Here is a 288,358-nt window from a genome sequence, read left to right as displayed (position 1 = left end):
CACACACACACACACAAAATTTATTCCTGTACAATTTGCCTTCTTGGCAAAATTGCTGGGCACTATCTCCCACCTGGAAAAGCATACCCTTATCAATTTCTTAAATTAATCTCTTACACCTTCACTAAACTTAGTGGCTAAACCCATCTGTACTCTGCCAAACATCCATTATGACCCATCTGTAGTAATGGCCCCAGGGCCCAGCTCCTCCTGAGATCTCACATGGCTGCTGCAATCTTCTAGATCCAAAGCATGGCACAAACTCCTTTATCCTTGAGTCTCTCTGCTTGCCTCCAGTCTACCTTCTAGTCAGCAATTGGCTAACGGTTTTCTTTACTGACAAATCGAGAACCAATGGAGGAACAGGACCTTAGTAGCAGAACCTCCCCTTACATCTCACCCTTGCTGTCCAATTTAAAAAAAAAAAAAAACCCAACCTCTCTCTTAGATATGAAACTATGAATTGAACAAAGCCATAACAATCGTGTAAATTACCCAGTATGATATATGAATGACATCCAGTCTATCATATTTGTCATTTAAATAAAGTACGCTGCCATCATTCCTGAGTTATAATTCTATCCCTAGATTATGTTTAGATTTTAGCCTATAATGCAACCTGAAAACCATGTCATCTACTCTGTAAATTCTCTCTCTCTCTCTCTCTCTCTCTCTCTCTCTCTCTCTCTCTCTCTCTCTCTGTTAAACAACATGAGTTTAATTAAGAGACTAAAACCAGTCTTCCACCCATTGGAAATCTGAGGACTTAAACATTACCTGGGTATATTAGGAAGCACCAAACATAGCTTCTCAAACAACGGTAGAAAGAGCTGACCAAGTGGGCAGGCCCTGAATTCTTCAAAACCTTGAAATATCAGTCTTTGGCCTTCTTTCCTCAAAACCTTGGAATATCAGTCTATGGCCTTCTACCCAGGGTCATCAGATAGATCTTGCAAAGAAGAATTATTAAGGACTGCTCACTCTGTTTCAGCAAAGCCAATAGTCAACTATTCTGCATAATGTATCCTTTTCCTAGACACTATTTATCTGTAAATGAAATAGGCAATTTCTTGGCTACATTGCCATAATAAAAAAATTTGCCTGGAGGTGAAGATGCTCAATATCTTCTTTGAACAAGAATGAGGTGCTGTCAGGAGCAGAATGTCTCATTGTCAAATGATTAAATAACTCCTTCCGGTCTGGGCCCAAGCACTGAGCAGACAGTGGGCGGGCAGCTTTGCCCCAATCTCAGAGCACCCAAAAGAAGCAGGCCTTCCAGGAGCTCTAACCCAGTAGTATCTTAGGTAAGGAGACAGCAACAACTGTCTAAAACAGGGAGTAACTGGGACCCATTAGGGCCCAGAAAGTCACTCCTGGCCTGGAGCACTGGTTCCTTCCTGTCTGTGCCTGAGCACTAAGTAGAACTTGGACCCCAGCTCTAATCCCAGTGGTAACACCCACCCAACACAATTCTGATACAAACAAAATAATAGCAAAGATAGGCTCCAGTCAGAGAAAGATCAGGTAGCACTAAGGAGATCTAGATGGTGAAAGGCAAGTGCAAGAACATAAGCATCAGCAACTCAGGGTACTTTGCATCATTAGAACCTAGTTCTCCCACACAAGAAAGTCCTGAATTTCTCACATCACTAGAAAAGCAAGATTCAGATTTAAAATCATTTCTAATGGTGATGATAGAGGACTTTAAGAAGGACATAAATAATACTCTCAAAGAATTTGAGGAGAACACAGGTAAACAGGTAGCAGCCCTTAAAGAAGAAACACAAAATCCCTTAAAGAATTACAAGAGAACACAACCAAACAGGTGAAGGAATTGAACAAAACCATCCAGGACATAAAAATGGAAGTAGAAACAATCAAGAAATCACAAAGAGAGACTACCCTGGAGATAGAAAACCTAGGAAAGAAATCAAGAGTCATAGATGCAAGCATCACCAACAGAATACAAGAGATAGAAGAGAGAATCTCAAGTGCAGAAGATGCCATAGAAAATATTGACATGACTGTCAAAGAAAATGCAAAATGCAAAAAGTTCTTAACACAAAACATCCAGACAATCCAGGACACAATGAGAAGACCAAGCCTAAGGAGGATAATAGGTATAGATGAGAGTGAAGATTCCCAGCTTAAAGGGCCAATAGATATCTTCAACAAAATTATACAAGAAAACTTCTTGTATAAAGAAGTTTATATAAGTTTATAAAGTTTATAAAGAATGAGATGCCTATAGAACACCAAATAGAGTAGACAAGTAAAGAAATACCTCCCCTCACATGATAATCAAAACACCAAGTGCACAAAACAAAGAAAGAATATTAAATACAGTAAGGGAAAAAGGCTAAATAACATATAAAGGCAGACTTATCAGAATTACACCAGACTTCTCACCAGATACTTTAAAAGCTACAAGATGCTGGACAGATGTCATACAGACCCTAAGAGAACACAAATGCCAGCCCAGGCTACTATACCCAGCAAAACTCTCAATTACCATAGATAAAGAAACCAAGATATTCCATGACAAAACCAAATGTACACAATATCTTTCCACAAACCCAGCATTACAAAGGATAATATCAGGAAAGCTCCAATACAAGGAGGGAAATTATACCCTAGAAAGGGCAAGAAAGTAATCCTCTTCCAACAAATTGAAAAGAAGATAGTCACACAAAGATAATTCTACCTCTAATAACAAAAATAACAGGAAGCAACAATCACTGTTCCTTAATATCTCTTAACATTAATGGACTCAGTTCCCCAATTAAAAGACATAGGCTAATGGACTGGATACATAAACAGGACCCAGCATTTTGCTGCATACTGGAAACCCACCTCAGTGACAAAGACAGACTTTACCTTAAAGTAAAAGGCTGGAAAACAAATTTTCAAGCATATAGTCCTAAGAAACAAGCTGGAGTAGCCATTCTAAAATCTCCAGCCCAAAAACAGAAAGGGAGGGACTCATGGCTCCACCTGTATAGGTAGTTAAGGGTGGCCTTGCCAGGCATCAGTGGAAGTGGAGGGTGTTGGTGCCTGAAAGTTTGGATTCCCTAGTGTTGGGGAATTCAAAATCAGGGAGGCAGAAATGGGAGGATGGTGGGAGCACACCCTCATAGAAACTCCCGGAGTTATATGTATTAGAGATGACAAAGGCAGGCTGCCAGAAGACTAGATTCCAGAATTCAAACAAAAAATTATCTTGATACTAAAATTTGCTTTGAGAATTGTATACTGCAGATTACACAGCTTTGGTGTATCTACTCATCAAGCAAGGTGAGCAGACCTGCTCGAACCTCTGATGTCCTGGAATTCCAGCTGGGTGCAGTGAAGACTCAGCATCAGAGGCTTATCAATTTACTCTTCCCCCTGCACCTCTTCTAATATCTCAACACCCATAATCAGCTTGAAGAAGTTAATGAAGAGTCAGTGCCCCTATTCCCTGGGCTTGGGGACTGAGGTGGTTCATATTGGGCTGTTTTTCTAGGGAAAAGTCGTGGTTTTGTTGCAACAGGGAGGATTAGCTAGGACTTCTTGCATAGCCATAACCTATTGGTAGAAATCTGTATAATTGTTATTAAGATGGAGTTATAATTTCTTAAGTGATACAAAAATTACTTCCATCTCAAATTTAAGGTTTTCATAGGTATGAGATTCTTATTAATATAAAAGTGAGATTAATATTGTTACTCTCATAGGCATTGTGCCTATATAAAATATTTAGGAATACAAGGCTTAGGCCCAGTTCTTCTTTAACTTTTCTAACTGATTTCAGATAGTTAGCCTGTGAGTTAAGGGCCTATAGCAAATTCATGGCTTTGAGTTTATTGTTAGGGTGTTTCCTATATTTTATTTAGAAATAGCTGAGAGGAGTTAACAGACAACAGTCCAGATTGTCTTACATGAATATTTGGTTTTCAAAACATCAGAAGTCCACAGAATTGACGTTACAAATATTTCTGAATTAATGTTCATTTTGATTAGAGACCTGTCTGCTCCTGATAGCTTTCTGTCTTGGACTATAAGAAGAAATTGAGCATCTTTGGAGTTACTCCAGTTGTAGTGAGACAGCCACTAGTCAAGAATTGCCTCTTTTCATCACAGACAAATCAGTGTCCAGAAAAGGACACACTTGCAGAATAGTCGACTGATTATATCTGCCAAGCAGAGTAATCAGCCCTTAATAATTCTGCATCACTAGGTCTGTCAGATGATCCTGGGCCAGAAGGCTGAAGATCAGATGCTCCAACGTTCTGTAGTATAGGGACTGTCCAGGTGTTCAGCGGTCTCTATAAATTGGCCAAGTTTTAGAAGCTATGCTTTGTGCTCCCCATAATTTCAGTTAACTCAGTCATTCTGGATTTCTGATGGGGTTGAAGACATATAGTCTCATAGCCAATCCCAGCTATTTACTTTGAGAGGAAGAGTTTGAGAGGATGGTTATCAGTTGACATTCAATCTAAAGCCAAGAAAAAATGCCTTTTAGTTAGGAGGGATGACAGAGGTTCTGGTTTGTCAACAAAATGATGGACTGGGTATTAGGTCTATCTTGTACCTTACTGACAGAAATTGGTATAGTTATGCTTTAATTGTATTTTAAGAGAAAACTTTTATTTTAATAGGAAGGGTGATATGTAGGAGGAGCTAAGGTAGGAGGAGTAATGAGTGGAAGAGAAGGAGTAAGGAGAGGAGGAGAAGAAGGAGAGGAGCAGCTAGTTGACCAGAGGGGGTGCGGGGGGTGGGGGGGACATGGAGGCGGATGTTCGCATGTTTCTGCCAGTCAAAGGTAGTTGGTATATCTGGGTTGGGTATTGGGTTACACTTCTGATTGTATGGGCATCTTGTTATTGAGCATTACTAATAAATAAATAATAAAGCCTTTGATTAACTTTTAAAAATAGTATAAAAGCAAAAAGCAAAAGGGGGTGGGATATGTGTTTTCTAGGGATGGGAAAGGGGATGGCATCTGAAATGTAATTAAAATATCCAATAAAGAAAAAAATGTAATATAAAAATGATTAAATAACATTAAATGTCACATTCTGTGGATTTCTGACATTTTTGAAGACTATCTATCTACATACAAGATTATCTGAACTGTTAAACCTTGATTACCCTCAGCCATTTCTCATTAAAATGTCTTGAAAACACCCTTTTAGAATTCACTCAGAATCATAAGTTTGTTATCTCATGATTTGTAATAGCATTTGTAATAGGGTTTGTAATAGCAGTTATTAGAAAGACTGGGTCTAAGCTTTATATTAAATGAGTTGCATAGACACAATGTCTTTCTAAGAGTAAAGATATTAATCTCAAATTTTGTAACAATATACAAAATTCATTTAATCACAGCACTTGGGAGGCAGAGGCAGGTGGATTTCTGAGTTCAAGCCCAGCCTGGTCTACAGAGTGAGTTTCAGGATAGTCAAGGCTATACAGAGAAACCCTGTCTCAAAAAAAAAAAGAAAAGAAAAAGAAAGAAAGAAAGAAAGAAAGAAAGAAAGAAAGAAAGAAAGAAAGAAAGAAAGAGAGAGAGAGAGAGAGAGAGAGAGAGAGAGAGAAAGGAAGGAAGGAAGAAATTAATTCATACCTATGAAAACTTTAAATCTATATCAAAATTAATGCTGTACCAAGGTAAAAAAAAATTGTAACTTCAACTTTGTATCAGTTATAAAGATTTCTACCACTTAAAATAATGGCTACACAATCAATTCCGTCTATTTCCTTCCTGTCCAAAATTATGACCATTCCTAAATTATCCATTAAATGACAACTTTTCTGTAATATGTAAAATAACCATTACCAGACCCCCCAAACAGACAGAATTCGGCTCATGACTCTCTATAACTTCTTCTGGCTGAAAGGGGATGACAAAAATTTCTTTAAAGGGATGAGTAGGAAAATTAGAAAATCTGGTTAGCCTTAAAGCAAGCTATCTTTTTCATCTATTATCCAGTCTCTGTACACTTAGAAAGCTCAGGGCCTGACTAAATTTCTGTCTGGATCCATTTGAAAGGTTGAATGAGGCAAGATGACCTGGAATCCATGACACAGGGCTTCCAAGCAAGTCAGCTCAGCATCTCTGAGGATGAATCTTGCCAAAGCTATTACATTCTGCAATATATAAAACCAGCATTTTAGTACCATTAAGATATACAGATGGATTATGCAGGGTGCACAGATTAGCTAAGGATGAAGTTCTGCTCCTTGTCTGAGCATGTAAAAAGCAGCTGTCTTTTTTATGACTTAATTTATTGATAATCAATTATAATAGGTCTTCAATCATGCCATATGAAGAATGGCACAAAGAACCTTTACCTGTCCTGTTTGATTCTCTTGAATTTTTTTAATTCATCAGAGGGTCTTCTCCTGTCATATCTGATCCATATCACTCTGGAAGGGGTCCAGAGCCTACTTTCCTTTACTGTCAACACAAAGGCAGAGCCTGTCTCCCAAAAATAGCACGTCCTTTGTCCAAAAACTGAAAATCATCAAAGTTTTAGCTTGACTTCTCTCCAAGAGAAATCCCAGTATAACCAAACTCAAACTCCCACTCATTTTGATAATTAAAAGAATTCAAAGCAAATAAAGCAATCTAAACAAATGTTATCTATTAAAAGGGTGTTCATACTGCCCCCCATCCTGACCTTCCGTGAGATCCAAGACCTTAATTACTTATTTAATATCTCTGTATACTTACTGTATGAGTCAATTTCCAGGCTCTTTCTTTATTTAATTTATTTAACGGACTAAATTCCTACTGTCTGAGATAGGCTAGGCACCCTATCCTCTGCTTACTGTATAAGCCTATTCTAGGCTTCTAATCTGTCAGGCAGGAATATTGATTCCAGAATTCCCATGGTGCCCACATTCAAAGAATTTAAGTATTATTCTGGCAGGACCTTATCAAATTTTTCTTAAAGCATTTCTTCACTCAGTCTCTCTTCTATCCCTAAGAACAATTAAATCTCATTTATCTCTATCCTTTATCTGCTTGTTGCAGGCCAGCAGCCTCTCTATGCCTTCCTCTAATAAATCTTTTCTCTTTTCAGCAGGGGATTTCAGCATCCCTGAGCTGAGGCTCCCCACATGCTGGAGCCACCACATTACTCCCTCTTCTCTTCTCTTCTCTTCTCTTCTCTTCTCTTCTCTTCTCTTCTCTTCTCTTCTCTTCTCTTCTCTTCTCTTCTCTTCTCTTCTCCCCTCCCCTCCCCTCCCTCCCCTCCCCTCCCCTCCCCTCCCCTCCCCTCCCCTCCCTTCCCCTCCCCTCCCTTCCCCTTCCCTTTCTTTCCCCCCTTCTCTCTCTGAGAAACCAGTTTTCCCTCTTCTTAAACTTATATCACTATGTGTATGTGATCAATCTGAGGATTCCTAAATTAATAGTCAATTCTCCATGTTATAGGCCATCTGTTGCATGTAGTTGTATCACTACCACCTTTGTTCCAGGATTGGCCATTACCAGGCCACACCCAGTTTCCCTTTCATTCTACCCACCTTTAGCTCCAGGAGGTGACCATGCTACCAACCCCCTCCCAAGACCCTTGTATCTGAGGATAAAAGAAACACAGTTTATTCCTGTACAATTACTGAGCACTACTATCTCTCACCTGGAAAAACCTGCACGGAATCAATTTCTTGACTCGGTTTCTTCCACCTTCCCTAAATTTAGTGGCTAATTACATCTGGCCCCAGCCAAACATCCATGACTACCTGCCTACAGTAGTGTTTTATGCATGGTGATAAATAGGGATATATTTTCTTTCTTCTACATGCAGATATCCAGTTAAGCCAGCACCATTTATTGAAGATGCTTTCTTTTTTCCATTCTAGCATTTTGGCTTCTTTGTCAAAAATCAAGTGGCTGGAGGTGTATAGGGCTATTTCTAGGTCTTTGATTAGATTCCATTGATCAACCTGTCAGTTTCTCTACCAATACCATGCAGGTTTTGTTTGTTTGTTTGATTGATTGACTGATTAATTTTGTTTTTTGTTGGTGTTGTTGTTTTTAATCACTATTGCTCTGTAGTACAGCTTGAGGCCAGGGATGATTTGTCCAGAGACTTTTTTATTGTTCAGGATTGTTTTCACTATCCTGGATTTTTTGTTTTTCCATATGAATTTGAAAATTGGTTTTTCCATGTCTGTGAAGAATTATGTTGGAATTTTAATGGCAATTGTTTTGAATCTCTAAATTACTTTTGGTAAGATGGCTATTTTAACCATATTAATCCTACCTATTCATAAGCATGTGAGATTTTCCTATCTTCTGATATATTCTTCAGTTTCATTCTTCAGATACTTGAAATCCTTGTCATACAGATCTTTCACTTGCTTGGTTAGAGTTATACAAAGATATTTTATATGATTTGTGGCTATCATGAAGGGTGGTGTTTCCATAATTTCTTTTTCTGCTTGTTCATTATTTATATAAAGCAAGGCTACTAATTTCTCTTTTTTAACTTTTTAAAATTTTTTCTCAATCTGCTTTTATACCATTTTAATTAAATGCAAGTGTTAAAGTCAGTTCTAGGTTGAAAAACTAGCAATACAATAGATGCAAATAGTCAAAAAACAGGCAAGGCCATAAACACAAGTAGTTAAAGAACAAACAAGGCAATAAACAAAGTGCCAGGATCACTCCCGGGATCACTGTTTCAAAGAGCTTATCAGGATGACCAAAATATTTGAGCCTACTTTCCTGTTCTAGTCCAAAGTCCTTTTCATTCCTGAAGCCTACTTCTTTGTTCTAGCCTAAGGTTTAGACTCCTGCTTAAAATTAATTATTTGTTCTAGCCTACGATTTAGATTCCTGCCTGAAATTACTTCTTTGTTCTAGCCTAAAGTCAGATTTCTGCCTGAAGCACATTTTCTTGTCCTTGGCCAATATCAGATTTCTGCCAAGCATCCCCCAAAGCTCTCCACATCTCACTCTTTTTTATTTCATAAAAAGACTGAGCCTGTCTTAGGTCATTCTGACAAGAATGCTTTCCTTACCCATCATGGAATATGCATTATCAAAGGCAATGCATTTCTGTCTTAGGTTGGTAAGACTCTCTGAAGAATCTTACTCATTCTTGGCTTGCCAGCCTGTTAAATTAATAACTCTGTCTGGGGGTTCATTTTCAGTTTCAAGCTATGTACTTTGGCTGCCAACAAGTTGATGTTGTTAAAGAGAAGCTTTAACACGATGGGCAGGTATAAACGTATTCCCAGGACAAAAAGGGCTAGCATGATCAAGGTATAGATGCCATTCTTGAAGCTTGACCACAATGGAAATACTGATCTGAGGCCATGGATAATTTTATCAGCATTATCTGCAGCATCATAGCTCAACAGAGCGGCATTCTTTAAATGCATAATCTCACTGTGCAAAGTTAAAACATCCAGAGAGGTGTTATAATTATGCCAAATACCCTGCAAGTGTTTTTAAACTTTTTTCTAATTATAATGGCTATCATCGTAAATTTTAGAAGCAACACAAATCAATTGCTATGTGGCATGACACTCGAGATGGCTCCTTACTCTTAAACTCTGAACCTCCTTCCAATAATTTGAATAGGATAAAGCACATAATCTGTTGTCCCAAATGCCTATCTAAATCCTCTTGTATATTCAACACATTAGTAACCTTTTTTTGCTAAATGATTAACAAAAGTAGCTGTCTTTACTTATTGTGTCAAAGTAATTGCAGGAGCAGTATTAATTGCTAGCAATTAATGTAATTAAAACTGTTATGTCAGCATTAATCAAGCCCACTACCCTCTTGCTTCTGCTTAAAGCCTAACTCACTTCTTCCAGTACTTGCAAGCTTTTTTCAGAATGCCAAGGTCCTATAACACTCAGGGCAATAAAACAAAAGCTGGTTATTAGACCACCATAACAGACATGCCAGGTTTCAACACACTAACACAATTAGAAATTGTACAATCAATACACCTTACATTAAATAATGTAGGAGAAACAAACTTAATTTTAATATGACAATTAAAAGAGCCTTAATACATGCACTAATACTTGTTTGAAATCCAGATCCTGTCCCACCTTTATCTCTTGCTAATATAATATCATAGAGAACTGCAGCTAACTTCCACATATGTCTCTGAAAATGTCCAGAACCAGCCTTCCAAATGATTGTTATTTCCAATACTGGATTGGTTTCTAGACCAGTTCATGATTGAGTCTGAATAACTGGTCACCTTTGAGAAAAATACAAGCATCATTATAACGTCTCTTTTTGACTCTCTGTCCCACAGGTCTAAAAACTTGAGGCAAGGCAGCTTGTCCCATCTGGGATATAGACAAGCAAATGTGGGTCAGGAACATATGTCCAATACAGCTTCCCAGGGCACTCAGCAAGTTCACAGGTCAGCATCATTCTTTGTCCCAGCATCACTATGTCTCACCAATCACTCTGGCAGCTACCATGCTCCTTCAGCATTTTGCAGAAAAAAACACATACATGCCCTCTTCCCCATAATAAATACCTGATTGGGATCATGCCATATGCCAGTAAGTGGATCCTTCCTTTTCACCTAGGCATAAGTATGCCTAGTTGTAGCATGCCATAGATACTCAGTAGAAAGTTCCTTGGCATTCAAAGGTTTAAAATTTTAAAATGAAAAGAACATGATTTAAATAAATTTGTGGTGTACAGGGATATACTTCTCCTTTTTTTATTTTATGAAGATATTGTTTTAAAGTTCCGTGGACCTATTCCATAATACCTTGACCTCGAGGACTATAAGAAATCCCAGGAATATGGGTAATAGTAAGTTGTTGACAAAAGTTTCAAATGCTAGACTGCCAGTTCCATTATCTGTTTTAATCTGATTTGGAACAGCTAGCATAGAAAACAATGTAGGCAATAACTAATTACATTTTTAGTTGCTTCCCCTGTTAAAGCAGTTGCAACTAGAAAGCCTGAGAGGGTTTCAATAGTCACATGTACATATTTTAATTGTTTAAAATCAGAAATATGAGTACCATCATTCTCTATAATTGATTAGGTATGAGTCCTTGGGTATTAACACCATTATGTGGTACAGGTATAAATTGAGGACATTTAGGACAAGGCTTTAAAATTTGATGTACACATTCTCTAGAAATACCAAATTGTTGTCTCAAACTATTACTATTTTGATGATGTAAAGAATGAGATTGTTTGGCTAACTGTTCCTGTGTAAGGCCTATAATCTATCTGCCTGGTATACAAATCTGCTGTGGCATTGCCCTAAGGGGTCCAAGCAATACAGTATGAGCTTTTAAATGTCCTATAAATTTAAGGAGCAGTGTGTTTTCTTAAATTGAGTTGTATTTGTATAACTAATTGCAAAAATTGAGAATTAGTAGTATCTAAAAAAGGAACAGTTTCAAGTGATTGTAAACCATGAGCCATATTATGACTCTCAGTATACAAATTAAAAGCTTGATTTTTCAGCATTTCTTTTTTTTTAATTAGATATTTTATTTATTACATTTCAGATGTTGCCTTCTTTCCCCATTCCCCCTGCCAAAAACCCCTATCCCATCCTTATTCCTCCTTTTTCTATGAAAGTGTGCCCCCACCCACCCTCCCACTCCTGTCTCCCTGCCCTCGAATTCTCCCACACTGGGACAAAGGGCCTCCTCTCCCACTGGTACCCCATATGGCTTGAGCCATAGGTCTCTCTCTTCATATGTGTTCCCTTGCTGGCTATTTAAACCCTGGGAGTTCTGGTTGGGTGGTACTGTCACCCCCCCCCAGCTCAGTCCAATGTTCGGCTGCAAACATTCACCTCTGTATTTATCAGAGCCATATTTGCTCCCTTTGAGTATTTTGTTTCTCCTTCTAAGTAGGACCAAGACATTCACACTTGGTCTTCCTTCTTCATGAGCTTCATGTGGTCTGTTAGTTGAATCTTGGCTATTTCAAACTTTTGGGCTAATATCAGCTTATCAGTGAATAAATACCATGTGTGTTCTTTTGTGATTGGGTTACCTAAGAATTTTTCAAATTCTTTATTTTTAATAGCTGAGTAATACTCCATTGTGTAAATGTACCACATTTTTTTGTCCATTCCTCTGTTGAAGGACATCTGGGTCCTTTCCAGCTTCTGGCTATTATAAATAAGGCTGCTATGAACATAGTGGAGCATATGTCCTTATTATATGTTGGAGCATCTTCTGGGTATATGCCCAGGAGTGGTATAGCTGGGTCCTCAGGTAGTGCTATGTCCAATTGTCTGAGGAACCTCCAGACTGATTTCCAGAGTGGTTGTACGAGCTTGCATTCCCACCAACAATGGAGGAGTGTTCCTCTTTCTCCACATCCTTACCAGCATCTACCATCACTTGAATTTTTTATCTTAACCATTCTGACTGGTGTGAGGTGGTATCTCAGGGTTGTTTTGATTTGAATTTCCCTGATGACTAAGGAAGTTGAGCATTTTTTAAGGTGCTTCTCGGCCATTCAAATTTCCTCGGTTGAGAATTCTTTGTTTAGCTCTATACCCCATTTTTTAATAGGGTTATTTGGTTGTCTGGCGTCTAATTTCTTGAGTTCTTTGTGTATATTGGATATTAGCCCTCTATTGGATGTGGAATTGGTAAAGATATTTTCCCAATCTGTTGGTTGCTGTTTTGTCTTATTGACAGTATCTTTTGCCTTACAGAAGCTTTGCAATTTTATGAGGTCCCATTTGTCAGTTCTTGATCTTAAATCATAAGCCATTGGTGTTCTGTTCAGGAACTTTTCCCCTATGCCTAAGCATTCGAGGGTCTTCCCCACCTTCTCTTCTATTAGTTTCAGTGTATCTGGTTTTATATGAAGGTCCTTTATCCACTTGGACTTGAGCTTGTACAAGGGGATAGGAATGGATTGATTTGTATTCTTCTACATGCTGACCTCCAGTTGATCCAGCACCATTTGTTGAAAATGCTGTCCTTTTTCCACTGGATGGTTTTAGCTCCTTTGTGAAAGATCAAGTAACCATAGGTGTGTGGGTTCATTTCTGGATCTTCAATTCTATTTTATTGATCTTCCTGCCTGTCTCTGTACCAATACCATGCAGTTTTTTATAATTACTGCTCTGTAGTAGAGTTTGAGGTCAGGGATGGTGATTCCCCCAGAAGTTCTTCTATTGTTGCAAATGGTTCTCACTATCCTGGGTTTTTTGTTATTCTAAATGAATTTGTAAATTGCTCTTTCTATCTCTGTGAAGAACTGATTTGGAATTTTGATGGGGATTTCATTGAACCTTTAGATTGCTTTTGGCAAAATGGCCATTTTTACTAAGTAAATTCTCTGCCAATCCAGGAGCATGGGAGATCTTTCCATCTTCTGAGATATTCTTAGATTTCTTTCTTCAGAGACTTGAAGTTCTTGTCATACAGATCTTTCACTTCCTTGGTGAAATTCACTTCAAGATATTTTATATTATTTGTGACTATTGTGACGGGTGTCATTTTTCTAATTTCTTTTTCAGCTTGTTTACCCTTTGAGTAGAGGAAGGTTATTGACTTGTTTGAGTTGATTTTTTATCCAGCCACTTTGCTGAAGTTCTTTTTCAGGTTTAGGAGTTCTCTGGTGGAAGTTTTAGGGTCACTTAAGTATATTATCATATCATTTGCAAATACAAAATTTTGACTTCTTCTTTTCCTATTTGTATCCCTTTGACTTCCTTTTGTTGTCTAATTGCTCTGGCTAGGACTTCTAGTACTATATTGAATAGGTAGGGTGAGAGTGGGCAGCCTTGTCTAGTCCCTGATCTTAGTGGGATTGCTTCAAGGTTCTCTCCATTTAGGTTGATGTTGGCTACTGGCTTGCTGTATATTGCTTTTACTATGTTTAGGTATGGACCTTGAATTCCTAATCTTTCCAAGACTTTTAACGTGAAGGGGTGTTGAATTTTGTCAGATGCTTTCTCAGCATCTAGTGAGATGATCATGTGTTTTTTTTTTCTTTGAGTTTATTTATGTAGTGGATTACACTGATGGATTTCCAAATATTGAACCATCTCTGCATTCCTGGGATAAAGCCTATTTGATCATGATGGATGATTGTTTTGATGTGTTCTTGAATTCAGTTTGTGAGAATTTTATTGAGTATTTTTGCATCAATATTCATAAGTGAGATTGGTCTGTAGTTCTTTTTCTTTGTTGGATCTTTGTGAGGCTTAGGTATGAGTGTAATGGTAGCTTCATAGAAAGAATTGGGTAGTGTTCCTTCTGTTTCTATTCTGTGGAATAATTTGAAGAGAATTGGTATTAGGTCTTCTTTGAAGGTCTGATAGAAGTCTGCACAAAAACCATCTGATCCCGGACTTTCTTTGGTGGGGAGACTTTCAATGACTGTTTCTATTTCTTTAGGGGTTATGGGACTGTTTCGATGGTTTATCTTCTCCTTGTTTAACTTTGGTACCTGGTATCTGTCTAGAAAATTGTCCATTTCATCCAGATTTTCCAATTTTGTTGAGTATAGGCCTTTGTAGTAGGATATGATGATTTTTTAATTTCCTCAGTTTCTGTTGTTATGTCTCCCTTTTCCATTCTGATTTTATTAATTTGGATACTGTCTCTGTGCCCTTTGGTTAGTCTGGCTAAGGGTTTATCTGTATTGTTGATTTTTCTCAAAGAACCAGATCCTGGTTTTGTTGATATTTTGTGTAGCTCTTTCTGTTTCTACTTGGTTGATTTCAGCTCTGAGTTTGATCATTTTCTGCAGTCTACTCCTCTTGGGTATATTTGCTTCTTTTTTGTTCTAACGCTTTCAGGTTTACTGTCAAGTTGTCAGTGTATGCTCTTTCCAGTTTTCTTTTATAGGCAATTAGAGCTATGAGTTTCCCTCTTAGTACTACTTTCATGGAGTCCCACAAGTTTTGCTATTATGTGTCCTCATTTTCATTAAATTCTAAAAAGTCTTTAATTTCTTTCTTTACTTCTTCTTTGACCAAGTCATCCTTCAGTAGAGTGTTGTTCAGTTTCCACGTGTATGTGGGCTTTCCATTGTTTTTGTCATTAGTAAAGACCAATCTTAGTCCATGGTGATCTGATAGGATACAAGGGATTATTTCAATCTTTTTGTATCTGTTGAGGCCTATTTTGTGACCAATTATATGGTCTATTTTGGAGAAGGTACCATGAGGTGCTGAGAAAAAGGTATATTCTTTTGTTTTAGGATAAAATGTTCTATAGATATCAGTTAAATCCAATTGGTTCATAACTGCTATTAGTTTAATTGTGTCTCTGTTTAGTTTCTGTTTCCATGATCTGTCCATTGCTGAGAGTGGGGTGTTGAAATCTCCCACTATTATTGTGTGAGGTGCAATGTATGCTTTGAGCTTTATTAAAGTTTCTTTTATGTATGTGGGTGCCCTTGCATTTGGGAAATAGATGTTCAGAATTGAGAGTTCTTCTTGGTACAATTTTCTTTTGATGAGTATGTAGTGTCCTTCCTTATCTTTTTTGATTCCTTTAAGTTAAAAATCAATTTTATGTGATATTAGAATTGCTACTCCAGCTTGTTTCTTGGGACCATTTGCTTGGAAGATTGTTTTCCATCCTTTTACTCTCAGGTAGTGTCTTTCTTTGTCACAGAGGTGTGTTTCCTCTATGCAGCAAAATTCTTGTCTGATAGTCTATGTCTTTTTATTGGAGAATTGAGTCCATTGATATTAAGAGATATTAAGGAAAATGATTGTTGCTTTCTGTTATTTTTGTTATTAGAGGTGGAATTATCTTTGTGTAACTATCTTCTTTTGGGGTTGTTGTAAGATTACTTTCTTGCTTTTTCTATGTTGTAGTTTCCCTCCTTGTGTTGGAGTTTTCCATCCATTATCCTTTAAAGTGCTGGATTTGTGGGAAGATGTTGTGTAAATTTGGTTTTGTCATGTAGTATCTTGGTTTCTCCATCAATAGTGATTGAGAGTTTTCCTGGTTATGGTAGTCTGGGTTGGCATTTGTGATCTCTTAAGGTTTGTATAATATCAGTCCAGGACCTTCTGGCTTTATGGTCTCTTGTGAGAAGTCTGGTGTAATTCTTATAGGTCTGCCTTTATATGTTACTTTGCCTTTTCCCCTTACTGCTTTTAGTATTTTTTTCTTTGTTTTGTGTATTTGATATTTTGATTATTATGTGTTGAGAAGTATTTCTTTTTTTGGTCTAGTCTATTTGGGGTCCTGTAGGCTTCTTGTATATTTAAGGACATCTCTTTCTTTAGGTTAGGAAAGTTTTCCTCTATAATTTTGTTGAAGATATTTACTGGCCCTTTAAGTTGGGAGTCCTCACCCTCATCTATACCAATTATCCTTAGGTATAGTCTTCTCATTGTGTCCTGGATTTCCTTGGTGTTTTGGGTTAGGAGCTTTTTACATTTTACATTTTCTTTGACAGTTATGTCAATGTTTTCTATGGTATCTTCTGCACCTGAGATTCTCTCTTCTATCTCTTGTATTCTGTTGGTAATGCTCAAGTCTATAACTTCTGATCTTTTTCCTAGGTTTTCTATCTCCAGGGTAGTCTCCCTTTGAGATATTTTTATTGTTTCTACTTCAATTTTTAGATCCTGGATGGTTTTGTTTAATTCTTTCACTTGTTTTGTTGTGTTTTCTTGCAATTCTTTAAGGGCTTCTACCTGTTTACCTATGTTCTCCTCAAATTCTTTGAGAGTGTTATTTATGTCATTTTTAAAGTCCTCTATCATCATCATGAGAAGTGATTTTAATTCTGAATCATGCTTTTTCAGTGTGATGTGGTTTTCAGGACTTGCTATGGTTGGAGAACTGGGTTCTGGTGATGCCAAGTAACTTTGGTTTCTGTTTTTTACTTTCTTGCGCTTGCTTTTAGCCATGTGGTTAGCTCTAGTGCTACCTGCAGTCACTGGTTCTGACTGGAGCCTGCCTTTCCAGTTATCTTGCTTGTGTCAGAACTCCGCAGGGTCCAGATGTCTCTGTGATCCTGTGATCCTGTGATCCTGAGCTCCAGCTGCTCTGGGTACAGTGGTTCCTCTAGGATATCTCAGGATATGGTCTCTCCACGGTAGTGGACCAGCTAGGTGTCTGCTGCTCTGAATGCAGTGTCTCCTCTAGGATGTCTCAGGATAAGATATCTTCATGGGTGCAGACCGGCTAGGTGTTAGCTGCTCTGAGTGTAGTCGCTCCTCTAGGATGTCTCAGAATATGGTGTCTGCTGCTCTGAGTTCAGTGGCTCCTCTAGGATGCCTCAGAATATAGTGTCTGCTGCTCTGAGTTCAGTGGCCTCTCTAGGATGTCTCTGGATATGGTTTCCAGATGGGAGCAGACCAGCTGGGTGTTTACTCCAGCCAGAGGGATTGGGCGAGAGCAGTTGGTTTTTTGGGGGGGGGAATGGGGGGATTTTCATGAGTACTTTTATTTCCTTAGGAGTTATGGAACTGGTTAGATAGTTTTTACCTGATATTTATTCAACATTGATATGTGGTGTCTGTATAGAATATCATCTATTTCATTTAGATTTTTCAGTTTTATCCAGTACATGCTTTTGAAGTATGACCTACTGATTTTGTTTTGACCTATTGTTGATTCAGTTTGACTATTTCCTTTTGTCTACTCCTCTTGGATATGTTTGCTTCTTTTTCATCTAGAGCTTTTGTTTGTGTTGTTCAGTTGCTAATCTGAGATTTCTCCAATTTCTTTTTATTTATTTATTTATTTATTTATTTATTTATTTATTTTGTTATATTGGATATTTTATTTATTTACATTTCAGATGTCATCGACTTTCCCCATTTCCCCTCCTTAGAAAACCCCTATCCTATACCCCCTTCTCCTTTTTGCTTTTATACATGTTTTTAATGTTAACCAATGGCTTGATAAATTTGGTAATGCTCAATAACAATCAGAAGTGTAACCTAATACCCAACCCAGATATATCAACCATCTTTGACTGGCAGAGACATGTGAACATCTGCCTCCATGTCTGGCCCCCCTCTTTCTTTTTCTCTCATCACCTAGCTCCTCCTCTCCTTACTCCTCCCACCTTAGCTCCTCCTACATATCACCCTTCCTGTTAAAATAAATCTTTTCTCTCAAAATACAGTCAGAGCATAACTATAGCAATTTATGTCAGTAAGGTGCAAGATAGAACTCATACCCACTCCATCATTTATTGACTAAGCAGAACCTCTGTCATCTCTCCTATATAAAAGAATTAGTTCTGAACCTGGCTTTTTTTTTCTTGGCTTTAGTATGAATGTCAGCTGAAAACCATGCTCTCAAATCTTTTCTCTCAAAGTATATAGCAAGGATTGGCTATGAGACTATAAGTTTTCAACCCCATCAGAAACCCAGAATGACTGAGTTAACTGAAATTATGGGGAGCACAAAGCATAGCTTCTAAAACATAGCCAATTTATAGAGACCATTGAACACATGGACAGTCCCTATACTACAGAATGTTGGAGCATCCGATCTTCAGCCTTCTGGCCCAGGATCATCTGACAGACCTAGTGATGTAGAATTATTAAGGGCTGATTACTCTGTCTAGGCAAATATAATCAGTTGACTATTCTGCAAGTGTGTCCTTTTCTGGACACTGATTTTTCTGTAGATGGAAAGAGGCAATTCTTGCCTAGTGGCTGACTCACCACAATTGGGATAACTCCAAAGATGCTCAATTTCTTCTTAGAATCGAAGACGGGAAGCTGTCAGAAGCAGACATGTCTCTAATCAAAATGAACATTAATTCAGAAGTATTTGTAACGCCAATTCTGTGGACTTCGGATGTTTTGAAAACCAACTATTTATGTAAGGCAATCTGGACTGTTGTCTGTTAACTCCTCTCAGCCATTTCTAAAGAAAATATAGAAAACACCCTAACAATAAACTCAAGGCATGGATTTGCTATAGGTCCTTAACTCACAGGCTAACAATCTCAAGTAAGTTAGAAAAGTTAAAGAAGGACTAGGTCTAAGCCTTGTATTCCTAAATGTGTTATACAGGTGCAATGCCTATGATTGTAACAATATTAATCTCACTTTTATATTAATAAGAATCTCATACCAATGAAAACCTTAAATTTGAAATCAAAGTAAATTTTGTACCATTTAAAAATTATAACTTCATCTTAATAACAATTATACATATTTCTACCAGTATGTTATGGCTATGCAATAAATCCTAGCTAATCCTCCCTGTTGCAACAAAACCACTACTTTTCCCTAGAAAGACAGCCCAGTATTAACCACCTCAGTCCCCAAGCCCAGGGAATAGGGGCGCCGAATCTTCATTAACTGCTTCAAGCTGATTATGGGTGTTGAGATATTTGAAGAGGGGTTGGGGGAAGAGTAAATTGATAAGCCTCTGACACTGTGTCTTCACTGCATCCAGCTGGAATTCCAGGACATCAGAGGTTCAAGCAGGTCTGCTCACCTTGCTTGATGAGTAGATACACCAAAGCTGTATAATCTGCAGTATACAATTCTCAAAATAAATTCTAGTATCACGATAATTTTTTGTTTGAATTCTGGAATCTAGTCTTCTGGCGGCCTGCCTCTGTTATGTCTAATCCATATAATTCTGGGAGTTTCTATGAGGGCGTGCTCCCACAATCCTTTCATTTTTGCCTTCCTGCTCTCAAATTTCCCAACATCAGGGAATCCAAACTTTCGGGCACTTAGTCCCTCCACTTCCACTGATGCCTAACCCCTTACCCCATTCCCCCCCTAAAAAAATTTCTATGAGGGTGTGCTCCCACCATCTTCTCATTCCTGCCTCCATGCTCTTGCAATTCCCCAACAGTAGAGAATCCAAACTTTCAGGTACCAAGGGTGTCCACTTCCACTGATGCCTGGCAAGGCCACCCTCAACTACCTATACAGGTGGAGCCATGATTTCCCCCCCACCCCCACCCTTGTGCTCTTGGGCTGGAGATTTTAGAATGGCTACTCCAGCTTGTTTCTTAGGACCATATGCTTGAAAAATTGTTTTCCAACCTTTTACTCTAAGGTAGAGTCTGTCTTTGTCACTGAGGTGGGTTTCCTGTATGCAGCAAAAATGCTGGGTCTTGTTTATGTATCCAGTCCATTAGCCTATGTCTTTTAATTGGGGAACTGAGTCCATTGATGTTAAGAGATATTAAGGAACAGTAATTGTTGTCTCCTGTTATTTTTGTTATTAGAGGTGGAATTATCTATGTGTGGCTATCTTCTTATGGATTTGTTGAAAGAGGGTTACTTTCTTGATCTTTCTAGGGTATAATTTCCCTCCTTGTATTGGAGCTTTCCTGCTATTATCCTTTGTAATGCTGGGTTTGTGAAAAGATATTGTGTAAATTTGGTTTTGTCATGGAATATCTTGATTTCTCCATCTATGGTAATTGAGAGTTTTGCTGGGTAAAGTAGCCTGAGCTGGCATTTGTGTTCTCTTAGGGTCTGTATGACATCTATCCAGCATCTTGTAGCTTTTATAGTGTCTGGTGAGAAGTCTGGTGTAATTCTGATAGGTCTGCCTTTATATGTTACTTGGCCTTTTTCCCTTACTGCATTTAATATTCTTTCTTTGTTTTGTGCACTTGGTGTTTTGATTATTATGTGACAGGAGGTATTTCTTTTCTGGTCTAGTCTATTTGGCATTCTATAGACTTCTTGTATGTTTATGGGTATCTCTTTCTTTAGATTAGGGAAGTTTTCTTCTATAATTTTACTGAAGATATTTATTGGCCCTTTAAGCTGGGAATCTTTACTCTCATCTATACCTATTATCCTTAGGTTTGGTCTCCTCATTGTGTCCTGGATTGTCTGGATATTTTGTGTTAAGAACTTTTTGCATTTTGCATTTTCTTTGACAGTTGTGTTGATATTTTCTATGGTATCTTCTGCACTTGAGATTCTCTCTTCTATCTCTTGTATTCTGTTGGTGATGCTTGCATCTATGACTCTTGATTTCTTTCCTAGGTTTTCTATCTCCAGGGTAGTCTCTCTTTGTGATTTCTTGATTGTTTCTACTTCCATTTTTATGTCCTGGATGGTTTTGTTCAATTCCTTCACCTGTTTGGTTGTGTTCTCTTGTAATTCTTTAAGGGATTTTTGTGTTTTCTCTTTAAGTGCTTCTACCTGTTTACCTGTGTTCTCCTCAAATTCTTTGAGACTGTTATTTTTGTCCTTAAAGTTCTCTATCATCATCATTAGAAGTGATTTTTAAATCTGAATCTTGCTTTCCTGGTGATATGGGGAATTCAGGACTTTCTAGTGTGGGAGAACTGGGTTCTAATGATGCCAAGTACCCTGGGTTACTGATGCTTATGTTCTTGCACTTGCCTTTCACCATCTAGATCTCCTTAGTGCTACCTGACCTTTCTCTGACTGGAGCCTGTTTTCCTATTATCTTGGTTGTATCAGAACTTTGTGGTGTGGGTGTAAGCACTGGGCTAAGTGCTGGGGCCTAAAATCTGCTCAGTGCTCAAGCGCAGACAGGATGCTGCCCCGGTTAGAGCTCTGGGAGTCCCATTTCCTCTGGGTTCTTAGAGACTGGGAGCAGAGTTGCCTCCCAAGATCTGTTCAGTGCTCTGGCCCAGACCAAAGGGAACCAGTGCTCTGGGGCAGGAGTGACTTCCTGGGTCCTTGTGGGTCCCAGTTACTCCCTGTTTGGGGTGAACATTGTTGTCTGCTTACCTAAGATACTGCCTAGTTAGAGCACCTGGGATCCCCACTTCCTCTGGGTTCTTAGAGATTAGGGGCAGCGCTGCCAGAGAAGATCTGCTCAGTGCTCTGGCCCAGACAGGAAGGCTCTCCAATTTCTTTATGAAGGTACTTAGAGCTATGAATTTTCCTCTTAGTACTGCTTTCATCATGTGCTATAAATTTTGGTATGTTTTGCCTTCATTTTATTGTATTCTCAAAAGCTTTAATTCTTAATTTCTTGTGGTGTTTTTGGGAAGGGGTGTAGTTATGTATTCTGTGTTGGAGTTTTCCTTCTAGCATCCTCTGTAAGGCTGAATTAGTAGAAAGATACTGTTTAAATTTGGTTTTGTCATCTTGCTTTCTCCATCAATGGTGATTGAGAGTTTTTCTTCTTATAGTAATTGGGGCTAGTATTTGTGGTTTCTTAGGGTTTGTAAGACATCTTTCATTGATCTTCTGCCTTTTAGAGTCTCCACTGAGAAGTAATGTGTAATTCTGATAAGTCTGCCTTTATTTGTTTCTTGGACTTTTTCTCTTGCAGCTTTTAAAATTCTTTATTCCCTCTGTACGCTTAACATTTTGATTATTATGTGGTGTAATGGCAGGATGATTTTCTTTTCTGGTCCAATCTGTTTGGTGTTCTACAAGTCTTTTGTATGTTTATAGTTTATTCTTTTTTTTATGTTAGAGAAGTCTCCTATGATTTTGTTTAAGGTTTTACTGGCCTTTTGTACTGGAAATCTTCATCCTTTTTTATTCCTACTATTCTTTGATTTTGTCTTTTCATAATGTCCCAAAGTTTCTGGATGTTTTGGGTTAGAAACTTTTTACATTTGGCATTTTCTTTAACCAGTGAATCAATTTCTTCTATGGTGTACCTTCCTACACCTGAAATTCTCTCTTCCATCTCTCTTATTATGTTGATGATGCTTATGTCTGTAGTTCTTATTCTCTTTCCTAGATTTTACATCTCCAGTGTTGCCTTCATTTGTATTTTCTTTATTGACTCTATTTTCATTTTTAGGTCTTGGACAGTTTTATTAATTTTCTTTACCTGTTTGATTGTATTTTCCTGTATTTTTAGGGGGTTGTTTAATTAATTTTTAAGGACTTCTACTTGTTTGATTGTGTTTTTCTGTATTGCTTTAAGAGAAATACTTATATCCTCTTTAAAGGCCTCTATGATCTTCCTGAGATGGGATTTAAGATCACAGTCTTGCTCTTCAGGTGTGTTAGGATAGTCACAGCTTGCTGTAGTAGGAGAGATGGCTTCTAATGATACCATATTGCATTGGCTTCTGTTGATTATTTTCTTTTTCTTGCCATTTGCAATCCGGTTGACTCTGTTTTGGCTGTTCCAGGTTTGAGCATGCCTCCTGGGAGGTAGGCAAAGCTGTGAGGTGGAGTACACTGCAGTGTGCTGATCTGGGACTGCAGGTGTAGTTGTGGACTGGAAGGAGGATGGAGCCCAGGAGTACTGGGCTTGCTATGGTCTCAGCAGGTTTGCAGGAAGGAGTGGAGGGGCAGAGGAGCAGAGGGAGTCTCACCTATGTATCTCAGGTTAGTGCAGACCTCCTGGGAGGCAGGTGGAATTGTGGAGTAGGATGAGGTATGCTGATCCAGAACTGCAGCTGTAGTTGCAAGCCTGAAGGAAAATGGATCAGCTATTTATTTTTTAAGGAGGTGAGCTTGTTTCTCTAGTCAAGTGGTTGATTCTCAAAAAAAATCTGAGAAGAGCAACACTACAGTGAGAAACTTGACAAACACTATAGATACTCAGAAAACATCATGCTTGATGGCTCACATTCTGTCCTTAACATGATGCAGTATGAATGACCCTTCACCTCTCCGATGGTCCTCAAAAGCCTATACTTACAGTTGAGAAAAGCACCAAACAAACACAAATTAAAATGCCTGGGTTATATTGTTCAATATATTCAAGGACATCAAGACCAAGATAAATTTGAAGAACTGTTAAGCATAGTGCCTAATAAGATATGATAAATAAGTATAGTGTCTGAAATGGCATTATTATTAAAATAGGGAAAGGGTATTTTGTATCTCTAAATAACTATTAAAACATACTGGTGTGGTGTTCCTTCCTGCTTATGACATTTATGTTCCCAGATGAAACACACACACACACACACACACACACACACACACACACACCCTTTATATTTAATATGCTTTAACCAGCATAATCACTGGCAACTGCCTACCCTCCATGCTGTTAGAATCTACTTTCCCCATTGTTACCTACTATGTTTCATCTGGGCTGCTACTAGCTCCCATTTTATGGTTCAGCTAACACATGGAGGGACTTTTCTCTTTTTTTGACCACTCTTCTAAGGCATGGAGACTCCTGTCTCCTTTTGCTCCTTCTTGTGGTCCCCAACCTGGGAAACTTAAACCCTGCCTATGTCTCTTCTCCCGAGCTATTGACTGTTGGCATCTTTATTTGCCAATCAGCATTAATAGGGGGCAGAGTCTCTCAGTGTCTTAAGTGTGCATTCTCTCATGCAAATAGTTTTGGGGGACCCAAATTAATATTAGAATACAAGCAGCATTAAACCAAATCCACTACAGTATTAAGGAAGGCTAAATATAAACCTAAATAGTGTTTAGTTAATGGCAACATGCGAGTGTTGGTTAATTAGTTGTGACAAATGAACAACAGTAATACACAGTGTTACTAATAGAAGAACTATCAGGTGTAGCCGTGCATGCCATAGATCCCAGCACTTAGAAACTGTGTGTAGGAGAATCTGAGATGAAGATCAGTCTGGAATCTATAATGAAACAAAACTAAAAATAAAGTAAATCATGAGTGAAAACACAGAGGATTAAAAAAACCTCTGTTCAATCTCTATGACTTTTCTGTAAATCTATAGCTTTTCTAAAACATACCTTTGAAAAAAAGAGTTAATAATTAACGTATTGGGGGGGTGGAGAGATTGCTCAGTGGTTAAGAGCATTGACTGCTCACAATCATCTGTAATGGGTCCTAATACCCTCTTCTGATGTTGTATGAAGACTGAAACAGTGCACTCACATAAATAAAATAAATAAAATTTTAAGAAAAGAATTAATGTATGTACCATTGTACACTTGAAAGAGTAAAGAAGAGAGTGGACAATACTTCCAAGTAAATATGAGTTTTCATTTTCTGGAGGCAGCCATAACTTGGAAATGTGGCATATTTGATGAAGCATAGGAACTACGAGATGATCTACACAGCCATGTTCAGAACCTAGCACGGATCACTGCTCTAGTCAGTCCCTTGATCACTTTGTTCCTTAGTTTTCCATACATGTTTTCTGTGGGTAATAAAACACAATAGCTGCTTCTTAGGGTCTTTCTGAGGGTGAAGTGTGGTGATGGGTTAGAGAATTTAGTGTCTTGTGTGTAATTGCACAATATGTGTTAGCTATAATTATTAAATTGCATATGTTACTATTGTATATTGTATTACTGAAAGCTGCAGATGGTCTTCTAAAGAGGGCAGCATATCTTTTTAAACTGGATTTCAGGTCAAAAGCAACTTCCTGCTTAATAAATGAATGTTCTAGGTCTGTTTCTGTTAGGAGCCACGTGAGCGTGATAACATTCGCCATTACAAGATGGCACAGGCATCCTGTCCTTCCACAAGTAAACAACTAACTACGCAGGTGCAAAAGGCAAAAAGCGCACCAAAGTCACTGCCCATCCCAGGGCGTATTATGGGTAATGAGTGAACAGCCAATCAGAGGTGAACACACCACTCTAGGGTACATATAGCAGTGCCTTTTCCAGGCTTGGGGTCTTTCCACTTCTGCTGATACAAGAATAAAGCCTCGTGTGGTAACCACCAGAACACCGCCTCATGTGTCTCTTTTGCGGGCGAAGGGGACACGGAGGGGCTCGGAACATCTGGTGCTGAAACCAGGGATCTTCAAGGCGCCGTGGAAGACACACACACACCCCCCCCGACTCGGGTCGGGTTAAAAGACTGCAGGATCGAGGTACATCTCTGAGAGATATGTTTGGGGTGGAAGCTTTCATTGCGGGCGGATATTCACCCATTGCCGCCGCAGCAACAGTTGGCCTCTTGTTTGCGTTGCTTTCACTTTTAGCTTATTTGTGTTGTAAAGATCCAGCTCACAACACAGCTATTAGTGCAAGTCAAGAAGTTTCAGGAGAGGTCCACTCCAGAGTATCAGAAACAGGGCGTGTTAGCCGGCATCAGGCCAAAGAGCCTGGAAAGGAGAAGCAGGCAAAAAAGCCTGGGCAACAGAAGCAGGCCAAGGAGCCTGGTCATAGGAAAGAGTACTCAAAAGGAACGGGGGCCACTGCAGGGCCTATTAAGATTAAGAACCCTTCACCGGTTGGTGAAGAGAGAGTGGAGTTCGGGGGGACACCCCTGTACCCCATTAAGGAGCCTGCTTCCATAAACCTTAGCAGCTCCGAGGAAGACCTAACGCAAGGAGAGGAAGAGAGCCTAGAGCAGGAAGCAGCCGCCTGTGCAAAGGATAGCCGTTCTGGGATAAGACTAAGAAAGACCTTGAGCCCCTCGGCCCCGGACTTGACTCTGGCCTATGCCTCGGGCAGTGCCTCTAATTCATTTCTCAGCCCAGGAGATCGGAGACAATTACAGCTTGCATTTCCGGTCTTTGAAGCCGCAGAAGGCGCTCATGTCCATGCCCCAGTAGAGTATAGACAGGTCAAAAAATTAGCTGAGGCAGTACGTGCATATGGAATTGGGGCTAATTTTACTATATCCCAAGTGGAGAGATTAAGTACAGCTGCTATGATGCCAGGAGACTGGCAGGACACAGTGAAGGCGGTACTTAACAATATGGGCCAATACCTAGAGTGGAAGGCCTTGTGGCACGAGGCACTGCAAGCAAGCCAGGATTAATGAAACACTGAGGGACAACAATTATGGACTTTTGACATGCTGGCTGGAGTTGGCATACAGGCGAAGGACCAGACTGCTCATCCCTGCCAGGTCTACGTACAGATAGCATCAGCTGCAATAAAGGCATGGAAGTCCCTCCCTAGGAAGGAAGGCAGTAACCTTTATTTGTCCAAGATAATTCAGACATCTAATGAGTCTTTTTCTGACTTTGTGGCCCACATGACTGAGGCAGCTGGCAGAATCTTTGGGGAACCAGAACAGGCAATGCCACTGATAGAACAGATGATCTTTGAAAATGCCACAGCTGAATGCCGTGCAGCCATTGCTCCTCAGGGAGCCGAGGGGCTACAAGACTGGTTAAGAGTCTGTCGCGGCTTGGGAGGTCTCCTTACTAATGCCAGACTTACAGCAGCAAACTTAGAAATGGCTGCAGTCCTCCTTAAAGGTCAGAATCGTGGAAAATTCCCTTCAAAACAAATGGCCTGATGCTTTGCCTGTGGGAAGTCAGGACATATGAAGAAAGAGTGCCCAAATAATCAAATACCATCAAAACTGTGAACCAGGTGTGGAAAGGGTTATCATCTGGCTCGAGATTGCTGCTCTGTTAGAGATATAAGAGGTCAGATCCTCCCTCCAAATCCCTCAGCCATTAAGGAAGAAAATTTTTCAAAAAACGGATATACGGGCCCAAGATCCCAGGGCCCCAATAGATATGGGACACTGCTGAACACTCAGGGGACTCTTTTCGCTGCAGAGCCACAAGGGGTTCTGCAGGAGTGGACCTCTGTTCCACCTCCCGAGTCCTACTAATGCCACACATGGGGGTGCAGCCGATCCTGGTTGATTATAGAGGCCCCCTGCCAGGGGGAAGTGTAGGCCTTATTTTAGGCTGCTCCTCTCTTACCTTAAAAGAGCTCGTGGTACACCCCTGGTGTAATAGATCAGGATTATACAGGAGAACTTCAAATTCTCTGTTCTAGGCCACAAGGTGTATTCGCCATCTCCCCTGGGGACAGGATTGCTCAATTGGTTGTCCTTCCAAGCTTGCATGATTGTTTTCCATCCACCGAGAAGCTTAGAGGTACTCATGGGTTTGGTTCCTCAGGAACTGACTTCGCTCATCTGGTGGTTGACCTTAAAACTAGACCCACCTTATAGTTAGCAATAGAGGGGAAGAACTTTACTGGAATTCTGGATTCGGGAGTGGATAAAAGTATTATTTCTTCTAATTGGTGGCCTAAGGCATGGCCTGTAAAAAGATTGTCCCACTGCCTACAAGGATTGGGATACGAGGCCAGTCCCCCAGTCAGTTCTCGCTCGTTGACCTGGCAGGCACCAGAGGGTCAAACAGGAAGTTTTATACCTTATATGCTTCCTCTCCCTGTCAATCTCTGGGGAAGAGACATTTTACAAGACCTAGGGCTAGTTCTGACTAGTGAATACTCCCCACAAGCTATAAACATTATGAAGAGCATGGGATTTAAAGAAGAGAAGGGTTTTGGCAGGAACGAACAAGGAAGGTTAGATCCTGTCTCACAAGAATCAAACACAGGAAGACAAGGCCTGGGTTTTCCCTAGTTGCCATTGAGGGTTCTATGCCCATACCCTGGCTCACAGAGGAGGCCGTGTGGGTTCCTCAGTGGTCCCTATCCTCTGAAAAATTGGAAGCTGCTACAAAACTAATTAAAGAACAAGTGCAGCTTGGTCATCAAGAACCTTCTACCTCTCCCTGGAATACACCCATATTTGTCATTAAAAAGAAATCCGGAAAGTGGAGGCTTTTACATGATTTAAGAGCCGTCAATGCACAGACGCGACTATTTGGCTCTGTGCAACGAGGCTTGCCTTTACTCTCTGCCTTGCCTAAGCAGTGGAAAATGATAATTATAGATATTAAAGATTGTTTTTTCTCTATTCCTTTGTGTCCACAAGATAGACCAAGATTTGCATTTACACTACCTACTATTAATCATTTTGAACCTGATAAAATATATCAGTGGAAAGTTCTGCCTCAGGGCATGGCCAACAGCCCCACTATATGTCAGCTGTATGTACAAATGGCCCTCGAGCCAATTAAGAAACAATTCCCCTTGCTGCTGCTGGCCCATTACACAGATGACATTATTACATGTCATAAGGATTTAAGTACTTTACAGACCTCATACCCCTTACTATTAAACACCTGGGAACAGTGGGATCTACATGTTGCTACTGAGAAAGTTCAATTTTCAGAAATTGGCTCCTTTTTAGGGATGGTTATCTATCCAGAAAAGATAATTCCTCAGAAATTAGAGATTCGTAGAGACCATTTACATACTTTGAATGATTTTCAGAAATTATTAGGTGATATAAATTGGTTAAGACCATTTTTAAAAATTCCCTCAGCCGAGCTGAAACCTTTATTTGATATTTTGGAAGGGGATGCTCATATTTCCTCACCGAGGGCCTTAACACCAGATGCGAGCCGTGCTCTGCAAATAGTAGAAAATGCTTTACAAGATGCCCAGTTGAAACGCATAGATGAAACCAAAACCTTTGACTTATGTGTTTTTAAAACTAGACACTTACCAACTGCTGTGTTATGGCAGGAGGGGCCCTTGTTATGGATTCTTCCCAATGCTTCTCCTTCAAAGATTATTGAAAGGTATCCAGATTCAGTTGCTCAGCTTGCCCTTCGTGGACTAAAAGCAGCCATTACTCATTTTGGAAGGGAGCCTAAGGTTTTGATAGTGCCTTATACTGCCCATCAAGTCCAAATATTAACGGCGACCTCTGATGTTTGGGCAGTGCTGGTTACTTCCTTCAATGGTCAAATAGATAATCATTATTCTAAGCATCCCATCTTGCAATTTGCCTTAACCCAAGCTATCATATTTCCACATATTGTGTCTCAGGAGCCACTCCCAGTTGGAATGGTAGTTTATACAGACGGGTCAAAAACAGGAGTGGGTGCCTATGTGGTTAATGATAAGGTTACATCCAAACAATACCATGAAACCTCACCTCAAATTGTGGAATGCTTAGTAGTGTCAGAGGTTCTGGAAATCTTTCCAGGTCCCTTAAATATTGTTTCAGATTCCTTCTATGTGGTTAATGCAGTAAAAGCATTAGAAGTTGCTGGGTTAATTAAGACATCTAGCAGACTTGTAGAAGTTTTTCAAAAGATTCAGCTTACCCTGGCTAAGCGAAGATTCCCTGTTTTTAGAACTCATATCAGGACTCACTCAGGCTTACCGGGACCTATGTCCCATGGAAATGACCTGGCAGATCGAGCCGCAAAGTTGATTACAATTGCCCTTTCGCCAAAATTAGATTTGGCTAAAGCCTTTCATAAAAGTTTTCATGTGACAGCTGAGACACTACGATGTCAGTTTAACATCTCTAGAAAGGAGGCCAGAGATATCGTGACTCAATGCCAAAACTGCTGTCAATTCCTACCTGTTCCCCATACAGGAATTAACCCTCGGGGAATTAGGCCATTCCAGATCTGGCAAATGGATGTTACTCACATCCCATCCTTTGCCACATTACAATATTTGCATGTTTCCATTGATACCTGTTCTGGAGTTATGTTCGCCTCTCCATTGACTGGAGAAAAGGCGGCCCATGTTATTCAACATTGTCTCAAGGCTTGGAGCGCCTGTGGAAAGCCTAAAATCCTTAAAACTGACAATGGACCAGCCTACACTTCTCAAAAATTTCAACAATTTTATCGCCACATGGAGGTGACACACCTGACGGGTCTTCCTTACAACCCTCAGGGACAGAGCATCATTGAGCGTGTTCATCATACCCTTAAAACTTATTTGATAAAACAAAAAGGAGAAGTTGAGGAAGCTCTGCCCACGGTGCCACGAGCTACTGTTTCTTGAGCACTTTTTACCCTCAACTTTTTGAATTTAGACAGTCAGGTCAACGCTGAGGCTGATCGCCATTGCCTGGAACCAACTAGGCCAAAAGAAATGATAAAATGGAAAGATGTTTTGACTGGTCAATGGAAAGGCCCGGATCCTATTTTAATAAGATCTGGGGGAGCGGTTTGTGTTTTTCCACAGGAAGAAGACAACCCATTTTGGCTGCCAGAGCGACTGACACGGTGACTCACGGTTCCTGAAAATGACCCCCCGAAGGATTCATCTGCAGACGCTCTCAGTTCTCATTTGGACTCTCCTAAATCGGGTTCCTAGTATATATAGTGAATTTAGATGGCTATCCTATCTGCTTTTCCAAAACCTATGCCCTTGCCTTCTTAAAAGGCGCCGCTTCTGCTAACTTGTACCAATGTAACTTGCTTTATGTCCCAGTGCTGGTCTGCTCTTGTCTATAAGCCTGCCCTAATAGCCAGTATACCACTATGGATCCCTATCCCCGTTCAGACGTCTGGGACCTTGACTTTATTTCGACAGAAGAGAGATTTTGAGATAACTACAGCCATTATCACTGCTATTACCATCTCTGCAGCTGCAGCTGTGACAGCCAGCACAGCCTTGGCTGATCAGGTTACAGCAGCTACTGTTGTTAATCAAATCTCAGAAAAGACCTCTGAGGCTTTGACCATTCTACAGAAAGTGGATGCATACCTGGCATCAGGCATCCTGTTGGTCAATCAGAGAGTTGATTTGCTCCAAGCCCATGTGGAGCAGCTCACGGATGTGGTTCAAATGAGCTGCGTGTCAGCAACCCCACATCTAGGTATTACACCTCTGAGATTTATGAATGATACATTTATTCAAAGCCATAATCTTTCTGCTTATTTACAAGGGAAGTGGACTAGGGAGCTGGACCAGATGCAGCAGCAATTGCAGATCCGGATTTCGAGCCTTAATGGAACACGAGTGGACCCCGTTACCCCTGGCGATTTTACTTCTTGGCTTACCTCTGCCTTTTCTTTCTTTCTTAAAGGGTGGGGATAGGCCTGCTTGGTGCAGCCCTATGTTGTGGATTAGTGTTCATGTTATGATTGGTCTGCAAGCTCAGAGCCCAACAAAAACGTGACAAGGTTGCTATCACCCAAGCACTAGTAGCCTTGAGCAAGCATCTTCCCCTGAAATTTGGCTATCTAGGACAAGAAAGTAGCTGATGACTGAGACCCTCAGTCGATGCACCCCCAAGGGTTCAGCCCAGTGCACTGGGTCGATGAGAGGTCTAAGTCTAGCCAGCCCTTGCCTGAATAACTGTGGTACCTGAATATCTAGAGGTGTTGCGAGTGGGTACTCGACAGGGAATGTTCCACGAGTGTGGATAGATTTCCCGAAAGTATGCCTGATTGCACAAAGGTTTGATGCCAAGAAACCTCCTCCCCTGGTGGCGCTCCTGGGCGGAGGCTCCCTTTCCCCATCAAAAGGCATCGAGATGGGTATGGAAAGTATTCCTCATTGCATGACAACGAGAGAAGAAACCCATTACAATATCTCATTTTGCACAGTGGATCAGGCCTCTGCTTTCTCTCACTGAGTTGGTGCCACGCTTGATAGGCAAAAGGCTGTTCCATCTTAATAAAATTGTTAGGGGGAGATGTTAGGAGCCGCGTGAGTGTGATAACATTCGCCATTACAAGATGGCGCGGGCATCCTGTCCTTCCACAAGTAAACAACTAACTCCGCAGGTGCAAAAGGCAAAAAGCGCACCAAAATCACTGCCCAACTCGGGGCACGTATTATGGGTAATGAGTGAACAGCCAATCAGAAGTGAACACGCCACTCTAGGGTACATATAGCAATGCCTTTTCCAGGCTTGGGGTCTTTCCGCTTCTGCTGATAAAAGAATAAAGCCTCGCTGTGGTAACCACCTGAACACTGCCTCACATGTCTCTTTCACGGGCAAAGGGGACACGGAGGGGCTCGGAACATGTTTCTAGTCTGCAAACATTTTTCAGACCAGAGAGTAAGCCATGCGGGTAAAGCAAAAGGAAAGCTCTGATCTAGATCATACTCCTGATCCAGTCAGAATTCATCTGAGTGTGCTCATCTTCAAAAATTGTGTTCTTTTAATTTCCTGAGAAAGTACAAATTCAATTGATGGGTGGGTTTAGTTTGTATCTGAGCAGAAAAATGGCTGATTTAATTCTAGTATTTGTTATGCAACAAAGAACATGAGTCTGGGATGATGTATGCTTAGTAATGATAGCATTTAACACAAACCCCTGTCATGCTCTTATCTAGAGACTAGTTAGATGTTCATAATGGTTTCTCAGACATGATAGTAGCCAAGGAAACTGAGTCATGACCTTAACAATTGAGTCAGGTTCTTGAGCATTTGTTGCTGTCCTGTGGTTCCTGCTCTTTTCCCATTCTGTAAACAACCTTTTAATTAGGTTAATTTCTCATACACAAATTTCAGTTCTTTCCATAGCAAACATCTCTATTCCAATTTTTAAGAAAATTAGATGAATTTCTTGGACAATTCAATAACCTACAGATTGGGAAAAAAAATCTTCCCTAGCCCCACATCTGATAGAGAGCTAATATCCAAAATACATAAAGAACACAAGAAGCTAACCACCAAACAACCAAACAACTCAATCAATAAATGGGGTATAGAACTAAACAGAGAATTCACAACAGAGGAATCTCAAGTGGCTGAGAAGCACTTAAAGAAATTTTCAAAATTCTTATAAATCAGGGAAATGCAAATCAAAATGATCCTGAGATTTCACCTTACACCAATTGGCTAAGATCAAAAACTCAAGTGATAACACATGTTGGCAAGGATGTGGAGAAAGAGGAACAGTCCACCACTGCTGGTGGGATTGCAAACTGGTACAACCACTCTGAAAATCAATCTGGAGGTTCCTCACAAAATTGGAAATAGATCTACCTGAAGACCCAGCTATAATACTCTTGGGTATACACTCAAAAAATACCTCACCATGCCACAGGGGTATGTGCTCTACTATGTTCATAGTGGCTTTATTTGTGATAGCCAGAAGCTGGGAACAACCCACATATCCCTCAAGGGAATAATGGTTAGAGAAAAAATCATTCATTTACAGAATGGAATACTACTCAGCTATTAAAAACGATGACTTCATGAAATTTGCAGGCAAATAGATAGAACTAGAAAATATCCTTAATGAAGTCACTCAGACCCAAAGGACATGCATGGTATGTCCTCATTAATAAATGGATATCAGCCAAAAAAAAGTACAGTTTACAGAGGATACAATCTGCAGAACTCAAGAAGTTTAATAAGCTAAAGGTTCCAAGTGAGGATGCCTCAATCCCACTTGGAAGGGAGAAGAAAGCAATCATGGTGGGGAGCAGCAGAGGGAGGGAGGGACCAGGGAAGGAGAGGGGACAAGAGAGGAAAAAGGGAACATGGTCAAGTATTGTGGGGGATGGTGGTAAAACAGGGCTAAAGCCCTGAGGGCCAGCAGAAAGAATGGAAATGGGAAAGCTTGGGATATCGAAGGTGGGGGCCCTGCTAGAATGTGCCAGACACCTGGGAGGTGAGAAACTCTCAGGACTCAAAGGGAGGGACCTTAGATGAAATGCTCTACAGTGGGGAGAGTGAACTTATAGAGTCCATCTTCAGTATAAAGACAGGACATCATGTGAGATGCCATTCCACAGTCAAAAACTCTGAACCAGAATTGTTGTCTAAAAGAACTTCTGGGACAAAAATGGAAAAGAACCTGAGGGAAAGGAGGTCCAGTGACAGGCCAACTTGGGATACAGCTCAAGGAGAGGCTCCAAGGCCTGAGACGATAACTGATGCTATCATGTACAGACAGAAGCTTAGCATGGCTGCCCTCTGAGAGGCCCAACAAGCAGTTGAAAGAGTCATATGCAGGGACTTAAACTCATCCAATGGACTGAAGTCAGGGACCCCTGTTGTTGAATTAGGGAAAACCTAAAAGAAGCTGAGGAAGAGGGTGACCCCATAGGAAGACCAGCAATCTCAACTAACCTAGACCCCCGAGATCTTCCAGACACTGAGCTACCAACCAGGCAGCATACACCAGCTGATATGAGGCCCCTGACACATATACAGCAGAGGACTGCCTCATCTGGCCTCAGTGAAAGAAGAAACACTTAACCCTCAAGAGACTTCAGGCCACAGGCAATGGGGAGAGGTGGTGGGGTAGGGAGTAGGGACATCCTCTTGAAGACGAGAGAGGAGGTAATAATAATAATAATAATAATAATAATAATAATAATAATAATAATAAAATTAGATGAACTTCTTAATGTGTTGATTTTGATTTTGTCTAACATTTCTTTGGTCAAAGTGACTCATAGGAATTAACTCATACAAATCATTTTATGCCAGAAATCAAAATAAGTCTTACTTTTTCTAATATCTATATCCAGTCTACCACCTCCTACTGAAAACAAAGTTGTCATCTTGGGGCTAGAAAGGTGTCTCAGTTACTCTTGCAGAAGATCTGGGTTCAATTTCTAGCACCCACATGGCTGCTCACAACATCCATGACTCCAGCTTCACGTCATATAATATTTTGTTCTGGCCTCCTCAGGTACTAGGTATGGTGCACTGACAGAGAAGCTGGCAAAACACTCATACATATAAAATAAAACAAATGAATCTAAATCTTTGTATATATTTATAATTAATTATGAGAAAATTCATATTATACATATATGTATATATACATATGCATGTATGTGTATATATGTATATACATATATAATCTGAATTTTCTTATATGACTATAGCCTACAATATGTGTGTGTGTGTGTGTGTGTGTGTGTGTGTGTGTGTGTGTGATTTTTGTATGAAATAGGCATATCTGGCCTTCATTTCTTCTTTCAGAGACTTCTTCCTCTACTCTCTCTTCCCCTTCCCTTCCCTCTCTGCTTTATCTCCTCCCCTTCCTCCTCCTCCCCTTCTTCCTGCTGTTCCTCCTCTTCTCTCCCTTCCCATTTTTTCTTCTTACAGACTTCCCCCATGCATCTCAGACTGGCCTCAAACTCCATCTTCCTGTTTAATCTTCCAAGTGCTGGAATTGCATGCACACACCAGCACAAGGTTGTTTGGAGAATATCCAGAAGGCATTCAGATTGTATGCTATGATCAACAAACCACATTCCTCCATTTTAAAAAGAGAGAGAAAAAAAATCCCACTGTTCGTCATCAGTGTGACTCACCCCAGACTTCCACCACCACACCCAAACCCAACTGCAGTAGAAAATCTGGTTTGACCTGACTCAGAAAATAAAAACATCATGGGTAAAACTGTGTTTCAGTGTCTGCCAAATGGCACTTCTCTCTTGTGTTTATAGTAGTTTGTATTCTTCTTGCAAATCACCTCACATTACATGTGTAATATTTACTTATTTTATTTAAAATGATTAACAATATTAGACTAGAACCTTGCACAGCAAGTTACTTAACACACGTGCTAAGCAAGTGTGCAATCACTGACTTTTATCCTGGGGCCTTGGGTTTGCTTTTATTTTCTTCTTTTTCTTTCTGTGTCAGGTTCAGGTTACCACATGAGGACAATGTGCTAAAGAGGCTTTTTGATGGCCTGCATGTCATAGTTCTTTTTATTAAAAAAAACTGTCACTTTAGACAAAGTCAGTTTGGGCACATGAATAATCTTGATTTTTTAAAAAGACAAATTAATAATAATAGGAAATGTGTTTTATAAATATGTAAATATAAAAGTGAACAAATTCAAAACCAATATATTATATCCATTAATTTCTAGAGATTACAGTGGGCCTGCACAGAGACCATTTGGGATTTCTGCTTAATCTCCCTCAGATCCTTTTTTTGGAGTCAACAATCAGCTGTCCACCATCCTATTCCTTCCCTAACCCACATTTCATCAAGACAAGCTTGCTTTGAACTCACCAAAGCAGGTCTAATTTCTACAGTGGGCAGTGAAACTAGATAAAGAAAAACATCTCCAGGTGGCAAGAGACCTGGGCTTCACTGTAGGAACTGAAGGCCAGAAACACAACCTCTACAATAAGGACCATCGGGGCTCCAAAAAGAGGGAAGGCAGTGGGAATGGAGCACTTGAGCATCCTCACAGTCCTCTGCAGTGCACACCCCTCCATAGAGGGCCAGTTGCACTCAGAAGGTTTTTAATTGTGAGAAGTGTTTTATATCTCTGAAATGACCTTCCTGGGTTTTTTTGTTTGTTTGTTTGTTTGTTTGTTTGTTTTGAGCTAGTACAAGGTGCTGTTCTGTTACTTAAGAACTAAAAGTATCAACACAGTTAGAGAATAACCAAAATACATATGAAGTATGCAAATTAGTTTTGATAAATAGATTGTTCTAACTTTTCTCCTACATTGTCCAGAAAAAAAGATTCTACCCTGTAACAAATCCATATAATTTGTTCAAATAAGTACACCGTATGTTTCATAAAATAAATCTTATCTTCATTACTTATTGTTAAGTAAAGACATAGTAATGTAAAACATGTCTTATAAATGTGGAAGCACAAAAGAGAAAATTCCAAAAAGACAATAAAAAATAAAAATTATGAAAATTTTTAATATAGAGTGGTAGTTTATTACTCAGTTTTATTCCAGTCTGGAAGTGTCTCTGGTACACTATTCAAGGTGGTTTTCTTTTCTTTCTTTTTTTAAAGAAGTTGACTCAAGGTTGAAAATCTTGGCTTACAGAATTAAATTATTGAGTATGATGATGGCAGGTCATGCTTAAGTTTTATATTTTATTTTCCTGTTTTCATTCGATTTTTATCTCTCTGTCACCCTATGTATTTCTCTCTGTTTCTTTGTTTGAGAGAAGGTCTTACTATGTTGCCTTGGCTATATTGGACCTACACATAGATCAAGCTGACCTTGAATTCACAGAGGTTTGGCTCCTGTGTGCTGGAATTAAAATTGCCTATAGTGACCCACCAAATTTTACAATACACTGATTGTATCCTGGCTTTAAAAGCATTGGGTCAACAATGTTATTAAGTACTTACCACAAAGACAGCTAAGGAAAAGCAAGGGCATTTCAAGTAATCACAAGCAATATCCTTGCTCTAACCTAGACCGCTCTGGTTTTAGAAGCTCTCCCATTGGAAATCCCTCTTCTCCTTTTGTATTGATTGTATTGATTTAAACTGTTACTTTGGGGTTGGGGATGAAGCTGACAATGTGCCCCCATCTAAACTCACTTCTACATACTGGTTTTCAGGGATGGTAAGAACAATTCTCATATACACTTCTTTTGCCTGGGTCTATCTTAGCTCTCCTTACTTTGTCCACAGCCAACCAACTCAGTTTTCCTCCTGATCACAGTGCTTTTTCCCACTGGGCCACACCTGAACCACATTGCTTACCCAGTCCCTGCAGGTTTCCCCATTGCTATTTTTACCAGAGAGGGCCTCTTTGTGTAATCCAAATTCTGCATATTCTACAAGACACAGCACAGGCTAACCCACCATGAAGTCTCAGCACCATTCTGTCTCACAGTTTAATTTTCTTTTTCTGATATCTTAAGGGCTTTTAAGCATTTTCATTACCATTCAGTTACAGAGAAAAGTTTAGAAAGCATTGTTAGAAAAAATATCATATATATTATACAACCATATAGAAAAAACATGACATGCATTAGCATTTGGGGTAAATCATCTTGTTTTATGTTTTTTCTCATCATTTCTACAAGTACACAGTATAAAAATGTCATAGAAGAAATCAAGGACTTCCAGAATTTGAGCCTTTCCATAATTAAACATTTAACAATCATTTAATGTTATATGGCCATTAATTGTCCTCTGCTCATTAATTCAGCCTAATTTCCACTTGCAAAAAATATAGCAACATTCTTAAACCTCCTCCATACCTTGCTTTTTCTTTTCTTACTATTGATCTTCCTGTTCTCCATCTTTATATGCTATTTAACTTAGATTAGCTTATTCTTGGCAATATCTGCATATAATCAAATGAAAGCTTAATGGACACACACACACTCACTCTCACACACACACACACACACACACACACACACACATGAATGCTTCACTTCCTTCAACCAATTGAAAGTTCTGAATAGCTTCTCAAATTAAAACATAACTTCAGAGAAAGACAGTGATTCATTTGTGAAGCTGAAGTGTAGGGTAAACATTGCAAACACATAGGTTCCTTTGCCCACATTACATTCTACAATTGAGCTTCATAAAGGAAGAAAAAAACATACTTAAAAGACAATATGAAAAGTAGTAAAGAGAAAGAAAAAAATTTTTTAAGGGGGAATCTCAACAAGATAACAACAAAGAAACAAGATCCAAGAGAAAAAGGGAGGGAAAGAAGGAAATGGATTGTAGCAGGGCAGGAGTTCAAGGGGAATTTGCAGTGGTAGCTTCAAAGGAAAATTTAATACTAGACCAAACTGTCCAAATACTGAAAATGCTCATGGGATGAGTGCTTGGTTGATATGCATGTTTGCTTGATATTTATACATGCTTCTGGTCCCCTGAATATTTAAGAAAGCTGTTGTACTTCCTGAAACCTTTTTCTTTCCACCTAACACAGTAAAAATAAAGTATTTTTTTTCCTAATATTGTGTCAAAGCACAAAATTAAGACAGAGGGGATACAGGAAAAGAAAATAATTTTTGAACTTATTTGTGCTTCATCTACAGCTTCTGTCGTTTTATGTATTTAATGGATCCTTGCAGCAATGATTTAAGGTTTCATTGGCATCCTCATGTTACAGAGAAGCAGTGGCTGTTTCAGAAGATAAGTGTTGATCCTACAGGTGGAGGTGGCAGGCCAGGCTCCAAAAACAGGTCACAGGTTTCTGACCCCCAGGTGCTGCCCTTCCTCCAGAAGCAACACCTTCATCTTTCCCTTTTATCTACCTCTTGTTTTACTGGAAATGAACCCCTACACACACAGTCTGAGTGACAAGAGCCTATTTCTTATTTATTCCACACAGACAGCCATACCAATAGCCAGTGCTCACCCTTATAACCAAGGAAAAGCAGTAAATGGCTGGCTTTAGAAAAGAATGCCATGATGATGAATACCTGTCTGCTTATCTTCAATTACAAGCTTGGATCTGGCGCTGTTGCAAGGCAGAATATCAAGATTAATCAGCCTGAAGTCTATTCACTCTCCCTGGGATGTCTGTCCCTAACCTGGTGATAAAGATAAACTGAGGTACAAAGTAGTATCTCTCTGGAGCCTGGGAGACTACAGCACAGGCACTTGCTCTTTGATATGTAAAATAATGTCTGGAAGAAAGGCAGTAACCAGGGAGGCCTGTTGAGTCTTCTGAGAGATGCTTCTCTATCACTCAGCTAAACCAGTGCAGATCCTTGTTTGGTCTTGGCTGTTGTCCAGTCATCTTTCCCAAACCTGTGGCACTAAAAGAAAAGGGTCCCATGCAGTACATTCTCCTTGGCAAATGTGCAATAATCAGCTCTTGGAATCCAATCCTTGTGGCCACCGTTTCTGTCACCATATTTTCTTGTTTTAGGGATCCTTCACTCACTGTACCTTATATTTTGCATTGCACTATGTTAAGATAGGTAATATGACCATACATGCAAAGAGTGTATGTCAAGGAATAATCTTAAACAATGGCTAATATCTCATTCCTTTATGTGTGTTTGGCTGAATGCTGGGTATCAGAATTCTCTATGAACATTTAAGGAAGCTTCAAAGAGGAGCTACCTAACCATTGGGTCTTCTTTTGTGGGTGTGCCCGGTTGTATCAGTAGCCAAATTTATAATTAAGTACTGTAAGTTACTCAGTTCTGCTTTATGTCTCTCCTCCAGGGTTTTAATTGTGCACTATTTAGTGTTTAGGATAAAATGAAATTATATCAATTATCTTTTCTTAAAGATAGTCCCTGTGACCCAGTCATTGTATATTCTCCCCTAAAGTATAGTATTCTTACACTATGAATATTCTAATTATAGGCCGCAGGTTGGAAATCACTTGTAATTTTTAAATAAAGAAAAGTCAAACATTGTACTTAGTGTTGGGAAAGATTTAGTGTTGGTCTACCTTGCACGACCTGACTGTTGTGTCTTCTTAGAGCCCTAAGACAATGGTTGTCTGGCTCCTGCCTCAGGTGGCCATGGAAAGAATAATTCTGTACAGAAAAAGGATATAGTCTTTAAACAAAGGTAAAAAAAAGTAAGTTTGATTCACAGCCCTGGAAGTTAGCGGTGAGGTACTAGGCTACTTAGTGAACTTCTCTGAGATTCAATATATTTTTGTATAAATTGAGTCTGTTAATTATAGCTGTTGCTTTTAACCCATATCACAGGGAAATTCTAGATTAATGGATAGATTGATTGTGTCGTTTTGCCCCTTCTTTCTCATGGGAAATGAGTTTAAATCAAAACAGAAAATTATAAATTACACAGATAAAGGGAATAGGACATGGGACAATTGCAGACATAAGATGTCACTACATTCTTACACATGGATGGTAGGAGGGAACCAAATTATCTGTGACAGAGTGGAGAAAGCTGGGCTCTGACAGGACAGAGCCAGGAGCAACGCCAGTCTGAGGACTCTACAGGATGAAAAGAGAGAGGTTTTACAGCTCAGAGTAAATATCTCAGGCACCTTTACTCCACACTGCACAGAAAATATACCATCTCAAAGTCTATAAGGGTAAGAGTTCACAACAAAGGTAAGATATTAGAGAATCTATTCAAAGCATATAGTGTCTGCCTAGTAGAAGTTCTAAAAATAGACAACAACAACAACAAAATCAAGAAGGCACAATCCTGCAGTGAGTATGCACACAGTTGGCAGGCACATCACTGACATTTTGACAAAAAATATTCTAGAGATACAAAGAGTCTCTTCCACACTGCTGTAGAATGCTGAAAGGCCTCTTCTCGCCACAAGTTTCCTCAGAAAAACCTGACTGCTGTTGAGAAGTCCAGGCCACAGCAGGTTTTTGTTGATTCATATAGTTGACATGAGGAGAACTAAGTTAATAGTAGTTTCTCTCCAGTGTCTTATTTGTCTCATTTTTATTTATTAATTAAAAATTATGTATAGTTAAAGATTATGTATAGATTATCTGTAATATTATCACCCAGGTTTGATTTTGTGAGATAATATCAACATATTAATCAACAAATACTTAAGTGTCAAACAAGAAAATAGAATTTCAAATTTCAAGCACAACTCTAAATATCTAATTCTCTATTCCCTTGAGAATAAAAAAGCTTTCTTAATTCTCTCTATGTTCATCTTCATATCTATAGTGTAAATTTGAAAAACAATAAATACTGTTTTGAATGGTATCTTTCCTTTCTTTGCCTCCATTTACTCTCAAACACAGGGATTCATGTATGTGCATGCATATATACATAGACACATCAATCACCTGGGTGTATCACTGGCATTATGAATATATATATATACATATATATATATGTATATATGTATACATATATATATACACACACACAACATACAAGATTATTTATGAAATAGACTGTATGCGTTTGGAATTTACATTGGATGTAATTAACCAATGCAATGTGCCTAAATCCCCACAGGGTTTTGTTGACACCATGGATGCTTTGGTTTCCTTCATAATTAAAGGACCATGATGTTACAATGAGAAAGCAAAAGTATCCGAGGAAAGTCTGGTTCCTTCCAGTATCTTGTAGCAGGAAGACATGGATTAGTCTTTCCAAGTCAGATTATGCAATCCTTGGAGGCCATATTGAAGGCTCCCAACTTGTCTCTTGTTGGCACCTAGCAACTACCAGGATGATAAACACTGAGATGGGATGACTCAAGCAGCCCTCTTCAGATGATGGCCCAGCAAATAAGAATGGAGCTCTTTCCAGAGTTCCATACCTCAGGGAATGTAAAGTTACAAGCCTCAGAAAACCTACCAAAGAAGACAAACACATAGAAGGCTCATGCGGCTTCCTAATAAGCAGAAAGTACTAGTTTCCTCTTCCTGATGCCAAACTTGCAAGTATTTGTAAATTTGTCTTGTGTTACTACCATTGGCTAAACCTAGAAGTGGAATTTTTATGGATCCTTTATGTTCTATCAGTTTTAGCAATTCACAGCTGCAAAGTTGTTACTGTAACCCAAGGTGGCAATATTAATCACATGGCTGCTCTGTAAATCAAATTATTCTTCAACAACACCCCACCCACCAAGCCAAATGCAAAGATCATTGCAGAAAGAGGGGGATCTAATTAATTGGGCAATATTTTTATTCCCAGTACTCCATGATGAAGCAGTCTGATAGCAGGCTTCTGGGATGTGTATTCCCTCCTCCATTTTTATTCACTAAGGTTTATGGTGCTGTGTAGCAAGTGAGTCATGTAATAGTTGGGACAAGCCATTCTGATATCCTTCAGCAATAACAGAGACATTGCTCTAGCTCTTAGGAATGCTTCCAGGAGACAGACCTTATCTGTTAGCCTATTTGGGGAATTGCTATCTCCTCACCAATAATAATAGTGATTGGTTGTTCCAAGTATATTCAAGGGTCAGCTTCTGTTCTCCAGAGTCAGTTAGAGACAGCTCTAAGTGAGTGTCCCATTATAACATCCTGCAATGTTATCTGAGACATCTAATGGACCAAACTCAACTTCTCCTTTTGTCTCTGTCTCACCGTCCTCAAGTGTCCATTCCAAGGGGACTCCGGAGAAGAAGATTCTAACTGTCCTTTTAGGTCAACAGAAGCAAGAAGCAGGGAGTTTGCCATAACAAAAGGAGCATGTGAAAGCAGTTTATGGGATTTTTTTGTTTTGTTTTTTATCTGGAGCAAAGCAGAACACAACTCACGAGCAAAAAACTCCTAAGAACTTAGCTGTAGGTACTTTCAAGTTTTTGCTTGACCACAGTGCCAATCAAAAACTGCTTTTTGTCATTATTCCTTCTTCTTCCTTTGCTCTTCTGTATAAATTCCTTTCCCTCCACTTATTATATCTGTAACCATGATCACACCTTGAGTGGGTGACCTGAGAAGTACCACAAGGCTTCTATGGCCTCCCCATAATTCTCCAAAGAAGACACATTTTCTTTTCTCTTATGCAAAGACTTTACCAGTGAAACCATGCTTTGAGGGAATTTAATACTGATAAGCTTGGGGCACATTCCTATTTATGAAGAAAGGTGGAGAAACTGTGAGAGATGTGCCTATTTTGCAAGTAGCCTGCTTATTTGTGAAGATTCTTTTTTTTTTTTTCCCATCTTTTCTTTGTGGAAATAATAAATATAGAGCAAAGCAGACTCAGCTAAAAAAGGAGGTAAAAAGAAAACTTATCAGGAAATTCCAGGAGACTGGAACACACTGCATGTCATCTAGAAGGTCCAAGTTTTCAGGCAGGGATGTGAGATGGTGTAGAAATAAACACTTCCCAAAGTGGAAAGGGACTTCCAGGACGTCGTGTGCCTCAAAAGTACCTGGGATTCTTAATTTTACCTGCTCTCTGAATTTAAAAAAAAAAAAAAAAAAAAAAAAAAAAAAAAAAAAAACCGACAAACAAAACAAAACAGAACAAGAACCAAGTCTTAGCTGTCATATTCCACTGGACTCTTCCTGGCCTGTTGTAACCTTTGGACTACATCTTTTGTATAGGTAACCCATATCTTGGGCCAACCTAATCTTTGAGAATTCCCCCTTGCCTTGGCTTCTGGAGTCCAATGCTCTATCAGTTTCCTTCTGCTCCTGAAGTTCCCTCTCAGCTCCTTTATTTCTTTCCTGTTTTCGTTTTATCCATTTCCTAATGAAAGTGGTAAGTTTCTGAATCAGAGAGGATGGAAAGGATGTAAAAGACAAAGACTGCCTGGAGAGGATTGACTCACTGGCATGAAGCACATGATAAAGAACAGATCAGAGCAGTCTCTCTCCTTTGTTGACCACCAGTCCCTCTTGTCAGACAAGATGCTCCTTGTTAGGATCCTACAGCACTCCTTGGGAGATCTCTGCATGACTGTGTGTTTTCTTTTTTGTTTATCTTATTGCATTATAAAATTTCTTAGCATAGGTCTCTGATACTCTCTTGTAGCAAGAAACTGCTGCTGCATTTTTTTAAAAGGATAAATAATTGCAATATTCACAGACATTACTGTAGGAAATGCTGCCTCTATCTATGTAGGGACTCTCTAAGATCCCTGCATGTGAAGAAGACCTTCATTTCATGATTTCAGTAACTCTCAATTACAAAGTGAAATACTTCAACTTCTGACATTAGCTTTTACTCATGGCCATTAATGTGCTGGGAAGCAATGCCGACTTACATGAATAGTGACTGAGTCAAGCAAAGCCTGAGAAATAGCATTGTTATATTTTATGAATTTTGATACCTAGCATAGCACGTGGCAAATTGTAGTCAGTAAGTAATAACAGAGACCCTCAGCTTCAGCAGATAAGGAGATAAGAATGTTCCCTTTATCTCCTGCAATGTCTTTACTTCTTCTTTTCCTGTCCACACTGTGCCAGCAGGTTACCCTCTACATTTCTCTTGTCTATATTCAACAAAACTCATGGAACACCATATTCCTAAAGCACGTTTATCTTTATTTACATACTGTGTATTTCCCATTGCCACCCAAACAATCAAACTGAATCCAAATAACCTGTAAGTTCCTGGGTGCCAGAGGAGTCTCAGTTTTAATCTTGGCATATCCTGCTTTCTACCATTCCTCCCATAGGGCTTTACATAGAAGACTCTCAATAAATGCAAAATTAGCAAGTTTAAATTCAATTTTTAAATATTTTGTTGAATAACATAAGGCATTCTTTTCACTCTAACAATTTCCCCATTCTGAATATAAATGATGCATGCTACCAACCATTTTTCCCTAATGATAGTTTATACACCAAAAATGTTCCAATTTTATGTATGCATTCTTGCACTGCTGCCTGTCTTTTGGAATACTGGTGACATTGTACATAGAGCACTTCAAAAAGAAATGCATATAATCCAAGAACTTTGTTAATTTATTTGTGAGAAGTTGAGACATATCCCTAAAATTGAAGAGACACTGGACAACCATAATTTTATTCTGCCAAGTTCCTTATAGCATGGCAAATCTTGCTCTGTAATGTGGCTTCTCTCTTGTCAACTGCCTAAAACCTAGCTTCCTAGCATGTTGACAAAAAACTACAAATAACAATGCTATTGTGGTGTCACAGGCTTTTCTGTGGCTGACACCAGCCAGCAATAGCTGCAGGTTGACAGCCCCTTTGGATGAACTCTCAAAAGGATTGTTAAATTTCACTTCCAGCCCCAAACCAGGAAGTACTGCCTAAAATGAAGCCAAGGCAAAAGCAATCCAACCTCAGAAACATAGGCTCCAGAAAAGGAGATGACTTTAAAATCTGTGATTATCTGTTGATTTGGATTAGAGCAGGCAGGCTCCTGCTGGTAAACTTTTAGTAAACTTACAGAATTGCCTACATAAATAATCAGATACAGGACATAACACACACACACACACACACACACACACACGCACACAAACACTGAGAGACTAATTTGTTTTCAAGATTCTTTCTTTTTCTTATCTATAGTTTGGAGTTAGGCTAGATTTTAATTAGTGGCAGATTGCAAAAAAGTGTCCAATTCTTCAAATTCTTAGGAAAAGGGATCTGGGCCACGCCCCAGTCCCGCTCTCTGGTTGCCCAATCACAAGATTGGTCTGGACAAGTTCACTCGGGAACAGCAACCTCCAGCTTCCCCTATTTGTGATCCACTGAGAACCCTGCAGTTCTGGGGAGCGTCTTGTGTACAAACCCGGAGCGGACAGAACTGAATTGCAGCTCTGGGTTGCTGACAAGTTGGGCCCTCTGCAGTGAGCGCGGGGCAGGAAGGGGAGGGCCCAACCGGGCGAGGGGGAGCTGAGCGCCGACACAGGGCTGGGTCGGAAAAGCTGCCTCACTGCGCTGTCCCGCTCCTCCGGCCCCGAGCTCTGGCTGGGGCCTCCTGTACAATTCTGCTGCGCTTTCTCGGAGGCTGCTCCCGCAGCAGCTTCACCAAAAAATGTCTCACCCCGGCTCCAAGCCTGCCGCCTCTCCCAGGCCCCGGCGCGGCGGGGCAGCTCGCCACACCCAGGAGGTGAGTCGTACTCCAGACTGAGCCGCGGGGCAAGCCGCAAAGGGCCCGAGTCCAGCCGTGTCCCGCCGCAGTCCTGGGGCGGTGCCCTTCCTTACACCTTCCAGAGTGGGAAAAGGATCAAAGCACCGTGCCTGCGGGGCACGCAGGTGGCCGGAGACTCTCCGAATTGGGTGTTGGCACGAGTTGGGTGGAGGGGTCCCTGGAGCAACTCCGGTTAGAGAGACCGAGGCTATGCGCTTGGGCATGGAGGCGGACTAAACCTGACTCGTGACCTCCAGAGTGGGCTTGTATGGCTGGGCAGAGGGGCTCTGCCCTCCGTGTGAAGTTATTCTCCCCCCTCCCCACCCCCCACCCTCCAAGTAGGGAGTGGCGGCAGAAGAAATGACACACACCTCTTTCCTAATTAGCCTTGTGCCAAGTCGGACGGGGGCGGGACCACGCTAGCTGTGGGCGGGCCCTGTAGTTTCTTTCCCTTGTGCCCTCCCACCTGGCCACTGTGTCCTGTGCGGTGTCTGCCAGGTCCCAGCCAGGCAGAAAGTCATCGTGGTGCCACCAGCACCTCACTCTGCGTCCTCGACAGGTTCCCAGCGGCGCGGCTTGGAGCAAGTCAGGGTTGTCGCCATGGCATTCGCAAGTTGGTGGTACAAGACGGTAAATAGAAGGGACAGAGTCTGGGCAGGATTGGGAAGGGAGTGTATTTACCTTGCCCCTCTTGGAGGTGGAGGAAATACGTCCTGAAGTTGGAGGGTTAAGGGGAGGGACCTGGTGTGACCTCCCTGCAGACCTGGTTAAGATCCGGCAGAAGCAGAAGGCTCTCCCTTCAGTGGTATGCGGAAAGGACGCGCACTGGGCAGTACAGTCTGGGTGGCAAGGTGCACCAAGCTCAGTTCGCTCGCATTCCCAAATTGAATGGAAAGCAGTCCTTAATTCCGCCCCTCGGAACACATACCTGGATAAGTAGACAAGAGGCACTGTAGCCCAGATTTAGTTTTTCAACTGCTAGGTAAAGATAAAAACTTACAAAGAAAAGAATGGTGAAGCAGTTTCAAACTCGAAAGAGGAGGGTGGAGAACGGAAAAGAACATCAGAGAACAACTATCAATTTTGGGGTTTTTTTTTTTTTTTTTGGAGGGGGGATGGGGAGAGAGAGAATTGAGTATTTTTCACTACTCTATATTACTTTGTAAGAGGACAAACGTGTTCCATTTGGTTAGTGCACTGAACGTCTGTCCTACCAAGTATGTGTTATAACCAGTCAAGCTGGAACTTGTAATGTTTTGAAACCAGGAAGCATGGTTTTAACATTCTATTTAAAAAAAAAAAAACAACAGAAACAAACACAAGAGTTCACAAAGTTCCCTTTGTTGACAGAGAGTCGTAAGTTGATTTATGGCGAGAATTTAAAAATCTTAGGTTCACCTTTCTCTCAGTAGGTGGTATGGAAAAAGTAAAGATACAGTAACCAGATAGTCTTTGCATCTAGGAACTAGGGTTAGAACTAGAAAGCAGACAGTGGGAACCGTCTGGGTGTGCTAGCCTTCAAGTGCGCTGTGGAGTTCTTAGTGGCAAATGTCAACGATTTCAATGTGTCAGTCTTTGTAACTGTGTTTCCATATCTGTAAAATAGCAAGTATATATATGTAAGGACTAGATTCAGCAGTAGACATGCCACATGCGTGTTTTCAGTGATGTTTCTTCATGAATATTCTCCTGTAAACTTTTCTGTGCTATTTAAATGTATGATTTTATTTATTTTAATATAGTTTTATTTGTTATTGTATTTACATTTCAAATGTTATCCCCCTTCCCCGCTTCTCCTCAGAAAACTCCCTATCCCATCCCCCCTCTCCCCTGCTTCTATGAGGGTGCTCCCCCACCCACCCACCCACCCACCCACTCGTGCTACACAGCCCTAGCGTTACCCTACACTGGCATCAAGCCTCCACAGGACCAAGGGCCTCCCTCCCATTGAGGCCAGACAAGGCCATCCTCTGCTTCATATGCAGCTGGAGCCATGAATCCCTCCATGTGTATTCTTTGGTTGGTTGTTTAGTCCCTGGGAGCACTGGGGGTCTGGTTGGTTTATATTGTGGTTCTTCCTATATATGGTTTTATTAATGTGCTAAGAGCAAAATGTTTGCTTTGAGTCATGATTGTCTCAGAATTCTTATCAAAACGCACCCATTAAATTATCTGCAAATATGGATGGAAGGTGTTCAAATAACATCAGATTTCTCTGTCCAAGCTTGGCATTGTCTAAGGGAAATTGTGCCAGGCTACTTAGATGAAGATAGCTTCAACCTTTGCTTTTAGTACCTACTGTAACATGTTAGACACTTTGATGTTTCTGCTAAAGTACCCATTACAAGCCAGTTTGGGAATTATTATTTAAGACTTCTGCTTGGTGCTAACTTTCTAGAATTTTCAGCATGCTTGTGATCAAGATTTGACTTTTCTCCAAGAGAAATGTATTGTGAGACCCAAGAGGGCTTTAAGATATTTTAACAGTTGCGTTAACAAAAATGTTTTAAGAAATCAAGTTAATGTTAATAACATTTTTTTTTTTTTTTTGTTTAGTGGCTCTATCCTAGGAGACATTTAAGCATGCAATCATGTACTAAAAATGACAAGTCACCTCTTTTTTGTGTGTGTTAGTTACTCAAAAATCTGGCTGTGATGTGTGTGTTACACTCACAGGACATACATCCCAGTTCACACATCCCACATTTCAGAGCTTTCACTTGCCTGTGGCTAGTGGAAGAGCATCAGGTAGGAAAGCTCTAAGGGGCTTGTTCCTAACCTTCTTTTGTTTTGTTTCTTTGTTTGTTTGTGTTTTTTACAGCTTATCTATAAGTGATCACAGATCATTTTGAGAATGAAATGTAGTACTTTCTCTCAAAAATATACTATATAATTTGACTCTTCAAGGCATGCAGAATCTGCACAAATCTCTCTCCATTGGGTTGCACAGCCAATTTTTAACATAAACATACATATACATGCATATGTTCTCTATATTCTGTGCATATATAAAATATGTGTACATATTTTCATATGTGCAGTGTGCGAGTAATTTTGTTTGTTTATGTGCCTATGGATAAAGGCTTGCAGTTGAAGCCTTTTATCACGTATTAAGCCACCAATCAAAAATTATTTTTAAAAAAACTGAATCTCCACTGAACATATATCAATTATTTTGTCATTATTCCCCAAACAGTATACTATAAAACTGTTAATATGGCTTAATATTGTGAATCATAAAGCACGCAGGGAGACAGTGAATAGATTAGATGTAAACATGCTATTTTATACAAGCCATTTGAACATCTGCAGGATTTGATTTTGCAAAAGGTTTCTGAAGCCAGTTTCCAAAAGATACCAATAGATTTCTGTCCTTGCAGAATATTTCTAATGAATACTATAATTAGAATATCCTTACTGGGATTCTTTAAATATTAAAAATAATGTGAATGATCTAACTTTATATAGAATAAAAGTAGAGTAATGTAAAGATACGTCATTTAAGAGCATGCTACCTGGAAAGCCAACCAAGGAAACATAATATTGTACATTTTCACACTGTTTACCATCAGCATCTGAATATTTTTGATTGTAGTAAAAACTGATTTCATAAAGTCTTAAAAAGCCACATTTAATAAATATCTGCTGAGCATCATAATTATCAGAACTTAGTATAGTTGGCTTACATAAGTAATCAGATTTCTGAGTCATATGTTGATTCTATTATCCTGTGATAATGAAAGGTGTTTCTTAGTTTAATTAGATTCATAGCCCCAGTGAGAGCATAATCAAGGTACTCAATCATTTGGAAGGCTCCACCATTGCAGCTAGGCTGGGCAACGTTTTGCAGACTTCCCATGACAAAACAGACAACTTAGTTGCAATGGATTTTAGTGGAGGAAAGGTAAAATTATAAGGTCTGCACAAAGGATATAGTATTTAAGGCAGTAAGAATGAAGAGGTCAAATGCCACAATTTTTTGTTTGTCAGTCCCTGAATGGAACATTTTCCATTGCATAAAACCTTTTAAGCCAAGTAAAATATGATGCTATTGTTCTTTATTCAGTTTTAAAATTTCTCAGAAAGTTAATTATATTATTCAAGTGGTTTTCAAAAAAACGGTGTGGCTCTCTGGGTTGGAAACAGAGGGTTGCCATTTTGAGAGTCCCAGGTGGACAGACAACTGGTAGTTAGTCCTAAGCAGGCTATTTCAGCACCAGCACGGGTCTCAGTCAGACTTCCATTTCCCCACTTTGGAATATTTTTAAGATCTAAATCTTACTAGCATGACAGTAAAGTTCTGTTTTTCAAGTTGTTTCATTTTCCTTTTATGAAAACTTTTTAAGAAAGACTATGACTACTATAAATTGGGAAAGAGTCTCATCAGTTAAGAAAAATTTTAAAAATCTGTTCCACCCAGTGAAAAATCTTGGTTTTATAAGTTACCACTTCAGATGCAGAACCAGTTAATTCAGGCTGTGTGTGTGTCTGTGTGTGTGTATGTGTGTGTGTGTGTGTGTGTGTGTGTGTGTGTTGGGAGGGGGCAGGTTCAGAATGCCATAGTGTGCATGTGGAGAACAGTGAACCCAGTTCTCTCCTACCTGCCATGTGGGTTCCAGGAGTCAAACTCAGCTGTCAGGCTTGGTTGGCACCAAGTGCTTTTACCTACTGAGCACTGTCCATATCCTTTTACAATATTTATTTTGTTCCCATGACACCTAGCTTGTAATGGACTGATTTTTTTTTTTTTTGCATGATTAATAAACCCTATACCCCATAGTAGCCTTTTCTGTGAGTTTTGACACTTTTCAGTTTTATAACTAGAACAGCTATGATTTTACCTTTGGGTGACTCTGTGGGGTAAACACTTTTGAGAAAACAGTCACTTAAAGTTTTCAAAACATTTTTGTAGTAAAACTTTCCATAGGAGCAGAAGATAAAGGGCATAATTAACACCCACAAATCAACTGGCATCATTAATGACCAACATTGTGTCAATCTATCTCCAGATCCTACTTTCACACAAAAGATTTAAATGGATGTGAATTGCCAGTTAAGTTGCACATATAGCCAAGTTGTAGGTTGTTGAAAAGAATGGATTTTCATTCTACTTGTGGTTTTCCCCTCTCTGGTATAATCTGGAGTGAGACAATCACAGTGATGTGATAGAACACTAAACAAACTCTTTCCAGGCAACTAAACTTTTGACTTAGAAAATGAAACTTTCATATCTACACTTAGTTCTCATTCATCCCATGAGACTGATGTCAACAGAAAAAGAGAGCTATGGAACCACTTTGTATTCTTCAAGACCAGCTTTGTCTCCGTGGCTTCCCTCTGTTCTTTATTACTGTTGGCTTTATTCTCTCTGAAAGTGGAGAAAGAAACGTGTGTTCCGAGCCCCTGCGTGTCCCCTTCACCCGCGAAAGAGACACGTGAGGCAGTGTTCGGTTGGTTACCACAGCGAGGCTTTATTCTTGTATAAGCAGAAGCGGAAGACCCAAAGCCCGGAAAAGGCACTGCTGATATACACCCTAGAGTGACGTGTTCACTTCTGATTGGCTGTTCACTCATTACCCATAATACACCCCGGGATGGGCAGTGACTTTGGCATGCTTTTTGCCTTTTGCACCTGCTCAGTCAGTTGTTTACTAGTGGGAGGACAGGATGCCCGTGCCATCTTGTAATGGCAAATGCTGTCACACTCACGCGGCTCCTAACATCTCCCCCTATCTATATATTTAAGATGGAACCGCCTATTGCCTATCAAGCTCGGCACCAACTCAGTGAGGGAAAGCAGAGGCCTGATCCCCTGTGCAAAATGAGATATTGTAATGGGTTTCTTCTGTTGTCATCATGCAATGAGGAATACTTCCCATACCCATCTCAATGCCTTTTGGCAGGGAAAGGGAGCCTCCACCCTGGGGCACCACCAGGGGAGGTTTCTTGGCATCAAACCTTTGTGCAATCAGGCATACTTTCAGGAAATCTATCCACACTCGTGGAACATTCCCTGTCGAGTACCCACTCGCAACACCTCTAAATATTCAGGTACCACAGTTATTCAGGCAAGGGCTGGCTAGACTTAGACCTCTCATCGACCCAGTGCAATGGGCTGAACCCTTGGGGTGCATCGACTGAGGGTCTCAGTCATCAGCTACTTTCTTAGCATAGATAGCCAAATTTCAGGGGGAGATGCTTGCTCCAAGGCTGCGAGTGCTTGGGCGATAGCGGCCTTGTCACGTTTTTGTTGGGCTCTGAGCTTACAGACCAACCATAACATGAACACTAATCCACAACATAGGGCTGCACCAAACAGGCCTATCCCCGCCCTTTAAGAAAGAAGGAAAAGGTAGAGGTAAGCCAAGAAGTAAAATCGCCAGGGGTAATGGGGTCCACTCGTGTTCCATCAAGGCTCGAAATCCGGATCTGCAATTGCTGCTGCATCTGGTCCAGCTCCCTAGTGCACTTCCCTTGTAAATAAGCAGAAAGATTATGGCTTTGAATAAATGTATCATTCATAAATCTCCGAGGTGTAATACCTAGATGTGGGGTTGCTGACACGCAGCTCATTTGAACCACATCCGTGAGCTGCTCCACATGGGCTTGGAGCAAATCAACTCTCTGATTGACCAACAGAATGTCTGATGCCAATTATGCATCCACTTTTTGTAGAGTGGTCAAAGCCTCAGAGGTCTTTTCTGAAATTTGATTAACAACAGTAGCTACTGTAACTTTATTAACCATGCCTGTGCCGGCTGTCACAGCTGCAGCTGCAGAGATGGTAATATCAGTGATAATGGCTGCAGTAATGCCAAAGTCTCTTTTATGTCTCAATAATGATGTAGTAGGGAAAGTTTCAGGATCAGCTTCTACTGGGATGGGCACAAAGGTAGGTACGTGCACAACCAAGGCTAGGTCTAGTGATCCATTCCAGCATTGTGCCAAAAAGCATGTAACATTCTTACAATCCAAGATATCAGAATTATTTTGAAAGTTGGATAACATGAAGAAAAATGGGGGGTTCACACACACCGACACCGGTTGTGCAGATGCATTCCTAAACACCTTATTAATTTTAATGTTATTCAAATGGCTAGAGATATTAGATCGTGTAGCTGAAACATTTTGTATTTCATGAAATATACCATTCAACAAGACAAAGGCAGATACACCTTTTTTAACCTTCTAAACAGTGGCTACAACACATAATTTAATTGTGTTGAAGCAGGGTAAACTCAAGAAAATACACATACGATTTAATTACATATACTGTCTTCTCAATAGATGAGGCATCTGTAAATATAGTAAATATAGCAAACATCTTTTCTATGGTCTGTATGTATAGTAAATTTTAGGAAATATAAAAGCATGTATAGAGAAAAACTGTAACATATGACTATCAAATTTGTCTAAATTTATTAATTTATTATTATATTATTATTATTTATTATTTGTCAAATTTGCCAAATTTATTAATTCAATAACCAATGTAATTGTTATGTGGAATAAAGAATAAACCTTTTATCTAAAATGTTTTTAGGATTTTGTCATATAAACTTTATTTGTAAATGAAGAAAGACAAATCCATATTAATGGTTTCTTTTGTCAAAGGGCTGTTGTGGACATATGAGTAGTAACAACACAAACAGCCAACAATTTATTATAGTCTATATAATTTATCTGTTGATAACTAACAGCTTACTTTATTTTCAGCAAAGCTATCTATCTTTTATTAGTTAACTGTCAAGGGGAATTAGGGCTTGCATCCCTTTGAAACAAAACAGAGGTTTAAATCCTCCTATGGTAAGCTTAAGATGAGGTTTTAGCCAATTAATATCTCTAAACAACTTTTAAAAATCACTAAGAGCAAATCAAGATTAAAAGTAAACCATTTTCTTTTTGCATGTACACTCAAAAGCCAGAAGATGGCGATAGATCCCCACCACAAATGGTTGTGAGCCACCATGTGGTTGCTGGGAGTTCAGCTTTTATATTTTAAAAGTCTAGCCTTTAATGGCTGAGCCATCTCTCTAGCCCCAACTATCTATTTTTATTAGAATTTTCTGTGTCACAATCTGATTAGGATATAACTGAGGTCTCAGATATTGAAAGACACTGTCTTTGAATCTTTTTTTGGAGCAACTAGTACTCTAAAAAAAATTTTTTTAAAGCTCGTTATATTGGAGCAAAGGCTTGCAGAAAAAACTTCTTTAGAGAAATCCACTAATAAAGTATCACACAATGAATAATATACACTAAAAGATTTAACCTCTTAATTTTTTGTATTAAAGCAACAACAATATTTATATATATAAAATGTAAAACAATTAACCATTTTCTGAAGCAATTATTTCTAACAAATATCGCTTCATGGGCTCTTAAAAATTATTAATAAATTTACTGACTGTAAACCTCTCACCTTTACCAGAAATGTAAAAGGATGGTATAAAAACATCTTTTATATCTATAATAATTCTATAAGCATTTACTGAAATGGCAGCTGGAGTAGGCAAGTTAGGCTGTATAAATCTTAAATTTGAACTTTATTTTGGATTAATTTAATAACCAATCTTTTTTAGTCCAATGAATATATCGGATAAAAGCCAACCTTATTCTCTAATAATTGTTACATATATTAGAGGAATCCAAAGCATCTCATTTTTAACAACTTTAAATATAAAGGAATTAAAACAATTTGAACAGTATTTTATCAGCAGGTACAGTTATACTCATGGAGGGAAGTAGGCATAATTTTAATGTCTCCAGCATAATCATAACTTTTAGCCCACAGACTGTTGTAAAGTCTTTGGGTCTTAGATTTATCCCTCTTCTCACAAGAAACAAGACAAAAGAAGGATTCTGGTAAACACATTTCTAGGACCTGGTCATGAAGACCCAGGACAAAAGGAACTTTTGGCACCTGAGCTGCAGAGCTCAGTCTGCATTGTCTTAATTCAAATGTAAATGCGCTTAACCTCCCTCTGGCCAGTTCTCTGAGGGTTGGCTAGGCCTGAACTGTGCGATTTTGACTTTAACTTTAAACCTTAAATTTAAACTGTAAACTTTAAAAGACACATGTTGTATCTTTCCTCTATAAACAAAGACAAATCAAAAATTTTCAAACTCTCGGTTGAACTACCAACTGTAGCCAATGGAATATTGGCAGTTTAACTATGTTTTTAAGCCTCTTTTGTAATATTAGAGTATAACCATATTTTTGAGAAACAAAACCAATCTTTAACGATGTAAGCAATCTATTTTCTCTAAAATCAATACCAAGTAGATTGCCTTTATGCTATAAAGTTTTGCTGCCACAAAACAAAGTGTAAAATTTAATGGAAAACTTGTAGCATTATATAACCCACTGTGAGGACAGGGCAACCAAGTAACACTCAATAGCTGTAAACAACGGCAGCACTGCAGAATTTGAATGTACTGGCATGGGAACAGGCCAAGATCTAACTATGGCCCATAGTGGTATACTTATCCCCAAATCGAACATCAGTATCAGGAGAATCAGAGCCGTCATCTTGCAATCTAGCTTCATTCTTCACAATCGGCACCAGCTGCGTAGGGACCCAAATTTGATTGTCTTCACTTGAGGAATAGACACAAACAGCTCCCCTCCCTGGGCCACAACAGGCTCTCAGCCAGTCTTGTGGCCCCTTGTTCGTACAAGGGACAATGGCTGCACGGCACTCAGCTGTGGCATTTTCAAAGATCATCTGTTCTATCACTGGCATTGCTTGCTCTGGTTCCCCAACGATTCTGCCATAAAGGGGGAGGGGGGGTCCTTTTGTCCTCCACTCTCTCTCCACCAACCGGTAGAGGCTCCTTTACCTTAACAGGCTCTGCAGTAGCCCTTGTTTCTTTTAAGTACGCTTTTCTTTCTCCAGGCTCTTTGGCTTTATCTGTTTCTCCAGGCTCTTTGGCCTGATCCCCAGGCTCCTTGGCCTGATGCCGGTTAACACGCTCTGGTTCTGGTATGCTAGGGTGGCCCTCTCCTGAAACCTCTTGACTTGCACTAATAGCTGAAAGCAAAAGCAACGCAAGCAAGAGGCTAGCTAGTGGAGCTGCAGTGGTGAGTGAAAGTCCGCTCGCAACGAAGGCTTCCACCCCAGGCATATCTCTCAGAGACATACCTCGTTCCTGTAGTCTTGTAACCCTCCCCAAAACTTGGGGGGTCTCCGCTGCACCTTGAAATTCCCGGGTTTTCGGCACCAGATGTTCCGAGCCCCTCCGTGTCCCCTTCACCCGCAAAAGAGACACGAGAGGCAGTGTTCGGGTAGTTACTACAGCGAGGCTTTATTCTTGTATAAGCAGAAGTGGAAAGATGGAAAGCCCGGAAAAGGCACTGCTTATATACACCCTAGAGTGACGTGTTCACTTCTGATTGGCTGTTCACTCATTACCCATAATACGCCCTGGGATGGGCAATGACTTTGGCGTGCTTTTTGTCTTTTTCACCTGTGCAGTCAGTTGTTTACTAGTGGGAGGACAGGATGCCCGCACCATCTTGTAATGGCGAATGTTGTCATGCTCACGCGGCTCCTAACAACGTGGGTTTAGATAATTCTAAAATCTCATTCTTTCTGCAATAGTATGTTTTTCAATAACTCTTAATAAAAACTATTAGCCAGGGGAGGAAAACAGACTTGGGCCAGTTTACACTTTAACACTGAAAATAAACTAGCTATTGGGATAGTTGTCACTCTCTATTAAACAAGGAGAAACTGAAAGATTGAATTCTTTTCCTAAGATCATGTCACCTTTGTATTTCTATTCTATCAGTTTTTCAACTGTCCAGCTAAGAGATGGAAGTGATTCTGAGCATTTACATCTTCGGAATGTAAGACAGGAAGGTTACCCAGGCAACAGATAAGATTGAAAAACCAGCAGAGAAGGATAAGACAACAAGACCTTAGAAGTTATGACATCTGCAGGAGCCCTAGGCATTCCTTGCATTTGTGACAGAATTGACAGAGCAGATCTGCATGTGCTGGGGACGTCAGGGCTCCTGAGATAACCTTGTTCTTGTTCCAATTTTGCTGTCATGTCTCTGGACATGATTATGTGACTTATGTCCAAGCTGAAGGACTGTTTTCAAGTAACATTTCAAGTTTCATTTTTGTCAAGCAACTTTGGACATCAGATTCATTAACCATGTAGTTTACTCATCAAAGTATATACTCAATATTTAAATTTTATTTCCAGGTTGATGCAGTCATCCCTACAAACTGTTTCTGTTACCCCCTAAAAGAGACTTTATATCTCTGTTTTAATCCTTAGTTTCAGAAGCACACTAGCCTTAAGCACTTCTTATACTACTGGAATTTCAGGTTTTCTGCTTTCTTTGTAGGTAGACGTTTGTTTGTATTCTACTGTAGGTGGCATGCACCCTTGTCTGTGTGTGTACCTGTGTATATCTAGATAACAGTTAGGAAGGTCCCCAGATGTTGCAAAGCTCAAGTCCAGCAGAAGTCCTGAGCCTTGTGACTCCTGACTCCTGATTTCTTAATAGGTTTATGGCTATTCTCTGCCAAACTATTTCTAGCATATAATGCTACAAATGAGGACACAGGATAGCTGTCCTTGCCAAATATCTGCTGCTGTCTGGATAGAAAGAATTTGGATAATTATTCCTTCTTGATGTAACATAGAAAAGCTCTTCTGAATTCTCCCAATCCCCGCACCTGCAATTAAACTCCTATAGCTGATCACATTGGCCACCTCTGTCTACACCCTCGGTGGTTTCCTGTCTGCTCTGCTTTAAATCTTGCATTATGTCTTATTCCTTTCTGGTTTTGACTTTTTCTCTGCCAGTCTCTAACAGAACTAGCATGTATTAAACTTTGGTTAAATCTTTATAATGGATTGGTTTTAAACTAGGAAGATGTTTTGCTTTCATGTTAGAGTGTTAGATTACCCTAAAGACTTGATGCAAATCACAAAATCCCAGCATGGTTGCGCATGTTTCTCTATGACCCAGTCTTTGACTGGATTGTAACCATTGAGTGGCATGACAAAGCAGAGCATCGACTTTCTTTATTCATAGATAAGGCTGCAGTGTGTGGTCCCTAGAGTCATTGTGGAGAGAAAAGGGCAGAACATAGGGAGCACCCAGCACTGGCACAGGTTCTTTTCCCTCACAGATGACCCATTAATAGAAATGTCCATCCTCTCCTGGAATCTGTCACTGCTTCTCTCCCCATGCTTCTCTATGGCCACCCTACCAGTCACATGCAGTAGTGATAGACTAAGTTCTCTTTCTTACCTTTTAGAAAGATTCACTGCAGGTTCCTGAAGTTGATCGAATATAATGTGTATCATCCCCATGTATTTGGCTCGCCAACTTAATAGACTGAATTGTAGTCAGTTATTCCCAATGTAGGGTACTTGAATTTCAGTGAAAATTTAAATGGCGTGACATTATTAATAGATGGCTAAATATAGAATAAGCATAAGAAGCTCTGAGGGCAATGATTAATCTATTAAATGACTGTGTACTAGAAGGAAGGTAGATGTCATTAGGTAGTTCTTGATAATGTTTTAGCATAATAATGACATTGGGTTTATACAGGGATCTAAGTTACATTTAATGGAATGCTTAGTGTTAAATTTCATTGTTTTACAGTTTACTTTCTTTTTTCTTAACTATTTTATTTGTTTATATTTTAAATGTTGTCCCCATTCCAGGTCTCCTCACCGTATTCCCCCCTCCTTTGCCTCTAAGAGGGTGCTCCATCTCTCTACCCACTGACCCACTTCTACCTCACCCCTCTAGCATTCCCCTTCGATGGGGCCTCAAGCCCATCAAGTGCCTCCTCTCCTACTGATGCCAGATAAGGCAATAATCCTCTGTCACATATGTAGTGGGAGCCATGGACCCACCTATGTAAACTCTTTGATTGGTGGTTTAGTCCCTGGAAGCTTTGAGGTGTCCTATAGTTGATATTATTCTTCCTATTGGGTTGCAATCCCCTTCAGCTCCTTCAGTCATTCCCATAGCTCTTCCACTGGGGTCCCTGAGCTCAGTCTAATGGTTGGCTGTGAGTGTCTGCATCTGTCTTAGTCAGGTGCTGGTAGAACCTCTCAGATGACAGCCATACTGGGCTCCTGTCTGTTAGCACTTTTTGCCATTAGCAATAGTGTCCAGATTTGACGTGGGCGAATGGGATGCATCCCAAGGTAGGGCAGTCTCTGGTTGGCTTTTCCTCTAATCTCTGCTTCATTTTTGTTCCTGTGTTTTCCTTTAGACGGGAATAATTGTGGGTTAAAACTTTTGAGATGGGTGAGTGGCCCCATACCTCAATTGGGTGACATGTCTATCTATGGGAGATAGTCTCTTCAGGTTCTATCTCTGCTCTTAATACCATCTCCATTGGGTCCTGGGAGCTTCTCACATTCTGACATCTGGGACTTTCTAGTGATTGCCCCTCCATACCCCACTCCCCACTGTTTACTTCAATATTTCAATGCATTCTCCTGACCTTCTGGACTTCTGTCCTGTCTCTCCCCATACCTCATCCTGACACTCTTTCCCTCCCTCCCTCCTACTCTTTCCCACCCAGTTCTTCCCATGATTATTTTGTTCCCCACTTCTAAGTAGGATTGAAGCATTCACACTTTGGTCTTCCTTCTTGTTAAGCTTTATATGGTCTGTGAGTTATATCATGGGTATTCTGAACTTTTTGGCTAATAGCCACTTATCAGTGAGTACATACCATGTATGTGCTTTTGGATCTAGATTACCTTACTCGGGATAATATTTTTTAGTTCCATTCATTTGCCTGCAAAATTCATAAAGTTGTCATTTTTAATAGCTGAGAAGTATTCCATTGTGCAGTAATACAGTGATACCACACTTTCTGTGTCCATTCTTTCCTTGAGGGATATTGGGTTATTTCTAGCTTCTGACTATTATAAATAAGGTTGCTATGAACATAGTGAAGCATGCGTCCTTGTTGAATGTTGGAGCATCTTTTGGGTATATGCCCAGTAGTGGTATCTCTGGGTCTTCAGGGGTAGAACTATTTCCAATTTTCTGAGGAACCACTAGATTGACTGTTTGAACCAGCTTGCAAACCTACCAGCAATGGAGGAGTGTTCCTCTTTCTCCACATCCTCACCAGCTTCTGCTGTTTCCTCAGTTTTTGATCTTAGGCATTCTGATTTGTGCAAGATGGAATCTTAAGGCTGTTTTGATTTGCATTTTCTTGATGACTAAGGATGTTGAACATTTCTTTAGGTTCTTCATTCATCCTCAGTTGAGAATTCTTTGATTTTTTTTAATTGGGTTAATTGGTTTTCTGCAATCTAACTTCTTGAGTTCTTTGTATATTTTAGATATTAGCCCTCTATTGGATGTAGGGCTGGTAAAGATCTTTTCCCAATCTTTTGGTTGCCATTTTGTCCTATTTACAGTGTCCATTTCCTTACAGAAGCTTTTCAATTTAATGAGGTCCCATTTGTAGATTGTTGATCTTAGAGCCTGAGCCATTGGTGTTCTGTTCAAGAATATTTCCCCTGTGCGAATGTATTCGAGGCTTGTTCCCACTTTCTCTTTTATTAGATTCAGTATTTCTGTTTTTATGTGGAGGTCCTTCATGTAAATGGATCAGTACTCATTCTTCGACATGTTGACCACCAGTTTGATTTTTGTTTTCCTATATTTCTTTAAGGGATTCATGTATTTCTGTAGTTTACTTTTAAGTACAGGAATACATAATCATGTGGCCATGTGCGAGGGCATAGCAAAATTCAGTGTAGTGGATGGTTTTGTGTCAGTTTGACAGAAGGTAAAGTCATTTAAGAGGAGGGCCCCTCAACTAAAAAAAAAATGCCCCCATAAGATCCAGCTGTAGCCAAGTCTGTGAAGCATTTTTATTGCAAGTGGTGTCATTGCTAGGCCTGGTAGTCCTGGAAAACAGGGTGAGCAAGCCATGAAAAGGGGGCCAGTACATAGCATCCCCCCACAACCTCTGTCTCAGCTCCTGACTCCATGTCCCTGCCCTGTTTAGGTTCCTATGTTGAATTTCTTGGATGAAGAACAGTAATATGGAAGTATAAGCTGAATAATCCCTTTCCTTCCCAAGTTGTTTTGGTCACGGTGTTTCATCATAACAACAGTAATCCTAGCTAAGATGTAGAATGAAAGCACTAATCATGACTGGATCTAAGTGGTGTGCATACAGGAATTAGGGATGTTATTTTTACAACTTTCTTGTATATTTGAAAAACTATAATAAAGTGCTAGATTAAAAAATAAACTGGAAAAATTTTACTCAGGGGACTGTAAAAATGCTGGAGCTTGATCATAAATGATTCTTATTTGTGTCAACTATTGCTAATGAAAATCTTTCTATTCATTTAAAAATGTAACTGTTTTGCTATTAAAAATGTACCAGTGCCTACATTGCATTATGAAGTTGAAATTGTAACTCAGCATTTTCAAAAGCATTAATTAAGTATAACTAACTCTCTGAAAATTGTTTGGAATCTCCAAACCTTGGGGTATTTTGTGTGTCTCCACAGAATAAACTAAGTGCCTGGGAATTTAGTTGAAATGATTTAAAGTATCACAAGGAAACAACCTTTAAGATATGTTTAAATCATACTTGTTGCAGTACTTCAGTGGGGAAATCGCTATCATTTTGCTGTGGGCAGCTAATGACTAGGCTCACATTAACCCTGTAAGCCTGAGGCAGAGTGAGGGCCTGTGGAGAGGGAGACTGGTACTGGAAAGAGCAAATTAAGGTTTTCTCCTTGTAGATTGACATGTCATATAGAAAATGAACAGAGAATGAGCACTCAGAAAAATGAGCAGCCACGGCAACACTAGGAGCCGCAGCAGGAACACTGGGTGCTATTCCTTCTGATTCTGAAAGAGATATGAGGTTACAGAGAGCACATGAATGTGCTGTCCTTGTTCTGAAGCTTCTGAGTATGTAAGGAGACAGAATAGACAAATCTGCATTGTTGTTTTGACCCTTTCAAATATGTTCTTCAAACCGAATGTCTCTTTAGAAGTGGGAAAAGAAAAACATCCAGACAAAATTAATTTAAGTGAGTTTTTCTGAGCCATGATAAAATCCAAGAACAGATCAGCACTAAAGACTAGGAAAAGCTGAAAGAGCTGGGCTTCAGCAGCAGGAGGGTGTGCATTCACAGGCTGAACACAGATAAAGAAAGTCACTGGATTGACTACACCTAGGCCTTTGTCTTATTTGGGTTATGATCTACCAGGGGCCCTCTAGTTTTGTAGCCAATCATCTAGCTGGCTTTTTGTAATTACCTGAGATATTGCATTTTTTTCTTATTTCATAAAGTCAATTCCAAGTATAGTATCCAGCTTCTGTTTCAGTACTTTATGCAAGAATGTCCTACAGAGATAACCTCATGCTAATGGCTTCGTGATTTGAAGAAACTATTCTCTAGCCCTTAGTCTTCATGTTAATCAATTACAGCTTGGTATTTAGTGCTAATGTGTATGTGAGCCTTGTGGACTTATGCATGTAATTACATATTTGTTTGTTTATTGAGACACAGTCTGAAAATGTTGCCCAGGCTGGTTCATGTTCATGGGATTAAGCGTTGCCCACCTTAACCTCCCCAATTAAGTCCACATCATCACACTTGGGCTTACATGGGTTTATAACTATACATGGGCTTTTAAGTGGGGTTAGTCATTTGCTTTGTTTTATTTTTTATTTTATTTTTTTAGACTCATCAATTACTCAATCAGCATTAATTGCTCTCAGTTTTAGATAAACCCTTGACCTGGATAGGAAATATTTTTTTTATCAAACTGTTTCAATATGGCTCATTTCAATGACTTCCCTTCACTTATCTCTGTGAGGACTTCTGTAGGAGAGAAAGTTTACATTCACTGAAGCATTTCACTGAAAGTTATGCACACAAAATGAAGTTAAGGAAATATTCCTGCCATGATTTCTTACATCTTGGTCATTTTCTTTTTCCTTTAACATATCTACTGATAGGAGTAAGGGTAATATCACCTCATGTTATCTAGCATGCTAAAGTACAAACAACAGTCTTGAAGTAAAAAACTTGCTTTGTGAACATTTATTTACATTTAGTGTTGGATATGTGCCCTAAACAACACCAGATTCCTATTATGCTTTATTTTCTCATTCAGAAAATTACATAGCTCATTTTTTTTCAGTATCAAATATGAGGGCATAAAATACCTTGTAGACAATACAAAATTATTACTATTGTCACTACAATTACTCTTCTTATTTTACATAGCTTTTGTCTACACATCCATGTTATGATTTTTGCCCTAGAGAATATATTACTTTCAAATTTGGTTTATTTTTTATTTTATTATTTTATGAATATAAGTGTTTTGTCTACATGTCTATGCACCAAGTATAAGGCTGGTGCTCAAGGCGGACAGAAGAGGGATTACCCCTTAAACTGGGGTCAGAGATGATTGTGAGCTACCATGTGGACTGGTAACCAGACCAAGGTCCTCTGGAAGAGCAGCCAGTCCTCTTGACCATGGAGCTATCTTTAGCCCCAATAACTTGGTTTCAATAAGGATGATGAGGATTGAAACCAACAGAGAACTGTCATTTGTTTTACATTTGACTCCCTTTTCTTACTTTTCCTAGTGTCTACCACATCTCACAGTAGGTAAGAAATTAATAATCCTTTGTTTCTTTTTCCACAGAGCATACAAATATTATTTTTCTCAGGAAGATGATCAATAGAGGAAACTGAATAGATTACCGTATTGTCAAGGCAGATGAGCATATGAACTTTTTAAAGATCTGTGTTCCTCATATTCTTAGACATTTCTTATATCTATCCTGATTGTCTAGACAATATATCTTTATTGTATAGAAAAATAATGATGATTCTATTCATAATATAGTTAAAATGTAAAAACATCAGTAGGAGCAGTTAGATGCATGGATTTTTCTTCACATTTTATCATTCTGTGTTCATCAATATTAAAAGGAAGAACTCTAAGAGAATTCAGAGCTGTTGGAACAGTGAATCATCTAGAATGTTGTAGATCTCTATCCTTATCACATAGAACCTGCTTGTGCCCATGCTGAACTGATGCTCAAGAATGACTTTAAACACAGCATAATCCTTAAAAGATCTCATCTCAGTGATAACCACATGTCTCCCAGACTAGTCATTTGGGCTTCAGAGGTACTGTAGAGGGAATGAGATGCTAAAATGGCATTACTGTCAGCTTTGCATCTGGTTAATTATAGACTGATTTCCTGGCTCTAAAATTAATATCTGTCTGATCCTTTGATTTTGAGATTCTCTGACTAATCAAGACTTCCCAGTATTCTCTAGGGAAGCACTAAAAGGGTGCTTCTTTCTTTTTGTTTGTTTGTTTTGGTTTTTGTTGCTGGTTTTTTCTATGCATTCAGCCTTTTGAATTAAAGATTGTCTTAAATCACTTTCCTTTATTGAATATTATCTATTTTCTTTTATATTTTTAGCATGTTAGTGAAAAGAATATTGGATCATCTTCTAAACCAAGAGAAATGAAAGGATCTGAGGAGGTAATTTCTGCAATACTTATTACCATTTTCTTTGTGATGCTTTTCAAATTGTGAGCTCTGTTTTTCAATATTAAATAATAATGTAGTAAGGTGTACTTACTTGACATTTGGCAAATTAAGGGAGTTTTTGGTATGTCTTTGTACTATGCTGTGTGTGTGCAATGATGTTTGTAAATGTGAGTGCCATGGGTGCACATGTACCCTTGTACATAGGTGTGGAGGTCAGAGATCAGTTGCCTTCAGCTTTTATTCAGGGTCTTTGCTATTTCTACGTATGTACACAAGGTACACAATGTTCGTTGACCCAGACATTTCCAGGGATTCTCCTCTCTCTGCTTCTTATCTCCCTGTAGGAAGTTTGTAATTACAGACACACACACACACACACACACACACACACACACACACACACTGTGGATCAAGCTTTTCATGAGTTCTGGGGACTTGAACTCAAGTCTTCAAGCTTGCACAGCAAGTGCTTTTACCTGTTACGTGTAGCTTTTGCTACCCTGTCTGAGCTCTGGGAATGACCCAACCAGAGAATATTGGATCTGAAAAACACAGACACACATTGCCCAATTTTAACCTGCCTTATGACGCAGTTGCTGGGAACTATTAATGTGCTGTGGCTAGTGTGTCCTTCCCAATCAATCCTCTTAGCTCATCACTTTTCAATCTGCCCTCGCTTCAGTTGCTCAGTTGCCTATAGTCCCAGCTGAAACCCTAGCCTCCTGCCTGGAACAGTGTCTCATGACCAGAAGCATGGTGAACACTCCTTCTCTCTTCTCTCCTTCTGTCTGCTAGCTTGCCAGTGGGGACCTGGTAGTTCTGCCTATTCCCCCTGCCCAGCAATTGGCCTATGTCATCTTTACTGATAGATGAAGAACCAATTGGGAAACAGGACCTTAGCATCAGAACCACCCCTACATTTACCCATTGAGCTACCTTCCCAGTCTTGAAAAACTTACCTTTAACTATGATTTGATTGAAGATTGTTAGTGGGAAATCATGAAAATAAAGTCTCCATAGTAATCCTCAGAATGGAACTTTTTAAGACAATTTCAGTTTAGAAACAGATCACTTTTGGATGTCTTCCTATTAGACTTGGGAACTTTTGTTTTGTTAGTGAGCAAGGCAAATATTGAAAGAAGCTGAATGCAATGGCAGGAGGGGACATATGTTTTCAAGTGAGTGCACCATGAAAGGAGAGAAGTGATAGCATAGATTAATAGGTCATTCAGGGTTGGAGACCAAAGCAAGAGAACCATTATTATCTGCATCAGTTCAATAGAAACACTATAAGAATAAATCTCCCTTTTTGGAGGTGTGTGTGTATGTGTGCTTGTGCGTGTGCGTGTGCGTGTGCGTGTGTGTGTGTGTGTGTGTGTGTGTTGTTCTTATGAATTTCAGCTTTGACTGAAGACAAACCATTGTGAGCTAACAGTGCTGACCTACTTAACTATGGAGGTGTCCCGTGATAATTTTGTTCTCCAAAGGGCACTGGGTTTGCATTTCTGTCTTGTTATCAATTTTTAGAGGACTGAATTTACTAACCCTTGAGAATGATACTTTTGGAGAAGAATTCTATAGTCATATAAGTAGTTTGTTGCTAGTTGTTCACACAAAACTTTTAGGGGAGCATTACACCTTGCCTTCTGCTATGGTGGATATTCTCGGCAGACCTCACCACTTTTACTTACAAGAAATTGTCTCACTTCCCATTGTTAGTGACTATATGACCCAAAAGACTGGATATATAAAAAACATAAAGTGGCTCTTATTTTTTGTTTTCATTATCAAGATTGAGCAGACATTTTTATAAATTGAGACTATCTTCCTGCTCATTATTTGCAGTTCTGGAACATTCAGTATATAAGGAGGCTGTACTGTTTTTTTTTTTTTTTGTCAACTTTCTACCAATGTCTATAAAAATGTACTTCAGAGTATTTCTGTTTCTCTTTTAAAGAATTATTATTATTTTTTGAGTCACTGTAGCTGTCTTCAGACACAACACAAGAGGGCCTCGGATCCTATTACAGATGGTTGTAAGACACCATGTGGTTGCTGGGAATTGAACCTAGGACCTCTGGAAGGGCAGCCAGTGCTCTTAACCACTAAGCTATCTCTCCAGCCTGAATATTTCTTTTTATTACATTTTAGCATTTAGTGTGTGTGTGTGTGTCACAGATATGACAATGTGTGTATGGAGGTTAGAGGACAATTTTTTCAGGAATCAGTGCCACCCTATGGATCCCAGAGGTCAAGCTCAGGTCATCATACATTACAGCAAGAACCTTGACCTAATAAACTACCTTACTGACCCAAATTTTCAATTTTTTCTTACCATAGAAAATTTTTGTTTCTGTAGAATGCAAAGTTTTAAAAATCTATATATAAAACTCTTTACTGCCTCTCCAGCAGCATGTCTGCCTGTGTGCCTGTATGCTTCCCACCATGATGACAATGGCAGGGAAACCTCTCAACTCTAAGCCAACCCCAAACAAAGGCTTTCCTTTATAAGAGTTGCCATGGTAATGACATCTCTTCACAGCAATAAAACCCTAACTAAAACACTGTAAAAAATAAATAAATAAAAAGGAAAAGTAAGATTTCATCCTATTTCTTTAAAAATCATTAATAAATTCCCATATAAAAACACATTTTTTTTTTTTATGAAAGTATCTGCTAAGGCCACTGTGAGTCAGGGTAGGTTATTGGTTGTTAGTTGGTTGCTGTTGGTTGTGGTTTGTTAAGTAATTGTGGACAAAGGAGAAAGAACAAGAAGAAAAAATTAGATATCCTGATGGCAAAGATCAAACTTACCCAAAGGAACTCCATACTCCTAATCAGCAGAAAATAGTCTAAGGATAATATCGCCCCCTTTCCTTCCATTCTTTTTTCTCTCCCATCTTGTGTTGTGTAATTGAAAGGGTGGAAAAGGAGTGGGAGATGGCTCTGCCAATCTTCCATAATGTCTCCGCAAGGCCGGGCAGCGCCCAGACCATCCTGCCATCTACGAAGGCCCAGTAAGAAAATGAGACTCTAACCTGTAAATATTAATCAAAGGCTTTATATGTTTGGCACTGCTCAATAACAATATGCCCATACAATCAGAGATGTAACCCAATATCCAACCTAGATATACCAACTACCTTTGACTGCTAGAGACATGTGCACATCCACTTCCAGGTTTCCCTCTCTCTCCTCTCTCCCCTAGATTCTCCTCTTCATCTTCTTATTCCTCCTCTTCTTCTTACTCTTCCCATCTTAGCTCCTCCCAACTTGAGGGGAAAATATCCTGCTACAGAAATGGATAGACATAAGAACCTACAGAGTAGCAAATGCCAGGTACAATGTATCATGTTGCATTTTACAGGCAAAGCTTGAAGATGAAACTGGGTAAAAACCTGTGAGAATTCCTGTAAGTCATTTTTTAAGAATTCATCAAGTTTTTCTCAAATGGGGGGACATCCTAAGACCAACAGACACATGGGTTGAGACCAAAATGGATTCATAGTCCAAGAAAAAACACTTAATACCAGCATCTTTAAATACAGTGGAACAAAGAAGTCTCCCCAAAACTGTAATCAAATCTATTTGAAGTATTTGACTGACACATCTGGCCACAGTGGGGGAGTGTGAGATTTTTAGAAATTTACTTTAGTGATGTCCTGGGAAGTAAAATTTAAAGACAACATAGAATGATATGATCTTTCAGAGACAACTTTAGAATCTTGAAATTTAATGATGGATGTGTTCTGTAACTAAAGAGCTGTGTAGATGACATTAAAGGGGAATGGTCGTTTATATGTTTATCTTGCACAAATAGCCTGGCGAGCCTCTTCTTCCTCATCGTTATTGACTTCTCCTTCTAACACTTGTAAATGCATTATTGAATGATTCACATTTCTGAGACTATCCTTTTTAACAAAGTCAGTCTTTTTTTAAATCAGAGAATTACTATATACTGCTCTAAAATTTTGTGTATATTTTTTAAATTAATGTCATATATTCATAGTTGTTAAATACATTGATTTTTATCAACTCTTTAAAAGTCCTGCATCTAAATATAATTATTGGAAAACAAATTTAAAGGAACCAGTACCATCTCTACAATCTAAAACCCAGAATGATGGCCACTTTTATATCTTTGTGCATTTACCTATGCTTTTTTTCATACCACCATATATCCATTTTAATGGAGGACTGATTTCAAGGCCAGCTATGCTCCATGGATGCTCACATTTTATAATGTAACTTAAGATGTCCACTTAATTTAAGTCCTATCACCTCTAGAATACTAAGAATGCCCAGTACAAAGTTAATGTCATTGAAATAGTTGTGTATTATTTATGGAAAGACAACAAAGGGAACATCCCTGTGTTTTATACATTGGTAATTTTCCCCGAATATCCTTGACCTTGGTTAAATAGATAGTTGTCCCATAGATAGGGACAACTGTATGTGTAATGAAGCAGCATTTTCTAAGCAAAGACAAAAAAGGTGCATCATTAAAAGAGCATGGGCTAAAAATGAATAATAATTTTTTATGAGGAAGATCAATCTTTCCAATAAAAATTAAAAAAAGAATCATCAACAAGATGTAGTAGCACAGTCCTGTGAGCTTAGCACTGAAGAGGAAGAGGTTGGAAGGTTGACATTGATTTGTATAGCTAAATTCCTGGCAAGTAGGGCTACATGGGAAGATTTTTGTCTCAAATACATTTGGACAGTATTTCTGCATTATTATCAAATCCCGAAGAAAAAGAACTTCAGACCAGTTTCACTTATGAATATTGATTGGGTATTCCCAATAAAATTCTCAAAAACCAAATTCAAGAACACATCAAAACAATCATCCATTATGTTCAAATAGGCCTTATCCGAGGGATGCAGGGATGGTTCAATATACATAAATCCATCAGTATAATTCACTAGATAATAAACTCAAAGAAAAAAAAATTACATGATCATTTCATGCTGAGAAAGCATTTGAAAAAATGCAACACCCCTTCATTGTAAAAGTCTTAGAAAGATCAGGAACTTAAACAAAGTAAAAGCAACATACAGCAAACAAGCAGCCAACATTAAAGTAAATGGAGAGAAACTTGAAGCAATCCCAATAAACTCAGGGATTAGACAAGGCTGCCTACGTATTCAATATAGTATTCGAAGTCCTAACCAGAGCAACTAAACAACAAAAGGAAGTCAAAGGGATACAAATTGGAATGGAAGAAGTCAAAATATCACTATTTGCAGATGATATGATAGTATATATGACTGACTACAAAAATCTCAGCAGAGAACCCTAAACCTGATACACAACTTCAGCAAAATGGGTGGATATAAAATTAACTCAATCAAATCAGTGGCTTTCCACTTCTTAAAGGATAAACAAGCTGAGAAAGAAATTAGGGAAATGACACCCTTCACAATAGCCACAAATAAAATAAAATATCTTGGTGTGACTCTAACCAAGCAAGTAAAAGATCTTTATGACAAGAACTTCAAGTCTCCGAAGAAAGAAATCAAAGATCTCAGAAGATGGAAAGATCTCCCATGCTCATGGATTGGCAGGGTAGGATAAATATAGTAAAAGTGGCCATCTTGCCGAAAGCAGTCTACGTACTCAGTGCAATCCCCATCAAAATTCCAACTTAATTCTTCACAGAGATAGAAGGAGGAATTCTCAAATTCATTTGGAATAACAAAAAACCCAGGATCATAAAAACTATTCTCAACAATAAAAGTACTTCTGGGGGAATCACCATCTCTGACTTCAAGCTGTATTGCAGAGCAATAGTGATAAAAACTGTATGGTATTGGTACAGAGATAGGCAGGGAGATTAATGAAATAGAATTGAAGACCCAGAGGTGAACTCACCCACCTATGGTCACTTGATATCTGCCAAAGGTGCTAAAACCATCCAGTGGAAAAAGGACAGCATTTTCAACAAATGGCACTGGTTCAACTGGAGGTCAACATGTAGAAGAGTGTAAATCAATCCATTCTTATCTCCTTGTATGAAGCTCGAGTCCATGTGGTCAAATACCTTTACATAAAACGAGATACACTGAAACTAAAAGAAAAGAGAGGGGGGAAAAGCCTCAAACACATGGGCACAGGTGAAAATTTCCTGAATAGAGCACCAATGGTTTATGCTCTAAGATAAAGAATTGAAAATTGGGACCTCATAACGTTGCAAAGCTTCTGTAAGGCAAAGGACACTGTCAGTAGGACAAAATGGCAACCAACAGATTGGGAAACATTCTTTACCAATCCTACATCTGATAGAGGGCTAATATCCAATATATCCAAAGAAATCAAGAAGTTAGATTCCAGAGAATCAAATATCCCTATTAAAAATGGGGTACAGAGCTAAACAAAGAATTCTGAACTGAGGAAACTCAAATGGCTGAGAAGCATATAAAGAAATGTTCAACATTCTTAGTCATCAGGGAAATTCAAATCAAAACAACCCTGAGATTCCTCCTCACACCAGTCAGAATGGCTAAGATCAAAAACTTAGGCAACAGCAGAAGCTGTGGAGGATGTGAAGAAACAGGAACTCTCCTTCATTGTTGGTGGGATTGCAAGCTGGTACAATCACTCTAGAAATCAATCTAGGGGTTCCTCAGAAAATTGGACATAGTATTACCTGAAGACCCAGCTATACCACTCCTGGATGTATACCCAAAAGATGTTCCAATATATAACAAGGACACATGCTCCACTATGTTCATAGCAGCCTTATTTATAAAAGGCAGAACCCAGAAAGAACCCAAATGTCCTTCAACAGAGGAATGGATACAGAAAATGTGGTCCATTTGCACAATGGAATACTACTCAGCTATTACAAATAATGACTTCATGAAATTTCTTGGCAAACTGATGGAACTAGAAAATATCATCCTGAGTGAGGTAGCCCAATCACAAAAGAACACACATGGTATGCACTCACTGATATGTGGATATTAGCTCTAAAGCTAGGAACAACCAAGATCCAATTCACAGACTACATAAAGCTCAAGAAAAGGGAAGATCAAAGTATGGATGCTTAAGTCCTTCTTAAAATGGAGAACAAAATACTCATGGGAAGAAATATGTAGACAAAGTGTTGAGCAGAGACTACAGGAAAGGCTATCCAGAAACTTTCCCCCACCCCCATCCCTGGGGATTCATCCCATATACAGTCACCAAACACAGACACTATTGTGGATGCCAAGAATTGCTTGTTGACAGGAGCCTGATATAGATGTCTCCAGAGAGGGTCTGCCAGAGCCTGACAAATACAACAATTAGAATTGTTGACTTGGAGCATGGGAGCCTCGATGGAGGAGTTAGAGAAAGGAATGAAAGAGCTCAAGAGGTTTGCAACCCCATAGGAAGAACAATATCAACCTTTATAAGATTGACTTATAGGCAAGTCTGTTTGAGTTCTTAATTAATGGTTGATAAAGAAGGACCCATCTGTCTGTGGGTGGTACTAACCCTGAACAGCTGAGCCTGAGTTGTGTAAGAAAGCAAGCAGGTATGTAGCATTTTCCCATGGTCTATTTCAGTTCCTTTCTCCAGGTGAATTTCTGCCCTGACTTCCCTCAATGAAGGAGTATGAACTGAAAGTTGTCAATGAAAATAAACCCTTTTCTTCCCAAATTACTTTTGGTCATGGTACTTTAAAATAGCAGTAGAAAGGCTAACTAAGATATCCCAATGTTTATGGGGAAATCCCTACAAGACCCCACACATAGATGATGAACTGTGGATAATTAATACCCACTAAAAGAGAGAGAGAGAATCAGTCACTCTTCTCCAGGGATGAACTGACTAATAGATTATCCAGTCCTAAATGGTCAGAGCTGAACAATCCACACTAAATTGACTTAACAGGTTATATATTTGTATGTGTGTGTGTATGTATGTATGTATGTATGTATGTATGTATGTATGTATTATGTGTGTATATATGTATGTATATATATATATTTGTATGTATATATACATGAAAATGTATAATATATAAAAGCATGTATATGTATTAATCGGAGTTATCTAGTGTAAGAGAACTTATAGAATGAATATATAAAAGGATTTATTAGAATGACTTTCAAGCTGCAGTCCAACTAATCCAACAATGACTGTCTGTGAGCAAAAAGGCTAAGAATCCAGAAGTTGTTCTGTTCACAAGCTGGATGTCTCAGCTGGTCTACAGTAGATGCTAAAATTTCAAAGAAGTAGGTTGTAATGCTAGTGAAGGAATGGACTTGCTAGCTGGTTAAAGGAAAGCAGGCAAAGAACAAAAGGTTTCTTCTTCCGTGTCCTTATATAGGCTTCTTGCAGAGGGTGTGGTCCAGATTAAAGGTACATCTTTCTGCTTCAAGATCCAGATTAGAAGTAGATCTATCTATTTCAAATTAAGCAAAGTTTCCTCCTAGGTGTGTCCTGTATTTTGGGACTTTTAAAATTCTAAATGTAGTCAAGTTGACAACCAAGAATAGCCATCTTTGAATGTCTATATGTATGTGTGTGTGTGTATGTGTGTGTATGTGTGTGTGTATATACATATGTATACATGTATATGTATATATGTAAGTATATACATACACACAGACATATTTAAGGAAGAGGTCATTAATTTAAGATGAGAGACATAAGAGGAGAGGGAAAGGGGAAAATATGTGAATATAGTATTTATGTATGACATTCACAAATTTTTTAAAAATTAAATAAAACAATAATTCTACATCAAAATGTAAAGACCATACCCCATAGAATTTCATATTACAGTTGGCACTGTTCTGTAATTTGTTTCTATACCTTCTTCTTTTTCTTTCTTATACTCTTAACACTCAAAGGCATATAAGCATCATGGACCTCTATGGTGCAGCCAGAGCTCTTCATCTTTGAAGATGGGATGTGAAGGGAAGTTGAATCAGAGTATAGGGACAGCCAGGAGAGGGCAGCATCTCCAGACTCCTTGGCAGCTCAAAGTCAGACCATTACACTGGAGCTCTTTGCAGATTTCCACCTGGAGATGATAAACAGCAAGAAGAAGAGGAGGAGGAGGAGGAGAAGGAGAAGAAGAAGAAGAAAAGGAGAAGGAGGAGGACAAGAAGGAGGAGGAGGAGGAGGAAGAGGAGGAGAAGAAAAGGAGAAGGAGGAGGACAAAGAGGAGGAGGAGGAAGAGGAGGAAGAGGAGGAGGAGGAGGAGGAGGAATAGGAGGAAGAGGAGGAGAAGAAAAGGAGAAGGAGGAGGACAAGGAGGAGGAGGAGGAGGAGGAGGAGGAGGAGAAGAAGGAGAAGGAGAAGGAGAAGAAGAAGAAGAAGAAGAAGAAGAAGAAGAAGAAGAAGAAGAAGAAGAAGAAGAAGAAGAAGAAGAAGAAGAAGAAGAAGAAGAAGAAGAAAAGAAGAAGAAGAAGGAGGAGGAGGAGGAGGAGGAGGAGGAGGAGGAGGAGGAGGAGGAAACATTGCTAGAACTATTACAGCACTATAATTATTGTTGCTGAAGAACCTACCTCCACTTTAAAAAGACATCTTTTTCCTGGATAATGTTTTCAAATACTATAGTCTCATGTAGTAATACAGTAACCAAAGCCTACATTTTTTAGCAAGAGCTTATAAATCATGGTCCACCAAATCGAACATAGTGTTAATTAAAATGTACACGTTAAAAGTAAACAGGAAAATAATATAGGAACATATGAGCAACACTGTTTCATATTGATTGTAAGGTGTATATTAATTCCTATAGTAATAAAACAAAGACATGACTTCAAACAATAAAATTCAACAATAATCTGATATTTTCCATTGTTGACATAATTGGAAAGCCATTTTTCCACAGCCTCCACACCACAAAATACCTTTATCTGCCCCCCCAGGTTATTTTTATTAAAATTAATATTATTTGCTCCTATGTTTACCAAGATAGGAATCTGAGTTACTTTGGCAGTTTCAATTACTTACTTGTATGTTAGGAAGATAAGCATTTGATTTACCTTTGAGCATATTCAGATGGTGTGTTACAGTCTGTTCAGATAGTTCCACAAACAGATTCAGCACCATTTTGAGGAGTTATTGGAGAATGCTAGCTTCCTTTGAATGTTTCAAGAGTTAATAAAGATACAAAGTTTGTGTACTCAAAACTGTCAGGTCATCCAGTCAGTGATTTGTTAGTCATTACAAGCTAGAGTCAGCATCTCCACACTTGAAGACTCTGGGACAGTTTACTGTGGCTTAAGTGAACAGGTGGACCAGTGACCTCACACACTCATAGTCGCTATGTGGAGATGGAAAAGAGAATTGCTGGGTTGGAAGCTGGGATCTCACCAACTCCTTGAATGAGGCAGATGGCATCATCACTTGGTATCTGTGGGAAATATAAACTTAAAACCTGCTTGGTCTTTTATTGTATATTCTTCATGGATTCACTGCAATAGTGATTAACTTGAAGTCACCAATAATGTATTAATGTCTCATTAAGCAAAAATACAATTAAATTTAAAAAATTAAAATAAAAGAACTTCTACTTAGAGTTATTTAACCAAAAGCAGTCTATATTTGAATTTTCTTCTCCATGATCTCTATGCCTTCTATGTTCTCTCTGTTGTTTGAGTCTACTTCTGTACCTGCCTAAAGGTGTTCTCTCTGTGTGTCTCTGTCCCTAACAAATGGCTTTGGGTCAGGGGCATGAAAGAGTACATGATTTATTAAACATCACAGAAAATATTCCATGACAGAAAAGGATGAAATACTTCAGAGAAATCTTTAACAGAGTTTCACAAGGGATTGAGTCAATGGCTCCAACTGATTCCAGTTCTTTCAGACAAAATACAGTACTATAAACATCATTGTTCACCAGCCATTGTCCACAGATGTTCAACTTTTTTGGTGGTTTTTACATGGTTGCTTTCAGCCTCTATATTTGCTGCTTCAGCAATTAGTTAACATATATTCTTTACTCTGTGTCAGCGGCATGGAAGAGTACATAATTTAAGATTACAGCTATGCTGTAGCTTAGCTTGTAAAAGTTGATTACGGGGAAATCCAAGGCAAGTAAGGTTGTTACATCGTCCCTTAAAGACAGAGTACACAGTAGGATAGCAGTCTTTAGTGATAAGTGACTTCAGGGTGATCTCTGGTTACCAGGTCCAGCAAAAGTTCCAGTATATTAGAATGTAAGGAATATTTTCATTATACTTTATTGTCACAATATTTAATCCCTCATGGGATTTATTAAAATTCTCAGGTTGTTAGGTTTATAGTTACCATAAAATTGGGAAAGATTTTGACAATATTTTCTTTAAACTTTTGGTTTCTATACCTCCCACCTTTTCTTGGAAATTGGCAGTTACATGTAAACTAGCAGCTTGACTTTGCCCTACTAATGCCCATGGATGCTCCTTGTTCTTTCCGCTTAACCTTTTGCTCCAGTGGGTCTTTTGAGATATTTTCTGCTGCTGTATTTTCTCATCAGTTCTTAATTCTACTTGCTTTAGTTTTCGTTACAGACCCATGCTGTTTTCTTGTAGATGCTTGGCTCATATATTTGTTATATCTTCCATGTCTTTCCTTAACACATGTAAAACATTTTTATTTCAGAATAATTTTGGGTTCACAGGAATTTGGAAATATGGCACGGCGTGCTTCAGCTGCATAGATATTGATTCTTGTTATATGCACATAGTACAGTATCAAAACGAGGAAACTGATATTTATGCATCATGTAAAGATTGTTCTGGCCATGTTATTATATGTGTAGATCTGTGTAGCTAGCACTACAATGAAAATCCTGGTGTAGGACATGCCAGGTACCTACCCAGCCTTTAGGGAAATAGGCTGAAGTGAGACACAGCATCAGAAGGTCAAAGACAGATGATCTCTGGCTTTATAATCTTATTATTTTTGTGCTAATAAGCACTGGTTTCTTTTCTCTTAATATTTTGTGCTGATAAGCACTGGTTTCTTCTCTCTCTGGCTCAATGACTTCTTGCTGGCCAGGTGAGAGGCTTGGAACTCATTAACTCTTCATGAATTAGAGAGAAAATAATGGAAAAGAAAAAAAAACCTTTTATATAAGTAATACACACACACACACACACACACACACACACACACAGACATTACATATATTCATTTGGGGGGTGGGGCTGAGCCTCAGATGCTACACTTTATTCCTTCTCCCTGGCCTTATACCTTCTTAGACAAAAGTTCTTTAGAAAATTACCTCATAGATAAAATGTGACACAAAAAGTGGAGTTAGAGAAGAATGTTTATAGTTAGGTCGAAAGCAGTACTTCATTCTATAAGCTCATGATAAGTTCACAGTAACAGTTTCACATGACCTTGCTTTATCATTGTGGATATCTGTGGCTTCATTCTTCATGTGACCTAGAATGAATGTTTTTCCTTGATCACAAATTTGTCCCAAGCCTATTTCTCTTTTTAGTGTAATAGTGAAAGCTCATTGTATTTCATATTAATCAGCCTTTACTTGGTATTCTATGAGGAATTGGCACATTCTATTCTTGATTCTAACTTTATTACATCTTTCTGGTAAAACAACTAAAGCATTCTTCATAAATTATTTTAATCAAATCAGGAATTTTATAAAGTCACTAGTTCATTTAAACAGCATTAATTTATGAAGGTTCATCTTTATGTTGATCTGCAGGAAATTTGCTCAATAGGGCAGGCTGATACCCAAGAATCATCAGGCTATGTACTCATTAGGTTATTAGTGACAGGAATGTCATGTCAACAGTAAGGAGTCCTTGGATGAAATCTCTGAAGACACTGAAATTCAAAATTTACCCCTTTTAGCTATGTAAAATGGTGGATCATCTCCAGACAATTCACCTGCATGCCGTTCCTAGATGGCTTCTGACTGGGACACAAGACACATAGTCTTGAAACACTGTGTGAAGAATGATGTATGTTTTATTTTGTTTTTTGCATGTCTTATCTTAGCTTTTTTAATCTTCCAGATATACATAATGTCTTGTTCATATATCTTTGTTCCTACCCTACGTATCTCAGAGTTTTCTTCCCTTTGTTGATTATTAGAGTGAGTGTGTGTTGGGAGAGATTATATATTTATTCTGCAGATAATGCCAGGAGTCTCCACAGCTCTTCTCACTTATCCATGGTTCTTAGATAACATTTTCTAAAGATAACTCCACCATAGTTACTTTCCTGAAGTACTTTGAGAGTGGTCAACTAGTGGACACCTAGATGTCATCTTTTGAGGACACAGACATAAACATTGAATTTTCTGCTTACTATGACAATGTTTATCCCAAAGGCAAGGAATATTTCAGTTCAAACTTTTATAGTAGGCATTTTAAAGAAGTTAAATAGTTAGATCTAGATTCTTTTAAATGTTAAAAATTAAGCAAAACCAAATTATCTTCTTATGCAATAAAATGTTTCCTGCCCATATATATATAATGTGGTATGTTACATCTTCTAATCAGTGTCCTTGCAGCTCATGCATATTCAAGTTTTTTCAGTTTTTGTGGAGTTAGAGCATAAGCCATTTGTCCCTGTACTCTGACTCAGCTTCCCCGCCCCCCTTCACTTCCCATCTGCAAGGAGGAAGGGTTCTGGATGTACCATACTGGTTCATGATGCTATATGACTTTGAGTGATAGAGTATAAGGAAGAAAAAGAAGAAGAAGGGGGTACAGAAACAAATGGTGACAACCATAATATGAGAGTCTATGGAGTATAGTCTTTTTATTTTGATGTAGAATTATTATTTACATTATGAGGTGTAGAATGTACATGTTGCTTCTTTGGAACACAGATGTTCAAAGGATACCAGATATGAAGGCCATTCTAAGACAGCAACTATGCATTTTATTTTTCCTTCTTACCTCCTTTGTTTTCTTTTTCACAAATAAGAAACTGGAAAAAGTAAAATAAATATTCTTCTCAAATCTTTTAAACTGAAAATATAGCTCAGTTAGTAGGTCCCTGTGTTTAACATCCTGCACAAGGATGTTGTGTGGGCCTTGGAAAATATCCTTATCCAAAGGTCAGTAATAATGAATACAGATAGAGATACTTTTTTTTTTTATAATCTAACTTTTCTCAGTATGAAATACAAACAATGTGTTTTAATTTTAGGATATAGTTTTAATAATATGTTTTTTTTTAATCCTGTCAAATGTCATAATGTAACTCTGTCTCATGGGAGTGTAGAAGATATAGTCTGAAGCTGGCATCCTGCACTTAGTAGCTATGACCACAGATAAGTTATTTACCCTGTACCTCAGCCTCTTCAGCTCTAAAATGGAGATAACTGTAGTAACAGATTTGTTAGCTGATATCAAGATTGAAAGCTTTTGCATTTGACCCTTAAAACACTACACACACTCAGAATACTGTTTTTATAGATTTTATTATTGGAAGAGTGCATTTTTTTCTTCCTGTAGAATAATTTCCTGGCACATCGTAAGTACTCAGTATTCTTAAGTACTGCATATACTGTTTCAATTTTTTGATGTTATAGTAGTTTAGATTTAATAAAAAGGTACTTGCTTTTATTTCTCTAAGACAACATTTTCTCAGTATAATTATGTCTTTGAGATCTATTGCTAAATCACCTCTATAGAGATCTTGTGACTCATAACACATGCTGTGTTGAACCATAAGAAAGGAGGCAGCCACTATACAGGGAGTGACATATTTGGGAGAGTTTTATGCTTCAAAATGATGACTGCTCAGATGAGGATGTTTGTGAAACTTGCTTTTCACTATTTATATATTATTTATACACTACTCTTCAGGCAACATTATGAAAATTACAAATGTTTATTTACTTTGTGTAAATGTATATGTTTAGCGTATTAGCCTAACTGTTGTTTGATAAATTGTGTGTGGTAGTATGATAATCCATGTGTGTTTAGTGTATTAACCTGATTGTTGTCTGATAAAGTGTTTGTAGTAGTATAATAATTTGCATAATGTTGCAGTGTGCTCTCTCATCAAAATTAATATTTTTTTGTTTCTTAGAAAAAAGCAGCAAGTTTGGGGAGCAGTCAGCCTTCCAGACCACATGTTGGAGCAGCCACAGACACAGACACAGCCAGCAAGGTCAGTCAGTGCTGAATCCAAGAAAGTGTTTGATTCTCATTGCTCTACTTGGAAGGCATCTTGAGTCCAGCACAGAGGGAAAGCAGCAAGCACACATACACCTCAGGACCTGGCCTTTAGGGGCATACATTTTCTAAAACTCTCTAAACTGCACCACCAATTGGTTCAAGTCCTGGAGCCCAGAGGAGGCATTTATCATTCAAACAGCTTGTTTATTTGTTTTGATAACTGATTGAAAGGACGTAACTCACAAAAAGTTATTGGATACCATACTATTTCTGTGTTGGAAGTGAGGGTGAGCTTCTTATTTAGAAAAAAAAAATATCTTTGTATGTGTTAGCTTCTGTGTGAGCTTCTGTACGCCATGTATATGCAGGTGCCCTCAGGAGCAAGGAGTGTTAAAACTCCTGGAACTGGAGTTACAAGCAGTTGTTAGCTGACATGAGTAAGAACTTGAACCCAGGTTCAAGAGTAATACTGGTTCTTACCCACTGAGCTATCAGTGATTTAAAATCCAGTAAAACCATTTAAGGTATAATTATTGCTGCTGTATGATGTATTTTATAGCTATTATTATAATAAATATTGTAGATAGTCTTGGGCTTTTGCATATACTGCAAGTGAATGATTGTTCTCTGGATTCTTTAGAAAATGATGAAGATCTTTCTCATGATCATTCATCACACCAGGTTCTTGTTAAGTGTTGTATATAATTATCTTCTAAGAACCCTTCATAACCTTAATTTATTTGTTCCTCTATTCCTTAAGAAACAATGGCTCAGAGAGGTTAGGTAACTTTAATGAGCTTCCCAAACCAGTAAGATGGAAGTAGAATTGAACCAGCTTTCCTGAATAGTCTGTGACAAAGACAGGTTAACTATAAACTCTGAGACTTTTCTTGTCATATTAACACCTCTGAGCTTTGCAACTTATAAAGGAATTACTAAAACATCACCATTCAATGTAGCCAGTAGTTTTGAATGAATACAGTTTTTCTATTGATTCTATTGCAATTCTGTGGCTTGAAGTGTGATCAGTTATCTGCAAGATTATATGAAACCATATACTATCTCGTACTTCCCTACATCTTTTTTGTTTTGTTTTGGTTTGGTTTTTTCGAGACAGGGTTTCTCTGTGTAGCCCTGGCTGTCCTGGACTCACTTTGTAGACCAGGCTGGTCTCGAACTCAAAAATCCGCCTGCTTCTGCCTCCCAAGTGCTGGGATTAAAGGCGTGTGCCACCACTGCGTGGCTTAATCATCTTTTCTTTAAAACTGATGACTATCACATGAAGTCTGTTGATGTTTTAATTTAAGCCATTTGATTGAATGATTGATATTTTAGCTTCTCCAAAATCCCCAAAGTACTTAATCATCAGTAAAAAGATGTCGCACCTGTAGAATTAGGCTAGGGCTAATATAACCAAAATTTGCCACTTTGAGTGTATCTATAGACCTTTGCAAATCACTCTTCTGTCAGCCAGTAAAAATGGCAAAGAACATTGAAAGACTAATACAAGACAGTTTGACATCAGAGACCTGCATTGTTTTAGCCTTTATCACTAATGTTGGGGACCCTACAACAGTGATACTGAAGAAGTACTGCTTCCTAAGTCTAACATTTCAAAGTTTGGATTTCTTTTTTTTTTTTTTTTTGCCATGGATTTCCTTAGTATAACTATGCTCAGCAGAATGTGAATATAAAGCTGAAAATGAAATAAAGTGTATGAAGCACCCTAAGCTGGATGGTTGCCAACCAGTGGAAACCTGCTAACCCTGGTTACTCTTGTCAGTCTTTGTTATTTGTTGTTTAGGTACTGGAGAAGATTTTCCAAGCATGTCTTAACTTTTACATAATTGGGGCCTGTATTTAACTTACATTTAAATTATGATTTTAAAATATGCTCTACTTCATTACTAAGCTCATGCACACAGTGATGTTTAGCGAAGACATTTGTGGGTTCCAGAATTACTATTAACTGAGATTATTGGATGTTCAGTGTACTAGTGTGTGGCAAACAATACCTAGTATTTTTCTAGAACAAACATGTGACCTGAATGGCCTTTTCCTTTTTTTTTTCTTCACAAAGGGAGCTGCTAGCTCATCTTTCTGAGGTGAGGTGGCCACTAAAACTGTTGTCTTTAGAAACAGAGGGACATAGCAGAGGGGGAAAGTGGAAGAATTTGCCCCTATCTGTTTTTGTTTTAGCGATTAAAGGCAAGCTTGGAAATTTTTCCTTGGCTTTTGTAAAATGCCCTTTAGTTTTCTAATATTATGACTTACCTCACTTCCCCTTGATGCTTTACTGAGCCACTTTCTCTGACTATTCTCCAGACTACTAAACTTTACAAGGTTTAATTTTTCTTTCTTATGTCTATCACATCCTTAATTCTTAAGAGGTCTTAACATTTTAAGGAGAAAACTACAAGTTGTATTAGTTAGCTTTCTGTTTAGTTGATCAGGTATTATGACTAAGTTAACTTAAAAAAGGAGGAATGTATTTGGACTTACACTCACAGAAGAGTTTATAATGATGGAGATACGTGGTGGCAACTGGCAAGCATGACAGAGGAGCAGGAGGCTGAGAGAATACATCTCCAACATCAAGCACTAGGCAGAAAGAGTGAACAGAACATGGTTTGAGGCTTTAAATTTTCAAAGCCTACCATCAGTGACGTACTTCCTCCAACAAAGGTTGATCTCCAAACTTTCCCTAGTTTATCATTCAAACTGCCACATAGACAATTGCTTATTTCCTTTGATACCTTGTTGAAAAGGTTATAGCATCAGTAATAGCATCTCTGGCCTCAATGAGAAAAGTTAGAAGTTTGGGAATGTAATAAGTGAAGCCTTTTACTAAACAATTGCCATAATTCAAATAAGAATGCAAATATTATCCTGAAACAGAGAAGTCATGATCAAATGGCAGATACAGCAGGCTATGAAGTTTAATCCTAGTTTGCTTCTTCCTGGATACATTCAACCTGGCAGTTAAAACAACTACTAATTGCATAATTATTGACAAAACTATAAAGTATTCAGAAACAAATATGTTTAGGTTTTATGCCAAATATGTGTTTATAGAATGTTTTTGCTTATGCCAAGACTGAATTTGTCCTAACAAAGTGAGTGACTATGTTCATAAGCAATATTCTATCTGCTATGTAGTTATAGTCTTGAGATCCAAAACTCTTATGTAATTTAGATATATCTAATTCAAAATAGTTATTATAAATTGTTGCATACTTAAAATTCAGTTTTTAATAAATTAATAAGGAGCACAAATAAAATTGCAGACATTTTATAAACTCTGATTAAAGTTAGTATGAGAATGGTTGTTATGCATAATTTGTCATCAGTTTTATTGCTGCAAGAATTTTGACAACTCCTATTTTGACTATCAAAGTAGCTTGTATGGAATGTCTCTGTAGAAGGTTTTGCTATTAGGATATAGTAGTAAAAGTTATTTCTGATTGGAATCCACCGTGGCTAGTTTAGGATACAAATGAATTTTTTTCAGGAAGAGTGTGATGGTTTGTATATGCTTGGCCCATGGAGTGGCACTATTAGAAGGAGTGGTCATGTTGGAGAAGGTGTGTCACTGTGGGCATGGGCTTTAATTCTTTGTCCCAGCTGCCTGGAAGCCAATCTTCTCCTAGGGGCCTTCAGATAAAGATGTAGAACTCTCAGCTACTCCTGCACCAGGCCTACGTGGACACTGCCATGCTCCTGCCTTGATGATAATGGGCTGAACCTCTGAACCTGTAAGCCAGCCCAATTAAATGTTGTCCTTATAAGAGTTGCCTTGGTCATGGTATCATTTCATAGCAGTAAAATTCTAACTAAGACAGTCAGTAAATATCTCATAGATAACTCACAAGAATTCAGCAGAAGGAGATTAAAGCTTTCTTTCCTGGAATATTCCACAGCAGTACATGGAACATCTCCAGCTAAATCCTGCTACAATCATAGCCGTGCATTTAGTTCCCTTAGGAATTGATGCTAGGAAGTGCTCCCTTCAAATCTCTTTTGTAGCATTTCTGTCCTTATGGATAGAGAGGCCTTAGAGGACTCATATCCAAGCTCATCTTAACAATGACAACAAGGTTTATTTTTATTTATGTGAATGTGTGTACCTGGATGTAGGTATATACCATGTGAGTTGGAACCCTCAAAAGACAGCAGGTGTTGGACCTGCTGTTATAAGCAATGGCAAATTGCCTGGTGTGGGTTAGTAGGAACGGAACGCTGGAGTTCTGGAAGGGTAGCAAGCACTCTTAACCTCAGCTCTCTCTCTCTGAATTCTCCAAGTATAACACATTTGACTGGCCAGTGTAACTAACATGACTCAATCTTTCTTCAAGAGACTGTGGAATATATGGGGGCCATTCCTGTTCAAACCACCACACCAGGCTCCTTGAATCATGTTTGGTTTATGAAATGACTGTGGTAAATAGGAAACATTTTTATTTTAATACATGTACTTACATGTACTATAAGTGGTAATCATCATATCAATACTGTTGCTTAAGACAAGGCTAAATTATGAGTTTATAGGGAAATTCATTTTAAAATTAATAATCATGATATATTTGTAGCAAATTTTAAAATATGCAAATAATATACAAATAACTAACATTTGGCGATATGTTCCAGTTGGTAATTCTTATGTTTTTATGTATATACTGAATCTGTGGGAGTTATCGAGATGAAGTTTTTGATTCAGGAATTCTGAGGTGAGGCTCATATCCTGCCTTTCTAACAAGTTCTCGGCTGTTGCTGTGGTTAAGTGTTTAACTACCTTTGCCTTAGGTTACTTGTGTATCAATGGAAAATTTGGCCAAAATGAAGATTTTCAGGCTTGAGGCTACAGAATTGGTTCTCTGGATTGGAGCAAGGCCTAGTACTTAAGTATTGAATAGGCACCCCCAGGTAGTGAAAACAACATATGATCTGAAAAACCCACTCAGTTGGAGGACAACACTCAGAGAAGATGACAGCCACACTAGTGGCTGGCAAGGGAGTCAGTAAGTAAGTAACATCCTTGCCTATTTGTTAGAATGAGAGCCCCTTTCTCCCTGGTCTGTAAGCTAAGAACTGCTGTAAAGTTTATTCCTGTCTCTGTGGCTGCTATTCTGACTCATCTGGCATGCAGACGCCTCCCCCAATCCCGTCACTGAAGAACTCATAGCCCCCAATGCCAGAAGAAAGAGCTTAGAAAAACCTTAGGCTTATTGCTTAGTTCTCAATTAAGGCACTTTGTGCTATTTTTGTTGGGAGAAAAATAATTGTTAGTGAAAACTAGGAGATCTGTAGTATCTACCTTTTCCCAAAGAAAAGATAGTTATAGCAGTTAAGAAGAAATGAAATTTAAGTTATATTTTTATTTTTATTTATTTATTTATTTGTTTTGGTTTTTCGAGACAGGGTTTCTCTGTGTAGCTCTGGCTGTCCTGGAACTCATTCTGTAGACCAGGCTGGCCTCAGAAATCCTCCTGCTTCTGCCTCCCAAGTGCTGGGATTAAAGGCGTGTGCCACCACTGCCCGGCAAGTTATACTTTTATTAAGAAGAGTTCTAAGAAGATTTTTTTAATGGAGAATGTTAAAGTATCAGAGTTGGATGTTATCTTACATCACAAGCTTTATTTGACATAAGTAAAAGGAAAAATGACAGTAATCCACTGTGAGAAGCACCTTTAGTGGGAAGGCAGATAGTACCACAGTGCTGACTATGGGGTGGGGAGAACACAACAGTTAAGGGGAGAGCTCCCCCTTTTAAGAATCTGCGATTATCACCTCTGTATTGGCTGAAAGCATCCTGAGTCTGCTTAGCTGTCCAAGAATGAATTTTTCAAACACTGGTCACCAGCACTTTCTTAACTCTAACCCCAAGCTGAAGGGGCTGAGGTGGTTATCCTAGTTGGTTTGTGCCTTTAGGAAAACATGGATTTCCATATGTCTTTTAAAATATGGTAACTAACCATATCATTCACTCTATAACTTGGCTTTCTTCTCAAAAAGTATTGCCATTCTCTTAATTAATTAATTAATTAATTATAAGCCTAGAATAGCAGTATAGATTTCTGAATTTACATTATTTGATGGTTTCAAATCTATTCTCAGGTTTGATAAGGTTTCAATAATGAGAATGATTTAGTACAATTCATATTGTGTTAACCTGTTCTTCTGAAAAACATCCAATATGCAGTTTTAGAGATGTTTAGAATCTGGGATTACCACTGCCATCTTTCATTAACCTCATGGCTTCAAAGGGTTATTTGGGGCGTGTACTGGAGAAGGGGGATAGTCATTGCTCTTTTTTGTTAGTCAAGAAGTGACATCCTGGAGGAGTAGACCTACCATCCTTTGCTGCGTACAGTATATAGTGTGTGTCCTGTATTACAAGATGCACATGAAGTTAACCAGTCTGGAGATCCAAGCACCACTAAGAAGCACCACTAGGGAGCATCAAGGGTTCTCAGCGCAAGCGCCGCTGCAGGTTTCAGGTTTCAGGGCAGGCGTCCTGCGGAGGAGGGCGGGAGCCCTGGCCAGCCTTGCCCCGCCTTGTGCGCCTTGTGCGTCACTCTGCGGGTTCAGTTTAGGCTGGGAACAGAAACAGCGGAGGTTGAGTTGGACCCGGAAATGCAGTCGTTCCCTAAACCAAGCTGAGGTCTCGGGCCAGTCTTCACAATCGGAGTGAGTACTGACTTGGGTCTCTTTGCTCCAAAGCCGCGCCTGCCTGCCACGGGCCGGAACATGCCTGGGTTACAACCCTATAGCCTATTCCCGGCGAGGACACATTCTCTTACTGTTGCTATGATTCGAGTTGGCATTTCTTTCCCAATGGGCTCTAAGTTTGAAGGAGATTACTCCCCACCCTCCTTGTCCATAACACTCTTAATGATCTTTTAGCTGGGAATTTCTCTCCTGACCGGACATGAAGGATTACAAAACTTGGGTTTGCGTCCCCTGGACCTCATGTTGAAAGAACAGCAGCAGCTGCTTAATGATTTGGCATGACACTTTCTAATGTTTAGCTTTAGATGTCCCTTAAGCCTCCAGCCCCACTGCGCTGAAGGCCTGTGGCTCCCCCACCCCCCACCACACCCCCAGTCCATGACTTGTGTTTCAGAGAATGAGCTCACTGTGTGTGACCTTTCTGTGTACCTGACACATACTGGGTGTGGTGGGGCAAGTGTTGTAACATGTTTTAGCTCTGTTTCCCTGAATACAACCCGAGACTATGGTAAGATAACATCATTGATAGAAACTTTACCTCTTTCAAGAACACAGTGTCTTATCAGAGATTTCAGGGTGTCTTCTGTACTGTTAGGGCCCGAATTCTCCAGTTGTTTATACTCTCTGAGCAGGAAGTTCATTATTTCTGCTGTGCTCCCTGAGAAAATGAGGCAGAAAGTTTATGCACCCTCCTCACTCAGTGTGATTTGGGAGCCAAGGAGTTTTAAAGACAGACTACCCAACCTGTTCATCGGTGAGAGGGATGCTTACTCAGCAACTCTGGAAACCTCCTACCTGCCAAGATGTTTTTCTAGAGGAAATTTCTGCCTTGCTGAGTAAGAAGCAGCATATACTGCTCAAAGGTGGAAATGTATTCCCTGACCAATAGTTAATATTTGCTTGTGTTTGGAGTTTTGTGCAATGATTTTCCAGTATCTGAAATGAGTATTAAGTTTCAGTCGGATGTGGTAAATGGTGCCACTTGGGTTCTAAGAGGCATAAAGTGCTGAAATGAAGTGGCAAAGGCTAGCAAATTCACTTCAAACTAGAAAACTCAAATTGAAGAATTCCATAAGGTTTTGCTTAGTCCCTTTACACAGTGGTTCACATACATTTTGTTTTATTCTTTTTAGTATTTAGAATTGATAGTAGTTATGTTTTATTACCAGCCTCTTTAAGATTTGGATTTTTAAAATTGTGTGTGTGTGTGTGTGTGTGTGTGTGTGTGTGTGTGTGTACTCATGGAAGCCATAGGAATTGAACCACAGATGGATTTACAAATGGTTGTATGCTGTCATATCTGGGAACACACCTGAACTCAGGTCCTTTTCAAGAGAATGGTACCTGCTCTTAACCAGTGAGGTATTTTTCCAGCCCTTGTAATACTTTTAAAAACATATATATATATATATATATATATATATATATATATATATATATATATATATATATATATAGCTTTGAGCCTGGCCATGATGGTGCATGCCTTTAATTCAAGCACTTGGGAGACAGAGCAGATCTCTTGTGAGTTCAAATTCATCTGGTCTACATAGTGAGTTCAAGGACATCTATACAGTAAGACCTAGTTTAACAACAACAACAACAACAAAATGCAGTATGACTCCAGTGAACGAGAGCTTAGAAAATGTGACAGTCGACTAAGGACGACTTTGGCTTCTATCCAGCAAGCACATATAAGGCAGATAGGGGAGGACTGCCATAGATTCAAGGCTATGCTGGCTTATATGCAAGTTCCAAGCCAGCCAAAGCTAATGGTGAGACTTTAGGAAATATAATATTTAGGTTTATTTGGGGCAAGAGATGTTCATTTATTAGGAAAGAGTTCATATCTGCTTTTTATTGAGTTCACAGAATTAATTGTGTATAATTTGCCTCTGTTTTGTAGGCTCCATGGTCACTGAATATTAGGTTGAGTCCCAATTAACCATGACACTTACATATCATGAAACTTATTGGAATGGATTGAGGCCGTGCTTCATGAAGTGTCTATGACTAGTATCTGCATTAAATTTCCATGGGGTAAATTTTGTTAAACTTTCTCTAGAGAAAATTTTCAAGCCCTCTTTCTAGCCATCCAGTTATGGTAACTGAGAAATCTAAATCTCTAAAGAAATTCTTATACTTATTAATAGTTTGATGACCACTGCTGTGAGTAATGAATGAGACTATAAAGAGACGACCTGTAAGCATCTGGCCTTCACAGCACAGCACATTAGTCAGAATAAGTTCTGAATCACATAGAAGGCAGCGTATGCAATGAACCAAGTTTTCTTCATATGTAGACACACTCTGTGATAGAGGGAAGTTTCTCATACAAATGATTTAAATAACCAGCTCCAAGAATATGCTAGAGAGTGGTTAGGGAAAGCATTGAGAGAACACTGTGCTGCAGTGAACTTGTTCATGTTTTGTTAAGAGCATGACAAGAGAAAGTTGCAGAAAATAGAATTATTAGTCCATGTTTTTAGTTACATGTACTTTTTCTATGTTGCACATATGAGCAGGGAAAATAAAATCATTTTACATGATTCAGGTTCAAAGACTAGCAATCGTTAGTCACATATTGTAATCTTTTAGAGGTGTACCTTTTTAATAAGACACAATTCAAAGATGTACTCAGCTCAGAGGGCTGGGCCTACAACAAGGAACTGAAACTCATGGCCATAATCTATACTGCCCACAACTATGACTTCTTTTTAATATTCTCTGTCTCTTTTTTCTCTGCTGTAGTTAGATTAATGTCTGCAGCTGTCTCTTCCAGTTTCTTATGCCTCTGTTCTGGTATGTGTAATTCATACTTTTTTTTTTTTTTTTTTTTTTGGCTTTTCAAGACAGGGTTTCTCTGTGTAGCCCTGGCTGTCCTGGAACTCACTCTGTAGACCAGGCTGGCCTCGAACTCAGAAATCCGCCTGCCTCTGCCTCCCAAGTGCAGGGATCAAAGGCGTGCACCATCACTGCCTGGCTGTAATTCATACTTTTATCTATGCATGGTGTGGCATATTCTCTGAACTTAGAAAAATGTAAAGTCTGCTTCAGATTACTGTGCTGCGTTAAGTTCTTAAAGAACACTGGGGACAGTGTTCGCAAGTGTTCACTTTTACTGATAGTGTGTTATTTTCCTATGGCACTTGAAACATCTAACTTGAAAGTTCTTCAGGGAAGATTGTTTTCCGGGTGTCCTTTGGCTTGTGTTGTAGACCTATTTCTGCTAGATATTCCTAAAATGTCGTGCCTGTGATCATCAAGGTTTATATGTGTAGATGCCCGTGCTTGAAATCCCTGAGCCACATGGAGAAAGGGATTTGATTTCTGAATGTCCAATGGCAAGAGGTGTGGCTTTTGTCTTTGTCACACTGTGTTTTTAAATTCATAGTCGTCCATTTGCTCAGGGCAGGGAATTTGGGGATGGTGTTCAATATTAGCTTGTGACTAATCTGTTCATTATATTTTCTTGTTTTATGCCAATAAGTCTGCTCAAGGCCTGCAGCAGGATTTCTTTCATCTTGAGTAACTGGTTCCCCAGTTTCAGCTATCGGGTGTCTTTCTGACATCATTGTGAGCTCGGGGGAAGTTTCAGCAGCTACTAGGCTAAATGATTCACATAACATTTCATTTTTTTCTTCTCAATATTTGTATATTCATAACGGTATATTAGGACATATTAATATCTTAATCTAATAATATATTACATATATCTTATATAAATATTAGTCATATTTATAAATGAAGAACCAGAGTCCCAGAGAGTTTAAACGTGTCACAGATAGCAAGATTCACCTTGATTCTGGTTATTGTTTGCCTACAGACCTTACAAAGTTCTAAACTTAGCTTATTTATAAATTATATGGGTAACTAAGCAGAACTTGTATCTAAATTTAAGTAAGCAATAGAAATCAACTTAAACTTTTATTGTACCTATTGTATTAATATTATTTTATTTTTTTAATAAATGAGGTTTATGTCTACTGATTGGAATCAGAAAATTTGCTCGTTAGTTTTGTGTCAGCTTGATGCAAGCTAAAGTTATTTGAGAGAAGGGAGCCTTAATTGAGAAAATGCCTCCATAAGATTGGCAAACCTCTGGGGCATTTTTTATATTAGTTACTGATGAGTGAGGGCCTAGCCCATTGTGGATGATACCACCACTGGTTGGTGATTCTGTGTTCTATTAGAGAGCAGAAAAAAATAGTGGCACTCCATAGACTCTGCTTCAGTTCCTGCTTCCGGGTTTTGTTGAGTTTTTGCTTGGCTTTTGTTAATGTACTGGGACATGGACAAATAAGTCAAATAAAATCTTCCCTCCTCAGTATAGTTTTGATCATGGTGTTTCATCACAAAAGTAATGACCTAACTAAGACAGAAGATAGTAGCTTACTTGGTCTTCTTTAGACTATTTACATAGGCAGCACAAAAAGAAATGTTAGCCATCTTTTATAGAAAATATTATTAATTTATTAATAGTAAATATTAATAATAGTGGCACATATTAATAGTAGTTTCAATACTGTTGTATAATAGAAGTAGTAGTAGCATATGACCAAAAATTCCCTTGCCATGTAAGAAATAGAGGACTTTTGCTCAAATTGAGAGATAAGCACTATTGTTCATATTAAATTAAATTTCAATTGAATTTCAATATATCATACTTTAAAATATACTTTATCCCACTGCATTTTTGCTTGAAGTGAGAGTGGGGTAAATTGGTAATAAACTGGAAAGTGTTTGCTGCTATGTCAAATAGGCACAGAACTATGCTGAAGGTCACACAGCACTCATGCAGTCCAGACTCAGAGTCAACTCCTACAGATACTATTTTCTTTGCTGTCATGTTAACTCTTCAGTATTTGTAAAGACTTTACTTGCTATCAGTGTATATCTTGAATTTCCTGGTGCCATTTTATTTCATTCCCCATTTTAATTTCAGTCATCAGAAAGTCAGCTTGAATAAGAAAACCTTGTTAGAATTTCTGCCATTTTAACATTTTTATTAAGAACATAGTTCAGAGCCAGACGTTATGATGCATACCTATAATCCTGGCATTGCAATGGCAGGGGTAATTTTTTCTTTGAGAATGATAAGTAAAATTAGTGTATAACTCTTCAAAGCAATGGTAACCACAGAACTGTCTGCAATTATGGGACAAATTGAATCACAGTTAAGTACTAGTTAACTTTGACTTAATGACTCATGTGGATTTTTCTAAGCTTATATGATGGTCCAGTGATAGACCTCATAATCAGACACAGTCACCCACTCTCTGATTGTTCTAGCTTGTGTTGAGCTCATACATCAGCTGTGGCTATTGTCCCAGTTGCTAGGCAACATTTGTATGTTTATTTTGATTACATCAGAGGCAAAGTTTCATGTATGCTCCACTGCCAAGAGCAATTTGACTTTTGACACTCTATTTTTATCTTAAATATTGTCATCTTTTTCAATGTGCTCTCATAAATGTATGACATTCTCTAATGAGCTGTCACCATTCATCTTTCCCAGATTGCTTCATTCTGAAGTACTAGATCGGCTACACTCTGAACTGAATATGTGTAGGATTTCTCCATATCCAAGTTTAGTGTAAGCTGTTTTACTTATCTGGAATCATTTAATAATTCATTTGCAGTTTTTGTAACCCCTCCAACAATTGTTAGTTTTTCTTCAGTGAAGAAATGAAATTTGTCGTAGCAGAGTATTCATGAACCATGTCCATGAACCTTGTGTTCAAACCGAGGCTCCATAACTTCCAAGTCTCAGTTTGTTCATTTATTAAATCTTGGTCATGATGTTTACCTCCTAAATGTTTGTAGAGATGCCCTGAAATCAGGCATGTAAAGCATTTGTCCTAGTTCCTGACGTGATTCTGTGCTTCCTCGTCTCCCTGTTGATCACATTGTACTAAATATGTAATAAATAGTTCTTTCCTTTGTGAAGCCTTTACTAACCATCTCTGGAACCATACTTGAGAAATACAGACTGTGTCTGCTAATCGCCTATTATACTTAGTTCTACATTAGGTGTTTTCAGGATCATCCTTGTGATATACTATCCTCTGATATAAAAACAACTTGCTAGCATACTTCTGTGTTCTCCCTAAGATAGCTCAACTTTATTCCTAAATAATCATTTGTTTTTTCTGTTACCAGATTCACATTTTATTATACTAAACACTGTATGTTGTTAATCAGAACTTCTTAAACCTTTTTTTAACCCATGACTTATTTTAGCATGAGAAAATTTTATATAACCCTGGATAATAGGTATATAAAATAGATATACAACTTGAACATTTATTGATAATAAATCATAAGAAAATTTTACTTTAAAACAATTTTATCATTTAATTTTAACATTAATGGTAAAATTACAAACTGATAAGATGGATATGCTTGTTTATTTTTATATTAAGAATTAATTCTTGATTGAACACTTATACTAGTGTAGTTTGGATTTGGTCAATATTTTGATTTTATAATTTTCAGAGCTAAGACTGCAGTTTTACATAAATACATAGTAAAAAATGCCAGAAGTATGTGTAGGACTATTTCAGAAGTTATTGAAAATTCTGTTCTAATACCAAGACAAAATTCACTTAATTGTGACTTGTCAAACTCAAGTCAGCAATTCAAAGAGCAGTTTTAAAAGCCAAACATTTTACCTCAATGTATTTCAAACTAATTCCATTCTTGAATGTTCAGGAATGATAAGAAGAAATGTCAGAAGTCTCAGTTTTCCACATCATTATTATCTTTAAGGCACATCATTGCATGCCTTTAAGATAAGAAACTTTATTAGAAAAAAAATTTAAAGACACCTGTAAGATATTTGGCATAATTCTCACACCCCTTTGGGTGTGTTAACTTTGCATAATGATATTATGAATCTAAAGAATGTTGCTCTGTTGGCCTTTGGTGATGCAGATAATCCCGATAAAATTATCCATGCCCTGAACTCAGTATTTCCATTTTGGAAAAACCTCAGGAATGGCATATATAGCTTGATCAGGCTAGTCCTACTTGTCCTGGGAATACTTTTATTCCTGCCCATCATGTTAAAGCCTATGTTTAACAACATCATCATGTTGGCAGCCAAAGTACATGGCTTAAACCTGAAAATGGACTCCCAGACAAAGTTATTAAATTAACAGGTTGGCAAGCCAAGGACGGGTAAGATTCTGGAGAGAGCCTTACCAACCTAAGGGAGAAGTACATTGCCTTTGATAATACATAGTCCATGACAGGTAAGGAAGGCATTCTTTTCAGAACTACCTAAGACAGGCTCAGTCTTGTTAACAAAATAAAAAAGGGGAAGAGGTGGAGAGCCTTTGGGGCTGCTTGGCAATAATCTGACATGAGCCAAGGACAAGGAAAAGGGCTGCTTGACAGGAATATGACATTGGCCAAGGACAAGGAAGTAGGCTTCAAGCATGAATCTGACATTAGACTAGAACAAAGAAGTAATTTCAGGTAGGAGTCTAAATTGTAGGCTACAACAAAGAAGTAATCTCAGACAGGAATCTAAATATTAGGCCAGAATAAAGAATAAAGAAGTAATTTCAGACAGGATTCTAAATTTTAGGCTAGAACAAGGAAGTAGGCTTCAGACATGAAAATAACCTTGGGCTAAGATAGGGAAGTAGGCTCAGATACTTTGGTCATCCTGATAAGCCCTTAGAAACAGTGATCACAGGAGTGTTCATGTAACTGGGTTTGATGCCTTGCTTTTTCTTTGACTATTTGTGTTTATTGTATTGCTTGTCCTCAACTATTTGCATCTATTGTATTGCTAGACCCTCAACCTAGAACTGACCTTATTACATGCATGTAATCAAAATGGTATAAAAACATAAAGGAAGAGAGGGTATAGGCTAGCAGGTTCTAGGGAGGGGAAATGGGGAAAGGGGATGACATCTGTACTGTTAATAAATAAAATATCCAATAAAAATATAAGAAACCTTATATGTACTATGAAAAAGTCTCCGTAATGCATATAATGGTAGCCTTTAATTTTAGCTGAGGTGCTTCTGGAAGTGTTTATTGGCATTAAGTGATGTGGTTGCAGCACAGTGCAGATTGGCTGTGTCATGTGTTCATAATCAAGGTCACAATAAAGTCCCATCATATGACATGCATGGGCAATTCACAATTATTCCTTTCTTTGGTTTGGCTTTGTTTTTATGGAGGAAATTTTATTTGTGCTTGCAGTTCCAGAGTAGTAAGAGTCCATTATAGCATAGAGACCTGGCAGCAAATGTCAGGCACATATAGCAGCAGGAGCAAGAAGCTGGGAGATCTCATCTTAGAAGATTCAGAGGGATAATAATCCATTATATTTGGGCAGGCATGGTATTGAGTGACAAGCATTATGGCAGGACCAGGAAGCTAGAGAGATCACATCTTCAACTCCAGGAAGGCCTGAAACTAAGGCAGAGCTCTGCCATCCTCCACTTGGGAAGATCCTACCTAAGTTCCTCACTTTGCCTTTTTTGAGCCATTCAGGCTGTATAGCTCACAGTACATCCAAAGCCTCTGCCTTAATGCTCTAGAGCCCACAATGATTTTTATGTGTTTGATTTTGAATTAATTTTTAGCCATTTCATTTTAGAAATCTCTTATTGTTTGTAATTATTGTAACCTACATGTTCATTTATATGACTTATATCATTGTAAGAAATTGCATGTTAGATGACTATATTGCAGTTCTTATTAAAAGCACAGTTGAGAAAGGAACCCAAGACTTCCAGTGTGACAGCAGGCAATAAATAGAGAAGGGTCAATATTTCATGATAAAGCTGATGATGGATTGATTGTTGTCAAGTGGAAAAGAAGACCACAGGCATTGTGCCTTATATTTTTGATAACCTTCAATAAAAGCTCGTCCAAGAGTATGAAGGCCCATCAATGCTCCAGGTCGGGGATATGTTAAAGCTCTCATTGATGACTTAGGAAGGAAGCAAGGTCTACCTTAGGAGAAGAAAATCTAGGACATCTGGTGTTCCACTCTGTATTTTATCAACTGAACCATCAGATACAGGTGAGGAAAGAGACTGAAGTGAGTGTAGAGGAATTTTAATCCAGAAACATGACTGCTCTGGCAAGAGATCACAAAGACCTTCTAGGTCTGTGCAATATAGCTGTAATGCAGACATTTAACACATCTTTAATCCCTCTGGCTGGAATATAGACACATCCTGAGCACATACTTTTAATCTCAATCAATGGAGATAATTTTGGTTTGTAAGGAAGCAGCCATGTTTGAAAGATATCTAATTGAGTGGCAGACAAAGTGATGAATCACAGAAGGATTTGACAGAACGAGTCAGAGATAGGATATATCCAACTTTCATGAGAAAAGACAAAAAAGAGAAATGACTTGAGAGCAGCACACATGCACACAGAGAGAGAGAGAGAGAGAGAGAGAGAGAGAGAGAGAGAGAGAGAGAGAGGGAGAGGGAGAGGGAGAGGGAGAGGAGAGAGAGAGAGAGAGAGAGAGAGAGAGAGAGAGAGAGAATGAGAATGTGTTTTTTTTTTTTTTTTTTTTTTTTTACTGGGCCAATTATGCAGAGACAGGTAGGTTGCAGGTGAAAACAGAAAAAGCCAAGGAGTGAGAAAGAGACAGAAAATTAGGTTGGCACAGTCAATTTGAGGCCAATCAGAGCAATTCAGTCAGCAACCAAGGGAAGACAATTTGTATCAGTCAGCTTGGAGAGTAGTTTCAAGCCAGAACAGCTGAATTAAACCAGATAGCTAGAGTTCAGAAAGAGATAGAAAAGGTAAATTTGTTCAAAAGTAAGCATTCGAGATAACAGATAACCTCAGGCAAATAAAAGATACTTTATAAGTGAGGCTGGCAGGCTCCAGTGGAGGTAGTGTGGATCATAAAAGCCATGTAAATTTTCCTGGGAAGAAGCCAAATGCCTCTAGCAGCCAATCATTAAGTTTAAGTCTCTGCTTTGTAGCATAGAGAAGTAAGAAATTGAGGGAATAATTTTTCTATTACCTGGAATTAATGTCAAGAGACTGGATAAAAGATTTTTCCAGAAACCTGTCCCTTTGTCAGAAGCTCAACTCTCACCTGTTCCCATTCATAAGAACCCTCAGGGCCTCCCAGAAGCAAAATTTATTCCACCTTTACAAATGGCCTTCCCTTCTCATGCAGGCTAGTAGACACATTCAGGGGAAAGCCCTAGAGAGAGATGCAGTGGGTATGAACTGGGTCAACAAACAGCTTGTTTAAAGGAGACCCAGTTGGTGGAGGAGATCATTCATGATGCAATAATGTTACCACTTCCTCTTTATGATGGAGTGACTTGGGGTTGAAGAATTCTCAGCAAGACTGGCTGAGGTAGAGAAGTTATGATGCGGATTTCAATTTATAAAATTAATTTTTAAGGTCCCTTCTTTGTGTAAAAACTATTATAATTTTGTTATATATATATATATATATATATATATATATATATATATATATATATATATATCCAATGTTTGACTCTGACCCAACAAACAAACGTTCATTCTTGATTCATTCTTTATAAACTTTCAAGGTGAGTGATCACAAAGCAGTCCTAGTGTCTCCTGCTGCTTTTCCTCTCTGGCTGATCAAGATGTCAGCAAAACCTCTACTTAAATTTTGTTATTTGAAGAAGATAAGTCAAATACTGTTTTTTTTTTTTGTCAAAAACAAACAAACAAAAAGTCACAAGCGTCATCATTATAAGCGTTCTGAAATTCCATCTATAGTTTTAAATACAATTTTGTAAATTATGTTATATTCTTTAAATGTAGAATTGTATTCTAAAGTTCTAAGCATGCTTCTGAAGAACCTTTGTTTTACACAGTTTTAACCAGCTAAAAGTGACCTGTCCAAATCTACAAACAGCAAAACCTCCATGAATAGACACACACACACACACACACACACACACACACACACACACATGTAGGCAAATACTCATACAAATAAAATAAATAACAAAAATATTTTAGAATTTAATATTTGCCTAAATATTTTCATCATAAAAAAATTTGTGTACAGAGTTTGTTTCTGCTACTTGTTTGACATAGATGAAGAAAACCATTGAAGGAATGGAAACTTACTGAGTTTGGTTAGAAATTGAACATTTCTATCTTTACATTGTGGAGGTAGGTTTATCTATGCATGAGCATTTTAACCCCCAATTTTATTATCAGTGAAAAATATGGCTATTTATATATTTCTCCACTAATTTAGCTGTAAAGAAAATCTATCTTTTTATATGTTCTAGTTTCTTATCCTAAAGAGAATGCATAAAAGAATTTTTATAGTACTTGGAGAGAAAGACACACACACACACACAGAGAGAGAGAGAGAGAGAGAGAGAGAGAGAGAGAGAGAGAGAGAGAGAGAGAGAGAGACAGCAAGACAAAGAAACAGAGGCAGACAGAGACAGACAGACAGACAGACAGACAGAGAATATGCACACATGCTGTTGGGACACATACCTGACTGTTGCTTATGAGTTTTCAGAAAAAAAAGTAATCTCAGGTGTTTTTGTTTGAAAAGTCAGTGTGCTAAAACTATGATCTGTAAGTTACCTTAGTTGAGCTACCATAGTGTTAGCTGAAGTCTGTGGATAAGTGATTTTAGTCATGGAAACTAGATAGTAGCAGGGTCATACTACCATCCTCTTGACTGGGATTTAAGTGGGAGAAAAGGAGAGAGGAACAGAGGGAGGCTTATGATGCCTCTTGACATAGCTTCTGAAGTGGCTCGGGGTCAGGCATTGAAGACAGAGGCCCACATTATAGACTCTTCCCACCTTCTTAATAGAGTTACAGCTAATTGACAGTGAGTTGCTTAAGTTAGCAACTTGTGTGAGATGAAATCCCTGAACTGTGAATTCTAATGGACTCAGATGTGAAAGGGTTTAAGTGAACCTAAGTTGGCATTTGCCAAAATGGCAAATATCTATTGTAATATTATTTGCATGATACAAGCTAAGTAAAGGAATAAGGAACAATACTCTCAATACATGCATGCATCCACAGGCTCAGGCATCACTAATGATTCACTTGCAGGACTCCACCTCTATTATACATTCCAAAGGAGGGCATTTCAATTTTTACTTGCTAAGTCTTATGCTTCAAGGAAGAGCCAATGTGAGACAGGTAATACAGCAACATTATTTCTATACCTTGTCTTCCATGTTCTTTTCCTTATATGGCATTAAAAGGACAATTGCCATTTGTGTTGTGTACTTGTTTCTTCAAATTTTATAATATATATAGTTACTTGTGGCTGTGATGCAATACCTGAAATAATTTATGTAAAGAAAGCAGGGTTTATTTCAGCTCATAGTTTCAGTGATCACAGTCCACCCATAACCATACTATCCTAATGGCTCACTTCCTCCAGCCAAGGGCCACTTTTAGAAGTTTCATTGTATTCCAACTATGTGCAGGACCAAGTATTCAAAGGCATGTCAGAATTCCTTCTCACACAAACTACTTCATATTAGAAATAATGTGCTAGTATAATGTAGCATACATTTTATACAATTATCACATATACTTATAAACTAGTAAAATAGACATTATGTCCTATTTTACATGTCTGAAAAACTGAAGCTTAAAGTCACAGGTGCTAGGAAATAACACCTAGCTAGGATTTAAACAAAGTTATGAAAGGATTCTAACAAGTGTCATAGTACACACTCTTTTTAAAATAATATTAACAGTTATAACAAAGTTTACCGAATAGTTACCAATAGTTATAAATTTGCAAGGTAATTGTTATCTAATGAAGAAAAATTGTGTGTGGGAGACTGAAGATAAAAACTCTTGGTTAGTATTATGTAGCATATAACACACAATTCACTCTTTGCGAACTCATCAGGTCACAAAAACTGGCTGGCAATACCAGTTGGAATTTGTGGACATGGTACTACAAACAAGGAAAAACCTTGGTGGAAAGTAAGGGCAGTGTGGTGAAGAAAAGCTGAGGGCAAATCTAAAGGGGGTCTGACTTTTTATTTTTCCTTTCTAGGTGACAGCTTCCTCTGCTGCCACTGGCAAGTCTTCCAGTATGAGTACCACAGAAGCTAAGGTAAAGAGCCTTTGAGGAGCAAGCTGAGTGAATGCTTCTTTAACTTGCTTGTCAGCAGTCTGCTCACTGGCAGATGCGCGCCTTAGCTTAGGACTCACATTCTAGAAGTCAGCATCTTCTTCTTGAGTTGGAAGCTTGTGCAAATTCTTCTCTGTTGTTTGAGACTCTTTCAAGAGTCACTGCTGGAGTTTTTTGCCCTTGCTTACATTTTGGAAAGAAGAGATAATCTCTCTAAATTTCCTGGAACTGAGTGAATAGGAATTCTTGTTTTTTGGTAATAATTATAATATTTTTTGGTAGACATTTACAAGTAAAAAACTTACACTAAATGATCACAGAAGCAAAAGAAAAGGATATAAGTTGATTCAGGGCAAAGAAAAATGATAATAGCACCCATTTCAGAAGATTGAGTAGGGAAACAATGAACCGTGTCTGTCCCATAGCAAATGCCCACTGTGAATGAACTGCTGGACAATGAAGAGACCATGCAGCACCAGAACTGAATGCACAACTCTAGCTCTACCTCACACTCCTTTAGGAACTTATTTGACTTTTTAGATCTTGAATTATTTACTGAAAAGAGGCATGTTATTATTTCGGAAAGTCATGAAACATAACTAGTTAGGTGTTAATTGAACTTAAGAAAATCTTGGTGCTTGTAATCTGATGCATGAACCCTAACACATGAGATGTCTGATTAGTATTGAGTTTCATACCGTTACCATAAAAATAATTTTTGTGATTATTGATTTCATTGCATATTAATAGCTGCTTAGGTCTGAATATGCAGTCTTAATTTTAGTTTGAAGATTTCCCAAGCAATATCTTGATTACCAAATTGTGAAATGGAAGGTATTAATATATTTCAATTATGACAATATTACCTGGCTCATTCCTTTGTAAATTATTTAATAAAACTTGTGTAAACTAAAAGAAGGTTCACAATCAGAAAAACACAGACAAAAATTCATCAGTAAAGATGTAGTGTGAAGGGCCCCTAAATTTCTTAAAAAAAAACAGTTGATAATGAACTTTGATTTTTCCCTCCATACAATAGGAATATTGGTATGATTAGGAGGCATTTCATGAAGATGGCTGTACCTTCACCAACAAAGCCCTAGCCATGATAAATTAAAACAGTATTTGACTTATCTTCTTCAAATAACAAAATTTAAGTAGAGGTTTTGCTGACATCTTGATCAGCCAGAGAGGAAAAGCAGCAGGAGACACTAGGACTGCTTTGTGATCACTCACCTTGAAAGTTCATAAAGAATGAATCAAGAATGAACGTTTGTTTGTTGGGTCAGAGTCAAACATTGGATATGGATATATATATATATATATATATATATATATATATATATATATATATACAAAATTATAATAGTTTTTACACAAAGAAGGAACCTTAAAAATTAATTTTATAAATTGAAATCCTCATGAAAAAATATAGACCCAGAATGAAAGACTTGCTTGGTACCCTAGTGTTTATGTGCCTAAATCCATGTGGAGTTAGATACTTATGCATGGGGATAGGTTAGGTCAGAAATATGGGTCTTGATTTGAACATTTTGGCCCATTATGTAGATTGTCAGATACAAATGAAATTACTCTTGGTGCTATGCTCTTATATTAGGCAATTCCAGTCAATAAACAGGTGGAAGGACCCGACAAGAAAAGGCATAGAGAACAGGTGATGTAGTTCATTGTGCCCAGCAGCTCTGTTTACTTCAGCACATGCTATGATTCCAGCCCACAGTTTTCTGTAACAGCATGATTCCATTACAGACTTCCTCTAGGCTTAACCATCAAACACACGCTAGCACTAAAAATATCTTCCCTGCTCTCTGTGCCTTGGTTCTGCCACTGACCCATTCTTTCACACTTTGTACCCAAACCAGGGTAAGTATTTCATTAATAAAAAACATATATCTCTATCTCTATCTCTATCTCTATCTCTATCTCTATCTCTATCTCTATCTATCTATCTATCTATCTATCTATCTAGATACAGATATACTAACAAGGAAGGATAGAGCCCTTGGACTCGAAGGGGGAAAACTTGGATTTTATGTTGTTTATATGTTTACTACAGTATTATTCGTAAAACTCTTTATGTCTTCTTGATACACACACTGTTACCTGCCATATGAATAGCAATATCTGAAATGTGTGATCAACTTAAGTCATAAGCTTTATATTGATAATAATACCAAATCATTAATTGAAGAAAATCAATTACATTGTTAGTAAACTATCTCCAGTATTATTTTTTAATTTATTTTTTTCTCTTTTATTATTATTCTCCCCTCATCCCCCTAAATTTAGGCTGTGAAAACAGAGTCTGAGAAGTCACAATCAAGTGAGGTAAACAGTTTAAGTCTGAGTGAATTACTCTGAACCTTTTAAAATAATAATGAAAAAATATTTTCCTTTGTTGGTAAAGTGATTTGTCAGCTAATTTAAATACCTTTGACTATTATGTAGAATATAAACTCATAGAATAAATATAAAATACTTACAGCATTGAATTCATACATTGTTAAAATATATAATATTTTAAAAACAAAAAGTATTTCATAGGTTATTTTATTCAAAAAAAGATTCTAATTAACATTTTTTTTTTTTAAAGAAAGGAACAAAGGAGGAAATGTCAAGCAGAGGAGATGGCGTGGTAAGTAAAGGTGCTTGCTAGTAAGACTGAGTTCAAACCCAGAAGCCAAACTTAAGGAGAAAATCAATTCCTGTAACTTGCCTTTTACTTCTACCACACCACTATGACATATGCATGTGCACACACACTGACAGTACTTACACACAAACATACACATGTACATGTGAGTGCACATACTAACATATACGTAGACAACACATGCACATAGGCACACATGCATGCACACAGATAATACATTCGTGTGTACTCATACACTAATAATTTTAAAAGGAAAAAAGACAGTGCAAGTTATAGGTACCTTGAAACACTAGGAGAAGTGTGTTGAACCTGCCCCTAGATCTTTGGATGATGGCAGGTAGGTTAGTCTTGACAGTCTTCTCTGGGATGGTAGAGATGATATTAGTCACTCAGGCCCTTTTTTTTGAGACCAAGTCCTCTTGCTTCTATGACACTTGGCTGTCCAGTCTGAAAGTCATCCTGCCTCCATAGAAAGGTTGATTCTAGGGTGCCAGGAGCAACATATTTTTCTTTTTAGTGAAATGTTGCACTATATTATTAATTCAACTGTTTAAGCAAATACTTGGGACTGTAAGGTTTTCTGTAGGTTACAGAACAAAGGGAAACATTGGAAGTCCAGATATACATGGGGTCATGGGCTGAAAGGTAAGGCTTATCTGATTCTGTAAAAGGGACCCTGCCTGCAGCCTTTGAATAGTTGATTCTAGAGAGAAACATGTAGAAATAAAGTGAAAACTGTCTTCTGTTCCACATTTCAATGCTTACGGTTTATCTACCAAATGTCAAAAGAATTGGATCTTTGGGGAGGTGGTCATACCTCATCTACTATGGACTGAGACTTCAAAATCAATGCAGTGGGATGTAGAGTGTCACTGCTCAGCAAACTTAATGCTTTTGATGCCTTTGTAGGTAGCCTGTAATCTATTCATCAACCTGAGGGAATGTACAGAGCAGCCAGAAATTTAACAAGTGTGTGTCTTTGAAGACATCTTTCTAGAGAAAAGACTCAGTTTTTCCTGTGTCTGATAATGGCCACCAATGGAATCTGCTGGCTGCTCATTGTTGACCACAATGTATGCCTGGAGCTCCTCCTGAGGACAGAAGATTGTATTTATGTAGTCAGGATTGTATTTATGAGGCAATTTGTGATTATAGGAATAGTAGATTTTAATACAATAATACAGCTTTTACTTCTTTGAAATTAACAGCCACTTGTGGATCACGAGAAAAAGTCAAAAGGAAGGCCAAAAGAAGGGTCAGAGGTGAGTGATTATTGCTGGGACTGGATCCTGTGTAGCAATGTCTGTTGTGATATGAGACTGACTTGCTTCCTTAACTGAGCCAGTGCCATCGTATGGTAACAGCAATGTTCTGTAATTTTGTTTTCTTTTGATTTGCTTTTTAAGACAGGGTTTCTCAGTTTAGCCTTGACTGTTTGGAAACTAGCGCTGTAGATCAGATTTCCCTTGAACTCATAAAAATGTTCCCACCTCTGTCTTTGTGATCCACTACCACCTGGAATATTCAGTGATTCTTAATGTAGATTTTTGGAGGGTTTGCAGTATTTCAGATTTTGTACCTAATGTACAATGGCATTTACCTCACACTAATTGATATTTTCGTAATTCAAAACTGTAAAAAGCACAACTGTTATACATAGCTTTTATTCTATAAAGAAAAGTATCTAAACTGCTTTAAACTACCATCATGTTAATAATATATCTATGTACTTTCAGGCCAAACATCTTCCCAAGCATACATCAGATACAGGAAGTAAGCATGCTCATAAAGAAAAGGCACTTTCCAGATCAAAGGAACAGATGGTGTCAGAGAAATCATCAGAATCAAAGGTGAGGTTGATAAATATGAAGACACTAATCATCTTATTATTAGGTGTGGCCCCTATTGGCCCAAAGTGTACAGTTGAATTTGTGGGGTTGCACTGGATGCATTTGGTATTGTAATGATGCAGTGCTGTTGTTGCAGTGGTTTTGCAAGAGCACTGCAGGGAATATGGGATAATGGAGTGCCTGAGGAAGGCCAGCAGGTAGATTTAGGCAAATGCACTGTTTAGCTTTCTCATGCTGCCCATAGTGACCAGTCTATGATTCTGGTGTCTCCCAAGCAGAAAACTTTGAAATGAAGTTGCTTTCTAGGCCCCTGTAAACTTCAGCCAGGGAACTATTGCTCATATTTGTTCTCTGTCTCTCTTTTTCTGTCTCTCTGGGTCCATTCATCTGTCTGTATGTTGCTCTCCCACCACTGTGTGTGTGTGTGTGTGTGTGTGTGTGTGTGTGTGTGTGTTCCATCTATTCTTGATTCTATAGCCTCTAATAATTCTCCTGCCTTAGTCTTCAAAGCAACTGAACTACACCATGCCTGACTCCTGCTTCTTTACACAGAAGTCTTGAAGCATTTTTATGATCTTGTAGAAAACATGAACACATGAAACCTAAACTCAGAAATTGATTCTGTAGTTACACAATTAGAGACACTTTGCTCTTAGAAGAAGAAATATATGAGAAGCTTCTCACTGAGAATATTTGGAAGATAAAAACTAGGCCTACTTTGAAATACATTTTATATCAGAGTTTACAAATATTTGATTCAGAAGTTAGATATAACCACATTGTTTTTTTTGGCTTACAATTTTGTTGAAACTTATTTTAAACTGTCTTTAAATTACTTTTAAATTAGGTGCTAGGAAAAGATGTCAGGTCATTTCAAATAAAATCCCAATTTACAGCTTCTCTTAAAAATCAGACTATCTGGAGAACTGGGCTCAGATGACATCAGTTGGGAGGAGTGTCACAATTCCTTTGTGGGCTCCAGTTTGCCATGGCACACTGAACTCACTGGCCAGGTGTAATGGTGTTTTCACATTTGTGTGACCTAAATGGACCTTGTAGGCTCTTGAGACCAGCCCTATAATCCGTACAACTTTGCAGAAGAAAACTAGCAAACTCTCCAGTGATTTCATGAGAACAAACTGGCAGATGTTGGTGACATTTGAAGCTCATGATCTTGTCACAGTCAAATATACTTAGTCTTGTCACTCTTCTATCTCTGCTCTCAGACAAAATTTCAAGATGTTCCTTCTGCTGGTGGAAAGAGTGTGGCTGGAAGTGTGACTGTGGCCACTGCCTCGGACAAGGTGGTTGGTAAGGTGAGCACACATATACAGACATTAACCTGAACCTCTCTGCTTAGGAGGCTCCAGTTCTAAGAAGCTCATATCAAACAACCCAACATTCAGAAACAATGGATACTGTTTGTGTATATTTTTGTGAAGAAGCACATATGTTTTGGGAATTTAAAGTGAGAAAAACACTAAAATAATTTTGAAATGTATGTATCTAGTAAATACTTATTGGATGTCTGGCTTCTAAGGCCTGATATTAATGGCAAAGAAATTAAAATATAAGTTGGATCAGGCCTTGCCTTCTAGGTTCAAAGGTATGAAATCAAGGACATAAACCTTTCATGGATGCTTGAGTAGGCATTACGATCAGCTTTGAATATTCACAACAGCAGCCTTGACACTAAGTCACAATACAGCAAGGGTGTGAGTTGATAGCATGATTCTAGATGTGTTGGCTAGTCCCAAGAATTCTGCATTGGAGCAGCTTCAGATGCCAGTCTGAGTGTGTGCAGAAAGTCACAGAAAAAGGTAACATTTTCTGAAACATTTCGCTTTCTTTGATCTTGGGATTCCAGGCACATTATTTTAACCAAACTCACAAAAACTTATATGTAAAAACTTTCACATATGAGAGGTTTTGTGATAGATTACTTGTATATTATCTCAAGACCTTACCATCACCCTGGGAAAATCTTGTGACCTAGTGTGTATTTAAATGAACTAATTTGACTAATAGTAGATTTAACTAGATATGTCACAACACAAACTTTTAAGTGTATTCAAAATTTGAGGTTTGATGTTAGCAATTAACTAGCCCATGTTATCAGTAAAAGCTAAATGATCCAAATGAGAAAAGGTTACATGGAATTCTGTTATTGATTGGCTTGATTCTGGACTTTCCATATGTATTTGATTTTACTTTACTCCTGATTCATACCCATCTCAGTAGGACTAATCAAACATGTCTTATTTTAGTATGTGGCAGGTTTGAAGCATTATAGTTGACTGTAGAATGTGCTGGCCAGATTAAGAAAAGCCCCCACCTAGAGAAACATTTTATAAGGAAAGGTAGATTCCATCTGGCTCAGGGAACTCACAGAATTTGAAGAGAGAGCTCCCCTTTGTTGTAGGACATCTGGCATTCCAGGCTTGCAAACACTTTGAGGTGTTGAACAGTTTCACATGAGTTCTGGGCAGAAGCACATTCCAGTGTCAGAAAGCACAAAGTTCAGAGGTGGCTGTAAGACCAGAAAGACAGGTTAAGGGTGCTGTGGAGAATGTTGTAGGAGCTTGTGGGTACTGACAGGAAGGTGCAGGTTGCTTAGGGCTATTTCAGTGGTGCTGGTGAGTTATTATGTAGCTAACTTAGAACTATATAGAAGAAAAGAGGAAAGCTATTCAAAGTTATTGCAGAGGCAAAACATTCCAATTTAGGAACGAGTTGGCCTAAGAGGGCAGAGGTAAAGAAAATGTACAATGTGCTGGGGCTTCAGAATATGACATAAGTAGGCTATTGACACTGAAGTAAGACAAGCTAGATGCCACAGCACCACGCTTTTGGAGGTGCTCAGTATGTGGTCCAAGCACAGGGCCAACACTGTACCTGCGTAGGAATGGATTTACAGCACTGTGCTGAACCTCTGGTTACTTTGAGAAATAAGCAGAAGCTTATAGAATATATGTGGAGAAAGGACTGTGCCTAATTAGGGCTAGACTGAATTTAAATGTTTGGCAGGCCTAAGGAAAGGTATGTAGCAAAGTAATTAATGTGTCGTGTGGTTCACAGAAAAAGGGAGGGAGTAGAGGGGAAGTGGGAGAGAGAGGAGGGAATGGAGATAGAGGAGATAGAGAGAAAGGAAAAGCTAAGACAGGAAAAGGGATGAGAAAGAGTTGTGAGTGTGCATACAACTACACAAGGAAGCAGCTGACTCTAGGAAGGGGCCCAGATGCCCAGATTCTGGCTTGCACCTGGCACCATGTTCTTAGCCCCAAAATCATAGCAGTTGCTAATTTGGTATTTAATTATATAGCAAGTGCTTACATCAAACTTACCAAGTATCAAACATTAACATAACCTTCATAACTGCTAGGTAGGTACCATCATTGTCCTCATATTACTGTGAAAACATGAGGCAAGGGAAGTGATTTATAATTCCCAAGCACCTGTGTATGTCACTGTTGGTATACAAATTCGGGCAGTCTGAGATTTGCTGCCTGAAATTGATATGTTCAAATGGTACAAGGCCCAGGAAGGTTCTAAATGAAATAACTTAATCAATATAATTTCTGCCAAGAGTCCCTGGCCCTAGAGGATTTGGCATAGACCACCATCATAAGTCAGGAATATACAGACTATGTGCTACTGGAAACAGCAGAAGAGATGCACAAGGTGGCATTACAAAAGCAGAATCGGAATGCTGCTTTGTTCTGGCAGATGTGAGAGATAAGAACTGACACAGTGATGCTCCCCAGGGTCATCTTCAGAGATTATTTCTGGACAGAGGCAGGAAGGTTGCAGGTTGGAAAGTTGCCAGCTGCAGGAAGTTCAGTAATTAATAGTAAAAGGAAAAAAAAATATATGAGGAAAATCAAGAAAAGGACAATGAGCTACCAAGGCAAGAGACACAGTTGTCCTGGTGAGCAGAAACAAAGACACAGGGAACAATAGCTATCAGAAGTAGCTTCAGAAACAACTTGTAGGGTTTCAAGGCCTAGGAAAGTATGGTGGACAAAGGGCCAGGCAATCCTGGTGCAGATCATGGTTTTGTTCCTTGCTCTGTAACCCACTCTGTAACCCAGGGAAAGTCACCTCATCTCCACTATTTTCCTTCCTCTTTTCCTCTCGATCTGATCTTTCCCTTCCTGTCTTCTTCTGTCTCCCTTCCCTGCCCTCTTCTCCCTTTTCTTCAACCTCCAACTCTTCCACATACCAAACGGCATTTTAATTGCCTTTCTTCGTGTCTTTCATTGAACTTACCAGTTCTTAAGCCCGTCTATCACAAATCAGATACATTCATTTTCCTCTATGAGCCTGATCTCTCTGACCCTCTCTTTCCTGTCACTAAACAGGCTACGTGTTTGTAGCAGTTTTGAAGCATTTTCCATTACCATCCAGAGTTGATCATGGGACTACTACATGATCTAGGGTATTAATATTTGAATAATATTTGAATAAAGGTGTATGAAAGGTTTTAAAATTCTTTTATACTCCCTCTAGAAAAAAGAGAATAAATCATTAACACCAGCTTTACCTATGGAGTCCACACCGAGCAAGCCATCTGATAAGGTATGGAGACCAAAAGTCACTTCCTCATCAGGCATTTATCCTCTGCTGCCTGTCTTAGCCTGATTTCTTCTTGTTTTAAAGGAAAAATGTAATGACTTAAAATTTAAAAAGTTATGACTGAGTTAACAGTGTGGCCATCACACTATTTGTACCATTTTATGATATAAGCCCCTGTTTTGAAATTTTTAGTTTTATTATACCAAGTTCATTTATAGTTTCTCTGTGGGGCTGTACCTCGCGTGTGGGCATGGGTCCTGTTGGGCTAAGTTGTGGGTCCTGTGTTTTCTGTCACGGCTCAGGGAGGTAGAAGCATGGGAATTTGACTGAGTTTACTCTATATGGCACTGGGTGGGCCTGGGCTATGAGAATCCTCAGAACTCTGCTCGGGGCATGAGGAAATCACAGTCTGAGACCCACAGGGGCAGAGCTCTTGGGTGGGGACCCCTGGGCAAGAAAGCGTGCGGGGATTGACAGTGATGGCACTGCTGGGAGCCATGGAAGAGTTGAGACTGGGGGCATATGGGCTGGACCACTTGCAGCTGAGGGGGACGAGGGAGAGAAGCTTTGGCAGTGTCCTGTGGGGTAGTGAGACTCTTGGTCGCAGCAACTCACTTGGCTAGGTCATGGCTGGCTCAGCTAGCTTGCTTGCATTGGTGGCCTTCGTGGCAGAGAGGTCCTCTGGTGGGAGATTAGGTGGTAGCTAATTGGATGAAGGCCCCCTCTATGGTTCTCCACAGAAGGCCCCAAAGACACAAGGATCCATGGTTTTAAAAGGTTTATTGTAATGGTGGAAAGTGGATGAAGCTGTACCCTGTGACCTCAGGGTGGGCCTGAGATTAAATATCTTTTTCAAGGAGGAGGGTCTAGGAAGGAATGCTTAATTGGCTATGCCCTTTGGCCTTTAGGTATCTCATTAATATGGAGATCTCTTGAGGCTCTGAGGCCTGTAGTCACACCCTCTACCTGTGCTACCTGTGTTATGTGACCTAAGGCCACAAACCTTTCTTTGGGAGGGGCTGTGGATAAGTGAAAGTAACCAGGGCCCTGGAGCAAGGCCGAACACCAACCATCCCATTAGGGTATTATCTGGGGTATGAGGCCTGTGCTCATCTAGGTACCCAGCTGCCTCTCACAGCCCACCGCCCCACATTTCTCTTCTGGAAATATGTGTTCTTTAGCAACATGCATAGCAGTTTGAGACTTAGTGAGTATCTTGGTTGTAGAGTTGGGACATCTAAGGGTTGTCTAAGTATTCTGTATTGCCTCTCTATTGGTAAAAAATATAAGGTACTTTAAAAAAATCTGTCCCCTCTCCCACAAGAAACCACAATAATAATAAAAAAGTGGGAAATAGTCTAACGCTAATGTGCCCCAGTTTCTGGTACATATATCAACAATCCAATGAGTCCTAAAACCATTTTATGATTGTGGTAGTTGTAAAAGGAAACCATCAGACATATTCACTGATACTTTTAAGTTTGAGGTATGTAGTAAGTGTCATATATATATATATATATATATATATATATATATATATGCCTGTATATAGGAATATACAGAGTTTATGCAGGAATATACAGAGTTTATGTGCTATTGGAAACAGCAGAAAAGATGCCCAAAGTGAGAAGGCAGGGGCCGTTTTTCATGCTAGGTGCCTGTGCAGAATGAGGTATTCATAACTACAGAATAAGGTTATAGCAACCTCTCATTAATATGTTAAGTTTATGTTTGCAAACTAAACTGGCAATTCATATGTCTTTAGGATTGGTCTCACATAATTTTTCTTCAGGGTTGTCTTTGAGCAAGTCAGTGAACAACAGCAGTGCTCATTAAAGAATGGAAAAATACACATTTTTTTTAAAAAAAATAACTTCTTTTTGGAAGAGTTGTTGTCCACAGACTTTGCTAGAATGAAACTGTAGGGGATACTAAACAGCAAGAAGTACCACGTGGCTAATCCTTGCATGTCTTTGTCTTTTTCCTTCTTGACTGTCAGTCAGTACAGTGGCTTGGTAGCTTTTGCTATAGTTAATGACTTGGAATTTTTTGAAATGATGATTCTTACCTGAATGTGGATTTTTATTTTTCCAACTGAGATTTTAGACTGTGCATCTTCATATTAAGAATGAACTACATTTTAACTATTTTTGGACTTGGAAAAGTTACAATACTTGATACATCTCTGTGTAGCCCTGGCTGTCCTGGAACTCACTCTGTAGACCAGTCTGGCCTCGAACTCAGAAATCCGCCTGCCGCCTCTGCCTCCCAAGTGCTGGGATTAAAGGGTGTGCCACCACTGCCCGGCCAAATAACATATCTCTTCCGTTTCTAGTCAGGCATGGATGCTGCCTTGGATGACCTGATAGACACCTTGGGTGAACAGGAAGATACTAACAAAGATGATCCACCATATACTGGACCAGTAGTTTTGGTATGTGTTGGGTAGCAATAAGCAATCATTGTTCATGGATAGGAAAGCAAATAAAGCTGTGCCTGTCAAGCATAGGACTGCATATCACATTCTGTTAATTATATAGAAGCAGGATGGTATCGGAATTGATATTAAAATCCAAACTCAGTGGTGAGGGTGAAAATGGCCTGCCTTGTGACACTACACAGTTGCTTTGATTCAGAGTATGTCTGACAATGCTAAAACTCTCACTGGAAGAACTGACAAGGTCAGAACGTCTTGTTTTCTGTCCTTTAGACTGGATTCAGTAGACTTGAACTTATTTTGAATTTTAGATCCTTATGATCCTATATTAATCTGTTCTTGATTTCCAAGGAACAATGTAAATTTTTTTTCTGGTGTTAAAAATGTTGTAGAATAGATGAAAACATTTTCAACAGATGCCATTAAATATTTGTTTCTATAGTTTACAATAAAAGAAAAGCAGAGACAAAGACAACTCAGTCGAGAACTAAGAGAAAGTTGCTTGCACAATGAACAAATAGTGTAAGAGTCTACCAGGAAATTAGTAAAATAGCATAAAGCATGACATGGTGCCTTTGGCTCAACCAGGTTGCCAAAAGTTTAAGAATCTGACAGGTCAATTTAGGCATTAGATTCTAAAGAGGTGTTCTCTTCAGTCACAAACCCCTCCAGAGAAACCTTAGAAGCCTTGCCTCTGGGTACAGTGAAGAATAATGGCAGAACATTTGAAACCAATGTAGTCAACAGAAAATAGGAAGTTATTCGGTGCTTTTTAAAAAGAAAATGACTTACGTATGTATCTACATGGATATATTACAAAGTCATGATTTTGAATAAATTAAACCAGAGCAACAAAATGATACTATTTATATAGCATATAAAACATGCAAAGTTATAGTGTGTATTGTTCATGAATTCCTACATTTGCAATATTTTTAAAATATTCTCCTCTTCAGTTTATAGTCAGTGATAAAACTACATGCATCACAGTATTAAAAATAAACCATAGAATAAATGAAAATATTTTCAAACGTTACAAAGCATTTCCTTCTAGAGTTTATAAAAAAAATAAAAAGAAACCACAGAGAAAAAGATAATTCAATAGAAAATGTTAGAGATGATGGACTTAAAGTACAGGTACTCTCTCTAAAGCTAATTAAATAATTGTTAGTATGCATTATGCATGTAAAACTTTAGGGTTAGATTTTAGCTTCTAAATTATTTTTTTCATATCAATAGATATAGAAAGATCAGTACTGGAATAGTACTTTGGTTTTACTTATCATTCTTATCAGATTAACTACATCATTTGTCTTTATGTATGATTTTCTTCCAGGACCCAATGGATTCTGCCTTCATTGAGGCATTGGGTATAAAAGAAGGAACTATTCCTCCAGAGTATAGGAAACTTCTGGATGTGAGTTATCTTTCACTTTTATTTTACCATTTACTTCTTGGAAGACAATTCTATAACAATATCAAAATTTAGAAAATGGAATGGGGCACATACAGTTGTTATTACTGAGAAGTACTCTCTATGTGTTAGCCTTTGAAACTTCTCTGACAATGTCCTATAGACTGGATGGTTTAACTAAGAAAAATGCATTGTTTGGTGTTTATGGAAATCATAATTTGGGTGTGGCTCCTGCCAAGAGGTCAGAGGGGTAGCTCTCTTCTATGCCGGTTGACTATGCTGGTAGATGGGTATCTTCTTCCTGGGTCTTTTCACATCACCTTTCCTCTTTATTTTTCTCTGGGCCCAAATTTGTTCTCTTCATAAGGATATTCTATTTGATAAAGATTCTGACTAATGACCTTGCTTTAATGAATTCCTTACATTAGAGGTCCTATATCCACATAAATTACCGTTCTAGGGTTCTTCAGGACTTCAGCACATGAGTGGGAGAATACACAATTTAGCTCATCATAGACTGAGAATACATTTTGTCAATCAGAAGAATTAATTTTTCCTACTTCCTCCATTTTTTTGTTTCAGAAAAAAGAAGAGATCACAGGACCTCTGCCAGACTCTCCTGTGAGTTTGTGTGAATGTCTTTTAAGATCGGTATCAACACTGCGATCTTTGTTTGGGGACATAGAACTACCAGTACCAAACAGGGTTTGGTGGAACAGTCCTGTACAGTTATTCAGAAGGCTGAGTTTAAGGCCAGCCTGGATAATTTAGTTCCTGTCTCAAATTAAAAAGTAAACCAGGGCTGTAGCAGAGTAGTTGCCTAGTATGCATGAGACTCTGGGTTCAATCTCTAAGACCAGGAAAACACAAATGAAAAAATCCTATCAAAGGATGGTAGTAGGCGTGGGGCTATTCCTCTGTCCTTGGCCATTTATAATATAGAGGTAGAGTTAATAGAATAGAAGATAGAATTTTTAGAATACTAAAAATTGTTAGTAGTATGAGCACATATAATCACATGTAACTCCTTTGGAAGAGTGAAAAGGAGGAAGAGAACCTATCCCTTCCAAACATGGCTTATTTCATTAACATTTCTCATTTGGCACCTAAGGAATGCAAAAATTGTTTCTTTGCTGGACTCTCAGGTGTTACCCTGTGCTCTTTTCTCTAGAAACCTCTGGGGACTGACCATGCTATAGATGCCTTGTCATCTGATTTCACCTGTAGTTCTCCAACTGGAAAGCAAACTGAAAAAGAGGTATTGATTTCAGTTCTATTCAGAAGGACTTTGTCATAAAGTATCTTGGCTGTAAAAAAGAAAGCTTTAGTTCTGTTTGTCATAATTGTATTTTATTTTGTAGAAGTCTACTGGGGAAATTTTCAAAGCTCAGTCTGCAGGAGTGACCAGAAGTGCTGTTCCCCCACAGGAGAAGAAGAGGAAGGTGGAAGAGGTACTTACTTTCTTAAATACCCAGGGCTCATACGACAGCAGCTACTTTCTTGGCTTTGCTTATTTCTGAATGCTTCTAAAGCGCAGCCTTTATTCTAGTCATACAAGACTGTTGTAAATCAGGGCCTACGCCATGTGGCTCAGTGGGAACCCTACCCTAGATATCTCTCTCTCCCTCTTTCCTTCTCTCCCTCTCTCTTTCCCTCCTTCCTTCCCTCCCTCTCCCCCTCTTCCCCAGCTTCCTCTCCCTCTTCCTTTCTTTCTCTCTCCCTCTCTCTGCCTTTCTTGTCCTTTGTTTCTCTATTTCCCAATAGGTCTAGGTCAGTTGGTCTGTCTATCTGTCTGTCTGCATGTATGTATGTATGTATCTTTGTCTCATGTCTCCACATGGACACAGCTTTTTGCCATTCCCCACCCCCACCCCCACTAATTCCCCGGCAAAATAAACCTTTTGCCCTAGATCTGTTGCATGGAGTGTTTTCTTGGTGGCATACCCTTGGTATACACCCCCACTCACACCTACCCCTGCCACCAATTTATGCTAACAAAGACCATCTCATCTTCTAACACATAAGAGACTATGAAATAATAATAATAATAAGAGACTATTCAGACTATGAAATCTTAGACTTGAAGCTTCCTAAAGGGAGCTTTGTGAGCCACTACTGGGATGTCAGCACAATTGCTTCTGTCTTCCTCTTATAACAGCAACCAGCCATAACCTAATTCTCAGTCTTCAAATTTGATCCTGCAGCTCCAGGCTGGATGTGGGTGTATACGCCCTGTGAATGGTGCTGATAATGCTAAGGACCATTTCTATCAGGGTTGCCTCTACTCTACCCTGCTGGCATGAACAGTTTGCTTTTATCTGTAGGACTGAGGGAACTGTAGGGAGCACCACACCCTGAGAGTGGAAGTTCTCATAGACCCAACACTGTGCCTTTAGAACCCACTTCAGCTTCTTACTTACTTGAGCTTGGCTGTTTTGAAGGGTGGGGCTTTCAGAATGCCTTACTAACACATTTTTTAAAAACAGAAAAAGAGTTGTGCAAGTTTACTTGCTTTCAGCTTTAATTTTGATAAAGGTCTTTTGTAATATCATTACTATAATCATATATCTAACTTGCCAAGTAATGGTTGAAGTGTGCCCGATAGCTGTTGCTATAGGAATGGGTCTGGTATCTTAGACCAAGTTTTCATTTGTCAGTAAGTTCTTTTTCCTTCCTCTTTTAATTTTCAAAAATGTTTCCTCCATATCATAATTTCCCAATCCAGAATTCATCTTCTGTATTTAAAATGTACATTTTACAAATAAGCAAGTAGATAATATAGATAATCCAAGCTCTAAATGGTTTTGTTGTTTTGTGGGGGGGGTTTTATGCATAAACTTTTTCATTTTTAACAGAAGGTCATGAATGATCAAGCCCTCCAGGCTCTGTCTGATTCACTGGGCACCCGGCAGCCAGATCCTCAGAGCCACCTTAGCCAAGCCGAGCAAGTCAAAGAGGTAATGATTGTTTAAATTCATATTCAAAGCCTGTTAGTCTACAGCTCACAGCTGAGTACTGGCACATGATTAGAATTCTTATACATTGTTAGAATTGAGAACGAACTACTCTTTACTTTCCTTCCCTTTCAGAGTAAATGCAGGTATTTATTGCTAGGGAATGAGCAACTGAGACAGATGTTTAAGTGTTTATGTGAAACATCTGTTATGTCAATACGTGGAAAGTAAGGGTGGAGGAGTGGCTCAGTAGTCATTCACTGACCTGGCCTATGCAAGGACCTGGGTCAGAATCTAGTACTTGAAGAACGGAAAACCATTTTGTCCAGTATGTTAGCATACATCTGAGATTCTAGAACTAGGGAGACTGAAGCAGGGGGATTATAAACATGTTTTAGAACAGCCTGAGCTACATGATAAAACCTTGTCAGATGAAAAGGGAAATGGTGGGAGGGGGGGAGAAGAAAAAGAAACACTATCCTTGCCAAAGCAAAGGAGGCATCTAAGCAAGGTAACAGTTGTAGTGTAGTGAGAACCTGTGAGATTTGATGTTTCTAGGTATTGGGAATTTGTATTTTCAGGAAAGCTTATGGAGGTACATGATTATAGAAGAGTGTAATAAACCTTCTTTTGCTTAACTATAGGTATGAAGGTTGAAAAAAAAATGTCTTAGGTTAAAATAAACTGAAGAGTTGAACAACAATCACGCTACCATTTGCTTACTGGAGCTCATGCACATTTAGAACATGTTTGTCTCATACCCTCCCTCCCCTAGCAAGCCCTTGCAAGCTTCCCACTGGTATAGAAGTATAATATTAAGTTATGATTTTTGTATACTTGTTTTTTCAATCAGTTCTCCTAGGAAAAGAGAAAGGACAGAAATAAGTTGCCTGTGTCTGACAAGTCAGGAATCCTAGAAGGAGATGAATAGAATTTTTGGTTAAAGGCTTTAGGACTACTCTCTCAGATCAGGAAAAGGAATGTAGCAAACAGCATTGTCACAATGCCCATGGCTCTGCTGTCACTTCCTGTTTAGGGTTGTCAGGGAAGTACAGTCTTCCTGACTTCCATGAACTCTGCCTGAGCCTGAATTGGCCCAGGTCTACTATGGGCCAGTTTCTGTCTTCTCCTTTCTGGGAGGGCTCACCTACTGCAGTGTGGCATGAGAAGCTTCATGAGGGTGAACGTAAGGGAGCTGGAGAAACAATCCCTATCCTCCAGGACCATGTGATATGCTCAGAAGAAAGGGAACATGGGTCCAAAGATCATGAGGTGCACATTATTCAGAGGTTGCTGTTTCTAAAGAGCTGGTCTTGGTGGAGCTCTGGGTGTGGCCAGCAGGCCAGGCTGAAGCTGTGTTTCCATCACCTGGGAGCTATAGATTTCAGGATTGCCTTAGGCTTTTTATAGATAATTAGAGTAATTTAATAAGATAGTATATGTGGAGAGAGCAACTATAAACCTGGTCGAACTTGCAGTACAGTCTAACTCATTCAGTCACTTACCCACAGGAATAGGTGGGAAAAGTGACATAAAAGTAACTCATTTCACAGCTTTCTTAATCTCATTACTTTATGTGGTATGCATGAAAATGTGTTCACTATCAACTAGAAACCACCGAGTACTAGTAAACTAATAACGTTCTAACCTTATGTCATGCAAGCTTTTCCCTAGTCCTAAACTATAACTATTTCTTAAGAAGATCTTTCAGTTCTCTAAGTGTTTGGGCTAATTTGTGGAATCTGGGGTGGTCATTTATAGTGAGTTGACTGGTGTTTTTATAAGGCTCCCAAAGGCCCTCCTTATAGAAGTCAATGGCCACCATAGCCTCCCCCCCCCCTTTTACTAGGCAGCACTTGTACAAAATATAGAAATTTCCAGAGAGACCCAAGCTCACTTCAAGGGTTATATCATATGATAAAATAAACATTTATTTTAACTATAATGATATTTTTTAAGTCACACCCTATTTTTATATAATATGTTTACCTGGTCCAGTATGTTTTCAGTTTGGTCTTTTTAGTATCTATGTAACTGTAAAACAAATCAAAGAGGTAACAGAAAGGCTTCAGCTGTGTGTGTATCTGTCACTGCCCATAGCCTGGAAATAAGTAGAGTCTTCCTGTGTCATCGATCTTAATGGTGTTTCCTTAAGGCACACCTCCCAGTGTTGGGCAGTATTGCTGCATATCAGAACCTCATAGGCAGCAATAGAGTAAAACATGAAATTAATTCAAAAAGAAAAAAAGTCCTTTCCATCCTAAATAACCTAAGATTCTAGTCCCAGAACAGAGAACAGTGCCTGGCTGATTAAAATTGCTTAATAATTTTAAAGAATTAATAGAAAGTACAGTCCAGTCTGAGGTTGAGGTAGAGAGTGGAACAGTGGGTTGAGTCAGAATTTGCTTAAATTGTGACACCTGTCTTAGGTTTTAAGCCCTTGCTTTGAAGTAGATCCAAATCCTTATACATAGAATTTTAAGGACTCAACCTGCAGATTTTATTGCAAATGCTGTAGAAGAGAATTAGAAGTTTACTTTAGAGCTACTTATTTCTAATATATTGATTTGCTCCTGGTTCACTGGTCTTATAAGTCTTGCTGCTATTGGAGGGAATCCTTTATAAATTTCTAAAACCAATTCTCCATGAAGAAGCCATATCTGTGACTCTGCTTCTCCCATTTCTGAATTGGATGAGAGAATTGGTTATGATTTTTTTTTCTTTCTTCTTAGATAACCACCCTGTTGGGGCAAGATATATGTAAACTAGTAAAGTAATTATAGCTAATTTCTGTGCTGTGCTTTCTGTCCTCCAAGGAGCCTTTATTTACTTTGATGAGCCTTTAAAGTCAATGAGCTAAGGAAGGATTGTTAGCCAGAGGGGTAACATTCTAAAAAATCCCATGGCTTCCTAAGGCCTAGACCAAGCAGGGTATCTCAGCATTTCTGCTCACAAGTGCTCTCCAGTCTTATGTTTTGTGGTTTACAAAGCATTCCAAATGCTTTAATCTACTTGTGTACTTTTTTATAGTACATGAAGTAGGTGACATCTGTCTATATCACATTCATTATTTAATTGCTGCTTTTTCCCCTCTCTCCATTGTCATCAGGCAAAAGCAAAAGAAGAAAGGCAGGAGAAGTGTGGTGAAGATGAGGACACAATCCCGGCTGAGTACAGGTTAAAACCAGCCAAGGTAAATTCTCTGCATAGCAGCACAGGTATGGTGAAATCGAGGAGGACACAGTTCTGGCTGGGTACAGGTTAAAGCCAGCCACAGTAAACTCTCTGCATAGCAGCACACATATCTGTAGTCATGCTTATGGTATACCTTTCTTTGACACTGGGGACAGCTTTGGCTATCCCACTTCTGATATCAACTCTGAAGAAGCTAGACCCATTTCTCTTGGCTTTCTGCTTCTAAGGTATTTAATCTCCTTAGTGATGGTTTATCCTTTGTAAAGTCGTCATTAAAGCTCTCACCTATTTGACTATTTGGGAGGAGGAGAAAACATTCCCTAAATTGTGAAATCTCATGTTCAAAACTAAACAGTATTTAAATTACAATTATTTACCCTCACTCTGGGTTGGAGAATTGATGCTTTTTCTTTTCTATTTTGAGACACATTCTCAGGTAGACTTAACTAGTCTCAGACTCACTCTGTAGCGGAGACTATTCTTGAACACCTGCTGCTGGCATCATAGGCATGTGCCTGCATATCCAGCTTGGTAGAACTGGATACTTTTTTATTTTTTCATTATGGATGGGGTAGCCGAATGGTTCAGTGGATAGAAGGACTTGACACCAAGACTATCTAACTTAGATCCCTGGGTCCTACGTGATAGGGAGAGAACTAAATTGTCTAATTGTTCTCTGACCTTCACGTGTGTTTCACATTACCTGTGCGCCACACACACACACACTCTAAGTATTAAAAAAATTTCATTAACATACTTGTGCTATTCTTGTCTAAAACCTTTTGTTTGTTTATCCTTTTGCCTTACCAATTGAACAAATCTCAGCATACTTAAAAATGTTTGATCTTTTGATCAGATTCCCGTTTTGTCACTTCATAAAACTTAAATCTAAAACTAATTTACTCAAGTATAAGAAAAAATAAGCTTACCTCTCACATCCTGGATTTGCCTAAAACAAATATAATGGGACATGAGAGCATTTTTTTTAATTTTTATCTTTAATATATTTCCAATTTTATTTACAGGATAAAGATGGAAAACCACTATTGCCAGAGCCTGAAGAAATGTCTAAGGTTGGAGTATAACTTTTTCCTAATACTTAAACATAGCAGAAATATAAGGAGTAATTAAGATCATTTAAAAAGACCATATTTTACATGTAGCCTAGTGCTGAGGAGAGCTCTGGTAGTAACTAAGTGCTGAAGCCTCTGCTCTTTTGCATATATTTTAATGATGCTTTCCCTCATGAATTATTATAAGACTTTTAGTTTCTAAGCAGCATTCATCAATCATTAGGAGTTAATGGCAACAGAGCTTTTACGTTCTTTTCTTTTCTTTTCTTTTCTTTTCTTTTCTTTTCTTTTCTTTTATTTTGGTTTTTTGAGACAGGGTTTCTCTGTGTAGTGGCTGTCCTGGAACTCACTCTGTAGACCAGGCTGGCCTCGAACTCAGAAATCCGCCTGCCTCTGCCTCCCAAGTGCTGGGATTAAAGGCGTGCGCCACCACCGCCCGGCTACGTTCTATTATTTTAGAATTTAATTTAGACTTTGATTTAAGAACACTATGAACTAATCTATTATTTTTATATTGCCTTATATTTGCATAGTTTCCTGTCATGTTATCACCAATTAACAGCATTTATTAATCACCTACTATTTGTTCAACATCACTCCAAGTGATTTTCACATCTTTTGTTTCCCTTTGATTTTTAATGAGCCATTGTGTGTAGTTAGTATTGATTGCATTAGTACAGATATGGGATTATTTATTGGTGCATGGGCAATTTCCCAGTAGTTATACCACTGAAGAAAAGTAGTTTCTGTATTCCATCAGCCATTAACTGCCTGAGCTTCTCAAAGAGATATGTGTCTTGCTAAGCCCCTCTCCCAACCATGATAGGCTGGTAGGCTGCATGTTGTGTGTGCAATTATCAATATAGGCAACTTCAGCTGCTTGGAGTTTATGGGTGCAGCAACCATGTCCTTTCTCAAAAAAGCACACCACTCCCCATTTTCTGTTCCTTGTTCCAAGATATTCCCTGAGCCTTTGGGGTGTGTGTGTGTGTGTGTGTGTGTGTGTGTGTGTGTGTGTAGGGGGGTGAGCAATGTGTCCCATTTAGGGCAGAGTATTTACCAATCACTAATTCTCAGCATTTTGATCAAATATCAGTCTCTGCATTAACCTGCCAAGAAAAGAAGTTTTTATGCCTGATGTCAGGAGTAGCACTAATCTATAGCTTTTCACATGTTTTATGAGTTTTTATTCTAGTTTTAGAGTGAGGACATAGAGGCAATAGAACATGGATATAACCCAAGGTCACACAGCTAGGAAATACTAGGTCCACAACTCAGACCTTTGGCTGTCCCACCAGGGGCCCAGCTTCTGAGTTACACATTTTCACCATAAGTTATTGTCTTAGTTAGGGTTTTACTGTTGTGAGTAGACACCATGACCAAGGCAAGTCGAATAAAGGGCAGTATTTAATTGGGACTGGCTTACAGGTTCAGAGGTTCAGTCCAGTATCATCTGAAAGCGGCTAGTGGAAGACTGACTTCCAGGTAGTAGGGAGAGGGTCTTAAGCCCATACCCACAGTGACACACTCCAACAGTGCCACATCTTCTAATAGTGACACTCCCTGAGCCCAGAATATATAAACCATCAGTTACTTTTAATAGAATTCCCACATGGACTGGCTCTGCTGGGAGAAATGGGGTCATCAAATTTTCCTGACAGAAACAATTTCCTATCATTTCCTCTCCTTTCTGTCTTTTCCCGTTTTTTAGTTATAGGAAACAAGTAAGAATTGTGTTTTCTCTGCTTTATTCTGAAAGGAAATCATTAAGAATTAATTAATTACTCTTAATTAATTAATTAATCACTTTTAAAACTGCAATTCTTTATCAGTGAAAGCAGGAACTTTTGGGTAAAAGTCTATAACAATCTTTTTATTTGTTACATTGAAAAGTGATTTACTCTATTTTTCTAAATAATTAAAACTTTATTGTAAATACTTATATATAAAATGATCACAAAGCGTGATTAGACTTCTCAGTTCATAGAGTGTATCAGGTAAGTAAAAAATCTTTAGCTGTCCCACAGTGCTAAGGTGTCCAGTATTCTATACTTGTGTGACATTTTTTTTCTCATAGATAAATGACATATATGTCTTATCAAGCTAGCTTTTGATTTGTTAAGCAAGTTTAAAAAAACACTGTCCTATGCTTTTACACAGCAGAGTGTCTTCTAACCCTGCATTTTTTTTTTTTTTTTTTTTTTTTTACAGTGTCTGAGTGAGTCAGAGCTGATTGGGGAGCTTTCAGCAGATTTTGGCCGATCCACATATCAAGACAAACCATCTATGGCAACTGAAAAAATAGAAGTATGCTTCTGATAATATGTCTTGGGGTTATTAGTGTTCATTTTTTATCTGATCTGGTTAAATAAAATTGCCACACTTCTCAACCCAGAAATCTTTACTCTTCTTCCTACCTTCATGTCCATTAGAATCACTCTGAAGGATGTTTCCAGTCACATGTCCTGATCCCTGTGAAAGGATGCCATACATGCCACTGCTAATGTACTCTAGCCCTGGCTTACTTTCTACCAGTTCATTCCTGTTTCACTCAACAGGAAGGCTCTGCAGAAAGTGGCATTTTGTTATTGTGCTTTTTCTCCCTTACTCATCCCACCCTTTACTAAAAGGAATTCTCATGGTAGGGTTCTTAGTGTTGTTGTTGTTGTGTGAGTGTGTGTGTGTGTGTGTGTGTGTCCATGTTAAAGCAATAGTTTAAAAGGTTCTAAGATATATTGGTGCTTCTTCAACCCCAAGATCTATCAGTTTAAAAAGTGCAACCCTGAAGGATGACAAGAGCATGCTTTGTTAGTGCTCTTTCTCCTGAGTGCTTGGCTAGGAAATCTTTGCAAAACTGTCTGGATTAAAAACATTTGAAAATTACTGGACCCTGACCCTAGAATTCCTCAGTGTATTGGGGTGAGATTCTGAGAATACGTTTTCTCACAACATCTCCAGGGACCACACGGAGACTCCTATTTAGTATCATTTTATACATTAGTGCACTGCACATATTTAAGATTTTCAAGATGCTCTCAGATAGCCCTTGAGGTACTATCTATATTAACATGTTCTTCTTTCACAAATATAATACCAGTCTCCAAATTCCAATTACAGTCACTGAAAAGTTTTTAACATGTCTTGGCAGGAATATTGTTCAATAAGCATTCAAAAGAATCATGCTTATAACTTACATCTAGTAGTGTCTGAGGCACTGTTGTTCAGTTTATTTGTCAGGTAGTCCTAAAGTTATTCAGAGTACTTGCTTCTTTTCTCAGAAATCTAAGGACACATCCCAAACTCCTGTGGGGGAGACTGTGCCTCGGGCCTCCATGTGCAGTATACAGTCAGCACCACCCAAGCCAGCAGCATCCTTGGTGAGTGATGATGTCATTAGCATTGAAAGGGCCTTGGACAAGCTCTGTTCTTTCTCCTCTGACTTGCTACTGTTTGTCATCATAATATTATCCCAAGAAAATGAAGCAAAAGTAATGCAGAGTTGCTGTGCATTACCCTTTGTGCTTCAGGGCTGTGCTGGAAGTCTCATCTGCACTTAACTCTTAATTCAGCTTCTGCCTGTGCTGCTTTGCTTTTATCTTCTGAAATCCTTTGTAGTCCACAACCATCTCCAATAGTCCATCAGTCAGCCCTTTGTCCTGGAATTTGACAGAAAGGCCAGTACCACATGTCTTCCTGGTTCTCATCATAGAATGCTTTACACTCAAATCATGGCCACAACCCAGCCCCTTTTCCCATTGGAGGAAAGATTGTTGCATCCCTCTGTCTGGCCTTTGTTGTTTCTTACTTTTCTTTCCTTCTAAATTTTGAATGAAGTGTGGTATTTAACTAGTTAAGTCCTTATTTGCTTTTGATCTTTGTGGGTTTTGTTCCTGACTCAGGTACCACTGTTCCACACTTACAAAATCTTCTTTTAGGACATGTTTTCCAGATCTTCTGTAGTATCTCCTTGTTCATGATGCTAAGGATAGATCTGATCTGGAGATTCTTTTCTGCTTCCCAGGCATGGCTTTCACTGACCTCCATCTGCCAGTCCATTTGATGTTTATGAGTATACTATAAAGGTTTTATGCTGACCTTGAGAAGTATACCTGTTACCCAGACCCTTACCTCTCATGAGAATGAGAAGTGTGGCCCAGTTCTTGGATGCCTTTCAGCTGTCTACAGATTAGGCCAGACCTCAAGTTATGACATACTTTCAACAATCCTATATGGAAAACAGGCAGGGGACATGGGTAAAGGAACCTTCTCTTGCATAATTTACAACTGCTTCCATGTGGAGGCCAGGATTACACTGAGAAGTTTGAATAACATTTCCCAGAGGAAACAGTGAGGTAGAAATATAAAGTACTTGATGTACTTGGGATGTGTTCATTTAGATGCTTTAGAGAACCAGCACCTACATAATGAAGAAATTAATAAATACATGTAGGGTGTAATGTAGGGTGCTTATGTTGTGGGAAATATTTCTAAAAAGGAGCAAGTTTCTGAGCTACATAGGGCATCAGTGGGCCATATAGCTCCAGTGGAGTGTTCTCATCTCAGCAGACTCTCTGGCCTAGAGCTCCCCAGACATCTCCACTGGACTTGCTAAGTTTCTTTGACAGGTCACTGCCACGCCAGCCCCATACAATGACTGCCCACCTCTAGGTTAGCTGTCACAATTCCCAGTAACCTGGTAAAAATCGAAACTCTAGAAGCTTATAATTAATCAGTCAGATTTATATATCAACAAATTCTCAATTCACAAGATGCCCACACAATAATTTCAGAGCCAATTGATAATGATACAAGCTGCCCACCTAGATTAGACAAGTTATCCCAATCATTCTATCCCTATATGATATTATAGCTACCTTGGCTATTTAAAGCCACACAGAATCTGAATCGTCCTGTTCATCCTCTGTTTTCCTCCTCCTCTTCTCCTGTGTGGATCCCTGTCTCTGCAACTCTTAGCTCTGTCTCCCTTTTCCCTGTTCAATCACAGGTTTCTTGGTATTTTAATATTTAAATTAATTGGGCAAGGAACATCCTGTTACATGCTTATGCAGGTTAAGTGTGGTGTCTTGTTTTCTATCTATGAAAAACATTCTGGTGAGGAAAACATTCAACTAAGTTTTAAAAGCCACTATGGAACAGTTAGGACCCTCAGTTTGGAAAGCCAGAACAAAGTCTTGTCTTTTGGCCCATACATTGTTTCTTCATTTGCCCTAATATCTGTCACTTGTGCTTCCTGTTCTTTCTTTTAAGGCCAGTGTAGCCAAATCAGGCTTATAACAAGTGAATTTATATATATATATATATATATATATATATATATATATATATATATATATATATATATATTTATATTTATATATATATATATATATATATTTATATATATATATATATATTTATATATATATTTATATATATATCATTAGGAATAACAAGACTCAGGTAGGTGGTTCTCATTGCGTAGTGAGGAAAATCAGTAACAAGGAGGATCCTGAGCCACCTATTAGCCATTATTAACAAGTAGAAGCTGCAGACAACAAATACGGGCCTCCTTCCCTGGGCCTGACCAGGCCCCAAGGCAAAGACCCTGCCTCCATTCTCTCCTGTCAGCCTCTGTTACTTTCTCTACCTTCATTATTCATGTATCAAAATTCCACCTAGATCTGGTAACGTTTTCAATCCATAAACTGCACACAGAGTATTTAATATAACAAACTTGCTTTAATTTTTAATTCTTGACATTGCAAAACGTCCATTCTAGTCAAATTGATAGCTCAAGCTATTAAAGATAATGTAGACTTGAAATAAGTGTGTGCCTTTCTGAATTGATAAGGGTGAGTAACCGCTTAGGCTAATCTACCTGTGTTTTTGCAGAAGGGCTCGGTGCCAGATGATGCTGTAGAAGCCTTGGCTGGAAGCCTGGGGACAAGAGAAGCAGATCCAGAATATGAAAAGTCTGTGGTGGATAAAGTCAAGGTAAGGGCAGCTCAAATGCTTTTACAAAATGACTTATTAACCATCTACTTTGGCCCTCCAATGAGTTAGTGCTTTGTTTTTTAAAAATATATCTATAACGCACAATCAGCTATTTTTCTTTAATACTGTACATAATAATCTAACCCCCAGGAAGTTCCAATATTGATCTACCATAGTGGATAGGTTACATGCCTGTGTCCAGGTTCGATGAATCACATTTTTGTCTACCTGTATTTTTTTTACTTTTCTGATGAATTACAAGAAACTTAGCATGTACCTCATACAACTCCCACCCTGCCCTTAGGCCAGCAGGGTGAACGCTGGTATCTGAGCCAGCTAAAGTTTAACACTGTTAAAGTAAACGATGTTGACATTTAAGCTGTAGAGGAACTCATACCAGTGACCATATGCTTGGTTGAAGTTAACAGTAGCTTACTTTATATTTACTATGAGAAATGCATTGTAGCGAAGGAGACAACAACCCTGAGAATGATACCACTTTTATCTAGGAGAAAGCTCAAGAAGACGACCATGAAAAACTTGGTGAAAAAGAAGAAACAATTCCTCCTGATTATCGACTAGAAGAAGTCAAGGTAAACAGGCTCAATATTTTCCCATTTTGTTTTCTAACTGAATTTTATATACATATAAAAAGTACTGAGAACAGACCTGGAATATAAAGACCCATTTCTTTAAGTTCAGACTAAATTGTATTAGCACTAATACCATGTTAAAATACTAGATAGGGGATAAACATATTCTGTTACATTTTTTTAAAATTTCATATATGTATGTGTCTGCTGAAGTTTTATTATTCTCCTTTCTCCCTCCACCTCCTCCCATGTCTTCATACCTTCCCTTTTCCGTCTCAAATACATACTCTCTTTTTCTTAATTATTACTTCTCTCTCTTTCTCTCTCTCTCTCTCTCTCTCTCTCTCTCTCTCTCTCTCTCTCTCTCTTTCTCTTTCTCTCACACACACACAAACACAAAAATATATGCACACAAATACGCACACCTACACACACATAACTTAATATATAGATAAAAGCTAATGCGTGCATTTAGTGTTGCTTTTCTGTATGTAGTGGTGTTTTTAGGGCTTACTACTTGGCATTGGATGAGTAGTTACAAAGCTCTTCCTTGAGAAGATTGTCTCTCCCTCCCTCAGCATTCATAATCTAGGGGTCGAACCCCATGAAATTTCCCTCTTCCACCTTAGCATGTCAACTGATACTGTCATTGTTCTAGTCTTGTTTAAACAATCAAATTGTTGGGATTTCATGGGTACAGCTTCTCTGTGATACAGAGAAGGTGCAATTCAGTAGCATATATCCTACCTAGTCTTCTGGTTCTTACACTCATTAACCTGTTGTTCTGTGATATTCCTTAAGCCTTAGGTGTAAGGATTGTATTAGATACCTGTTAGAGATAGACACTCCCATGGTCAGTTGTTCTCTGCACTGTGGTCATTTGTAGCTTTCTGTAAAGTCTTCATCTGCTGTAAGAAGCCTTTCTGATTAGTGATGAGAGCTACACTTACCTGGGACATTAGTATTAAGAATACAATTAAGATACATATGTAACATTATATGGACTCAACAGCTTATATTTGGGGATATACATGAATATACAAATACATGCATGCATACAATAATAATTAATGAAAAAAAAAGGCCTTGAAGTAGTTTAGAAGGTGAAAAGAAAAGAAAGATGTTGTAATTAAAATACAACATCAAAACCAGAGAATGCCATTAAAGGTAGTACTGGTTTGGGAAAGTGGCGGTAGTAGATTCTCCTTAAAGTTCCATGACCTTACTAGCTGTGTTTACAGTACCACACACGAATTCTCTTCTATTGGGCAGGACTTAAGGCCAATTAGAAAGTTGATGGGTACCACTACTTTACCTTTACAGATATCTTGCCATACTGGTCATTGTGGTTCATACCCATCACTGATGGGTTGTACTATTGACAGCTTTTCTTTCTTTGGAACTTGTATAGCACTTTATAATGCAATGAAAGCTAATTCCTCAGGGAGGAGGCTTCCAGGTCAGATCCAGCTCAATTCCTCTAAGTCCTATTCCCAAAGTGAATAGTGGTGTCAGCAAGAGACGTACCTTCTAAGAGTCAATCAAGGATGATGGCAATAGAGGCTAAAATATACTCTTAAGTAGCCTTCCTACCTTTATAACGTGAAGAAAAGCTGTCCTCTCACTCACAAAATATTTTTCCCTTCAGATATGTCGTTTGTTATCACAAATATAGGCAAGCCTAGTGCAGGTAAAAAACTCAAAAAGAAGAATTACTCACATACAAAGCTTTGTATTCCTTAAATGTAAGTTGAAAGTATGAGAACTTAAACTCGGAGTAAAGTGATACATTGACTATCTTCTTCATACTGAAAGGGCTGGCTGTGTAGACCAAGTGACCAATGGAGAGACCCCATTGTGATCAGTTTCAGTGTGGTTGTTTACACAGGGCAGATACATAGGCAACTAAACAAATAGTCATCTACATAACATGCCACTGACAAGAAGGTTCAAATGCGTTTTAGTACCGATATAAGAAGCTGAATTCACAGTCCTCATCTGGTCCATCCACGTGCACTCATTTATTGTGCAACTCAAGATCTTACATTGAGTTCTCCTTAACTTAAAAGTTTGTAATCGTGGACATCTATCCATTTTTTTTTTTTCTGTAACCAAAAGTGATGGAATTCCTATTATTTGGTGGCTTAGATGTACATTGCTTTACAAATTATTCAGGACACTTTCAGGACCACAAATCTGTCCATTTCTGATCTCTGTTCCATAGAAGCAGGCCATATGCAGTCAGCTTAATAGAAAGCTGGCTACTTTCTCCCTGCCCTCAGTGAATTTTACTAGCACTACTTCAAGGTTTTCCTGGCCCCTTTATTTAGGGATAGGCCGGTCCTCTGAACTTACCTTATATATTTGTCAGTTAACCATTGCTCTGTCACAGTTCCAGGTTACTTACTGTCTTGACCTCTTGTTTAAATACTGTTGTCATTGTTCACCTATACTCATATCAGGTCTCTGTAGTGAGGGTCTGTGGTGAGACATCAAATTCTCCCTTCCTGTGACTGGATGGTGAGGTGGTAGAAGGTAGATTTTAATTTGAATACAGAGCAAAGGAGCCCCTAGGGTTCCATGCCTTACTTGGGATTCTTCACTGCATTTTCTGCTAATACTTGGTTTAGAATTAGTAGATTCCTCATATAAAAAAGGGGGCCAAAGCTGCAAGTGGATTCATAGGGCAAGAAGAGGGTTGTGTTAGCTATAAGAAAATAGTGAATAACTCTAAACCATTACACAGCAAATTTGAAATATAGCAAAGCAAACAAAGCATTTTGACCATTTCATGGTAGAAAGTTTTGTATGTACCTGTGTACTCATTTATTTTTGTACATATAAATTAATATGATTGATGATTGATTTATAGATCTTCTTTTACTAAAGAGGCTCCAAGACTAAATCGATTTTGTTCTATTACTCAGAAGTGGCACTCGAAAACATTTGAAGCTTAACATAATCTGAGTCCTATATTTGAGAGTGCCCCACCCACAAAACAAGGTCCCTGAGGGTTGGGACTTCAGCTGATTTTTAATATGGTCCTGCTGTTTCTTTATAAATGAGAGATTTGTTGGCATACCCCTGCAGTATGCTACTTTAATAGTCCACATTTTTTTTTAACTGATCATCTCTGGTCTTCTGGGTCACAAGCCACACCAAATGTGCTGGTGGACTCCTTGGCCAAGAAAGGCTGATGCATTTAAGCTGACTAAATATGAACTGAATTATGTGGATATATTCTCTGCTAAGATAATTTTCTTAAATTGAATAATCTACATTAAAATATACAGGATGTTTAGCCTGTTGTTATTTTGTAATGTCTATAGACTTTGTATTTGGGATAATACATAAAATAATTGATGTCATGCTTTCACTCTGAATAGGATAAGGATGGGAAACCACTCCTGCCAAAAGAACCCCAGGAACAACTTGCAGTAAGCAATCTGCTTTCTCTAAGACTGTCTGTCTTCTTTGGACTCTGGTAATCTGGGAATGGTATACCTTTCCCTTCTAAGGAGCTTATCAGAATGTGATATGGTGGATACTGAAGAAGCTTGCCAGTATTATGATTATGTTTGTTGATGTTTTCTTCTGCTTGCAGCCCTTAAGTGATGACTTCCTTCTTGACGCATTATCTCAGGACTTCTCCAGTCCTGCAAACATGTCTCTTGTAAGTATAAATTTCCTGTTTAACTCTTTCTTTCTTTCTCTCTGTCTGTCTGTCTGTCTGTCTGTCTGTCTGTCTCTCTGTCTGTGTTTCTTTTTTGTTTTCATTTGTTTTGTTTTGTTGTTGTTCTGGTTTGGTTTGGGGTTTTGGTTTTTAAAGGCAGAGTTTCTTTACAGCTTTGGCTGTCCTGAACATGCTCTGTAGACTAGGATGGCCTAGAACTCAGAGATCCATCTACCTCTGTCCACTGAGTACTGGGAAGAAAGGCATGCCCCACCACTGCCTAGTGTTCTCATGGATAAATTTTGACTTTGGATATGAAGTGGGAGAAGGTTATAAATATTAATGGCTTTCAACAGACCATTAAAAATTTCTTATACCTGAAATACTATTCTAGAACATTGGATGTTTTCAACAGACTAATTGAACCAACAACCAGGTCTTATATTAAGTGGGCTTATGAAAACAGAATTTCAATTTGAATTTATTTAAAATGACTTTTTATACCACCTAATTTCTACCATTTAGCACTTCCAGATTGTCTCCTAAGAAAAGTTAGCTTCATGTGGAATAATAGTCACTCAGAAAGAATTCTGTTGAGAGCTGGTTTGGACAGTGTGTAATGATGTTGAGCATTTTCTTTTCACTAGGATTTACATGGCTTACACAAACATGCAAATCTGTTAAAGTTCCCAGAATTATACAACTGAAGCATCTAGGCTATTTACAGTGAACCTAGTTTATCATAAAGTTAATGTATTTTTGAAGTCATTTAGAAAATAAATATATTCCTATATGCACAATGGCATGGAATATGTTTTGGTTGGGATACTGAGAAGAAAGAAGGGCTCTTGTGATTTCCTGTAGTTTTTGTGCATTAAAGCCAGTCATTACTTGATTCTTATAATGTCTTAAATCTTAAAATGTACTGGTGGGTATAATAGAGGAAAGAGATTGCAGTAAACTCAAATTCAAAGTAAAATGAGAACGATATAACAGGCAGCACAAGAGTGAAACTGATTGTGGGAGAAACATTGTGCAAAACGACTTTAAAGAAATTCTAGAGAAAAATACAATTAGTACAATTCATAAAACCTAAACAAAAGCAAAACTAAATAAAGCACTAAATAAAAACTAAAATCTAAAGAACTGATCACAAAATCCTTTTATTAGAAGTTAATTTTTCTAAACGTTACTAGATAGTCCCTGTGTGACATAAAAAGTCATGAAAAGGATGATGGTCTGCAAAGTTTCTCCTTACATATCTTTTTTTTTTTTTTTTTCGAGACAGGGTTTCTCTGTGTAGCCCTGGCTGTCCTGGAACTCAGTCAGTAGACCAGGCTGACCTCGAACTCAGTAATCTGCCTGCCTCTGCCTCCCAAGCGCTGGGATTAAAGGCGTGCGCCACCACCGCCTGGCTCTCCTTACATATCTCATTAAGTTAAGACCATGTCAAGAAAGGTCACTTTATTTGATTGGTAAAAAGTATTGACAGGCACTATAAGTATTTAAGTCATTATTTGACAAAATCATAAATATTAATTGGCAAGGAAATTGTCAATATAATACAATAATATATCCAACTAGAAATGATCAAATAATTATGTTCATATAAAAGATCTATTTAAAGGCCACATGTGGTGAAACATTCCTCTAATCCGAGCCAAAGCGGGTAGATCTTTGTGAGTTCAAGGCCAGCCTGGCCGATATAGTGAGATCTTGTCTCCAAAACCAAAGTAGGACTGCAGAGTTAGCAGCTCAGTAGTGAGGATCTCTGTTGCTCTTAAAGAAGACCCAGCACTTACAGCTGTAACTCTAGGCCCAGGGGGTCTGATTACACACCTGACATTCACAGACACCAGGCACACACATGGTATATGCAGGTAAAAGAACACTCATTTACATAAAATAAATATTTAAAAAGCTAGGTATTTGAAATTTAAACCTAAATTCATTCTTTAAATAAAAAACAGTGGCAATTCCATAATTGTATCTGTTGAGTTTCTCTTTTTTTATTTATTATTTTATTTATTTACATTTCAATTGCTGTTCTCTTTCACTGTCTCTTCTCCAAAATCCTCCCATCCCCTTTGCCTCTAAGAGTGTTCTCACCCACCCACCCACCCACTCATCCCTCCAGCATCCTCCTCCTCTGGGGCAACAAGCCTCCACAGAACCAAGCCCCTCCCATCCAACTGATGCCATATAAGGCTACATATGTAGCTGGAGCCATGGACCCATTCATTTATAATCTTTGTTTGGTAGTTTACTCCCTGGGAGTTCTGTGGGGCCCCCCCGATAGTTGGTATTGTTGTTCTTCCTATGGGGTTGCAATCCCATTCAGCTCCTTCAGTCTTTCTGCTAACTCTACCACTGGGGTCCCCAGGCTGAGTCCAGTGGTTTGCTGCGTCTGTCTTAGTCAGGTGCTGGCAGAACCTCTAAGAGGACAGCCATACCAGGCTCCTGTCTGCAAGCAGTTCTTAGCATCAGCAATAGTGTAGGGCTTTGGTGTATGCAGATGGGATGGATCTCAAGGTGGGGCAGTCTCTGGATGGCCTTTCCTTCAGTCTCCACTCCATTTTTTGTTCCTGCATTTCCTTTAAAAAACCTCTTATTGGAGGTGGTCTCTTCAGTTTCTGTCTCCTCACTGTTGGGAGGTAATTTATCCCCATTGGATTCTGGGAGCCTCTTGCATCCCTGGCATTGGGGACTTTCTAGTGGTTATCTTTCTCCCCCTCCTCACTGCTACTTATTTCTGTTCATTCTACTGGCTCTCTGGAATTCTCTGGTGTCTCTTCTAATACCTGGCCTTGAATCCCCCTTTTTTTCTCTCTCCCTCCCCACTCCCACCGAGCTCCCTTCCTCCCTCTGCCTCCCATGATTATTTTGTTCACGCTTCTAAGTGGGATTGAAGCATCTACACTTTGGCCTTCTTTGTTGTTAAGCTTCATATGGTCTGTGAGTTGTATCATGGGTATTCTGAGCTTTAGGGATAATATCCACTTATCACTGAGTAAATACCATGTATGTGCTTTTGGGTCTGGGTTACCCTCACTCAGGATAATATTTTCTAGTTCCATCCATTTGCCTGCAGAATTCCTGAAGTCGTGGTTTTTAATAACTGAGTAGTATTCCATTGTGCAAATGTACCACATTTTCTGTATCCAATCTTCCCTTGAGAGATATCTGGGTTGTTTCCAGTTTCTAGCTATTATAAGTGAAGCTTCTATGACCATAGTAGAGCACATGTCCTCCTTATGTTGGAGCATCTTTTGGGTATATGCCCAGTAGTGGTATAGCAGGGTCTTCAGGGGTAGAACTATTTCCAATTTTCTGAGGAACCACTAGATTGATTTCCAGAGTGGTTGAACCAGCTTGCAATCCCACCAGCAACAGAGGAATGTTTTTGTCCACATCCTCCACAGCTTCTGCTGTTGCTGGAATTTTTGATCTTAGGCATTCTGATTGATGGAAGGTGAAATCTCAGGGTTGTTTTGATTTGCATTTCCCTGATGACTAAGGATATTGAACATTTCTTTAGGTGCTTCTCTCCATTCAAGATTCCTCAGTTGATAATTCTTTGTTTTTTTTTAATTGGGTTAATTGGTTTTCTGCAATCTAACATCTTGAGTTCTTTGTATGTTTTGGATACTAGCCCTCTATTGGATGTAGGGCTGGTAAAGATCTTTTCCCAATCTTGTGGTTGCCATTTTGTCCTATTTACAGTGTCCGTTTCCTTACAGAAGCTTTTCAATTTAATGAGGTCCCATTTGTAGATTGTTGATCTTATAGCCTGAGCCATTGGTGTTCTGTTTAGGAAAATTTCCCCTGTGCATATGTATTTCAGGCTCTTTGCCAATTTCTCTTCTAATAGATTCAGTGTATCTGATTTTATGTGGAAGTCTTAGATTCACTTGGACTTGAGCTTTGTACAAGAAGATAAGAATGGGTCAATTTGCATTCTTCTGCATGCAGTTAGACCAGCACCATTGTTAAAAATGCTTTGTTTTCCACTGTATGCTTTTGGATTCTTTGTCAAAGATAACGTGACCATAGGTATGTAGGTTTATTTCTTGGTCTTCAATTCTATTCCATTGATCTACCTGTCTGTCTCTGTACCAATATCATGCAGATTTTATCACTATTGCTCTTGTCTTAGTTAGGATTTTACTGCTGAGAATATACACCATGTCCAAGGCAACTCTTATAAGAGCAACATTTAACTGGGGCTGGCTTTCAGATTTAGAAGTTCAGTCCATAATCATCAAGGCAGGAACATGGCAGCATCCAGGCAGGAATGGTTCAGGAGGAGCTGAGAGTTTTACATCTTCATCTAAAGGCTGCTAGCAGAATACTGACTTCCAGCTAACTAGAATGAGGGTTTTAAAGCTCACACCTACAGTGACACACTTACTTCAACAGGGCCACATCTACTTCAACAGGGCCACACCTTCTAATAATGCCAGTCTTTTGGCTGAGCACATAAAAACCATTACATTGCACTCCTTAGCCCCCATAGGCTTGTTCAAACATGAGTCTATGGGGGCCATTCCTAAACATAGCATAAGGCAAAAATACATTTAGTCTTACTTCAAAAGTCCCCGAAGTCTATAGCAGTTTCAACAATGTTAAAAATCCAAAGTTCAGAGTCTCTTGTGAGATTCATTCAATCATTTACCCATAATTCCCAAAGCAAGACAAAAACCCGGCTGGACAAACTCCAAACTCTGCATCTCCATGGCTGATGTCAAAGTAGTCTTCAGATCTTCAACTCCTTTTTCATCTCTGTTGACTGCAACAAACTTCATTCTCTTGGGCTCTTTCCACTCCTTGTTATCAACTTTCCTCAGCAGATAGCCCACAGCTCTGACATTTTGATCATTTTGGGATCTCCAAGGCTACTTCAGTCTCACAGCTTCTTGTTTTAATCACTGGGATCCACACATGATCTTCTGGGCTTCTCCAAATGCTGGCATCACCTTTCCAGCTCTACCCTCTGTAGCACTCTAAGTTCAGGTTGATCCACTCCATTGTTCCTGCTGTTCTCGGTGCTCATCCGAGTACTGGCATCTTCAATAAACTGGGGTCTTCCACTGCAACCAGGCTTCATGAATAACCTCTCATGGACTCTTTCTATGGTGCCAAGCCTGAACTCCTCTGCATGACTCCTGGGCCATCAACTGCAACTGAGGCTGCACCTTCACCAATGTCCTTCCATGGCCTCTCACAGTGACAAGTCTCAGCTATTCTTCATGGCATCTTCATGCTTTTAAAACCAATACCACCTGGGTGACTCTTAGACATTACCTAGTCAGCTGCAACACGAGGTACAACCTTGGCTATCTCTGGAACACAGCTTCTTTGTGCTCTCAAAAAAACACTTTCCAGAAGATTTCACCTCAGTGATGCTGGTCTCCTCTTAATCACCCCTAATTGCTTAGCTCCAGATAACCAATATCAATTGTCTCACTAGTTTTTTCTATTCTAGACTCTAAAGCCAAAGCCACATGTCCAAAGCTGCTGAGTTCTGCTGCTTTCTATGGCTGGAACATGGCCTAGCCTCATGATCATTTTCACTAGCTTTCTGTTTTCCAACTCCTTCACTGCCAAAGTTTGGCTGTCCTGGAACTTGCTCTGTAGACTGACTTTGAACTGAGAAATCTGCATGCCTCTCTCCTAAGCACTAGCAGTAAAGATGTGATCCACCAAGCCTAGATTTAAATGTTTCTTCGATTAGAACTTGTTCTGTTCTAGGATGACCTTGAACTCAGAGATCTTCATGTCTTTGCCTCCTAGGATTAAAGGCTTATACTACCCACCATGCCTGGACCTAAATTTAGCTCAGTGGTATCTTGCCGCAAGTTCACTACTTCCTTAATTCAGTTTAATATAGGATTCAGCTCCATTTTACTTATGGGTGCCCCTTTAATATTCTAACCATATTTTTTATATTTTTTCTTTCTCAGTTTGTTTCTTTTCATTAAAATGTTCTTCATAAGAGTGAACTTTAGTAACCACACAACAGAATTTACATCAGACTGTTTTGAATCTTCTTTTTTCAAATCAATTAATGTATATCTCTTCACCTTGGCTGACTCTTCAGACAGTGCCAAAAAGCAGCCACATTCTTCACCAAAATACTACAAAAACAGTCTCTAGGCCACATATTTAAGTTCTTCTCCATTAAAACCTCTTGGGACAGATCATCACAGTTCAAACCAGTCATAGCAACAAAGTCTTTCATATTCCTACTAGGATAGCCATTAAGCCCCACTTAAAGCATTCCAGTGCTTTCCAAATCCCAAGTCCCAAAATCCACATTCTTCCAAACAAAAACATGATCAGGCGTATCACAATATCCCAGTCTCTGATACCAACTTCTGTCTTAAAGTTTTACTGCTGTAAAACAAACAACATGAACAAGGCAACTCTTATAAGGACAACATTTAATTGGGGCTGGCTCACAGATTCAGAGGTTCAGTCCATAATCAAGACAGAAACATGGCTGCATCCAGCCAGGCATGGTTCAGGAGGAGCTGAGAGTTCTACATCTTCATCTGAAGGCTGCTAGCAGAATACAGACTTCCAGACAGCTAGGATGAGAGTTTTAAAGCCCACACCTATAGTGACAAGTCTACTTCAACAGGGCCACATCTACTTCAACAGGGCCACACCTTCTAATAGTGCCACTCCCTTGGACAAGGGTATACAAACCATCACAGCTCTACAGTACATTGCAGTACAGGTTGAGGTCAGGAATGGTGATTCGCCCCAAAGTTCTTTTATTATTTAGAACCGTTTTTGCTATTCTGAGTTTTTTGTTATTCCAGATAAAGTTGAGAATTGTTCTTTCTATCTCTGTGAAGAATTGGGTTGGAGTTTTTATAAGTATTTCATTGAATCTGTGGATTGCTTTTAGTAGGAATGGCTATTTTTACTAAGTTAATCCTCCAAACCATGAGTATCGGTGATCTTTCAATCTTCTGAGGTCTTCTTCGAGTTCTTTATTCGGAGATTTGAAGTTTTTGTCATACAGATCTTTTACTTGCTTGGTTAAAGTTATGCCAAGATATTTTATATTATTTGTGACTATTGTGAAGGTTGTTGTTTCCCTAATTTTTTTCTCAGCCTATTTAGCCTATATGTAGAAGGCTTCTGATTTGTTTGAGTTAATTTTATAATGAGCTACTTTGCTGAAGTTGTTTATCGGATATAGGAGTTCTCTGGTTGAATTTTTGGGGTAACTGGTCATCCACAAATATCATATCATCCACATATAGTGATACCTTGAGTCCTTTCTTTCTACTTTGTATCTATCTGACCTCCTTTTTTTGTTTAATTGCTCTAGCCAGAATTTCTAGTACTATATTGAATAGATATGGAGAGAGTGGGCAACCTTGTCATGTCCCTGATTTTAGTGGGACTGCTTCAGGTTTCTGGGCATGGGAGGGGTCAGGACTGCAGGGCATGGCTGGGGCAGAGTTGTGTCTGTTCAGTTTCAAAAACAAAATATTTAATATAAAACCAGAAACATTTTCTAAAATTGTGAACCTTTTATTTTTTTGTTAAATGTTTTAAGAAAAAGTCATTAACAAGAAATGAAAAGTAATTGACAATCAAAAGGAATGCCTGTATGTATTGCAGGCATGGCTGCTTGTAAATAAGACATGTAAATAATATTCTGTGTGTTAGTTTCTCGATAAAAACAAATCAGTAAATAATATCAAATTTTAAACTCATATTTAAAACACAAAATAAATGATGAATACAAAATAAAGACACAGAAATGTGAATCTGTGCACCTCATGTGATCTGTTCTAACTATGATGGCTACTACATCTAACCATGATGGCTACTCACTAGTATACTTTATAAATTAATTTGTGGTTACAGTATTTCTAAGGTACTTTCTGTAGCTCAATAAATATATTTTAAAATGTATTTGAGAAGCAAATATACAAAAATATGAAAGCATAAGTATTTTAAAATGTTTTAGGAATTATTTGGGCCTTTGCTGCAGTGATGATAAGTAACAACTTCAGTCCTAATTCAGAGAGGAAACTTACAGCATAGTTCACAGAAGTCGAAGGAAGTTGATGTAGATGGGAATGTAGGATGAGCAAGACAATCAGAGAAAAAAATCATTATTTCAGAAAGTTTCTCAAGTAATTTGTTGTACATTACTCAGAATAAACTACTACTGATGGTTTAAGGCATATAACACAATGTGTTAGTTATTCGAAGTGAACATGTGATATAATTATAACAGTAAATACAGAGTCAGTGCCATGGATATTTAAAGACCCATTTATTACAAAATATGAAGTGTATGTTTCTAAATAGAAGAAAGTATTTTGAAGTTTTTTACCATAAAGAAATGATATTTACATAGATAAGAACCTGATTTAAATGTTATATAATATATAAATGGACCTTGCCAGTGTACTTTACTCCATTAATATGTAGAGATTTTTTACTTTTATAAATTAGTTAAAAATAAACAAGTTTAAAAATTCCTCTTTCAACTAATTCCTACCTCTCTTCAGTGCCTGTAACACTGAATATCACAGTTTTTAAAGATCTAACTTTCTCTTTTCCAAATGGAGCATGACACATAAGGCTATACTCCTCCTAACTTTCAAACTCCTTCTCAACTTGGCATCCCTAGACCTCTAGCACTTGAATGAAATTTTCCATGTTTGAATACACTGTCTTTAGGCTATTCCAGGATTATAACATCATAATTCTTATAGGCCTTAATCAATTGGCATTTTCCATTACATCTTCTGAGTTTTGGATTTATTTGAAAAGAAGCTATGCTGAAAAAAATTTAAAGCGAAAAAAAAAAAAACCCATACACACACAAAAAAGACATGGGTCTATAACTTATATATACTTATAACTGTAGAGCAAATAATTGCAAAATAATTTTTAAAAGGTTTTTATAATCCAGTATAAGCAATCCACATAACTCTTAGTAGATTGTTAGAATAACAAATGTGAAATAGAAATAGTAAGTCATGGGCTGGACAGAAGTCTCAGTAGTTAAGACCACATATTCTTGTACAGGGACAAATTCAGTTCCTAGTACATACAGAAGGTGGCTCATAGCTTTCTGTAAGTCCCATCCCCAGGGCATCCAAAGCCGCCTTCTGACATTCATGGGCAACAACACTCACATGCATAATTACCCTCATACACACATGCACACACATAATTAATAATAAAAATAGATCTAAAACTGAGAAATTGTAAAAACACTATAGAAATAGAAAAACAGTACTTTAAAGATGCTATGATGCATGTGTTTGAATAAAAAGGAAATGCAGCCATAAAGCAGTTTTAAGGGTTATATTTTAAATGATGATATTGTGATTATAACCTTACATGCAACCTGTTAATGGTATTCTTTTTTAATAAAAGGAATATGAAGATGCCAAACTTTCTGCTGCCATTTCTGAAATAGTTTCCCAGACACCTGCTCCAACCACCCACGCAGCAGCCCCACCACCTGGCACCCAGGTAAGCAGCATACCTTCCTTGGTAAATATTCTGACAAGAAAAAAAAAAATAAGGCACCTGTCTAACACAAATGAAAACAGAAATTATTGTCTGTAGTGCCAAACCATACATTATCCATAGAACATCAAGAGATAAAGGGGCTTCCCTTGTCCTCTATGTTTAGGGAAGTGCCTCATTTGCTCACAGAATTTCCCTTAGTGAAGTCAGCTTTCCTTCCTTTCCTTTTGATGGGATATCAAAGCTTCTTTAATGCAGTGGTCTTGAATTCTGGTGAGTTTTTTACCCTGTTGGGTCAGCTCAAGATCATCTGAAAATATCCAAAGACCAAGCCCAGATTAGCCACAGGTAGCTCCACCATTTACAGCTATGTTTCTGAGCTCTAATGGAAATTGATTTCTTAAAACAAGCAAAATGCTCCCTCCTTTCTTCCTGCCCTCCCTCCCTCTCTTTGTCTGTCTGTCTATCTGTTCCTCTCTCACTCTCTTTTCCTCTCTATACCCCCTCTATCTCTGTCTGTGGGTGCCTGTCTCTTTCTCTGATTCATGTTGGTGTGTGTGTGTCTGTGTGTGTCTGTGTGTGTCTGTGTGTGTTTGTGTGTGTGTGTGTGTGTGTGTGTGTGTGTGTGTGTGTGTGTGTGTGAATAATTATCTATGAGACAAAAATATGGAGCAGAAAGAATGAGAATCAGCAGTAACCCAGGCCAAGTCCAGAGGTTCCCTGAGCTTGTTCTTAATTATGAGCTACAAGCCTCTGCCTTCCAGGATATTTTATAATGATTCCTTTCCATTTTACAATGGAAAAGAATCCCTTAGCTTTTCCCATTAGAGAATCATGTGTGTGTGTGTGCGTGGGTGTGCATGTGCATGTATGATATCAGTAAAACTAAGAGAAAAAAAATCTGTATTTTTAATGAATTAAATGTGAGCATTAGAGGCAACTAAACTATTATAATTTATGCAAACTCTGTTTTCTGGGTATAACAGTGCATCATAAAAATTGCATTTGTGTATATACTGAGAAATATTTTTAAAAAACTGTAAGATTATATTACCCTTGCAGGAAAGTCTGGTTCAAAAGGACCTAGAAAAACATGTGTGACTGATAGTTGCAGAGAAAATCTCACCATGCTTTCAGTATCAGAACCTGGCTTCCATTCACTTTTTAGCTATGTGTTTTAAGCACCTAGCTTAGCATCCATCTGCTTCCTTCTCCTAATACATACTGTTATGTTATTCAGGGGGTTCTGGTAGACAGCAAATAAAACTGGATAAAATATGATAGTACCTTTTCAGAATAACTACAGAACAGTACAAGACACAGCCCAGCAGGGTAACTTGAACAATATAGATGATAAACATATTTTTAATGGAATCAATATGGATGTAAACTCAAGTCATATAGGTATGGACAGCCAACATTCTGATCCTACTATATTCAGAAAAGTGTGAAAAAGCTTCATAGAACTTTATTATAATAACAAGATCAATAATGATGCATTATTTACTTATTACTGAGTATCAACATATACTCCTCTCAGCAGCATGACTTACAGGTATTATCACTCACTTTTCCCAGCTTAGAAAACTCAGGCTGGGAGGCTAATTACCTTAGCTAAATTATACAGCAAACAAATGTAAAATAAAATGTTGTTCTGGTTAGCTTGAACGGTCACCATAGTTTATTGATCAGTTTCTTCCCCTAGAACACCTTCCATTAATATCTTCAGTTTAGTTTTAATGGGCTTCCTGGAGGTAAAGAGATTCCCAACTAGCTCAGAACTTTGATAAAGTCTTTTTGTGAACCCTCATAATTTGTCAGAGACAACCTCTTCACCCAATGACACCAACCATATTGTTGTGGGGTTTGTGCTCCCCCAAAAAATGGCAGGATAATGGTACTGAGTTTTATGGCTATAATTGGTAATATGTGCTCCACCCCCACCACCATCATGTTCTACTCAAAACTTGTGCTAGCTAGCCATCTGACTAATCAGTGGATTAAAATTAAGTATGATTTCTCAATGGAAGGAAAGTGATGTGTTTGTTTATGGAACCTCTAGGTAAGATTTAGGTCACTTATTTGGGTGCAACATCTGATACTTCCACTAAGACTTCCTTAACCTAATGGTATTTTCATGGTGCAGCTGGGTAGGGGAGGCAGATGATTTCACTGCTCTTTGTCTCTTCCACTGTCAGCACATCAGTTCTCTGATACTGGCTGGCCCTGTGACTTACTCCTAGATGTCTATGTTTAAAAGATGGGGTTCCTGGATGGCTTCCCTGAACAATTTGGCCTACTTGTAACAAATTCATAGTTATTTACCTTTTAGCAGAGAGACAAAGAACTTGATGACGCCTTGGATGAACTTTCTGACAGTCTTGGGCAAAGACAGCCTGATCCAGATGAGAACAAACCACTAGATGATAAAGTGAAGGTAAGATCTTCCCCTGCCCTCCACCGGGAAGGAAAAAGATATTGGTATTATCTGGAGGCAGTGAACAGCTAGCCTGCTCCATCTAATTTTCCTGTTTGTTTATTTATGTATTTATTTATTTATTTTTGGCGTAGGTTATGCTTCTCTTTTTCTAACTAATGATTGTTTCTGGAACAGATTCAATTGCAGGAAACATCTTGTTTATGAAATGAAAGCAGACCTATGTTTTAAGTTTTTTCTCTTCCAATACTTTTTTTTCTTGGTCTTATTTGGAAATAAGGAATACTACCCAAAAGACATACACTTTTATTGGATGTACATTGTATTCATAGTGGCTGAGATCACACACCTAGCATAGGTTTCCCCTGCACCTCTTTTACAAGCATAACTGAATCTGAATTCAAACTATGTGTGAGAACTTAGACTCTCTAGAGGTATCTCTAGAAGGACAAAATGAACTAGCTGTCCCATACATGGTATGTATAAACATGTATATTTAAGACAATATTTAACAAGCCATTTCAACTGACTTGATCATATTTTAGAATCAAGAAGTAACAGGAGTTGGGAAGATGGCTCAGTAGGTAAAGTACTTACCACACAAGTCCTACATGGGTACAAAACCTTGGTCATGTAGTGTTAGAATCTGTAATTTCAGCCCATACAAAGATGGCAGACACAGGCAGGAGAGCTGTAAGAAGCTTGTGGACCAGCTAGCCAGGCATGTGCATTGAAAAACAAAACATCCTGTACCAAGCATAATGAAGTTGAAGAATGACATTGGAAACATACATGCTGTGGCACGCACATGCCTGTGCCTGTGCATGTCCACGTGCATAGGTGCATGCACACAAGTCATACACAAAAAAGTAATGAAAATAATAAAAGAGAAGTAACTTTATGAGCATCTGAAGCAATGTGACAAAGACAGGACATTGTCATTCTATTATTATTATAGGAATATTGAGATTAACTTACCATATATTTTAAAACTTAAATTGTAATGCTGCACAGAGGTACATCCTTCCTCCATAGAGACATAGAGACATAAAGCGTCATAGGTAGGGATACCAGGATGGATGTGGCTTGCTCAGTAGCAGGTATGCTCAAGTATCAGTGTCTCCTGTCTTGCTCCTTTGCAGTGCTTTAAAATGGAGCTATAAATATTATTCCTGTCTACCAAGACATTGGGACCTGACTTTTAATGTGAGAAGCAAAATTCAATCAGAAAAAAATAATTTATTCCTTTGGGCTTTTACTTACCGGCAGTAAGGTTTCTCAGTATAACTGTTTGATCCTTTCAGTTGAAAATTCACAGATTTGGTTGACATATAGAAAAATTAGGATTCACAATTTTCATCCACTCTCTGCTTATCTTCTATTTTGTTGCTCTCTTATGTTTTGCTTCATGAAACTATAAAAACTGTAATTTCTACACTTTGAATTGTATTTTTTAAGTGAAGAAGAAAATGAACATTCCTTTATCTCTTCAATGTAGGAAAAAGTCAAAGCAGAGCATAGTGAGAAACTGGGAGAAAGAGACGACACCATCCCCCCTGAATATAGGCATCTCCTGGATAATGATGGGAAGGTAAAGTAAGGCAAACAGCCTAGTTTGAGGTCTCAAACCTTTCAATTATAACTTCTCTGGAAGTGAATGGAGGCTGCACTACCATAAAAGCACATCATGACTGAGTACTTTTAATGTTCCACCAGAGGTGACAAACAGGCTTCCCTATTCCTCTGCCATATCTACTTGAGATAGTCTTATTAGGTATTCATGTTTTGGGCCCTGCCATAAAGTCACTGTTGAATAATACTTACTAGATCATGATAATGATTCTAAGAAATATATAGTTAAGAATTAAATTTTTAAGAAAACTCTCTAAAACTGATAGATGCAATGAGGTGTCAAAGAAGCAGTCTGTGTATAGAGAGCAGAGGCAGGGTGGTGGAAGAACTGAGAGGCCAAATAAACACAACAGCCCACACCCTGGATTCCCTTCTCCCACAGGAACACCAGCACTGAGAGCTTGGAGTACAGGCAAAACCCTCTCTGGAGGCCCCACGTCTATTTCCCCATCACACAAGCCAATCTTCCTCCTTTCTGTTTGATCTAACTGCTTTAGAGTTGTTAGAGGATGAATCAATGAGGCCTGCTCATCAAATAGAAACAAGGGAGTCCAAGTTCTATCAGTATACTCTGTGCCATGGGTGGAGCAGCCCCTCCCTGGCCAAAGCCTCAGTGCCCTAGGAGTACTTTGTTCTTGCAATTCTGTCTCCTGCTATCAGTTACCATCCCCCATGTTGATATTACCATACCATCTTGTTTGCCATCATTAGAGGTGCTTCATTTATTGCTCTTGCCTTAAGATGGATAAGAACCCTGTAAGTTAATGATATTTGTAATTCCTTCCTGAAAATAATCTTTAGATCTTTTGAAACTATAATGAGCATCAGGCATGGTGGAGGCCTACACCCAGTTATTTGGAAGTCTTAAAGAAACATTAGAAGTTCAGCCTGGGCAACTTAGATTTTGTTTTTTGCTTTAAACAAAACAAAAACAACAAAACAAACCAACTGGGATGTATTAGGCTCTGAGTTCATTCCCAGGACCACCCAAACTAACCAAACAAAACTACAGAGTGTCTGGTGAGAATAAATTTTAATACTTGATACCAGAAAATTCCTACGTAGTCTCTGTGTACTTCCAGAATCAGATCTTTGCATCTGGCTACTGAAATGGCTATGAAAGTGAAGCAGAAGTCTGGGTTAGGTGCCCAGTTCATCAGTTTTGTATAATAGGAGCTCACTCTACGACCGAGTGAGCCTTATCAGAGATCTGTGGTTAACCAAAAGACTACCTTGTTTTTAAGGACAAACCAGAGAAGCCACCGACAAAGAAAACAGAGGTAAATGTTTATGTATATTTTCATTGTTTTTATTATCATGTAGTTTTCTTTTAAACTTTTTAAAGAAACTAAAATTTATTATCTTTGTCCTATGTTGTGTGCAGATAAGCCTATTTACCAACTTTAATTTATTTCCCATAAGAGCCTTTTAAAAGTAGTACTAGATTTCCAAGTGAGAGAACCTGTACTGAAGAATGAAACATGACCCAAGCATGGTGACACATGCCTATAACCAACAGGGAATAAGGGAAACAGGAACTCATAATTACATAGTGAGTCTGAGGTTGGTTTGGACTACATGAGACTGTCTCCAAAAAAAAAAAAAAATATGGGAAATAAAGGTGTTAGTGTTTCCATGTCTCCTTTACCTAAATGATCTTAGGAAATAAATGCCAGTGAGCTTTTTTTCTTAAACATATGTTACTTTTAAATATGAGAGAAAGTGCTCTATTACTATCTCCATGTGTTTCTACTAACATGTTAGAAGCCTGATCAGAACCAGGACCCCATTGATGCCCTCTCAGAGGATTTGGACAGCTGCCCCTCAACTACAGAGACTTCACAGAATACAGAAAAGGTACTGTACTTTTTCATACTGATTTCTTTGAAATAACTCGTCTTTTTAGAGCAGAATGACTAGAATAACGTTACAGAGAACCTTAAAATAACGTTATAATTCTGCTGCCCACAACACTATTATTTAATATATTTTCTTGTTTTTGCTAGTAAATACTTTTACAAAATTATCCTTATATTTTGTTTCTTAAATCATTTAACAGCATTTCATCAGGGTTCTGCATGTGGTGTAAAACCTCCACAGCCTTCATTTTTGGTTGCTACATTGTTTTGTGTGTGACGAAGAACTCTGTGCTCATTTTGCAGGGCAATCTTTGACCCTCTGGGCCCTCTTCTGCCCATTTGTTGTCAGGAATGTCCTCCTGTCCCCTCCTGGTGCAGCTGGCTGACTTAGACTTTTCATGGCCATTTCTAGCCTTTGTCCCTTCCCAGGCCAGCCTAGCAACCTTTGAGCACCCTCTCCCTGCATGTGGTCACCTGGTACCAACTACCTATTTCCCATTGAGTTGGGCATTATATGTAGTAATTGGATCTTTGATTTCTGTGCTCAGATTAGCAAGCAGAGTGCTGATATTTAATAAGTGCTCAAAACATGTATTTTGAACTGAATAAAAAAAAACTAACCCCATTATTTTTTTTTCATTAATACAGATTAATAAAATGAATGAGAAAAAGGGGTAATTCCATAGTTTCAGGCCACTTAACCTATAGAACACATCCTGTAAAATCACACAGAAGGAAGGGTGGGTGTTGCTGTCTGTTCATTATTCTTTCAGCTGCTTTTAAATACAACTCATGGTTGCATCTTCATACCTTCCAAGTGATTTAATTTGTAGCCTCCTTCAGCCTTCTACTTCTCTCTTCTAGAGACTCATAACTAATGTTTCTGTTTTCTTTCTTTCCCTCTTTTCTTCCCTTTCCCCTTTATTTTCCCATTCTATCCCTGTTACCTGTTTTATCACCCCCCCTTTCTAACCCATTCTATCCCTTTATTTCTTCTTTTTGATAATTGTATTGTGCCTTTGCAAGCAGTTTCTATTGTTACATCCATTTCTCTCCCTACCACTGAAAACAAGTGTTTGTCTTTTGGTTTGTTGTTTTCCTCCATGGCACATAAAAGTCTAAGTTTAAAAAAAAAAAAAAAAAAAGCTTTGATTTTTCTGAACCTCTGGTTTTCTAAAATAAAATTGTGGTATATATTTGCAGTTCATGTTATGAAATAATAGGATATGTTAAACACCCATGTGACCCCCATTTTCCTCTTATTTGTAGCCTTTTAAATGCCCTGCCTAAAATATAGGTATATTCAGTTATTTTAAAAATAAGTACCAATGTGGCTGGAGAGATGACTCAGCGGTTAAGAGCACCAACTGCTCTTCCAGAGGTCATGTGTTCAATTCCCAGCAACCACATGGTGGCTTACAACCATCTGTAATGATATCTGATGCCCTCTTCTGGTGTGCCTGAGGACAGTAGTGTATCCCTATACATAAAGTAAATAAATAACTCTTTAAAAAAATAAATAAGTACCAAGCTACCCATTTTTATTCAGTTATGTTGGGGGATATAGGCTGCTAGGAAGAATATTCTGGATTCATCTAATGGCAACATGTAGTCAGTGTCTCCATGGATTTATGATGGCAAAAGCCTCATTACATTTCCATTGCTTTAGGAGAAGAACAAGAAGACTTCAAGTTCCAAAGCATCCAAGAATGGAGAGAAAACAAAGGACTCCTCCAAGGTGAACATGGTCATAAACATATCAGTATTAGATTAACAATTGGTAAGGAAGTAGGATTTACCTGTTTGTCATTTAGCTTGATATTGTAAGCTATTTAGATCAAAGGACTTTTAAGCAATAGATATCCCTTAGCATGCCTTGCTTAGAAAGAAAAAAAAAAAAAGCAATCTCTTGGGGGCTAGAGTGATGGCTGAAGTGTTAAAAGCACTGGCTACTCTTTCAGAGGATCTGGGTTTGGTTCCCAACAAGCATATGTTGCTTACAGCCATCTGTAACTTTGGCCTCTGGGGTCACCGGGCATGCACACAGTGCATGATATACATTCAGGAAAAAAAACAAAATTTTTTTAAAAAAAGAATTTCAAAAGTTAGTTAAAATGAAGATTTAAAAATAGAAACTCATGTTGTGTTAAATATATAAGTAACTCATGTTTTAAAAATATAAATGAAATGTTTCCTTAACATAATTCAAGTGGTATGTGGTTCTTGCTTTTATTAAAGTGCCTCCAGAGCCTGTGATTTACATGTGAGAACATGGAAGTTGTTCTAGTTTGATTTTTGATGCTATAATAAATCACCCTGCCAAAAAAAGGGCCTTAGTGGAGGAAAGTTTATTTGGCTTGCACTTCCAGTTCATTTTTGGTCACTGAGAACAGTATGGAACTCTGGAGCTGAAGCAGAAACCATGGTAAAACACTGCTTCCTAGCTCTATCACAAACCCCTGCTTATAAGCTAGGTTAGTTTTTTTGTTTTTGTTTTGTTTTGTTTTGTTTACAACCCAAAGCCCACTTTTACAGGGACAAATGCTGTCCACAGTGGGCTCTGGCTTCTTAAATCAATTAACAATCAAGATTTAGTCCTCCACAGACATATCTCATATGTTTTATAAAATGTCGTATGCTGTGGCAGAGGCGTTGGGGGGAGGTGCCTTAGTGGGCCCATGTTGAGGCACCCCCCCTTGAGGTTCCAACTATAAGATGGCTCTAGTAGAAAATAAAGTTTATTTGGGGGCATGGGATGGGGAGTTGAGAAGGAAGTAGAGGCAGAGAAAGAGAGGGGACAGAGAAGGACAGAGAGAAAGAGAGGTGGTGGAAAGAGACACAGATACAGACAGGGAGACAGAGAAGAGAGAAAGAGGAGAAGAGGCTGGATAGGAACACAGAGACATGGGTGGGGAGACAGAGAAGGAGGGAAGGAGGGAGGGAGGGAGGGAAAGAAAGAAAGAAAGACAGAGAGACAGAGACACAGATAGGGAGACTGAGAGAGGACATAGAAAGGGAGAGGGGTCAGAGAAAGAGAAAAGGGTCAGAGAGAGATGGAAGGAGGCCAGACAGTCCTTTTATAGCAAGTCATGCTCCTACCTGGCTGTTTCTAAGTAACTGTTTGGCAGAGCAAGTCTGAACTGAAGAACCTCTCAACTGAGAATCCCTTCTCAGGTGACTCTAGGCATTGTCTAGGTAACAGAGCTAGGATAGATGGTAATTTATACAATTAGAGAAGACTAGTTTTTCTAGTTCATTGTATTTTTTTGGACAGTGCTTGAGAGGAAGATTAGTGAATAATGAGACAATTCATATAATGATCAGCATTATGTCACTGTATACTTGAGATAATTAAGTTACAAGGAGAAGAGATTGACTCTGGTCCATGGCTTTAAAAGCTTTATCTTATTATTGCTTTGTTTCTGTAGTGCCGCAGTAATTTATAATAGGAGTCTTTAGGGGTCAAACTGATCATCCCATAAGTCAGGAAATACAGAAAAGATGAGGTGCCACAACCCTGAGTGAGAGAGAAGGGATACCCCCAATGGCCCAAGGACATCATATAAGGCCCTGTCGTTTAGATTTAGAAGTCTATAGAACGTCTCAGGAGTTCCACCCCAGGGAAAGCATTTTACACATGGCTCTTTGAGGGGCCTTCAGTATCCAATTCATATAACATATAGTTATACAAAGTAGAATAAAAGCCAGTGGGTAGAAGTCAAAGGTTCAAGCTTACATACTCACATAACTATAATCTTCTGACCATAATGAAAATTAAAAGTAGCAACTTAACAGTCTAATTGTATCCACATCTCTCTTTCTTTTATTTTTGAGATTATAATATAATAAATCATTTCCATCTTTCCTTTCTCCAAACTGTCCCATGTACCCTTCCTTGGTCACTTTCAAATTTATGGCCTATTTTCTCATTAATTACATTGATACTTCTTAAGAACAACTAATGAAAACTTCATGCAATTGATTTTATCACAGGATATAAGAACATATCCCAAATAAGTTAAAATTTTAATCCCTTATCAATTAATTATAATTTTTAAAGTGCCTGATTAACTCATTAATTATAAAAATGCATGATCAATCCATTCACAGGAAGTAGAAAGTATAATCCTAGTGGAGATTAGCCAGCCAGCCTCTTCTTAGTACAGAAAAAAGATGGGGTCACTCTGGGATGGTGAGACACTGTCATTCTAATTCCAGCAATACTTCTGCATTTGAAAAATTTTAGAGAGTCCATTAAAAATATAAGTTTAAAGTGAGAAATTTAGGATTAATTAAGGCTATTTACAGCTTATAACTTAAAAAACTAAGTGGAAAAGAACAGAACCTGTTCGTGTCAAATGAAGAGTATAGACGAGGCCACCCTGTCTGTCTTTGGTTTGGTCCATACTCAGTAGTTCATTTTCTCATTCCCTTCGCTGGTTAGTTGTGCAGTGTTGATTTAGAAATGAAAGCACTCTGATAAAGTTTACGAATTTGGTGAGTTGAGCTTCCATTGGAAATAGCATTAACTGCCTTCTAGCACTGGCACTGTGGGAGTGACAGGGAAGTTTATCTCTTGAGTATTTCATACTTGTCCCTGTTCTCGGGAACCATAGGTTGCAAAGTTCAAAGTACTCCATTCCCTAACAAGCACTAAAGGGATTATTGTGCTACTAAAGTTTTTTTTTTTTTTTAATTATATGATTAAGAACTCGTTAAATGGCAGTGGAGGTACACAGCTTGAATCCTATCACTCAGAGGCAGAGGAAGGCAGAGCTCTGCTAAGTTCAAGGCCAGCCTGTCTACAGAGTTCCAGGACAGCCAGGGCTACACAAAGAAACTCGATCTTGATAAAAAAAAAAAAAAAAAAACAAAAAACCAAAACTCTTTAAAGTACTCAGACTTTCAAAGAAAATCGTACACCACAAGCTAGTTGAATCTTTGAAATCTGAATGATTATACAGATTTTTCTTGCAATGTATTTGTAGCAAATGGCATTAATTGATAATCTGAAATACAAATACATGATGAGTGGTGGAAATCAGTTTGGGAATAAAGGCTTTTTAACATTCTGATTTTTTTTTTTTTTTTTTTTTTTTTGTCTTCATTCTGGAAGAACAATGACAGATTCTGACCCATTTTTCAATAGGTGGGTTCTGGCCTTCCTAAATCATAAAATGAAACTGCATGTTCAACAAAGGCTTTAAAAAAATGAAAAAAAAAAGAAATAGGATTGGCATGGTGACTCAGCAGGTAAAGACGCTTTCCACCAATGCTGATCCCAGCTCCATCCTCAGGATGCACATGGGAGATTCACGGAAGCTGCCTCTGACGTCCACATGTATACTATGGCTTACATATAATAAATGAAAATGTAAAGCAATTTTTTTTTTCAAAGAAAGCTATAGGTTAAATGGCTCAGCTCTCTTACCAGGATCATTTCCTATAGTGCAGTTAGTACACCAACTAGAGCTGCTTCACATTTTCTCAGAGTGACTGATGATCTTACATCAATAACCCACTCACTCATACTTTCTTTCATTTTCAGGGTATCTGAATAGAAATTCTTCAGCTGGTGGATGGTGACTTTTGAAGAACAAAAGCTTTAATGACAATTTTTTTCTGGGTGGCTTCTAGACAGTGGTATTTGTTATGTCTTTTGACATCTTAAACACTGAGTTGTTATTCTTTTCCAGAACAAAAATGAATTTGTCTGGTTTACCTGTGTTCTGTATTGAGTATTGATAAACTTCAAAGATTTTTAATTGCCTTTAGGTGGGATAAGGAAGCTTTATATTTGTAAGAAATATATTTGATAGTTTCTTAAAACACCAAAAATCCCAGAAAACCTTTGCAAACATTTGCACATTGTATACACAGTGCCTGTAAATCTCATTAGTATTTTTGGTTTGCACTTAATTTTTTTAGCATTTGAAAAATAATGCTCATCTTTTGTCAGTATTCTGATTTCTTATTACGTCTTTTTCTTGGGATTTGCTGTATCTTTGGGTTAATATTGATAAGTCAAATATGAAATATTATACATTGGGTGTATAACTCCTTTGGAGATGCTAATAATAAATTAATGGTAGATAACCCAGGTAAACCTTGGGAGCATCAATCTCCTTTTCTGCCTGAACTCTACTTTTCTAGGAATGAGGCCTTCTACTCATGGTCAGAGAAGACACATTGAGACTTGAACTAAGCTAGCAGAAAAACAGCATAGACTGGGGTTCAACTGTACAACAACTTTTGGCAATAAAGTTGGGATTCTTAGAATACTCACATGGCTTGAACTATCCTGGTTTACCATGGCATTAAACTGTAGTTTCTACTCTCTACATGAATACCAGATTGTAATCCTTCGCTTATAGCCATTTGACACATTGTCTAAAGCATCTGGCATTATAGAAGTCAAATTTACCAAACACAAAAATGAACTTCTTTAAATTTGTGTGTGTATGTATGTGTGTGTATACATACATACATACATACATACATACATAATGTATACACTGAAATTTAAAATCTGCTTTATCAAAGCAGGTTAAATTATCTTAACATCTTTAAATGCTATCTCAGATTTTTCTGAGCACTGCACTGGTATAACTGATGGAAAATTGATAAATAATTAATTCTGTTTCCTGGCAGTGAATGCTGAAAAAGATGTCAGGTACATATAAAACAGACTTTAACTCTCTTGTTTCCAGAAATCACAGCCTTTGTTGCCATCAGTATAAAGATTTTACTAGGATTTAATTAACTTTGCTCTATATAACTTACATCATGAGTAATTCCCAGGGGACAGGTAAGACCAAGCAAAACTAATAATATCCATAATGAACATGATATTTGGTTAACTGTCTCAAAAATTATTCTCTACAAATCATGCATGCACCTCTTAGATTTCAAATGCTACCCACAAAAGTATTTAATCCCCGGGCCCATAAAAAGACAGTCACTATTCTGTTCTCAAGGCACTGGCAAGAAAAGAATGTACCCTCTATCTTAGATAGGGTACACTGCGGTAAACAAGCACCATGTCTAAGGCACCTCTTAAAAGGACAACATTTAATTGAGGCTAGCCTGCAGGTTCGGAGGTTCAGTCCATTATCATCAAGGCGGCAACATGGCAGTGTCCAGGAATGCATGGTGTAGGAGAAGCTGAGAGTTCTAAATCTGGTTCCTACGGCAACAGAAGACTGGCGCAGGGAGCTAGGATGAGTGTCTTAAATCCTATGCCCCAAATAACATAGTTTTTCTAACAAGGCCATCCTATTCCAACAAAGTCACTGAATTCGCCAACCATATTCAAACCATCACACTCCCTGATTTTGAACTCATTATTATCTAATCCTTGTATCTTGCCAGTGTATGTGTCTGTTTGCTTTTTTTTGTTTGTTTGTTTGTTTGTTTCTAACTGTGCTGAAACCTTTGACATTGGCTTGGCTACGGCTCTAATATACAAACTTCCATGCACACATAGGAATATATTTAAATGATGTGACAACATACATAAATTAAAGAGTGTCTATAAAATCATACATATACTTAAGGTACCAAAAATATTTTTTAATTAGGAATATTCTCAAGACTTTCGTGTTTGCTGGTAACTCACACTGACTTGCATAAAGATCTAAAGGAATCCTTTTTATTTGTTTTTACTGTTTACTTCTAAAATACTAGTCAGGTGAAAACAACTGCAGATATTGCCTTAGAAGTAAAGAACAGGTGGTTTTTATTACTAAAGGTTGCTGTATATGTAATATTTTATCTGTTTAGAAAATGGGCTTTTCCAAAAATGAAGGTGACCAAAACAAAAATCAGTATTTATGTTTCATTAATCAATATAAAATGCAATTAAAGGAAAATATTTTACATGAAAATCTTGGCTGTGTGTTCTATTTTATATGTAGTCTGGGGAAAAACTTACCAGTGAATCATTTTCTATTTTTAAGCCGTCAGATGAAGGTAATGTAAAAATAGAACTGTAAGCAAGTTTGTTGTGGTTTAGATATAAAGTGTCCCTCCAGCAAGCTCATGTGTTGAAGTCTTGGTTCCCAGCTAGTGGTAGAAGTGAGAGAGGAGACTGGATCATGAGGGCTTAGCTCTTTAGTGGATTAATCCATTTGCAGTCAACAGTTCACTTATGATTCATACTTGAATGAGAGGTAGGTTCCATTGAAGAAGTAGGTCCAGTCTGCAGGAGTATGGCTTTCATCAGTATACTGTGTTCCCAGACTTCTGTCTGGCTCTTCTTTTGTTTTTTGGCCAATACTGGGTAAGCATTCTTCCTTGATACCTGTTATGGTAACCATAATGTCTCACCACAGGCCTGTAATAACAGCGCCAACAAGCCATCATCTTTCCCCATTTAAGCTGATTACCTCAGGTATTGTCGCCAGTGAAAATATGACAATTGAGCCCCTGAACCCTAAATCACTTTATTCCATAATATATTACAGCACTATATGTTGATATCTTTCCTATCATTTATACCGTACATCTAAAAATTCTTATGTGAGACTTAAAGAATTATTTCCTTATACTAATATAAACACATTGTTATTATTGTCCTTTATTAGTGAGTCCTCAATGATTTATTTGCAATAAGTGCCAATATGAGTTATTTAGGAATTTATAACACTACTCCCTACTTAAGGGATCAGTGACTCTCGAGTATATCTTAAAACAAGATATTTCTGGCCCTCTTCCGGTCGGAGGCCTGGGCCAGACCTCTGCTCGGCCAGCTTGTGAGTACAACCGGATTCCGGCAGACACATTCTGGGGGATCCAAAGAACCCATAGCCAGCGCTAGCACGCCCCTGCCGCCGCGCGCCCCTCTTCCTGTCTGAGGCCTGGGCCGGACCTCTGCCAGGCTGGCTGGTGAGTGTACCCCGGATTCTGCCAGACACATTCTGGGGGATCCATAGAACCCATAGCCAGCGCTAGCACGCCCCTGCCGCTGCGCGCCCCTCTTCCTGTCTGAGGCCTGAGCCGGACCTCTGCCAGGCCAGCTGGTGAGTGTACCCCGGATTCTGCCAGACACATTCTGGGGGATCCATAGAACGCATAGCCAGCGCTTGCATGCCCCTGCCACTGCGTGCCCGTCTTCCTGTCTGAGGCCTGGGCTGGACCTCGGCTAGGCCGGCTTGTGAATGCACCCCGGATTCTGCCAGACACATTCTGGGGGATCCATAGAACCCATAGCCAGCGCTAGCACTCCCCTGCCGCCGTGTGCCCCTCTTCCTGTCTGAGGCCTGTTGGTGAGTGCACCCCGGTTACTGCTGCCACACACATTCTGGGGGCTCCACAGATCCCACAAACAGCTTTAGGTAGGAAAACCCACATACTACCCTGAACTCATAGTTGGGTGCCCTGAGTGCTCAGAATCCAGCAGATACTCCCCCCCCCCCCGCCCCTGCCGGCCAGCACCCCCCTTCGGCCCATCTCCCGGGTCTGAGGCCTAGACCAGACCTCTGCCAGGTCTGCAGTTGTGTGGACCCCGGATTCTGCCTGAGACATACTGGAAGGTCCACTCAACCCAGAGCCACAGAGGAACAACTGAACTCAGAGTGTCAAACAACATATCCTGTGATATCCAAGAGGAAACACTGCACCCAGAACAGCAGACAAATAGCTGGACTGCTACCTTGGAGGCACCATATCTTGAGGCATCCTAGAGATACCACCGTAATCAGTGCAGCTGGAAAAAATCATAGAGATATCTGGACCCCTAGAAGACCAAAAACAAGCGAGACAACTGGAAAGGCAGGCTACAATCAGAGACAGAAGCACAGGTAGCACTAGATTTAACCAGATGGCAAAAGGCAGGCGCAAGAACGTAAGCAACAGAAACCAAAGTTACATGGCATCATCAGAACCCAGTTCCCCCATCATAGCAAGCACTGAACACCCCATCACTCCAGAAAAGCAGGATTCAGAATTAAAATCACTTCTCATGATGATGATAGAGGACTTTAAGAAAGACATAAACAACACTCTCAAAGAACAGATAGAAACCCTTAAAGAGGAAACACAAAAATCCCTTAAGGAATTGCAAGAAAATGCAACCAAACGGGAGAAGGAATTAAACAAAACCATGCAGGAGCTAAAAATGGAAGTAGAAACAATAAAGAAATCACAAAGGGAGAATACCCTGGAGATAGAAAACTTAAAAAAAAACGATCAGGAGTCATAGACACAAGTATTACCAACAGAATACAGGAGATGGAAGAGAGAATCTCATGTGCAGAAGATATCATGGAAAACATTGACACAACTGTCAAAGAAAATGCAAAATACAAAAAGCTACTAACCCAAAATATACAAGAAATCCAAGACACAATGAGAAGGCCAAACCTAAGGATAATAGGAATAGATGAGGGGGAAGACTCCCAACTTAAAGGACCAGTAAATATCCTCAACAAAATTATAGAGGAAAACTTCCCTAACCGAAAGAAAGAGATGTCCAGAAATATACAAGAAGCCTACAGAACTCCAAATAGTTTGGACCAGAAAAGAAATACTTCCCGCCACATAATAGTCAAAACAGCAAATGTACAAAACAAAGAAAAAATACTAAAAGCAGTAAGGGAAAAAGGCAAAGTAACATATAAAGGCAGACCTATAAGAATTACACCAGACTTCTCACCAGAGACCATAAAAGCCAAAAGATCCTGGACTGATATCATACAGACCCTAAAAGAACATAAATGTCAGCCCACACTACTATACCCAGCAAAACTGTCAATCATTATTGATGGAGAAACCAAAATATTCCATGACAAATCCAAATTTACACAGTATCTCAACACAAACCCAGCACTTCAAAGGATAATTGGTGGAAAACTCCATCACAAGGAGGGAAACTACAACTTAGAAAAAGCAGGAAAGTAATCTTCTAAAAACCGTAAAAGAAGGTAGCTACACAAACATATCTCCACTGCCAATAACAAAAATAACAGGAAACAATACTCATTTTTCCTTAATATCTCTTAATATCAATGGACTCAATTCTCCAGTAAAAAGACATAGACTATCAGACTGGATATGTAAACAGGACTCAACATTTTGCTGCATTCAGGAAACGCACCTCTGTGGAAAGGACAGACACTACCTCAGAGTAAAAGGTTAGAAAACAATCTTCCAAGCAAATGGTCCCAAGAAACAAGCTGGAGTAGCGATTCTAATATCAAATAAAATCAGCTTTCAACCAGAAGTAATCAAAAAAGATAAAGAAGGACACTTCATATTCATCAAAGGAAAAATGTACCAAGAGGAACTCGCAATTCTCAACATCTATGCCCCAAATGTAAGGGCACCCACATATATAAAAGACACTTTACTAAAGCTTAAAGCATACATTGCACCCTACACAATAATAGTGGGAGATTTCAACACCCCACTCTCAGCTATGGACAGATCATAGAAACAGAAACTAAATCTAGACACAATGAAACTAACAGAAGTTATGAACCAATTGGACCTAACTGACATCTATAGAACATTTCATCCTAAAAAAAAAGAATATACCTTCTTCTCAGCACCTCATGGTACCTTCTCCAAAATAGACCATATAATTGGTCACAAAACAGGCCTCAACAGGTACAAAAAGATTGAAATAATCCCTAGTACCTTATCAGACCACCATGGGTTAAGACTTGTCTTTGACATAGACAAAACAACAGAAAGCCCACATACACTTGGCAACTGAACAATGCTCTACTCAATGATGACTTGGTCAAGGAAGAAATTAAGAAGGAAATTAAAGACTTTTTAGATCGAAATGAAAATGAGGCCACATCATATCAAAACATGTGGGACTCATTGAAAGCAGTACTAAGAGGAAAAATCATAGCTCTAAATGCTCACAAAAAGAAAGTGGAAAGAGCATACATTAACAACTTGACAGCAAACCTGAAAGCACTAGAACAAAAAGAAGCTAGTATACCCAAGAGGAGTAGACGGCAGGAAATAATCAAACTCAGGGCTGAAATCAACCAAGTCGAAACAAAAAGAACTATACAAAATATCAACAAAACCAGGAGCTGTTTCTTTGAGAAAATCAACAAGATAGACAAACCCTTAGCCAGACTAACCAAAGGGTGCAGAGACAGCATTCAAATTAATAAAATCAGAACTGAAAAGGGAGACATAACAACAGAAACAGAGGAAATTAAAAAAATTATCAGATCCTACTACAAAGGCCTATACTCAACAAAATTGGAAAATCTGGAGGAAATGGACAATTTTCTAGATAGATACCAGGTACCAAAGTTAAACGAGGAGCAGATAAACCACCTAAACAGTCCCATAATGCCTAAAGAAATAGACACAGTCATTAAAAATCTTCCCACCAAAAAATGTCCAGGGCCAGATGGTTTCAGTGCAGAATTCTTTCAGACCTTCAAGGAAGACCTAATACCAATCCTCTTCAAGTTATTCCATAGAATAGAAACAGAAGGAACACTACCCAATTCATTCTATGAAGCTACCATTACACTCATACCTAAACCACAGAAAGACCCAACAAAGAAAGAGAACTACAGACCAATCTCTCTTATGAATATTGATGCAAAAATACTCAATAAAATTCTCGCAAACCGAATCCAACAACACATCAAAACAATTATCCATCAAGATCAAATAGGCTTTATCCCAGGAATGCAGGGATGGTTCAATATTCGGAAATCCATCAATGTAATCCACTACATAAATAAACTCAAAGAGAAAAACCACATGGTCATCTCACTGGATGCTGAGAAAGCATTCGACAAAATCCAACATCCCTTCATGTTAAAAGTCTTGGAAAGATCAGGAATACAAGGCCCATATCTAAACATAGTAAAAGCAATATACAGCAAGCCAGTAGCCAACATCAAACTAAATGGAGAGAAACTTGAAGCAATCCCACTAAGATCAGGGACTAGGCAAGGCTGCCCACTCTCACCTTACCTATTCAATATAGTACTGGAAGTCTTAGCCAGAGCAATTAGACAACAAAAGGAAGTCAAAGGGATACAGATAGGAAAGGAAGAAGTCAAAATTTCACTATTTCAGATGATATGATAGTATACTTAAGTGAACCTAAAACTTCCACCAGAGAACTCCTAAACCTGATAAACAACTTTAGCAATGTGGCTGGATATAAAATCAACTCAAACAAATCAGTAGCCTTCCTCTATTCAAAGGATAAACAGACAGAGAAAGAAATTAGGGAAATGACACCCTTCACAATAGCCACAAATAAAATAAATTATCTTGGAGTGAATCTAACAAAGCAAGTGAAAGATCTGTATGACAAGAACTTCAAGTCTCTGAAGAAAGAAATTGAAGAAGATCTCAGAAGATGGAAAGATCTCCCATGCTCCTGGATTGGCAGGATTAACTTAGTAAAAATGGCTATCCTGCCAAAAGCAATCTACAAATTCAATGCAATACCCATCAAAATTCCAAATCAATTCTTCATAGAGATAGAAAGAGCAATTTACAAATTCATTTGGAATAACAAAAAACTTAGGATAGCGAGAACTATTCTCAACAATAAAAGAACCTCTGGGGGAATCACCATTCCGGACCTCAAAATGTACTACAGAGCAGTAGTGATAAAAACTGCATGGTATTGGTACAGAGACAGACAGGATGATCAATGGAATAGGATTGAAGACCCAGAAATGAACCCACACACCTATGGTCACTTGATCTTCGACAAGGGAGCTAAATCCATCCAGTGGAAAAAGGATAGCATTTTCAACAAGTGGTGCTGGCTCAACTGGAGGTCAACATGTAGAAGAATGCAAATTAATCCATTCTTATCCCCCTGCACAAAGCTCAACTCCAAGTGGATAAAGGACCTTCACATAAAGCCAGATACACTGAAACTATTAGAAGAGAAGTTGGGGAAGACCCTCGAATACCTAGGCACAGGGGAAAAATTCCTGAACAGAACACCAATGGCTTATGCTCTAAGATCAAGAATCAACAAATGGGACCTCATCAAATTGCAAAGCTTCTGTAAGGCAAAGGACACTGTCAACATGACAAAACGGCAACCAACAGATTGGGAAAAGATCATTACCAATCCTACATCCGATAGGGGGCTAATATCGAATATTTACAAAGAACTCAAGAAATTAGACACCAAACAACAAAATAACCCCATTAAAAAATGGGGTACAGAGCTAAACAAAGAATTCTCAACTGAGGAAACTCGAATGGCCGAGAAGCACCTTAAGAAATGTTCAACATCCTTAGTCATCAGGGAAATGCAAATCAAAACAACACTGAGATACCACCTCACACCAGTCAGAATGGCTAAGATCAAAAACTCAGGTGATAGTAGATGCTGGCGAGGATGTGAAGAAAGAGGAACACTCCTGCATTGTTGGTGGGGTTGCAAGCTGGTACAACCACTTTGGAAGTCAGTCTGGCGGTTCCTCAGAAAATTGGATACAGCACTACCTGAGGACCCATCTATACCACTCCTGGGCATATACCCAGAAAATGCCCCAACAAATAACAAAGACATATGCTCCACTATGTTCATAGCAGCCTTATTTATAATAGCCAGAAGCTGGAAAGAACCCAGATGCCCTTCAACAGAGGAATGGATACAAAAAATGTGGTACATTTACACAATGGAATATTACTCAGCTATTAAAAATAATGAATTTGGGAAATTCTTAGGTAAATGGATGGAACTAGAAAATATCATCCTGAGTGAGGTAACCCAATCACAAAAGAACACACATGGTATTTACTCACTGATAAGCGGAGATTAGCCCAAAAATCTGAAACAACAAAGATTCAACTACCAGATGACATGAAGCTCATGAAGAAGAAAGAACAAGTAAGAATGCCTAGGTCTTTCTTAGAAGGAGTAACTAAATACTCAAGGGAGCAAATATGGAGACAAAGTGTGGGACAGAAGCTGAAGGGCAGGTTGTAGGGAGACCATTCCATCTGGGTATTCATTCCATGGGCAGTCACCAAAAATAGACGCTGATAGGGATGTCAGGATGGGAAAGCTGACAGCAGCCAGATAAGGCTATCTCCTTAGAGGTCCCCCAGAGTCGGACATACCCAGAGACAGATACCCACAGCTATCCATTAATCTGATCAAAGGTTCCCAATGGAGGAGTTAGAGAGTAAATAGAAGGAACCTTAAGGGCTGGTGGCCCTGTGAGGAGAGCAACAATACCAACCAGCCAGAGCTCCCCAGGGTCTAAACCACCAGCCTAGGAGCACATATGGAGAGACACATGACTCCAGCTGTATATGTAGGGGAGGATGGCCTTGTTGGGCATAGGTGGGACACAAGATCATTGGTACCCTGAAGGCTGAGCACAGGGGGGGGGGGAATCTGAGGGGGAGAGGGGGGCTGGGAGTAGGTGGGTAAACACCTTCACAGAGGCAGGAGGAGGGGGGAAGGGATAAGGGGTTCCTGGGTGGTGGGGGAAATATGGTAAGGGGATAAAATTTGAAATGTAAATATTATATCCAATAAAAGAGGGGGAAAAATAGAAAAGTGGTTAGAACCAACATTCTTAATAAAATGTCAGCCTTCTTTTAAAAAAAAAAAAAACTATCTTGATACTAAAAGTTGCTTTGAGAATTGTATATTGCAGAATGATCAGCCTTGGTGTATCTACTCAACAAGCAAGCTGGGCAGACCTGCTCAAACCTCTGAGGTCCGGGAATTCCATCTGGAGGCAGCGAAGACACAGCACCAGAGGATTGTCAACTTGCTCTCCCCCCCCCCCACTCCTCTTCTAATATCTCAACGCCCATAATCAGCTTGAAGAAGCTAATGATGAGTCAGCACCCCTATTCTCTGGGGTTGGGGACTAAGGTGGTAAATGTTGGGCTGTCTCTCTAGGGAAAAGTAGTGATTTTGTCGGAATAGAGAGGATTAGCTAGGGTTTATTGCATAGCCATAACCTATTAGTAGAAATCTGTATAATTAATATCAAGATGAAGATATAAATTCTTAAATGGCACCAATTTACTTTGTTTACAAACTTTAAGATTTTCATTGGCATGAGCTTCTTAGTGATATAAGAGTGAGATGAATATTGTTACTCTCATAGGCATTGTACCAGTATAACACATTTAGGAATACAAAGCTTAGACCCAGTCCTTCTTTGACTTTTTTAACTGATTTGAGATGGTCAGCCTGTGAGTTAAGGGACTATAGCAAATTCATGGCTTGGAGTTTATTATAAGGGTGTTCTCTATGTTTTATTTAGAAATAGCTGAGTGGAGTTAACAGGCAACAGTCCAGATTACCTTACATGGATAGCTGGTTTTCAAAACATCAGAAATCCGTAGAATTGACATGACAAACATTTCAGTATTAATGTTCATTTTCATTAGAGACCTGTCTGCTCCGGACAGCTTTCTATATTGAATTCTAAGAAGAAATTGAGCATCCTTGGAGTTACTCCAGTTGTGGTGAGACAGCCACTAGGCAAGAGTTGCCACTTTCCTTCTACAGACAAATTACTGTCCAGAAATGGACACACTTGCAGAATAGTCGACTGATTATATCTGCCTAGACAGAGCAATCAGCCCTTAATAATTCTGCAGCACTAAGGTCTGTCAGACGATCCTGGGCCAGAAGGCAGAAGAACAGATGCTCCAACGTTTTGAAGTAGAGTGAGTGTCCAGGTGTTCAGAGGTCTCTATAAATTGGCTAAGTTTTAGAAACTATGATTTGTGCTTCCCACAATTATAGTTAACTCAGTCATTCTGGATTTCTGATGGGGTTGAAAACATATAGCTATTGACCTTAAGAGAAAAGACTTGAGTGGATAGTCGTCAGCTGACATTCATCCTAAAGCCAGGTTCAGAACTACATGTCTTAGTTAGAATAGATGACAGAGGAGCTGGTTAGTCAACAAAAGGATGGACTGGGTATTAGGACTATCCTGTACCTCACTGGTACAAATTGGCATAATTATGTTCTAATTGTATTTTGAGAGAAAAGTTTCATTTTAACAGGAAGGGTGATGTGTAGGAGGAGCTAAGGTGGGAGGAGTACTGAGAGGAAGAAAAGGAGTAAGAAGAGGAGAAGAAGAAAGAGAGGAGATGCTAGGTGAAGAAAGAGAGAAAGAGGGGGGAGACAGGGAGGCAGAGGTTCAAGTATCTCCACCAGTCAAAGATAGTTGTTATATCTAGGTTGGTCAGTGGGTTACACCTCTGATTGAACAATTCTAAACTTATAAAGCCTATGATTAACATTATTTTTAAAAAAATGTATAAATGCAAAAAGGAAAAGGGGGCTTGGGATAGGGGTTTCCTAAGGGGGGTGGGGGGGAATGGGGAAAGGGGATGCCATCTGAAGTGTAAATAAAATATCTAATAAAAAAAAAGATATTTCTGATACAGATCTGAATGAACTCTGCATTTTAAAAAGTAGGCTTCCAAAGGAAGTAGGTGGCTCTCATATTTGGCTCATCCAAGGAGGATTCTAGATGCACAATTTAAAAAAAAAAAAACAAATTTGAAAGTAGGTTGTATGAAAATGACAAGTACTACCATGACTGGTATCAGCAGCTTTCCACTGCTGCCCCATGCCCCATTGGATGAAAAGGAAGTAGTTACTAGAGCCAAGAAATGGAATAGGACTGTGTAGAAAAATAGGCCACCTCTTAGAAGTTAAGACTTAAAGTGGTGAAAACCATCCAGAGGCAAATACAAGGAAATAAATGCCTCTATGCATTCCCACATGGATCACAACCCCAAACACTGTCTACCAACAAAACCCACAGGGCAAAACTGCCTGGTTAACTGGACCCTCAAGGCAGCACTCAAAAGTGAAACTAGGAAGAGAGACCGCTGGACTGCAGAATCAGAGAGGTCAACAGGACTATTGCACAGCCGTTTTGCAGCATGGCTAACGATCCATGCTGGATCATTACACATGTGGATCACTGCACAATGTGCCTCACTAGTCACAGTCTTACAGAGACACTGAAAAATAACTGACACAGAAGCATGAATTATAAACTTGGGCTTATACCTGTCAATCATAGTCATTGGAGCTTTTCTCGGACATGATCAAGTGAAATGAAATAAGAAAATATTTTCAGTAGTAGCCAAAACAACTATCTTTAGTTTGAAAGTACTCAAATTCAACAAAACCTGTCTCAATGTAATTCATGAAACTTGGCAGGAAACAAACTGTCACAGCAACGCCTGCCTTTCTTTCTGCAGCCATAGTCGTATTTTATCAAAATTCTTATCCATCCATTGTATGTTTTCTTCAATGGTTTCAATGGTTTGTTGAACACAACGGAGCTGAGAACCATTTTCTTTCAAGGAGCTGAAGAATCCTTTCACCTTGGAGGAAAAGGTAGATTTTAAAAGCATTAGTTTGGTTATATTAAGCCAATGGTAATTTAAGGCCACTTAAAAGAAAAGAAAAGCTACAACTCCAACATTAGCTAGCATTCTACATAGAAGGAAGTACCAGATATTTGAGTATGATTATGTATATTTTATCTCTGAGCTACACAAGATGAGCTTATGCCACATGATATCAGGGTTTTATTTCTTCCTCTAGCTTTTATATGTTCACAGTAGCCAGACTTTAAAAGGTCTTGCTGTTTACCATATTACATTTGAGGTTTAATTGTGTCTATTTAATATTGGTTCTGTTACATAAACACAGATGCAGACTACAGTTTTTAAATACGATATCTGAAAAGCAGAATGTGTAGAGTATCGTTTTTGCCAAGAAAACATACTATCAACAACATAAATGCAGTCTTTCTGTGGTGCATGGTCTTATGTGGTATTACCACCAACACTGTAAGGAATGAGGATCCTAACAAGTTATCATGGTAAGATCTCAAACCTTGACAATATTTTTATCCCAGTTCACAATTCCTGCTTTGTTCCCTCCAGATAAACTCTACAAGTTTTCCACAGTTGCAGAGATACAAGAGACTTGCAGCACTCTCCTCCAAATGTATTTTTTTTTCTCGTCACATCTCAGGGTATCTATCTGAACCTTTAAGCTCAAATGATGGATAGGCCGCCTCTGCCAAAGCACTGGAAATTGTACTACTTCCTTTTACCTTCAAGAGTAGTCAATATTAACCTAAAGATTTTCACAACATTAGCCCATTTTTTGTAGTCAGGAAACAAGAATAGACCAAGACATTACCGATTATGAATTCCAGACAGCTAATTCCTCAAAAATCCTCATGATAAACTTCATAATATCATGAGCTTTGGAATATTGGGTGGGACCAGGACTGAGTTTTAGGAAGATCACATTCCAGTCAGAAATGATGCAGAACAGTACTAAAATTACTTGAGCGTCCAGTTGCCTCCTGCTGGAGAAGAGAGGAGACACTCCCTCCTCCTGCCCTGTGCTTCAGCTCAATATACTGCTGCAGGACCCAAGATTGATTCCTCGTCAACTAAAAATCACTTTCCACCCTCTTCAACAATAAGACATCAATATTTTTGCTTCACTTTTGTAGCTAAAATATTTCATTTATCCTTAAGAAGCATATAGTGATATTATGGCTGAAATAGGGACTTCAATACAAGCCCTAGCAAAGCCAGCTCTTAACATTTCTCCAGACCCTAGATTGTGTCTTCTGCCACACCAATACAGTTGAATACTCAGCATATACACATCATTAAGAACACACTCAGCAGCTTTTAGAGGAATGGAAGAAAGTCTGCTTTTGTAGAATCTATGTATGTCTCCTGTTCCCTCTTACCAGACAGTTTCACAGCAATTTCTCATTTTTCCCTGAGCACTAAGAACTCTATGATAACTGTGCAATGTCATTGTAATAAATATTTTCAGTTTAGGTCCTTGTAGCCCCTATCTTCTATACAGTTTTCATTCTTTAATGTTTATTTTACAGATAGATTTTATAGATTGCCAAAAGTGATGAAGTACAGAATATGTTAAGTGAGAAGAGACTTTGGATACTGAAGCACCTAGACCCTCTCTGCTTCTTCCACCATGGCTGCTGTTCAAACCTCTAGCATTAACTTTTTAACATCTTTAAATATGGACTAATTGTGTTGTTTTATTTTAACTGAAGGTTTTTGTTGTTGTTGTTTTGTTTTGTCCATTTGTTTTTGTTTTTGAGATAGGGTGTTACCATATAGTCTTGACTAGCCTGGACTTTGGTTTGTAGACCAAGTTGGCCTTTAACTCACAGGTATCTGCCTGCTGCTGCCTCAAGAGTGCTTGGAATTAAAACATATGTCATCACACCTGGCAAAATCCAAGGTTTCTTTTGGTTTTTTGTTTGTTTTAGTTTGGTTTTTGTTTTGGTTTGGTTTTCATTTTGTTTTTCAAGACAGGGTTTCTCTGTATAGTCTTGACTGTCCTGGTACTCACTCTGTAGATCAGGCTGGCCTCGAACTTAGAAATCTGACTGCCTCTACCTCCCAAGTGCTGGGATTAAAGGCATGTGTCACCACTGCCCAGCTAAAATCCAAGTTTTTAATTGCAGAGCAAAGCTTGTGTCTCTCACAATGTATGTGAGAGACACATACATTGGAACTCAAAATTTGCATCCAAATGACAAGATTCATTCTCAGTGTGCTACAACTTTTGTTCCTACCCATATTTAGTAGCTAACTGCCACACAAGTTTAAAAGAGAGAATTTCTCTCTCTCACACACCCCTTTACCTCTTCAAGACGTGCTCTGGTGGAAAACTGGTCTGTTGTTCCCATTACCATGTGAGCTATGGATGATGAGCCAAGTTCAAACCTAGAAAATGTCAAAAGGTGTCCATTCAATATACATTTTAAGTATCTTATATATCCTATAACATTTAAACCATCTATTTTTAAAAATACAATTCATACCAATAATTAGTAAAAGATTAAGAACCTAAAACAAATGACAGCTGCACACAGGGCTGAATTAATTAGGGGAAGGCTATACTGATCATGGAGGAGGAAGGTTTCAGGCAAGCCAAGGAGGACAGCAGGAAGCAGACAGGATGGAAAGCATTACTATCCAGATGCAAGGGTTAGCAGTGGAATAAAGTTTTAAATAATAATTTGAAAAGTTATCTTCAACATAAGATACTCTTTTCATATAAACAGCAAAGGTTAAACACACATACAGGCAGAGGAGTATGGTAAAAATGGCATCCAATCCCACTGCAATTTTTGATACTACTTACTTCTGTACGAGCTTATTCCAATTTTCCCTCAGAAACTTCCAGGCCAATGGATAACCCACTGGGTTTCTGCCAATGAGTATGAGAATATGTGGGAATTCCTGAGTTTTTATTGTCTCTCCCTTAAAACTTTGGTCTAGAAGCCTTTAAAAATTAGAGGAAGAGATGTTAGTAATGAATTATAAGTGACTGAAGACCTACAAAATCTTTAATAGGATAACTTACAAATGAAAAATTCTGTTTGCTAATCATAAAGTCTCCAAAGGTAAATTGGTAGCCTTGATAAACCCACTATAGTAACATGATTAAAAGCTAATATTTATATAGCATTTAAAAGACCCACAATATATAGTCTCTCATTTCCTCAAAAGAATGGTTTCTAGAAGTATCTCTAAATATTTCAAATATGCTACTGCTGTAAAGACACACAATACTCTTTAAATACTGTCCCCAGTACTTGGTTCTAATTACTTGGCACCCTCATTATGTATGGGCCCATTTGCATAGTGTTTCCAGCAGAATAAATAATTCCTGGGCAATAGAGCTAAAACAAGTCCCAGAATAATCCTATGCCATTCAAATTCCCTTGGCCATATCGACATCAATGCATGACTCACCACTGAAGTTTTTCTGGGTCTCGGCTTGTGCAGAGGGAAAATTCAATTTGGCTTTTCTCGGTACTAGACAAAGAAGACTGATATCTACTATAAAGAAAATCCCAGCCTTCTGTGTTCTGGGCTCCGACAGCAAACACTGCCAAGGTCACATCAATAGGGAGGCTGTAAGAAAGAATAAACATTTTAGATCCTGAAAGAGACCAAGTGCTCTTAGATTCATAATGGGGACCAGTTGTGAACTAGTTCCATACTCGCAGGTACACTCCTAAAAACATAAATTGCCATTTCCTTCTATTACACTTTATGGAAAGAAGCAAGAGAAAATGTCTAAAATTAGATTTGAGCCTTAGAAATACAATAACAAATGTTATGCATAAATGCTTACACATATAGTATATTTTTAAAATGATGTGAAAGAAATTCAACTGAGACTCAAATTTTATTACATAAGGAAATATCAGTAATCTCAATAGCATTATAGTTAATAAACATGTGTTTTAAAGCTAAATATTCAGATTGTTGCCATAAAAAGATTCTTAGATGCCATTAAGTTCCAAATGCAAAAGGATTGACGCCTAGCAGGAGTGGAGATTCCAGACATCTTTTGTTCATCTTTCCCAGTATGAACAATAACTACATACTGTGGGCAGGGGTTTTGAGGAGAGAAACTTCTGTAAAATCCACTGCCTTTGTTTCAGCCTGGCATGGCCATGTCAGTTCAGTCATTTTATACACACTACACACTACACAAAGTGGGAGTTACTATGATCATGTTCTAACTCCCCAGACATTTGACTTTTAGGCACAGAAAATCTTTGTTGTATTTCTTAAGATAGAAAGTTGGGAAACAAATTTTAAAAGGCAATTTATTTTTCAAAAAGGTGCAGTAGGAAGACTCATCTATCCAGCTTTTCCCAGTGGTTAGTGCCAATGATGGGGACCAGGAAGGATGAGGTAAAGCTTAACATAAATTAGTTTTACATAAATTAGCTGGACTGCATGTTCAGTGGGAACTGACCTCATGTTTCCATTAGATGACTTCCACTCTCTGAAATAACGCTCTGCCCTCTGCACACAGGGCTGATACCCTCGTACACATGCAAGGAGGAGGAGCTGGCTCCTGAGCATCCTCTCTGAGACAGAGCCTTCATCTGTCCAAGTCTGCTTATCAATAAGGTCCTTCAGCAGCCTGAGGAGGAAGTCCTGTGAAATACCACAGGAGCAGTGACAGGTATTATGAGCAGCGTCACAGAGCATTTAAAACTCACATAGCCCAGTACTCCTGGTGATGAGAAACTTCACATAAATACATACTGAACGTATTTTAACAATGCTGAGTGAGTGGTCTCCTTGCAAGAAAAAAGAAATTCAGGTGCAAACTAGTCCTTAAAGCTCAACTCCACTCCTTTAAAAGCTGGCAACTCTATTTAATTAAGTTATAAAATGGACAAAAAAAATGGCTTTAATATTATCACAGTAATTTTTTCTAAGGTGTCCCATCTACTTAAATCAGGATAAACTAAATTTTATGAGCAAAGTGTATAAATCCTCAAAATATTTTACCAAAAATAGAAATTTTGTGTTTCTTTAAGTGCCACTTAAGAGTCCTGGAAAATATCAGGATTAGTAGTCATAGGAGATAAGTCAAGTGAAATAAAATACTTACAAGGAAAAAAAAAAACATGAAAATGACAGCATCTAAAAACATTATTCCTATTTAGTACCAGCCTAGCATCTGCTAGTTAATCCAAACAATTTTTATTTGCTTTTCTTTAATGTACAGGAGGGACATATATTTGTATTTGTATATATATATATATATATATATATATATATATACACATACATACATATATACATATATTCAAACACATAGAATAAGCACTCTTTCATCAATAAGAAAAAATACATTTTTTTTTTTGTATTTGACTCATCTCAGGCTTTACCTTGAATTGAGTTTCCACCTCAATCATATCCCTTTTCTCCATTAACTTATACATAGGTATCAGTTCATTCAAACCTTGGAATATGGGCATAATTTCAGTTTCATTTTTCAAGTACAGGCTTAAATCCAGGGCTTTTTCAATTGATAACTTTCCGATGCTGAACAAGAGACAACATGGTTACAGGTTTATGGGAAATCATATTTTTGCTTCAACATATATTGCAGTAATCTTTTAGCAAAGCTGCAAACATATATAAAAATGACTTTGCATTAGAACTGCAGAAGGCAACACTGGGGAAGAACAGTCATAATTACAGAGCAGAGTCCAGCCTGTGGCTAGGATAAAATGGTGCATGTTAGTGTCTGTCTTATACAATATATAAAACTATGTGTTGAAGTGCCAGACAAAGCTTAGAACTTCAATTTAAGATCAAGAGAGCCAGACCAGGGAGACTGCTGCTTATAAAAAATAAGAATCCCTGTCATAAATTCATCATCTCTGTCCAAATATAAACTGGATATCAGACTACTCCAGAGTTCTGGAACAATAGGCCATGCAGATGAACTTAAGTGCAGGGAAGGTAACTGATGAGGCATGCTTTAATTTCTCCCTGCTTTCACCACCGTGGGATGCTCATATAAGTTATAGGAGAACCAGAAGCAAAGACTCCACATGTGCATAGATGGACATAGGGTCTGAGAATTACAGAGCTGCCTCATTCCACCCAGATTGCTCTCTTAGAACTTCATCACTGCCTAAATAATGAAGAAATGCATATTTTAAGCTTGGAAAATAATTTCTTTCCCTTTCTAAGACAGGAAAGAATGAATAATCTTCACTCCTGCCTCAGTTCATCAAAGATCAGTTGATGAGGCCAAATTATATAAACTATATTCCATAAAGATGCTGAGGAAATTATTATCTGTAAATAAAATTTCTTATTTGGTACATACAATAGCTGCAATGTGAACAACTGGACCTGCATTATTTAGTTTCACAAGAAGGTTTCACGGTTAAGGACTCTGCACAGGACAAAATCCATCTCCTATATCATGCCCAGAAAAGTTTCAGAACAAAGCTGTAGGAACAGGCTAGGGGCTCAATAGGATGTAGTCAAGGTTTCCTACACATCTGCCTCAGCCTGATTTTAGTTATTAATGAGAAAGCTTAAAATACTGATTCCGTATTTTATATCAGCTAGCAGTTAAAGACTAGAGGTTAAGCATCTGTTTGAAAGCTATGTTGTCCTGTTGGAAAAACTTGGAGAGGGGATGCCTTTCCAAATTCTCATTAGCAATCAATCAATCACTGTCATCTCTAGAAACTAAGTCTCTGAACAGTAACAGCTGTTTGCAGAAATAAATCAGAACTTTACATAGCCTGCATTACCTGACCAGCTGAAATGCATTGTTGATGAGACTTGCCCGATCTTTACTGCTGATTGTTGTGTGTGCTTCTTTTAAAAGGCCACTCAGAGAAAGCCATCCATCATCTTCGTAATGCACTATGTAATAACCATTCATTCCCACATTGAATTTGATCCACTGCACTGCTTCTGGGAGGATGATCACATCTGTAGTAGGTAGGATAAATCTCAGAACCATTTACTCTGTGGATGGATAGAAGCTTCTCTGATCAGAGGTTACACAAGGAAATTGGGAAAACTCCAATACTGAAAAGATGGCAATCTTTTTTTTTTTTTTTTTTTTTTTTTTTTTTTTTTTTTAGAAACTAGATCACAGCAACCCACAAGAAAAATATCAATAGTAGCATTAGATACATGTGGGGTGGTGGGCTGTGAGACATAGTTGGGTACCTGGTTGAGCTTAGGCTTTAAACCCTGGTGACTCTCAGGGACAGTAGGCGCTTGGCCATGCTCCTGGGACCCTGGCTCCTTTCACATAGCTACAGCCCTCCACAGCTCCCCAAAAAGAGGTGTGTGGCCATCAGTCACATAGGAGCAGCACCCCAAGCCCTCCCACATGTAGATAGGTATCCCTAAGCTCTCAGGCCAAGCCAGACCCTGACTCACCCAAAAACTGTATATAAGAATCCTATCCAGAAGGAAGAGAGGTGTGTGCTAATTACTCCATCATCTGAGAGCTTCTGTTATAAGAGCTGTAACACTGCCATTTGGGAAGAGATCTGCTCTCCCAAAAGGCCACAGAGAGCTTCCCTACACTCCTTGCTGGCTAGTCAGCCTCTCGTCTGCTCAGCCCAGCTGACTCAGCACAGAGCAAGGTGCAGAGTCTTGGAGCAATTGAGGCAGCTACAGTGGAGACCAAGGGGGCATCTGCAGCAGCGGAGGCAGGGGAGGTGATCCCCCCCTCCCTGTTTGCACTCTCTCCCTTTTGCCTGAACCCTCGTACCTGGCCGGGCCAGAGATCTCCGTGAAAAGCCTCCAGCACACAAGCCCACAGATACAGATTCTGTGGTATTTATAAATCTATAGAAATATTCCAACCACATTCTGAGCAACGTGAATTTCCCAGTATTATTAACAAAGTAATGAGAATCTTCATTGTTAATCTATTCTTTCAGTGTTATAATGCTCAACTGTTTAAATTTATACCATAGTTCCTTTTTAAAAGCGCATTCTCATTGAGTATTTGAATTTTTGTTTGTGAGGGGTGTGTGTGGGGGGAGGGGTCAGAGGATGATACTAGCTCTTCCTCAGATTCTGGATATTTTTTTTTTGGTCAGGAAGGAGATGAGACAGGAACATTCTCTGGCCTTGGACTTGCCAGTTAGGATTTTTCTGTCTTCACCTTTCCAGCACCAGGGTCATAACAATATACTGCAACACTCATTTTTGGTTTTTAAGCATAAGTTCTGGAGCTCAAACAGAAGTCCTCACATTTTCAAGATAAGCACTCTACCAACCGAGCCATCTTCCAAGTCCAGCAAGTATTCCAAACATATTTCCTTTCCTTTTCACCAAAATCAATAGCTAAAGAAGCTTGATAGCTGATTTCAACCCATTTATGTAATTCTTAAACTATTTTTATAATAAAGCACCTGTCTTTGTCTTCAGCAAAAATCTCTGGACTGAGTCTGATTTGCTGGTAATGAATGTCAGCGGAACATGCCACAGATACCTAATAAAAAGCAAATATACATTGTTCATTGTTTTTATTCACATAACGAGCAACTTTTTTTTTTAATTTTTGTTTTTTATTTTTTCCCAATCTACTTTTATGTCATTTTAATTGCATGCAAGTATTAAGGTCAGTTCTAGGTTGAGGAACTAGCAATACAATAGATGCAAATAGTCAAGAAAAAAGCCAGACAGTAAACACAAATAATCCAAGAACTAACAATGTAATAAACAAAGTTCTGTGATCACTCCTGTGATCACTGTTTCTAAGGGCCCATCAAGAACAAGCAGCTTTTATGTCAAGACCTGGTAGTATGTTGAGCCTGCCTTCCAGCTCAACTCTTATTTGTCTTTCTCAGACCCTACAGTAGAAAGAGAAAAGCAAGCTCAAGTGATTAATGACAAGTGTTCCAAGCTTAACCTCAAATAATAACCACTAATAATGACACAGATTGACATGTTCCTTCTTAATCATGTACCAAAGAGACAGATGTGACTTCTCTTCTGTGGAGTTTCTCCAAACATCCTGAATCTGATCCAGAAGAAACAGTAGGAGAAAACATAAGTTGAAGAAAATCCTAGCAAAGTAAATTGCTTGAACTGGGGAAGAAATATCAAGAAACACAAGAACTGGAGAATTGCTGCAAAAAAGGGAAACCAAGATAATGTGGCAATGAAATTTGATATGTGCTAAATTTGGGAGCAGGAATTTTTCCATTTTGACACAAAGACATTATATGACAACTGGAAAAACTGAATAGGCTTTATAGACTAAATAATGATATTTTGTCAAGTTTATTTCCTAATTTTGAAAATTTGCTATGATTATAAATGAATGCTTTTATTTTCTTGAAAATACAACTTCTCTATACATCTTGGTAGACATGTAATATATTACATGTTATTACATTCTTATTGCCTAAATGTAAGTTATATGTATTATATAATGCTTTCTTTTTACGTATACATAGAAAATCATAACTTGAATATAATGTATATCTCTATAAAACATAGATATTTTGCTACTTCTGCTACGTTATGATTGAATTAGTTTAAGATACATCAAATATTTTATGAGTTGCAACATATCATTTCTAATAATACTGTTTGAAGGCATGTGCCAAGGGCTTCTAGGATGTAAATCAGACTGCTGGAGAACTGAATATTTCTTAATTCCTGGAAATCACATCAATTCTTTTGTCAACTCCAATGTTAGTGACTACTGTGACTTCACAGCAACTGCTTACTTAGATCAGAGCTGATTTCAAGCCAACAACTAGAAATGATATCTTATTAAACTGCAAAATGGGAGAATGTGAAAATGATAAGCTGACAGCTTTACAGAGACTCAAAGCCTCTGAATCCTTTGGGGAAGGTAGGGTTACAGGCCAACTTTATAGGATACACACAACTTCAGCTGAAGCACTCAAGGAAAAGAGTGAGGGCCAGGCTTCAAATCAAAGATTGTATCCCACCCAAGAAGAGATTCAAACTGTGAACATTACCCAGTCTCTGGGAAGCGTTCAGAACCCTTCATGTAGTGTTCTTGCTTCATGTGCACATTCCGGCCTCTCATAGTGATGGTTATCAGAGGAAATCCCTTTTGCAGTGTCCATGTGTTCATCATAGTCTTTATGTCTACAACCTCCTGATGCCAGTGCTGGTTTATAGACAAAAGCGGGAAGGGATGCATCATTTGAGATCTGCCTCTAAGAAAAGGTGGCCAGCTTGTGTTCCTCTGTTCTCCAGCTTCTTGCCTTGCCTACCTTCCCCTCCTGTTCATAACCATTAATCCTTGACTGTCTATCTTCCCATTACCTCCCCTAAACCATGTGTCTTGACAATTGGCCCTGTTTGGCACAGCTAATGTCCAGACATACCACATGGACACCAAGCTGCCATGTGAGCACAAGAATGAGAGAAGAAATGGGAAGCATTAAGGTTTTCAAAACCAGCATGACTGTGCTGGCTCTTGGACAATCAAGGTGGAAAGCCTGTTCCATGAATAGGCTATACTTCTAAAGTGACAGCTCAGTGACGGCTTGTACCTGACCAGCAATTGCAAATATAAAGTATGGGTCCCTCTGCACTGAAAATGCTCATGGGAAAAAAATGAAGAACAAAATGCTCTACTACATAAGCTAAAAACTATTAATAAAGCAATCCCAAAAGCAAAAAAAAAAAAAAAAAAATACAACCAAGGAAATAAAAATATGGCAAATAAAATTTTGTTGAATTTCTAGTCACCCATTAATCACCCATAGTTGTCTATGGAAATACCCCCACAAATCCAGATTAAACAGAGTCAGACCATTTTGTGGCTCAGATGACATGAATATTTGATAGCTGACTAGTTGAAAATATAAGTTGAAATGAAATTTAAATCCCTGCTCTGCAAGTTACCGCCATATGACTTGGATCTCACATTCCCATCACCACATTTAAAGACCTGAATAGTAATAGCACTTGGCTCATGGGCCTGTTGAGAGAAGTAAGGGACATTATACGCCTGATCATTCAGCATGTGTTTGATGCACAGTTGGTATCTCAGAGTTTTTCTTTGCCCTTTTGTCATTTTTCAAATTCAGTACTCTAGGAATGAGAGTCTTAACCTGCCACTGAAACTTGTCCTAAATCCATTGTTATAAGGAGAGGGGAGTGAAAGGAATTAGTGTTTGTGGGAAGTTCTGTTCCTAAAGTTAAGACACCCTCTTGCAAAGATGATTCTTAGGAAAATCTGTAAAAGACTGTTAGCCTGGTTCAACTTGAATGCAGACCTGCCTGGGATGAGAGCGATTTAACAGAGGACCTCAAAATTTTGGCATAGATACCCCTCAACCAATATGGAGAAGAACATGCATGTGTGGACAGGGACAGAATGAGAGACTTACTGAGGTTGATGATGAGTGTTGACTTCTAGAGCAAAAGCCATCCATTGTTTGTGTGTCGTCTGAGGGGCAAATCTAAAGCCAAAAATAACAAATCACTCTCATTTCTCTAGAAAGTACTTTGGTTCTTTACGATGGAGTTCCATAATACAGGAAAAAACAAAGCAAGACAGTCTGGCCAGCTCCAGGGGCAGAGCTTTTGAGCATCACTCACATGCATCATGCTGTTCCACAGGTCCTCGTTTTTCGTGTTTTTATAACTATACTTTTGGAGATACTGTACAATTCCTCTTTTAAATGTATCTGCACTCAGATAATCTCTTAGCATATTTAGAATACAAGCCCCCTGAAAAGATAAGAAAAATATTACTATCTGTAGTTTGTTGGTACATTTCAATGCAGATTTAATTTTTCAAGATTTTAAACCTTAGAAAGCATGAAGAATTGATGAGAATCTAATAGAGTTGCAGGCTAAACAACTTCAAGCTATCCCACACCTGAATTATAAGCCCTCTATTCAACTACTAATGAACTTAGTGTCCAAACCGCATCACTGCAATCTGCTTTTACCTTTTCATAAGAAACATCATCAAACATCTCCCGAATCTGCGCAGGATTCTCCACAGGTGTGGATACAGGGTGAGAGGAATTCAGTGCATCGACTTCCATGGCATTAAAACACTTGCCAAAGAAGTATTCTTCCTATTGACACAGAAAACAGAAATAAAGGGGAGAAAGTATCATCCCTAACCTACATTTAGGTAAAAAGAATGAAAGGAGGAAGGTTTACTCTGCAGAATAGGAATGGAATTTCAATTTCTGTGTCAACTGATCTCATATTTTTAGAACTAATACAACACTATTGCTAATCTTTCTAAAGAAAGATCTAAGATCTAAACATCTAAGAAACCGAGGCTGTAAATAAGCCATTAATATTTCATTTATTTTCACCACTTTGAAAAAAAAAGTTAATCTCATGTTATCCTAGAAAGAAGATCATTCCACTTGTATCCCCAAAGCTACAAAAATTGGCAAGTAAAATGTATAGTGATTCCATCCGAGCATATATATTTAACTTTGGGACTTACAGTGAAAAACAATAAATTAAATTCCTAAATAAGTAAGTAGCTTTCCTTACTTGGTATATTCAGTCAACGGTGTATCCATAATAATTTTTATTATTAAAGCTTATATAGAAACAGGATACACTTATTAATACATGGCATGATAATATAACATGTACCCTATAACTATTTATAAATGCACTATAGGTATATACATGTGAATGTGGAAAATAATTACCCATAAGTAAAAAGAATTTTACTAAAAATGATTTTTTATACAAAGTAAATTTATTTTTGCTTGCTGTTTGTGATTTCCTTATGGTTAAAACATGGTGTTTAAATTTACATATGAGTTCTAAATTAAATTTATGATCTAGAAGTCTAGGTTGATAATGTAATATGTGGTTACTTGAGTCAAAATACATGCAATGAGTCAATCTGGATCCTATGCATATTAATAGTAATATGTACCCAATATTTAAATTGCAATGAATACCCTGAACACTGGAAAATGGCATAGAACATTCAGCCTATTATTAGCTCTGTTACTTTAATGTTAAGGGAAGATATAATTTAATACCTCGTTTATATTGAAAGTTCAGTTAGTATTTGCAAACATGACTTGTCTCTAAGCTTCCAATGAAGTTATCATGTCTATAAATTCTATAATCAAAATGCTAAATATGCTTGTAGAAACATTGAAAAAACAGCCCAGAAACTCAGAATACCCACAATACAACCCACAAACCATATTGAGCTTAAGAAGAAGAAAAAATCAAAGTGTAAATGCTTCACTCCTACATAGAAGGGGAAACAAAATAATCACAGGAGGTAGAGGGACAAAGTGACATGGAAGGGAGAGAGGAGAGGGAGGAGAAAAATGGGGGCAGGATCAGGTATTGGAAGGAACAGGATAGAAGTACAGAGGGCCAGGAAGTTGAATAAAAACGTGTAGCAGTGGGGGATGGGGAATGGGAGGTAGCCACTGGAAAGTCCCAGATGCCAAGGAATCGAGAGGCTCCCAGAACCCAATGGCAATGACTTTACCCGAAATACTCAACAAAGGCAAAATAGAACCTGTAGAGACCACCTCTAGTAGATAGGCATGGCCCCCAGTTGAAGGATGGTGCCACCCACCCATCTCAAAATTTGTAACCCAGAAATGTTCTTGTCCTAGGGAAAGACAGGGATAAAAAAAGGATCAGAGACTGAAGGAAAGGCCACCCAGGGACCGCCCCACCTAGGGATGCATCCCATCTGCAGACACCAAACCCTGACACTATTATTGAGGCCAAAAAGCTCTTGCTGACAGGAGACTGGTATGGCTGTTTCCTGAGAGGTTCTACCTGCAACCAACCAATACAGATGCAGATACTCACAGCCAACCATTGGACTGAGCCTGGGAACCTTAATGGAAGAGCTATGTGCAGGACTGAGGGAGCTGAAGCGGATTGCAACCCCATAAGTAGAACAATATTACTAACCAGACAGACTACCTAGAGCTCACAGGGACTAAACCACCAACAAAGAGTGTACAGGGAGGGAGCCATGGCTCCAGATACATATGTAGCAGAGGATGGCCTTATCTGACATGAATGGAAGGGGAGGCACTTGGTCCTGTGGAGACTTGATGCCCCAGCATATGGGGCTGCTAGAGCAGGGAGTAGTGGTGGTGCTAGTAGTGGGTGAGTGGGTAGAGGAGCACCATCTTAGAGGCAAAGGGGAGGGGAGAGAGGGAGGATATAAAAGATATAAAAATATAAACAACTACATACAACTTTTAGTTCAGGATGGGTCACAGTGACAGACACAAACTCCATAAATTTGGCAAATCCTTCATTGAGCCAAAGGTCATTCCACCACTCCATAGTGACCAGGTTTCCAAACCACTGAAAAGAAAATATAACTGCTATTTGCAACTTTATAGTGAAACTACTATCTATATGTACTATGGCAGAAACAGATGCAATAAACTTAGAGACATGGAAAATGATAATCAGTGTAACATGTAAAAGTATTAAACATTTTATCAGAATAAATCTAAGGACTTTTCAACATTAATTTAAAAACTTGAAACTTCAGGAAACTATTCTCCTCTGAAACAAAAAAGTAAACATGATAGCTGTATGAGAAGCTTCATTGGTCCCAAAAGAGAAATGAATATTAAATTACACTAAAAACCATTCTTCTCTGAGGCTGCTGGCAGACTGCCTATTCGACAGTAATGCTGCCATGAATATATCCCATCCATATGGACAACACTAATTGAATTTGGTAAGTTATTATTAAAAAAAAAAAGTGGGAGAAGACATGAAGTTGGGAGGTAGGTGTTTTACTAGGAGAACCCAGGAAGAGTTGAATAGGAATGGAAATAAAGAGTGGGTATAATCCTATATCATTGTAAACTCCTATGAAATTCTCAAAGAACAAAAAATTATCTATGACTAAACTTTCCTACCTGGTGAGCCAGTTCATGGGACACAGTCATTGTGATGCCGAGCTTACTGGATGCAGAAGACTTTTCTTTATCATATAACAGAGAGGATTCTCTGTATGTGGTCAGGCCCCAGTTTTCCATAGCACCAGACTGAAAGTCTGGAATTGCAGCAAGATCTTGGGTACGAAGGAATACAACTTATTATCAATCTCACAGCATATTCCCTTAAATGTACTAACCTTCAGAATGGAGGATAAAATAAAAAGCTAAGCCCATGATGCAGAATTAGTGAGCTCCAGGGGCAAAGACCTTTCCTGGTAGAGAAAGAGAAGCTTTCTGACTATCATGTTGCTGCCAGTGTGACTAAGTCAGGCTTAGGTCTCAAGCATCTTCTTTTGTCCCCTTTTATTTGTCAGTACTAGGGATTGAACCTAGGGTCTTCGTCATGCTAGACGAGTGCTCTTCCACTGAGATACATCCCCCATGCTTCTCTTTTTTATTTTGAGACAGGTCTCCCTTCATTAATTAGTCTGACCTTCAACCTCTAATTCTTCTGCCTTGGCCTCTTGAGTACCTGGGAAAACAGGTCTGAGGTATTAGGCTTGCCCCCATCTCTAATATTTAGACCATGAGTTTGGGAACTGAACAATCAAAAAAATTACCTTAGTTAAATACTGTATTTTGGATGCTTACAGCTATATTCCTAAAAACAAAATAACCAGTGGCTTTGAGAATTCATATAAAATCTGCATTTTCTTATAGCTGGCATATGTAGTCCTTCAGAACGTTTTTTTTTTTTTTTTTTTTTTTTTTGGGGGGGGGGGCTGTTTTCTATTCTCCTGCAGAGTTTGTACTAATAATGACAAAAGAAAAAAAAAAAAGCCCTGCATTCTTCTGCCTCCTGCTAATGACCCCAGAGGGCAAAGCCATCCTCAAGCTGCACTGTCAGGAATACTTGATTGGACAAATCAGAGGTGAGAGGACTGTCAGAAGAATCAGCCTGTTGTTTGAACTTTGCTGAAAATTTCATTATGTGAAGGGCAATACAGATAATCATGGAGATTCACCAACAATAATATTATCTATAATAGGAATCATTAAATGCCACCTAGAAATGCCATTAGTATTCTACCTTGCTTGGGTAAAGGATATGGAATGCTGAAATAATCCTCATAAAACTCTAGAAGAGTCACTGCAGCATCCAGAGCATAATCAGCTTGATTGATCTTGTCTGGCACAGCATACACAGAGACCTAAAGCAGAAGAACAGGAGGATACTCAGGTAACATAATGGCTTCCCACTACAACTGGAGAGAACAAAGGCTTCTTACTATGGGGTATGGATGTCTACACTGCAGAAGACAGTCAGGAATTCCATTATTTTAATTCTGACTGCTCTTAATCAACTTCATTTCTGAAAAGTACAAAAAGCTACAAACACAGGCTCAAAGCAATTTCCTCAACTATTTTCAGAAAGCAGTAATACATGATGACTTAGAAAGCAATAGCACGATGTCAACTAGATGCTAGGAAGTCAGTAGGGTACCACACCCATCTTTCCCCTGTGGATCCGAGCCCAATACAAAAAAAAAAAAAAAAAAAAAAAAAAAAAAAAAAAAAAAACTCGAGCTCTGGTTCTCATGGCATTGACAGATTCTAGGAACAAAAGATGGGATCAGGTCCTAGCCAAGGCAGAAAGTATAGCAGGAAATACCAACCCTCCATAAAACCAAACTCTAAAGATACTTCCTTGGTGTATGGGTAAATGAAATATAAATCACACTTCTCTCAAAGAAACTGTAAGTAAAAGAAAATAAGATAGAAAAGAAAGAAAGGAAGGAAGGAAGGAAGGAAGGAAGGAAGGAAGGAAGGGAGGGAGGGAGGGAGGGAAAGAAAGAGAAAGAAAAAAGAAAGAAAGAAAGAAGAAAGAAGGAAGGAAGGAAGGAAGGAAGGAAGGAAATAGAGAAAAAGGAGAGAGAGAAAGGGAGGGAAAGAGAGGGAGAGGGAGAAAGGGAGGGAGGGGAGGAGAAAGGAAGAAAGGCTTTGCTATTCACTGGTATTACACATAGAAGAATGGGACAGTCTTTAAAAACCTGTAGTTTAAAATGAACCTTCATAGTTCTTAAGAGTAAGAGCTAAAGTGACCAGGCAATCTAAACCCCTGGATCTAATACCCTTATTTAAGATCATCTTTGGATTTGAAGTACTCTGTCATTTGGCAGGAGGGAAGATACATGTTCTAGAAGAGTCCACTTTTGACTGAGGAATAAGCCATAATAAATACAAAGAAACAAGATAACATGAAAGAAAGTCTGCAGAAACAAAATGCACAAAAACTTTGGATATGATATGATGATAGCCATGACCAGGATATAAAATATGAATATTTACATAGATAATGGCCATAAAGTATGTATGTTTCAAGAAAGATAAGAAGGAACTAAAAACTAAGCATAGCTCAGACATTAGAAGAAAAAACATGCATAATAGAATCAGCAAAACATGCAAAGCAATGGGCAGATTAAAATATTCTCTTCACCTAAGCCACTAAACTTGCTTTCAAATATCCACAGCACTAGAAGAAGAAATGGCAATTCAGAGTAGCCCAGCTACTCAAGCCTCAGGGACAGCATTACATACACAGTAACTTCAGTTCCCCTTAAAGTATGTTTTCCTTCTGGACCATGTGACAGCACTGTGAAAGCAGAAGTGCTGAGCCCAGGCTCAAATGATGCTTGAAGCAAGACATTCTAACATCCTCGTACATGGACTGTCCTTCCCAAAGACCCCTTTTTGAAACCAGCAAGCAACATTTTCTTTCCTCTCCTGTCTTCTTTCCTCTCCACAACCAGTAACATTGACTTTAATGTTGTAGACAATTACAATCAGATGTAAACTTAGAAACCTCTGTAAGATGTAGTTCTCCTTATTTTTTGTTTGCTTATTTTTTGAGATGGGGTCCCATTCTGTAGCTCTCTCTGGCTTGCCTGGAACTTCCTATGTAGACCAAGCTGATCTTAAAGTCCCAGAGGTTGGACTGTCTCTGTCCTGATGCCTGGCCAGCTCATACATTTTTAAACAAGTATAATCTACATTCCACAACGAAAAGGGCCAGTGTCAGAGAGCTAAATAGCAACAGAGCCAGTAACTGGTGACTTTCACATAGCCAAATGCTCTCTATCCTTTTGTTACCAGGACATTGCTATTAAGTAAGCATCTGTGACAACAGAATTATTACCTTTCCTGTCTTTCCTAAGATTGAGGGAATCCCAAAATACAAAGCTACCAGTTTTGAAACCAGCACAGGTTGATTATCTTGTGAGGCAATCATGGGCTCACCTTGACTCCACTTTTAGTCATCTTGCTCACAGACTTAAAATCAGAAATAATGAAGGCCACCAGGTAGGTGCTCATCTTCACAATGATGTCAAAATGGTCTTCTATGAGTCCGTCAGCAACACTCACAGATTTCACCTATTATCAGAGTAAATGACCAAGTAATCCAAATTTTCAACACACCGACACACATTATAAGTTGAAATCTCCCAAAGTAAAATACATATTGAAGAGACCAGTACAATATTTCCATAATTACTTTCAAAAAGTCTCTACTAGATATCTGACTATAATTTTGAGGTTACGGACAAATAAATTGATTCTATTTCTTTTTTTAGTGTGATATAATCATACTCTATACTGGGCAAATACATATATAACCATTTACTACCTAAAAAGAACTTCTGATGTTTCTATTAAGTTGAAAGTGCCCTATGACTTTGCATAATCTTCTTCAAACTTAGCCTTATTTTATTTGAATGCGTTTTAAGTAAAACCATGATTCAAGAAGTCTTAAAGAAAGGGTTGCGTGATGTGTGTACAGTCTAAGACACATGCTCCCAAAGAGAGAGCCTAATACTTTAGCACAATAGGCATTTCTTACAGAAAGAACAAGCCCAGGGAGAAGCATGCAGACATATTCCTATGGTCCATATGACTGTTGCCTGTTTTTGTGTCCTCACCCTTTCTAACTCCCATCAGTCACTAGATATGGTGCTTGCCTGTTACCTTCTGGTTATTTTAACCAATCCTGCTAAACAATTTAGGTTTAGTCCTTAAGAATCTCAAGCTATCTTTCATTTAAATGGTTTCTACATATGCCCTGCCCAAATTTCTGTTTTTGATGTGCATATTAATAGGAAAACAACCTGATTGTACTAATATAAATTAAGACGCGCTTAATCCCTGCCAATTGCCTAAACTTTCAACATTCTAATGGTATAAAGAATCTGACTTTCCAGCCCTGGCCCCCAAATATCCATTGTTCTTCCTCTCAGCACCACATCTGTTTGGAAAGCTGCCCTACTCTTACTTAGATTTTACCAGTGAAAGGGTTTCCTGCGCCAGGAGCAAGACATTGCTAGATGCTTTCCTGTGCTTGCAGGTGGGTTCCAAATACCCAGTAGATTGGATGTCATTATCTTTGTGGTATCTCTAGAGCTCCTTGCCTTTCATATGCAAGCCTATAAATTTTTCCCCAAATGCAGATGTTCTAGAGCTATGACATTCTCATTAGAGAATCCATTTTGGCATTAACAATGCTTGGAGTGGGAAATTATAATATGAAAAAGCATATTTTCTATTCATATGCAAAAGTGGATACAGTGACAGATGCTAAGAGTTTGAAAAAAAAAAACACAACCCTCTAGGGTGCACAGAATTTACTTGATAAAGGAATCTTTCAGGTATTTAAAAACAAGCACAGGCTTGTAGTGTAGACTTGTTTATCTGGGGTTCTGTGTCCCTTTGTCATGGCCACCATAATGAAAATGAATGCTCTTTAGAATTCTAGATAGATTATTCAACCCTGGACATCATCTAATGAAAATGAATTATGAACAATGAAACCATGTATTGCCTGGTGATGGTGTTCACTAGCTGCACCACAGCTACACCACAGCTGCAGTTGTACTTGACTCAGTAGCCATGATCCATGAGACAAGGAAAGTAGATGAGTGGGCATGGACATCTTCCTGCCTTATAAATCAGGGAAAGTGTTACCCACATCTGCCTTGAAGAAACGGCTACTCAATGAAGCTAACCTCTAACAATACAGGCTCTGAAAAGACTACTCTTCTTTTGGATGCCTGTCCAATGTCACACATATAACTCCCTGATGTATAGTTAATGTCAGTAGAAATTAAATAGTAATTATTATTATTATTTAGATTGTAATATAATTATACCATTTCCCCCTTCCCTTTCCTCCATCCAAACTCTCCCATATATCCTTCCTATTCACTTTCAAATGCATGGCCTCTTTTTTTCATTAATTGTTACATGAATATATGATCACTCTATATAATGCCATTTGTATGTAGGTTTTCAGCTTTTTTATTTTCTGTCATTCATTCAGGGTTGACTACTTAGTTTCAATAACCAGTTGGAGTGCTTTTTCCTGGGGAAGACTTATTTTTTCCACTCTTAGGATTCCTTAGTTACCAGTAATTATTTGTTTAGGGTTGAGGTTCATCATAGGCTTTCTCTGTCCACTTTGGCAAATGTAATGTTATCCTTGTTCAGCTCACACATTAGTGAGACTTTATGGGTGTAGCTTCTGGCATTACTAGGAGATGCTGTACGGCTTTATTTGACCAAGCTCTTTACTTAACATCCTCATAAAGTAACACAGGAGAAAAATGGAGTGAGAGCAGTTTGTAAAGGGAACTATCTCTTGAACCTGGTATGAATTCCTGATAGTTCCCTCCCGTGTTCATCATTTATACTGAAAACCTGAACTTTCTAAGGGACAATGTTTGGTTTGATTATCAACAAACTTGAAACAAAAACATTGGTTTGAGGAGAAGAGAAAAGCTATTAAACATAACTGTCAGTGAATAAAACCAAAGGTAACTGAAATGTTGACGTATTGGACATCACAGAGAAGGGCAGTTTTCCCAGGAGTACATGACAGTCACACTCACCAGGGGCATGTTGGAGATGGCCAGGTGCCTTGGATCTCTCTTTATCTTAATGGAAAAACTTGCCTTGAGGGCAGGTTCATCAAAGCAGGGAAAAGCCATTCTAGCAGCTGTGGGTTCGAACTGTGTTGCTGCAAGTATTCTACAACAACAAGTGAAATGAAGTCAGTACTCTGCAACAGGGACTCCAAAGGAGGTATTTGTACTGTAATTCCTGAAGTTAATTTAAGATTTGTGGATATTACTATTGATTGATTGATTTATCTATTTATATACAGGGTCTTGCTGTGTAACCCTGGCTAGCTATAGAGAGCAGGCTGGCCTCACAGAGATCTACCTGCCTCTGCTTCCCAAATTCTGGAATCAATATAGATCGATAGATAGATAGATAGATAGATAGATAGATATCAAATATATATGTGTGTGTGTGTGTGTGTGTGTGTGTGTGTGTGTGTGTGTGTGCAAAGAGGGGCTATGGAGATAGCTCATCTGGTAAAGTGCCCATCCTACAAGCATACAGACCTGAGTTCAAATCTCTAGCACCCACATGAAAATGCTGTATAAAGATATGCAGTTTTAACCTTAACATTTAGGGAACAAATAAGTAGCTTCCCAGAAATCACTGGCCGTCTAGTCTCTAATCAGTGAACACTCACCAGGTTCAGTTGCTCAATAAATAACGAAGAAAAAAACAAAGAATGAAAGAAAGAGGAGTGCACACTAGGAAGACATATTATTTTGATCATGTATACATATAGATGCATACACATGAATACACTCCACGTTCATACGAATACAAAAGAAAAAAAAGAAAAAGAAAAACTATAAGAAAATCTTCTATAAAAAAATACATAAATATGGACAGTACATAAACAACTTTAAGAAACAATGGGCTCTAAGTTGATTAGAAAATCCTCAATGACCAAGTGGAATCTAAGATATTAACCAATTCAGAAAGAAAGCCTACACATTAATAAACACACCAGAAAAGTTCCACTTTCTTTTTTTTTTCTTTTTTTGGTTCCACTTTCTTAACCATTAAACTAAGAAAAATTCATTATGTTAATCATACCTATCCATGAGCATGGGAGATATTTTCATCTTCTGATACCTTCTTCAGTTTCTTTCTTCAGGGACTTAAAGTTCTTGTTATATAGATCTTTTACTTGCTTGATTAGAGTTACACCAGATATATTATTCATGGCTATTGTAAAAGGTGTTGTTTCCCTAATTTCTTTGTTGACCCATTTATCATTTGTATAAAGGAGGGCTACTGATTTCTTTGAGTTAATTCTGTATTCAGCCACTTTGCTGAAGGTGTTTATCAGCTGTAGGAGTCACTGGGGTCACTTATGTATGCTATCATAATCATCCACAAATAGTGGTACTATGACTTACTCCCTTCCAATTTGTATCCCTTGACATCCTTTATTTGTTTTACTACTCTGGTTAGATCTTAATAGGGATTAAATCAGTAGAGAGAGGGCAGCCTTGTCTTGTCCCTGGTTTTAGTGTTATTGCTTTATGTTTCTCTCCATTTAATTTGATGTTGACTACTGGTTTACTGTATATTGCTTTGATTATGTTTAGGTATGTGCCTTGTAACCTTTATCTCTCTAACACTTTTAACATGAAGGGGTGTTGGATTTTTCAAAGGCTTTCAGCATCTAATGAGATTATCATGTGATTTTTTTCTTTCAGTTTATTTATGTGGTGGATTATATTGATAGATTTTCATATACTGAAACATTCCTGCATCCCTGGGATGAAGCAAGTCCAAGTGTATCAAGGACCTCAACATATAACCAGATATACTAAATCTCATGGAAAAGAAAGTAGGAAATAACCTTGACCCAACTGCTATAAGAGACAATTTCCTGAAGAGAACACTAATGGCTCAGGTTCTAAGATCACCAATTGATAAACAGGACCTCATAAAACTGAAAAGCTTCTGTAAGGCAAATGACACTGTCAACAGGACAAAACAGCAGCCTACAGATTAGGAAAGGATCTTCACCAATCCTACATCTAACAACGAATTAATTAATATCCAAAATTTAAAAAGAACTCAAGAAGATAGACACCAACAACCAAAATAACCCAATTAAAAATGAGATACAAGTAATGAATTAGCCTAATGCTACTTGAATTCTAATGATAATATTGTGCTAAGGTTGGTTGCCCCAGAGATGATAGAGTCAGCATGTAAGAAGCTAAGTGACCCCGCCCCCAAGTTATTTATGATTGGCAAATAAAGATGCCAACAGCCAATAGTTGGGCAGAAGAGACAAAGGTAGGGTTTAGAGTCAGAGAGGAACCAAGGATTTGTTAAAGAAGAATGAAGGAGGAGGAACGAGAAGCATCATGTGTCAGAAGAAAAGAGAACTTGTCCCTAAGGGCTGCCCAACTGGAGTTAAGAGCAGCTCAGATGAAACATAGTAAATAATAACTCAGAGTTATTGATAGGAAAGTAGATTCTAACAACATGGAGATTAGTATCATGCCCAGTTCTTGTGTCATGTAAGGCTTATTGTGCATATAAAGGTTGTGTTTGTCTTTCGTCTGAGAACTTGAATAGCAAAGATGGGGTAGAAACCTTGGGCCAGAATTTAATAAATTTCTACAACATGTACAGAGCTAAACAGAAAATTTTCAACAGGGGAATCTCGAATGGCCAAGAAGCACTTAAAGAAATGTTCAAAGTCCTTCATCATCAAGGAAATGCAAATCAAAACAACTCTGAGGTTTCATCTTACCCAGGTCATAATGGCTAAGATATCCCCTGGGGGGCTATAAATTCTTCTTGAAATAATCTGATTTTGATTTTTGATCTTACCAAAGTAATATGAAATCAGTATCATCTACAAAGAAAATATGCTGTTAAAAATTTAGCGTAAGATCTCCTCAAACAGGCCAGGTGCTGTAGTATACATTTATTTTCACATTTGGGAAGCAGAGGCTCATGAATATCTGTAAGTTCAAGTCCAGCCTGGGCTAGAAAGTGAGATCCTGCCTCAATAAAATAAAATAATAGAAATAAAAAAAAAAAATACAGAAATTCCTAATTTAAGAACTGTAGAGATGAATGGCTCAATGGTTAAGAGCACTGATTGTTCTTCCAGGGGAGTTAGGTCCAATTCCTAGCACCCACATGACAGCTTACAGCCATCTATAACTCCAGCACTAAGAGATCTAATGCTGTTTTCTGACCTTATGTGGCCACAAGGCACATAAGTGGTATACATATATACATGTAGGCAAAACCACTTCTAAACATAAAAAATAAAAATATAAATTGTAGGAGGACCTAAGGTGGAACAAGTAAGGAGAGGAAGAGGAAGGGTAAAGAGAGGAGGAGAAGGAAGAGGAGGAGCTAGGAGAGGGAGAGATGAGAGACAGGGGAACATGGAGGTGGATGTTCACGTGTTTCCCGCAGTCAAAGGTAGTTGGTATATCTAGGTTGGGTATTGGGTTACACCTCTGATTGAGTGGGCATATTGTTATTGAGCATTACCAAATATATAAAGCCTTTAATGAATATTTAAGCATTAAAGTCTTATTTTTCTACTCAGCTCACGTGGATGGTGGGATGGTCTGGGCAATGTCCAGCCTTGCTAAGACAGCATGGAAGATCGGCAAAGCCATCTCCCATGCGTGGCAGGGCTGGTATCTCTGGCTGGCCATTTTTAGCTGCAGCATGCATGTGGCTTCTGTCCACGGAACATGGCGCCTGAGCTAGGCAGAGCCGCTGAAGCTTAGATAGTTGGCTTGACCAGTGGCCATTTTAAATAATTACTGCAACAATAAATTACTACAAAAAAACTATCCACAGAGACTCAAGAAGCTGGTCTTGCCTAGCTGCCTTGTGAAGTATGTATCATAGGTTTTTCAGGTTAGAGTCCATGGCTCTTGGGGCAAAGTGTGACTTTCAGTTTCTGAGAAACATGTGTTTTTCTGTATGATCTCTTAGAAGTTAAGGAAGCATGAGAGTTTGACAGGACAATTGGTCTTAGACACTAATCTTATGCATAGCTATATAGCATGCAAACTGAGGGGGGTCCCTTCAGGTATCCTGGCAGCAATTTGAACCCCACAGAGAGATAAGAATGAAAAACCAGTACAGATTGATTTCATCAACCTGAATCAGATTCAGAAGATTCTAATAGTAGGTGGTTTATTCCCAATGTATTTATGCCCAGTATAATTTGGAAAAAAAGTTTCCTGGTGTAGTACAATCCCCATTACCCATGGAAATATAATTACATTGAAACTCAACTCAGGATACATGTCATTTCTTTCAAGACGATGTTTTCTAGAGATGCAATATTTTTACTAGTTTTAGGCCCTATAGGTCTGTCCTGGTTTCCAGATAGTGTAAAGATAATTTTGACTCTTAGCCACCTCTGGTCCTGGTTGTAGGAACTTAATATGGCCTTACCCAATTACTTTCAATTCTCAGCTCTCTAAATGGAAGAACAGGTTTTTTCATCTTTCTCACTAGGAAGACAATCCAGAGTCTAATATTCTTCCTTTCCCTGGAGATCTGTGGGCTCAAAACCTCCCTTCTGTGCTTCCGACAGCAAATAACAATGTATCCTGGCAACTATAGCTGCAAGCTAGTACAGACCTTTGCCAATGAAATAAAGCTACATTGAGGATAATGAACTGGGCCTCAAGCAATGACTGGTATTCTGATTTGGAAGTTTGTATTATGGACATACAGGTGCAGGGAATATTATGGGGACCAGGAGACAACAGAGCTGGGATGCAGCTCTCTATCAAGGATTGTGAAGGATGAACAGCTACCACCAGATTCTAGGGAAAACCAAGGAGGGATTGTACTCAGAGTCAGAGGGAACACAGGCCTATCACAGCTTGATTTCAGCCTTCTAGCTTTCAAAGGAGGAGAAAATCAAGACTATTCTAAGGGACTTAGTTTGTGGTACCTGTTACAAGAGCCCCAGGAAACTAATGCATACTCAAAAGAATTAAGATATTTATTTATATCTCAGAAATATAATTATATGAACAAATTGATGTCTACTCTCCTAGAGCTGAAAAAATGAAAACTGAATGGAAAAATTAAAGCAAAAAAAAGTAAGATTTAATCATTTTTTAACAGTATAAAGATGGTAATATGAACAAAATTCAGCAAGAAAGGGGAGTTTAAAAGGAAAAACATCTAAATAATACATTTAGTGTGAGCACACTTGAAGCTGAAAATACCCGTTACCTCATTTCCCCTTCCTGTGTTCTGTAGGTGCTTTTATAGAATCCATGGAAACTCTCAGACAGGTTGGCAGCATAGTTGATGATAACTGTATATGGGGACCCGACAAGGAGTGGCTGGGCAGCCAGCAGTGCAATTTGCTCATGAGCAGAATATTCCAGGACCTTCAGTGGTTCTTCAGACAGCATTTCTCCAGCTCTTCTTCTGAGCGTAGCCTTAGATATTTGTAGCTGGTGACTATGCATAATAATGGTGCTGGTGGGCTGGCTAGCTGTGATTTCTACTTCTGTTGTCCCGCAGAAAGTCAGAGTGCTGAGGTTTGCATGGATCATGAGATCATAATGAATTGGGGTGATATGCTCAGGAAGTCGCATGTTATTCCAAGGGAATGGGGCCCCATTACTAGCTTTTGGAGATGCTGTATCACTGTTCTGACACCAAGATGATGACACACCTAAAAAAGTCAATACTAGGAAAAGAAGAGAGGGCATGCTTGCAAGTGACTATTTGAGGAGCAGAGACACCACCTTCTTGCTCAAATTACCTACAGGCACAATAAAAACAAAATATAGAAAAGCAAATATAATAGTCAGTAATAGTCAATGACAGCATGTCAAAATGCATCATCAGACACAGATGGAATATTCCAAAAGTTATAAATATTTAAAATCACCTTCCTTTCATCATTGGGAGCTCTCTTCATTCTTTTTATTTTTACTGAGATGACGTCAACTATGTATATCTGGGTAGCCTAAAACTTGCTACATAAACTAGGCTGGCCTTCAACTTGTAGTTGTTTTGCCTGTCTCTTAGTACAGTTGTGTCTCCAGGCACAACTGGCTTCAGAGCCACTAGGAAGAATCATTTGACTTTCAAATTTTAACTAGATTTTAGTTAAACTAAGATACTAGAATAAAATAGCAAAGTAATAGGACAAACTCTACTAAAAAAGAGAGTAAATATTAGAGTATCTAGAATAGCTCAATAAATGAACATTTGGAAATAAAACAGGGAAGGGTGGTCAGGCAGAGCTACAGCAGAATATGATCAAGGCACCATTGTTCATACACATTCAGTCTCAGGGGAGTCCTTTTGTGCTCTACTACCCTGGAGTCAGAAGCTGGCTCTGCTGCAGCCATTTCTACAATGACGCCCACTGACTCTACAAGAGCTTCACCATCTTTAAAGTTCACTTGTCTGAACTGAAATGAGGTGTCTACAACACTAAGCAGGGGAAAGAAACAGCAAGGATCTAGACCATTCAGCTTCTGCAGTAGGAGACAGGCCTTGCATCCCAACAATCCTCAAAAGATAAAGAGGATATTGTTCATTCAAGTACAAACAGAAAGCACAACATAGGGTGGTAGATTGTTTTAATAACAACAATAATAGCTTGGTATTGGTATTGGTATTGGTAAGAACAGAGCCATTTACAAAACAAAAGAGTAACTCTAGGTGTAGTGACTCTAGGATGCAAGGCCAACATCTGATTATAGTCCAGAAGGACATGTCAGATTTGGAAAGAAGCATGAAATTAAAAGTGCTGCATATGTGGTGAGCAAATCAGGATCCCACTACCTTTGGAAGACAGAGAATTAGTATGGTCTCCCATCCAAGTACTTAACAGGTCTAACCCTGCTTAGATTCCTAGATCAGATGAAATCAGGTGAGTTAAGAGTGATATGACCATAGACTGGGCAATTCATAGGGAATGAAGGGTATTCCAGACAGATTTGTGGGAAAATGACTATCCTCAAGAGAACTTATATAAAGATTATACTTACAGCCTACTGGAAGTAATGCCACAGCCTACACATTTTTGTCATGGAATATAAAGAAAATGTGAACTTTATGAGTGTTTGAAATCTATCCTCCATAATCAAGCATAGTTTTCTTACACAAACCTGTTTCTATCAGTTTTCCAAGAAGGGTTCCTAACAGAAGAGCTTGAGAGAATGGTTCTAAATCTCTCAGACCCCTCTGGCTGCTGGACATTTGAACTAAATTCGAAATGTGGATCCCAAAAACTGATCATGTCTCATGGGAATTTTCATACAAAGGTTCTCAGATCTGGCTGCATTGTTACATCAATCACAAAGCATTTTATAGTGTTAAATGGCTAAATCTCCTTTGCTCTTTGCAATCTCATGTTTTTTTCATTCACCTTCTTGTCCTCCAGCTCTAGTAGAGTAACCATCTATTTGCTTATATAGTTAGATTTCTGAGCTATAAGTATTTTAGTTATATGGGCTGCAAATTTACATCACCCGTGTCTATTACTTTCAACTAAAATAAAAGTTAAAAATTTAAAGTCAAGTGATGCTTTGTAGTGGGCCTGAGGAGTGCAACTAGCTAGATGTGCTTGTATCTTCAATACACAGAACTCAGAGTCAGGGGGATAACTGCAAGCTGAAGGCGGGCCTAGTTTATGTAGCATGTTAAAACATGCTACCCAGGGTTATGTAGTGAGGTTGTCACAGGAAACAAAAAGAATGAAGAGTGCTCCCAATAGCACAAGGAAGGGAATTTTAAATATGTACTACTTTTGGAAGATTCTGTATGTATTAATGCTGAATAGAGTCATTCTGATGTATATAACAATGTATGCATTACCCTTTCTAGTACCTGACACCTGGATACCTATTGACAATAATTAAATAATTATTAATAATCAACTAATAATCAACTTTAACAGCAAACTTCCCAGGGATTTTATTGGCAAGCCAGGGTAGAAAGCTTCCAAATTCAGGCTCAACCCTTTAATAGCAGTATGTCAGAACACTAGCACAGTAGTTGATGCATTGTCCTTGACTACTCATTTTCCATTCTTACCCACCTCCACCTCCAAACTCAGAGTTAAAAATCATCTACAACTTTGTCAATTTGGGTAGTGGATCTAGTAGTTGAACAGAAAGGGTCCCCTATAGCATCTATGTGGAGACTACAACCCCAATTCCAAAGATAACACCCAAATGAGAAGGGAAGATAGTATGAATAGACAAAATAGTGGGTTTTTGTTTACTTTTTTAAAAATCTAAAACACATTGAAAGACAACTCCAGATTTTTGAAGGACTGGCACAACTTAAGGTAAAATGAAGCTTAGATGTTAATATGGCATAAAACCCCTGCCCCTATCTTCTCAGGCGCAATGCCAATGCAGGAACAAAATGATGGATTTCCTCGAAGGTGAATAGACAGAGAAAAGAGAAGTGACAGTGTGCTTCCATCTTGGCCCAAGACAGAAGAAAGTGATATGAGTGTGGCAGGTTCAAACAGGCAAGCTACTCTATAAGTCCCTGGCACTCTCCAGCAACTCAGGAAATGCAAAGGCTGCAAGTGTTTTTGAGTTGAAAGAAAGGTTCATGAGCAGCTGATGTGGTAAGGTCTCATACTAAAGAGTTAGCACAAATGACCTTATAATGGAAGTAGGAAGAATATATCTGTGTTTGGCACCAGTACCAGGAAACCAAAATAGGGTATAATACAGACAGAACGAATGTCCGTGCTCATCTATGGAAAGTCAGTGGGCACATGAGGCAATCTTGCATTAGTACTTGGTCTTTCCTAAAAAGTCACTTATCTGCCCTATATTTGTACCTTATCTAAGGGAATAAGTTTAAAATTATCAATAGCCATAAATGCCACTGAATTTTGTGTTCAGTTGAATCCAGTGCAGAGTTTTATCTTGAAGTCTATTACATTTTAACAGACTAATTTTTTTTTTTCACCTGTCTTTTTTCTCTTTTCAAAGATAGCCTTCCAGAGGATGGTGTCCTTTGACCTGGTAATCCACAAGCACTCACTGGATGTTAGAACTGAGTTACTGAGATGAAGATTCTTCATCACCAGACTGAAAAACATCTCCAAAGTAGTCTTCAAAGGCTCCTCTTCCCCCTAGACTTTTGAGCCAGGTAATCAGGCCCTCTATCCCCCATGCGTCACCTCCACCCCCAAGTCTGGGAACCAAGGCTCTATCCAGGCACCCCAACTACAACCCATACCAAATACACTTTGGGTTTTGGCTGTTCTCAAAATGAACATGGGAAGTTTTTCTCCATCTGCATCTCTTTCCAGGATTCCCTCCCTCTCAATACCTTTCTCATATCTTTCAAGGTTCAATTCAAATAAGGCAACCCTAAGTAAGAATCCTTCCTGGAATATTCCAGACACAAGAACGCCCTTCTTTGACCTTTCCCAGTACTTTCTGTGTCCCCCCTATTATTTTTCAGCCCTGCCTCTTAAAAGTCTCATTGGTGCATTTATACCTGCACTTCTGCACTGAAGACTGCTGGAAAGCAACGGTCTTCAGATTTCCCGCAGCACTTACATGAGAAACGCTTGATAAAACTCAGTGCAGTAAGAGGTATTTTACTGTTAAAATTATTTGGCTAATCCCAACCAATCTTAGGTCATGTTCTAGTATGTTTAGCTCTGGTGTTACAATAAAGAATTGAAAGCAACAAGCAGGAAAGCCTAGGGATAAGATTGCAAGAGGGTTCGACTACTCTATTTAGGATGCGCTGGAAGTTGGAGTAGGAGAGAGCAGTTATTAAGAAAGAATGAATGAATGTCTAGAATGAAAATCAAATAGGCACCAGTGTCTTTTAGTGAACTACAAAGGCCTAAAAGTACAATTGCTAATTATTAAAACCTGACAATAGTTCTGCCAAATTACCTCAACCTTTGTTTTGTAGCTCTTAACCTTAACTTGACCTATTGTTCCTTGCCCTGGCAAAAACAATTTGTTGTTGTGCTGTTTCAGGAGCCTCATGAACTTTGGAGACCCCCTAGCCTCCTTGCCTCTAGACTCACCCTATCAGCTTAAAGGTCAGGCAGTGCTGCTTTGTCAAGATAGCCTAATCGTTGTAAAGGTTGTAAATGTTGAAAATGCACTGTGTGTTGTTGTTTTCCCCACATAAAAACTGGACTGGGGACTGTCCAGGGTCACAGTTCTGGATCCTGACTCCTGGCTGCAACCCTGCTTAAAATCAGTTTTGGAGTGTGGGTTCAATAAACCATCCATACCTGAATGAAACTGGAGTCTCAGTTGTTTGTGTGGCTATTCCTGGAACACAATAACTCTTAAAGGGAGAACGAATTGTGGGTTCATTTATTAACATGTTTAACTTTGATGTCTAAAAGAAGACTCCCAAATAAAATTTCTAGGAGGACTCTTAGCACAGATTTAATGTCATACCACTCCAGGCTTTGTTTTAATTTTAAGAACACTGCAAATACTTTCATTTTTCATGTGATGAAATTGACGTTATCCATTGTTAGTGTGTGGTAGGTTCTGCCACCTAACTTACCTCAAGCTAGAGAGTTTGCCATTTTAGAAATCTTATTTAAGTAGCATGTGGTGATTCTGACTTTTCATGCTGCTCAGGAAAGTTAAAGATAATTGTTTGGACGATTTCCTACTTATATTAGAACACCGAATGTAAAGCAATCAATCAGCAACACATATGCTTTCAAACTTCCCCCAGTATAATCCAAACTTCTGTAAAGTTAACATGCACTGAAAATGGCTCATCACTTCTGACATTATTTCAATATACTGGAATTTTCCCCTTGGGTCCACCTTAAAAAGCTGCTGATTCAAGATATGGTTCCAAATCTGATCAGGAAAGAGATGGAGGTGGGAGCTTTGGCAACTTCGGCCAATTAAAAAAGTTTTTAGATTATTGACCATATACGGAGCTGACAGGAATTCTGGCTTTAAAAACAACAACAACAACAATAACAACAACAACAACAACAGTATTTCTTTCCAAACCCAGGTTACCCAAAGAACTGCCACCCCAAATTTAAGGAAGTGTGTTCTCCTGCTCCTTTCCTTTCTCTTAGGAAATTAACCATTCCAGCAACAAACCAGAAAAGGAACTCATTTTGCTCAAAGGAGCTCAAAGAAAACCTGCCCTACAAAGGCCACCTGTAGCCTTGGGAGCAGGAGCAGAAGGGGAAGAGGGAGGGAGGGGCAGGGAGGTTTGGGGACCCGATTCGGGAGCAACAGGAGTACAGGAGCCAGAGAGGAAGCCTTCCGGATACTTCCTGCCCTCACCAGCGCTTCTTCTCTGGGAATACCCTCAAGGTGCTCTCCAGGAGCCTAGAGGTCTGCCCAGCCCTCCCAAGTCGCCATTAGGCTTTAGTGGGATGGAGCGCTGGCCAGTTTCCAGCAGCTAGGCGGAGCGTGGTCGGCTCCTGACAGTGACTCAAGCCAGCAAGCGCGCCAGCTTTGCAGCGTTCTCTTTCTCCAGGCCGCCGACCGGGCGGGGCCGGCCTGCCGCGGCTCCGCGCTTCTCGGCGCGCTCGGACGCCTGCTCCCGACCCACCGCGCCCGTCCTGCCCGCCCGAGCCCGGGCCTCCACCGGGGCCGGCTAACCGGAGCCCACCCTCAGCTGCCCACAGCCCGGTACCGCGCGGGTCCAACGCGCCACCTGGCCCGGCCGAGCCGCCTCACCTTCACCACCGCCGCCAGTCCTGCCGCCCCGGACCGAAAGTGAAAGTGAAGTTGGGCGGCAAGGGCACGTGGAGCCGAGGTGGGCCAGCTATGGCGCTAAAAGAGAGCGAGCCCAAGGGTCGGGTCTAGCAGGGTTACCGGGACTCCAAGTTAGGGACCATGATAGGGAAGGAATTCTCCAGGGCTGGGCAGAGCATTACGCAGGGAGGCGCACCCACCAGAACGTGAACTGTTCTCTCCTCTCCTTTTCGATGGTGTATTTGATTTGTTTGCTAACTTTGCTAACAGAAGAAATGCAGCAATATGCAGAGGTGGTGCTCAACAATGCATTCAGATTGCCTTGGACTGCCAACTTGGAGGGACACCTATTGTATGCAGAAGACATTTTCAGTAAGCTGAGAGCCTTGCCCCGCCCCCAAAAGATACAATCCGGAAGTTAAATTCTGAGTGCTCCGGGGTTTTCTGTGCTATGTAGATACCAGAACTTCCCTACACCTAATAATAATAATAATAATAATAATAATAACAATAATAATAATAATAGACACTGCATTACAGAGGATTGCCATTTATGTATTTGTCTGTTTGTTTATTTATTTATTTAGGTTTTTTGACACAGTATTTCTCTGTGCAGCCCTAGCTGTCTTAAAACTCATGCTGTAGACCAGTCTGGCTTCGAACTCTCAGAGATCCGCCTGGTGTTCTGGGATCAAAGGTGTGCGCTACCACTGCCAAGTAAGGTTAGATGGCTCAGTGGTTAAGAACCTGCTGGTCTTTTGGAGGTCCTTTGTTCAGTTCCCAAGAAACTACAGGGTGGCTCACGACGATCTATAAAGGGATCTGATGCCCTCTTCTGGCAGGTAGGTGTACATACAGCACTCCTACATTAAAATTAATTAATTAGTTAATTATTTAATTTAAAGCCAGTTTTACACAGAAGTAATAAAACACACATCTTAGTCCCTGTCCAAATACTCTCCATCCTGGCTGTTCCCCAGGCTTTTGCTTAGGCCTACTTCTCAGTCTCCTGCCCATTGAGAACTTGACATACTAGCATTATTTCTCAACACTGTTTTCAGTGCTTCGTTTTTGGAAAAAAAAAAAAAAAAGTACCACCAGGGACATTTTTTTTTTTCTTACAAAGGAAAACATTTAATTGGGACTGGCTTACAGTTTCAGAAGTTTAGTCCATTATCAACATGCCCTCTACCTGTGGAGGGGCTCCTATGGTGACTTGAAAGGCACAGATCTATGGAGCACACACAGATCTATGGAGGTCTGCGACCGCATGTCAGGAGCCTAGAGTCTGGGAGCATGGCAAAATGCCTGCAGCCCCTTGCAGGGAACCCTGCAGGGTCTCCCAGCCAGTGATTTCCAGCCATTGCTCAACCAGAAGCCAGGGTGTCCTTTCATGATCCTACACATATATATGCATGCACACAAAATATACATTAAAAAATAAATCTTTAAAAAAAATTGTAAATATAAATGGATATACTACGTACCTGCAATCCAGCTCTTAGAAAGCTGAGGGGAGAGAATCTCAAGTTGGAGGCCAATCTAGGGTGTGTAAGGAGACTGTCTCCAAAAAATACAACTAAGTGGTCAGGAGGTGGTGCTGTATACACCTTTAATCCCCACACTTGGGAGGTAGAGGTAGGCAGAGTTTAAGGCAAGCCTGCAGAGTTAGTTTTAGGACAGCCAAGGCTACGAACAGAGAAACCCTGTCTCAAAAAACTAAAAAAAAAAAAAAAAAAAAAAAAAAAAAAACAAACAAAACGAAACAAAAAAAAAAAAAAAAAAAAAAAAAGAACAACAACCTATTTGGCTGTGCAATGATGGTGCATGCCTTTAGTTCCAGCATGGAATAGGCAGAGAAAAGCAAGTCGCCATGAGTCCCAACATAGAGAGTTCCAGGCTAGCCCAGGCTACATACTATTCGACCTCACAATATTTCTGATTATTTACTTCTTTGATGTTTATGCAGCTGAGACTGAACCTGTGCATGCTAAGCCCACACGTTACTACTTTCTCCATTACAGCTGTCTATCATTTACATCAGTGCTTGAGACTCCTAATTTGGGAGTCCTTTACAAATGTGTGGATATGGCAAGTAGTTCCATCACTAGATATTAAACAGAAACCTAGATTCTTTAGTCCCACCTCCTGCTTCTTGTTTAAGTTTGACTCTCTCAATCTGACTTTATAGACTATGATTTTAGATTAGAAGCCTGTAACAATTGTGGATGTAAACCAAAGTTCACTTTTCTCAGCAGCAGGGCCCTGTGCCTGTTCCTGTGCTAGGACCTGCAGTACGGTTCCAGCTAGGTGGCCTCCTGGAATTTTCTGTCTCCTAAATATTTTCAGTCCCAGGGTTTCTAATGTCTTTGAACCTCAGCTATTTCAAGGCACATGCTTTTCCCCCCCTTTTTCTTGTTTAACTTTTAAAAAAAGATTTATTTATTTATTTATTTATTTATTGAAATGTTTTAAAATTGGATATTTTATTTATTTTCATTTCAAGTGTTATCCCCTTTCCTGGTTTTCCCTCTGCAAACCCCCATCTAATCCCCCTTTACCCTGCTTCTATGAGGGTGCTCCCCCACCCACCCACCTACTCCCACCTTGCCACCCTAGCATTCCTCTACATGGGGGCATCAAGCCATCACAGGACCAAGGGCCTCCCCTCCCATTGATGCCAGATAAGGCTCCTTCAGCTCCTTCATTTCTTCCCCTAACTCCTCCATTGGGATCCCTGTGCTCAGTCCAATGGTTGGCTGAGAGCATCCACATCTGTATTGGTCAGGATCTGGCAGATCCTCTTAGGAGACAGCTGAATCAGGCTCCTTTCAGCAAGTACTTCTTGGCATCCTCAATAGTGTCTTGGTTTGGTGTCTGCATGTGGAATGGATGCCCAGGTGGGGCAGTCTCTGGATGGCCTTTCCTTCAGTCTCTGCCCCACTCTTTGTCTCTGTATTTACTTTTGACAGAAGCAATTCTGGGTTAAAACTTTAGAAATGTGTGGGTGGCCCCATCCCTAAACTGGGGGGGGGGGGGTCATACCTAACCTCTGAATATGGTCTCGACAGGTTTTCCCTCACCTTTATGGGGTATTTCAACTAAAGTTATACCCATGGGGTCCTAGGAGGCTCTTACTTTCCTGGCATCTGGGACTTCCTGGTTGCTAACCCCAGTTCCCCATTCCCCATTGCTACACAACTCTGTTCAATTTCCTGACTCTGTGTACATCTCCTCTTATCTCCTCCCATACCTGATTCTTTCCTTCTTCCCCTACTCTTCTCCTCCTCTCAAGTTCTTCCTACTCTCTACTTCCCCTGATTATTTTGTTTCCCCTTCTAAGTAGGACTGAAGCATCCACTCTTTGGCCTTCCTTCCTCTTGAGCTTCATATGGTCCATGAATTGTATTGTAGGTCATCTTGGTAGATTTTTCCTTTGATGAATATGAAATGTCCTTCCTTATCTTTTTTGATAAATTTTGGTTGAAAGTCGGTTTTATTTGATATTAGAATGGCTACTCCAGCTTTTTACTTGGGACCATTTGCTTGGAAAATTGATTTCTAGCCTTTTACTCTAAGGTAGTGTCTGCCTTTGTCATTGAGATGATATTTCTTGTATGTAGCAAAATGCTGGGTCCTGTTTATGTATCCAGTCTGTTGGTCTATGTCTTTTTATTGAGGAATTGAGTCCATTGATGTTAAGAGGTATTAAGGAAAAATGATTTTTGGTCCCTGTTATTTTTGTTGTTATAGGTGGAATTATGTTTGTGTGGCTATCTTCTTTTGAGTTTGTTGAAAGATTACTTTCTTGCTCTTTCTAGGTTGTAGTTTCCCTCCTTGTGTTGGAGTTTTCCATCTATTGTTCTTTGTAGGGATTGATTTGTGGAAAGATATTGTGTAAATTTGTTTTTTTTTTTTTTTTCATGAAATATCTTGGTTTCTCCATCTACGGTATTTGAGAGTTTTGCTGGGTATAGTATCCTGGGCTGGCATTTATGTTCTCTTAGGGTCTGTATGACATCTGTCCAGGATCTTCTGGCTTTTATAGTCTTTGGTGAGAATTCTGGTGTAACTATATGTTACTTGACCTTTTTCCCCTTACTGCTTTTAATATTCTTTCTTTGTTTTGTGCATTTCATGTTTTGATTATTATATGATAGGGGGAATTTCTTTTCTGATCTAGTCTATTTGGAGTTTTGTGGGCTTCTTATATGTTCAAAGGCATCTCTTTAGGTTAGGGACATTTTCTATAATTTTGTTGAAGATATTTACTGGCTCTTAAGTTGGGAATCTTCACTTTCTTCTATACCTATTATCCTTAGCTTTGGTCTTCTCATTGTGTCCTGGATTTCCCGGAGGTTTTTTGCATTTTGTATTTTCTTTAACAGTTGTGTCAATGTTTTTTATGGTATCTTTTGCACCTGAGGTTCTCTCTTCTGTCTCTTGTATTCTGTTGGTGATGCTTGCGTCTATGACTTCTGATCTTTTTCCTAGGTTTTCTATCTCCAGGGTTGTCTCCCTTTGTGGTTTCTTTATTGTTCCTTTTTTTATTTTTAGATCCTGGATGGTTTTGTTAAATTCCTTCACCTGTGTGGTTGTATTTTTCTGTATTTCTTTAAGGGAATTTTGTGTTTCCTCTTTAAGAGCTTCTACTTATTTACCTGTATTCTCCTGTATTTCTTTAAGGGAGTTATTTTTGGCTTTCTTAAAGTCTTCTATCATCATCATGTGATGTGATTTTAAATAAGAGTCTTGATTTTCCAGTGTGTTGGGGTAGCCAGGGCTTACTGTGGTGGGAGAACTGGGTTCTGATGATGCCAAGTAGCCATGGTTTCTATTGCTTATGTTCTTTATTATGTTCTTATTGCCTCTCCCCATCTAATTATTTCTGCTGTTAGCTGGTCTTGCTGTCTCTGACTGTGGCTTTTTCCTCATATAAGCTTGTGTGTCAACACTCCTAGGGAGACCAGCTCTGTCTGGGCAGAATTTGCCTGTGAAGAGCTGTGGCACTAGGTCAGCTCTGGAGCTCAGATGGAAACCAGAAGCATTCTGTCCCAGGCTCCTCCACGGCTCCTGTGTTCTGAGGGCTCCAGGCAGGTCTCTTTTGGGCTAGGTATTTAAGCAGAAGTGGTGGACTTACTTGTGCTCTTAGGTGTGTCAGCCTCCTAGGAGACTAGCTCTGTCCTGGTGGGATTTGGCTATGGAGAACTGTGGCACAGGATTAGCTCTGGGCGCAGATGGAAACCAGAACAATTTTGTCCCAGGATGCTTCTCAATTCCTGTCAACATATTTTATTATAAAAATAAGCACCCCATCCTAGATTCAAATAGAAAGGAATTATGGGAAATGTTTTATTAAAATTCAGCAGAATTATGGGGCTTTCAGAATCTGGTAATTTCTGTGATCATATGATGGTTGGCATTACAGTGTACCTCTAGCTTTTAAAATCTCCAAGCATCTCTAAAAACTCCCAGCTACCTTAGCTTGTTCAGGGCCTTGCATTGCATGATTTTACATTATATTTTTATGTAGTGCTTTCACTTTTGTTACTAGTAAACTTTCCTTCATGATCATTCAGTCTGTCTTTTCCCTCTCCACTCCTTCACAAGTCTTGTAGATGCTAGGTGTGTGCTCCTCAACCTTTGAACTATACACATAGGCATAAAGACATTTCTTGAAGATCAGTATAGCAGAAGCAAGTGGAACAGATGACTTGAAGCTGATACAGAAGTCACCTGAAAATACAGGAGGAAATAAGTTTCTCTGTGACCTGGGTAGGGAAGAGCTGGCCAACAGGCAAGGAGAATGCTAACAGTGCTGTGCACTGTCGCTCAGAGTTACAGTTAGTTACACTGGCTGTGGTTTCATCTTTAGACTCAAAGAGTAGTACAGAGTATAAGTGTAGATTTGGAAGCATTCATTTCCAGTTTTAAAACACTACCTTGGATTTTGCAAAGGCTGATTTGGACTTTAGATTCTAAATTTTAAATTCAGTTATAGTCTGTGAAATCACAACTAAGAAAACTGCCAAGATTAGAAATTGTCAGAGGGAAGAGAAAGGGTAGCAAGTTGATGGCTCACCTACCATTAGATAGTACATTAAATGCAAGCCACGGCTCATTTTCATGCTTATTTGCTATCTCTCTGTCTCCCTCCCCATAACATTCATCCATTCATTTCTTGCTTCTTGGTTCTGGTAACTCCTGCTGCATGTGTGTAACTGTCTTAGTTACTATTCTATAACTGTGAAGAGACACCATGACTAGGCAACACACAAACACACACACACACACACAGAGAGAAAGAGAGAGAGAGAGAGAGAGAGAGAGAGAGAGAGACCACAGCATTGAATTGGGGGTTTGCTTACAGTTTCAGAGGTTTAGCCCATTATCTCCATGGCAGGAAGTATGGTAGCAGACATAGCAGTCATGGTGTTAGAGCAGTTAAGAGTGGCATCCTGATCTACAGGCAGATAGAGAGATATTGAACTTTGTGTGGACTTTTGAAGCCTCACAGCCCAGCCCTAGAGACATATTTTCTCCAACAAGGCCACACCTCCTAATCCTTTTAAATAGTGTCACTCCCTAGTGACTAAGCATTTAAATATATGAGCCTGTGGGACTAGTCTTACTTATTCAACCACCACAGTAACCCACAGGCTTCTCAGTCCTAAAATTCAAATTTGAAAATACTATTGAGAATGAATAATAATAAGGCTTTTTTTTCTTGATATGCTTTAATTAAAAAATTATGACACTTTTTTATAAGATAAATTGCAGCTTTAAAAAATCTATACCGGTGTACTTACCACCAGAAAAAGATACTTTAAAGCAAACTACTAAGTTCACAAGAACTAGTCAATTTATCTAAATGTCACAATTTGAAAGTATTCATATGTAACCTAGGTCACCTGATCCTCATATAATAAGGTTAAAGCCCACAGCCAAACAGTGGATGAAGCTTGGGGGCTGCTGGGAGAATACAAAGAAGGATTGGGGGCTCTGAGGGGATAGGAATTCCACAGAAAGACCAACCTGGACCCTTGGGGCTCTTAGAGTCTGAACCAAAGAACATTCACTGACTGGACCTATGCCTCCCCACTCATATGTAGCAGATGTACAACTTGACCTTCATGTGAGTTCTGAACAACTGAAACCAGGGGTATCCCAAAACCTGTTACCTGTACATGTTCAACCTTATCTGGCCTCAGTGGGGGAAGAAATGCTTAGCCTCAGAGAGACTTGATGTCCCAGGGGTTGGTGTGGGGAGGTGAGGGTCCCAGGGAGGCCCCACCCTCTCAGAGGAGAAGGGGAGGGGGAAAGGGAATGGGTTGTGGGAGGTGGTGACTGGAAGGGGGCAGTGAGCAGGATATAAAGTGAATAAGTAAAACAAAAACAAATAAACAAACAAAAAAACGTTAAAGCAACATTTTTCTAGAATGAAGAAACTTGTGCGGGAAGGGTAAGAATGGTAGGTGATCTGCCAGGGGCAACCTCATATAGGAGCTGGATTTAAAGGGCTGCTAATTCAAAGGAAAACAGAAGGAAAAAAACAAACCCTAGGAAGGTCTCTGTGATGGTTCATCTTGTCAATCTGGCTGGTGTGGTAGTTTGAATGAAGATGCTATCCACATGCTCATACATTTGAATTCTTGGTCCTAAGTTGGTAGAACTGTTTGGAAGGATTAGGAGGGGTAGTCTTGTTGGAGAAGGTGTGTTACCAGAGGTGAGCACTCTCTGTCTTGTAGTTGTCTCAAGATGCTGTAGCACAGGCTGTAGTACCATGCCTGTGCACCTGATGCCATATTACCTGCCATGATGACCATGGACTCACCCTCTGAAACTGTAAGGCACCAATAAACTCTTTTATAAGTTTCCTTGGTCATGATGTATCCACAGCAATAGAAAATTAATTAAGACAGCTGGATCAAGAATTGCCTAGGGTAGCAGCCCATCTCTAAGTGTATCTTTAAGAGAAAATTGACTAAAGTGGAAGTGGTCTGTTTTTAATATAGGTGGGACTATTCCATCAAGTAAGTGGCAGGATGGGATCAAAAGGGAAAGGGGAGCACCTAGAAACAAGACATTTTATTTCCTTATTCTATGCAGTTTTCTTCTACCATGTCTTCTCTGCCATGATAGACTGAAACATCTAAACCCGAATACAAAAAGAAAAAAAAAAAAAATCCTACAAGTTGTTGTCCCAGGTCTTAGTAACATACTGTGGGATCCAGCTGTGCTAACTAGGTTATACTCTTGAACTTTGCAGTCAAGATAGACATTATACTATTTCCTAATTCACCCAAGTGGAGCCAGACATTAAAAAGAGTTCCAGTCATCTTGAAAGAGCACCATAAAAGGAATCAGTGGATGCTAGTCTTGGTAAGAATCACATGTATTGAGGTAAATCTTCAACCCCAATAAGCCCATGCAAGGAACACACACCTCAGTTATAATATTTATAAGCTGCATGCCTTGATTGGGCAGATATACGAATACACTACTCTATTCCCCAACTATGAGATCTCTTGCTACTGTGGCTTCTCCAGGACATGTGATATTGTTCCATCTTCCTTCCTCCTCCTCTTCCTCCATCTTCCCTTGTCTCGTCTCTTCTTCTCCTTCCTCTCTTCCCCTTCTCTACAACTGCTAGCCCCACCTTTTCCTTCCACTGCTCAAAGTCTCTAGCCTTTATGTGCCAGTTAAAATGGGAAGAAGGTTCACATGGAATCACCTGAGTATGTGGTCCACTCCTTGTTGGGGCAGCTCTTCTTGAGGAAGCAGAATTAGCATCAAAATACAAATAGCACCAGGCCAATCCACAACATGTGTTAAGGTACCAAAATTATTCTAGAATTTCCAGAACCACTGGATCCTAAAACACATACTAAATGTTGTGTTTTAAATTAAAAAAAAGATAAGGAGAAGGAATATGTTTGCTGGATGTGTAGTCAGGTGTAGGGGAAGGGGTTGCCTCCAAGGGCCCATGCTGAAGCATCTCTTCCCCATGGGGGACCAGCCACATGATGGTATAGTATGGAATACAGTTTATTCAGGGCATGGGGAGAGGAGTTGAGAGGAAGAGTGAGACAGAAAGAGAGAGAGAGAGAGAGAGAGAGAGAGAGAGAGAGAGAGAGAGAGAGAGAGAGAGAGAGAGAGGTGGAGGCTGGTCATGAGCACTTGGAGAGCAAGCAGGGAGGGGAAAAGGGGAGAGAAGGGAAAGGGGTGAGAGGTCAGAATGAGAACAAGTAGGCAAGAGAGCAAGAGAGAGAGGAGAGGGCAAGTGACCCCTTTTATTTTAGTCAGGCACACCTGGTTGTTGCCAGGTAACTATGGGGCAGAGCCTAGATAAAATGCTAACACTAGATACAATTGTTACTGGAGAATCAACCTTCTTTGCTTATTTAGTCTTATTAATAGATTTCAAAAATGGAATCACGTAGAAGATAAAGAACTACTTTATTAGTTTGGAAAAAATAAAATAAAAACAGGGCAGGCAAGCTGTAAATCTTGGCAGCTACCAGAAGGAAGAAGATGGAGGCTGCTTTTCCTGGCCTCGGAACCCTTACCCAGACGCTTATCATCCAGAACAAGGCTCAGGAGGACTTCAGGGAGATAAACATCTATCTCAGCATATGGCCTGAAGGGCCTGGGGTTCTTTTGAGCCTAGGGAAGAAATCATTCTGTCAGAAGAGCCAGTCTCCAGGTACTTAGGTCTAGAGAGCAATGAGGATTGTCAGATTTGGACCCTGAGTCAGTTATAGGGAGAAGCAAGGACTTGATCAGAGTTGCTGATCATGTGCACCCCTTGTCCTCTCTCCCATAGCCCTCAAATGATCCAGATTTTGGAAACAAACTCTCTCTGATTCACATTGCCCTCAACTTCTCTTTGGATCCCAAGTCCCCATGGACAGCTTCCAGCCAGTTCTACACTACCAGAGCGAGAGCTGGATAAAGGGCAAGGTAAAGAAAGAGTTTGGTAGGCCTGCCACCTGAGATAGGGCCCTAGGAAAGGGCTATCGTCAAGGCTATCCTGCTCCCCAGGCCCAGATCGTGCTGGACTGTGGTGAAGACATCTGTGTATCTGACCTGTAGCTGGTTGTGTATGGGTTAATGAGATTGTCACATGACAAAAGTCAGGGATATCATGGCTATTTATCCTTGTGAGCTCTGTGGGCATCTCAGAGTTTCAAATTTGTCTACAAGAGCATTTCTTTCTCTGGCTCTAGACAGATTAAATGCAGTCTCTGCATGAAGCACCTCACCTCATGCCTATCAAAGCTGGAGCCCAGTCTGCAAAACCAGTTCCAATATGTTATTACCATGCCCCATTGCCCTCATTTGTGGATTTATTCTTCAGTGTTTTTACCCTGTGGGTCCCCCTCAAGGAGCAGAAAAAATGTGTAACTAGTTGAAAAGAACTCATTAAACTTTATGTCCCATGCCCCAAATATGGGTGAGAGTGGCACTAATGAGCTGAGCTTTGGGTCATGCACCCTCTAGAGGCTGAGTACTAAGAACTTTCAGACACTCAGGGGTGAAAAGGTACTCTCAAGTGAGGCTGCACTGGTGATTCATTTCAGAGGGGTGCCAAAGCCTGTCTGATCTGTGTCCACATGTCCCCAGAACTTCTCTAGCCTGAGCTATGATGACTTTGCAGTAAACCAGAGCCACCTGAGCAACCCCATGAAGGCAGGCACCAGTTTAAGTCAAGGGTAGAAGGGGAAGGACTACAAGAGAGCAGAGATGGGTCCTAGCACATAGGTAGACATCCTATCTAACAATACCCCTTTCCTTCCTGTTACTCAGCTCTGGGATGGTTTTCCATTCACTGTTCCTCATCTTTGAGACACAAAGAAAACCATCCAGTTTGACTTCCAGATCCTTAGGTAGGAAGTGACTGGACCTGGACTGGAACTGAGTTGAGGGTGAAAGAAGGGAAGGTGGGATGGATGTCAGAGCCTGTTGCTAGGGGATTCTCTTTAAATTACTTTATTCTTGCCTCCATCCCACAGCAAGAACCTGAGCAACTCACAAAGCAACTCCTTTCCACTCTCTGTGGAGGCTCAGGATCCCTGGGCACAGATCCATTAAGATCTTACTGAAAAGATCTTAATGGATCTGTGCCCAGGGAGAATGAGGCCCTTGTAAGAAAGAGTGATAGAGTTATAGAGATGCATACAAGGATCCCTTTTGTTCACTCTAAACTATCCTTAGTGTCTTCAAGCCCAAAGTCATGTTCTTTCCAGTCAGTGATTGGCATCCTCAAGACCAACGTTACCAGTAGGGAGATATGGGTCCTGCTGTTACCATGTCTATGAGGTTGAGGAGGTTTGGGAAATTAACCAGGAGTTGAGCTACATGAGGGGAAAGAAAAGAGGACCCAATATAAGTGATAGTACCTAGGACCTGGGTAAGGAGGCAAGAAAAAGAGGTAATAGCCTGGTGAGTACTGAGGACCTATAAGAGATAGCTACATGGGGAGTGAAACACCAGTCCATTGCCTTACAAAGGAAGGCTGTTTGTAGGATTATTATTGTGAGTTCTAGGCCAACATGGTCTATACAATAAGTCCCAGGCCAACTGGAGTACAGAGTAAAATGTTGTATCAAAAGTAATGGCTGAAAAAAATAAAAATAAAAAAAAAATAAAAAATAAAATAAAAAAATTTAAAAAAACAAAAAAAAATTTAAAAAAAAATTTAAAAAAAGTAATGGCTGAAGTGGATTTTATTGCTGCCCTCAATTCTCAAGCAGGAGCTATGATATAGTGTGCATGGGGCATAACCCAGACTTGCATGTTGAGCCAGCCTTCTTTTCTTGACAATTCTGTATGTGAGCATATGCCTTTTTATTATATGCATCCTGTTCCTCTTTCATCTCCCTCCCACTCCTTCTAGAACCTCAATCCTTCTAAAAATATCTTCCCAACACATCCTACCTAGTCTGCTTTTATGTCTTTTCTCTTGTATTCTATGAAAGTCGCATACATGGATTTGGGTTGTTTACTATCTCCTATGTAAGTTAACAGTGGCTGTATAACTGAAACTTTCTTTTCAACACAACACCTATGAGCAAAGTAGGATCATGATTTTCTAAAGAGATTGTTCTTTTCAGTAAGATCATATTTCTCTAGACTGGTTGAAGATAGTCTGTGACAATTTGCAATCTATCTTGAGACATCACTTTCATGGCCTCAGGTCAATCATCCTTCCTGGTAGTCAGTAACATGAATGTTTGCACATCAGTCACTTTCCTCTCAGGAACCACTGTTCCCTCCACTCCAGAAATTACTGGAATGTCCAAAATCATGTGTGTCATTGAGGTATAATATTTAGGAGGATCTGGAATTCCAGACCAGCTTGAGCTACATCATAAGTTCAAAACAAGCCTGAATTACTAGAAAGCCTCTCTCATAAAACGAAGATAGTGAAGTCTTTTTCAGTAGGCAGAAGTGTCTACTTACTCTCTGGGATTATGTCTAAAATTATATTCTCATTTGAAAAATCCTTATGTGTATATACACATTGGCATATGTGTGGATCCATGCCTGTATACAGGTATATACACAAAGGCCAGAGACTGACTTTGATATTCTACCTTGGTCACTCTTTTACCTTATTCTTTGGGGCAGTTTTTCTATCAAACATAGGGGTTACGAATATAGCTGGTCTAGTTAGCCCACTTGCTCAGGAGATCCTGTATCTACTTTCTGGGGGCTAGAATTGAGGTAGACTGCCATGTCCACTTAGCATTTGCACAGGTTCTGGGAATCCAAACTCTATTTGGATTTCATGATTCTAGGGCATGTGATTCACCCACTGAGTGAGCTCCCCAGGTCCAGAATAATGTTCACATATATGAGGGTGAGCATGCAACTGGGGTTCAAAGCATGATTTTAGGTATGGACATGCATGTAGAGGTCAGAGAATGACATTAGGAGTGGATACTGCCTTCTCTCTTGTCTGAGCCATTATCTCTTGTTTGCTGCTGTGTACACTAGACTAGCTGGTGATTCAGTTTTGTATATTTTCTCAATTGTGGAATGAAGGAACAAATGTATCATCCTCAAAGTTGTGCAGGGCTTTGAAAAGTTGCCTGGCATCAATCAACTCAGTGATTGGAGAGGTTAGTGTCAAAACATTGATGAGTGTGGATGGGGAGGGGCACTTGAGGCTATAGACTCAGATGACAAGCTATTGAGAGTTAATGGCTGCTCAGAAAGGAAGACTTACCCTGTTTATAGAATCTTAAAAGCCAATGATCATCTTAATAGATACAGTAAATTCTGATTTAACAAAAATCAGACACTCAGGACAGGCATGGCCAACAAGCCATGAATGTGAGAAAACTTCCTGAGTCTGATAAATGATATCTATGACAAAAACAGAGAGAAAAAGCAAAAGAGATACACAGAGAGACAGAGAGACACACACACAGAGAAAGAGGGAGAGAGAGAGAGAGAGAGAGAGAGAGAGAGAGAGAGAGAGAGAGGAGAGAGAGGAAATGAGAGAGAGGGAGAGAGAGAGAGAGAGAGAGAGAGAGAGAGAGAGAGAGAGAGAGAGAGAGAGAACATGACCAGCATGTCCATTCTCTCTACTTTTGTGTACTTAGGTACTAGTCAGAGCAATTACCTATAAAGGAGAAACAAAAGGGAAAAAGCTGGGAAAGGAGCTCAGTGGTAGAATGCTTATCTAGAACCTTCCAGTAAGGAACTGGGAACATGAACCAGCAGTTAAATACTTCCCTAGAATGTCACAGTGAAAGTCTGGGGACATGGGTCAGTGGTGAAGTTCTTACTTAGAAAGCTCAAGGGTTCCATTTTTAGCACCACACAAAAGGTATCCAGATTAGAAAGACAAAGTAAAAGTATGTGAGGTGATATGATATTTAACATAAAGAATTAATTCAAACTAATAAATTATTTCAAATGGCATGTATTTCCTTCAGGCCAGAGCCTTCCACCTCAGTTGTGTTAATCTCATGACTGTATCTTTGTTTACATACAGATCTTTATAATCATTAAAATAATAAAAATGCATAAGAATGAATTTAACAAAAGAACTATTTCTTTTGTTAAACTATTTCATAGTATATTAGTGAGCTTTCTGACATTGTAATGAATTCATTTCATATAATGCTTAAGAGTTAAAAAGACACTTCTGTAGAGTCAAATCTAAGATCAAGTGGCATGATAAAGGGAATATCAAGTCAGAAAGGACAAAGAGAGAAAAATGGGAGATGGGGGCAGGCACAGAGGAAGAGGGAAAGAGTTGGGGAGAGTTAGACTGAGACAGAGGGAGACGGGAGATGGGAGAGGAGAGAGGGGACAGCTTGGTTTTTCACCCATGATTTTCACCAGGAATTTTCAACTGGTCTTTCTGCCTGGACTTTTTGTTTATCATTTCTTCCAGGATTTTCTGCCTGGACTCTCCCTCTAAAGTTTAGGCCTGGGCTTTTTATCCACTTTTGTTGCCAGCATTTGCTCAGGATTGTTTCTCCAGACCTTTGTGCCTGAACTTGTTGCCTAGCCTTTGCTCCTGGCTTTTGGGCCCAAATTTTTCACCTGGATATTTCTCCAAGATTTTTGTCCCAGGATTCTCACACAGCTTTTACATCCAACATCTTCACCTGGCCTTTGTGCATAGGTGTTTTGCTTAGAGTTTGTTCCCAACTTTAATGCCCAGATTTAGAAAAATGATAGTAAGAATTAAAGTTCAAATCAAGTACTTTTCTTATCTAACTCAGGAGAAGAAATGAATAGTGTTCTGTATATTTAATCTAATTTATTTATTTTTATTTTATATATTTGGATGTTTTGCCTGCAAACATATTTATACAGCATGTAGAGAGAATCTTTTATATGCATGTAGAAAGAATTCATCACCCATCAATAAAAAAGCTTATGGCCAATGAATGAGTTGAGGCAGAATATAGGAAATGGAACAACTTGGAGGGATAGAATTCTGGGAAATAGAGGTACAGGAGATTTACCCAGGACATTTGAGGAGAGGGATGTAAACCAGCATATAGCTGAAGTTAGGTTAGAATAAAGAAAGATTCTCCCGAGGAACATTGAGAAAATGGATGTAAAAAGAAAAAAAGGGGGAAATCAATCTTATAGGTAAACCCAGGGTAGAATAAAGGGGATAATAAGTTAAGAGCAAGACAGAGAACAAGCCAATGCTTATGAATTAATCTCAGAGTCATTTTTTTCTGAGAATTAAGTAAATTAGAGGAAAAGCTTAATTTTTTTTTTACATAACACATACATACAGTGCTCACAGATGTGTGAAGATGACATTGAATGCCCTGGAACCAAAGCTCCAGACAATCTTTAGCCACTATGTGGGCCTGGCCACTAAGCCAGGGTCTACTGAAAGAACAGCCAGTACTCTTACCTACTGAGCCATTGCTACATCCCCTATACTGCATATTTAAAGCATTGTTCAGGAAATACATGTCAGTTCTTAGAATTTGTGTTTTAGAGAATTGGGAGTAACTGTGGCTATGACAGGGTATTTGACCAGCACCATGGGTGTGTAGGTTACATAGTCTGCATAGAGGGTGCAGGCTGCATAAGCTAATATGTTTAGGGTATACAGGCTGCTTAGGGAGCATTCATTTTCACCCTGTATGTCCTTTTCTCTTTCTGTGTGGTGTATTCAAAGTGTAGCAAAATTATCTGTAATGATTTCTGTATGGTTTTTGTAGAAGCAGCAAGTTTCTGCCAAGGCCATATAGTAAACTTTCTATTCTGCATAAAGCAGATTGAGTGCCCTGCCATGTTGTTAGGCCACTTCAGCCGATGAGTAGAATTGTTCTGATAACTTCGAAATAGATTTTTTTCAATACGAATAAATCCTGGGTTATCTGGTGTTCTCAGTTTTTGTAGCTGATGTCAGCATTACCTTGCCTGTCTCACCTAAAATGGCCCCAGTTCTTTTTAATCTTAGACTAATTATGAGGATTATAAGAAGAGGAATTCCACAATTCTCTCTACCCTGGAGGGCTAGAAAAATTAATGAAAACAAGTGAGTGTTCTCTTCCCACTGGACCATCACATACAAACATTTATGGAAATAGATATCAAGATACAAAATTTTAGGGCTTGATGGATATTCAAAATAGTTAACCATACATATAATCCACCATCACATGCAAACCTGATGGTCTGTGTGCCACTGTGGATGAAGGAATGATCTAAAGAAGAGAGAGCAGGAAGGGTTGTGACACATTTACAGTACTCTTGCATTCACTCTAGACATGCCATAATTCCTAGAATAAAAGTAGGTTATTTTGCCTAAGATCTGGTTGGGTTGAGAGTGTTAGTTCATAGTTGAGTAGAAAGACCCCCAAGTACAGTTGGTATAGGAAGTGGTGTAAATTTGGTTATGATATATAGCTATTTAGATATTAGTGTTCCCATTTACAGTTAACTTTAATATCTTTAGCTGTAAACATGTGTTTCTAAGAAGAAAGCAAAAAACTTCTCAAAACATGGCCTTTGTTATTACATCTTCAAACTGCATTTGGTACTCTCTGGAAAGGATGTGCTATCTTCTTGTATGGGAATACAGTTCATCATTAACTTCCTGGACTTTCACAAATACATTGCACAGAACACAATACAATTTTTTTGTGGCTGAAAGGCAATGTGCATGCCTATGTGTACCACTCTGTGCTAACAACAAGAAGAGTATCACTTTTAGTGTTCCCATTTACACTTAGTTTTACAGATCTTCAGTAGTAAACATGTATTTTTAAGGAGAAAGCAAGGACATTCATCAAACCACTGCCTGTGTTGTTACAACTTCAATCTACATTTAGTATCCTCTGAAAAGGATGTGCTTTTTTTGTGGAATGTGAACAGTTTGTCATTACTTTCCAGTACTTTCACATATACATTTCACAGAACATAATACCATTCCTTATGGATGAAATGCAATGTGCATGCCTATATGTTACTCTCTGTGCTACTAAGAAGAAGGGTGTCATATTTAGTGTTGCCATTTACGGTTAGCTTCAGGTGTCTTCAGTGGTTCACATGTGTTTTTAATAGGAAAGCCAGGAGGTTTCTCAAAACACTGACTGTGTTGTTTTATCTTTGAACAACATTTCGTACTCTCTCACAGAAGACAATACAATTCGATATGGCTGGAAGGAAAAGTGCACATCTATGTCTTACTCTCTTTGCTACTAAAAGAAAGAGTGTCACATTTAGTGTTCCCATTTACAGTTAGCTTTAAGTATCTTCAGTTATAAACAATTCTTTCAGAAGAAACTAAGGGCTTTTCTCAAACCATGTTTGTGTTATTATATTTCAAACTGCATTGTTCCGAGCTCCTTGCTAGTCCCCTTCACCCTCGAAAGAGACACGTGAGGCAGTGTTCGGGTAGTTACTACAGTGAGGCTTTATTCTTGTAGCAGCAGAAGCAGAAGACCCCAAGCCCGAGAAAGGCACTGCTATATGTACCCTAGAGTGGTGTATTCACTTCTGATTGGCTCTTCACTCATCACCCCATATTACGCCCCGGGATGGGCAGTGACTTTGGTGCGCTTTTGCCTTTTGCACCTGCACAGTTAGTTGTTTACTTGTGGGAGCACAGGATGTCTGCGCCATCTTGTAATGGCAAATGCTGTCATGCTCACCGCGGCTCCTAACATCTCCCCCTTTCAATTTTATTAAGATGGAACAGCCTTTTGCCTATCAAGCACGGCACCAACTCAGTGAGGGAAAGCAGAGGCCTGATCCCCTGTGCAAAATGAGATATTGTAATGGGTTTCTTCTCTTGTCATCATGCAATGAATAATACTTCCCATACCCATCTCGATGCCTTTTGTCGGGGAAAGGGAGCCTCCACTCTGGAGCACCTGGCAGCCATCCGTGCATGGAGAGGAGGTTTTGGCATCAAACCTTTGTGCAATCAGGCATACTTTCGGGGAATCTATCCACACTTGTGGAACATTCCCTGTTGAGTACCCACTCACAAACACCTCTAAATATTTAGGTACCACAGTTATTCAGGCAAGGGCTGGCTAGACTTAGACCTCTCATCGACCCAGTGCAATGGGCTGAACCCTTGGGGTGCATCGACTGAGGGTCTCAGTCATCAGTTACTTTCTTAGCATAGATAGCCAAATTTCAGGGGAAGATCCTTGCTCCAGGCTACGAGTGCTTGGGCGATAGCGACCTTGTCACGTTTTTGTTGGGCTCTGAGCTTGCAGACCAACCATAACATGAACACTAATCCACAACATAGGGCTGCACCAAACAGGCCTATCCCCATCCTTTAAGAAAGAAAGAAAAGGCAGAGGTAAGCCAAGAAGTAAAATCGCCAGGGGTAACAGGGTCCACTCGTGTTCCATCAAGGCCCAAGATCTGGATCTGCAATTGCTGCTGCATCTGGTCCAGCTCCCCAGTCCAATTCCCTTGTAAATAAGCAGAAAGATTATGGCTTTGAATAAATGTATCGTTCATAAATCTCAGAGGTCTAATACATAGATGTGGGGTTGCTGACAAGCAGCTCATTTGAACCACAATGTTCTGTGAGTTGTTCTACATGGGCTTGGAGCAAATCAACTCTCTGATTGACCAACAGAATGTCTGATGCCAAGTGTGCATCCACTTTCTGTAGAGTGGTCAAAGCCTCAGAAGTCTTTTCTGAAATTTGATTAACAACAGTAGCTGTTGTAACTTGATTAGCCATGGCTATGCTGGCTGTCACAGCTGCAGCTGCAGAGATGGTAATAGCAGCGATAATGGCTGCAGTAATGCCAAAGTCTCTTTTATGTCTTATTAATGATGTAATAGGGAAAGTTTCAGGATCGGCTTCTACTGGGATGGGCACAAAGGTAGGCACGTGCACAACCAAGGCCAGGTCCAGTGATCCATTCCAGCATTGTGCCAAAAGGCATGTAACATTCTTACAATCCAAGATATCAGAATTATTCTGAAAGTTGGATAACATAAAAAAAAATGGGGGGTCCACACACACCAACACCAGTTGTGCAGATGCATTCCTAAACACCTTATTAATTTTAATGTTATTCAAATGGCTAGAGATATTAGATCGTGTAGGTGAAACATTTTGTACCTCATTAAATATACGATTCAACAAGGCAAAGGCAGATACACTGGCACTAGCTTCAGCCTCATTACTCAACACCCAATGATAAAAGGGCCAAATAATTTCTACACCAGTGCTCTTACCTGTATTATTCATTATAGCCAAATTGAGAGGAGGGGATAAATTAAATCCTCTGGCAATTTGTTTTTTGGGTTTAATCTTAGACTGGCAAGGTGAAAACACCACTGGAAAGGGCAAATTTGGATCGTACCACAGTATCATCTGTTGCAAAGTGGCATTATTGGTATGCCAATTGGACCTCTTAATTATAGTAACATTACTTCTAATCATGGTGGTGGTAATGTTTATAGGTGCTGATGAATTCAGACCAATATTTCCCGATCCTTCCATTTGTCCTGAACTAATCTGATTCAAGACAGTCCCTAGCACTCTTGTCTCTACCTTACTGTAAGTCACAGGATCCACCCAATTAGCAAGAGTAGCTTTCTTAAGAATCTTACAAGGTGTATGTAGTTTACTTGTCTTATTATCCTTGCTTGCTGCCACAAAATAAAATGTAAAATTTAATGGAAAACTTGTAGCATTATATAACTCAGGCTGCTGGTGGGTGCGCCGAGAGCACGGGGCATCCATCTAACACTCAGTAGCTGTAAACAACAGCAGCACTGCAGAATTTGAATGTACTGGCATGGGAACAGGCCAAGATCTAACTATGGCCCATAGTAGTATACTTATCCCCAAATCGAACATCAGCATCAGGAGAATCAGAGCCGTTATCTTGCAATCTAGCTTCATTCTTCACGATCTACACCAGCTGCGTGGGGACCCAAATTGGATTGTCTTCACCCTGTGGAAAAACACAGACAGCTTCCCTCCCCGGTCATGGCGGGGGGTCTATCACGTCCCTGACCTTGGAGAAGGACAGCAGCCATCTCTAAATTTGCTGCTGCAAGTCCTGCATTAGTGAGGGGGGCCTCCCAATCCGCGACAGACTCTTAACCAGTCTTGTAACCCTCTGTTCCTACGAGGGGCAATGACTGTGTGGCATTCAGCTCTAGCATTTTCAAAGACCATTTGTTCTATCAATGGCATTGCCTGCTCTGGTTCCCCAAAGATTCTGCCAGCGGCCCCAGTCATGCGGGCCACAAAGTCAGAGAAAGACTCACTGGTCCCCTGAGTTATTTTGGACAAATAAAGATTATTGCCTTCCTTCCTAGGGAGAGACTTCCATGCCTTTATTGCAGCTGCTGCTATTTGTGCGTAGACCTGCCAGGGATGAGTGGTCTGGTCGTTCGCATGTACACCACCTCCAGCCAGCATGTCAAAAGTCCATAATTGTTGTCCCTCAGTGTTTGCATTAATCGTGGCTTGTGCTTGCAGTGCCTCTTGCCACAAGGCCTTCCACTCTAGGTATTGGCCCATATTGTTAAGTACCACCTTCACTGTGTCCTGCCAGTCTCTTGGCGTCATAGCAGCTGTACTTAATCTCTCCACTTGGGATACAGTAAAATTAGCCCCAATTCCATATGCGTGTACTGCCTCAGCTAATTCTTTGACCTGCCTATACTCTACTGGGGCATGAACACAGGCTCCTTCTGCCCCTTCAAAGACTGGAAATGCCAGCTGTAGCTGTCTCTGATATCCTGGGCTGAGAAATGAATTAGAGACCCTGCCTGGGGCATAGGCCAGAGGCAAGGGCAGGGCCGAGGGACTCAAGGTCTTTCTTAGTCTTATCTCAGAATGGTTATTTTTTGCATAGGCGGCTGCCTCCTCCTCTAGGCTTTCTTCTTCGGAGCTGCTAAGGTCTATGGCGGCAAGCTCCTTAATGGGGTATAGGGGGGTTCTTTTGACCTCCACTCTCTCTTCAGCAGCCGGTGAAGGGTCCTTAACCTTAACAGGCCCTGCAGTGGCCCCTGTTCCTTTTGAGTACTCTTTTCTTTGACTAGGCTCTTTGGCCTGTCTCTGTTGCCCAGGCTTTTTTGCCTGCTTCTCCTTTCCAGGCTCCTTGGCCTGATCTTTTTCCCCAGGCTCCTTGGCCTGATGCTGGCTAACACGCTCTGTTTCTGATACCCTGGAGTGGACCTCTCTTGAAACCTTTTAACTTGCACTAATAGCTGTGCTGCGAGCTGGATCCCCACAACACAAATAAGCTAAAATCAAAAGCAACACAAGCAAGAGGCCAACTAGTGCAGCAGCGGCAATGAGTGAAAATCCGCTCACAACCAAGGCTTCCACCCCAAACATACCTCTCAGAGATGTACCTCGATCCTGTAGTCTTTTAACCCACTCCGAATCTCGGGGGGTCTCCACAGCGCCTTGAAATTCCCAGGTTTCGGCACCAGATTGTTCCACGCCCCTTCCGAGTCCCCTTTATCCGTGAAAGAGATACGTGAGGCAGTGTTCGGGTAGTTACTACAGCGAGGCTTTATTCTTGTAGCAGCAGAAGCAGAAGACCCCAAGCCCGGGAAAGGCACTGCTATATGTACCCTAGAGTGGTGTGTTCACTTCTGATTGGCTGTTCACTCATCACCCCATATTATGCCCCTGGATGGGCAGTGGCTTGGCACGCTTTTACCTTTTGCACCTGCATAGTTAGTTGTTTACTTGTGGGAGCACGGGAGGCCCGAGCCATCTTGTAATGGCAAATGCTGCCATGGTCACCGCGGCTACTAACACTGCATATTGTACTATTTGAAATGAATGTGCTTTGCTTTAATATTGGAACAGAGTTCCACTTTACTTTTCAGAACTTTCACATACACATTTCACAAAACAATACATTTCCATATGGCTGAAAGCAAATGTGCTTGCCTATGTGTTACCCTCTGTACTAGTAACAACAATAATGTTACATTTACTGTTCCCGTTTACAGTTAGCTTTAAGTATCTTCAATTTAAACATGTGTTTCTAAGAAAAAAGCAAAAATGTTTCTCAAAATACTGCCTGTGTTGTTTTATCTTCAAACTACATTAAATACTCTCTCCAATGTATGTGCTTTGTTTGTGTATGGAAACACAGTTTGTTATTACTTTCCAGTCCTTTCATATACACATTTCAAAGGCCACAATAAAATTTCTATGGTTGAAATGTAATGTGCTTGCCTATGTATTACACTCTATAAAATATAATAAGAGTTTGTACAACCTAAGTATCTTAGGATGTAAACATGTTTTTTAAAGAAGAAAGCAAGGAAGTTTCTCAGAACACAGTATGTGATGTTACAAATTGAAACAGCATTTAGTACACTCTGTAGTTGGTATCCTTTGTTTTGGTGTCCGACACTTAGTCATTACTTCCTTTACTTTCACATACACTTGTCGCAGAATACAATACAATTCCTAATAGCTGAAAGGCAATGGACTTGACTATATGTTATTTCCTGTTGTAATTACAAGAAGAGTGTTACATTTAGTGTTCCCATTTACAGTCATCTCTTGTGTAATTCACAGGTGTTTTTAATAAGAAAGCAGGAAAGTTTCTGAGAAGACAGCCTACTTTGTTACAATTTAAAACTGCATTTAATACTATCTGCAATAGATATGCTTTGTTTTATTATGGGAACATATTTAGTCATTACTTGCCTTTCCTTTCAAATATATATTTCATACAACACAATACATTTAATAATAGCTGAAGAGCAAACTGCTTGCCTATGTGTTACACTTTGTACAAACTACGAGAACAGTTTCCCATGTAGTGTTTCTATGTACAAGCTCCTTAAGATTCTTAAGTTGTGAACATGTGTTTTTAATAAAAAAAGCAAGGAACTGGAGCAGTCCTAAGGCATCAGCTCTGCACCCAATACCCCCAAAACCCAGAGGAGGCTGAAGCTCTAACACATTCAGGAGTGTAGGTGAGAAGGCCACAATACCCCCCACCCCCAAACAGGGAGTAATTTGGGACCTGTGGGGACACAGGAGCTCCCACAAACCCAGTGCACACTTCTAGTCTGCACCTGTTGTGGTAAATCTCTTGCCCATAGGGAGTCCATAGAAGAAAAGACACAAGTCTATAAATATCAAATGAATGCTGCATGTCTAGATTGGGCAGATTTACCATTAAACTACACTATTCCCTGGCTAAGAGAGCTCTTAACAACTTGTGGTTTCCTAGGTCAAGGTCTTCTTCGTCTTCTCCCCTTCCACCAACTGCCAACTCCCTCTGCTTCCACCAACTGCCAACTCCTCTGCTTCCACCAACTGCCAACCTCCTGCTCCCATGGCTTTCTTCCTCTTATCCCCTTTCCCTGCCTCTGGCTCCTCCCACTCCTCTTCCACTGCCCAATCACTGGCTGTAGCCTTTATTTAACAAATTTGATTGGACAGAACGTTTACAAGATTCACTCCTCCTTCGCAGTCCCTCCCAGGAGTGAAATTACCATGACAAGAGGCTAGGTCTATCCACCACATTTCCCCCTTTTTGTCCAATAAAAAAATTTTTTTTCACATATTAATTGAACTCTAACTATATTACCATGTTGTGATTGTTAAAGAACAAGATAAACCTAATACCCAGTCCATCATTTTTGCTAACTAAATAGAACCTTGCCATCTCTCTCAATTAAAAAAAAAAAAAAAAAAAACAACTTAGTTCTGAACCTGGCTTATGTCCTGTCTTCAGAATGAATAGCATCTGAAAACCATCCTCTCAAAGTAAATAGCCTGGGTTGGCTGTGAGATTATAAATCTTCAACCCCATCAGAAATCCAGAATGACTCAGTTAAATAAATATATGGGAAGCACAAAGCGTGGCTTCTAAAACTCAACCAATTTAAATAGAGCACTGAACATCTAGACAGTTCCTTATTTCAAAATGTTGGAGCATCTGGTCTTCAGCCTTCTGGCCCAGGAATCATCTGACAGACCTAGTAATGCAGAATTACTAAGGGCTGATTACTCTCTCTTGGCAGATATAATCAGTCGACTATTCCACAAGTGTGTTTCTTTGTTGCACAATATTTCGTCTGTAGATGAAAAGAGGCAATTCTTGCCTAGTGGCTGTCATACCACAACTGGTGTAACTCCAAAGATGCTCAATTTCTTCTTAGAATCCAAGACTGGGAAACTGTCAGGATCAGATAGGTCTCCAATAAAATAAATGTTTATATAAGAATGTTTGTAACGTCAATTCTATGGATTTCTGCCGTTTTTGAAAATCATCTATGTAAGGCAATCTGAACAGTTGTCTGTTAATTCCTTTCCACTATTTCTAATTAAAATCTAGAAAACATCCTAACAGTAAGCAATGAGCCATGCAATTACCATAGGTCTCTGATTCACAAGCCAACCATCTCAAATCAAGTGGTTTTTTTATTTTTTTTTCTTTTTTTTTCTTTTTTTTTTTTGATTAAAAAGAACTGGCCATTTTTGGATCAATACGATCTAGATGTGTATCCTGCAGTTTTCTTTCTACCAAGGCTAACTCATTCTCAGCATCAGGAGTCAATTTCCTAGGACTATTTAAATCTTTATCGCCTTGTAAGGTTTGAAATAAATTACTTAGTTCTTGAGTGGTCAAGACAATTGCTGGTTGCAGCCAGTTTATATCTCCAAGTAGCTTCTGAAAATCATTTAGGGTTCTTAACTGCTTTCTTCTAATTTGTACCTTTTGTGGCTTAACCGTTTGTAGACTTATACCCTAGATAATTAATAAAATTTCCTCTTTGTATTTTTTGGTGGGGCTATTTGCAATCCCCAGTGAAGCAAGATTTTCTTTACTTCATTAAACATTTTTTCCACGATATTAATATCTGAATCAGCCAATAAAATATCATCCATATAATGATAAATAATGGATTTGGGAAACCTTTTGCGAATTATCTCCAATGGCTGTTGTACAAAGTATTGACACAAGGTAGGACTATTTACCATTCCTTGTGGTAAGACTTTCCAATGATATCTCTTTACTGGGCAACCTTTATTAAAGGTAGGTACTGAGAAAGCAAACCTTTCCCTATCACATTCATGTAGAGGAATTGTGAAGAAACAATCTTTCAGATCAATCACTATAATGGGCCAATCCTTAGGCAACAAGGAAGGCAATGGGATACCAGGCTGCAAAGAACCCATAGGCTGAATAATCTTATTAATTGCTCTGAGATCTGTCAACATCCTCCATTTGCCAGATTTCTTTTTAATGACAAATACTGGAGAATTCCAAGGACTGGTAGACTCTTCAATATGCTGAGCCTCCAGTTGTTCCTGGACCAGCTGTTTTAATACCTGTAATTTTTCTTTTGTCATAGACCACTGCTCAATACAAATGGGTTGATTAGACAACCACTTTAGTGATAACGTTGTTGGTGTCTTGGTAGCAATGGCTCTTTGGGGTAGAGCTAAATTGTCGGCCTCTACCATATGTTGTTTATGAACAGCTTGGACAGTGTGAGACTGCCTTAAATAACATTTCTTAACAAATTTTAAATTTTTATTAGGAGCCTGATGAATTTCATGATTAAACATTGACACTGAGGGGATATTAATCTGGGTTTTCCACTGTTGTAATAGATCTCTTCCCCATAAGTTAATGGCTATATCAGCCACACATGGCCGCAATTTTCCTAGCTGACCTTCTGGTCCTATACATTTAAGCCATCTGGTGCTTTGTTTTATTTTGGATAAAGTTCCAAGTCCTTGAAACTGGATGTCTACTTCATGAAGTGGCCAACTTTCAGGCCAAGAATTTGGAGAAATAACAGTGACATCTGCTCTAGTGTCAACCAGCCCCTCAATCTCAATATTATGCACTAGTATTTTTAGTTTTGGTCTTTGATCTTCTACAGAAGTTTGCCAAAATATTTGCTTTTGACTCCCTGTGTGGCCTTCTGAATTGTCTATAAAACCTTCCTCAGCCTTATCCGGTCTTACAACATTTGTTTTTGAAGCAGTGACATTTAATTTTCCTGGGAAAGAGAACTCTGTTTGTCTGGCATTGGGGCCTGCAAGAGGCCCCCCTGAAAGTTTTTTGGCAGGGTATTGCCCCATTTGTCTGTTGTTGCTCTACAATTTTTAATCAGATGTCGGCCTTTGCCACATCTTTGACAAATTCCAGAAAGCTTAGGCCCCCATTTAGTATTATTTTTATTTGTCCTATTGTCATTTCTGAGATGACTCCATTTACCACAATTAAAACATTTGAAATCCTGGGTCAACTCTAGGTTACTAGTTGCAGCTTTTCCTATTACTGACATATCAGCTGAGTGAGATCCAACATCAGCTGTGTATCTAATCCATTCATCTATTGATGCTGACCTTGCCCTCAGTGGTCTTATTACTTTCTTGCATTCAGCAGTTGCATTTTCAAAGGCTAAAGACTCAATTATTGCCTTTCTTGCTACTGAAACTGATATACTCCTTTCGACAGCTGAGGTTAGCCTTTGTAAAAAGTCAGCGAAGGTTTCTTTTGGCCCTTGTATGACTTGAGTAAATGGTTCAAGTCTCTTCCCGGATTCTGCAACTTTGTCCCAGGCATTTAAGGCTGAGAATCTACACAATGCCAGAGTTTCTTCATCATATACAGCCTGCACCTCTATTTCAGCAAAACGACCTTCACCAAGCAGTTGGTCTATAGAAATCTCTCTTCCTCTGGCTCTATTTTGTCATGCTATCTCCCTTGCCTCATCTCTCCACCATGCAACCCATTGTAAATTTGCAGTAGGTTCTAATATAGCTCTTGCCATATCTTTCCAGTCTTGGGGGATTATTCTATTTTTAATAGCCCAAGAAGTCAGAATTTGTTTAACAAATGGTGAGTGCATACCAAAATTAGTGACACTTTCCTTAAATTTTCTCAGATCTAACACATCCACAGATTGCCATTCAAATTCTTCATAACCCTGTGGGTAAACAACGTTTGGAGGTTTTTGTTGTATAGTAACCGGATAGAGCAAGTTGTGTTTTCTAATAACTCTTGGTTGATTTTCTCTATTTACTTCTGTCTTAACCTCAGTATTTTTCTCAGCTGAAAATTTAAATTCCTCCCTTAAGGTTTGTATACATGCTTCATATGTTCTTTTATATTGTAATTGTTTCCATTCCTCATTGTTTTCTGTTTCTCCATCTGATCTGTGAGCTGTTGTATGCTCTGTTTGATCATCTTTTCTAGCTCCTGTAACTTCTGTTCTAAGCCTTGCTTCCATTCCTCATTATTTTCTGTTTCCCCATCTGATCTGTGAGCTGTTGCATGCTCCCTTCGATCATCTTTTCTAAGGCAAAGATTTTTTTTTATCTAGAGCTCTGTCTTTTGAGAAGACATAGAATATCAAAAAATAAATATACAATACTGATAAATAATAAAGTGTTCCCTAAGTTGATTTCTGTCAAACCATTTGAAATATCATCATATAAAACCCAAAAGATATCCATTGTTTTTGTCATCTTTAAGTATCAAAATATGTTTCTTTTTTTAATATTAAGAAATTATCTGGTCTGGAGCCTTCAATTCACTGTTTCTACCTGAAAACTACCTCTCAGGCAGTTGTGTTCTAGGATCACCAGTCCCTCCTTACAATTTGTTACTATAACCTTTCTATTTATCTGTTTGGTTCTCTTGACTCAGAGCAGCCTGCAATTTACTCCTCGCAACTTTAAAACCTTTTACATCTATTTATCTGTGTCTATTCACTTTTTTTAATTTAATTTTTTTAATTTAAATGACCTACTGGTCTGACTACAATAACTTTTGTTTCACTGTTGAATTTTTGGAAGACCCTTCTTTCAGTTTTCACAGGGCAGTGAGCAAGCCCAGCTGTAAGCTGAGTGCTGCTCCTGACCTTGGCCGTTGGGGAAGTTTTTGTACTTTGTAACCTTTTGTTCTTTGTAGGTCCTCAGACCTATTCAGCTTTCAGTATACTTTTGTCTCAAGTTAGTTGAGTTCTAAATAATATGTTGGGCACCAATTTGTTGCGGTAAATCTCTTGCCCATAGGAAGTCCATAGAAGAAAAGACACAAGTCAATAAATATCAAATAAATGCTGCATGCCTAGATTGGGCAGATTTACCATTAAACTACACTATTCCCCGGCTAAGAGAGCTCTTAACAACTTGTGGTTTCCTAGGCCAAGGTCTTCTTCGTCTTCTCCCCTTCCACCAACTGCCAACTCCCTCTGCTTCCACCAACTGCCAACTCCTCTGCTTCCACCAACTGCCAACCTCCTGCTCCCATGGCTCTCCCTCTTATCCCCTTTCCCTTCCTCTGGCTCCTCCCACTCCTCTTCCACTGCCCAATCACTGGCTGTAGCCTTTATTTAACAAATTTGATTGGACAGAAGGTTTACAAGATCCACTCCTCCTTCGCAGCCCCTCCCAGGGGTGGAATTACCATGACAACAAGAGGCTAGGGCTATCCACCACATGGACCTGTACCTGGAAAATAGGATAATAGGATCACAGGATCTCAGGAGCTTGGGAACACAAAGATTTCATGATCCCACAAACAGCCTGACTTCCAGGGGCTCTCATAATCAGAATCTAGGATCACAAGATTACAGAGACAACTGGACTCTGAGTTCTGACACAACCAAGATAAAAGGACAGACAGGCTCCAGTAAGAGAAGTGAGTGAAGAAAGCACTAGAAGTAACCAGATGATAAAGGACAAGCAGAAGAACATAATCAACAGAAACCAAGGTTACTTGGCATCATCAGAACCGAGTTCTCCCACCATAGCAAGTCCTGAATACCTCATAACACTAGAAAAGCAAGACTCTGATTTAAAATCACTTCTCATGATGATGATAGAAGACTTTAAGAAGGACATAAGTAACTCCCTCAAAGAAATACAGGAAAACACATGTAAACAGGTAGAAGCCCTTAAAGAGGAAACACAAAATCCCTTAAAGAATTACAAGAAAATACCATCAAACAGGTAAAGGAATTGAACAAATGGATTCAGGACATAAAAATGGAAGTAGAAACAATGAAGACATCTAAAAGGGAGACTACCTAGGAGATAGAAAACCTAGGAAAGATATCAGGAGTCATAAATGCAAGTATCACCAACAGAATACAAGAGATAGATGAGAGGACCTCAGATGCAAAAGATATCATAAAAAACATTGGCACAACTGTCAAAGAAAATACAAAATGCAAAAAAAAAAAAAAAAAAAAAAATTCCAGGAAATCCAGGATACAATGAGAAGACCAAAGCTAAGGATAATAGTTATAGAAGAAAGTGAACATTCCCAACTTAAAGGGCCAGTAAATATCTTCAACAAAATTATAGAAGAAAATGTCCATAACCTAAAGAAAGGGATGCCTATGAACATACAAGAAGCCTACAGAACTCCAAATAGATTAGATCAGAAAAGAAATTCCCCCCATTACATAATAATCAAAACATCAAATGCACAATACAAAGAAAGAGTATTAAAATCAGTAAGGGAGAAAAGGTCAAGTAACATATAAAGGCAGACCTATCAGAATTACACGAGAATTCTCACCAGAGACTATAAAAGTCAGAAGATCCTGAACAGATGTCATACAGACCCTTAGAGAACACAAATGCCAGCCCAAGCTACTATACCCAGCAAAACTTCCAATCACCATAGATGGAGAAACCAAGAGATTCCATGACAAAACCAAATTTACACAATATTTTTGTAGGATAATAGTGGGAAACTACCAACACAAGGAGGGAAGTTATACCCTAGAAAAAGCAAGAAAGTAACCCTTTTCTGACAAACCCAAATGAAGATAGCCACACAAACATAATTCCAACTCTAACAACAAAATAACAGGAAGCAATAATCATTTCTCTTTAATATCTATTAACATCAATAGACTCAATTTTTCAATAAAAAGACATAGACTAACAGACTGGATATGTAAACAAGACCAACATTTTGCTGCATACAGGAAACGTACCTCAGTGACAAAGACAGACACTACCTCAAAATAAAAGGAAGAAAAAGAATTTTTCAAGAATATGGCCCAAAGAAACAGTTGGAGTAGCCATTCTAACAAATAAAATGATGTTTCGACCAGAACTTATCAAGAAAGATAAGAATGGACACTTCATACTCATCAAAGGAAAAATCAACCAAGATGAAATCTCAGTTCTGAACATCTATGCACTAAATGCAAAGACACCTACATTCATAAAAAAAAAAAAACTTAACTAAAGTTCAAAGCACACATTGTTGCACCCCACACAATAATAGTGGGAGACTTCAACACCCCACTCTCATCAATGGACAGATCATGGAAACAGAAACCAAACAGAGACACAGTGAAACTAGAGAAATTATAAACCAAATGGATTTAGCAGATATTTATAGAAAATTTTATCCAAGAACAAAAGAATATACCTTCTCCTCAGCACCTCATGGTACCTTCTCCAAAATTGACCATATAATCAGTCACAAAACAGGCCTCAACAAATACAAGAAAATTGAAATAATCCCATGATTCCTATCAGATCACCATGGACTAAAGCTGGCCTTCAATGATGATAAAATCAATGAAAAGCACACATACACGTGGAATCTGAATAATGCTCTGCTCAATTATAACTCAGTCAGGGAAGAAATAAAGAAAGAAATTAAAGACTTTTCAGAATTTAATGAAAATGAGGATACATCATACCAAAACTTGTGAGACACAATGAAAGCAATGCTAAGAGGAAAACTCATAGCTCTTAGTGCCTACAAAAGAAACTAGAGAGAGTCCACACTAACAGCTTGACAGCACACCTGAAAGCTCTAGAACAAAAAGAAGCAAATGCACCCAAGAGGAGCAGATGGCAGGAAATAATCAAACTGAGGGCTGAAATCAACCAAATAGAAACAAAACAAAAACAAAACTATACAAAGAATCAACAAAACCAGGAGCTGGTTCTTTGAGAAAATCAACAAAATATATAAAACCTTAGCCAGACTAACCAGAGGGCACAGAGACAGTATCCTAATTAATAAAATCAGAAATGAAAAGGGAGACATAACAACAGAAACTGAGGAAATTAAAAAAATCATCAGATCCTACTACAAAAGCCTATACTCAACAAAACTGGAAAATCTAGATGAAATGAACAATTTCCTTGACACCAAAGTTATCAAGATCAGATAAGCCATTTAAATAGTCCTATACCCCTAAAGAAATAGCAGCAGTCATTAAAAGTCTCCCTATTTAAAAAGCCCAGGACCAGATGGTTTTAGTGAAGAATTCTATCAGACATTCCAGGAAGATCTAATACAAATTCTCTTCAAACTATTCCACAAAATAGAAACAGAAGGAGCACTACCCAATATGTTCCTTGAAGCCACAATTACACTCATACCCAAACCTCACAAAGACCCAACAATGAAAGAGAACCTCAGACCAATTTCCCTTATGAAGATCGATGCAAAAATACTCAATAAAATTATTGCAAACCAAATCCAAGAGCACATCAAAACAATCATCCACCATGATGAAGTAGGCTTTATCCCAGGAATGTAAGGATGTTTCAATATATGGAAATCCATCAATGTAATCTACTATATAAACAAACTAAAAAAAAAAAAAAACCCACATGATCATCTCACTAGATGCTGAGAAAGCATTTGAGAAAATTCAACACCCCTTCATGATAAAGTCCTGAAAAGAACAGGAATCCAAGGCCCATACCTAAACATAGTAAAAGCAATATACAGCAAACCAGTAGTCAATATCAAACTAAATGTAAAGAAACTTGAAGCAATCCCACCTAAAATCAAGGACTAGACAAGACTGCCCACTCTCCCCCATCTATCCAATATAGTACTCAAAGTTCTAGCCAGAGCAATTAGACAATGAAAAAGGATCAAAGGGATACAAATTGGAAAGGAAGAAGGCAAAATATCACTATTTGCAGATAATATGATAGTATACTTAAGTGACCCCAAAACTTCTACCAGAGAACTCCTAAACCTGATTAACAACTTCAGCAAAGTGGCTGAATATAAAATTCACTCAAACAAATTAGTAACCTTACTCTACTTACAGGATAAGCAGGCTGAGAAAGAAATTAGGGAAATGACACCCTCCACAATAGTCATAAATACTACAAAATACCTCAGTGTGAATCTAATTAAGTGAATGACAGATCTGTATGACAAGAACTTCAAGTCCCTGAAGAAAGAAATCGAAGAAGATCTCAGAGGATGGAAAGATCTCCCATGCTCATGGATTGGCAGGATTAATATAGTAAAAATGGCCATCTTGCTGAGAGCAATCTACAGATTTAATGCAATCCCCTCAAAATTCCAACTCAATTCTTCACAGAGAAAGAAAGAGCAATTCTCAAATTAATTTAGAATAACAAAAAAAAAAAAAACAGGATAGCAAAAACTATTCCCAACAATAAAAGAACTTCTGGGGGAATCACCATCTTTGACCTCAAGCTGTACTACAGAACAGTAGTGATAAACACTTCATGGTATTGGTACAGAGATAATCAAGAAGATGAATGGAATAGGATCAGATATGAACCCACATACCTATACATCTTTGACAAAGGAGCTAAAACTATTCAGTGGGGAGGGGGGAAGCATTTTCAACAAATGGTGCTGGTTGAACTGGAGGTCAGCATGTAGGAAAATCGAAATCAATCTATCTTTATCTACTTGTACAAAACTCAAGTCCAAGTGGATCAAGGATCTCCATATAAAACTGAATACACTAAAACTAATAGAAGAGAATGTAGGGAAGAACCTTGAACAAGTGGGCACAGGGGAAAAGTTCCTGAAAAGGACACCAATGACTTATGGTCTAAGATCAAGAATTAACAAATGGGACCTCATAAAATTGCAATGCTTCTGTAAGGCAAGGAACACTGTCAATAAGACAAAATGGCAACCAACAGATTGGGAAAAAATCTTTACCAATCCTACATCCGATAGAGGGCTAAAATACAAAAATATATGGAGAACTCAAGAAATTAGACTCCAGACAATCAAATAACCCTATTAAAAATGGGGTACAGAGCTCAACAAATAATTTTCAACTGAGGAATATCAAATGGCTGAGAAGAACCTAAAGAAATATTCAACATCCTTAGTCATCAGGGAAATGAAAATCAAAACAACCCTGAGATTCTACCTCACACCAGTCAGAATGGCTAAGATTAAAAAACTCAGAAGACAGCAGATGATAGCGAGGATGTTGCCATTTTTGGTGGGATTGTAAGCTGCTACAACCACTCTGGAAATCAGTCTAGCATTCCTCAGAAAATTGAACACAGTATTACTTGTGGATCTAGTGATCCCACTCATAGGCATATACCCAAAAGATGCTCCAACATATAACAAGGACACATGCTCCAATATGTTCATAGCAGCCTTACTTATAATATCCAGAACCTGGAAAGAACCCAGATATCCTTCAACAAAGGAATGGATACAAAAAATGTGATATATTTACACAATGGAATACTACTCAGCTATTAAAAAACAATGAATTTATGAAGATCTTAGGCAAATGGATAGAACTAGAAAATATCATCCTAAGTGTGGTAACCCAATCACAAAAGAACACAGATGGTATGCACTCATTGATAAGTGGATATTAGCCCAAAATCTCACAATACCCAAGATATAACTCACAGATCACATGAAACCCAAGAAAAAGAAAGACCTATGTGTGGGCACTTTGATCCTTCTTAGAAGAAGTAACAAAATACTCACAGGAGCAATTATGAGACCATATGTGTGGCCAAAACTGGAGGAGGTACCATCCAGAGACAGCCCCACTTGGAGATCCCTCCCAGATGCAATCACCATATGAAAATGCTGTCTTGGATGTCCAGAAGTGCATGCTGACAGGAGCCTAATATACCTGTCTACTGAAAGGCACTGCCAGAGCCTGACATATACAAAAGTGGATGGTCACAGCTAACCATCAAACTGATCATAGGGTCTCCAGTGGAGGAGCTAGAGAGAAGGCTGAAGGAGTTGAAAAGGCTTGTGGCTTCATGGAGTAAGTAATAACACCAACCAACCAGAGCTCCCAGGATCTGAACAGCTAACCCAGGAACAGACATGGAAGGACCCATGGCTCCAGCTGTATATGTAGAGGAGGATGGACTTATCAGGCATCAGTGGGAGAGGAGAGCCTTGGTCCCTTGAAGGCTAGATGCTCCAGTGAGGAGGGATTTGAGGGCAGGGAGATGGGAGTGGGTAGATGGGTGGGGCCACATCCTCATAGAATTAGGAGGAGGTAGGATGGGTAAAAGGGTTCATGGGTAGGAGAGGATTGAGAACAAACCAACAAAAAATCAGATAATAGAATTGGCTATTGAAGTAGAACATTTGAGACATTTTAGAAGCAATTTATCATTACCCATATTACTGGGATTCCTTATAATGGTCAAAGACAATAGACTGTGGAAGGGGCCCATAGAACTTTAAAACAATAGCTTCATAAAATAAAAAAGGGGAGATATATCCTTGTACATCACAAATTTATTTAAATAATTTTATTTTTATTTTTTTCTTTTAAATTTTCTTTTAAAAAATTTGTAGGCCAAAGAACTATCTGCTGAGTGTCTATGGTACTCTACAACTAGGCATACGTATGCATAGGTGAAAGAGAAGGATCCACTTATTGACATAAGGCATGATCTTGATCAGGTATTAAATATGGGGAAGAGGGCATGTTTGTGTTTTTTCTGCAGGATGCTGAAGGAGCATGGTTGCCACCAGAGCAACGGGTGAGACATGCTGTTTCTAGGACAAAGAATGATGCTGACCTGTGAGCTTGCTGAGTGCCCTGACAGTGGTGACTGGAAGCTGTATTGGACATATGTTCCTGATCCACATTTTGCTGGCCTATACCCCTGATGAGACAAGCTGCCTTGCCTCAAGTTTTTAAACCTTGTGGGACAGAGAATCAAAAGAGAAGTTATAATGTCTCTTATACTGTTCTTAAATGTGACTGGTTATTCGAACTCAATCATGGACTGGTCTAGAAATCAATCCAATATTGGAAATAACAGTCTTCATTTGTTAGTCTTGTTCTGAACATTTTCAGAGACATATATTGATGTTAGCTGAAGTTCTCTATAATAAAGTTGGGGCAGGATCTGGATTTCAAACAGGTGTTAGCATATGTATTAAGGCTCTTTTAATTGTCAAGCTAAATATACTTTTTTTTATTCTACAATATTTAATGTAAGTTGCAGTGATTGTATACCTTTTAATTGTGTTTGTGTTTTGAAATCTGGCATGTCAGTTATGGAGGTCTGTCAACCAGCTTTTGTTTTAGTGTCCTAAATATCACAGAACCTTGGTATTCTAAAAATAGCCTGCAAGTACTGGAAGAGTCAGGCTTTAAGCAGAAGCAAGAGGCTTGATTATTGCTGGTATAACAGCTTTAATTACATTAATTGCTAGCACCACTGCTTCTGCAATTGCTTGACACAAGAAGTTAAGACAGCTACTTTTGTTAATCTTTTAGCAAAAATGTTACTAATGTGTTCAGTATACAAGAGGATTTATATAAGTGTTTGGAAGAAAGGATTGATGCACTTTATCCTATTCAAATTATTGGAAGGAGATTCAGAATTTAAGGGTAAGGAGCCATCTCAAGTGTCATGCCAAATACCATTGGATTCATGATAGTTCTAAAGTTTACAGTGGTAGTCACTATAATTAGGAAAAATTTTAAAGACCCTTGCAGTGTATTTGGCATAATTCTAACACCTCTCTGGATGTTTTAACTTTACCTAGTGACCTTATGAATTTCAAGAATGCTGCTTTGCTGAGTGTTAATGAGGTAGATACTGCTGATAAAATTTCCCATGGCCTGAAGTGAGTATTTCTATTTTGGTCAAGCTTCAAGAATGGCATATATAGCTTCATCATGTTAGCCCCTTTTGTCCTAGAAATACTTTTATTCCTGTCCAACATGTTAAAGCTTCTCTTTAACAAAATCATCATATTGGCAGCCAAAGTACATGGCTTGAAACTCAAAATGGACCCCCAAACAGAGTTATTAATTTAACAGGCTAGCAAGCCAAGGATGGGTAAGATTTTGCAGAGAGTCTTACCAACCTAAGCCAGAAGTGCACTGCCTTTGATAATGCATATTCCACGACATGTAAAGAAGTCATTCTTATCAGAACAACCTAAGACAGGCTCAGTCTTGTTAATGAGTTAAAAAGGGGGGAGAGGTAGAGAGCCTTTGGGGCTGCTCTGCAAGAATCTGACATGGGCCAAGGACAGGGAAATGGGCTGCTTGGCAGAAATATGACATTGGCCAAAAACAAGAATGTAGGCTTTAGGCAGAAATCTGACATGAGACTAGAACAAAGAAGTAATTTCAGGCAAGAATCTAAATCTTAGGCCAAAACAAAGAAGTAATTTCTGGCAGTAATCTAAATTTTAGGCATGAACAAGAAAGTAGGCTTCACATGAAAATGACTTTGGGCTAGGACAGGAAAGTTGGCATAGATATTTTGGTCATCCCCTAAGCCCTTGGAAAAAGTGATCATGGGAGTGTTCATTGCCTTGCTTGTTCTTTGACTACTTGTGTTTATTGTCTTGTTTGTTCCTTGACTATTTAAATTTATTGTATTGCTAGTCCGTCAACCTAGAACTGACCTGAATACTTGCATGTAATTCAAATAGTGTAAAAGTAAAAGGGAGAAGGGGATATGGAATGGGAGGTTTTGGGAGGGGAAATGGGAAAAGGGGATGACATCTGAAATGTAAATAAATAAAAAAAATATTCAATTAAATAAAAAAAGAAAGCAAGGAACTTTCTCAAAATATAATATTGTTGTTCCATCTTCAAGCTACATTTAGTATTCTCTGCAATGGATTTGTTTTGCTTTTATATGAAAACACAGTTCCTTATTACTTACCTGTACTTTCACAAACACTTTTCACAGAGCACAAAACTGTTCCTTATGGATGAAAGGCAATGGGCTTGCCTGTGTTTTACACTCGGTGCAAATTTACAAGAAGAGTTTCATTAAGTATCTTAGATTGTAAACATGTGTTTTTAAGAACAAAGCAAGGAAGTTGTTCATAACATGACCTGTATTATTACAACTTGAAACAGAATTTATTACAGTATACATGGGATATCCTTTGTTTTTGTAAGGTAACACAGTTCATCATTGGATGATTTTACTTTCACATACAAATTTTAGGGAACATAATAGAATCCCTTATGATTGAAAGTCAATGTACTTGACTATGTGCTACTCTCTGTTGTAATTACTATAAGAGTTTCACTTTTAGTATTCCCATTTACAGTTATCACTAATGTCTCCTTTGACAGAAGCTCTTAGATTATAAAGTAATTCTCACATGCCTTTATTCCTTCTAGATAGAATCTTTATGTAGCATTTTGAGGTGGGTTGGGGCCTGACAGTGGGTGCTTCCTATTGGCTTGGTCTGAGAGGTTAGGGTTATTTCATCTACATGTGGAAGGGCTTGAGGCATTGCCCTTACAGTACTGATAGCCACAAATCTCTCTACAGGGGGGAGGGGGGACTTTGAGGATCTATGGCTAAGTGACATAGACCTGGTGCTGGAAGCAGGCAAAACTCCTACTGTACCTTCAGGATCTTCAGAGCTTCTAGCCTTAGCTCAACATGATCAGGCTTTCTCTCATGGCCCACTAACACCAAATCCCTCTTTTCTTTTTATAAAGGGAGAGGTATCATCACAATAACTGTCTTCTACTTTGGGAACAGTTTGATATTGAACCAAGACCTGACTAGTAGTGATCTTTGCAATGCTAGTCATCTGTTGCTTTAGAACTGAAGGGTAGGGCTGGAGAGAGATGGCTTAGTGGTTAAGAGCACTGGCTGTTCTTCCAAAGGTCCTGAGTTCAATTCCCAGCAACCACATGGTGGCTTGCATCCATTCATAAAGGGATCCTATGTCCTCTTCCAGTGTGTCTGAAGACAGCTACAGTGATTATATAGATATAGATATAGATGTAGATGTAGATGTAGATGTAGATATAGATATTATATATATATATCTATATATCGAATGATATATATTATATATATATCAAATAAAAAAGAAATCACTTTAAAAAAATGAAGGAAGTAAGGTGCTAAAAATGTAAACCTCCAATGGTTAATACATGGTCAAGTAGGGGTAGAATCCAAGCTACCAAGGGGTTAGAGTAGTACCAAAGGGTAGGGGTGTTGAAAAGATAATGTGCCTAGAGGTTCCCCTGGAGCTCTTTGAGCATTTGTATATCTTATTCTACTAGCACATATTCATTGACATAGAAGCAACATTTCTTCCCCAGCAAAATGCAAGTTCTTTGCTTTTCAGCAGTCAGTATAAGTCCAAGACTTTCTGGTTTTAGAGAACAACTCCTGATAAGGAGGTTATCCAGCATTAAGAGACAGGCCAAAGAAAGGATTGTCCTATGCTTTCTTTGTAGGTAAGTATCCATGGAGATTGTGAAGGAAAATGTTAATGGGAAAGGCTGCTAATAATATATCCACACACACTACAAATTTATTTAAATTATGTTTCTTTTATTTTCATTTTTTTTTAAATTAGATGCCAAGGAACTTTGTGTTGTTTATACCTAAAACGAGGCATATTTATGCCTAGGTGAAAAGGAAGGATCCACTTCTGGCATATGGCGTGATCCCAACCAGGTATTTAATATGGGGAAGATGGCATGTTTGCATTTTTTTTCCTGCAGGATGCTGAAGGAGCATGGTAGCTGCCAGAATGATTGGTGAGACATGCTGTTGCTGAGACAAAGAATGATGCTGGCCTGTAAGCTTGCTGAGTACCCTGACAAGGGTAACTGGGGAGCTGTATTGGACATATGTTCCTGACCCACATTTGCTTGCCTATATCCCAGATGGGACAAGCTACCTTGCCTCAAGTTTTTAGACCTTGTGGTACAGAGAATCAAAAAGAGAAGTTATAACAACTTTTGTATTTTTCTTAAAGGCGATCAGTTATTCTGACTCAATCATATTCTAGTCTAGAAATCAATCCAATATTGGAAATAACAGTCTTCAATTGGATCTGGACATTTTCAGAGACATATTTGGAAGCTTGCTGCAGTTCTCTGTGATGTTATGATAGCAAGAGATAAAATTGGTACAGGATCCGGATTTCAAACAAGTGTGTTAAGGCTCTTTTAATTGTCAAGCTAAAATTGGTTTTGTCTCTTCTACAGTATTTATTGTAAGTTGCATTGACTGTATACTTTCTAATTGTGTTAGTGTGTTGAAATCTGGCATATCTGTTACAGAGCTCTATCAACCAGCATTTTTCTTACAGCCCTGAGTATTTAAAAAAAACCTTGATTCTCTGAAAAAAGCTTGAAAGTGCTGAAAGAAGTGAGTTAAGCTTTAAGCAGAAGCAAGAGGGTAGTGGGCTTGATTATTTCTGATATAACAGCTGTAATTACATTGATTGTTAGCACCACTGCTTCTGAAATAGCTTTGACGCAAGAAGTTAAGACAGCTACTTTTGTTAATCAGCTACAAAAAATGTTACTAATGTGTTGACTATACAAGAGGATTTATATAGGTTTTTGGAACAATGGATTGATGCTGTATTTTCTATTCAAATTATTGGAAGGAGGTTTAGGGCTTAAGAGTTAGGAGCCATCTTGAGTGTCACCACAAATACCATTGGAGTGGTGTTACTTCTGAAATTTACAATGATAGCCCTTTTTGTCCTGGGAATACTTTTAATCCTGCCCATTGTGTTAAAGCTTGTCTTAACTACATAAACAGTTTGGCAGGCAAAGTACATGACTTGAAACTGAAAATAGACCCCCAGACTGAGTCATTAATTTAACAGGCTGGCAAGCCAAGGATGGGTAAGATTCTGCAGAGAGCCTTACCAACCTATGACAGAAGTGCATTGCTTTTGAAAATGCATATTCTATGACATGTCAGGAAGGCATTCTTGTCAGAACCACCTAAATCAGTCTCAGTCTGGTTTATGCAATACAAAATGAGGAGATGTTCAGAGCTTTTGTGGCTGCCTGGCAGGAATCTGACATTGGCTAAGGACAAGGAAATGGACTGCAGGCAGGAATCTGTCATTAGGCTAGAACAAAGAAGTAACTTCAGGCAGAATTCTAAATCCTAGGCTAGAACAAAGTAATTTCAGGCAGGAATCTAAATCTTAGGCTAGAACAAAGAAGTAATTACAGGCAGAATTTTAAATCTTAAGCTAGAATAAAAAAGTCAACTTCCGGCATGAAAATGATTTTGGGCTAGGACAAGGATGTAGATTCAGATATTTTGGTCATCCTGATAAGCCCTTAAAAATAGTGATCACAGGAGTGATCATGGGACTTTGTCTATTGTCCTGTTTGTTCTTTGACTATCAGGGATTATTGTCTTGCTTGTCCCTTTACTATTTGCATTTATTGCTAGTTCCTCAACCTAGAACTGACCTTAATACTAGCATGTGATTTAAATGGTACAAAAGCAAAAAAGAAAAAGGAGGGATGGGATGTGGGATTAATGGAAGGGAAATGGGGAAAGGGGATAACATCTGAAATGTAAATAAATGAAGTATCCAAAAATGTACAATGTAATGAAAAAACTTTCACGAGATACACTAAAACAAAACCATATATTGTACCCAAGTTAAAAGAAAACAATTAGAAAGTAGAAAGCACTGCATATCATAGGTGATGTTTCCGGTGGTAAGAAACATTATCTTGATTTTTGCACAAACACTCTTTTACTGCCTAAGGAATATAAATGTAACACTTTTATGGATATTAGCAGAGAGAATAAAACCTGGGCGTGCATATATCATTTGATTAATTTAGAATATACAATTAAGTACCTTTATTTAAGCTGAAATGTTCTGTACAATGTAATGAACAAACTTTCTGTGAAGATACATGAAAAGAAAACCTTAGATTGTTCCCGAGTTAAAAGAAAACTATTAGAAAGCAGAAAACACTGAATGAATCTCATAGGTGATGTTTCTGGTAAGAAACATTGTTTTGATTTTCAAATAAATATTCTTTTACTGCCTAAGAAATATAAAACTAACATTTTTTTTTCTGGTTATTAGCAGAGAGAGTTCACCCGGGCATGAATATTTCATTGATTTGACTAGAATGTAAGAGTAAGTACTTTTATTTCAGCCAAAATGCACTGTACAATATAATGAAGAAACTTTCTGTCAAGATACACATAAAGAAAACAATACATTGTTCCCAAATTAAAAGAAAACAATTAGAAAGCAGACATCACTGAGTGCATCTCAAAAGTGATGTGTCTGGTATGAAACATTGTTTTGATTTTTGCATAAGCAGAGTACCACTCAGGTTTGCATATTTCATTGACTAGTATGGAATCTACAAGTAAATGCACTGTAGTACATAATGAAGAAATTTTCTGTCAAGATACACAAAAAGAAAACCACACATTTTTATTGATTTAAAGAAAATTATTAGAAAACAGAAAACACTGAGTGCAACTCATTGGTGATGTGTCTAGTAAGAAATATTTTAATATTTGCATAAATACTCTTTTGCTGCCCAAAGAATGTAAATCTCTCACATTTTTGATGTTTAGCAAAGAGAGTACAGCTAGGCATGCATATTTCACTGATTCATATGGAATCTATGAGTATCTATGAGTAAGTACCTTGATTTCATTTGGAATTCACTGTACAATGTAATGAAGAAACCCTCTGTCAAGATACACAAAAACAAAAGTGTACATTGTTCCTGAATTAAAAGAAAACTATTAGAAAGCAGAAAACACTGAATGCATCTCTTAGGTGATATTTCTGGTAAGAAACATTGTTTTGATTTTTGCATTAACACTCTTCTGCTAACTAAGGAATGTAAAACTAACAGTTTTCTGGATATTTGCAGAGAGTGTACCATCTGGCCATGTATATTTCTTTGATTCATCTACAGTCTATGAGTAATTACCTTTATTACAGCTGAAGTGCACTCTACTATGTAATGAAGGAACCTTCTGTGAAGATACATGAAAAGAAAACTATACATTGTTCCCTAGGTAAAAGAACACTATTAAAAAGCAGAAAACTCTGAGTCCATCCCATTGGAGATATTGCTGGTAAGAAACATTTGATTTTTGGTATGAACTTGTGATGTACTTCGTAACATGTGATCATCTGAAAGATGTATAATGTACTGAAAACAAAGACAAAGAGAGGTCATTCGCCCCTCCCTTTCCTTTTCCTCTGCCTAGAATTTTTTTTTTTTTTGGTTTTTCGAGATAGGGTTTCTCTGTTTAGTCCTGGCTGTCCTGGAACTCATTCTGTAGACCAGGCGGGCCCCGAACTCAGAAATCCACCTGCCTCTGCCTCCTAAGTGCTGGGATTAAAGGCGTGTGCCACCACCGCCCGGCAAAATTTTTGCCTTAGAATTTTTTCTTTATTAGAATTTTTTCCTTTTCCCCACTTAGGACCTTTCTACTTTTGTCTTACATAGCTTTTATAGGAAACTTTTTACACTTAGTAATAACCTCTATAATAACTTCTCTAAGTGTCTTTTCTTCCTGAGCCCTCAGACTAGCAGGCATAAGTTAGACCCTAGCAGTTTCTGCTGACACAGTATAAAGGCTATTAACTTAATCATTGGCTGTTTGTAGAATGAGGTGCTAAGTGCCAGAAACTACAGTTTCTGGCCTCTGAGGATCATCGAATGCAAGTCAGCTACAGTAGCATAGTAACTTAGATAAGTAAACTTTTATTATACAGCAACCCTAAATATCTCCTAAGACAAAGTTTTGCCCTCCACCGATGGTCTTCCCCCTCTGCAGTCTCAAGAAGAACCAACAAAAAGAAGAGAGTTGATCATTCTCCCAAGCAGGGGATGGCCCCCAGCAAGAAATGTAAATCTAACACTTTTTTTGTTATTAGCAGAGAGAGATCCACCGGGCATGCATATTTCATTGATTTGTCTAAAATCAACCAGAAATTACCATTATTTCAGCTGAAATGCACTGTACAATGTAATGAAGAAACTTTCTTTCAAAATAAGTGAAAAGAAGACCAAACACTGTTCCAGAGATAAAAGAAAACTATTAGAAAGCAAAAAAAACAAAAAAAAACAAAAAAAAAAAAAAAAAAACAAAAAAAAACAAAAAAACAAAAAAAAAAAAACACTGAATGCATCATGTAGGTCAAGTTTCTGATAAAGAACATTTTTTTTTTTTGATTTTTGCACAAACACAGTACCATCTGAGAAAAATATTTTATTGTTTCATATAGACTTTAGGAGTAAGTACTTTTATTACAGATGAAATGCACTCTACTATGTGATGAACAAACTTTCTGTTAACATACACCAAAAAAATCATACATTTTCCCAAGTTAAAAGAAAACTATTAGAAAGCAGAAAACACTGAAGGCATCTTGTAGGTCATGTTTCTGGTAAAAAAAAAACCACTGTTTTGATTTTCACATAAACACACTTTTCCTGCCTAATAGATGTAAAACTAACACTTTTATGGTTATTAGCAGTAAGAGTTCCACCTGGGCAAGCATATTTGATTGATTTATCTATAATCTATGAGTAATTATCTTTAATTGAGCTAAAATGCACTGTACCATGTAATGAAGAAACTTTCTGTCAAGATACATGAAAAAAATACATTGATCCAAGTTAAAAAAAAAAAAAAAACTATTAGAAGGAAGAAAACACTGAATACATCTCATAGGTGATGTCTCTTGTAAGAAATGTTATGATTTTCACATAAACCCAGTACCACCCGGCCAAGCATATTTCATTGATTTCTATAGAATGTGTGAGTACATACCTTTATTACAGATGAAATGCACTGTATTATGTAATGCTGACACTTTATGTCAAGATACATGAAAAAAACCCATATTTTGTTGGTAAGATAAAAGCCAACTATTAGAATGCAGAAAACCCTGAATGCATCTCACAGGTGGTGATTCGGTTAAGATGTGTTGTATTGATTTTAGCATAAACACAGTACTATCCTGCCATGCATTATTCACTCTTTCGTAAAGAAAGTCTGAGTAGGTACAATTATGAGGGCTGAAATGCATTGTATTATGTAATGAAGAAACTTTCTGGCAAGATACACAAAAAGAAAACCACACATTATTCCTGAGTTACCAGACAACTATTAAAAAACAGAAAACACTGAATATACCTCACAGGTGATGTTTCTGTGATGATATGTTGTTTTGATTTTTGCATAAACACAGTAAAACCCAGGCATTCATATTTCAGTGATTTGTATATAATGTACAAGTAATTACCTTTATTATACCTGAAATGCACTGTACTATGTAATGATAAAACTTCTGGTAAAATACATGAAAAGAAACCCATACATTGCTCATGAGTTAAGACAAGTATTAGAAAGCAGGAAACACTGGATGCATCTCACAGGTGATGCATCTGTTAAGATATATTGTTTTGATTTTCTCATAAACAGAGTAAACCCAGACAAGCACAATTCATTTTTTGTAATAGAATGTGCAAGTAAATACCTTTATTACAGCTGAAATGCACTGTACTATGTAATGATGAAACTTTCTGGAAAGATACACCAAAAGAAGACCATAGGTTGTTCCCGATTAAAAAATAACAATTAGAAAGCAGAAAACACTGAATGCATCTCCAGGTTATGTTTCTCTTATACGATGTTGTTCTGATTTTTGCATAAACACAGTAAAACTCGGGCATAAATATTTCACTGACTTGTATAGAATGTACAAGCAACTACATTTATTATAGTTTAAATGCATTGTACTGTGTAATGATGAAACTTACTGAGAAGATACACGAAAAGAAAATGATACGTTCTTCTCAAGTTAAAAGGCAATTATTAGAATGCAGAAAACACTGAATGCATAGTGCAGGTGATGTTTCTGTTATGATATGTTTTTTTGGTTTTCAAATCAAAAAATTACCACCCAGGCATGCATATTTTATTGAATTGTATATAGATATACAAATAAGAGCCTTTATTATAGCTGAAATACACGGTACTATGTAATGATGAAACTTTCTGGCAAGATACTGTAAAGAAAACCATAAGTTGTTCCTGAGTTAAAAGACAAGTATTAGAAAGCAAAAAAACACTGAATGCATAGCACAGGTGATGTTTCTGTTATGATATATTGTTTTCATTTTCATAAAAACACATTAAAACACAGCCATATATATTTTATTTATTTGTGTAGAATGTAAGCATTAATACCATTAACACAGCTGAAATGCACTGTCCTACATAATGAAGAAATTTTCTGGCAAGGTACACAAAAAGAAAACCATATGTCACTCCCAAGTTAAGAGACAACTATTACAAACAGAGAACACTGAATGCAACTCATAATTGAAGTTTCTGTTATAATTTTTTTCAAATCAACACATTACCATCCAGGCATGCACATTTTATTGATTTGTATAGATGTACAAGTAAGTACCTTTATTACATCTGAAATGCACTGTACTATGTGATTATGAACCTGGCAAGATAATGAAAAAAAAAAAAAAAAACATAAGAAGTGGTTCCTGAGTTTAAAGGCAACTCTTAGAAAGCAGGAAACACTGGATGCATCTCACAGGTGATATTTCAATTAATATTTATTGTTTTGATATTCAAATGAACACAGTAAATCCTGGGCATTCATATTTCAATGATTGGTATATAATATACAAGTAATTATCTTTATTACACCTGAAATGCTCTGTACTATGTAATGATAAAACTTCTGGCAAAATACACAAAAAGAAAACCACACATAGTTTCCAAGTTAAAAGACACCTATTAGAAATCAGGAAACTCTGGGTACATCTCACAGGTGATGCTTCTGTTAAGATACATTGTTTTGATTTTCACATTGACAGAGTACCACCCAGCCAAGCATAATTAATTAATTTGTATAGAATGCGCGAGTTAGTACCGTTACTACAGCTAAAATGCAGTGTAATATGTAATAAAACTTTCTGTCAATATTCATGAAAAGAAACCCATACGTTGTTCCCGAGACAAAAGACAACTATTAAAAAGCAGAAAACACTGAGTGCATCTCACAAGTGATGTTCCTGTTATGATATGTTGTTTTGGTTTTCATATAAACACATTAAAACATGGCCATGTACATTTCATTGATTTATATAGAATGTAAGAGTTAGTGTCTCTATCACAGGTGAAATGCACTGTCCTATGCAATGAAAAAAAATTCTGGCAAGATACATGAAAAGAAAACCATATGTCATTCCTCTTTCCCTATATCCTAGTAACTTTTACCTTCCACTACCTCTGCTGGCTGGTGAGCTAGAGGAGAGGTTGAATGCTTATTAAAAGGAGGTTGCAAAAATATTGCCTGCTGTAGTGAAAATAAGGGAAAAAAAAGCATGCAGTAGGCCTAGACCTGGCACTCAGTAGGCCCGACTGCAGCATGCTGCCCCCCTCCACCACATGCTGTAGATCCTGTAAAAGCCAGTGGACTGCAAGAACAGGGCTTGGATGCTGCAAGGGGGGTGGGGCCTCCCCAGAGGGGCATGGCAGACTCCTGATCCCCTGCGCTGACTGAGCTCCCAGCCCTGCCACCCAGGTTGAGCCAGAAGGAGCATAATGTTATTATAGTCTGGTCCTAAGGTGCAGGTGTACAGGGCTTCCTGGTGATGTCGCGCTCCAGGGTGGGGCTTCTGGTTTACAAGAGGTCACGGGTCATGCATGTGATATCATCTGGCAGGTGGGGTCAGTGGTCGTGGCGACTCCCTGATGACTCTGCCCACAGGCTCCACACAGGATGTGGTTGCCTTCCACGAGGAGACATGCATGATGTTCTCACGGCTGTTGGATGACCTTGTGTGAGAGTACATGGAGACTAGCAAGCCCATGTGAGCCACACTTCCAGCCACACCACAGATGATGGCCCTGTCCATGCCCAGGACCACACCCATGACCCCTAACCACGGCCTAACCCCGCCAAGCCTGTGACTTTTGACCTGGGCTGTGACCATTGATCTGATTTTGCCTGTGACTCCATGACTACAACTGTGATCCCCTGACCCTGCCCACTACCCTGTCTTTGACATGGGAAATGATGTCACCATGGGGTGGGTGATGTTAGTGAGATCATCATCATGGACAGGAAGTAACATCACTGGACGAGAAATGACCATTGACAGGGGAGCAGTAAGTGAAGACAACACAGGAAATGACATCACAGGCGACCCCTGCCTGGGGTCATGTCTCCTGGTGGACACGCTTCCTCCTGCTGTGATGTCACTTCCTGTTCCCATTTTCCCTCTTCCTCATGGACAGGGTTAGGCCTAGGTACCCAGGAGAGGTGCGGGGGTCAGAGGTTACAGCCTGTGTGACCCCCGTGTGACCCCTGTGTGACTTCCACGTGACTCCTGTGTGACCCTTGCGTGACCCAGCCCCTGTGGATCATGGGTCAGAGACACACAATAAAGACTGTGTGCCTCAATAGCATTGGAGGTCACATGATTGAAAATTCAAAGCAGGAAGTGTCACACAGTTGGCGGGACTTCACCCCCTTTCCCTAGCCTCCTGTCCCTCCCTGGCATCCACCCAGGCTCAGGGCCATCCCCCTGCCTAGGTGCAGGACTTGGCACAGTCGCAGGACATGTAGGTGGGAGGGGTCACCTCTGGCGGGGACCATAGGGGTCAGTGATGGATCACTTGGTGGAGTAGTACAGGCTAGCCTGCCTCGGTTTCCCCATTCACCCTCCAAGCACTTTTTGCCCAGGCCCCACCTTTTCCTGTCTGTGAAGAGTGTGACATAAGTATGATGGATGCAGAGGTGGGGTTGGGGCCAGTGTACAACAAGCCACACAGGGTTTCCCAGAATCCTACGTGGTTTATTGAGGGTGGGGCTCAGCCATTCATCATCTGTGTCACCTCACAGTCCTAGGGCTCTGCCCACCCAATCTGGGGGGACTTGCCCACCTGTCAATTATCTTGGGGACACTCCCACATACTATATAGAAACAACACCCATTTGCCAATCAATTGCCAAAGGACACACCCACCTTTCACTGGTGCGAGGACATGCACACACATGTCCATCCCCCAAGAGCCAACCTCAAATCGCAAGGCCTTGTCCACATGCCACTCAGTCACCAGGAGAGACGCCCTTGTTTCTGTCACTCATCCCTGAGACAGGTGCATCACTCCCTGGCCCCACCCCTCACCCTCTTCCCTGGCCCTGTTCCAGGCAGATGAGCATAGGTGGGATGGATGGGAACAGACAGGCCAGCATTGACTTTAAATTTGCATAAATCAGCGTAAATTTGCATAAATATGTATAAGTCTACATAAATGTACAAAATCTGCATAAACAAAATCTGCCTAGATTAGCTATGCATTTGCATACGATCTGCATGCATCCAGCCTCTCCCTCTGGCTGCTAGTCAATGAGAAACCATAGCTGCTGATGGCAGCTAGACAGAAAGTGATGTCAGAGGCCTACATTTGAATAAATTTAAATAATCTCTGAAAATTTGAATAGTTTAAAAACATGAGTAAAGTCACATGAGAACAACAGGAAGTGACGTTATTGGCCCTATTTCCATAATTTTGAATAATGCATAATTTTTAATAATAATAATAATAATGGCTAATTTAAGAAAAAAAATTTAATGTGCAAGTATGCATGGCATGAACCACAACAAATATTGGGTTAAAAATATCAAATTGCAGGTCCTTTAGCTTAGTTGAAAGAAAGAATGAATGAATGAAAGAAAGAAAGAAAAAAAGAAGGAAGAGAGGAACAGAGAGGAAAGAAACTAAAAAAATTATAAAGGGGAATAGAAGCCACACAAAGTAAGGCATGGAATAAAAGAAAATGGGCTGAGGGAAACTTGAAAGAGGAAAACACTTTAGACCGTTTGCTCTAACGAAGTTGACTGAGTTTGTACCTGCAGGTCTTCCACAGGCACTTTTGCCCTGCCTGCTCAGCTTGGGTATAGTTGCTCATCCTCTTGTATCCAGGCAAGACAGGCAGTGGGAGAGCCAGGTCTCCAGCCAGCAGGTTAAGCTTCTATGCATCAGAGCCAGGTGCTTTGTTGCAGCTTGAGCAGGAGTTCCTGAGTCTGAGTCTGCACACCCACTGCCACAATGTTTCCACTATGCTCCTGCTTTCCTCGCCTGTGAAGTTCCCTGCTGAATAGCATTTGCTGTTTGCTACTGTACTGAACTGATGCCAAAGAAATCAAGATCACTCCCAAAGAACTATCCCTGAACAAGTCCTCTTTCCCCATATCCTAGTAACTTTTACCTTCCACTACCTCTGCTGGGTGGTGAGCTAGAGGAGAGGTTGAATGCTTATTAAAAGGAGGTTGCAAAAATAATTTTCTACACCCTTCTAGAGTGGAAATAAGAAAAAAGCATGCAGGCTCTTTTGTACAAAATATTCTATCAGAGGTCTTGGGCTCCTCAGGCTTCCTCAAAAAAGCTCTAAAGTCAATTTTAGGGAGGATCTAATAATCCTGTATGTGGTAAAAGAAGAGGGGCACTTGGTTCAACTAAAAGCCACTGTATGTGATTTTAAATATGTTTCTTCTAGAAAGAGAAACTTCCTCTTGGGACTCTGAAGCATCGTGAAGTGAAAATAACAAATGAAGCTTAAAAATGATATGCTTTCGCATCTTCTGAGCCTTCTTTCTCTATTATTTACTTTTTATATACAACAATAGAACCTGGGAGGCAGTCCAGCCTTGGAGATCTGCAGTCTGCCACAGGAGCTGAGTTGAATAGACTGCCTGCTGAGCTTGCTTGAAACAGCCTGAGCTTAGCCAGCTGGCACCATACTCAAAAGTTTGCCAGGCCTGATCACGACTGGAGGAGGGCTAGAAAGATACTAGAGGGGCTGGGTGAGGACAGGAGCCAACATTTTATAGGTCTGAGCATACACAATCACCAGTGGCAAAGGGATTGACAGGGACATGAGCTTCTGTGCTGGTATACTGAGTTCCAGCTCACAGATCTTCCTTGTGTTTTTGGAGAAGCATCTTGTATTTACTCCAATGGTTCTTAAACCACACCTAGAGAGAAAAGTGAGTAGAAAACTAAAGAAGGGGGCCTCAAGCACTAGTGTAGGCCCAAGATATGAAGCTCCTGAGTCAAAAAACCAGGCCTTTGCCTCACTTTCTATCCTACTGCCCACCACATCACCTTGGAGGCCAAAGAGAGGAAGGCAGCATTGGCAGAACACAACCCATAAGAACAAGGAAAATTTCTGCTAAAGTATCAGCACATTCAAATGGAATCCTAACCTCTAGATCCCTGAAAACCTCTTGGGGCACCAATATGACTCTAGTGTATCTGGGGGTTTCTGAACAGAGAGGTTCAAGAGAGATGCAGTGTCCAGCCCTGGGTCTACACTAGTAAAACTTCAGCCAACTTTCTGTAACCAAGAAGCCAGCCCCCCAATGATTGAAGAGTACCAGAAATGCTGGGAGTCAGGATAGATGTCAGTGGCAAAAACACGAGGAGTGGCTATTCTGATTAGGGAAAAGAGGGACAAGAGAGGGGACAGACCTGGATTTTGTTCTCCTCCATGTGAAATCTTGCTATCTCCATATATTGCTCCAAGGTAGGATACTTGCACACTCTAATATATTATTCCAGCACCAGCTTTTGTTCCATGGTGTATTTGGTATGACCTCTGGGACATGTGTTCACTGGAGGTCCTGGAGGCATTTGTAGATCTGTGGGTAATGGGAGGCTTTGGAGAATTGAGGGACCTGGAGGCCTTGGGAGACCTAGAAACACTGAATCTCCAAAGACCTGATGTGTACATGGAGTCACTGGAATAGCTTCCTCCACTGGAAAGGCTGGAAGACAAAATATAATAGAACAGAGATGCCCTACAGTCCCCAGCAGGTGCTCATCAAGCTTTTCCATTATCAATATGCTGGACTTACTATGAAGCAGAGGGTTCAGAGCTGTGCCTTGGTAGGAGAACAAAGCACAGAATCTTAGCCTAAGAAGCAGCACCTGACCTTTATCTGCCTGCCAGTCCCAGCATGCACATGGCTCTTGGTGTTGAAATCTTTAAAATGAATGTACAAATAGTTCCCATGTTAATACAGGGTCATCAGCCCACAGAGGATGTGGCTGGGGAAGGACCTCACTCTGGAACTGTCATCCTACTAGAATAGCCCTTTTCTTCCTCTTTCAGCTGCCTTCCTCCCCAAGCAAGAGATACAGTGGCCTACACCACCCACACTATCCATTTAACTTCCGAAATCCCCAATTCACCCATGAAATCAGGTGGCTCCTCCATTTTGGTACACTCTGTTCTGATGATGTAGGGCTCTGTTCAAGGAACTGGGCTTAAATCACCTTTAAATGCTGGGCCTTCCCTTCCCACTTACTCCACAGCTTCCCCACTCTGAAGTCCCTGTAACACTATGTTTCCTCAATTCCACTCTCTATATAACCTTCACTTACCCTTCAGCCACAAGCTCTGAAGGTGTGGCCTTGATAGCTACTGGTTTTTGTGCCTATTTTTGAGACAGGGTCTCTCAAGCTCCAGCTTCCCTGGAACTTACTATGTCACAAGAATGTCCCCCCCCACCCCCCACCCCCCCCAAAAAAACCCTCTGAGAGATCTGCCTGACTCTACCTCCTTCCAAAGTACTAAAATTAAAGATGTGAGTGACTACTTTTATCAGTTAATCTTTTCTGATTGAGCAGCTTTTGAGTTCTGACTTGTGCTAGAGACTAGAAAATTGACACCACCTTGGCCCTGGCTTCTACAGCTTAAAGTAAGTAAATGAGAAACAGGTAAAATGACAAAATCCTATGTTAATCACAGAATTCAGGGAAGTAGAAGCAGTAGGGTCAAGAACTTTAGGATGGAGCCTCCTATATTAATACAGACATATTAAAGCAAAGCCAGAAAAAGGTTTGTCTGGCATGTGGGAAAGTTGGGAAACCCCTAGGTCTGAGTTGGTATAACACTGCCTACCTGAGGAACCCCAAGGTAAAACTCTGGTCAACATCACCTCAGGAAAGGCCCTGCACCCAGCCACTGAATTGCTGGCCTTAGAAACTTGGTTGCCAGGGTGTAAAATGCCAGGAGCTCTTTCAGTACCCATATCTTGCAGGGTGGGAGTTGGTGTATTGGAAAAGGGGAAACTAACACCAGAAATAAGGCTTGGAATCTACAAGATATAGCAGGCACCAACTCACTTCCTACATTCAGAATGTCCCGGGCTCATCATATAGTCTGCAATACCATCTTTTCTTTGCTTCATTTAAGTCCTGCCAAGGCCAAGGTTTTCTAAAAGCAGCATGGTGGTGAAAAGAGTTCTGTGGTGTTAGGAGTAAGGCAGTGCAGTGTATTTAGAGGTGTCAGAGACTTACAGCCTGTTTGAGACAAGAACTGAATGAAGCTACAATTGTAGCTATGATGGAGTCATGGGCTGTATCTGCAGATTTCGATGGTGCTGAAGCTTTTATTTAGATTGGATCTGTTTCAGCTGCAGCTGCTGTAGCTTTGTGCTTAGTCAGTCAGCAAGTTCTCCTGGACAATATACCTGAGACACATCCCACTTTACTCCCTGGCCTAATAAAGACTAGAGAAGGTTGTTTCTATGGCTGAGAAGATGAATTACAGATAATAAAGTCAGGGAGGTAGCTGTGATTCTATGGTTCCAGACACATAAGATCTCCACTGACAAGATCAATGACATAAACATGGCCTCTGTAGCAGGAGCACAAAGCATGAGCTTCCTGACTGTTGAGGCTAGCATGGCCTGCTCTATAGAGCATCCCATGCACCCATTCTAGTGTTTCCCTCTCCCTCTTTCTCCCTCTCCTTCTCCCTGTCCCTCCCTTCCCCCTCTCTCCCATGAGCTTTGAAGGAATGAAGACATGCAGAACTCTGCTTAATTACCCTATATTCTCATTCACTCCACAATCCTACTATGCTCACCCCACTTTACAGAGTTTGAGCAGCTCAGTTGGGGATCACCAAAATCTCAAACACAGGACCACATACTTCCCCACCCTATCAACACACCCCTGCCATAAATCACAGCCTCCTGTGGCCTTTACATAAGAGAAAATTCACAGACAGCTCTAGACCAGTATTTGTTATAGAGTTGTATCCCCTCTATGAAAACATAAGCTTAAACCTCATCTCCACAGTAGAGCCTCTGTTCTAATCTATCCTGCATCCACATCTTCTAGACATATGACCTTGATGAATTCACATTTCTTCAGTAAGCAGCTACTGATTGTTGGTTTCTGGAAAGCAGAGAAACTAATAAGGACCCATCTCTGATAATAATAATAAGCTCACCATCTCTGAGCTCTAGTTCAAAGAAAACTGATTTCCACCTTAGTACACTCTGTTAAGAAAAGTGCATCATAGTAGCCTCCAGGTAGTTACCCTCATTCTTCTGTTTTGGGCACTCCTGTAAAAACATGAAATAGACCACTATCACTCCTGCACTCCTACCACACTCCCTCTGCCTGGGATGATTCAGCTGCACCTCTCTGTCTTCAGCACACTCCTACTTCCATGTTATTTTCTTGGGTGCCTGGACTAAGAAGCTCAGGACACAGTTTCTACTGAGACCCTTGAGTTGACCTACATGAATCTAATCACCTCAGATGGAACTCACTTGAACATGGAAGTTCAGGGAATCTTATGTCAAAAAATAACTAGGCTGGTCATGCTGGTGCTTGTCCTTAATCTCAGTACTCAGAAAGCAGTGTCAGGTAGATCTTTGTGAATTAAAAACCAGCCTGGAGACCTAGAACTTGAGACCCTGTAACAAGTAAACAAATAAACAAATAAACAGTGAAAGAACTTGATTAAACAATATAAAGAAAGAACGATTGCAGGAGGGCAGGATGGAGGGAAAGAGAGAGGGAAGGAGGGGTAGGGAAGAAAGGAAGGAAGAAAGAAAAGAGAAAAAAGAAGGAAAGAAGAAAGAGATCAAGGAAGCTATCAGGTTAACTATCCTGAATCCCCAGAAAAAAATAATTAGTCATGTGCAGAAGATGAAATGAAATAAAATATTAAGTACAACAAGAATCAAAGCTTGTCTAGTAACTGGGCCTGTAGAAGAGCACATGTCTAGAAGCCAGCTGGGAAGAACTAGGTCCATGGCAAAACACTAGAGGACAAGTCTACCTAATAATGGCAGTTCCTGGGTTCATCCTAACACTGAAGACAAGAAAAAAAACAGGGCTGGCGTCTCAGGTTTGTAATGCCAGTTTCTGAGGGTTCTGAGGCAGCCAAATTGCAAACTCTATGTGAACCTGGGCAAGTCAGTAAGATGTTAGGTCAAACTAAAAACTACAGAGAGGGAACTAGAGAGATGCCTCTGCCAGTTAAGAACATATACAGCTCTTTTGGGAGACAATATTTTTATTTCCATTACCCATGTCAGGTGGCTGATATACACCCATAACTCTAGTTGCAGGGAGATTCAAAACCTCTGTTCTGTACTTAGGACATCTGTACTTAGATACACAGACATATACACATAATTTAAAATGATAAAAATTAAAAAGAAAGATATAAGAGCCAACAAGATAGTTCTTCAAATTAGCACTGACCATGGAACCCGAAGACCTGAGTTCTGGCTACAGGGCTGCACATGATGAAAAGGAGAGAAACTACCCCTGTCAGTGGGCTTTTGTTTTCCACATGCATGCTATGGCCCCTGAACACACAAACACATTTTTTTGAGATAGGTATCCCTGTGTAGTCCTGGCTGGCCTAGAACTAGCTATGTAGACCATGTCAAACATATAAAGCTATATCAAACATACAAAGAGTTCAAGGATTAAATGTATCACAGTATCTTGCTAAAAATTTTAAAATAATTAAATTTTCATGAAAAATAAAATGAGAATTTGGTAGTAGACTGGTCAGTAACAATTCTGAATCTCTGAATTCAGTTCAAAGTAGTTTCAAACAAGGAACAAAACACAGGTGCCAGCTTCATCTATATTCAGAGACACTGTCTTAAACAAAGAACCAAATATCCTATATCGATTTGTTTACAAAAATGGAATAAGGTATTCTGTAAATAAAGAAAAAAATATATGCATATATATATATATGTGTGTGTGTGTGTGTGTGTGTGTGTGTGTGTGTATTAAAAATCAGAGAAGTTACCAAATAAAATTTAAAAACAAACAAACAAACAAAATAATCTCTAAATCTAATGACTAACTACTCAGTTACCAGCTAGGAGCTCAACTTTCAGGAGCAAAAAGCAAGAGATTTTACAAAATCCCTATAAGATAAATAAGTATTATATTCATAAGATAAATAATCAGAGACTGTATTAGAAATAAAAACAACAAGTTTAATATGGTGGCATATGCCTATGGAGTATCACTTCAGAACAGACTCTCTGGAGATAAACTTAAAAATAAAAATAAAACTGTAGCCAGGGCAAAGGTAAGTTGCCAGGTGAAGACTTACCAGGAACCTAGTTGTGAGTGAAGCAATATCTCTACCTGAGGAAACAAGTGCTAGGCCCTGGAAGCTTGGGAAATGCCATTTACAGAAAGGCCTCCACCCAAACACCACTCTGAGTTTCCTAGCACTCCACTGCTGGTCATAAAAATCCACAGGCTTTTTCATATTGGGATATTGATCTAGGGTGCCTAAGTGAATACATGAAATGTCCACAGGCAGTAGGTATGAATTAATGTATTTAGAAAGTACAAATAAACACTAGGATGTGTCCTTAGGACACAATAACACCCAATTCCCAATTCCTACAGACTAATAATAAGTCCTGGCCCTGATCTGCAAGGTCACCTCCTGTATGGAATTGGCCTGGCTTAGATACCTTGAAAGGCATTTGTCACAGTTTTTTCAGATTAGACTCCATGGCTCCTGGGGCACAGTGGCCCTTCCAGTTTCTGAGAGATTACCTCATGTAGCTGCCTGCGGCCACGAGTCAACTGGGTTCACATGAAAGGGGGGCTGGGAATGAAAGGGAGACGGAGGGTGAGAAGAGATGAAGCCAAGACAAAGTTCTCTGATAAAGTTTCAAAGCTTTCATGTTCAGCTCTCAATTTAAAGGGGAAGGCCCAACCCACAACCCCTCCTGGTTTCAGCTGGAGATAGGTGGGATAATCCATAATCTGTTCTAGGTCATGACCAGAGATGTCTCAAGGCAAGCCCAGGGTCAGTTCTGCTTCTGTGTTCTGTGCAGCCAAGGTGGGTAACTCCACCTAGATCCTTATCACTTGGTCTGTTGTGGTAAACAAGGTCTTTCAGGCCTGCTCAAGGCTGGGGGAAGGGCACAACCTCAGACAGTGAAGCAGTTAGGCCTCTGTATTTCTCTGTATGTTCCCTCAGAAGTCAAGAAAGTATGGAAGCTTGACAAGACAATTGATCTTAGACCTTATATATAAGTTTGTATAACTTATGTAGATTGCAAATGTCATTGCATCCTGGCAATGATATCTGTATTGATGCTGACAATTGCCATTATATTCTGTTTCTAATAAAGATAGAGCAAGTCTGAAAGGGCATTCATGGTATATATTCACTTATAGGTGGATATTATTCATAAAGTACAGGATACCCATAATACAATCCACAAACCCAAAGAAGCTAATCAAGAAGAAAGACCCAAGTGAGGATGCTTGAATCTCACTTAGAAGGAAGAATAAAATAGTCATAGGAGGCAGATGGATGAAGAAAACTTGGTGGGAGTGGGGAACAAGAAAAGGAAGGGGGAGTTCTGGATCAGGTGTGGGGAGAGATAGGGGAGAGGGCCATAGGGGCAGGAGAGTGAAAGAAAATCTGTTCTGAGGCATGAGATTGAGAGCATCTTTAGGACTTGCCATTGACCTGGGATAGGGGAGGCCCCCAGGAGTCAATGCAGGTGGCCTTAGCTCAGATACATAGCAGTGGAGATATGGAACCTGAAGAGGCTAATTCCTGTAGCCAGGAACCACAGTGGAATGTTAAGGATACTAACACACCCACAAAACTTTTGACCCAAAATTTGTCCTACCAAAAAGAAATGCAGGGACAAAGATGGAGGAAAAAACCAATCAATAACTTGCCCAAATTGAGACCCAAATTGAGCACCAATCCCTGACACTATTAATGATACTCCCTTATGGTTGCAGACAGGAGTCTAGCATAATTGTCCTCTGAGAGATTCTACAAAACAGCTGAGTGAAGCAGTTGCAAAGACCCACAGCCAAACGTCCAACAAATCTCAAGGACTCTTATGGGAGAATTGGAGAAAAGATTGAGGACCTTGAAGGGGATAGGATCTCCATAGGAAGACCAACAGAATTGACTTCTCTGGACCTTTTGGGTCTCTCAGAGATTGAGTCATCAACCAAAGACCATAAAGGCTGATCAAGGCACCTGACACACACACACAGACACAGACATAGACACACACACACACACACACACACAGATACACACACACACACACACACACACACACACACACACACACACACACACACACAGAGCAAATATGTAGTTCCTTCTCCATATTGGTCTCCCCCAAACTGGAACAGGTGCTGTCCCTAAAGCTGTTGCCTGTCTGTGGAATTCATTCCCCAACTGAGCTGCCTTGTCTGGTCCGAATGGGAGAGGATGCACCTAACTCTGCAGAGACTTGATATGCTTGGTTGGGAGTTGGGGAGGGGATACAAAGGGCTTACCCACCCTCTTAGAGGAGAAGGGGAAAAGGGTGGGGGAAAGTCTCTGTGAAGGGAGACTAGGAAGCAGGCAGTAACAGATATTGGAAATGAAGGAATGAATAAACAAATAAATAAATAAATGGGAAATAAACACAGAAGGTGGCAGCCAAGAAAATGTTAATGTCTCAGAATTTAGAACCACTCAGTGCTGAACCAAAGAACTTCAGGTTGGTTGCTGGAACACATGTGATGGAGGGAAAGAATTGATTCTACAAGTGGTTCTATGACCTCAGATGTGCTACAGCATTCATAGGTTTGCTTAGATGCCCTTGCAGAAACAAATAGATGAACGTAATAATAATAAAATACCAGAGATAAGCATTGTGTGCAGCAATGTTCATAAAGGAACTTGATTTAAAATCCATCTCAATGACCTGCATCACACGCAGTGCATCACACAATATCAGGCATATTTGGTCCTACTCACTGTCTTTCCTGCATGTTGTGGACAAACTAAGGAAATATCTGTGAGAGGCTTTCATCAATCCAGAGCTAGCCCCAGGATAAAATAACTGCTTCTTTAAGAGCTTACCTTTGAGCAGTGATCTAATAATCATTTCCAAAGCCCAAACACTAGTGTCCCTCTTATGATGTAATCTCTGCCCTTAAATTACTTTAAATATTTTTTTAATTTAATCATTGTTATTGTTTTGAGGATCCCATAAATGAATACTCTGTTTCCATTATTTCGCAATTCTCTCAGCCCACTAATTGTTGCTGTGTTCTTCCATTCACATTCAAATTCAGGAACTTCTTTTTTATAATTCTTGGAACATAATACTAATATATTACATATGTATCTATATACATATGTATGTGCCTCAATATGAATATATACATATATATGCAATTTATGGCCTTCTTTTTTATAAATATTAGAGCATAATAATAAGATATTATATATGTACCTAAATTTGTATATGTATATATATATATATATATATATATATATATATATATATGTGTGTGTGTGTGTGTGACTATATATATGTATGTGTATATATATGTATGCATATGTATATGCAACTATATATGCGTATCTATATATAGGTATACACACACATATAGGCACATATATAATATATCAAACATATTGAGTCCATTTTGTTTTACTCAAATGTATTTATGCTTAGGAGTGAACACATCAAATAAGATAAGATAGATGAAGACCTATAGGTAACCAAAAATGTTTTCAATAGAAAGAAGCTGGGTTTTGCTATGAGGAACACAAAGATATAAGAGAAAAAAATCGTATTGAACAAAGGTAAATACACAGAATTGTTGTTGGGTACTGTTTGGGCAAGCTGGACACTAGTCTTTGCTTATTTACTAAGTTAAAAATCATGTTTGCTGGATAGTATTTGTTAATTGGGTAAAAGCCAATGTCATCTGTGGTGAAGAACTGCCTATTGTAAAAATGCCTCCACATTCATGACTGTATGCCATTTCCTTTCTTTCTTTCCTTTCTTTCCTTTCTTTTCTTTCTTTCTTTCTTTCTTTTCTTTCTTTCTTTCTTTCTTTCTTTCTTTCTTTCTTTCTTTCTTTCTTTCTTTCATTTTCCTTTCTTTCAACACATAGTATGTCTCTATGGCTGTCCCGAAACTCAGTAAACTCAGTATGCAGACCAAAGTAGTCTCTAGCTCACATAGATTTTCTGGCCTCTACCTCCCTAGTGGCAGAATTAAAGGTATCTGCCACCATGTTCACCCCATCATGAATTTTCTTTATTAATAATTACTGATGTAGGAGATACCTGCTCAGTGAAGAAAGAGCTGGTGCTTAAAATCTGATACTGAGTTGTATAATAAAGCATGCTTAGCAAACCATGAAGTGAAATCCAGGAACAGTGATCTTTCAGGGTCTCTTCATGTTCTCATTAGAAATCTGTACTTTTACCTTCTATACAATTTGCTTAGCTTCAGAGAACATCTCTTTTGGGGGTGGGAATACAAAGACCAACCTAGAATATTCTTACTGACAAGATTATGGCAATATTGCCTGCCATGTAAAAGTTATGGGATGTCTTGGTTACCACAGGACCTCCTTGAGCAGAAGGTAGAAGAATTGGTAACACTCATTAAACATTTTTTCCTTGACTATGAGTGATATTGAAATTCTAACTAGCTTTACCCAGTTTTCTCCACGGTGGATGGTAAGCTGTAAACTGTAATAAACCTTTTCCTCCATGTGTTGCTTTTGATTGTTGTAGATAAAAAAAATGGCTGGGGAACCACGGGGTTCCTCTCGCCACAGTGTGTGTAGTCTGCTGGGAATGCCCTGAGTTCCTCCAGCTGGAAGTTAGGCCCGGCTGCTCACTGAAGGCGTCTGCACAGTTCCTCACGGCATGGCCCCAACACATGAGGAAGTTCTTGGGTTTGCAAAACCAGTTTATTGACATGGTGGATGGTGGATGTATCTAGATGTGTGCCTCCTAAAGCCCAGGGCAGACCTTCCTTAAATAGGGAGGGGAAGAGGGGGGAGGGGCTGGGGAGGAATGCTTAATTGGCTCCACCCTCTGGCCTTCAGGTATCTCATTAGTATGTAAATCTCTCTAGGACCTGGGGCCTGTTCATCACACCCTCCAGCTGTGTACATGACTGAAGGGTGCAGGTTGAATGGAGATTAGACCTAGTGACAGGAGCCTGGGTTCTGAGGGCATGGCCGAATGAACCCACAACCCAAGAACCAGGATACCCTTACATGGCCCAACAGATTGTGGTGTTTATCACAGCAGCAGAAAGCAAAGGAGGAAATATAACATAGAATCTAATGCTGACAGAGTGACTCCACTTTTTTCTACACTTTGGAGATCAGGTTATGAAGAATGAAAAATTATGAAAATCATTTTATAGAATATATAGGTTCTTTCTTAAGTTTTTCTAGGCATAGAAATTTTTCTCTGGAGCAAGTCAGGCCACTTTCGGGAACTGGCTGTATGAAATGGAAAGTAAAGAATGTAAGTCATTTAGGTGGTGACCACAATGACCAGGCAGGGCTGTGTCCAGAACAAGTGAGAAATAGTTAATCAGAAATAATTGAGTGAATGACAGGATAGGGCACAGTGACATGGTAAAACTACATTTTTGAGAAGAATGAGTATACAGAGTGTTTTTCACACATGACCCTGAATCATTTAGGTTGGGTTCCTCTGGAATGTTCCACTATTTTTATGTTATGTATCCTTGACAACCCCTCACCCCCCCTCCTCACTCCCCTGGTTTGTGGTTTTTCCCTTTTAAAAGCCCCTAAGCTTGCCAGTCTTTTGTCAAATTCAGCTCCTGTGTGAGCAAGCAATTTGACCTTTGGCCAGCCAACTCTCCCTAATAAACCTCTGCTGATTGCATCCAGGTACGGTGTCTTGTGATTTTTGGGTGGCCATGACTTTCTGAGACTTAAATAAGGGTCTCCCAAGTTTGAGGGTGTTCAGTTACATTTCTCTATTCTGTTTTAGATACAACACACCAAATGACTATGTGAAGGTTATATATGTACATCTCAGAGGTAAGGTGCCTATCCACCATGCAACAAGCTTTGAAGTTAATCTCCACTGGTGAATAGAACAGATATGTTTTCACATCAGAAATAGTAGCATTCAGGAGGTAGAAGTAAGAAGACCAGGAGTCCCAGGTCATCTTACATCATAGACACTATTTTATTACTGTGAAAAGACCCTGACTGGAAGAGTCTGTGACGCAAACCAAATGAGCTAGCTCTTTTCAAGTTTTCCTGGAAGTAAGTCTTTAGAGGAACCACCATAGTTGTAGTCTAAGATAGGATCATGCAGGGAGCTGCAACAGCAAGTCTCAGCATGTCAGCATCCCTGAGGGTGAATCTTGTCATGACTGTATTTTTTATTGTTGTTTGGTTCTTCTGTTCTGTAGTATACAAACTTTCACAGGCAATATGCAGTCTTATAAGGACATTTGTATGGAAGGTGTAGTGTGCACAGATCAAGTAAAAATGATGTTCTGCTCTTTGAGCAGGTTAAAGACAGCTGCCTTTTTTTTTTTAAACATACACTGGCCATAAACTCACTATGTAGCTGATGACAGCATAGAGTTTATGATCCTTCAGTTCTAATCTATGAGTGCTGGAATTACAGAATAGTGCCAGTGTGCTCAACATTCAATGGTTTATGTCTGTTTTGTATACTAGATACTTGTGTTAGTTGTTTGTCTGATATGCAGTATGCTGTTCACATGATAGTGTTTTAAAACTCTCGATTGCCATGAGTTCATGTCTGAAGTTACACCAACTGAGTCTAGGTGTTCATTGAGATCAGAACTACTAAAATCATCACTGTGGCTAACAAAATAGCATAAGAAGTGACCAGGATTAGTGGAAATTTCACTCATCACAGCTCATTATTATCAGTTGCAGTTTGAGTATGTGACTGCAAAGTGTTGTGTGTGTACAGACTTGTGTGTAAATAGTGCACACTTTATTAGCCAGTCTTCTGCTAGTGATCTTCATTGCACAACAGAAGGGTAAAATCATCTCCATTTACATTACATGGAGAGATGCCCCAGAGGTTAAGAGCACCTGCTCTTATTTCAGGGGACTCAGGTTCCACTCTCAGCATCTACATTGTTGGCTTACAGCTTCTTATAATTTCAGCTTGAGATGATCTGACTCCCTCTTATTACCTCCCAGACACTGCATTCATATGGGAATATACATAGAAGAGACACATATACATTAAAGGAATTGTAAAACCCACTTACCTTTTGAATCCTTCATAGAGATTTCTCCAGCAGTAGAATGATACCCAGAAAAAGTATTAATAGTGTTTTCCATTGCTCCAGCCCAAGCACAGTGACAGGTTTAGAAAATTCTTATCATGGATAATTAATTAATGAGCACTGTAACCTACTTATAATGGAACACACAGAGGACAAGATGTATTAGTGCATGCCTGTATTCAAAGTACTTAGAAGGTAATAAGAACAAAATCAGTTCAAAGTCATTATCAACTACACCACTTACTTGAGGCCTGCTTTCACAAGATGGGGAGACAGCATAACAATTAAGGTTCTTGTCAAGCATGAGAAACTAGGAGAGATCTCTAACCTTCACTTAGTGGTGGAAGAAGACACTCCAGTTTAGAAGATTGTACTGTGACATCTATATACTAGACATGGGATGTGCACATGGAAACAACAAACATGCACACAAACACACATGCACAAGTACAAACATACTAACATAATATTAAAATGAGTGATCAATTGATATTTGGAAGGGGTTTTATTAAATTTTCTTGGAAACAATATGAAGAGGTTGGAAACTGAGTACAAGGATTTTCATTCTCCAACTTTTATATTGAAGGTAGAACAAAGAAGTAATTTCAGGCAGGAATCTAAATATTAGGCTAGAACAAAGAAGTAATTTCAGACAGGAACCTAAATTCCTTTTGTATTTTTGTATGGAGATGCCTTGTTTTCCTCACACACATTCATGTGGATGGACTCTTCTATGAGTTTCTCTTTTATTCCACTTCCCTTTATGCCTATGAGATTATGAATAGAGTAATAAGTTATGCATCATAAATCTCAGTACAGATATTTACAAATGTAATTTCAAAATACACTCATATGACTATAAATATGCACAGGATTTGTTTGTTAGTCACAGATTAGAAATGTGGGCAATGCAAACATTGGATGGAGCTCAGGGAGTCTTATGGAAGAATTGGGGAAAGGATTAAGGATCCTGAAGTGGATTACAATGCCACAGGAAGACCAACAGAGTCAACTAACCTGTACTCTTGAGGGCTCTTAGAGACTGAAATACCAACCGAAGAACACACACAAGCTGGCCCCAAGCTCACTACACATACATAGCAGATATACAGCTCTGTCTTCATGCAGATCCCCCAACAACTATAGTGAGGGAATATCCCTAAAGATGTTCCCTGTCTGTAGAATCTGTTCCCCTAATTGAGCTGCCTTGTCTAGTCTCAGTGGTAGAGGATGCACCTAATCCTACAGAGACTTGATGTGCCAGGGTGGAGAAAAACCAAGGGAGCCTCTACCCTCTAAGAGAAAAAAGGAAAGGCATGGAACTATGTGAGGGTGGAACCAGAAGTAGGACAGCAATCAGGATGTAAAGTTAATTAATTCATTAATTCATTAATGGGAAAAAGAAATGTGGTCAGTGATTATTGTTAGTGAAGAATATAGAGACAGTCTATAGTGCTTTCTTTTTAAATGTTCACGTTTATTTCTTCATTTATTGTGCATGTGTGTATGCAGACACATGTACAACAGCCTCTCTTTGAATGTCACAATACAACCTAATGGATCAGTTATCTTTTATACTTAGTCAGTCAGAAGAGTCAAACTCAGGACAAGAGGCTTGGCGAAAATCTCATGTAATTATTACGCCATCTACACAATCAGAATTCCTGCTTTTATCCATTTGGTAGTTACATTCTGTTCTTCCACACACAGTACCATTTGGATCATGGTGTGAGCACACATGTGACTGGATGTTCTTGAGAAACAGAGACAACATCCTTCTGCTGGCTTATGAAGAGCTGAAAAAGGTAAGTGTCATTGTTACTGTCACCACACTGCCTCTCAGCACCGCACTTCATGTAACATTTTTTTCAGTGTCTCCATTCCACATGCTCTGTCAGTGTTATACTAAAGGAAAATACTAAAAGTGAACTTTGCTCCCTCCGTTAGCATGCATCTGTTTGTCCCTTTTCAAGCTACAAGCTCTTTCTTCAGTTCTTTCCAGTTTTATTTTTGAAATACCATAAAACATTTACTGTATGTGGAGGTGGCACACAACAGCTTCCACCTCCACTGTGGCTGGTAAATGTTTCTCTGCTGGGTCTGTAGACATTTTCCAATGGGTAAATGCCGGTAATGTGCTATAAAAAATACCTGTGTTTTAAATCTCTAGCACCTATTTAAAAGTTTAAGAATGGCTATGCATGCCTAAAACCACTGAATTAGGGCAGCAAACATAAATAGATCTCAGTAACTTGGTGATTCACTATCGGAAGCAAAACAAAAATGTTTCAGGTTCAGTGCAGAGGTATCTAAAGACAATAAGTCAGAACACAGTAAGGAAAAACACTAGTGATTGTCTTCTACATGTGCACCTATGATCACTCTCCAGCTGCAGCCTCACACAAGCAGAGATCACAGGCCTGTTTGACTGCTACTCTCTGTGGGGCCACCTGTGGCTCTTCTTGCTGAGTTTATTGTTCTGGTGTCAGGGACTCATGGACCCAGGCTGGTCTCAAAATCACTATATGTCTGGGAATAGCTTTGAACGTTCAATTCTTCTAGTTTTACCTCCAAAGTGTACACCAATATATCACATTCCCTAATAAATCTTTCTAACATTTAATTTTTACTTCATTATTATAAAAGTATGTTTGAATGCATTTGAATATGGTACCACTCCTCACTACAGCAAGCAAGAGAAAGAGAGTCAGGGGGAAATATGACTCTTCATAATTTTGTTTCCTTTGGTGTCAGTGCTTTCAGAGATCAAAACAGAATGTTGAATCCCCAGAATTGGAGATATAGGCAGTTGTGAGCTATCTGACATCATCATCCATAAGAAGTATATGTACTAAGCCATCTGTTAACTCATTTATCTTTTAAAAAGTTATTAGTGTTTGTGTGTGTGTTTGTACATGTGTGCATCACATGTGTGTTTTTGTGTATGTGAGTGTATGAATGTGCATTGAATGTGTGCATGTGCATTAATGTGTGTTTTCATGTGTTTGTGTATATGTAGTGTGAGTGTGTGTGTGTGTGGTTGTGTGTTTGTTTCCATGATGCTCATGTGAAAGTTAGAGGATGACTAGGCAAGTCACTTCTCTGATTCTTCTTTCATGAACATTTTCATTCCTTCTTTGTTTACTTCCTTGTGTTGTTCCTCTTTCTCTCCATTCTTTAGTCTCTTTTTCCCTTATCTTTCTATGTCTGTTATTTTTTCCTCATCTTCACTTGTACTTTTGTTTTGCTATGGGACACTAAAAGCACCATCAAGAATATCTGTGAATTTCTAGTAGTGACATTGGAATCAAGGAAAATCGAGTTAGTGCTGAAGAACAGCTTCTTCCAGGTCATAAAAGAAAACAGGCAGTATAAGAACAGCATTCTAAGTCATAAGACTCATTAATGATGAGGAAAGGTAGACATATGGTGTGATTCTGAAATTCATCTGAATATATGCAGGTTTTCTTGCTATTGGAAAAGTATATATGAACGTATTTATTTATTTGTTTATCTATATTCACATTTCTTCATGTGGTGTGCAAGGATGTTCACATGTATGTCTACAAGTGAAGGTCTGAAGTTGGTGTTGGGTGCTTTCCTCTACCCTTTCCTTCTTCTGCTGAGACAAGACCTTTTGCTGAACCAGATCATGGTGATTCCAATTCTTCTATCTAGGCACCTTACACTAGATCTACCAAAGGCTGGGATTAGGAGCTGTTAACATGTCTCTCCTGTTTTCAAGTGTGTTATGTGTGTTTAAGTTTCACTTCTTATGCTCGAGTGGTAAATGTATCATGCACTGAAGCATCACTTTCCCTTAACTTAAATTTTGAAAATTCAAATACAATTCATCGTGGTGTGTTCAAACATAATTTATTTCCACCATTGTTGCTCCTGTCTTCTGCACCACTTGTACCCTTCTGAAGTATGTACACTTCTTTCAGTTTGTATGTGCCATGTGTTTTGTGTTCAACTCCATTTTCAGCTCCCTCTTCTCCTCTTGTGTTTTCATTTCTAATTTCATGACTTACATCTACTGTCTGTCTCTCTCTTTCTCTCCGCCTCTCTCTCTGTCTCTCTCTGTCTCTATGTCTCTCTCTGTCTCTGTCTCTCTGTCTCTCTGTCTCTCTGTCTCTGTCTCTGTCTCTCTGTCTCTCTCTCTCTCTGTTTCTCTCTTATACACACAAGGGTGAAAAAGATTACTCAGCAGATTAAAAAATGTTTTAAAAGTCAAGCTTGATGACCTAGAAGCCAATCGGTAGAAGAAAAACTGATGCTTGAAAGTTGTCCTCTGTTCTTTCCATAGCAGCACTGTGACAACTGAACACTTACATACATACACATGTACACACATAAAAATAAAAACCAAATTGTAAATAATGATCATAACAAAAACAAAACAAAAGTTACTCCTGCTCCCAATGAATCTAATTTTATATTTAATTCATTCATTATGTATGAGTATTTTGCTTTTGGGCACATTTGTTTACCACATGTGTACAGTGCCAACATAATCTGAGGGAGGTTTTAGATCTTCTGTGACTGGAGTTACACTAGTTTGTGAGCCTCCAGATTAGTGTTGCAACATAAAAATGGGACCTCTGAAAGCTAGTACTTATATCTGTCTCTCTAAGACAATTAACCACTTTTGAAATAATGAATCCTAGGTATAGTTTAAGTACCCGTGATGACATCTCAAAGCAGGAACACACTAGAGGGTTGAAAATGTCTTCCCAGATGAGGACTTTATGCTACCCATTAGGCCATCAGTATGAAATAGTGAGACTAAAGATTATTCTGAAACCTTAAAGGTGTATATGCCCAGATGAGTCCTGGATACCTTAGGATCACAACTTATCATCTTCTAGATGAGAATGTTTATTCTGATCTGGTACACCATCCTCCTTGGTATAAAGTTTCAGAACTAGGTTATACTTACAACTCATATGAGGCTGTATTGAATTATGCTTTTAGAACATCTGAAAGGAAATTGGTCTTGGAAGCCATTTTTACCCATATTACAGTCTGATACAGCAAAACACATTATATGCCAGAAGTATACTGGTATAACTGCAGAGAAAGCTTTGAAGTTTACTAGGGTAAAACAAAGGATGGGCCTTTGCATGTGCTCTACAGAATAGATTAATGGGAGTCAGCTTGAACCTTTGAGGAATGGCTTTAATATTATTCTGGAAACCTAACCTTCTCTTGTGTTTGGATATCTCTCACCTCAGCTGTAAGTCCTTTGGGTATATTTTCTTGGTTACCTAACTTTGCTGTGGATCTGAATATAGGAGTTTTGTGGTAATACTAAGAAGAAGTATGAAAATGGCCTTAGCTCTAAAAAGCTTTATTTAAAACATGGTGCCATCTTTACACCAAATACTTCATATTGAGAAGCCATAGTGTATTAGTCAGGGTTCTCTAGAGCCACAGAATTTATGGGTAGTCTCTATATAGTAAGGGAATTTGTTGATGACTTACAGTCTGTAGTCTAACTCCCCAACAATGATCAGCAGCAACTGTGAATGGAAGTCCCAGAATCTAGCAGTTGCTCAGTCACACAAGGCAAGCAGACAAAAATGAGTGAGCCTTCCTTCTTCCAATGTCCTTATATAGGTCTCCAGCAGAAGGTGTGGCCCAGATTAAAGATGTGTATCAACATGCCTGGATCTGGGACTTGCCTTAGTCTCCTGGGATTAAAGGCATGTACTACCTTGCCTGGGCCTAAGGTTTTCATAGCCACTGTGCCTCAAGATTAGGATCACATGTGAGCCTTCCAATTCTGGATTGTAGTTCATTCCAGATATAGTCATGTTGACAACCAGGAGTAGCCACCACACACAGGAAAGTTACCTAAAAAAGAAAGTATCATTTTAATTCTTAAAATTAAGATAAACCGGGCGGTGGTGGCGCACGCCTTTGATCCCAGGACTTGGGAGGCAGAGGCAGGCGGATTTCTGAGTTCGAGGCCAGCCTGGTCTACAGAGTGAGTTCCAGGACAACCAGGGCTACACAGAGAAACCCTGTCTTGAAAAAACAAAAAAAATTAAGATAATATTCTTAAAATTTCTTTAAAAAAATTTTAAGAATATGCTATGTATATAGTACTTTTAAATTTATGTGTATGGGTATTTTGTCTTCATGTATGTCTGTGCATGCTATGCACACAATATCTATGGAGTCAAGCAAAGAGAATCACATCCTTTGAGACTGGAGTTAGAGATTGGTTGTGACTGCCAATTGTGCGCTTGGAATTGAACCCTGATATTCTGCAAGAGCAGCAAGTCCTATTAACCATTGTTCAACCCCTAATTTTTAAAATATTTATTTTTATTTATGTGTATATACGCATGTAAAAGTAAATGCCACATGCATGCAGGTACATTAAAATCCCAGAGGAGACATTACACTTCCTGGAGCTGTCATTATAAGAAGTTGTGAGCTGCCTAGCCTGAGTGCTGCAAACTAAACTCAGTTTCCCTGCAAAATATGAGTGCCTTGTTTCTTGAGTCACTTTCAACTCCATGCTTATATCATTTTTATTTTTTATAGAACTTTAGTGAAATGGTTACTCTAAAGGGATATTTTTTTTTCTTGTTTTTTCCAGACAGGGTTTCTCTGTGTAGCCCTGGCTGTTCTGGAACTCACTCTGTAGACCAGGCTGGCCTCGAACTCAGAAATCCACCTGCCTCTGCCTCCCAAGTGCTGGGATTAAAGGCGTGTGCCACCACCGCCCGGCTAAAGGGATATTTCTGAATTATCATTTCTCAAAGCATAATACATTTAAATAGCAGTTTCAAATAGCTTGTGACTCTATTTAGAGCCAATGTCAATGTAAGTTTTCAGGTAGATATTTAAATTAGTTTGAGATTTAATACATACAGCCTATGCACACTCAGCTGATAAGCTACCACTGACCTATGCCCCATGCTCCTCATGGGAGAATTATAGACATCAGTTCTACACTAAGCCTCCCTTAATAAAATACTGAATGCTGAATTCATGAACAGTACTGCATTGCCAAGTTATTGTCCTACTTTTTTTTTGGTAGAAAATTATTTTTTATTGGATATTTTATTTACATTTCAGATGCCATCCCCTTTCCCCATTCCCTCCCCCCCTAGAAAACCCCAATCCCATGCCCCATTTTTGCATTTATACACTTTTTAAAAATGTTAATCAAAGGCTTTATAAGTTTAGTAATACTCAATCAGAAGTGTAACCCAATACCCAACCTAGATATATCAACTATCTTTGACTGGTGGAGACATGTGAACATCTGCCTCCCTGTCTCTCTCCTCTTTTTCTCTCTTTCTCTCTCTCATCACCTAGCTTCTCCTCTCCTTCTTCTCCTCCTCTCCTTACTCCTCTTCCTCTCAGTACTCCTCCCACCTTAGTTCCTCCTACATATCACCCTTCCTGTTAAAATAAAACTTCTCTCTCAAAATACAATTAGAGCATAATTATGCCAATTTGTACCAGTGAGGTACAAGATAGTCCTAATACCCAGTCCATCATATTGTTGACTAGCCAGAACCTCTGTCATCTATCCTAACTAAAACACTTAGTTCTGAACCTGGCCTTTTCCTTGGCTTTATAATAAATGTCAGCTGAAGATCATCTACTCAAATCTTTTCTCTCAAGGTAAATAGCCAGGATTGGATATGAGGCTATAAGTTTTCAACCCCGTCAGATATCCAGAATGACTGAGTTAACTAAAATTGTGGGAAGCACAAAGCATAGCTTCTAAAACTTAGCCAATTTATAGAGACCTCTGAGCACCTGGACACTCCCTCTACTACAAAACGTTGGAGCATCTGTTCTTCCGCCTTCTGGCCCAGGATCATCTGACAGACCTTAGTGCTGCAGAATTATTTAGGGCTGATTACTCTGTCCAGGCAGATATAATCAGTCGACGATTCTGCAAGTGTGTCCTTTTCTGGACAGTAATTTGTCTGTGATAAAAAGAGGCAATTCTTGTCTAGTGGCTGTCTCACCACAACTGGAGTAACTCCAAAGATGCTCAATTTCTTCTTAGAATCCAAGACAGGAAGCTGTCAGGAGCAGACAGGTCTCTAATCAAAATGAACATTAATACAGAAATGTTTGTAACCTCAATTCTGTGGACTTCTGACATTTTGAAAACCAACTATCCATGTAAGGTAATCTGGACTGTTGTCTGTTAACTCCACTCAGCTATTTCTAAATAGAACATAGAAAACACCCTAACAATAAACTCCAAGCCATGAATTTGCTATAGTCCCTTAACTCACAGGCTGACCATCTCAAATCTGTTTAAAAAGTTAAAGAAGGACTGGGTCTAAGCCTTGTATTCCTAACTGAGTTATACTGGTACAATGCCTATGAGAGTAACAATATTCATCTCCCTTTTATATCAATAAGAAGCTCATACCAATGAAAACCTTAAAATTTGTGATCAAAGTAAATTGGTGCCATTTAAGAAATTATATCTTTATCTTGATAATAATTGTACAGATTTCTACTAATAGGTTATGGCTATGCAATAAATCCTAGCTAATCCTCTCTATTCCCACAAAACCACTACTTTCCCCTAGAAAGACATCCCAGCATTTACCACCTTATTCCTCAAACCCAGGGAATAGGGGCGTTGATTCTTCATTAGCTTCTTCAAGCTGATTATGGGCATTGAGATTTTAGAAGAGGAGTGGGGGGAAGAGTAAATTTATAAGCCTCTGATGCTGTCTCTTCTCTGCATCCAGATGGAATTCCAGAACCTCAGAGGTTTGAGCAGTTCTGTCCAGCTTGCTTGATAAGTAGATACACCAAGGCTGAAGCAGGAGGAGGGAGGATGGGATAAGGGGTTCCTGGGTGGTGGGGGGAATGCAGTAAGGGGATAAAATTTGAAATGTAAATATTATATCAAATAAAAGAGGGAGAAAAAAGAAAAGCAGTTAGAACCAACATCCTTAATAAAATATCAGCCCTCTTAAAAAATTATCTTGATACTAAAATTTGTTTTGAAACTCTGCACTTTTACAGAGGAGATGCATTTCTGCTGAAGGCCTTGGCCTACAGATCTAGCAGGCCAGGCCTGGGGTTTCTCACATGGGGGTGTTACTCCACTTACAACTTGGGATTTATAGTTCTTCACCAAGTAACTTAATTTTTCCATGGCTGTGTTTTTATTCTCATTTTCAATTTTTTTCCCAGAAGAGATGTCTTGAAACAACACTCTCTAGTTACATACTACCATACCCAGCTTTTTTATTTCTAATACCGGAGTTGATTCTCTTTTTGTTTTTGTTTGTTGTTTTCAAGATAGGGTTTCTCTGTGTAGCCTTGGCTGTCCTTAAGCTTGCTCTGCAGACCAGTGTGGCTTTCAAGTCACAGAGTCTGCCTACCTCTGCCTCCTGAGTTCTGTGATTAAAGGCATGTGTCCCCAAGACTACCAGCACCACCCTACCTCACTGCATTGTGCCCCACCCCATCTCACGCCACCATGGCTCCAGGATCTGATTTTTTATCCATCTTATGAGGAATTTTTTAACCTTTTGCGTTAATCCCCTGATTCCTGAGCTTCTAGTTAGTGAGTAGTTGTGTATTAGAATTAGAAATTTTTCTAGTTTTAATCTATAAATTATGTGATTTTTGTTGTTGTTGTTGTTTTGTTGTTTGGATTTGTATTGTTTGTTTTTCCAGTCAGTGTTTCTGTGTAGCCTTGGCTATCTGGAAATTAGATCTCTAGACCAGGCTAGCCTTGAATTTTGATTGTCTCTACCTCCCATGTGCTAGGATTAAAGGCATGTGCACCACCCAGTTAAGTTCTGTGGTTTTAAAAATACGTGTGCACATATTTTTTTTTATTATTTACAGAATGTTTTATTATTTTCAGTAACCAAACTCATGTATTTGGTTATTTCTGAGACAGCATCTGTGTGTGTAAACCAAGCTGTAATCTGTAATCTGTTGCTCCTCCTTGTGTCTCCTGAGTATTGGAATGCATATGTGAGCTGACATTTCAGGATTTACTACAAATTAATGTTGGCATTTGTTGGGATTCAGAAATCTCCTCACAAATCATTCAAACACTGATTTCAGTCAGACAGGGATAGTTTATTGAGCATTCACCTAAAGACTGGTCAAGGCACAGCTTCAGTCAGACTCAGGAGCTGAAAGCTCCACCACAAACATTTTTCAGAGCTGGCTTATAAAGGCTAGAACTGAAGAAAAAAGAAAAAGAAAAAGAAAAGAAAACAGAGAAAAGAAAAAAGAAAAGAAAAAAAGAAAAAGAAAAAAAAAAAAGAAAAAAATCACAATAGCAGGTACAGGAAGCTCTGTCAGGTAATTAGTTGATCCTGGCTCAATTCATTTTAGACATAACAGTTCACTTTGACATTTGACAGGTCCTAAATGAAGCTTATGATTGTAGAGTTTCTTAAGATTAACAAGTCTCATAACATACAGTATATAATAGGGTATGTGGTCAGCATAACCCTGCTCTGAGTGAAGTTATTTTTCTGTGTCAATGATGTGCAGGCATATTACAGCAATAGAATGAAACAGTTGGTGGACATGGAACAAAATGGCAACAGCTTTCCTGGGGGAGGAGTGTTAGTGTTTTGTCATAATCACCCACTGTGTGATTTAAATAAGTGAGTAAAATGTTTTTGTGAGAAAATTAATGAGTTCTATTTTACTACTTCACACTATTGAAAGCATTAGATTTATTATTGAATTACAGCTAAGCTAAATAAAATGTTTAAAAATATCTGGAAAGAGTTGGAAAGGGAAAAGCAGAGTCACAATTAATTGTATAGTTTTTTTTTTAAGAAAAGGAAAATTTTGATAACAATTTAAAATTTTCAGTCTTGTAAGGTGTCCCACCTAAATGACATGGGTTTTAAGCTCTGGGAACTCCTGAAAACAACTGTGATGTCAAGTGACCACAAAAAGGGATTTATTTTATTTATATTTGCAGGTAATGTGAACTCAATCCAGAGCTTTAGAATTTTATGGAACACTCCATTACCCAGCTCTGTTTTGTAAAGAAACTTTTCTTATTTTTAAAACTGTAGGCAGATATACTGGTGCACCTTTAATCCTTGTACTCTTTGTATGTTTAAGGCCAGCCAGCCTTGTCTATACAGCTAGATCTAGGGCAGCCAGGATACCACAGGGATAAATATCTCAAAAATTGTGCAGACTGTAACAGATGCAGATACCCATAGCTAAACATTAGGCAGAAGTCTGGGACACTTATGGAAGAGTTGAGAGAACTAAAGATGCTGAAGTAATTGAGAACCCCCAAAGACCAACAGAGTTAACAAACCTGGACCACTGAAAACTCTGAGAGTCTGACCCATCAACCAATGAATACACACTGGCTGGAATGAGGCCTCCAGTACATATGTAGCAAACAGGCAGCATAGTCTTCATGGCCACCTATTCTGGCCTAAGTGGGAGAGGATGCACCTAAATTGGCCAAGACTTGATGTGCCAGAATCAGGAGATAACTGGGGAGAGGCAGCCTCTAAAAGGAGATGAGGAGAGGAGAATGGGGAAAGGGACTCTGTGGAGTGACTAGGAGGAAGAGCAGTGTTTGGACCATAGCATGCATGTGGAGATCAGAAGCCCACTGACAGGAGTAATTTCTCTCCTTTCACCATGTGGGCCCTGAGGGCTAAAACTCATATATTCAGGTATGGGCCAGAGCCTTTTGAAGAGCTATCTCATCAGCTACTGTATCTTTTTGTATTTTGTTGTTGTTGCTGTTTTTATGAGATAGTGTCTATGTAGCTTTGGCTATCCTGGAACTTTCCTTGTGGGACAAATTGGCCTTGAACTGACAGAAGTCTGCCTGCCTCCTCCTCCCAAGTGCTCAGATTAAAGATGCACACCACCACCACTCAGCTACCATTTCTTATTTTTGACTCTGTGTGCATGTGCTCACATTTGAATATAGATGCCCTCAATATAGATTTTGAGCAGAGGCTTAAAATCTCCCCGCAACTAGGGTTACTGTCAGGTATGTACTGGCTGACATGGGGTCTGGAAATCAAACTCTCATCTCCCAAAAGAGCATTACATGCTCTTAATTGTTGAGACATCACTCAAGCCAACTCTTTCTAGGTTTTATTTTGAACTAGGGTCTCACTGACCTGCCCAGGGTCACCCAGAGTTTGCTATTTGGCTACCTCAGAGACCTCAGCAACTGACATTATGGACCTGTAATACCAGCCCTATTTTCTTTTTCTTGTTTTCAGTTCTAAGATGAATCTAGGAACTGCCATTGGTAGGCCAGTCCTCGAGTATTTTCCCATGGCCCTAGTTCTTCCCTGGTGGGTTCTAGTCTTGTGCTCTTCTACATGCCCAGTTCTCAGGTTTGCTTTGATTCTTGGAGTATTTGATATTCCATTTCATTTTAATGTCCTATATATTACAAATCATCATTTTTCTGGATGTTCATGATAGTAAATCTGATCTCTCTCTCTCTCTCTCTCTCTCTCTCTCTCTCTCTCTCTCTCTCTCTTTGTTTTGAATTTTGAATTAGGGTCTTTCCTTTGCTGATTTTTAACAGGATCTCTCTATGTAGTCTTAGATGTCCAGAGCTTACAGAGAGCCTCCTGCCTCTGACTTCTGAGTTCTGGGATTAAGTGCAAGCACCAACATACCCAGCCTAGCACTTTTCTTACATAGGGTTTTTTATATAAGAAAATGTGTTCCATCCAAGATGCCTGAACTTATGGGGTTCAACTCAAGGGTCCCAGATAAAAACCAGAAGCTAGTTTAGTCATTTACAAGTAGGTACTAGAAGCTGTCTCCTAAACAATTATTGGTCCTGATCATAAGGAAAACAATAGACAGAAAGCAAGAGTTCATCAGTCCCATGTCCTGAGCTTATTATCCAGGAACCTAGATTAATTCTGAAAATAGAAAATAGAAGTCTGAGTATCCTGTGGATACAGAGATGCTGCTGGATGGTATAAGGCAAAGTATAGAGTGGTCAGGAGGGCAGTGACAGTATTCTATTTCATGTATCCATGGGAGTGCCACCGATACAGAAGAATAAAGATGGCTACCTGGGTGACCACTTAGATGCACATTTACTAATACAGAGTATCAGACTGGAACTCATATTCCTCTGGACTGAAGCCTAGAGAAGGTGAGGCTGAGTCTGTGTTTCTCATCTCACCTTCCTCCACAGGACCCCCTCCAAAAAAATCACAGTAGTTTTTCAATAGTGAAAGATAAACTCAGCAAGTTTAAACTTCCAGAAGATAAGGATGCAAGGTGGGTTGCAATGGAGGGTCCAGTGTGAAGTCAGGTTTTAAACTCGTTTTTATAGAGACACATAAACACTAGGAAGGAATCTGGTCTACAATGGTGTATGAATTTTCTCTTATGTAGAGGCACCAAGAGTTGATGATTTATGGTGGGGGTAGGTTGATAGGGTAGGAAAGTATTTGATCATGTATCTCAGGTTTTACTGATTCCCAACTAAGCTGTTCAATCCCTTTACAGAGTGGTTTTGGGGTGGATGAGATTTTACATGAAATTGAGCAGAGCTCTGGGCTCCTTAATACTTCAAGGCTCATGGTTCTGAGAGAGAGAGAGAGAGAGAGAGAGAGAGAGAGAGAGAGAGAGAGAGAGAGAGAGAAAGTAATGGGTGCCTGGGATGTTCTGTAGAAAAGTTCACAATAGCCTCAATAGCCAGGAACTCCATGCTTAGCCCTCTTGCTTCAAAGGCCACGTCTATATCACTAATCATGTCAGTGGAGATCCTGTGTGCCTGGATCCGTAGAATAACAACTACCTCACAGAAGTCATTTAACTGTAATGTATCTTCTCAGCCTTGGAACAGTCTTTTCCAGTCTTTATCAGGCCTGCAGGTGGGGCAAGGTGCATCTCAGATATATTGCCCAGAATGGCTTACCAGCTAGCTAATCCCATATATGCAGATGCTGCATTTGAGGACCTACTGTAAGCTTCAGCCACAGCAAAAACTGCAGATGTAGCCCATGATATCATCAGAGCACTGGCTGCTGCTTCAGCTCAGTTCTGGGCTCTAATAGGTTCTGACTCCCCAACATCTTTGTATACACTGCACTGCCCTATATCCTGACACCACAGAGCTCTTCTCACCCTTGTGCTACTCCCAGGTGCCCTTGGTCTTAGCAAGACTTGAATGCTGTAAAAAAGAGGTAACATTCCAGACAAGGAGTGATGATTCTAGAACATGTATGAATGTAGGAAATATGTCAGTGCCTGCTCCTCCTGCAGATCCCCAGGTCCTTGTGTTACTCCCCCTTTCTCAATGTACTTGTTTCCACCCTGATGGATGTAGGCACTAAAATAGCACCTGACCCTTGGTGCTCTGGGAAGCTAGTTTCCACGGACAGCAGTGGAGTGGCTGGGCATGAGGCCTTTCCTAAGGTCATATTTCCCAAAGTTCCATCTGGGCTTACCCTGGAGTTCCTTGGATGTAAAAACGAGGTTTTCTAATTTGTTGATATGCCAGGTAAGTTGTTGTCCTTGTTATGACTTTGTTGTTTGTATTGATGTAGAAGACTCTGTCCATGAAGCTATTGGTGCTACCTACCTGCATGATGGGATTACCATAGGCTTTTGCCATTTCATCTGGCTCTCATCCATTTTCTTTTTAAATATTCTTGTTCCAAGCTGTTCTCAAACTCTTGGTAAGTCACTTGATTCCCCCTTCTAGATGCTAGAATTAAAGGTATCAACTACATGCCTTGCTGTCTGTCACAATTTTAAGAAGAAACTTTATGAGCCTGGCAAGATCCTTCATTGGGTAAAATCATTTGTTTCTAAGCCTCAGTATGATTCAATCTCCAGAATCCATAGGATAGAAAATAACAGATTCCTGAAAGATGTCAATGTTCTCCACATGTCACCCCCTTCATCCTTAACTCTAAATAATAAGTAATTGAAACTTTCAAAAAGAAATATCCCTGGTCTGAAAGTGTAGCTTAGCGTGCTAGCATAGGAGCAAGAGTGAGACCTGGAGATCTCCCTCCAGCCACATATGACATTTGCAATCATTTCCCACTTGGGATGATGTTCTCACTAAATATAATCACTTCTTCCACCTCCCCACTAAGTTTTTTGAAGCATTTGTTTATTTTTACTTTATGTGTATGGAGATTATATATATATATATCTCCATACACATAAAGTTATATATATATATATATATATATATATATATATATATATATATATATATATCAGGCATGTTGAGGTCAGAAGGAGACATCAGATCCTCTGAAACTGCAGTCTTCTGCAAATGCAACAAATACCCTTAATAATGATTCATCTCTCTACCCCTCCCATTTTTTCTTAATAAAGAAGATTGAAGCTGGGACCTTGTGAATATTAAGAAAGCAAAGTGTTGCACCACTCAGCTAGATGCAAACTCCTCTCCCAACATTTCTAAATAGAAAAGATCAAGAAACATCTTTCCATGGAATCATAATTGCCCCTGAATTGACTCTGTAGCCCAGACTGGCCTTAAATTTTTGATTCTCCTGCTATGATTTCCTAAATGACTGAGATTACAGGTCTGTGCTCCTTAGGCAGCTCATATGCAAATTTTGATTACATGAAAAATAAGCAATTACTCTTTTCACTTGAAAACCTAGAGACTTAGTTGCTGAGGGCCGTGCAGAAGAAATTACAAATGGTTTTAGAATTCAAGGAATGTGGCCCCAGGTTACCACAGCCACCTGGGTAAGCTTTGGTCTGGTATAGCCCAGAGGACTCTGTGCTCTTATGGAATTCTGCTCTGCTTACAGCTCTCACATCCTTCTTAATCTAAGAATTATATGAAAACTTTAAAGGGCTTCAAGTCCCTCACTGGGCAGTATCTCTAGCATTAACAGTACTAATGCTTGATCTCTTTCAGGCATTGTTGCTGAAGCACATTAATGATCCTATCACCAATCTAGAAAAGAACTTAAAAGATGTAGATTGTCAACAATGACTACCACCTTTAGAAAATATTTGGAAAAGTAAAGTTATTAGTGAAGCTAGGTTGAGATGGATCTGATGTACAAAGTCATAGTGAATAATGTGAAGCTGAGGAAGGCACACTCTTATCAGTCAAGCTAGAGACCCTTTGTGGTCAGGAGCAAGAACAATGGCAGCACTGGGTGATGTGACTCTCACTGAGACTGGACTGGTAATGATTGATTTCTTATACCCATTTTTGCCTTCGGTTTCCTGATATGATTTATTAAGAATTGTTGATTAGTAGATGTGCATTTTGAGGATTTAAGGTAGATATGAGAAGTTTAGATTTGTGATTCTTTTACAAATCTTACAAGATTACTTTTAAAGATAAATTATAAAATAATTACTTCCTTCTTTGTAACAATAAATTGCTTCCTGCCAGTAAGAGAAACTAGCTGATAAAGCAACCTTACTTGCTTACACTTGGTTAATCTATAATGAGTTGCTTGGCTATCAATGTATATGAAATTTTGTTTAAAGTAATTTACATTTTTTTTACCTGTACTACATGATGTCATTGGGGAACACACTGGGTTTTTTTTTTTTTAAATCATCCATTAGAAGGAAGCTAAAATGCAATCATATTATAATTTTATACTGCTTTAAAAGATTTTGTTGGGAGATATAAACTATGGAAGAAAAAAATAAAATGTGGGTAGCTGGAACATTGTTTCTCACATCTATCAACTATGTATGTTTGATGTATGTATATATGTATGTATGTGTGAAATTCTTGGAGCCTGTTTGCTGGAGCTTTGCTCTAACCATTCTATGTGTGAATGTGCATATGTTCTTCTGTAGGTCTGAATAAATGTATGTGTGTATGTATGTATACATGTATATTTGTGTGTATGAAGTTATTGAACTCTGCCTTTTTTATCTACTCAGTGTTTGTGGGGTTTGTGTGTGTGTGCGTGTGTGTACATGGGTGTATACATCTCTTTCTTTCTCTTTCTTCTCTTTCTCACTAGCCCCGAGGAGAAAAGGGTTCAGTTTTTTTTCCTGCTGGCCACAGAGAATGCCAGCCCCAGTAAATTAAGCTTTGCTCCCTTAGGGGGAAAAATAAGGTCTGGTCTGCTGAGTAAATTCTTTAATCACTGACTGCCTTTGGCAGCAGCCCCTGTAGGTATCTGAATCTACCTCAATCAGCGGCTCTAAGCACTGTCCCCTAATGGATGCCTGCCTCAATTTACCTAGCACATAAATGCCAAAGCTAGTCTTTGTCACTTTGGGAGAGTTTTTATCTCTGTCGTTTAAAATTTTTGAAAGGTTTTGTTGTAGATTTATTTATTCTATGTATACCAGGGTTTTTTCTCATTTATGGGTCAGAAGAGAGCATCAGATTCCTAGAACTGGAGATACAAGTGGTTATGAGCCACCATGTAGGTACTGAGAATTGAATCTGAATTCTCTGAAAAAACAACTTCTCTTAACAGCTGGCCATTTCTCCAACTTTAGCTGTTTGGTTTGTTGTTGTTGTTGTTGTTGTATTTGCTGTTGGTCGTGTTTGTTTGGTGGTGGTAATAGTAATATTAATATTTGTTGTTTTTTGGGTTTTTGTTTTTTTTTTTTTTTTTTGGTTTGTTGGTTGGTTGGTTGGGTTGGGTTTTGTTTGGTTGCTTGCTCACTTGCTTTTTGGTTTGTTTTTTTTTTTTGTTTGTTTGTTTTTTTTGTTTTGTTTTGTTTTGTTTTTCGAGACAGGGTTTCTCTGTGTAGCTCTGGCTGTCCTGGAACTCACTCTGTAGACCAGGCTGGCCTCGAACTCAGAAATCCGCCTGCCTCTGCCTCCCAAGTGCTGGGATTAAAGGCGTGCGCCACCACCGCCCGGCGCTTTTTGGTTTTTTGAGACAAGAATTTTTATTATTTTTTGAGACAGGGTTTTCTGTAACACAGGTGGGTTTTCAAGTTATTATAGAATCAACAGTGTCCTCCACCTCCTGTTTTTCCTTCCACCTCCCAAGCAGTAGGATTTCAAGCATACATGTAGTGTAGAGCTATTGAACGATCTAACTTTAATAATGTCTCAGATCCATTAGTAGTGAAGACCAAGAAGTGGAGGCTACATGGAGGAATAGGCAGTGTGTGGCACACACATAATATGAGTATTTTACACTTTGTGATTTCCATGAGGCTATCTGTCAAAAATGAAAACCTGAGCTAGGTGTAGTGGCATATACACTTAATCCTATGTCACAAGATAGACAGAGATAGACTGATTTCTGTGAGTCCAAGCCAGCCAAGACTACTTAGTGAGATGCTGCCTCAAAAAGCAACAAGGCAAAACAAAGCCCCACAAAAACTAATAAAGGGGATAGGAAGGTGGCTCCATGGGCAAGGTGCCTGCTTAACATGCAAAAATTCTTGGGTTCTGTCCTTAGCAGTGTACAAACTATGTGGTAGCTCACACCTCAAATCTCAGAACATCAGTTATCCTTACCTAGTAGACTTAAGATCATTTTAAGGTACGTGCAACATTACCTCAAAACAAAGCAAAAAAAGGATAAAAATGAACAGCAATAAAAAATAAATAAATAAGATGTGGGACTGAAGATGGTTCAAGGACTGAAAGCACCAACTGCTCCTCTAGAGAAGAGAGGTTTAAATTCCCAGTATTAATCCCACTAGGCAAGAATAAGACCACTTCCACAATTTTGGGCCAAATTTGAGGCAAGCTTTAATTAAATACTGCCCAGAAGAAAGAACTCAGGCCAGAACCATTACTGAGTTCCCAGGTAATGGCAGTGAGTCACATTCTGCTTATAAAGGCAAACCTCTAAGTTACAATCAGGGGCAAGCATATATCTTGTTGTACTTCCTGCCTGTGTACATTTTGCTTCACTTAATCAGGGACAAGCACTGATGCTTACATATTTCCCACTTACATCTGATGGAGTTTTATCAAATGCACTTGTGTAGGAGAGTGAAAATATGTGGTGTTTTTTAAAAAAAACATAAATAGCCTGTAGCATTTTGGGAAGTATCTGTCCTTGGGCAAGGAGCTTACAGGCTAGAGGCATTTTTTTATTTTTGGATATTGTAGTTATTTATATTTCCATTGTCATTCCCTTTCCCCATTTCCCCTCTCTAGAAAATCCCTATCTCATCCCCCTCCTCCTTTTTTTTTTTTTTGCTTTTATAACATTTTAATTACATGTTAACCCATGTTAGGTTGAGGAACAAGCAATACAATAGATGCAAATAGTCAAAGAACAAGCAAGAAAATAAATACAAATAGTCAAAGAACAAGGAAGGCAATAAACAAAGTTCCGTGAACACTCCCATGATCACTGTTTCTAAGGGCTTATCAGGATGACCAAAATATCTGAGCAAATTTTCCTGTCCTAGTCCAAAGTCATTTTCATGTCTGAAGCCTACTCCTTGTTCTAGCCTAAGATTTAGATTCCTGTCTGAAATTACTTCTTTTTTTCTAATCTAAGATTTAGATTCCTGCCTAAAATTTCTTTTTTGTTCTAGCCTAATGTCAGATTTCTGCCAGAAGCCCATTTCCTTGTCCTAGGCCCGTGTCAGATTCTTGCCAAGCATCCCCAAAAGCTCTCTTCTTCTCCCCCCTTTTTTGTTTCATAACAAGACTGAGCATGTCTTAGGTCATTCTGACAAGAATGCCTTTCTTACCCATCGTAAAATATGCATTATCAAAGGCAATGCACTTCTGTCTTAGGTTGGTAAGGCTCTGTGCAGAACCTCAGCTGTCCTTCACTTGCCAGCCTGTTAATTTGATAACTATGTCTGGGGGCCAGTTTTCAGTTTCAAGCTATGTACTTTGGCTGCCAACATGTCAATGTCGTTAAAGACAAGCTTTAACATGATGGGCAGGAATAAAAATATTCCCAGGACAAAAAGGGCTAGCAAGATCAAGCTATATATGCCATTCTTGAAACTTGAAGAAAATCGAAGTACTGACCTCAGGCTATGTGTAATTTTATGAGCAGTATTTGCTACATCAATGCTCAGCAGAGCAGCATTCTTTAAATTCAGAAGCTCACTATGCAGAGTTAAAACATGGAGAGGTGTTAGACTTATGCCAAATACATTTCATCTTTAAACTTTTTCCTAATTATAATGACTGCCCCTGTAAATTGTGGAACTAACATCAATCCAATGGTATTTGGAATGACACTCGAGATGGCTCCTTACTCTTAAACTCTGAATCTCCTTCCAATAATTTGAATAGGATAAAGAACATCAATCCATTGTTCCAAATGCCTATCTAAATCCTTTTGTATATTCAACACATTAGTAACATTTTTTTGCTAAATGATTTACAAAAGTAGCTGTCTTAACTTCTTCTGTAAAAGCAATTGCTGAAGCAGTGGTGCTAGCAATTAATGTAATTAATGCTGTTATACCAGCAATAATCAAGCCCACTATCCTCTTGCTTCTGCTTAAAGCCTGACTCACTTCTTGCAGTACTTTCAAGCTTTTTTTTTTTTTTCAGAATACCAAAGTTAAGCACAGTAATCAACACTTAAATCATAACTTTGGTTGTTACACCAGCACCTATATGTCAATTCAAAACCATCTGTAACTCCAGTTCCAGGGGGTCTGACACCCTCCCTTGACCTGTACAAACATATGTGAAGGCCATGTGGAATCCACTGGTGGGTATGGGGAGGGGAAAAGGCAGTGGGAGGCAGGAAAGATCTAGGCAGAGTGAGAAAATGGGGGGAATTATAGAAAAGCTAGGTGGTAGGGTAGCAGTAAATGAAGACAGGAAGACAGAGTAAGGCCATGATAGTGGGGACTGGGTGACAAAGGTGGAGGATGAGGTGAGGAGGGTTGTTAAAGATTGAGAAGAGAGTCTTTTTTTCTGTAAATCCTACAGAACAGTTTTCAGATGAGCTCCTGGGTCTCTGCTGCAAGGACTTCAAAGAGCCCATCTACTAGTAATCAGGGCTTGGCTGTTTTGGACCATACAAACCTTCATCCAGGTTGCAGGCTGGTTGGAAGATGCTTCAAACCAAGGTAAGATGCACCCAATCTGATCTGGGTGGCCAAGCTTACCGAGGATAACATTTACCACTACACAGGTTATCTGCAAATCAAAGGTACCCTAGAAGGGCCAGTCAACCCCAAATGTGGGCCATTCTTTTTCACAGAATGTTTGGAAGTCACTATTGGTGATCTGATAATCACATCACTCCTTAACTATAGAGGGGTAAAGTTTGGCGATTTTATTTGCAGCAAGTTAGAAAGCTGTTAGGCTTGGTAGTCTTATGGACAATCCTGTCTGTTCAGTTACCCAAGTCCAAGATAAACCAATTAAAACAGAAAGTACAAATGACAGAATGGTAAGAGTAAAAATGAACCCAAAGACAAGATAAACAAGACATAAAACCATACCAGAACCTCAGGTGGACAGTGAAATATCTCTCTTTAATGCACTAGATGAGAGAATATTCAGTATCCATTGAACTCCCTCCCCCCCCACCCCCCACCCAATCCACACATACACGAGATTGATATCTCAACAGATCAGACTATAGCTTACCAAGGAGGACTTCATAGATGTTTGTGGCTTGTCTCAGCACAGTAATTCACTTTCATAGTCTCTGAAGCTGAAAGCATGAATCAGAGTCTTGGAATTTGTCAAGGTATATACCTCCTGAGGTAGACCTTCAGCCTAGAGTCCTGGAGTCACTTTTAGAATTTGGATGGGTGGTTTGATCTCACTGGAGCTTCCAAAAATGTTAATCCCACCATTGACAATAAGACCACTACCATACTTGATTTTTATTGTGGTGCACTCAAGAGGTGGCAAGAGACTTCTTCCTATGTTGAGTGAAAAAGAGCAACCAAGTTCATTTCTTGATTCCCATTTAAGGAGAAAAAAATCACAAGAAAATGCAAAGTAGATTAAAAGAGAGATAAAGAAACAATATGGAATTACAAAAAAATCTCAAAAAATATGATGTGGTCATTGTGTCTTTAGGAAGAGCATTTAGAGGTGGTTAGAGTGTTCTCAAAATCAAGTCAAAGTCATAAGTTGAGGCTGTCAGGCTCCATGAAACAGATTTATGAACAACAACTCAGCTCTTATAAATGGAAACATTTTTTAACAATGTAACACAATGGCTTCTGTCTTCATTGTGGAGTTAGGCAGGTTCCTCAGTCTCAAGGAAGTAATATAGTAAATCAAGCTCTTCATGGCACAGATGTCCTGACACAATGAGAGGTCGGTTGCAGCCTATATTTACCTAAAGCTCTGATTGACTTGTCTCCTGAAAATCAAAACTAAGGGGTCACAGGATTAAACTGAAGGCAGTTCAGTTACCCACAAGAAACATCAACAGCTGTCCCTAAAATAGCACTACTAGAGCACAGGCCCCAGTCATTCTACCTAGGAACTGTGAATAAATTATAAGACCCTGCTTGCTGAATCCTCTGGAGCAAGCCTAGGTGCCCTGAGCAGCCTACTAGCCAATGAGGACTTCCATTCTCTTTACACCTCTCCTCCCATTTCCATCAGACCTGTAGATTCTGAACCATACAATGAAGCTTCCCTTCACCCACCAATCTTCTCAGCATGCTGAGTCCTCTGGGCACACCAAGCTGCTCTGAGCAGGCTGATAGCCCAGGAGGACTTTCATTCTCCCACTACCTCTCTGCCCACCTTCTACTAATCTGTTACTCCTGAACTATACAGATATGCAGATCCTGAATCACACAGCTCAAAGATACTCAACAGAGGCTGGCCACACCATGACCACAAGATTAACTCTCTTCCAAATACATACTACAAGAATATACAGGGATCAAAGCCATTCAGATGACTAGAAACCCTCAAAAGAACACAATCAACAAGAGCCATGGCAATATGACACCTTAGAACACAGCTGTCCTACAATAGCAAGCCCTATATATTCTAACACAACTGAAGCACAAGAAAATGACCTGAAATCCAGTATTTTAAAGATGATAGAGGCCTTTAAAGTGGAAATCAATACATCCCTTAAAGAACTACAGAAAACACAATCAAATAGGTAGAGGTCTTCAAAGAGGAAACAAATAAAGCCCTTAAGGATATACAGGAAAGCCGGGCGGTGGTGGCGCATGCCTTTAATCCCAGCACTTGGGAGGTAGAGGCAGGCAGATTTCTGAGTTCGAGGCCAGCCTGGTCTACCGAGTGAGTTCCAGGACAGCCAAGGCTATACAGAGAAACCCTGTCTCGAAAAACAAAAAACAAAAAACAAAAAAAACAAAAAAAAAACCAAACAAACAAACAAACAAAAAAGGATATACAGGAAAATACAATTAAACAGGTAAGGAAAATAAATAATTATAAAACAATGCAAGATCTGAAAGTAGAAGTAGAAGCAATAAAGAAATCACAAACCAAAGGAATCCTGGAGCTAGAAAAGCTAGAGAAGAGAATAGGAACAACAGATGCAAGCATCACTAGAGAATATCAGAGATAGGTCTGCCCCATGCTGTCTATTCCCAGTACTTCTGTGGCTTGCCTGCACCTAGGAAGCTGCCCCTGTTGGGGTCATGATGAGCAGCAAGATGGCTTTTGCCACCAGGATCATGCAGGTAGTGAAGCCACATGCCTCATTAACAAGGTTTCCTAACAGAAGAGACAAACCTAAACTCAGTGACTCAGAAGGTCTGGGGTCTGCTGCACTATGCTCCCACTCCTCTGTAATTTCACAGCATTCTAAAGGAAATATGTCCCCAGATTTACTGATGCATCAGGGGCCACCAGACACTGTAGACATAATAAATGTGTTACCTCAGAAATTCAGAAGGAAACCTATGTCTCAAAAGGAAATGGAATTATCCAGTGTGGGAGTCCAGAATGATCGTCGTGGCTGCTGCTTGTCACCAGAAAAAAAGGATTAGCTTTCCAATAAATGACTTCCACAATGTCAAATGAAAAGTCATATATTAAACAACCTTAATAAAAAGAAGAATGAAGTGCTGAAACTCCAGGTGGTCACTTGAATCTCCTACATTATGTATATTGGTTAGCTTCCTCACAAGCTGACCTGTACACTTATTAAAGTCTACATTTTTAAATGCAAAAGGAAAAGAATATCAGAGACAGAAGAGTGAATCTCAGGTGTAGAGGATATAATAGAAGAAACTCATACATCACTCAAAAAATGTTAAATCTAAAAAATTCCTGACACAAAATGTCCAGAAAATTTGGGAAACCATGAGGAGACCTAACTTAAGAAGAATACGAATAGAAAAAGGTAAAGAGTCCCAGCTGCAAGACCAAGAAAATATTCTCAACAAAATCATAGATGAAAACTTTCCCAAACTAAAAAAAGTGATGCCTATAAACATACAGGAAGTTTATAAAATACCAATTGGATTGGACCAGGAAAAAAAAAAAAACTTCCTGGCACATAATAATCAAAACATAAAATCTACAGAATAAAGAAATAATATTAAAAGCAGCAAGGGCAAATGGCCAGGTAAAACACAAAGGCAGACCTATCAGAATTACCCTTGATTTCTTTTTTTCCCCCTCAAGACAGGGTTTCTCTATATATCCCTGGCTGTCCTGGAATTCACTCTGTAGACCAGGCTGGCCTTAAACTAAAAAATCTGCCTACCTCTGCCTCCCAAGTGCTGGGATTAAAGGCATGTGCCACCACCGCCCAACTTCTTAACAAAGACTCTAAAAGCTAGAAGAACATGGACAGATATCTTGCAACTTCTAAAAATCACAGATGCCAATCTATGTAGTAGAAAATATTAAAAATCCATGTGTAGGGTTTCTACCCCACCTTTGGTTGTTGAATTCCCAGATAAAATCACACATAGCCTTATGCAGAACAATAGCTTGGCAGCTACCTACCATGCATGCTAGAATCTACTTTTGTAATGATAACACTGAAACATTACTTACTATGCTTCATTGTGGATCCTTTTAGCTCCAGTTGGGCAGCCCTCGGGTCCACACTTCTCTCTCTCTCTCTCTCTCTCTCTCTCTCTCTCTCTCTCTCTCTCTCTCTCTCGTCCACTCTCCTATCCTGCATGTTCTTCCTTTATCCCATGATGGCTACTTCCTGGTCCTTCTCTACTCCTGGTCCTCTCTTCCTAATCCCATGGAACCTATCCTACCTATGGGTCTTCTGTCCAACTATTGAAAGTTGCCATCTTTATTTACCTATCACAATTAACTGGCAGCAGGGTCACTCAGTGTCTTATATGCAGACTCTCTTGAATTTGGGTTAACCAATTTTGGGGGCTTGAAATTAACATTAGTATACAAACATTAGGCCAATTCACTACAATGTAGATTATTATGCCCAGCAAAACTCTAAATCACAATAGATGATGAAAACAAGGTATTTCAATAAAAATCCAAATTCAACCAATATCTATCTATAAACCCAGCCTTACAGCAGGAAAACTCCAACCCACACAGGATAACTACATCCAAGAAAACCCAGAAAATAAGTACCAGTGAAAACAAGGAAAGCACACACACACACACACACACACACACACACACACACACACACACACTGTCTTAGTCAGGTTTCTATTTCTGAACAAACATCATGACCAAGAAGCAAGTTGGGGAAAAAAGGGTTTAGTCAGCTTACACTTCCACATTGCTGTTCATCACCAAAGGAAGTCAAGACTGGAACTCAAGCAGTTCAGGATGAAGGAGCTGATCCAGTGGCCATGGAGAGATGTTGCTTACTGGCTTCCTTCCCCTGTCTTGCTCAGCTTGCTTTCTTATAGAACTCTAGACTACCAGCGCAGGGATGGCACCACTCACAATGGGCTCTCCCCCCTTGATCACTAATTGAGAAAATGCCTTACAGGTGGATCTCATGGAGGCATTTCCTCAACGGAAGCTCCTTTCTCTGTGATAACATCAGATGGCATCAAGTTGACACACAAAACCAGCAAGTATAAACACACACACACACACACACACACTAATACAACCAATATCAAAATAAAAGGAAATAGCAATCACTGGGCATTAATATCTTTCAGCATCAATGGACTCAATTCCCCAGTAAAAAGACACAGGCTAAGAGAATGGTTGTGAAAACAGGATCCACAATTCTGCTGCATACAAAAAGGCACTTATGCAATAAAGATAGATATTACCTCAGAGTAAAAGGATGAATAAAAGCATTCCAAGCAAACAAACCCAAGAAACAAATTGGAATAGCCATTCTAATATCTAATAAAATAGACTTTCAACCAAAATTAATCAAAAAAGACAGGGAAGGTAATTTCATACATATCAAAGAAAAAATTGACCAAGATGATTTTTCAGTTCTGAACATCTAAGTCCCAAACACAAGGGCACACACTTTTGTAAAAGAAAAATTGCTAAAGCTTAAATCACACATCAAGTCCCACATATTAATAGTGCAACACTTCAACACCTCACTCTCACCAACTGAGAGGTTATTCAGAATAAAAACTAAACAGAGAAATAACGAAACAAATAGACATTATGAATAAAAGGACCTAACAGACATCTATAGAATATTTCAACCAAACATGAAAGAATATATCTTCTTCTCCACATCTCATGGATTCTTCTACAAAATGACCATATAGTTGACCCCAAAGCAAGCCTCAACAGATTGAAGTAAAGTGAAACATTGCCTTGTATCTTATCAAACCACTGCAGATTAAAGCTGGACTTCAACATCAGAAACACCAAAAACCCTACACACTGATGGAAACTGAACAACTCTCTGTTCAATGATTTCTGTGTCTGGGAAGAAATAAAGAAAGGAATTAGGAACTTTCTATAATTCAATGAAAATGAAGACACAACCTACTAGAATTTATGGGACACAATGAAAGCAGTGCTAAGAGGAAAGTTCATAGCTCAAAGTGTCTCCATAAAGAAGTTAGAAAATTCTTATATAAAACCACATACTTACATTTGATCTTTGACAAAGAAGCCAAAAGTATACAATGGAAAAAACATCTTTAATAAATGGTGCTAGTCATCTGGGCAGTGGTGGCACACACCTTTAATCCCAGGGCTTGGGAGGCAGAGGCAGGCAGATTTCTGAGTTTGAGGCCAGCCTGGTCTACAGAGTGAGTTCAAGGACAGCCAGGGCTATATAGAGAAACCTTGTCTCAAAAACAAAACAAAACAAAACAAAACAACCTCCCCCCCCCAAAAAAAAAAAAACAAAAAATGGTGCTGGTCTGACTGGTAGTGGCATGTAGAAAAATGAAAATAGACCCATATTTGTCACCTTGCACAAAGCTCAAATCCACATAGATCAAGGACTTTAACATAAAACCAGATACACTGAATCTAATAGAACAGAAAGTGGCAAAGTGCCTCAAACTCATAGGCACTGAGAGAAATTTCCTAAACAGAACTCCAATGGCTCACGTTATCTAAGGTCAACACTTGATAAACTGGAACTCATGAAACTGGAAAGCTTCTGTTAGGCAAAAGACATAATCAAAGGGGAAATCATCAATAACCTACAAATTGGGAAAAATATCTTCACGAACCCCACAGCCAATAGAGGGCTAATATCCAAAATGTATAAAGAACTCAAGAAGCTAATCTTCAAGAAACCAAACGACCCAATTGACAAAATAAAGTATATAACTAAACAGAGAATTCACAACAGAGGAATCCCAAATGGCTGAGAAGCACTTAAAGAAATGTTCAAAGTCCTTAGTGATCAGAGAAATGCAAATCAAAATGACCCTGAGATTTCACTTTATACCAATCAGTATGGCTAGGACCAAAAAATCAGGTGCCAGCACATGTTGGTGAGAAGGTGGAGAGAGAGGAACACTCCTCCATTGCTATTGGGATTGCAAACTGGTACAACCACTCAGAAAATCAATCTGGAGGTTCCTCAGAAAATTGAAAATAGATCTACGTAAAGATGAAGCCATACAACTCTTGGGCATATACCATGCCACAGGGGTATGTGTACCACGATGTTAATAGCAGCCTTATTTGTGGTAGCCAGAAGCTGAAAATAACCCGGATGTCTCACAACAAAAGAATGGATACAGAAAATGTGGTCACACAATGGAATTCTACTCAGTTCTTAAGAACAAGGATATTCTGAGATCTGCAGGCAAATGGATGGAACCAAAAAATATCATCCTGAGTGAAGTAACTCAGACCCAAAAGGACATGCTCACTAATAAGTGGATATTAGCCAAAAAAGTACAGAATAATGAGATAAAATCCATAAAACTCAAGAAAGTTATCAAGCTGAATGGCCCAAATGAGCTAAGTCAGAATATCTCAATCCTACTTGGGAGGCAGAAGAAAGCAATCACAGAGATGGGGTGAGGGTGGGACCTGGGTGGGAAAGGTTACAGGGAGGAGAAGAGGGGAGCATGATCAGGTATTGAGGGGAGAGAACAGCTGGGCGGTGGTGGCGCACGCCTTTAATCCCAGCACTTGGGAGGCAGAGGCAGGCAGATTTCTGAGTTTGAGGCCAGCCTGGTCTACAGAGTGAGTTCCAGGACAGCCAGAGCTACACAGAGAAACCCTGTCTTGAAAAACAAAACAAAAACAAAAACAAAAACAAAAAAAACAAAACAAAACAAAACAAAAAAAAAAAAAAAAAAAAAAGAAGGGAGAGAACAACTGAAGCCCCGAGGGCCAGCAGAAAGTATGGAAACTGTCATCCTTGGGAGATAGGAGGTGGGAGGACACTCTAGAATGTACCAGAGTCTTGGGAGGTGAGAGGCTCTCAGGCATCAAAAGGAGGAACCTTAAATTAAATGACCTACAGTGGGGAGAGGGAACTTGTAGAGTCTACATCTAGTAGAAAGACAGAACATCAAGTGGAGGGATGGAGTTGCCATTCCACAGTCAAAATCTCTCACCCAGAATTGTTCCTGTCTGAAAGATGTGCAGAGTCAAAAATGGAGCAGAGCCTGAGGGAAAGGAGTTCCAGTGATAGGCCCAAATTGGGATCCAGCTCAAGGGGAGGCTTTATGGTCTTACACTGTTACTGATATTATTATGTACTTACAAACAGGAGCCT

At 39.0% G+C, this 288,358-nt stretch overlaps 2 protein-coding genes, 1 long non-coding RNA gene and 1 pseudogene across 16 annotated transcripts; 3 read left to right on the top strand and 1 right to left on the bottom strand.

The window, feature by feature from the left end:
- The first annotated feature begins 46,171 nt into the window (after positions 1–46,171).
- Positions 46,172–153,846, top strand: Cast (calpastatin). 13 transcript variants are annotated; one of them, XM_076926997.1, is made up of 33 exons: positions 46,172–46,549; positions 65,065–65,127; positions 80,147–80,227; positions 100,007–100,066; positions 101,703–101,759; positions 102,395–102,433; positions 102,699–102,740; positions 103,967–104,020; positions 104,495–104,608; positions 105,835–105,924; positions 109,118–109,186; positions 111,519–111,617; positions 112,957–113,037; positions 113,617–113,655; positions 114,206–114,292; positions 114,396–114,485; positions 115,893–115,991; positions 119,098–119,181; positions 120,209–120,256; positions 122,468–122,563; positions 123,535–123,633; positions 126,149–126,250; positions 126,760–126,843; positions 130,230–130,280; positions 130,448–130,516; positions 139,937–140,035; positions 142,365–142,469; positions 143,968–144,060; positions 145,346–145,381; positions 145,866–145,958; positions 147,630–147,698; positions 151,077–151,109; positions 151,509–153,846. In XM_076926997.1, the coding sequence occupies exons 1-32, from the start codon at positions 46,475–46,477 to the stop codon at positions 151,092–151,094; spliced, it is 2,385 nt and encodes a 794-aa protein (XP_076783112.1). In that variant the 5' UTR covers positions 46,172–46,474; the 3' UTR covers positions 151,095–151,109; positions 151,509–153,846. The 13 variants fall into 13 exon arrangements, with proteins under 13 accessions (XP_076783112.1, XP_076783111.1, XP_076783110.1 ...); XM_076926996.1 differs by having other exon boundaries at positions 115,890–115,991; positions 142,368–142,469; XM_076926995.1 differs by having other exon boundaries at positions 46,173–46,549; positions 115,890–115,991.
- A 10,202-nt stretch (positions 153,847–164,048) lies between these two features.
- Positions 164,049–197,206, bottom strand: Erap1 (endoplasmic reticulum aminopeptidase 1). 2 transcript variants are annotated; one of them, XM_076926994.1, is made up of 19 exons: positions 197,069–197,206; positions 190,393–190,933; positions 185,163–185,301; positions 182,521–182,655; positions 180,314–180,434; positions 179,203–179,357; positions 178,520–178,633; positions 176,251–176,382; positions 175,895–176,026; positions 175,684–175,755; positions 174,298–174,452; positions 172,714–172,793; positions 171,085–171,268; positions 169,696–169,852; positions 168,768–168,952; positions 167,750–167,911; positions 167,136–167,276; positions 166,633–166,714; positions 164,049–164,305 (listed from the first exon to the last, which is right to left on the bottom strand). In XM_076926994.1, the coding sequence occupies exons 2-19, from the start codon at positions 190,878–190,880 to the stop codon at positions 164,150–164,152; spliced, it is 2,790 nt and encodes a 929-aa protein (XP_076783109.1). In that variant the 5' UTR covers positions 190,881–190,933; positions 197,069–197,206; the 3' UTR covers positions 164,049–164,149. The 2 variants fall into 2 exon arrangements, with proteins under 2 accessions (XP_076783109.1, XP_076783108.1); XM_076926993.1 differs by lacking the exon at positions 197,069–197,206 and adding an exon at positions 196,851–196,980.
- Positions 196,791–210,417, top strand: LOC143440327 (uncharacterized). Its single transcript, XR_013108078.1, has 3 exons — positions 196,791–196,929; positions 197,139–197,240; positions 206,695–210,417. It is a non-coding gene; the product is annotated as an uncharacterized LOC143440327 (long non-coding RNA).
- Positions 210,418–282,872: 72,455 nt separating this feature from the next.
- LOC143440234 (alpha-ketoglutarate dehydrogenase component 4 pseudogene) lies at positions 282,873–283,223 on the top strand (annotated as a pseudogene).
- The last annotated feature ends 5,135 nt before the right edge of the window (positions 283,224–288,358 follow it).

This window comes from Arvicanthis niloticus, chromosome 29 (assembly GCF_011762505.2).
Source record: "Arvicanthis niloticus isolate mArvNil1 chromosome 29, mArvNil1.pat.X, whole genome shotgun sequence".
NCBI lineage: Eukaryota > Metazoa > Chordata > Mammalia > Rodentia > Muridae > Arvicanthis > Arvicanthis niloticus.
Note: the sequence above shows the minus strand (reverse complement) of the source record. Positions and strands in the feature narration are given on the sequence as shown.

Excerpts from the sequence above, each read along its gene's own strand:
- Cast (XM_076926995.1), top strand. The coding sequence starts at position 46,475 with ATGTCTCACCCCGGCTCCAAGCCTGCCGCCTCTCCCAGGCCCCGGCGC. Across the intron at positions 80,228-100,006 it reads ACACAGACACAGCCAGCAAG|GTGACAGCTTCCTCTGCTGC; the intron begins GTCAGTCAGTGC and ends TTTCCTTTCTAG. Across the intron at positions 130,517-139,936 it reads GTCCTGCAAACATGTCTCTT|GAATATGAAGATGCCAAACT; the intron begins GTAAGTATAAAT and ends TTTTAATAAAAG.
- Erap1 (XM_076926994.1), bottom strand. The coding sequence starts at position 190,880 with ATGCCCTCTCTTCTTTTCCTAGTATTGACTTTTTTAGGTGTGTCATCA. Across the intron at positions 182,656-185,162 it reads CCATCTCCAACATGCCCCTG|GTGAAATCTGTGAGTGTTGC; the intron begins GTGAGTGTGACT and ends CTCTGATAATAG. Across the intron at positions 171,269-172,713 it reads TTTGCTGAAGACAAAGACAG|ATGTGATCATCCTCCCAGAA; the intron begins GTGCTTTATTAT and ends TACCTACTACAG.